Here is a 288,358-nt window from a genome sequence, read left to right as displayed (position 1 = left end):
TTTTCGCTGGTGCAGAACTGGAAAAACAGCAAAAAATACTTTGCTCAATTTTATAACGAACACACTCATTTTCTTCCTACAATGCTTTTCGGAGATAATGCAATTGTTGACATTTCGTGCGTTTTTAGCTTTTTTAGAGAAACGGGAGTTGTCAAGAAACTCTTCAATTTCTACCAGCTGTTATGTTTGAATTTTAAGACGTCCTGAGCCACTTTCTCACCCCTTAGAAGAAGGCTGAGGTCTTTATTTGGGTCGTTGGGAGCCTCGAGATCCTTGCCCAGCCAAGGATAGCGGCTGAGGTTACCCAACCCTCTTTAAAGCTTTTACTAGCAGCCATTTCTAAAAATTTGTAATGTGTTCACTAGGTAAGACTAACATTTTGGACTCTCTATAAAACTGGTGATTTTTCACATTTCTATAAAATTCAGCAGCAAACACTCTCCCTATACCTCGTGCTTGGCTCACGATGGCCTTAGTTGCCTATGTGCCATAAAACACAGCATAACACAACACATTATGACAGCAGCATAATTTTATGGAGTCTTTCTATGAAATGTTTCTTTTTTTTCTGTGGAATCTGGAGGGTTTATAGAGCTATTTTTGTTTTAGCCTATGTGTTGTTAACTTATTTTACCTGTTCCTTGATGGATTTCTGTTTGCATTCCTGTATAAGTGTTCAGTTTCCTCGATGTCAGCATTTATGTTCAAAGGTGCTGCCATTTTTCGTTTTTACAGTGGCAGGGGCCGGGTAGAAGCGGCGGCTGTTCGCAATAATTAATTAATATTTCGTGGAACCACAAAATCAGTTCATCAGCTTATGATCCAGAATAGCTAGGATGAGGAGCCCTTTGTTTAACCGCTCTGGCGGCCGCCTCAGCGACCTCATTGCCTCGTAGACCCTGGTGGCCAAGAGCCCGCGCGGTCGCACAGCGTTGGAGGCAAAATGCTAGAGGCCCGTATACTATTCAGTGCCAGTACATGTTAACGAACCTCAGGCGGTCGAAATTATCCGGAGGCCTGCACTACGCGTCCCCCGTAGCCTGAGTCGCTTTGGGACGTTAAACTCCATAAATCAAATCAAGTGAGCGGAACTTAAACCAGCCTTGCGCAACATTAGTGCAGGAGAAATTTTCCACAGCCTGATCTTTATTTATTTATTTATTTATTTCCTCAAGGGTCCAAAAAGGACATTACATGAGGGGTGGGCAAACAAAAGGGTTTTAAATGGATGAATACAGATGGTCTTCGATGGCGGATTTGAAGCGAACGGGATTGATGATGGTTGCCACTTCGGACGGAAGGTCATTCCAGTCTTTGGCTGTTCTAAGGAAAAAAGATTGATGATATGTTTCGGTCCGGGCTTGTTCAGGGTAGACAGCATTAGAATGACTGTGACGAGAAATCCGATGGGCGCGTGCGACAGGGGGAGGTTCGTGGTGGAAAGTGTGATAAAATTTATGATATAAAGAAAGACGGGCGATTTTACGGCGACAGGCCAGAGTAGGAAGATGGAGCTGTGATTTGAGTGCTGATACGCTAGTGTGATAAGAGTAGCCCGAGCAAATGAATCTGACAGCGCGGTTCTGGACCGCTTGGAGCGTGATGATAAGGTTAGCATAGTGGGGATCATACGCGGCAGATGCGAACTCTAGTTTAGAACGTACAAATGTTAAGTAAGAAAAAAGTTTTATGGAACAGGGGGCTAAGGAAAGGTTACGACGTAAATACCCTAGAATTTGATTAGCTGAATTAGTGACGTTGTGAATGTGTAGAGACCAGGTTAAATCTTTACTTAAATGAATACCAAGGTACTTGTACGAGTCAACTGACGCAACAGGAATATTGTTAATAGTGTAAGTGGTACCTTGGTGGTTTCGCCGGCGATGAAAAGAAAGAAGGGACGTTTTAGTACTATTAAGCGACATCAGCCATGTACTGCACCATTCTTCGACGCGTACAAGATCTTCTTGAAGGGTGGTGATGTCAGATGGATTATTTATTGGGCGGTAGATAACACAATCATCTGCAAATAGGCGGACGTTAGACATTATGTTAAGACAGTACCCTGGGGAACGCCAGACAAGACAGGGGAGAGAGATGATGAGTGAGAGTTAGCATGAACGAATTGATAGCGATCAGTTAGGAAAGCCCGAATCCAGCCCAGAACTAAGGAATGCAGGTTTAGTCGTGATAGCTTAAGAATTAGGCGCGCGTGAGGGACTTTGTCAAATGCCTTTTCAAAATCTAGGAATATGGCATCAGTAAGAATGTTACGATCGAGGCATGCATGTATATCACGAAGAAAGAGAGCAAGTTGCGTTTCGCAGGAACGACCTTTACGGAAACCATGCTGATTAGGATAAAAAAAGTTGTGCGATGACAAAAACTGGGCAGTGTGTGAATATATTATATGTTCCATAATTTTACAACAAACACTGGTTAATGAGATTGGCCTATAGTTACGTGGTGAAGATCGGTTACCTTTCTTGAAGACTGGAAAGACCTTCCCAATCCGCCAGTCACGAGGTAATGAGCACGAAGAAAATGACTGCTGAAAGAGGAGAGATAACATGACACTACAATGTTCCTTTGTGTTTTTTTAAATTTTAGCGTTGATGTCGTCAACACCGGCAGATGAAGAATTTTTTAAAGCGTCAATGATCTTGGCAATGCCGCGCGGCTCAAAGATTATGGTATCCCTTGGTGCATGGAGAAAACAGGGGGCTTCAGGGAGGTTATTAAGCGGTTCGTGAGTAAATATAGAGCAAAATGTCTCATTTAAGATATTGGGAGCATCTGATTTTTGATGTGTACGCCAGGGTTTCAAAATCAATTGACTATTTAAAATGGGCTCAGACGAGCGGACTTCATGGGGCATGTCCCGGGAGGCCCAGATGTATTACCATACGTCCGCGAGACCGTCCTAACATTGAACATTCACACGAACGTATCAGGCCAAACCTTATCATCACCTCGTTTCGCGTCGTTTCAACGCCACCTGAATTGTGTTGCTTGCGTGGTTCTGAAAACGGCTTCCGAGAAATTCAACATGGTCGCGGAGCGGGTCTGTCTGCGTTGGCTGTGGCTCTTGAAGTGTTCGATGGTGATGTCTGCTGCGAAGAGACATACGCACTGGACTGAGCCATATGGAGGCAGAGGCACGTTCAAGCTATGTGTTCGGCTCGCGTGGGATGTCTGTGCAATTCATTTTCAGGCAATTGAATCTTCGTGCAACTAGCAGTACGTGAACAACAACCCTCATCTTGCCTTTCACTGAGGAAAAGCAACGTCCTGTTTTTCATTACTGTGCAAACTAGACGGTGTATTCTTAGCACTGTCAATATTTTGTACCTGGTTTTATAGGGACGTTTTCCCGGAGCCGGCTCCTGTATGCGATGAGAAAATGGGGGCACATGAAACACACGCTGAACCCGGTAAGAGGCTCTGAGTTCTCGTGGGCGAGCATTAAGTAAAAGGTACTTCGATTTATTTTTCGTCATGAATGGGTAAGGGAGCCTACACGAGTTGATTTAATTACGTCCTAGTCGAAATCAAGCAAAAGAAATGGGCTTGGGCAGGGCATGTATGCGAAGGCGAGGTAACCGTTGGCCATTAAGGATGACGCAATAGTTTCCAAGAGAAGGCAAGCGTAGCAGGGGGCGGCAGAAAGTTTGGTGAGCGGATGAGATTAAGAACTTGGCGCAGGACAGGTTTAATTGCAGATGTACGGGAGATGCCTTTTTCCTGCAGTGGGCGTAGTTAGGGTGGTGACGATTATTATGGTGATCACTGCTCCTCTCAGCCGAAGTCACCAGCCGACCGCGCAGAGCTACTACCTTGGTATGTGACAATGTAGTGAGAGTGCTGCTCACCGTCGATATGGCGTCTGATATCGTCCCCTGCGCGAATTCCAAGGTACCGGAAGAAAACACGTTTAGCTTTCTTGTAGTTGTGGGCTGACACAGGTCTAGGCTAATTGGAAAGATGTGGAAGAGGCCTTTGCCCTGAAATAGGTGTAGTCAGGCGGATGATGATGATTTGCCTCGTTCGTATGTTCATTGGAGTTATGCATCCCAGCAAGCGTAGAAAGAGCAAGAAAATGCGATACGTAAATGAAGCAGGGGCCCCTGTCTCCAGTGTTCTGCATTATGTTCGGTTTTCGAACATTATTGATATATATATATATATATATATATATATATATATATATATATATATATATATATATATATATATATATATATATATATATATATATATATATATATATATATATATATATATATATACTTATGAAGGGAGCCAACAGTCTCCGAAACCAAGGTGCATAGGCGAATGTTAATTTTTTTAATGTGTTGTGCTTATCAGTGGGATAATAATGCTTAGATTAATCTATCGCTTAAAGAAAACTACTTATAAAGCAGCAGAAACCGGACGCGATATTCGGAGGTCGTGGGTACGGATCCCACCGACGGCATGGTTGTTTTTCTGCTGCTTTATAATTTTCTTTAAGCGAGAGATTAATCTAAGTATTATTATCCCACTGATAAACATCACATTAAAAAAATAACATTCCCCTATGCACCTTGGTTTCGGAGTCTGTTGGCTCCCTTCATAAGTATGTCAAACGGGCCCCTCATTTCCCTTTTCTTGTCTGCTAATATATATATATATATATATATATATATATATATATATATATATATATATATATATATATATATATATATATATATATAGCAGACAAGGCATATGAAATGAGGGGCTCGTTTGACAAACATATTAAGGAAGCCAACAGTCAACGAAACCAAGGCACATAGGGGAATGTTTCTAATCTGTTTTTTTAACATAATTTGAAGTGGAAATTAATCAGTGTTTAAAGAAAATTACTTATAAAGCAGCAGAAAAAACAACCATGCCGCCGGTGGGATCCGAACCCACAACCTCCGAATATCGCGTCCGGTGCTCTTACCAACTGAGCTACGGCGACGGCTGTCCAGTCTGCTGCTCTCGTGGGTATTTGTCTTGCTTGTGAGCGAACCTTGAGAGTGTTCACCAGCGCAACCCTCGTCCATAGCGGTGGACGTAGCACGTCCTGTAATACCGCGAATGTGACGTAGAACGTCATCTAACGGCGAGGGCGGAAACTGTGCGAGAGCCCTCTTATGCTACCTATGGCATCAAGACTGCCAGAACCGAGACCCTCGTTAAGCTATTAGCAGACAAGGCATATGAAATGAGGGGCTCGTTTGACAAACATATTAAGGAAGTCAACAGTCAACGAAACCAAGGCACATAGGGGATTGTTTCTAATCTGTTTTTTTAATATAATTTGAAGTGGAAATTAATCGGTGTTTAAAGAAAATTACTTATAAAGCAGCAGAAAAAACAACCATGCCGCCGGTGGGATCCGAACCCACAACCTCCGAATATCGCGTCCGGTGCTCTTACCAACTGAGCTACGGCGACGGCTGTCCAGTCTGCTGCTCTCGTGGGTATTTGTCTTGCTTGTGAGCGAACCTTGAGAGTGTTCACCAGCGCAACCCTCGTCCATAGCGGTGGACGTAGCACGTCCTGTAATACCGCGAATGTGACGTAGAACGTCATCTAACGGCGAGGGCGGAAACTGTGCGAGAGCCCTCTTATGCTACCTATGGCATCAAGACTGCCAGAACCGAGACCCTCGTTAAGCTATTAGCAGACAAGGCACATGAAATGAGGGGCTCGTTTGACAAACATATTAAGGAAGCCAACAGTCAACGAAACCAAGGCACATAGGGGATTGTTTCTAATCTGTTTTTTTAATATAATTTGAAGTGGAAATTAATCGGTGTTTAAAGAAAATTACTTATAAAGCAGCAGAAAAAACAACCATGCCGCCGGTGGGATCCGAACCCACAACCTCCGAATATCGCGTCCGGTGCTCTTACTCGTGGGTTCGGATCCCACCGGCGGATACACTGCTGGCAGGCCTGAAGTGGCAAATTTGTCTGGTATATTTAGATGACGTCGTTGTCTTCGCCTCGAACTTTGAAGAGCACCTCAAAAGACTTCGAACAGTACTGGAGCCATCAAGTCGTCCGTCCTAACCTTGAAAGCAGAGAAATGCCACTTTGCCTGCGAAGAGCTGCTGTTTCTAGGCCACAACGTTAGCAAGGAGGGAGTCCACCCACGCCCGCAGAAAACAGCTGCTATTGAACATTTTCCACTGCCGGCCGATAAGAAAGCAGTGCGAAGATTTCTCGGACTGTGCGCAAATTACCGACGATTTGTGAAAAACTTTTCGCGCATCGCCGAGCCCCTGACCCAACTGACGAAGGCAGACGTGCCGTTTAAATGGGAAGCGCCGCAAGTAGAAGCCTTCAAGGAACTTCAGCGTCGTTTACAGTCCCCACCGATCCTCGCGCACTTTGATGAAAACGCCGATACTGAAGTTCATACCGACGCAAGCAGCGTGGGCCTAGGCGCCGTCCTCGTTCAAAAAAGCGACAGGTTAGAAAAATTCATCGCATACGCTAGCCGTTCCCTTTACAAGGCCGAGGCTCACTATTCGACAAGTGAGAAGGAGTGCCTTGCCATCATCTGGGCTACGTCAAAATTCCGCCCCTACCTGTACGGACGACCGTTCAAGGTGGTCAGCGACCACTACGCGCTGTGCTGGCTTGCCAGTTTGAAGGACCCCTCTGGCCGACTTGCTCGATGGAGTCTGCGTCTCCAGGAGTTTGACGTCACCGTCGTTTTCAAGTCCGGACGCAAGCACTCTGACGCCGATTGCCTCTCACGAGCCCCTGTAGATACACTGCCGCCGGACGACGATGAGGACGCCTTCCTGGGACCCATCAGCCCCAGCTCTTTTGCTCAGCAGCAACACTCGGACCCCACCCTAAAACACCTCATCGAGTACCTGGAAGGCAAGGTTTTTTCACCCCCCGCTTCATTCAAGCGAGGACTGTCTTCCTTCTGTGTGCAGAATGAGGTCCTTGTGAAAAAGTTTGCAGTGAGCAAAAAAGCCTACCTCCTTGTTGTACCTGCTTGTCTCTGCGAAGAAGTTCTACACACTTCACACGACGAGCCGACAGCTGGACATCTCGGGTTTACTCGCACCCTCCGCCGCATTCAAGACATTACTGGCCCCGACTGTCTGCCGATGTCGCACACTATGTGAAAACCTGCCGAGATTGTCAGCGACGAAAGACACCTCCGACACGACCAGCAGGATTTTTGAAACCCATTGAACCTCACTCAAGGCCCTTTCAGCAGATTGGCATGGACTTGCTTGGCCCTTTTCCAACGTCAACATCTGGAAATAAGTGGATCATCATAGCGACCGACTACCTGACCCGCTACGCCGAGGCAAAAGCCCTACCGAACGGAACAGCAGCAGAAGTCGCCAAATTTTTCGTGGAGTGCATTCTTCTTCGACACGGCGCCCCCGATGTGCTCATCACGGACAGAGGAACAGCATTCACGGCGGAACTAACGAAAGCCATCCTGCGCTACAGCCAAACCAGCCACCGTAGGACAACTGCATACCACCCGCAGACCAACGGACTGACCGAGCGCCTGAACAAAACCATCACCGATATGCTCGCTGTGTATGTCGATGCCGAACACAAAACCTGGGATGTCATCCTGCCTTACGTCGTCTTCGCCTACAACACCGCAGTGCAGGAGACCACCCAGATGACGCCTTTTAGGCTCGTCCATGGCAGAGAGGCCACGACCACGCTAGACGCCATGCTGCCCAACATTACAGAAGAAGAGAACGTCGACGTTGCCGCCTACCTTCAACGCGCAGAAGCAGCTCGAAGGCTTGCCCGATTACGGATCAAGGATCAGCAGCGGTCCGACGCCAGACGCTACAACCTACGAAGATGTAACGCGGAATACAAGCCAGGAGACAAAGTCTTGGTGTGGACGCCCATTCGCCGCCGTGGATTGAGTGAAAAGCTTTTGCGCCGTTATTTCGGCCCGTGCAAGGTTCTTCGTCAGCTAGGTGAACTGGATTATGAAGTCATCTCTGATGCAATGATTGCATCCCAGCGTCGGCGCGTACGACCAGAAGTTGTCCATGTAGTCCGTCTGAAGCCGTATTATGCGCGCTCAAGGCCGCTGCATTTTCATGCTCTATTTACGCAAGATCTGTTTTTTCCCTTACTAGTCGCATTATTTGTTTCAATGCATCGGGTCGATGCTTCTTTGAGAGGGGAGTAATGCCGCCAATATTTGCAGTGTTTGTTCGTTTTTCAAATCTGCCGCGACACCACCTTATCGCTTTGTTTGCGACGCAAGACGCGACTAGATTTATCTCGATTGATCGCAGCCAGGCAAAGCTGATTCTACGTTGTTCCGGAATGTTCTAGTAACTTTGCACGCTTTATCTCGAAAGTTCGCTATCAGCTTTAAATTGAGCACGGCCGAGCGGTCGGCATTCTGTTCGACGACCGCCGAGCACGCTTGTCGCTTCGCCGCCGCCAAGTGATTCAGTCCATTTTGGGTGCAAGTCAGCCCAATAAACAGTTTTCTTTTAGAAGACCCTTTTGTCCGTCTTCATCGCTGTTTCGACTGCCGTCACCACTACGTGACAATATGCAGTGCGCCCTACTAATCTTGATATCTCTTACGTGCCCTGGCCACCCGCCCCGGTCCGCTGCTTCTCTGCGACCCACTGCAGTACGCATGCCTATGTTTCAACTCAACGCTGTTGCCATTTTTGCCTATTGCGGAGTGCCCATAGTGACGCAAACGCTCCAGTTGCTTTTAATTGCGAGCTTTATCACTTACAGCACCCCTAAAAGGGACACTGTGGAAAACTCCGCCCATTCACTGTTCTGCGTAAAAAAAAATATCTGGCTCTTTTTCACTATATTGTCGTTTGTGCGTGGCGCACAATCCGTTTATGGCTTAGAAGATTGAATTTAACGCTTATCATGGTTCTCTATTCAAACTCCTGACGTCCACACCGAAAGGGACTGGCTGCCGCCGTTTTTAAGTGAATGGCGGTGTAACGTGGCCTCTGAGATCCTGTCGACGCACGCAGTTCAATTTCCGAAGTCGGCCGATGGTGGCGACACCTGTATTTCGTTCTGAAGTCTTTGCAAAGTTGTAAAACCACGTAAACTTTTTATTTATTTTTTTTATTTACAGAATACTGCAGGCCCTTCTGGGCGCTAGCAGGAGGGGCAATGCAATGCAACATGGATATACACAAAAACACTAAAGAAAATTCGAAACACAAAGCCAATAAGTTTGATGGCGTCAATCTTCTATTTCTTCAATGTTTTCTATGTCACGTAGTGCTGTTAAAGGGAAAGCATTCCGCTCAGTAATGGTGCGGGGTAAGAAGGCGTATTTAAATAGGTTAGTTCTGGCGGAGAATGGAGTTAGTGAATGTGAGTGGCGATGTCTTGTTGGTCGTGGAGCGGAAAATGGCTTGACGTAGGGATCCGGGCACATTAACAACTTGTTATGTTTTAGAAGGAAAGGAAATTTTAATCTGATAATTTTACGTCTTACTTGCAATGTTTGAATTCGGTGTGATCGCATTATGGCAGTTGGTAAGTCGGTTGAACGGTATTTTGAAAAGATGAATCGAATGGCCTTGCGCTGGATCATTTCAAGTGCTTGAATGTTAGTTTTAGTAAGTGGGTCCCACACAATGGAAGCGTATTCTAACTTGGTTCTGATTAATGAAGAATAAGCTAAAAATTTCAAGTCTGCAGGAGCATTCTTCACTTTGTACTTGAGGACACAAAGTTTACGAAAACCCGATGCACATACGTTGCTTAAATGTTTGTTCCAGCTTAGATTATTAGTTATCGTCACGCCAAAATATTTATATTCAGTTACCTCCGAAAGTGGAAATGAAGGAAGAGCGTAGGGATATAATAGGCTTTTTTTTTTGGTTAATCTAAACAAAAAACGGTCTTTTGAGCGTTAAGTTTCATGTCCCACTGATTGCACCAATCCAAAATATTCTTTAGTTTAAATTGAGTAATAGTTGGTCTCCACGACAAGTAATTACATTAAACAAAGCACTGTCATCTGCAAACAGCCGGATTTGAACGGGATGAGTAACTTCTTTAACAATGTCATTCACATACATTAAAAATAACAGGGGGCCGAGGACGCCTTTTTGGGGGACACCGGAAGAGACAGGCAGGCTGTGTGAATAATGGTCGTCACTACTAACAAACTACTCTCGGTTAGATAAGTAAGCTGAAACCCAGTTAACTACAAAGTTAGGAACGACTTACCGGCAGCCGCTAAGCTATGCATGTTGCCTCCGCCGCTCATACCAGTTGTGCAAGTTATCGTCCACCTGGCGGAGGCTGGTCAACACCCGTGTCAAAATGTGCCTCAGTGTAATGGCTTTTTGCTTAACACATTTCAGCCGCCTGCAATATTTTTATTACGCAGGTCCCAAATCATTGCAGGAGCAGTACCTTTCATATACCTAAAGTTGTGCGCTTTCGGGCTCACAATAAAACGTTCTACGGCCGCGCATTCGAGCTTGTAGCGGCACGTATATTCTTTATGTATCCAGTTTCCTTTCAGAAACTCGTGCTTAATTGACAACTACGTTAAAACATTAGGTTGCTATATAGCAGCTTAGTTCATCTGGATCCATGAATGCAGAGAATTTGTAGCTTTGAGCTTGTGTTATTTTTGTGGGACCAAGTGATCAGGAAAGCTCGAGAGTGTACTTAAGCTCCGCCTAACGGTGCGACGCAAATGCGTTAATGGGGTAATACCCATATATGGAATATTTATCTTTCTCTACTTTACATCCATAGATTCCTGGGGTTTCTCATACCACTCCTAGCGGGGTGGTGCAGCAGTTATAAGCGATGCGCCACTGCCCTGCGATGACAGTAGCTACCAGTGCATGGTGGGGCTTGCGGGACCCAGGTTTCTCTTCCCGAGCAACCTCTCGCGACCAAATCATAACTGCCACTTGCCACGGTGGGCAGGTTATGACGAGGCCACAAGATCGCGTGACCTAGGTGCCCACTTGCCCTCTATGTCGCTCCTTCGGGTGTTTTTCGTGGATTTTTCGCTCACGGCCAACGATGACGCTGCCAGCTTTGCTGTGTCACGGCGCCCTTAATGCTGTCGCGTTAAAATATTTCTGTCCATTTCTCTTGTTACGGATGCAATTACTTTTTTTCTGCGTTTTGTTTTTCACCACACCGTTTTCACGAAATGGTAGTAGCTGACGTTACCTCGAAGGAAGACATGTTGGTTGCTATCACCCAGAACAACGAAGATTTTGATAAGAATCAGAATCATACAACAGAACATACAACATAAATTTTTGACACGTTGTCTTTACGACAGACCTTTCTGTGGTACAGCGTAGTTGTGTGTTGTTGCGACAGAACTGGCTTTGTCGTTACGACAGGATAATTCTCAATACTACAGAAAATCCTGTTGTTACGACCAGAACCTTTGTCGTCAGGTCCCAAAATATTGCAGGGAAATCTGTTGTGACAACATTTTGTCTATACTTGGAAACATCGTTCGAATTACATCATTTTTGCGGAAAGCATTTGCGCCCTTTTTCTCAAGCTTTCTATCCCACTCATCATCTCCTTTTTACGCACTCTGACTGTACAGCTCAGGCTTCCCCTTCGTAGCCTGTTCTCACTCCTTTTCCTACTGTGACTCTTGCCCGTGTTCCTACCTACGCTATTCTTTTTTTCTTATCAGATGACAATCGCATCTTTCGCAGAAAGAGCCAGTAATTCCATGCCCATCACGGCTTCGATTTTGAAGCTTTCGTTTTGCTCTGTCGGCGCGGTTTTGTACCCGGTGGTGTTTTGGAGTCTTTGGACAACTTCTTCCTTGTTGAAGTTTCTAGGCGTGCAGGTGACTGTATCTGAAATTCTAAATCCCAGTCTACCTGTGTAGCTACGTTAGTGTCACCCCGACGCGCACATTTCGAACGCGCATTCAGCGCTTGGTCTGTTCGTCTTCGCTCCGCCTTCGATTCACTTCTCTTCTGCTTAGATCTCTTATTCACCTTGAGGCGGTGCTCGTCGACTTACGGTTGCACCTGGCTGAGCGGTCTTCAACTCAGTTCTCTTCCCTGTCAACTTCTTCCTGACCTTTTTCGGGGCCTGTCCTGTCCGACTTCACCGACATTGACAGCGTTCAGCTCGCTTTACTTTCTTTTCGCTTTCTTTCACACTATTCTTCGGGTCATGCACGGGTTGATTAACACTCGCACTGTCCGGATTACGGTCTCTTGCGGAAACTTCCGGTTGAGTCGTTTTTCCTCCTCCATGGGCGGAACTTTCCAGTTTTTTCGACTTCTTCTTTCTGAACTTTTAGCGCGCACAGTTCTCTAAGACGGCTCAGTATTCATTCCAGACTCATTTTTCTGACTTCTACCCCTCCCTGCTTTTTCGGTTGCTTCCTTGAGCTCCTCAATTTCAGTGCAGTAGTCACAATGTTTTCTATTCGGCTGCTCTAATTATTTCACTAGTCTCCCGCTGTCATCAGCAAAAAATAAACCATTACCAGCGAGTGCTTTCTGAATCAATTTCTGTACTTGAATTGCTGTGCTGTCCTGAGCGGCGTCTGCTGTGGAGCTTTCATGCTTGCTGTTGCTGACTGCTCTTTCTCTCGGTCAAATCTGATATGTACCCGACTCTGACTTCTCACTAGAGCTGCAACTTTCTTCTTCGTTTTCAGGCGGCTTCTTTAAGGTGCACTCCGATGGAACCATCCTTATGGCATTCTCTCCAGTGCTTACTACTTCGATAGCAGTTATATTCTTAAGAAAGGCAGTACTTTAAACAAACTATACATTCTAAAAATGTGCTTGGGGCATCATAACCTTAGTTGCTTTTGCGCCATTGAACTCAATATAACTAACTAACAAAGCAGTTATGGTCTCACTTTCTTGAGAAAGCGTAATTCCGGACAGGCCTTCACTCTCTTTAATTGCACTTATAGGAATAGGCTGTTGTTCCACAACTAAACTCTAACTGGTCCGGCTTCATAAATGTGGGGCGATTTTTCTGTGACACTATCTTAAGCTATCGAATCCTAATATCAGAACAATATAAATAGAACATTAATTAAAATTGTGGTACAGTTGGCTTCAGTACTGCCCTCGGCACCGAAGATAGCAAGCAAGCACGCTAGGCGAAGGCCACCGCAAGGCTTTAGTTAGGTTGGCTTCATTGCATGGCGCGGTGTGGCGTATAAAATCAGTACAAGAGACCAAAGGTGACCCATGTTCACCTCGTGACGTGCTATCGTGGCGTTAGTGCTGCTAACAGGTGCCCAAGGCAGCGTAGGCGACGCGTATTCGCGCGAACAGTGGCCGAAGAATGTCATTAGGAGAAGCGCCACTTTCTGTGGCGCAGTGATATATTGAACGACTGGCAAAACAGGAGTCCGATATACTACGCGGTTTTCTTGTAATTTGAAGTATTTTGAAGGGGAAAATACGTTTGTCAGATATAGCCAATACTAATTCAAAATATCCGGGTTCGACTGCAGTGCCCATGAAAAATATAGGAGTCCCTTTGTGATTACATACGAGACAAAATACGTGAGAAGCAGCTGATTCCATCCAGCTCCGTGATTTTCGGATTGTGCGTGTAATGTTTCATTTTCAGTCGCATGCGCTGACGTGCGCCGCTTTTTAATGATGCTGACACAAACATTGGAGTGCCGTTAAAAATGCATTTTGCTTCACGAGTCCGCGTCGTACGGCGTCTGCGCCGGCGAATTACAAAATATGAAGTCAAGGTGATTTGTGGCCTTTGCATCTACGCAGAGCGCACCATTTCCGCATAGCGTGGAGTCGTTCTTCTGTCGTGTGTGATCTGGATGGCACCGTCTACTCGCCCGCGTCATTCCAGCTGCCTGTTTCCGGAAGCAGCTGCGGAGGCGTACATTGTTGACAGACGCGACGAATGGAGCGCCAACCGTTTCTGCTCCTCACAGCATTCAATACGAGGAGTTTTTGTTTTTTCGTACGAAAGCAGTACTTCTAGCGGTCAATCCAGTGAGCTGGTTTATGTGTTGCTTGACTTTCAGGGCGACCTTGGGCAAACCATAAACAAAATAAATATGCCGCGACTAGGGTTCGAACCCGCGGCGGCGCAAACAGATAAGCTTTCCTTTGGACTGCACGAAAGCGCTAGGCTATCACCGAGCCGATCGTGCTTCGTGTTAAACTGCAACACACACTCACGCTGTGCATTTCACATCATCGTCTTCATCAACTAATGCTACTGCCAAACTATAACATTAGCTCTTTCAGCTGTGTGGCGGTAGTGACAGAAAAAGCTGCACTGTATGCGTTAGCATGGACAACGCTGTGGCAGAAACGTGGCACTAGAGCAATAGGCGTTGACATTGACAAGATTGCGACAGGAACGCGGCACTGGAGCATAGGCCGCCGGCGTACTTTGGGTATATTGACAAAAAGTTGAAAACGTTCATAACTAGCACCCTGGTACAGTACACACCTCAGTCGCGCTTTCAGGTATCTGAAGGTGGTGTCTACCTTTTAAAAGACGTGCTTTCACACAATATTTCGTTCTTAGCAAAGCTAAACCGCCAGACATTTTTTTTTCTCAAAATAAGAGGGAAACCGGCAAAAGCGCGGAACTTTTTTTATCCGCAGCAGCGCAATTAATGCTGTTACGTGATATGCTTTAAAATGTAATTTATATAAACCATTTAATTCTGATACTGTGATATGCTTTAAAATCTAATTTATATGGACAATTTAATTCTGATAGGTTTTCATGGGAATTATCTATGCGTGAGCTTGCAGTTACAGCTGAACTTACCCACATTCGCTGTCTGGATTTCACTCATTTCGAAAAAAAAAAACTCCTCATGTGCAGTTGCGCATTTTTTTTTTGCATTTAGAATAAATACGTAAGTTTTTGAGCAACGTGTTTGTCTCTAGAGCATTATACTGAACGCATGCTGACACACGTGGAATCGGCCCACTCACCTCTAGCCGTGAGTGGCGTTTGGCCGTGTCCCAGGAAATCGGAATCTTGGTCTTTGAGTCCAGGCCCTGGTCTTTGCCTAGTGTTTGGACCTTTAATGCCCCTCGGCGGAGGCAATACTCCACTTTTGCTCCATTTTCTTGTAGACGGCGCGCTCGGGCTGACCCAAACGAGGGAACTCCGTGGTCGGCTTTCCTCTCCTTCCACAATCTTTCACTCTTAAACCTTCTTTCTCACAGCATTCCTGTCTCCTCCTCTTTTCTCCATCCTTCTATTTTTCTGGCGGCTAAGGGTTAACCTTGTGCGGTGTAGCCAACCTTAGGTACAGATGCGGCCAAAATATTACGGAGCATGCTTCAGCGTTTTAACTTTTCTCACGTGTTCTGTAGAAGAGATATGAGTGTGTCTTCTGTTCATACGCGAACGCGCCAGTGACGTGTGCTAAGGTGGGTAAGAAGTACCGCCTAATTTTCATTAGGTAAGGTGTGGCGGGAGTTCGAAACACCGAAGCGTGCTCCGTAATATTATGACCGGGACTGTACGTCATATTTGCCTATAGCAGTATTGTACTGCTGGCGTGGGCAGCACTTGACCCCAAGTTGCTGACCTGTTCCTTGTTGGGCTCCATGGTGGGTGGCTCTCACCACTGCTGAAAACAACTCAAATGTTATGGATTCTTTTCCCCTCATAAAAATAAAACCCTATCCGCCTATAAAAAGAGGTACCACCGATGTATCACATCAGTTCTCTGTGAGGAAAGAAAACTTTCCACGCCGCCATGTGAGCCATAGTAACATGGCTGACAAACCAGCCCCGAAGATTTCACCTTTCCAGGTAACTGTCTTACCTACTTATTAGGCCCAGGGTATAAAGTGACCAAAATGTAAAGTGGTACTCCTCTCGTGGAAGTTCGTGACAAATTCCAGAAGCAAAAATTCTCCAAACTTCAGTCTTTTGGTAAGACTGCAGTAAGAGTAAGCTTGGTAAGACTTCAGTAAGAGTAAGCCCACACAGGTCTGTGAACACTGTTCGTGGCGTTAGTTTCGAGAATGATTTAATACGCATAACAGAAAAATACAGCCTAGAAGGTCTCAAAGAACGCAGTGTTACGAATTTTAAGAGACTTAAAGCCAGGACCAGGACATCCCGACAAAGCATGTAGTCCCGACCATTACCTCTAGTAAGCTATCTGAGCCCATTTAATATTCCGCGAAAAAGTTGGAGTGAAAATTTTTCTGTCAAAGGTACGGCCATGGCTCTCCGAGCTGTCGTGGACAGTCAACGTGTGCAAAATGCGCCGCCAAAGACTATTCATCAAATCTCTTCAACGCTGAACCTTGCTCCGCAAACAGCGACGGTGGGCACCCCGCGTTGTCATGTTCGTGCCCGTATCGGTGAACTGAAAAAAGAAATTAGAGCACCTAAAGTTAAAGAGAACATCACTTTCCGTGAAGCTAGAAAGAGGCTAACTATAGTTAAGGCGGCACCATACTCCGGTGTGGCGCGCAAGGGCGCAGCACCACACTTGCCTGACAGTACCTGCCCAGCAAGACTGGCCGCGCTCCCGGCGGAAGCCACTAGCGCTGCTCCGTCGCCTAAAGAACGAGCTCCACAGACCTCAGGGCCAGAAGGCTTCTTCGTGTGAGGCGAAGTCCGAAAAAACGTCCACCTCCAGCGTCTGCAAAGACATCCAGTGACTCTGAAGAGGCAATGGATGCAACACCAAGTGCCTCCGCGTGCTCGACGTCGGAGGACAGGGCTCCTCGGAGGGCGCCAAAAAGGGGAAAACTCGCATCACAGGTCCAAAACTGAAGCTTAAATCCTGCACCTACAACCAAAAAACAATGAAACTTGGTACTTGCAGTTCCGTGGAACTGAAGGGATCTAATAAATAATTACAAGGTGTAGTAGATATCCTCAGCTGAATCATTCCTGTATCTTTATGCTTACAAGAGAGATACTTAGGTCCGCAGAACTTGAACATTCTTAAAAAGTTTAAAATGTTTCGTCGCGTCGTCGATATGTAAAGGAGACTAATAGTAACATTTAAAAAGTTAACTATTGAATATTATTTAACCATCCTGCTAGTTAGCAGGTCTTAGCTGTATTCTGACGCGCTGCACCGCTGACAATAATATGCCAAAAGCGCTCTTCGAATTTAAAAAGCCTATTTTTGAAAATTCTTTTAAGTCTGTATACCGTCCCCTGGTGGGTTATGCTTTAGATTACGAGCGTACGACATACGGATCAGAGATGTGGTTTACCTAAAGTAGCTAGACCGGGCGCACAACTTGCGACTGCTTCTTGCAACAAGCGCATAGAGAACGCCGCCCATTACTAGCCTTTGTGTTGAACCCAACGAGCCTCTCCTTGAACATAGAAGAACTATGCTGACGTGCGCGCACGTCCTTATAAGTCGGTCGCTTCCAACACATCAGCTATTCATAGTCACCCAGTACACGTCAGGCTGTAGTAAAGCACGAGCAGGCAGGTCATTAGTAATGCGATTTGAGGATAAACACTACGAACTGGAGTTCCTGGAAACGCTACCAGCTTCGGCGTACAAGCCCATTTTTCTATGGTTCAACATCCCCGCACTATGAGGATAATCTCTGGCACGCTGTCATAAGAAACAAACCCCACATTAACACATCATACCAGAATACCTTGATCTTAAAGAAAAGTATGCATATAACACTTCATTCTACACAGACGGATCAAAAGCAGCACTTAATGCTGCAAGGGCAGTTGTACAATAAAACTAGAGGAAAACGATATCACCGCTGAGATCATCAATCTTTACTGCCGAATGCCAGGCTGTCTGTGCCGTAACTAGAAAAAAATGTTAGATGACATTAAAAACACTGTAATATACATATACTCACTAAGCATTCTAAAAGCGCTACACTTCAGAAAATTAGTAAAACTGTTAATAGCAGACATAATCCACAATATAGCAACAGCCAAAACATATGGGCAAGAAATAACATTATGCTGGATCCCGAACCATGTCGTTATTGCCTGTAAAGAAAAATTAGTGGTACACTTATGCTCCGCCTTAAGAGTGCGACGCGACAGCTTCAATGGTTATTTGCTAATTTGTTTCTTAATTGGTACCCCTTATGATTAATTACTCGCACTAATTAGTGTACATCAGCAGGCATTCTAGATCCACAAAGCAAACAAGTTCTTCCTTAAAGCAATAGAACCAATGTGCCTCAGTGGCCTAGGGATAAGGTGTCTGACTCGCAATCCATAGGTCGTAGGTTTGATTTCGAACTAACTACCGCACTTTCCGTTTCATTTCATAATGACATTTCAGTCATGCTAAGACATCGCCATCCCAATTGAAGCGAAAAGCTTCACTACGCTAGTCGACACCGCGCATCGCACGAGCCGGCGTATGTCGGAGCACGAGTGACGTCACTCACGACGCAGTTTCTCTGTCTCGCTCCCTCGTCACTAGTGCGCATGCGCCACTAGTAGCACCGAGCCACAGGTGTTCCGCCGCTGCGCAGCGCCGCGCCTTTCCTCAAAATCCAACTTTCGATTTTAAGTTTTCTCTTTCCTCTTTCACTCCCTCCTTTATCGCTTCCTTTACGGCGCGGTTCGGGTGTCCTCCGAGGTATCTGAGACAGTTACTGTGCCATTTCCTTTCCTCAAAAGCCAAACAGAGCAAGTGAGCCAGCGGCGTTCATAGAGTTCATTGGCGTTGACAACCGTTCATTTTCAGGAAAGGAAAGGCGCACAACCGGCTCCGCGGGCCACTGGAGACCTCAATCTCGCTTTCGCTTGGTATATCCTGAATTAGCTGCGCTAATCCACATTAATTTTTTTATCTCGTTTTATTCACTTTCATTCTACAGCCATACGTGTGACATAAGAGCCCTCTCGACCAATCGTGGATTAGCGTGACACAACGCACGGCTTTTCTTCCTAACGTCCGCTCTAACGCTGTCGCGTTAAAAACCGACGCTTGTGCGCCGCGAGCTCACAAAGGCTAACTAGAGAAATTAAAAATTCCGCTCAGAAATTGCTTAAAAAACCAGTAGAAAGAAACTAATAAAAATTGGCACTCCACTTGGGATGGTAAAACCAACAACAAACTGCACCTGGAAAAGCCGATCCTCGGCGAATGGAAGTCGTGCCAACACCAGGAACGCTTTATTGAAGTCATGTTGTGTCTCTTTCGCATTGGACATATGTATCTTGCACATAAATTCCTACTCATCAAAGAAAAAAATGCTCCTTGTGAGCTGTATGGTGCAGTAGTCACAGTAAACCATATTTTATTTTCGTTTAGCAGACTCGAAAAACTAAGAAAAAAAAGCATTTCACAGTGCTTTGCGACAAACTCGTCCTCTTCCACTCCAGCTTGCTCTTAGGAGAGAACGCAACAGTAGACATATAGCGTGTTTTTAGATTGCTAAACGAAAGGAATTTTATCAGCAAACTGTTATTTTTTTAAGGACTACAGACGCTTAATTTTGGTGGCATGTTTTCTTCTGTACAATGATGCGGAAGACACTACTATGCATGGATCACCGCGTGGTATTCGCACATGGCCGCTAAATAATTTATAACAAAATTTTTCTGTCATGCTGTTTCGATTTCAGTTCCAACAGCCGAATGGTGACAGTGACGTCAACCTGTGCTTACAGGTCACATGAAACATGAAAAAAGTGCGATATTATCGCTGCTTCTACATTGGTTGCCATTCCTTCTCTTGGAGCAAGTTGCTTTTACCACTGTAGTGAATTAAAACTACGAAGCAGCAATGATATCGCAGTTTTATCGTGCCTGACGTGACATAAAGCACACGCTGACGACACAGCCATCGTTCGGTTGTTGAAATCGAAATACAGCACGAGAAAGAGATTCGATTATAAATTACTTAGCGGTCGTAGGAGCATACCGCGTGGTAATCTAAGTACAGAAAAGTTAGGTGTCATACTCCTTTTTAGTTCCTCAGAACAACAGTCAGGTCTTACGAGCCCTGTGTTTGGCGCATGGTAGCCCCAGCGGCGTATGCGCCGTAAAACCGAGCAACACGCGAACGCACGCATGCTCGCACACAAACGCACACAAAAGGCATGCGTAGCATTTTTGTTGACTCAAAGCCAGCTAAAAGGATCGCGATTGTGCACAGCGCAATGGTACCCTTTGAGAAAAGTGCCATCATTAATCATGAGGAATGTAAAGCGGCCTCTTTCCGGTACCTATTTCAGAAAGCGCTCTGCTCTCTTCTGCTGCTGACGGCAATGGAGACTTCGTATCAAAACCTCCGCTTTGTCATTCTCGTTCCCTTCGCGCTTTCCCTCGTCGCCTACGGCGAGCAGGAAATGAGGTGGTGCGGAGGCCCTCTCAGTAAGTGCGTTTGTGCCAGTGCGCATTGTGAAATACTGCAGTCTGTTTGTAAGATACATATATATACCGAAAACATCACGGCGATAAGAAAAAAAGTGAAATCGTTACCGTCTTTGACCAATGAAATCCAGTGTTTGACGGAAATCTGTCTGGTCGGGAATGCTCACCGCGGGTAGGTATCTAGCTCCGACTATTTTGCTAAACAAAAGACGTTTCGAGCCCGCTACGGGAGCCATATTGTTAGAAAGGCCTTGTTCAAGGCCAGCGTAGCGGGGCTGAAACGTCTTTTACTTTAACGAGAATGGTCGGCGCTCTATGCTTTCTCGCTGCGTCTTTAGCCAAATAGAGGAGAAAAACTGTGTCCCCCCCCCCCTTTTTTTTTGGCTCGAGGAAAATGACAGAGTTGAAGACTGATTGCAAGGGCTCAGAATGCAGGAATATTTTTGTTTTGAACGAAGCGAAGCAAGAAAGAGTGTGCAAGCACAGCCATCAACTTTGAACCACTGTAAAGGCACAATATTTTCTTTCCAATGGGTTGATGGGGCAATGAATGAATCAAGGTGATATGTTGAGTTTAAATATTGCTATAGGAAAATCGAGTTTGACTTGCCTGCGCTACCCGTGGGTTATGAAGGAGGGCGTAATGGAGGGTGTCAGATTACTTTACACTGTCTGGCGTTCTTCGATGAGCACTCACATCGCAGGCCACACTAGCGTTTCTGCATTTTACCTCCATCGAAATGCGACCGCCGCGTTCAGGATTTGATCCCGCGTTTTGGTGGGGAATAAAACGTTGGGGGGAAAAGGTTGAAGAAAGCAGTTTTGTGTGCCAACTTTGTAACAAGAGTAGCTGTTTGGGCTGGTGATGCTGCTTTTTTCTGTTAGTAATGAGCAAGGGAGACAGAGTCAAACCAAGGATACGACTGCGCCTGTGCGTTTATCTTTAGTCTTTTTTTATTGCAGGCACTTTCCACTTTACACAAGAAAATATTCTGCAACTTCGGGTGCTTGCTAATGAAGACCTAATGTCTTTCATAAATTCATAAAATCCGCCGTGGTGTATCAGTGGTTATGGCGCTCGGCTGCTGACCCGAAAGACACGGGTTCGATCACGGCCGCGGCGGTCGAATTCCTATGGAGGCGAAATGCTAGAGGCCGCTGTACTGTGCGATGTCAGTGCACGTTAAAGAACCCCAAGTGGTCGAAATTTCCGGAGCCCTTCACTACGGCGTTCCTCATAGCCCGAGTTGCTTTGGGACGTTAAACCCCCTAAACCATAAGCCATAAACTAATTTCACAAAATCGACAGTTTGAGTTGTGCTAAGTAGCTTTTGTCATGCATGAATTTGTCGCTAAAAGCTGCCTCAAGTTGGGCAACCCCTCCTCACCTTTATAAACCGCATTTAACTGTAACTCTGACATGAGTAATATTTTCTCGGATTTTGTATTTGTGAGCTTTGGTAGAAAAAGTCTAATACCATGCCGCTTGCCTGAAATAAAAAAAGCCTACTTCGAAAATGCCATAAACTGTCTAACTATGAGAATACGTAAAATTAAAATTGCTAGTTTTTACCTAAATTGCAGTGAACGATGGTGAAAGAATGAAAGGTCAGGAACTCCAAGAACACACACCAAATATGTTTTTCTTACTGCACAAAAACTTCGAAAAAAGATTTTTTTTTCACACCTAAAACTGCTACCTCGGACATTTCTGTGCAGGAGAAACATAAAAAAAATGCTTGCTAGCACCATGTTTTGTCCCTTGAGTGGAACGGTAGGTTTAAAGAAGTATACGTAATTTTAAATATGTTGGTGCTTATCACTTCCATATGTACGGTAAACATACCTCACCTATTCACATATCAGGATGATATACACAGGCCCGGCATAAGTTTGTGCTCCTGCGTGCTTAGCGCATAAATGCACAGAAAAATAGTGACGATCGCCCAAATGGTGGTGGAAATTGCACCAACAGCCGGGCCCTGAAATGCCTCAACACAACAGGACGTAACACAAATAATCGGAGGTATATATTAATGAGTACAATCTAGAGCGCTTGATGGTTCATTGTTGCATACTAACAAAACTGAGCGATCAAAAATGGTAAACCAGATAGCCCGCCAGGATATCCTGCTTCAGTATACAGTTTTCTTCAGGGAAGACTGAGTAATTTTCAAAAATAGATTTTTTGAAGTAAAACTATGGTTTTTTCAGCACAGTATTACCAGTGGTGGCGGACACCGGAAAACCGGTGAATAATTTTAAGTAGTAAGCTGGTCAACTGATTCTTAATAATTTACTTTTTAACTGTTAGAGTTCGGCGGCTAGTTGCAATTAGAAATTTGTAGCCGGTCGTTAATATAGCCGTATCAGTTTTTAGAATTTGGAAAACGCGATTACCTTTGATGCTGTGGCTCGACAAAATTTGGCCTTTTTGACTAGTTACGTGTACAGGAAAGGTTGTTTTGCTGCATGCTTTTCGAAAGCGCATGTATTTTAGCACGATATAGCCAGATTTTGTCGAGCCACAACACCGAGGATAATCGCGTTTCCGAAATTCTAAAAACTGATATCGCTATTACTAACGACCGGCAGCAAATGTCTAATTGCAACCAGTTGCCTAGCTGCGACTGTTAAAGTTATTTACCAGAAATTAGTTAACCAGCTTACTACCTAAAACAATTTAACGACTTTCCTGTGCCCTCGAACGCTGGCACTACCGTGCCCCAAGAGCCGTATTTTTACATCAAAACCGATTTTGAAAATTACTGAAAGTCTTCCCTGAAACGCCCTGTATACCTTCTTGTACACTCTCTGAGCTGTTGTTTGTTCGTTTACATGTGCATCGCTTCGTCGTCGTTTTCATCGCGCGGTTTTGTTACCTTGCAGCAGTGAACCAACTAGCCCGCGAGAATGTCCTGCTTCAGTACATTCAGTTTCACCTAAGACTGTCAGGAATTCTTAAAAATCGTCTGAGTTAGAAGAGGGCTTTTGTTTTCGGCATAGCATTGTCGGCGGTTTAGTGCAGGCGAATACAGCTAAGACGTGCTAATTAGCAGAATGGTTAACTAATATTCAAGAGTTTTGAAACAAAGCGTGCGCTGTGCAAGTTTAGCAAGCAGAAGAGCGGGAAAATTTCAAAGCCTTTTGCATTTTCAATGAAAGTGACAATTGCATCAGGTGTTCCACGTGTCGCGCTCCGGAAAAAAAGAAATAGGTTATCTGAAGGCACGCTTGTCCAGCGCGTCAGCCAGGTTGAAACTACGGATGAGAAAAGCGGAACGTAAGTCATCTGAAATATATGCTTTTACTTGGTTTTTTTATTTGCCGCTTGGGATGATAGTCGTCCTGTTCCCGAAATGGAATCTGTATCTAACGGACGTGGTTGTATACTGTCCTGACACTATCCACATATCCCGCCATCATTCTTCGGAAGATATACTTATTCGGCACTTTTAGCATATCGTGTATCGTGCTACCGTCAACGTTACCGGAACATTGGGAGCCCGCCCATCGTCATTGCGCACGCGCTGATTGGTCCCGATGCGGCTGCCGCGATCGCAGCTGGCTAGGGTGTCTGGATGCCCGCTCTCTTCCGCTTTCAGGGTGAGGACACCCTTTGTACTACCCCGCGCCGCCGTTTCCCCCTCGCAGCGGCATGTTGGGTCTCACGCGTCAGTTGCGTGCAGTGCGCTATGCGTCTGGCACGGTTTCTGTGAGGTCGCGTGGCGACTGTAACAATGGTATTGATCTGGAAATAGACAGTACATACTTGTTTCACTCGTGGCAGTAGTGTTTTGGCAGTTTTGAGCGTATTTTATGCATGATGCATTCGCTGTGACTACACGACAAACGAAAAGTTATGACGGAATGCTGTGTTTTAAGTCAGGGGCTCCACTTTAAAAGGACAGAAGTTATTTGGTTTTCCTTGATAGGATAATATGGACTATATTACCATCACCGAATTTCATATAATTATGCTGCCTTTGTTTTTTTGAACGTAGAGACTGTTCCCAAGGCCCCAAGTTTCCCTTGTATACAAGCAGCGCGGAGCATGCATGTCCTGCCAAATATAATATTTTCGCGTAGTCAACATTCACTTTCCAACATTTTCTGAAGTGCCTTTGTCTTGCTGCTCCGCCGTATGTGAAAAGTTCCACGTAATAATGTAAAATTTCTCTTCCAAGTAATCTGTCACCTCACTGATCTGGAGTATAAAGCTGAGGACACGTCTGTGGCCAAATGGTCATATTTTCTGAACTGCTTTCCTTAGTGGCTTGTACCGCATAAAAACAATGCAAATGGTTGCGTTTCTCTTTGGATGGTGTTGACTACACGTAGACTGATGATGCGATGCGATGACATCTTCGTGATTCGTAGTGATTAAGTCGCTTTATTCGAGGACAAATTTTACTAAACAATTTTTTTCGTTTCAAAACATGAATAAAAATCATCAAAAGCGACGGAAGCAAAAAGAGGCCTCACAAAATCAGCCCCTGATAGCTATTTATTTTCGATACAATTGTCCCTGCCAGGGTAAACTAAGAAAGAGGAGCCGGAGCAACTAAGGAAAAAGTTGAAAATTGGTTTTTGAGGAAAGGAAATGGCGCAGTAATTGTCTCACATATCTGCCGTGAGCGAAGGGGAGGAAGGTGGGAGTAAAAGAAGAGAGAAAGAGTGCCGCAGTGGAGGCCTCCCCAATAATTTCGACCACCTGGTGGTGGTGGTAGTGGTTTTATTAAAAAAAATAGTAAAAAGGAAGGAAAAGATTTTTGCTAGCCCCGGCATCTGCCATCGATACTGAAGCACCTGAGCTGGGGCAGCGGAAATAAAGGACAGCAGGCAGAATGGAGAAATGAAATGAAAGAGGTGAGGGGACAGGAATAGAGGACAGGGGGAGAAGTAATATGTACAAACTATTTACACAATAAGAAATGTGTCCAGGTTGTGCACGTGATTAGTTCATTTTAGAGGAATTAAAAATCACACACGCGCACAGCACTGTCTAGGTTACAACTGGAGTGGGGCGTCCAGTTATTAATCGTTCAAGGTAGAACTCGAGGAGCGTTCGGTCACTGCGTGTAACTACCTGACGGAGAACAGACGGGACGTCAAGCCCGTGTGTTCGAGGAATGCACCGAGGCTCACCAAAGTTCACTCACGAGTGCGCGCACTGCCCTGCGGCCACAATAGCGTCTTGATGGAGTCTGGTAGTGTGCCCTGCGCCCTATAGGCCGCGAGCATATCGCGACGAGCATCGGCGAACGCGGAGCAGCGAAGGAGCAGATGTTCTAGTGTTTCCACTGCACCGCATCCGTCACACACATCACTCGTCGCGATTCCGTGACGCACCCGTCGTTCCCCGGGCCACACGCAGCCAATGCGCGCGCGGAGGATCATTGCACGTTGTGACCGTGTAAGTGCGCGACAGCCGGTGACACTGTCGATGCGCTCACCTCCCGCGATGCGTGTGTCGGGGTGCTGCTTTCGGAGATGGTCGTGGATGGCCGCACGCACGTCCTCCAGCGCAAGGGGCAGATCGCTGGCAGGTAGTTGGTGTGCAGCGGTCGCGAGGTCGTCAGCTTCTTCGTTGCCGGTGGTGCCGCAGTGACCGGGCACCCACTGTGCACGCACGGCACAACCTCTCTGCGAGAGGCGCTCGATGCGCGAGTGAATTTCCCGCAATAGTGGGGTACCGCGGCCGTTAGATTGCAGGCGGCTGAGGGCGGCGCGGGAGTCGCACAGCAGAGCACTCTTGGGCGGCGGAGGGCCGAGGGTGAGCAGCAGGTCCAGCCCGAGCCGGATCCCCATCAACTCCGTCGTGGTGGAGGAGCCCAGGAAGGCTGCGTGTTGCTGGCTGTGCAGTCGCAGGGCGGGAATGGTGGCCGCCGCAGCAAGGGAGCAGCTGTCGCGGGCCACTGAGCCGTCGGTGTACACGAGGAGATGGTCCTGGAGCTCCTCGTGTATGACGGCTCTGGCCAGCTGCTGCACAGCGCAGAGGGGTGTGCTCCGCTTTCCCGCGATGCCGACGATCTCTCGCTGCACCTCCGAAGGAGCAGGCCAGGGCGCGCAGGAGGCGTAGGGGGGTGGGCCTTGGGTCAATTGCTCATACTCGAGCAGCGCCGCGCCCATTCGTGAGCGCGGGTGCGAGCGCATACGCTGCAGCAGCGAGCCGCCGTCCGGTGCGCGGTGAAGCCGGTCGATGTGATTCAGTGCCCTGCGCGCTGCTTGGAGCTCAAGGGGCCACGCTCCTGCCTCGGCCAACGTTGCGGCGCACTGCGAGTTTTTGGGCAGGCCTAGGCACACGCGCAGGGACTTGCGGTGCTGAAGCTCGAGCTTCTTCCAGCACGGCTTGCGCACCGTGACGAGCGGCAGCGCATAGAGCACCGCCCCCAAAGCTGCGGCATTGTATATACGCAGCGCGGCTTGCTGGGAGATGCCCTGGCCTCGAGCGGTGAGCTTGTGCACGGCGGCGGTGATCCTCTTCATCTGCAGACAGGCCTTGGTCGCCGCGGGGCGGAAGGAAAGGCGCCAGTCGATGTCCAGGTCAAGGTACCGCACCGATTTACGCCAAGGAATCGGAGTCCCGTCCAGTGACAGTGGCGCAAGGTGCGCGCGCGAGCGCGAAACGCAGGCCATGCCCACCGATTTGTCCGCACTCAGCGACAGACCAAGGCCGCGCAAGCTGGCATCGATTGCGGTCAGGGCTCCCTGAAGGCACCCCCGCACGCGGAACGCCTCGCCCGGTGGTCCCCGGCACCACAGAGCTATGTCGTCTGCATATATGGACATGTACACATGGTGTCGCCCGCTCGTGGGGAGGGAGGCCGACACCACCGACATGGCCACATTAAACAGAAATGGTGATAGGACAGAGCCGTGCGGCACGCCCATGTCGACCGGGCGAGGCTTGGAGAGCTTACCCCCTACTCGTACGCGCATGGTGCGCCCGCTCAGGAAGCCATGAACGTATCGCAAAAGGCGCCCGCTCACACCGGCCCCCTCAAGCACCGCGAGAATTGGTGCGCGGTGAACGTTGTCAAAAGCGCCCGAGACGTCCAGTAGCAGCAGCAGCGCAACCTGGCCTGCTGCCCTGGCATGCTCCAGCGCTGTAACAACGTCCGATATAGAATCAGCCGTGCACCGCATCCCATGGAAACCCGTCTGCCGCTCGTCAAACAAATCAGCCTCCGCAGCCCGCTCGTTCAGACGCTGCAACGCCATATGCTCCATGAGCTTACCTGCCGCCGATGTTAATGCCACTGGTCGCTATCCGCTCAGCTCCGTAGGTGGGCGCCCTGCCTTTCGGATGGGACAAACGACCGCGGTTCGCCAATCCTCCGGTAGCTCCCCACGTTCCCACACCAGGTTGATCTGCTGCAGGAGGATCTGTCGTTGCTGCGCATCCAGGTTTCGCAGCATTTGGTATGTCACCCCGTCCGGTCCGGGCGCCGAGCGGCGGCGGCAGCGCTGCAGCGCATTGTTCAATTCCGCCGCGGTGAACGGCGCATCACATGGACCTTCCGAGGCGACGGGCGAGGGACTGGCGTCGCTTCTGGGGCTCTCAGGAGCAGCTATGTTAGCGGCGTTTGCGGGGCTGGGCGGCACGAACCGATCGGCAAACCGCTCTGCCAATTCTACAAAGCTGAGGCCGCTGGAGATTGCGAGGGCGGCCAGCGGTTGACGGTTTGCCTGTGGTTCGGTGATGCGCCGCAGGGTGTCAAACAGCCTCCGCGAGCTGACATCTTCCTCCATCCTTAGGCATAGTGAAGCCCACTGCCGGCGGTATAGCTTGTTGGCGTGGCGGCGCGCTGCTGCGTCCAAGCGGTTGTAGGCAGTCCAGTCGGCGGCTCTGTCAGTCCGTCGCGCCCGTCGCTCTGCGCGATCTCTCTTCTCGCGCAGATTGAGCAGCTTCATATCAGGTGTGGGCTGCCCTGCCCTTACCTCTGCTCGTTGGGTGGCTGCGAGAGCGCTTCGGACTAGACTTGAAAAGAAATCTGCGCCAGTGGCCGCCGCCTCGTCGACCGCCCGCCTGAACGCACTCCAGTTGGTAATGGAGTAGGCACGTTTGGGGCGCGCCTCCATCGCAGTGGGTTAAATTAGGATGGAGTAATGATCCGAGCCCCAGAGAGATGGTGATCGGCGCCATGTCGCCTCGATGCCTCTGGATGCGAAGGCAACGTCGATGCAGGAGCCGGTTGTTCCGCGTCGTCGAAAGGTGGGCCCGCCGGTGTTCAAGGGGGTGAGTCCCAGCTGCGTTGCTGCGTCGTGCAGGTCGTCTCCACGCGCGGAGTGGCGCGCACTGGCCTACGCACTATAGTGGGCGTTAAAATCACCACAGATAATTTGGCGTGGGGCACAGCACGAAGACACAGCACGAAAACACAGCGCGTTCCACGCGACAGCTGGACGCACATAAACACTGGCCACCGACGTGTCAACACCACCGACGCGCACTGTCACCGCCACGCACTCCTGGGCGTCAGATGTCGCCGCCGCCGAGCCGACGAGGGTGTGCTGGACGTCCTGCCGCACGTATATCGCGCACCTTGATTTCCCGGGGCGATGAGATGTGACACAACAGGGCACTGCAGCACAGGTGGGTTCCTCGCACGTGGTGGCTGAGTGGTAGCCAATGTAGCCAGGTAGCCGCATCTGGGGCTCCCCGTCATGTGAACGTACGTACGTCTCCTGCAGCGCGATAACTTCCGGTGAATCCTGTGCGATGCGAACTCGCATTTCGGCGTACCGCGCCGCAAGTGAGCGCACGTTCCACTGCAGGATGGATGGTATGCGGGAGAGAGTCCGGCGGCTAGCCATCATGCTGGCTTATCTGTGCGGGAGCACCCGCTGCTTCTAAGCAAGTCCGGTGTCCATCGGTGCCCTCCGGGAAAAGTGCGCTGAGGGCGCGCAACGCCAGCTTTAGGCGCGCGATCTCCGCGTCCCGTGCATCAGGGGGCTGGCCGTGAGAAGCGGCCGCAGGCTCGGGCCGCGCTGTACGGGATGCCGGACAACCGGATCGCCGCTGCCGCTGCCGGCGCTGCCGTTGCTTCTGTGTCTGCTGCTGCTGCCGCTGGGGTGTTCCCCTGACGACCTGCGCATAAAAAAGAGCGCGCGGCGTCTGCTGATGTTGCTGGGCTGGGGCCGCTGTCTCAGCCTGGACGACGGCTCGGACAACCCGCCTGGACATCGGTGCCATGGATGTGGCCATTAAAGTGGCCACGTGACGCTCTCGCTGCCAGTGCGGGCACGCTGGGTCAATGGCTGCGTGCCGCCTCCCGCAGTTAATGCAGCGGGGCTTGCTCGCGCAGGTAGCAGGCTCGTGCGGCCCGCCGCAGCGCGTGCATCGGGCAGGAGCACGACACACCTCAGTGGCATGCCCCAGGCTGGCGCACTTGGCACACTGGAGCGGCCGGGGACGGCAGGGGTGGACCGCGAGCCTGCGCTTGAATATGGTGATGAACGCCGGGGGTGTCGGCGCCGCAAAACGGAGAGCGAGTGTGCTGCCCGACAGAGACGCCGACACCATCGGTACCGTTGACTCGACCGCCGCTAGCAGCTCCTCCGCTGTCCTGCGCCCGTCCACACCAAGACCAGGCCGGATATTTGATTCCGTGGAGGAGGCTCCTTGGCGCAGACCGGCACGCCGCGGATGACGGCCGTGGCTAGCAGGGCCTGGAGAGCATCGCTGCTCCCTGCGTCCACTGCCACCACATTCCGCCGCATGTTTACCCGGACGGCGAGGACGCCCGGGTGGGATCCGATCTCCTCGGCCAACTCCCAGCCCTGTTCCCTGGTGAAGGCGGTGCCCCGGTTCGCCGGCCGAAACAGCACCGTCCCCACCAGGCTGGACGGGACCTCCACAACAGCCGCGGCTCGCTCCAGGGCAGCTCTCCGACGCCGCTGCGCCTTGGTAGTTATAATGCGCCACGGGACCAGGCTGGCCCCAGCATCAGCGTCGCCGCTGCCTGCGGGGCATTGCTGTGGCGCGCCGCGGAGTTGGGCGCGCTCGCTGCCAGCAGACGAAGCCCCAGCCGCAGCCTGGTCTCGTGCGGCGGGATTTGGTGAGGTCGCACCCGTTTTTCTTCCGGACGCCGTCGCCCCACCAGCAACAGCAGCAGCATCAGCAGCAGGCTGGAGGTGGGCTCCATGGGGCTCGTGCTGGGAAGGCCCTGCTCCTTCGAGTGTGGAGGGAGAGGGAACAGTGACGGCGGAGGGCCTTCGAGCTTCCCGCTAGGCCACCGCGATGTCCCTTTTGGTTTCCAAGTCCCTCTCCTCCTCGGACCCCGTTGAGCGTCGCCGTTTCCGGAGAGCAGACTCGTCCATTGGGGTGCACATGCTCTCCTCGGCTGCAGGTGTCCGCGGTGAGCCCGCAGCAGCAGCATCAGGGGGAGAGGGCATCACAGCCGGTTCCCCAGGAGTAGCAATGGTGGCAGGAAGCGCAGGGGTGGCCAGAAATGGCGGGGAGGGAGCCGCCATGGAGTTCTGCGTCTGGTGAGCGAGCGCCATGGCGTCCCTCACGGCTAGAACGCGTGGGTCCGCCGGCGACACGTCCAAGGTCCCGATGACGGACTCAAGGTTCTCCGAGGTGGTGATGAGCGCCGCCGTCAGGCACCTCACCGTGTCCCGCAGATCAGCGATCTCGGCCTGCATTCGCCGAATGGTGCTGGACGACCTTCCTCTGGACGGCGTTCGTCTCCGTGATCGTGAGCGTGAGCGGCCTGCCCTGCGTTGCTGATTGTCACCGCCGAACACAGGCCGTCGCTCGTTCACGGTGTCTGTGGCCTCCATGGGGAGACCCCGCAACGCCGCGAAGCCTTAGGCCCAGCGTCCGAAGGAGCAGAGAGCTAAAAAACACGTCCGCTCGCTTCGAACGCCCACCGAAGAATCCAGAAAGAAGAAGAAGAAAACTCCGACCACCTGGGGACGTTTAACATTCACTGACATCGCGCAGCACAAGGGCGCCTTTGCGTTTCGCCCATCCCTGCTGCTGCTGTCATCGAAAGAGGCAAGAAAAAAAAGTAATCTATAGGATATGGTTGCCCAGAAACACGCGTGACGAATTTTACTGACGTGGCTGCGTGAGGGCAACGAAAAGAGACTTTTTTTCCCAGTCTCTTTAAAAATGATACGAAAAGGAAGGAAAATAAACCGTTACTGGAGAAAAAAGCCGCCTTGCGTTCGCGTCACGTAGCCACGGTTTCTTTGCTTATTGACGCACAGAAGATAGGTTTGGCGCCAGGATATTAGTAGTGAGCTGGCGCAAAGAAGGAGAGAGGACAGCCTTCGTGGAATTAAGATAAAACAAATAATAAACTGAACAGAAAGTTGCGACGAGAGCTTCACATACTCGCTTACCCGCAAGAGCGCATAAATAATACGGCTGCCTTATTGCGAAACGCCTTTGTGATCAGGTTGGGAAGCCAAAGCCGCTCGGCAACTTTTGATGTGGCCTGGCAGGTTTTAGCACTCGCCTTTCAGCTTTCTTGGCCTACGTCATCAGTGCAAGCGCTTGTGGTCTGGTGGTCAAAACATGCGACTTTTGACAGCGTGGTGCAGAACGTGCGATATGTACCGAGGCGGCTGTAATCGGGAGAAGAGAGGCCGCGACGCGTAACGACGACGACGTGCTTCTAATCGGAAGAATGAAGGAAGGCGGGGAACGCACAAAACTTGCAAAACCGAGGCGAAAACGGGTCACGCCCCTTTGCTTCAAGTGAGCTCGCAGTGTGTGTGCTGTAGCAGTCAGAAACCAAGTTATGAGGGTCTGTTGTTTTCCGGGTGTTCTGCCCGCACTATTGAAATGCACCGGCTATTTGGCTTTGCCCGTGACAGCGCGCGCCGAAAAAAGTGGCCATCGCAGGTCAAACCAGACGGCCTGACCAACAGTTAACCCCAAAGTATGAGAGGTTAGGCATGCGGAACGCTTGTTTTCCAGAACAATTTCTGCTGGGGACGGAGGAATAATGCACTACTTATCTTTGCATCCTCATAATTATTTAAATTAGCGGCCACAAAACGCACCTATTCGCACTAATTTCATGGCGAACGAAAAGCTGCCTGAATGGCATTCTTTGGCCAATATGCAACTGCAGCTAGAAATAAGTAATCCTGATTGTTGGAAATGTAATTGAAATGGAGAGTATTCGGGTCAAAATCTTCCGCTGGAATATGCTGCACAAGTTGTAAGAAATCTGTTATGAAGGAACACTGCGCAAAATAAACGCTACAGAAAAGCAACACGCATGAGTGCACCGACTGTTCATAAAGCGCTAACTTTATCGGCAGATTAGCTGCGAAAGATAGTGTATTTTAGACTAACTGCCTCTGATTCACTGTTTAAACTATCTCTGGTACCACTCTGTCAAGGTAGAACACTAAATTTTCTGAATTCCTCGCGGCAGATGCAGTTTTTTATTCGAAACGGCCCGCCGCAGCATTGCGCACAATGCAACTGAACGGGAGAGTGAGACCCAACATGCCCCCGCCGGGAGAGGTGTCTTCACCCTGACAGCGGCGCTGGCCTATCGAGGTGCCCTACAGCTGCCGGGTACATAGTGCCATCCATTAGGGGATCTGCGCGTGTGCACTGACGGCGCGCGGGTTCCAGCTACACCGGTAAAGATATAGGTAGCACGGTACACGGTGTGGTACACGGTACACGGTATTATAAGGGTCACGCGCGGCGTGTGACGCAGTGCGAACCTTGCGACGTCATCACAACATGTCCTCCTTATATTTTGAGCTAACTGCCCACCGTGGCAGGTGGCGGTTAAATTAATGGTTGGTCGCTATAGGCAGCTCGGGAAGAGCACCTGGGATCTCACAAGCCCTACCGGTGGCTGTTTTTAAGGCGTAAGCCCTTCTTGGCGCATGATTGGCGTGGACGGAAGTTGTCCGCACGAACCGTCAGTCATAAGTTGTAAGGTAAATAAAATAAAATGTAAAAGTTGATTAAGCAACAGTTGGTAAGCAACATATAGTCAAATAAAAAAAACAACGACAAAATAAGTAAAAATATGAAATAAAAATATGAAAAATGGAGGGAGAAACAAAGGAAAAGAATAGGCATTCGCATTTCCCCTCTTAAGCAGACTTTAGTGCAATTCTGTAATTTTATCGCGAGTGCCACGTAAGAGCGTGGTCGAACGGTGAGGGCGGACGCTGTGCGAGAAACCTCTCAAGCTACGTATGGCATCAGCAGGGCTGCCCGATTCGAGGTCAATGTTCGTTTTGAATCAGCCACCTGCCGAGTCTGTGGCTGATCGCTTAACCGCTGCACCACTACGCCAGGAATGGTATGAGTACTCCTCGCCATGTATGAATGTAAGAGAACTAATTCCGCATATCCGGCCATTAACCCATTAATATACTTCATACCCTTAAGGCGGAGCTGCAAGCTAGGGTTCACAATGAAATCAGCAGCAACAGAAAATGCTAAAGCATTGAAATGATCCACCAAGGATCGCCCAAGAGTGTTTAGATAGTATCTTGTGCTACAATTTTCCTAACCTTCTGTATTTACAGATCCCTTGGATAACGCCAAGGCGATGAGAGTCGCTACCAGCGTTTTCTTTTCCTGCAAGGACGGAATGCTGAATCTGAATCTTCCAGCTACGCCGTTTACAGAAGTGAGATGAAACATCATATTAATCCGTAAGAAAGGGCATGTCACGAACGTGAAAAAATTAATTAGGCCTGTCAAGTTGCCGTTGCTGACAGGGTGTTTGACAAGGTAATCGCAAATAGAATTAGAACATGTCGGTACTTAAGTCAACTAATGAGACCAGGCTGACTTTCAGAAGGGGTACTCGGCTATAGGACATATTCGCACAGTCAATACAATGACGCAAGCAACCCCTATATGTAGCCTTCATTAATTGCGAAAAAGCATTTGATTTTGCCGGAATATCGTAAAACTGGAGTGTAGAAAGGCATATGCAGCGACCACAGTGCTCCTCACGGAAAGTGACAAAATCATAAATCAGGAAGAATGTCATGCACGAAGACACTATCTCGTCACTACTTTTCTCCGCATGTTTACGAGAGGCATTCAGAGAATCGGATAGGGTAGGGTCCGGCATAAAACTTATGAGCGAATACCTCTGTAATGTCCATTAGGAGCTTACATTGCAGTGCTAAGTGGCTTAGACGACAAATTGCAATACAGTTAAAGCAGAATGGCTGGTTTCAAAAACAATATAACAAAACTTGTTCGGTGCTCAAGAGCCTGGGAAGAGAACAGTAATTTACGGTAAGCAGAGCTGCATTGAAATTTGCAAGAGAATAGATCTACTTACTGCAGGTGGTCCGAGGTTATGCGACTGGCAGCTCGCCGGTATCTCTCAAGAAGAAAGTGCGCGCACTGCTTCATGGAAGTACTTTACCAGTGTTTACAAATAAGCTTTTTGAGATTAAAATATCGCTTTTGCGGCACGCTAATACCAGTTTTGCGGGCGCCGCAAAACAAGTGACTCGTGTAAAGCCGTAAGCAGGTTAATTAAATACTCAGAGTTAAATTTTTAACTATTACTGTTTGCCACAAGGATGCAAATAGAGATGTACATGTAGCCAATAGTAACAGCCATATCAGTTTTCAGAATTTAGACAACCGGATTACTCTCGGCTCTGTCTCTCAACATTTTATGATTTTTTTGCCATTCGCGTGGCGGCGGTGCTTGTACAGTGACGCCCACTTGTACGAGTCACCCCTTGACCTGGGGGCCACGTGACCCACTCTCTGCCCTGCCTCGGCTGGAACAGTGAACATCGACGAGAGTCACAACCGTTTTCATTACTTGGCAGTTATTAAAAAAGATTGAAATAAGAGGACAGCGCAAAAGAGGATTGCGAAATAAAATGACGGCTGAAAATCAACAAAGACAGCAACGTGGTCTAGAGAACAAACCCGGGAAACGATATCCTAGCTGAAATTTATAGGAAGCCATTCGCAACTCCGGAAAAAGTTGTTTGTCTGACAGTGCACAACGTAAAAAAAGATTGGCCGTCCTATCCCGGTCACTGCGGCGGCACTTTCATTTAGTGCTGTGCTTCGATTTCTAGCTTGTGTGGCGTGGAATCACGGTGCTTTGTCGAAGGCGAGTGAAATATAGCAGCCAACCCGCTCTCCCTAAGCGGATCGTAGAACCACGCTGCGATTGTCGTCCTGTGCAGCTCTTTGCGTAAAGACGTCAGCATCACAGCATGAGCGCTATAGACGTTCTCAAGATAAAATGCCTCTTCAAAGATCATGACTTGTTGGGAGGCCAGTAACCTTGCACCCCCGGCTTTTAAAAAATGTGAAAATCCCTTGCGTACGCCGCTTTTTCACTGCTACAGTCAACTCATTTTGCGATTTTCACCGAACTGTGCATAGATAAACGTCCATTTCCGAGTTTTCTCAAATCTTGATTTGTGAGACGCTGGGTTTCTGTGCAGCTGGCCGCGGTCGCCTCATCAGAACGGCATGAAGTAATGACATGAGAAACCGCGAATTTGTAGCGCTTGCTATAAATCTGCTGTTCCGTAAGCCGCGGTTTGACGCCAAGAACTCCGAAACTAGGGGCGGCTTGCACGACGCAAGAAAGACAGTCTAGTTCCCACTGTCATCTTATTCGCAGTCTAAAACAAGTTAACCTCTGAGCCACCGCGGCGTGTAGGGGTATTTATTCGCAGTCTAATACCCCTAGTCTAGGGCGCCGCGGTCAGGTTCGAACCCGGGAACTTCGGCTACTGATCCGGAGTTCCCGGGTTCGAACCCGACCGCGGTGGCTGCGTTTCGATGGAGGCTAAACGCTAAGGCGCCCGTGTGCTGTGCAATGCCAGTGCACGTTAAATATCCCCAGAAGATCGAAATTATTCCGGAGCCCCCCACTACGGCACCTCTTTCTTCTTTTCTTCTTTCACTCTCTCTTTTATCCCTTCCCTTACGGCGCGGTTCAGGTATCCGCCGATATGTGAGACAGATACTGCGCCATTTTCTTTCCCTGAAAACCAATTTTCTATTTTTTTTCGTTTTCATGGACGTATTGTCTGCGAGAGCGTATTTACGGCTAGCGTGAGATAAGGTTAATTCGAGATGAGTAGGGCTAGTTTCTCCAGCAGTGGTCATAATTGGGCTGATGGAAATGGTAGAGATAGCGTAGGGACGACACACTGAGTAGGACCAATATGGCTCAATCGAGAAAACATATTCTCAAATCTGGAGGAAGAACATTGGTTTTCGGAAAATGTAGGCGGGAGTAACTGTCTCCCTCTTCGGCGGACTCCTCAATCGCGCGTGGGGAAGAGAGGAAGGTAGGAGTGAATGAAGAAAGGAAGGAAAAGGTGTCGTAGTGTATGGATTCGGAATAACTTCGCCCACCTGGGGATCTTTAGCGTGCACTGACACCGCACAGCACACGGGCGCCTATGCGTTTGTCCATCTAAATGCAAAGGCACCCGTGCGCTGTGCGAGCCTGGCCCCTCACTCTGTTTAGGGACGGGGAAACCTTTACTGTTTTTTTCTTCTCTCACTTTTTCTCCGGGCAGCTGGGCGCCGCTGAGAAGGCGCTCGCCGGGTCTGTTGCGTCAACTGGTTTTGGGCAATCAACAGTTACATACATAGAGCGTTGGTCAGCTGCCTGTAGTACGCGGCAAATTTGTCACACTTGGACTTTAAGTGCATTGCAAAAGACGTTCCAGTGGGCCATGCGGACAGCATGTTCGGGCCCCGTTTATAATAGCCAGTTTTTCATTCTCATGCTCACAGTACCTGGAACCATCAGCACAGTTAAGAGTAAATAAAAAAGTGTATTGGGGTTTGGCGCTTAAAGAGTGCACTGTATGAACAAAAGAATACTACATTTGTTTATGTCATTGCAGGTGACAAAAGGGTTGTGTTCCGGGGCCAGGCTGTGCTACAGCTATGCTGGGAGCAGCAAGAACGTAAGCATGGCTACAGATACCCAGCAATATAGAAAAGGCCACAAACGCATAGCTAGTCAGGTGTGCCTGAACGAGAAATACAAAATGAGGGGTACCAGAGTCCACCCTTTCTGTGACAGCCTAAATTCTGGGCGACGTGCGAGCAGGGCGGCGTCCCAGGGATGTGATTCAGACTGCCGAGTTACGTAGGGCATCCACATAGTATGAACACGCGCAGGCTTGCTTCATGCCGACGAAGGCATGAAATTAAATAGTCGACGCACAATCGCGGACAAATGCTAATAATAAGCTTCAAGCTGGTGTCTGGATCATATGTCACTGACATAATAAATGACGATATGTCGGCATGTTTGAGATGTGCAAGTAATTCGGGAGGACACCAGTTGAGCGGAGTTGAAACCAGTCTTGCCTAATGCGGGTACAGTGTGAATTTTCTCTAGTCTGATTTGAAAGTTCAGTCAATTACAGGATTGCACTTAAGCGCAAGTGCGAGAGCCTCTCCCTTTCCTCCTTTTGCCTGAAGTTTTCATTTTCTTTTATTTGTTGTAACTTTTTGTTTTCATATTTGTTTTCTTCTTTTCCGTTTTATAATTTATTTGTGTATTTTTGTTTTTATTCTTAATCTTTGGTTTTTATATTTATATACTTTCATTTTGCTTAAGAAATGTTGCTATACCAACTTTTACATTTTTGTTTTATTTACCACACTGCTTATGGTTCACAGTTCGTGCGGACAACTTCCGTCTACGCCACTCATGAGTCAAGAAAGGCTCTCGCCTTAAAAAAAAACAAAACCCGTCTGACAGTTAAGATGGGCTCAGACGAGCGGACTGGATGGGGGCACTGGTGTCAAATTACCACCCGACCGGGAGCCCGCTTAGATGCTGAACATTCACAACGCATCGAACTGAAGGGAACCGTCCGGGCATCCTCTCGATTCCACCTTAATTGCGTTACTTGCGTCTGCTACCGGGAGTTTCAACATGGACGCCGAGCTCGTCTGTCTTGGCTGTAGCTCTTGAAGTATTCGAGGGTGATGAAGAAGTGTGAGGCGAAGCGACGATCACACTGGACGGAGCCATGGAAGCAGTGGCACGTTCGAGCTATATGTTCTACACCGCGTTGGACATATGAGTGTCTTCCGGCAACAACTTGATCCTTCGCGCAACTGCTAGTACTTGACGAGTGAAAACCAATCTCTTGCCTGTAACTGAGAAAAAACAGCGTTCTGTTTTTCATTGCTGTCTGAAGTAGGTGGTGCATTCTGAGCACTGCCATTATTTTGTTCCTCGTTTCAGGAGACGGTTTTCAAGAGCCGGCTCCTGTATGCAATGAGAAAATGGGGGCACATGAAGCACGCGCTGAACCCGGTAAGAGACATTAGATTTTTCACGAACATTAGTAAAATGCATTTGGGTAGTTCAAACGTTAATTCCTTCGAGTTTTACACCTGAGCGGCAAGCATGCAAAGGGCAAGAAAATGTGAAACGCCAATGCAACATCGCATCGTCATTTCTCGATCATTACAGATAGCCCATAAACTGTTTCATCTGAATGTCATTTCAGACCTTCGATGCTGAGAATATCACGAGAAGAAATTGAGGATGGAAAAATATAATGCCGATACGTCTTGCGCATAGTGGCTGTAGGTGCGGCAGGAAGTGCGCCCCATTAATCTTCACGAGCTTCCTTATATTTCGAACATATTGCTTTGATTAATCTGATATCCGTAAGTACATTCCGCGCTCCACTGCTTCTCTGCAACCGACTGGATGACGGATGTTTGTTTCTCACTCCAGTGGTAGACCTTTATAAAAGAAATGTATATACTTTCTGTACGCTTCCTAAAGACTCTATTGCCTTCATATCAATATTTCATTTTGGTTTATTCATCATCTATAGGCAGAAATCTGCTAAAAGTGTGTGGACATAAGTCTATAGGTTGTCTATAGACTGTCGATAGGATTTGTATTGCCTATAGACTAGTCTATAAGATTGCTCTGTAAAAAGTTTACAGACATTGCAGACGAAGGAATAGGGATGATTTATAGACAGTCTATAGAAGTTTTTGTAAGGGCTGCTACCGTTTCAGCCTTTTGTTGAGTGTAGTAACGGCGCAATGCAAATGAACATCCACCCAAAAGCAGCCATATCGCTACGTAAGGAAGGTATCCAGATTTATTGTGTAGATTTTTTGTAGCCGTATGGCTGCGCTTGGATAGATGCCTGACGTAGAGATGTGGACAAAAATAAACAGAACATGCCATTGCCATCTAACGTTTTTTGACGCGCTGACTAATCGAAACTGTCAGCTATGGTGTGTGCATGCCGGTAGTGGACTCAAGGGCACTTTCTCACGGGCAAGCAATGCTGCTTAATTTCGGGTAGAAAAGGCGTGATTTGACTTTGAACGAAATAGCGTGCTCCGTTTACTTATGTCCGTACCTGTAGCTGACGTTCCATTTGGAGGGAGACATTCGGGTTGCCATAATACGGAGCCACATTCATTAAGAGATTTCTCAAAGAACCAGAATAACTTTCGCAGAAACTGACAACGCTTGTTTCTCAGCTGGCTTTTTCCACCCCTCCTTGTGCTGAGGCATTTTTCTGTACTTTCACGCAGACCGCAGACATGATGTACAACCGAGAATGGGACACAGTTATGGACTTAGTGGCTGTGAGTAATTTTATGAATTTTTAAACGCGCCAAACTAACCCCATCTGCAGCAGTTTACTTAGCATTAGCTTCACAGGGGCATCAGCAGCATGCATGGGATGGTGAGTTGCGACACTGCTGGTTCCTGAGCATACGCAGGGACATCCCCGCAGGGGGATGATGGTGAACAGTGCATCTCCACGGACCCGAGCACCCGCGCTAGCCGGGCACGGCATCGCCGTGTCCGGGGAAAAGGGGATCGTGGTGGTTGCGCCGATGCCGAGCGTTTAAACCTTTCGGGCCCCTCGGCGGAGGCAACACACCACTTTGGCCCCAGCTTCCTGTAGACGGCACCTCCGACCTGACCCGGCCGGGGGAAATCGGCAGTCGCCTTTTCCTATCCTCCCCTCCATCTTTCACTTTCCTATCTTCTTTCTTACAACTCTCATATCTCCTTCTTTCTTCTTGCTGTTCTTCCTTCTTCTAGGTGGCGAGGGTTAACCTCCTGTGGCTAACCACCCTGCGTTGCGCCATATTTGGTTATAGTTTGGGTGTACAGCCGGCGTGGGAGGGCTTTCTTGCAAGTTTCTGCCCCTCCCCTCGTTGTGCTCCGTGGTGGGTGGCTGACATCATGGCCGAACATAAAAACGTATTCTATGGCTCCGCCTCCTATACACAATGATCGCACTCTGAAAGGTGTGCCGCCCAAAGACATCACTGCCCGTTGCACCCGAAAACCGAAAGAAACATTTCCGAAGTATCATGTCCCGCGCAGCGGAACAACAATTGCCAGAACAATTTCCACATTCTTGGTGTCCAAATGTCTAACTGATGCTTTGGGCACGGGCTACAAGTTGACAAGAAAGCCCAGTGGTGACCTAATTCTACAAGTTAAAGACAATACCCTGCACTCCAAACTATCCAATGTAGTCTCAATAGGGTTCATTCCTGTCTCAGTAACTGCACGCTGATCCTTAAACAATGTCCGAGGTCTAATAACCGAATACGACTTTCTCGAGCTCACTGAAGAAATGCTGGAAGCTCTAAAAATCAAAATGTCACCAGTGACCTTGGCATCCCAAATAGGAGAAAAAACAAAGTAATACCAAACTAACATCTGGTCCTGATTTTCACCTCGAGCACACTCCCCGAATACATTGAAGTAGCTTACCTGCAAATCAAAGTCCGACACTATGTCCCATACCCCAGAAGGTGTTTTAACTGCCAGCGATACGACCATGGCTCGCATAGTTGCCGCGGTCGACATACCTGCGCGAAATGCGCTTCACATGAGCATGTTTAAGAAAAATGTGAAGCAGCAGAACTGTGCTCCGCAAACTGTGAAGGTGACCACACAGCTTACTCAAGCTCCTGCCCAAGATGGAAAATTGAAAAAGAAATAATCTTTATCAAATCAAAAGAAATCATTTCATTCAAAGAAGCGCGTAATCTACTGTCACATATCAGCATGTTCTTTTTCACTGCAAGAACAAATTTCGCCAATGTGGTGCGTAGGGGAGGCACACCGCACCTAGGCTCCGGCCAGTGCCCTGGCAAAGCCTGATACAGGGCCACCCTCGCCCCCGGCAGACGCAGCGAAGGCTGCCCTGCCACCTCTGAAAAAGGGCCCGCCGGACCCTCAGACGCCCGTCGGCAAGGCTTGCCCCATTCGGGAGAGGCCTACCAACCCTACACCCGTGGGTTCTCCTTGGGCCTCCAGAGCATCTAGCGAGGCGGTGGACACAACGCCGAGCTGGCCACCTCTTCAGCGGCGGCACAGCTCTCTTGAGCGAATACTGAAGATGGCAGCTACTCCACATTCACAGTTCCCCTTCTGACAGCTCCCAATACACAGACAAGTATAGAAGAACAGGCCGACATTCTAGGTGAATATTTTCTGCAGCTTCTATTTAATCACACTACAGAGAATCATTTTTGAAGTACAAAAACACAGCTGAGAAACAAAGCCTGCCGACAAGTGGTGGTATAAATGGATATTATCATAATTTAGATACAGTTCAAGAAATTCATACAGTACTGTCCTCTTGAAAGCAGAATGCACCTGGCCCTGACGAAATACATTTTCAAAGGCTACATATAGCCCATCCTTCTGAACCGGGCGTAGCGGCACTTTTAACATCTTTGACAAAGTTTGGATATCAGCGCAAATACCCGAAGCCTGGAAGAAAGCCATTATCGTTCCATTTCTAAAACCCGGAAAGCCACCTACCTTTCCTAGTGAATAAGGGAGGGTAAAGCCTCCCTTGTTCACTTTGTGATTATCAAGAACCATCTACCCACACTCTCTCTACCATGCCTCTCCTAATAGTTATAGGCCCATAGCCCTCACCAGCTCTCTTGTGAAAGCGTTGGAAAGTGTTATGAATATCAGGTTAACCTTCGTGCTAGAAGCCCGTGAGCTTCTCGGCGTTCATCGGTGCGGTTTTAGAAAGCATGCTCCACAACCGACCATTTATATAGTTTTGTGTAAAGAAGCTCCTCGGACAGTATTTTCAAGTCATACAACACTGTCTCCCCGCAGAGGGGCATCTGCTTCATGCAGATGTTCGTGATTTGCGACACCACTGCAGGGACATCCCCGCAGGGTATATAGTTTCTTACTATTAACTATAGGGAAAGCTGGCGGCGCTGCACCTGAGCCACCATGGGCGCTCAAAGCACCATGGGGCGATGAGGTACTTGGTGCGGGACAGTCGGGTTTTTTTTCAGGAACAGAGAGTGGCGTTACTGAGATGTCCCGTTCCCTCCACGGCGCAGACTACTTTGGCGCAAACGTAGTGCGCAAAAGCCATAGTAGCGAAAACTCAACAGCACACGACGCCAATAAAAGGTATTTGGTTACCGAAGTGCCATTAAAAAATCTCTTAAAGTGTTGAAGCGACAAAATGTTTTCTGCAAACATATTTATTTTTTACAATTCTCCCGTTAAGCACGAAATGTTGGCTTTTGTTGTCTGCAATTCTTGGCCAATAGGAGAGCAAGCCTTCGCTTATTTTGGGAAAACTTTACATTTAGGTGCTTTTCTGCTCGTTTGTTGCAATTTATAGACTGAATATTGAATGTTAGGACATTCTTGATTATCGAACGTTTGTTTTTTTACTGTCTTTTTGGCCAAAAGTTGTAATCCCGCAGTCGGTAGCTCTCCGCTCCATGATGCTTAGAGCTCCCATGGTGGCTCAGGTGGTCTCGAGGAAACTCCATGCAAACTCTCATAGGCGGGCGCCAGCTTTCCCTGTAGTTAATAGTAAGAAACTACGCCGCAGGGGGATGATGGTGAGCAGTGCGTCACCACGGACCCGCGCACCCGCGCTTAGCCGTGCGTGGCACCGCCGTGTCCACGGGAAAGGGAATCCCGGTGTTTGAGCCGATGCCGAGCGTTTGAACTTTTAAGGCCCCTGCGGAGGCAACACACCACTTTTGCCCCAGCTTCCCGTAGACGGCACTTCCGGCCTAGCCCGACCGGGGGAATTCCGTGGTCGCTTTTTCCTATTCTCCCCTTTATGTTTCACTTTCCTATCTCTTTCTCACAACTTTCCTGTCATCTGCTCATTTCTTGGTTCTTCCTTTTTTTTCTGGCGGTGCGATGGGGCGATGCATCAAATCGGCTTCTGGCGCCTGCCCAGACATTACGCAGTGAGTCCTTGGCAGGGCCATCCTCGCCCCAGGTGGAAATAGCTAAGACTACTCCATCACCTCCAAAGATGATCATGCTGCCTCGAGGCGGGCCACAAGGCCTCTGCCCACGAGGCGAGGTCTCCCACAAAGACCCACGTGCAGTCTACACAACTGTCCAACACATCTGAAGAGGTGATGGACGCGAACCAGGGTAGCTCCGTGCTATCGACGTCATACGTACGGCACAACTCCCTGTCAAAGGTACAGCGGAACTAAAAAATATAAGCTATTCCGCCGTGTCCCAGAGCCTGCAAACAGGCTATCGGGATGGGTAGCCATTATACTTCAAAGTGGTATTGCAGCCCGTGAAGTGAAACTTGCAACTCGATTAGAGGCTGTAGCAACCACTCAGCTTGCATACAAAACTTTTACAGTGTGCTCCGTATACACCCAGCCACACGGAAAAGTAAGTAATAATGAGTTAGAGAACACTTAGAGCAACTACCAGAGCCTTATCTGCTAATTGGAGATTTTAACGCGCATTCCCCTTTCCGAGGAAGTGAGAAAACAGATACCAGAGGTCAAATTATAGAGGATTTTATTCTAAACACTAATATTTGTTTGTTGAACTGGTAAACCCACATATTGCTTCCCAACCTCGGGGTAAACGAGCTGTTTAGATTTGTCTTTTATTTCACCGGGTATTTTTAGCGATTTTAGATGGGATGTCACCGACACTCCATATAGCAGCGATCAGTTTAACATCTGCACCACAGATCATCCGAACAAAACCGCGACGTTAGAAGCTTCATTTACCAGACTGGCAACATTTACAGCAGAAGCCACTTTAGAAAAAAAATTTAGATAATCTTAGCATCGATGAGATAAATGAAAAATTCACGAATTGTATTAAAGCCGCCGCTAAGTCCACTGGAGTGGTGCGAGAAAATCACAAATTGTGGTGGAAAGAAAAGTGAAAGAAAGCAAAAACAAAGTGTTGGGTATATTTCGAAGGAACTCGACACAAAAAAACCTAGTAAATTAAAAAAAATGCAAGAGCTAAAGCTCGGTACGTCTGTCGTAGCTCCGAGAAAGCATCCTGGAAAAGTTACATCACATTTTTAAACAGCCAGATCTCATCGAGAAAATTTTGGGAGCGGGTTCAAAAATTAAATGGCAGCTCCTCACCGTTCACAATTCTTCTTTTGACAGCACCTGGTACACAAATAACTATAAGGGAACAGGCAGATATATTAGCAGAGCACTTCGCTGCAGTTTCGAGTTCCTCACGCTGCAAGCAAAATTTTTTTTAGATACAAAATATAGCCGAGAAATAAAGGCTCCTAACCAGCGGCAGTACAAATGAGCAAAACAACAGTTTCATCACTTTCACATAAATTAATATAGTACTGTCTGCTGAAAACTAACTGCTCCGGGGCCCATCTTTCCCAGCCTGCTGTAGAGGCACTTTTGAATTTAAAAAAAAAAATTTGATACAAGTAAGAATCCCTGAGGTTTGGAAGAAATCCATTATTGTACCTTTTCTTAAGCCTGGGAAACCACCAACCTCCCCTAGCAGTTATAGACAAAGAGCCTTTACCAATTGCCTAGACAAATCCTTTGAAAGTTTCCTGAATATAAGACTGACTTTTGTCCTTGAATCACTCGAACTCCTTAACATCTATCTATGTTGTTTAAAAAAAAGCATGCACAACAACTGACGATCTAGTTCGCCTTGAAAATACTCTCAGTGCAATTTTTGTACACATACAAGACTGCCTAGCAGTGTTTTTCGACCTGTAGAAGGCCTACGAAACAAAGAGGAGGTTTGGGATTCTACGCAACCTTGCAGAACTTGGCATCCGCGGCAGAATGTTAAACTGTCGAAACGATTTCCTGTCGAACCACTCTTTTCATGTGCGCCTAGGATAAACCCCTTCCAGGAACTTCGTTCAAGAGAACGGGGTTCCTCAGGGGTGTATATTAAGCACAGCTATTTTTGTTGCAAAGATTAATCCTATTAACAAAATAATCCTGAAATCCACTATGTACTCAGTGTGTCGACGATCTTCAAATAGCCTGCTCGTCCTCCAACGTAGCAACATGTGAGAGACAAATACAGTTGACAATGAACAAACTACCGACACGGTCAGACAAAAATGGATACCAGTTCTCCACACAGAAAACAGTGAGTGTTCTATTATCACTAAAACGAGGCCTACAATCCAATCTCACCTTAAATCTAAACAAAACCGAACTACCATAAAACATGAAATAAAATTTCTACGCTCTACTTTTGACAAAAAAAAACTGACATTCCTACCTCACCACAGTGCTCTCAGAAAGAAAGCCTCCCGATCCTCGAACATACTCAAAACACTTTCTCGAAAACACTCGGATTCCCATAGGACATGTCTTCTACAAATTTATCGCTCTCTAATACGGTCTATTTTCGATTACGGATGTATAGTTTATGGGTCAGTGAGACCGTCGTATGTTAAACGACTGGATCCGGTACATAGTATAGGTTTGCCTCTTTCCATTTGTACATACAGGACATCACCCATAAACAGCCTATATGTAGAAACCAATGAGCCATCACTTAAGGCAGAAAAACCATGCTCACATGCTTGTACATTCTAAAAATCCGTTCGCTGCAGAAACATCTACCAGGCCACTGCTCTTGAGATTTGAAGAGATGTGCCAGAATCTTTCTTGGCGTGCTAAACGCATTACCTGGTACTGTGCAAAGACGAGATCCACTGCCTCCATGGTACAATATTCCTGCTGCCTGCGATTTCACTCTTACACATTTCCGTAAAGGGCAAGCTCTACAAAAACATATAATACAAGAATTTCTTGCACTCTAGGAAGAGTACCGTGCTTTCACAGCGTTTTATACAGATGGTTCAAAAACAGACGCTTATGTTGTCGAGTAGTACAGGGGAATTGGAATGAAATAGTCAGGCTTCCACAGTGTGCCTCCATTTTCACTGCCGAATGTTAGGCCATCTCTGTAGCCGTACAAAAAATAGTAACCGAGAACGTCGCGAACAGTATTATATACACAGACTCGCTAGGTGCACTTACAGTCCTTCACTGTAGACATGTAATCACTCTGCTGCTGGGTGGCATTATACACAATATAACAACAGCCGTAGCTTAAGGACAAAACATAAAACTCCGCTAGGTACCAAGTCATGTCGGCATAAAGGGCAACGAAAGAGCAGACTTCTGCGCTACTCAAGTTCGTGACAAGCTAATAAAAAGTAAATATTTCCTTTAAAGATTGCATGAATTTAGTACGCTGTAAATTAAGGAAACAAATGGCGGTCCGCTTGAGAAAATGAAGCAAGTAAGAAACTACACTTAGCAAAGCCATTTTTAGGTGAATGGAAGTCCTGCACCCACCAAGAAGTGATTATCTGCCCTTTTCGTATAGGACACATACATCCCAAACATAAGTTCCTACCAGCAAAGCAAGACAAGCCCCAATGTTTTTTATGTGTAGATGAGCTAACCGTTAACCATGTTTTATTTTCATACAGAAAACTCGAAACACTGAGGAAAGAGCATTTTACAATTTATTTTATAATGAACACATACCATTCCATCTATCTTTGCTGTTAGGTGAGGATTCACTTGACATTTCACAGGTTTTTAAGTTTTTAAGGATAGCAGGTGTCTTGAATAAATTCTAGATGTAATAAAATATGGTCAGTTTATTACAAGCATACCTTTTGAACCACACCTCAGTCACTCTCCCATTCCTGAGGAGACGGCTGAGGTCTGTAGTCGATTGGTTGGGAGCCTCGACATTCTTGCGCTGGCAGGGATGGTTGCAGAGGTTACCCGACTTTCTTTAAATCGTTTACTAGTGTCCATTTTTGAAATGTCTTTTCTTTGGCATGACTAGATAGTAAAACAAGCCTTTAGGCTCTGTACACGACCGATAACTTTTCACATTTTTATAAAATTCTCCAGAGAACTTTTCGATACCTTGTGCTTAGCTCATGATGGCCTTAGCTGCCTATGTGTCATCAAACCCAATACAATTCAAAACACAACACATAGCAGTGTCTTGCTATTTTTTTTGTTGATATAGAAAAGGCATGTGACACAACATGGAGGTTCGGTATTCAGCATTTGGCTGAGCTTGGCATGCGCGGCAGAATGTTGAACTGTCTAATAGACTTCTTGTCTAACCGTTCTATATACGCCTAGGCTGAACCCTTTCGAGGAATTTTGTGCAGGAGAATGGAGTACCTCAAGGGTGTATTTTGAATGCATCACTCTTTGTTGTAAAATGATTTGTATTAGCGAAACTATACTAAGGTCTATTATGTATTCAGTGAATGTTGACAGTCTTCATATAGCTTGCACGCACGCCAACATATCTACATGCGAAAGACAAGCACGATTAACGATAAATAAACTCGCAACGTGGGCAAACATAAACGGTTTTCAGTTCTCACCACAGAAAACAGTGGCTATCCATTTTCTTTAACTCAAACGAGGCTTACAGACAGATCCCACCGTACACCTAAACAAAACCGAGCTACCTGTAAAAAATTAACACGAATTTCAAGGCACAACTTTTGACAGAAACTCACTTTCCTGCTTCACATAAACGCGCTGAAAAAGAAAGCTTCCCGATTTATGAACATAAATTACTGTTACGCAAAAACTGGGGTTCTAACAGGGTACGCCTTCTACAAATTTATTGCTCTTTTGTACGGTCCTGCTTATACCGCGGATGCATAGTGTATGGTTCAGCAAGGTCGTCATACTTCAAACGACTGAACCAAACCAAATATTTAGGTTTGCGTCTTTCAACTTGTGCATACAGGAAACCGCTAATAAAATGTCTGCATGTAGAAAACAATGAACTACCACACGCAGAGAGAAGAACAATGCGCACATGCTCCTGTATTATAAAGCTCCGTTCAATGCCGAAACATATATTTTACCCAATACTTACAAAGTGCCCACCTCAAACACTGTTAAACAAACCTCAAGCTACCAGGCCAGTGCTCCTGCGATTTGAAGAGATGTGCCAAAACCTTGGCGTACTAGACACATTAACTGGCATTGCGCGGTGGCGAGATCCACTACCTGCATTAAGCAATTTTTCTGAAGTCTGTGATTTCACCCTATTCAGTTCCATAAAAAACAACAGCATATCATACAAGAACTTCTTGCACTCGAAGAAAAATACATTGGTTTGACGGAATTTGATCATAATCATCAGCCTGACTACACCCGCTGCAGGGCAGAGGCCTCTCCCATGTCTCTTCAATTAACCCTGTCCTTTGCCAGCTGCACCCACCCTATGCCTGCGAACTACTTAATCTCATCCGCCCACCTAACCTTCTGCCGGCCCCTGCTACGCTTGCCTTCTCTTGGAATCGACTCCGTTAAGCTTAAGGACCAGCGGTTATCTTGCGTTCTCATCACATGCCCTACCCAAGCCCATTTCTTCCTCTTGATTTTGACTAGGATGTCATTTACACACGTAATTGTTCCCTCGCCCACTCTTCTCGCTTCCGGTCTCTTAACGTTACAAGTATCAGTTTTCTTTCCATGGCTCGCTGCGTTGTCCTTAACTTAAGCTGAACACTTTTCGTTAGCCTCCACGTTTCCATGTTGGAAGAGCAGTGGTGCGAGGGAACTAGAATGAAATATTAAGACTTCCACACTGTGCATCCACCTTCACTGCCGAATGTTACGCCGTCTGCGCAGCCATAGAAAAATAGTAAACGACAACCTCACAAACAGTATAATTTGCACAGGTTCCCTAAGCGTACTTACAGCTCCTCAATCTTACTCGCTCTTCACTCGCGGCTCAAACGCGAGCACTAGTTTCTTTCGACACCTCTAGAGGCGATGTTTATGCGCGCCACCTTTCATTTTTTCCTTTTCCTCTCGTGCTTCGCTCCTGTCACAACGTACGGAACACTGCGCTTTTGCGGAAATGTGTACAATAGTGCCGACACTCTAAAATAAAAAAACAATTACTTTGTCAGGAGAGATGTGTGAATTTGAAAACTGAATACCACGATTCCAATAGCATCCTGTTTTGCGATGCGTGTCATGCTTCGAAACCACCTTGCAGCTTTCCAGCGCACATGAACCAAATGCTGCGGGTGTGCGATTATTCTGATTTCTGCAATAGCGAATCAAGTACAGTACTCCTATGATGCGTGGCGCAGCACCCGACATTTATTTCTTATTCTGCATTTGTACATAATGTATATTACCCCCTACCCTTTCTCACTATCGCTGCACCCTTTCTTTCCCTCTCCCTGTCCTTTTTTTCCCGCTAGCCGCCGCCTAGGTGCTTCAGGCTTCGATGGCAGATGCCGCGGCTAGCAACATATGTTTCTTCCATTGATATTTTACGGACAATTCAGGGGGCACTTTGTTGACCTAAAGTGCGCTGAGGCGAAAGCCTTTAGCGCGGTGCTGCTGCTTGTGTCACTGGTGTGTGGTTAAGATGTTAACTAAGTACAGAATTGTTTGTGAATCTGAAATGCTGGAGATACTCGAGGACATTTGGGAGGCATCCATCTGATTCGACGCCTTTCCGCAAACACTCTCCAGCGTCCTAGACAAGAATTGCATGTGCGTTGGCAGGAAGTCGTGTAGTCGTCAGCGCGCTCAGCTGCGAACCGGAAGGATCGTGGTTCGAGTCCCATCGTGCAAAAGACTTTTTTTCTTATCGAGTTGAAGAGCGTCACGGACTGTCGAGCGGACACCGCGAGTATGAGCCATTAATGGCTTTTGCCTTAATAAATAGCCACTAACAACAACAACAATCAAATGTCGCTCGATTCGATACGGTGAAAGAATCAAATAGTGCGTATTCAAAATTATTCTGAACGAATCTGTTGTCAAATTCTCGAATAGTTTTTGAATAATTGGCACGAAATTTGAACAGGTCACGGCGTATTTTTTTTTCGAAAGCTTTCAAAAAACAGGGCCGACTTCTACGCCGCATAGCATGCTGCCGCGATTGTTCCTTGTGGAAGGGCGCGCTCCATTCTAAGGTGTGGTCCAAGGCTCAGCCAGGCTTTGAAAGCATGCATTCATGCCCGATATCGGAGGCCGTGACTGAAACACTCGTCGCTCTCATCTACCCACATATGGCGCTTTCATCATCTGCAGCAGAACGTGATTTCCCTATACGTATGACATTACCGAAATGCAGTTAATATACTGACCTCGTGTTCCGTGTTCCTAGTGGAGATCATGCAGGATTGCTCAGGAGCATAGACCTTTGGGCGAGTTGGTGCATTGCAATCATGTACAAGCGCAATCAACAAGTACAAAGAAGGACTGGACAACACGAGCGCTTGTCCAGTCCTTCTTTGCCCTTGTTTATGGCGCTTGTACATGATTGCAATGCACGGTCGCGTTTTTCGACCGCTTCAGCTTGAACTCTATTACTTATAGAGCGCCATCGCTAGCACATCCCTGTTTCTCATGAATATTCGCTCTATACAGATGTTCGCGCAACTAGCGCGTAATCGCACAAATATTCGATGCGTATTCGATTCGCTTTTTAAGAGTACCATTCGTATTGATGTGATTACGGCAGTGCACTCAAACCCGTACCAAATATTTGTGCTCCAGCAAATGCACTAACTCTCTCACGCGCAGGCCAGCTATTACCCCTTTAATGATGGATTGAGAGCTCCTCCGAGCTTGAGGACTGGTTACAACGCTAGCTTTTGTGACGGTTAGGATTACGTGTGGTAATTTTATTAGTAACTTGGTAGTTGTTCCTGAATGCACAAAGAAATGAACTATGTTCACTGCCTAATTTCGCCACTGTAGAGTTCAAAACTCTGCTGCATTTCCAGAGCAGGGGCTGAAACGCAGAACATTACTTTTCGGCTGTCTCTGAATAAATAGTTCCATATCTCAGCTCAGCATAGCAACGTGTTTAAGTATTTTCCGTTTGCTATTGGTAAAAAAAAAGTACGTACTTTACGTTGAGGTGGCTCCGTGCAAACATTGATGGAGCTCTATAGTCGCTTGCACGCTCGTTGCTTTACAAGTCTTCTTTTTTTTCACGCAATTCTAGAAATGCATTTCGGATCACTTGCCAAAGGACGTCCGTTATCTATTGAAGACTATCGACTACGCCAAGTACTGGGTGATTGGATGAGAAGGTCTGTAACGACAAAGCTTGTAAAATAAAAATTACTTCAAAATTCGAACTCATGGTGCTGTATTATTACTGGTGACGCAAGGAACTCTGGAGCGGTGTTCAGTCATGTTATTCCTTAGAATGTTCTGGAGGGGCATCTGCAGCTTGCAGATGGTGGTGAGTTGTGGCAGCATGGTTTGCCGAAGGACATCCTCGCAGTGGGATGATGGTGAGCATTGCGCCGCGACGTACCCGAACACCCACGTTTAGCCGAGCGTGGCAGCGCCGTGTCCGGGGAAAAGGGGATACTGGTGGTTGAGCCGATGCCGGGCGATTGGACCTTTAAGGGCCCTCGGCGCAGGCAAAACACCACTTTGGCCCCGACCGGGAGTGATCGGCAGTCGCCCATTCCTGTCCTCCGCTCCATTTTTCGGTTTACTATCTTCTCTCACAACTTTCCCGTCTCGTCCTCTCTTCTACCCTGAGTTGCCCTATATTTGGTTATAGTCGTTGTGTACAGCTGGCGTGCGCAGGACTTGCTTATAAGTTCCTGTCCCGTCCTCCCGTTAGGCTCCGTGGTGGCTGGCTGGCACCACAGCCGAAAAGTACAATTTTTTTGCTCCTCCGACACAAAATGATCGCGCTGCAAAAAAGAGTGCGGACCCATGTCAAAGCAGAAATCCTGCAAAATACAAAAGAAATCTTCCTAAGATACCATTTGGTACACGGTGAAGCAACAGGCAAGCAAGCAAGGATCATCTCTCCTTTTATTGTTTCCAAATCTCTGACCGATGCATTGGGCCTTGCATACAAGGTGACGAAGCTGGCCAACGACGACCTACTGCTCCATATCCGAGGCAAAACGTAGTATTCCATGCTCTCAAACACCGTAACCTTTGCAGAGGTACCTGTTTCCATCAGTGCCCATAGGTTCCTCAATACTGTATTTCATAACATGATTTCCTTACTCGGACTGAACAAAAAATGTTGGAAGGCCTCAAAGGCCAAAACGTCGCCGCTGTCCGTCGTATAAAGATACAAAAAGGCGACAAGAAGTATCGACTAAACACTTAGTCCTGACATTTTACTCCAGCCAGCTGCCCGAATCCATAGAAGCAGGCTGTGTGAAAATAATACCATACATCCCAAACCTCCGTCAGTGCTTCAAATGTCAAAGATTTGGCCATGGCTACCAGAGCTGTCGCGGCCGCCTCTTGCCAATGTACATCCAATGAGCACCAATCCGATGTGTGCAACGCGGTGCCGAATGTGCAAACTGTGAAACGGACCACCCCGCGTACTCAAGATCAAGGCCATCATGAAAGAAATGAGAAAGAGAGAACTATTAAAACTAAGGAAAATATAACATTTCAAGAAGCACGAAAACGATTTGCACAGACACAGGGAACGTTCTTGTTCACTGCCAAAACAAACTTCGCCGATGTGGTGCAACGGTGAGAGACACCACTTCAGGTTTCGGCACCTGCGCAGGCCACACAGTGAGCATGAGGCAGGGCCATTCGCGCCCCCGGCAGATCCAGCAAAGGCTGCCCTGCCATCTCTGACAAAGGGCTCGCCTTCTCGGTCGGCAGCCCGCAGTGCCTCCCCCAGTCGGGAGAGGCCTGCAACTCATGCACCCGCAGCTACTTTGCGGTCCTCCAGCGTCTCTGGGAGGCGATGGACACAGCGCCGAGTTCGTCCTTGCTTCATCGCAGGCGTAGCTCTCTTGAGCAAGAAAAAAACAAACCTAAACGTGCCCAATGTCCGGAGACTTTTTTAACTATACGCCTAAAAACTAATTTAACATGAAATTTTTATTCCGCTGATATTGTCGTGGATTAAAGAAAAAACTACATCTATGTAAAATATATTTCTCCTATCGCCCTATGTATACAAGAGACCAACTGAGAACCTCTAAAATTATTTTAATGAGATATAAAGTCCTTCGGGGTCACCGAGAGCAAGCAAGCAGGCTATCTGGACGGGATGCTATTCTTGTCCAGGGATGTGTGGCAACCCGCGAAATAAATCTTCATTTTAAAACAATAACAATATGCCCGGTATATCTTCAGCCACATGTATTCGTAACACTACATGACACACTTTTTGGGCAGCTGCCAGAACCATGTCCGGTAGTGTATTTTAATGCAGGCCTTTCTTTTTGACGTAATGAACACATGACCACTAGAGGCCGTATTTTAGAAGATTTTATTCTGTGCAAAAACGTGCGCCTACTGAATGTGGGAAAGCACACACACTGCTCTCCAAGCACTACAGAAATGAGCTGCCTGGGTTTATCTTTTAGTTCGCCATCTGTTTGCCGATTTTAAGTGGGATATTCTAGATAACCCATACAGGACGGATTATTTGCCTGTCAGTATCAGCCTATCATCCTCACCATCAATTATCCCGAAGAAACGTCGCCGTTCAATGTTTTATTTAGCCGACTGGGCACTTTTTCGAGAAATAATCCAGTCTGGAGAAAATGTGTTCAGATGGTCGCGATATAGACTAACTGAATAAAATGTCCACAACCTGCATAATGACTGTCGCACGGCTGTCTGTTCCTCAATCCTCGTGAGTGATTCGACAAGGTCATAAAGTTTGGTATGGAAAGAATGTCGAGAAGCGAACAAGAAATAAAACAAAGCCTGGGACATTTTCTGTAGATACCAAACAAAAGAAGACCTTATAAGTTAAAAAAAGACGTGAACCATACATTAGCCAGATATATCCGTAGGTGCGCTAAGAAAACTTCATGGCAACACTATGTATCTTCTATAAACAGTCCAATCACATCGAAGAAAATGTGGGAACAAGTCCGTAAACTGAATGGTACTTATCCCTCCTTCAAGGTCTCTTTCCTCACTGCTTCAGGTACACAAACAAGTACTGATGAGCAGGCAGACATGCTAGCGGAGAATATCTCGGCGGTCTCTGGTTCCTCACACTGCACACATTCATTTTAGGTACAAAAACACAGCACGGAAAAAACATGTTATTGTGCCATTCCTGAAATCTGGAAAACCGTCAACCTCTAGTGCTAGTTATAGAGCGATAGCACTCACGACTGTCTCGTAAAATCTCTTGAAAGTGTTTTGAATATTAGGTTAATGTTTGCCCTCGAATCCCGCAAACTTTTGGACATCCACCAACTTGAATTCAAGAAAGCATGTTCAGCAACTGGCCATCTTGTCCGCCCTAAAAACGCAATACGAGATGAATTCATACACAAACGACACTGCCTGGCTGAATTTTTTACTTTGAGAGTACATATGATACTGCCTGGAGGTTTGAGATTCTTCGGGACCTAGCTCCCCGCTGGGGGACGCCTGCAGCTTGCAGGCGTTGGTGAGTGGCGACACCACGGGTTCCCGAGCATCCGCAGGGACATCCCCGCAGGAGCATGATGGTGAACAGTGCATCACCACGGACCCGAGCACCCGCGCCTAGCCGTGCGTGGCATCGCCGTGTCCGGGGAAAAGGGGATCCTGGTGGTTGAGCCGATGCCGAGCGTTTGGACCTTTAAGGCCCCTCGGCGGAGGCAACACACCATTTTGGCCCTAGCTTCCTGTAGGTGGCACCTCCGGCCTGACCCGCCCGGGGGAAATCGGCAGTCGCCTTTTCCTATCCTCCCCTCCATCTTTCACTTTCCTATCTCTTTCTCAAAACTCTCCTATCTCCTACTCACTTCTTGGTTTTTCCTTCTTTCCTGGCGGCGAGGGTTAACCTTGTGGGACCAACTACCCTGAGTTGCGTCATATTTGGTTATAGTTGAGGTGTACAGCTGGCGTGGGCAGTTCTTGCTATCAAGCTCCTGTCCCGTCCCCTTGTTGGACTCCGTGGTGGGTGACTGGCACCATGACCGAAAAACAAAATTTTTTTTATGGCTCCCCTACTTTCAAAACCTGATTGCTCTCTCAAAAGAGGGCGGAACGAGGCAGACAACTTCTTTCAAAAAAGAAAAGTAACTTTCCCCAAATATCACGTGATCCACAGTGAACAAGATAAACAGGCAAGAATAATATCCCCCTTCCTTGTGTCAAAGTGCTTGACTGAAACCTTAGGCATTGGCTATAAGCTGTCAAAAATGGCCAGCGGCGACTTATTGCTCGAACTGTGTGACAATGTCCAACACTCTAAGCTCTCCAACCTATAGCGTCCATAGGTGAAATCCCGGTCTCCGTGACTTCTCATCGCTCACTTAACACTGTCCGAGGCGTAATTCGGAAAATGATTTTGTTCACATAACTGAAAACGAAATGCTCGAAGGGCTCATCGACCAAGACGTCATAGATGTCCACCGAATCAAAATCCGGAAGGACAATAAGGAAATAGACACAAAACACATGATCCTGACGTTCAACATCAGCACCCTGCCCGACACAATCGACGTGGGATATTTGAAAATCAATGTAAGACCATACATACCAAACCCTCGCAGGTGTTTCAACTGCCAAAGGTTCGGCCACGGCTCACAGAGCTGCCGCGGTCACAAAACTTGCGCAAAATGTGCTTCGAATGATCACCAGTCTGACGTATATGACGCCGCCCTGTGCTGTGCAAACTGTGAAGGAGAACATGCTGCATACTCCAGGGCGTGTGCGTCCTGGAAGAAAGAAAAAGAGATAATCACCATAAAGATAAAGGAAAACATTTCATTGAAAGAAGCGAGAAGGCGTTTTGCGCTTACAAACACATTCTCCTTCACCGCAAAACAAAACTTCGCTGACGTGGTGCGCAGGGGCGTAGCACCACACAGCACTCCGGCACCTGCCAAGGCCGCTTCCATCGAGCCTATGGCAGGGCCATCCACGCCCCAGGCAGGGCCAGCGAAAGCTGCCCTGTCATTGCCAAAGCAGGGAGCGCCGGTCCGTGGGTCGGCATCCCGCAGGACCTCCCCCCATCGGGAGAGGCCTGAAACTAACACAACCGCGGCTGCGCGGTCCTCCAGCACATCTGTTGAGGTGATGGATACAACACGCACTCTGATCCCATTACAGCGGAGGAACAGCTCTCTTGAGCGAAAAAAAGACAGGCCCCTCATAGCGGGCCCACCACATAAGTAAATCCCCTTTCATTTCCTCTCAAAAGCATAAACATGGCCTTTTTAATTCACGGGAATTGTCGAGGACTTATGCGGAATTACAGTGGCATAACACATATTTTAGGGTCAATGTTACCCATAGTTTTATGTCTTCAGGAGACCAATGTTGGTCCACAACATGTGCATATTCTGAAAAATTATTAAACTTTTAGACGCGATCGCGAGCAGGCAAATCGACTCTCGAGAGGCGTTGCAATTGTCGTCCAAAGCGGCGTCCCTGCTCGAGAAATCAAGCTCAATACAAAACTTGAGGCGGTTGCAGTCAGCATCGTCAGCTATAAAACACTAACAATCTGTTCCGTATACATTCCTCCACATTTTACATTAACAGTCCATGATCAAGATGAACTGATAGATGAACTTCCAGAGCCATATCTGGTAGTTGGGGAATTTATCGCTCACTCCCCTTTGGGGGGATGCGAGCGCTGCGGAAACGCGGAAAAGGCCACGTACTGCTCTCCAACCTCGGTAAATATGAGCTGTTTAGATCTGTCATTTAGTTCTTCATCTGTTTTTAACGATTTTAAATGGGATGTTATCGACAACCAATATGGCAGCGATCACCTTCCGGTATTCATCAGTTTGACATCCGCCCCGGAAATCATCCCAACTAAAGCACGACGTTGGAAGCTGCATTTAGCAGACTGGGAAATTTTTAGAGCACAAGCCAATTTAGAGGATATAGTTTTAGAAAAGCTCAGCATCGATGAGATCAACGAAACGTTCATGAATTGTATCATTAATGCCGCATACTTAGCTATTCCTCAGTCTTCGGAAGTGGTGCGGCAAAAACACAGTGTGGTGGACAAAGGAATGCAAGGAAGCAAAAAAAAAAAAACAACAAAGTAGAGCTTGGGGAAAATTTCGCAGGTACCCTACACATGAGAATCTCGTACGTTTTTAAAAGGCAAGAGCAAAAGCTCGGTACATCCGTCGCAGTGCCGAGAAAGCCTCATGGCAGTTACATCTCATCTATAAGCTGTCAAATAACATCAATGAAAATGTGGGAACAGGTTCGGAAATTAAATGGCAACTTCTCACCGTTCACGATTCCCATTTTGACACCACCTGATATACAAACAAGCATAGGGGAACAGGCAGACATTTTGGGGGAACATTTTGCTGCAGTTTCTAGTTCATCCCACTGTACGCAGTCCTTCCTGAAATACGAAAGTATTGACGAAAAACGAAAACTTCCAACAAGTGGAGGTGCAAACCAACAATAAAACAATTTAATCACTCTCCAAGAAATCAATGCTGTACTGTCTGTAGACTCAGCAAAAAAACTGCTCCAGGACCCGACCAGATACAGTATCAAATGTTTGCCCATCTTTCCCAGCCTGCCATAGAGACACTCTTGAATTTCTTTAACAAAATATTCACAGAAGGAAAAATACCTAAAGAGTGGAAGAAAGCCATCATAGTGCGATTCATGAAACCTGGAAAACCACCAACTTCCCCAAGTAGCTATAGGCTGATAGCCCTCACAAGCTGTCTCGCCAAATCTTTCGAAAGTGTACTTAATATAAGATTAACATTTGTCCTTGAATCCCGCGGACTTCTTGATGTTCATCAGTGCGGTTATAAAAAGGGATGCTCAACAGATTATTTAGTTCGCCTCGAAAACACAATAAGAGAAGCTTTTATACGCAAACAGCATTGTCTTGCCGTTTTCTTCGACATGGAGAAGGCCTATGATACAACCTGAAAACTTGGGATCCTCCGCGACCTGGGCAACCTAGGTATCCGCGGTAGGATGTTAAACTGCCTCACTGACTTCCTTTCAGACCGTTCTTTTCAAGTACGCCTAGGATCAACCCTGTCTAGGAGCTTCGTTCAAGAGAACTGGGTTCCTCAGGGATGTATTTTAAGCACGACATTTTTTATTATAAAAACGAATTCGATAAGTAAAATAGCCCCAAAGTCCATCCTGTATTCAGTGTACGTCGACGAGCTTCAAATAGCCTGCACATCCTCAAACGTAGCCACATGTGAGAGACAAATACAGTTGACAATGAATAAACTAGTGACATGCGCAGATCAGAACGGTTTCCAGTTCTCCACACAGAAAACAGTAGCTATCCTTTTCTCGCTGAAACGAAGCATACAAGCCGACCCATTTATACATCTGAATGGAACACCGATACCCGTCAAAAATGAGCATAAATTTCTAGGGATAACTTTTGACAAAAAACTCAACTTCCTGCCTCATATAAACGCACTGAAAAAGAAAGTCTCCGGAACCCTAAATATACTCAAAGTACTCTCACGTAAACCTTGGGGTGCTGACAGGAGATTTCTTTTACAAATCTATCGCACAGTGGTGCGCTCCACCTTAGACTATGGATGTATTGTTTATGAGCCAGCGAGACCTTCGTACCTGAAACAACTAGATCCAATACATAATTTAGGTTTGCGTCTTTCCGCTGGTGCTTACAGGACATCGCCGATAAATAGTCTTTATGTAGAAATCAAAGAACCGTCACTTACAGATAGAAGAACCATGCTCACCTGCTCATACATTTTAAGAATTTGTTCACTGCCCAAACACTTATGTTACCCAATAGTCACAAAGTGCCCATCTAGAACATTGTTTAACAATAAACCGCTCGCTATCAGGCCACTCTTCCTGCGTCTTGAAGCGATGTGCCAAAACCTCGGCGTACTAGATACATTACCTGGCATTGCTCGGAGACGAGATCCACTACCTCCATGGTACAATTTTCCTGCAATCTATGATCTCACACTTACTCAGTTCCATAAAAAAACAAACTCCGCAACAACATATACTACAAGAATTATTTGCGCTCGAAGAAAAATACAGTAGTTTTACGCAGTTTTATACAGATGGTTCAAAAACAGACGTTTACGTAGGAAACGCAGTGGTCCGAGGGAAGTCGGAGAAAACAGTACGACTTCCGCAGTGCTCATCCATCTTCACTGCAGAATGTTACGCAGTCTGTGTGGCCGTAGAAAAAACAGAAAACGAAAACCTCACCAACAGTATTATTTACACAGACTCCCTCAGTATACTTACAGCTCAGCACTCTAGAAATGCAGTCACTCCGATTCTTGGTGACATCATACACAAGATAGTAAGAGCGGCAGCTCGAGGACAAAACATAAAATTCTGCTGGGTTCCCACTCATGTCGGGATAAGAGGCAACGAGAAGGCAGATTTCTGCACTGCTAAGGCTCGTGGGAAGGAAATAACAAAAGTAAATATACCTTTTAAGGATTGCATAAACTTAGTACAGCGTAAATTAAGAGAAAAATGGCAGTCCACAAGGAACGGCGAAGTGAATAATAAACTACATTTGGTAAAGCCGGTTTTAGGTGAATTTAAATCATGTGTTAACCAGGAACGTTTTAAGGAAGTGATTTTATGCCGTCTTCGGATAGGCCACACGCACCTTACGCGCAACTTCCTGCTAACAAAACAAGACAAACCTGTTTGCGAATGCGGAGATGTTCTTACTGTTAATCACATTTTATTTTCATGTGTGAAACTTGAGAAACTAAGAAAGAAGTATTTTACTCAATTTTATAATGAATGCATTCCTTTTTATCCAGCACTGCTCTTAGATGATAATGCTATTGCTAACATGCTTTCCGTTTTTAGCTTTTTAAAAGAAGCAGGGGTACTTGAAAAACTGTAAATTTTAAACCACTGCTTCACTTTATTGCATGGTAAACCCCAGCCACTTAATCATTCCTGAGAAGAAGGCTGAAGTTGTTTATTTGATTTGTTGGGAGCCTCAGGGTCCTTGCCCAGCAAAGGATATCTGCTGAGGCTACCTTACCGTTTTTGGGGCTTTTACTATTAACTATTTCCAAATTTCCTCTTCTCTGTTTTTTACCAAGCAGTTCAATATTTTTAGGCCATCTACACCTTAGACGATTTTTAATATTCCTAAACATTCTACGGAAAACCATTTTTATACCTTGAGCTTGGCGCATGATGGCCTTAGCTGCCTATGTGCCATAAAACCCAACACAACGCAACACAACACTCTTTGGGACCTAGCGGACCTAGGTATTCGTGGCAGGATGCTAAACGGTTTGAAAGACTGTCTTTCTGACTGTTCATTTAATGTACGGCTAGGTTCCACTCTTTCGAGAAAATTCATTCGGAAAAATGATGTACCACAGGTGTGTGTCTAAGTACAACACTCTTTAGAGTAAAAATGAATTCCATAGCGAAAAGAGTTCCAAATTCCATCATGCATAACGTATATGTTGATAACCTTCAAATAGCATGCACATCATCCAGCCTATCAGCCTCAAAGCAAGATAGAACTGACTTTAAACAGACATTCGGTTTGGGCAGACAAACGGGTTTAAGATCTCTCCGCAAAAAATAGTTGCTGTTGTTTTCTCACTTAAAAGACGTTTGCAGAGTGATCCCACTCTGCACCTAAAATAAATTGTACTGCGAGTAAAATAAGAACGTAAATTTTAGGCATAACATTTGATAAAAAAAATCTATCTCGCATTCGTACAGCACATAAACACGCTGAAAGAGAAAGCCTCAAAATCTCTCAAAATACTCAGTGCTCTCAAGGAAGCATTGCGAGTCTGATAGAGCATGCCTCCTGCATATTTATTGCTCTTTTATATTGTCACCCTTAGGTTATGGATGTATTGTGTACAGTTCAGCAAGACCGTCACACACAAGAAAATTGGATCCAGTGCATAACTCAGGTCTACGGCTCTCGTGCACACAACATTATGCTCTCTATGTAGAAACAACTGAACCTCATCTTGAAGTTAGAAAAACCGCTCTACCTTGTGGATATATCCGTAAAATAAGATCTCTACCAAAACACATCAGTTAACTTGTTGTAACGAAGTGTCCTTCCAGAATAATATTAAACAACAAATTGCAAGCTAGCAGGCCACTACTGTTGCGATTTGAAGATATGTTCCAAGATCTGGGCGTATTAGACGCATTACTTGCTGTTGCACAAAGACGAGATCCACTAGCTCCACGGTACAAATTTCCTCCAATATTCGATCTCACTCTTGCGCAGTTCCGCAAAAAACAAACTGCACAAGAACACATCATACCGGAATTCCTTGCACTCGGGGCAAAATACTGGGGCTTTGCGGAGTTTTACACTGTTGGTTCGAAAACGAATGTTTACGTTGTAGGCGCAGTAGTACGAGGGAATTAGGAAGAAATAATACGACTTCCGCAGTGTGCATCCATTTTCACTTCCGAATGTTACACAGTCTGTGTGGCCATTGAAAAGATAGTAAATGAGACCCTTACAAACAGCATTGTTTGCACAGATTTCCTAAGCGTACTTATAGCTCTTCATTCTAGAAATTCAATCACTCCGTTGCACGATGGCCTTAGTTGCCCATGTGTCATAGAACCCACTGTATTCTTTCTCCCATGGCTGCCCTTGTTCTCTTCTCTCTCCTTTCTCTCCTGCACAACGTTTTTATCTCGTAGTTAAACATCTCGGTCGGCAGCAGCGTCCCTTCATTTTCTCCCCCTAATTCTTCCCCTTTTTCTCCCATTGCCATTCCTCTATTCCTTATCTCATCTTTTTCTCTTGCGCTTCGATCCGTGACTATTTGAGCGGGCGTCAACCACGCGACGGCTTGGGATGTGCACCGTATAACGGCTCACGCCGTAAAAATAGGTAGGTATGGAGAGTTGGGTTGTTAAGGCTGATAAGAAGCAACATCTGTACAGGTGAGTCGCTAAATAAGGTAGAAAAACAATGTGAATAAAAATGTTATTCATGCAAAGTGCTGAAGTTTCAACTGCATATTTGCAGGATACAGTAACCTGTGGGCTCACAGCGTCCTGAGTGCGCACTAAAAGTCGCAAATAAAGCAAATTTCAATAAAAGGATGTCACCAGTAAAGACTCAAAACAGTCTTGCAAAAGGAATTGTAATAAAATAAATAAGATCGAATGAGAGACAATACTGCTGCAATGGGAAGGCGTAGGATGGGGCTGTGGTAAAAATGAAAAGGTAAAAGAAGATAAAAAATTAAAACAAACGAACACTGCGTTACAGCTTAAAACATTTAGGCAAACTTTAAGGCAAGTCTCTGTGATGAATATAAAACGTAAATAACACAAGAAATTTGTAGTATAAAACGAAAATAAAACAGGCAATCTACAAAGGACAATGATTTTTTTTTTTCGTCACTAGCATTGAAGGAGCCATCACGAAGTGTCAGTGTCAAATGAACCGCGAACAACAAATGGACAAGATTTTAGTTGTCTCAATACTGGCGCACTCGATTTTCTCTTCGATAGTTCGAATACCGTTGTGTTAATGAACTGTGGCAGCGTTTGTTCCCCAGCAGCTAATAACTATGTTCTCGTATTTGCGTTAAAGTCATCATGTTCGCGTCTTAATTTGACGTGTCGCCAAATCCTCTCGCTTAACGTGAGTACCCCATTTACACATTCGATATTGTCGCTAGACCTTTTTAAACAATAATGCGTGCAGTGTTCAATGGCAACTGCATCGATTGCAGTAATCGGCAAACTTTCTTTTACTGTTCCTTGTCTACGGAAGCTGTCTCAGCTTCAGATGTTGGTATTGTGACCGCAGCAGCAACAAAAGCTGCGTGTGCATATTAGTATAAAAGTGATAGCGTCATCATCTTCATCAACCTAACAACGCTCACGGCAGCACAGAAAGCTCTCCCGTACCTCTCTAATTAATCCTGTCCTGTGCCTGCTGCGGCTTCGCAAATGTTTGGAAGCCAGGGAGCGTCCGTTTAGTGACAAATGTGCTTGGTGCAGGGCGTATGATATTTTTCTGACGTAATATTTATTGCCATTTAAATGGCCACCGTATACATCAGAATTAACATGTCGAGGTTTTCGTGGCATTTTAATAGTTAACAGCTGTCCTGAAGTTGATTCTAGGCGCACTCATAACATACTATAGCTGATTTATAGTTATGTACAAATGTTACTGAAGAATTTTTTACATCCAAAGCTGCTCAGTGCTCATTTTTCATTTCTTTAACGCTGCTACAGTAAGAGATAAACTGAGAAGACAGCGAACAGTCCGAAGAGGGACCCTGTTTACTCGGCACTATCAGCGTGACTTCCGAGCAAGGCGGCGTGGCGTCTCGTGGGAAGCCACTGCAAAGTGAACACTTAGGCGGAACTGCTGCCGCTCCCAGAGTCTGGGTGAGAACTCCTCGCGGCACGAAGGGCCATCACTTGTCGCACGGCATGCTTCAACCTGTAGTAGGCAACAGACTCGTTGCCATCGGAATCTCCGCTGGACGGGCTCCAGTAACTTGCGCAGTCACCGTGGTAGTCCTCCAGGTCGAGGTCGTAGAAAGCCCACCCGGCTGTTCGGGCCACCGAAGGGTCCAGAGCGTATTCCACGGACTGAATCTGTAGGGGAGGCCGTCGTGAGTAGATTTCTAAATGCTTAAAAGCGGACATTTTGTCATAGTCTGTAAACCTCAAAGCACGAATCTTCCATCGCGAGCGTATACCGCGAGCCGCCAGTGCGCACGCGCTGATTGGCCCCAACGCGACAGGCGTGCGCGCAGCTGACCAGCACCTGGCGCCACCTAGCGTCCTCGGGGGGATCTGAACATGCGCAGTGGTTCCCCGCGGAAGCTGCCGCGGATCGCGCTATGCTAAATCTTTTAATTCCTTTGCAAAATACGTCAAATAGATGTGCTGGGTTTATCGAGACACTGCCATATGAATCTCTGGCCATATTCACAAATTCTCATGGAAGGAACACGTCCCCGTTTAGCTTACGTGTCCATGGTGCATCTCGTACCTTATACCAGTGCCCCGAATCGATGTGTGACAGCCTCGGCGCAGCTTCCCGACAGCTGTTTCTTCACTTAACGCAAATAAACACAGGTGTCAAGCACCGGCACTGCTATCAAATGAAATGGTAGTACTTAAATGTAGAAAAAAGTCTGTAGTCAATCAGCTACTAGCTTGCCATGGCGCCAGGTTTCTACACAAACTAGTAGACTGCGGAAGCATCTATGACCCAAGCAGTAACACCAATAATTGGTTATGAGGAAAGAAAAAGTACAGTAACTGTATCATTCAGTTTGCACACCCGAACGGCGCAGGCAGGGAAGGGATAGAGTGGGGGAGGGGTTATACGAGGGAGGAGGAAAGAGTCGCTGGGGGCCCTGGAGTAATTTCAACCATACAGGGATCCTTAACGTGCATTAAAATAATTTTAACCATACAGGGATCCTTAACGTGCATTAAAATAATTTTAACCATACAGGGATCCTTAACGTGCATTAAAATAATTTTAACCATACAGGGATCCTTAACGTGCATTAAAATAATTTTAACCATACAGGGATCCTTAACGTGCATTAAAATAATTTTAACCATACAGGGATCCTTAACGTGCATTAAAATAATTTTAACCATACAGGGATCCTTAACGTGCATTAAAATCGGACATCTCTTTGGTGTGTTTTGCATTTTGTTTGTGTTAAAGCATTTGCACAAAATCTCACTACACTGGAACAGATTAGCTGCGCCATAAGCACGCGTAGGGATTAACAGGGATTTCTGAAACTCCATGTTGTGACATTCCAAAAAAGAGACTAACAATATATGCATGGCTTTCTATATGTTGTAACGATACGCTCGCTGGGGAAAATGAGGTTTCTTAGGAACGTCTTGTCCCAAAGATGAAGGGTGAAGCATTTATGTCGCACAAGTCAAGAAGGCAGCGGGGAATCACAATCAAAGGAGGGCCTCCAGCCAATGACGTCGACCGGTTCGCATGACGTCGCGGTTGAAATGCAGAAGAGGCTAGACAGGAAAGGGAAGCAAACGGTTCTTTGTTCCCTTTTGTTGGGAGTGGAATGTTCGTTGTTGGGGCAAGGGGGCTGAAAGGTGAATGGGGAAGTTGAAGAGAGGGTCAGGGTGCAGGGTCCCTAGTTATGAGGAACCCATTTCCCCCGGCACGGGGACAAGTAACCGTCCCATTTCCATTCCTGCGTAGCCTCTGCTGCGTTGCCATAAGAAGTTGTTCGCGAGTATAGCATGAAATCGCAGGTAACTGACTAGTGCATCTGCGAAATTTAATTAGCCGCGACGTCATAAACAACCGGTCGACGCCATTGACTGGAGGGACTCCTTTGATGGGTATTTGCCGCTACCTTCTTTACTTGTATCTTACTGCAGAAGATGAGCGACGGGCCAAGCACCTCGTTCACCATGTCCACTGCCGTCTTGTACGTTCGCCAGATTCCGTTCACTGGGTCGTCGTCATAGTGGCTGAATGTGGTCTTACTGCGTCCGCCACTCAGGAAGCTGGAGCTCGAGCGGCACACCTTGGAGCAGAAACCAAAGTTACCGAGCAGCCGGTGTCGTTACTTTTCTAGTAATGATTGACAACAGCGCACAAACACGGACAAAAGGGTGACTAGACAAAATAAGCGCTAACTTAACTGAAATTTATAACGAAAAGGGAAGGTATATAAGCCATGAATTTTACAAAAACAAACAAAAACGAAACCGGCATACAAGGTGCGAACTATCTGCGGCCAGATGAAGATAACCCTGGACGCGTCCATAATCACGCTATCAATCGAGATAGGTACTCTCAAGGAAATATAGTTCATTTTGTGAAACCACTACTGATGGCCGACTGACACAAGTGTCTCCAGAATTACGCATCTAATACGCTTTCAGTATTTTTCTAGCCAGTTCGTACTTATACATAAAAAGAATGGCTGAATCTGAAGAAAACCAGGGTGCACGTACACACGCACGATGGTACAGGGCCAGGTCAATGGACGATTTTGACGAGTTTTTATCGCAGGTATTGGAGGCATGTGATACATGGAAGACATGTGATATAGTATATCTCTCTTTAGTCGCACTGGTGTTGAAATACACGCGGAAAGCGGTGGTATAACTCTTACGGGTGTCCCGGATTCTGGAGAGCTGTTGCGAGGTAAACAGCTGTGCTTGCCATCGAGACTTCTCAGTGCAGCCTTATTCTGAGAAGGCTGGATTTCCCCATCGCCTTTACACTTTGTCGTGGCATGAAAGATACAGATCTTTGGAACCAAAAGAACAAAATGACGGTCTCTGGATAAAAATTCCCGCCTGACGGACTAGGAAATGTGCCGGTGTGATCAACTTTCGGCAGTAGTAGTTCAGTCAGCGGCACAATACACTGTAGGCAGCAGGTCTTAAGACCGCAATTAAGAGGGCGGATTCGGCGCGAGAAATTCACGTCCGAACATGACACTTTTTCGTATTTCCCAATGCGATCATCCTGTTAACACCGTCACCTGTCGCCGCTTTTATGTTTACCGGTACTAGCGGCAGAATTCAATAAAGCTTTGCCCTCAGAAAGAGCATGAATGTGCTTTAAAGGGAACACTCCGGAATTAAATATAAAAGTCACGTTAAAAGAGCTTAGATCTGTGCTTAACAAAGAAAAGTTCGGAATGAAAATGAGCATGTCCCAGCGAAACCATTAAACTTCATAACTGCATCCACAGTATGAAAAAAAAACGTAATTTTTTAAGTTTTAAGAGAGTGCACTGCCCGGAGCGGCCTTCTCGCCAGGTCGAGCGATCGCTTCGAGAAAACTGTTTCTTGTGCAAATTCGCTTTGAACGAGATTAGCAGCGGCTCAGGCACGGCTAAACGCTGCCGTTAAGGGTCAGGTGTGAAGCGACTTATAAGACGGCGATCGCCGTAACTTGTCACGTGACACGGTCCCTCACTGTGTGGAAGGGCTGCAGGCTGCAATTGTAGCACTTCAGCTTGTTCACTCGCGGCTGCTTCGTATTGGAGTCCTTCTCCACCTTGTACTCGACAACGGCCATCGACTGGGAGAGCAGCAAGGGCAGATGAATGTCCCGCTCTAGCCTCGATGTGTTCAGCACACTGGCGGCTTCTTCCTGCGAGGGTTAGGTTCGTTTACATGAGAGCAGCGTCTCTACGGAAATGACGATTACTTAAATTGCGATGCCATGCGCCGTTTAAAGACCATTCTATACAGGATAGTGACGGCGGATAGATATCAGCGCATGTAGTTGATTATAGTCGCATGATGAGAGCCCCATTGAGACCGTACATCTTGAACCTGTCCGGTTCAGCCTGCAACAGCAGTGGATTTTTCCTGTAACCAGCGCCAATTCAGAGCCAATGTAGTTGAGGGAGGGGACTTCCCTTTCCCTGTCTATACACACACGAACGCATCTGGTAATGATAATGCGCCCGGCTATTTCGGTCACCAGCGAACTTTTTTGAACTGCTGAGCCATCGAAACAGCTGCACTTAGTCAACCTAAACTGTTGCAGAGCGCCATCCTTTGTAACAGAATGTTTACAGGCAGTATAACGTTCCAGATGCAATCAGATGCTAGAAGCCGATCTTCGAATGGTTGATGTCCTAGAATTTATCCTAACTTTTTTATGCATTCTACACGATAGCTGACGTTGCAGAAAAAAAAAACCCAAAAATTTACTCACCACGCTCATGAGGCGCCTGTCGTTGAAAGCATCACGTGTCCAGCTACTGATAAGTTCCACTTCACACCGCTTGGGGGCCACGCTGGGAGGCGCGGAGTAGTGCGCCACCAGAATGAGGAAACTCAGGGAACTGAGAAATGTAAAAAAAATAGTTTGGTATTAAACTACGAGATGAGTCCATGTAGACCAGACGGCAACCTGCGGACCTCTGTCGAATATTCCTCAGTGAAGGACTGAGCAAAATATTGGCATATTGGCACTCTTCAGAAAAAAATAACAATGATTGTCATACCTGTGAAACGGCCTCGGCCCCACGCACACGTAGACCACAGTCTAAAGAGCAAGCGCTTAATTACAGCTTGAAACGTGTTTTCTGGGTGGCTTTTGGAGGTAGTCGCTGGGAAGGGGGGGGGGGGGGGGGGGATTCTATTTGCTCCAGATATTTTCTGAACTTTATTTGTCGAATAAATTAGATTTTTCATGATTTTCCTATAGAAAATTTCGGGCTGGTGGAGTGTGAGGCGTGCTTAAATTAGCCCTGGCTTTAGAATTTAGGAGAAAAAAAATCGGGATTCATCGCCCTACTTATAACGAATTGTATAGCGACAGCCGGACTTGCGCCTTCTGACATCGTGTTTATATTAATATGTTCTTGCTGTCGCCTCGGCACATTTGCACTTAAATTCATGTACTGTTCCTGCGAGTAAACACACTTTGCCAGAGTCATCCTCTGCATTGCTTCTTTTGGATGCCAAGTTATTCCAGCTCGCCGGCCCAATGAGTGGCGATAAATACCGCTTACGGAAACCGAAGTGCACTATTTGAGCCTTCCAGGCAAGTGTGTGGAGCGCCGTGTGAATGAACCTATTTTGATGTTTAGAAAGGCTGTGTCCTCTTTATTTTTTTCTGAAATCGCGTTTTGTTGATAAAGCGTGTCCGCCGTTCATTGCCAGTTTTACACGTGATGACCTGTCGTTTCTGCCGAAGTGTCGGCGAACAATTTTTCAGTATATTAATAAAAGCACGCTGTTAACTTAACAGTGGGAAGATTTTTGCCCTCCTCAATGTCTTACTGGCCATCCAGGACTAGTCCAGGATATTTAACCTATTTCTCGCGCCCACGTCTGTTCTGTTGTTTACCCCGCTAGCCCCTGCCTTCACCGTACAGTGCATTACAAGCACATGCTAAAGCCAGAGTCTCTGCAACGGCCGATATCGGGCTTATTGATTGCATTTCATGTATTAATCTACAGACTGTAAACTTGAATATCAAGTCCACTCCCAGATCGTAACGAAGTCTGGAACTGAAAGAAACTACAAAAGAGTGACGAAACGACGCTGAGGCCTTCGGTAAGCGTGATATGTTCCATCTGAGACGCCGCCGCTTGAGGGGGCCATTTGTGTGTCATACTCACGCGGCTACTTCGGATACCAGTCCGGTGACGTAAGCGTCCGGGTAGCTCGGGTGGTGGTAGACCAGGAGTCCCAGGAAGACAACCAGTGGCTCAGTCGACCACTGCCGCAGATTCTGCAAGCATGGGCGGAGATAAAAGGAGACTGTGTGCATCCACTTGTTCGCTACTGAATATAAAGAAGCGTCCAAATGTCGGTGGTGTAAAGGACGCAGATGTTTTGTTTTGTTTGGCAGCGATCCTAGGGAGGTTAGTGTACGCCCATAAGCGAACCACTGAGCTATTCTGTTGGCTTTTCATATATCCTTATAAATAGGTGGACTATTGCTGCAAAATGAATGAATGAATGATGAATGAATGAATGAATGAATGAATGAATGAATGAATGAATGAATGAATGAATGAATTAATTAATGAATGAGCTGTTTATTTAGAAAGGGAGGCTCAAGGCAGTTTGTTGGGGAATTGGGTTGCTAAGGAAGGGAAAAGTAGGAGTCTATTGCTACATGGAGGGACGGCATGGGCGGTCTAGCCACGCTTTACACTGCTTTGTAGAGGCCACTTATATTAGCATATTTGCCAATATCTTCCAAGATGCTGTTCGCTCCGCCTCTGCTATATGCAAAATGATACAACAGCAAGACATGGACACTTGCCGCTTGTTCGAACATAACTTTACGCAAGTGGTCGCGAAATCTGCGTATGTTCAGGCTCTGGTGGTAACAGTGTGATGCTAATGCAGACCTATCAGCTTACATACGCATCTGAAAATTGCTGCAAGTCCAGGGACGGCGTACATTCGAGCAGAAGAATGGAAACTTGCAAGGTCGTAGCGTGTCAGAAGAAAAGGGACGGAGACAGAGTTAGGTCGACCTGTCTCCGTTACTGGCCTTGTGATGTACTATGGATTAGAAAATATATGAACCATCAATCCCAAGTGTACAAGTTAGTGAAGAAGAGAGAACTTTTTATGTTTACTGAGAAATGCACGAGTGCAAAGAATTAGGTTACTAGTGTCACAAACGAAAATCCTAAAACCGTCAGCAGAGCGCTGCACGGCGATCAAGAGCGCATCTTTCAGAAGTGCTAGTAAAAATGGCACTCTTAGCTTAAAAAATGCAGTATAGATGCCTCATCTGACTGAAAGTTATGAATCCCTACTGAAAGTTTGGACAAGGCGAGTACCATAAATTCATACATATTCATATGAGTTATATCGAGTCAGTATGGAGTGTATCGAGTCGGTATGTACATTATGAAAAGCGCATATGAAAACTTACGGACTCCATATAACGTCAAGCACACTTTAAGGAGTTTTATGGAAATTTTATGCAATCCTTATGAACTCCATTTAGAAAACGTATGGATATACATATATTTTTTCACATCGTATAGACTCCATAGTTTCGTAATCCTATACGAGCGACTGGTATGGAACGTTTCAGCAGGGGTGGACCACTTACTACAGGATAGGAACTTGCTACTAACAAATTTGCATGCTTTCCTGCGTATTAATTAGGGACGAGAGTACGCATTGCTTGAGCGAATCAACTGTGGCGAACTCAGTAGATCGCTAATGACACTAGGGAACTGTGTGAATGAAGGCAATGAGCCCTTAATGGCATTAAATTTGTCCGAGTGACATGGATACTGCAATATGATGCGGCATTTCAGCGTCAGCAGTGGGAGTTTGTCTTTTCAAATTCGCTTTTAATCTTCGCGTTTTAATTGCGTCTTTCCGCTTTCGCCCCGCTCTAGGGGTGCTATTGCTGCGCGCCTCGTCCTCATTTCCCTCTCCCACTCCTTCACTCTCTCCGACGGCTGCGGCTACGACGCGGGCGCAAGTTCCTCTCGTTCCCTCCAGGAACGCTGCTGCAGAGAGCCTCCTTCTCATCCTTCTTCTAAGGCTCTCTCGCTCTTTCACAGCGTCCACACAAGCCTCAGGCCGCAATGCCCACAACGGTGCGCTGCTGCAGGAACATGGGCTATACTGTTGACGCAGCAAAGAAGAGAGGCAAACGTAGAAGGACAAGAGAAAGAAAGAAGCGAAGCCAAGAGATAGAAGCAGCGGAAAGAAGCTGATAAGAAAGAATGCTATTAGTCATGCCAGGAGACAGAAGAGGAAGCGACTGAAGTGAAGGGGGAGAAGAAGGGGGAGTTGAAGACAAGAAGGAGGAAGTGAAACGAGGGGACATCACGGCTCTCGCCGAGCGTTCTGACTACGCCGCCGCCTAATTTAACATGTTTTTTTTTATCCATCTGATTACGAAGAACAGCGCACCAAAAACTCGTGAACACGAAAGACAGACAGACGAAGGTAAGAGATGACTTACAACTCACCATTTGTCTTCGTGTGCCTGTCTTTTGCGGCCTCGCATTTCCGGTGCGCTGTTGCTCGTTTAATACCGCAGAAAGGCGCTCGTGCACTCACCAACAGCATCTCGTGGTGCTTCCACAGCTTGCCGGTCTCGATGCCCGCGCTGGCCACCTGGTAGCGCGCGAAGCCGTAGCCGCGCACGTTCTGTGCGCGGTACCTCTCCACGATGTTCGCGGCGCGGTCGCGCACCTCCAGGCTCTCGTCGAACTCCGAGTCGGCGCTCAGGGAAAGCAGGAAGTGCGGCGAGGCGCTGCCGGCCGCCATCTTCATGTAGTTGTCCAGGGCCAGCTCTGTGGCAGAGGGCAACTTTATCGAGATGGCAGGGGCAGGACTGGTGCCGTCCTCGGTAAAGGGGCGAAATCTGAGTTCATTGAAGCACTGAATCTCAGATGGAGCTCCGCCATCTTGAGAAAATTTGTCGCTTTGGAATTTTTCATTGGATATCACCATTTTTGTTTGACTTTGTCACTTTTGGAGTGTGGTTCTATACATCAGCTGTTTTGTTCATCAGTGCATAAATTATAAGTTGTGAATCAACCAGCTCATCTGTGACGTGCATCGGAATACATCGCAAAAGGCTGCGCCTGCTGATCTGAACAAACCACCACAATACCATTTTTGAACTGTAATGGAAAACACTGAACACTGAATTGAAATGATTTTGGATTATAGGATTTAAAGTCAGAAACTATACAATGTTGCATTGAATTGTACTCTACAAAGCATTCATTCAGTACTGTTGCTGAGGTGCTCGAATTTGTGGGTAAAATGGGAGCAAATTGCTTACACATGTTGATGAAGCCAAGTCCAGCCTTTTTTTTTCTAATGCGAGCTTGCTATCTTAAAGAAAAAGTTTTCCTAAACATGCTTCCAGTTTTGTCGTTTAACTGCACTATCTGAATTATCTGCCCTTAATGTGCATTCGCGTGAAAAAAACGGTAATTATTGTGTGAAAATCCCATTTCTATTTTTTTTTTCTGAAAGCCTTGCTCTTTGATGTCGAACAATACCGGGCTCTAAATAGACGCGAAATTACTAAAAACGCTTGTAAAGACCCCAAGTGACCAAAAAAGCAGCAGAACTGAGCTACTTTCACGACAGTAATAAATTACAATAGCGGCTTTCCACTGTTACGGTGATGTATAGAGGCAAAGAAAGCTTCTTTCCGACGCGTCCTCCAGCAGTTTCGTATACCTCGAAAAAAATAATATAAAAAGAACTGAGAGCCACAGTTTTTGTTGATTCAGAAGCCGTATCGTCACTGCTTCTTTGAATAACTTGGAACGCATTTTTCTTCTTTTATCATTCGCACGCAACCTCAGTGCTTGCGCACGACATTTTTGCACATACGCTTACCGCATCACAATTAAATTTGGTATAGATAGGAGTGGTCATGGTAGAGACAGAGCAAGTAGATAGTTTTTGACAGACACAAAGTGAACAAGGGAGAGGAAAGCCTCAGTGTGCTTGCCAACGTTTCGAAAAGAGAACTTGTCTTCGTATATGCCTAGCTATATGCAAAATGCAGCTGTGCTATATTTATATTAATTTATATTTCCAAATACGATTAAAATTTGCTCACACCATTGTAGTTACACCAAAAAAATTGGAAAGGACACTTAGGCTCCGCCTTATGGAAATGGCACGATAGTGTAATGGATTAATTCCCATACATACAAAAGGTCATTCTCTACTTTGCATTCAAAAATACCTGGGACTTCTCATACCCCACCTGGCGCTATGGTGCAGGGGTTAAGCGATGTACTACTGCCCTCCGATGGCAGCTGCTGCCAGCGATGGGCCTTGTGCAACCCAGGTTGCTCTTCCCGAGCGACCAATCATTAATTTAGCTGCCACCTGCCACGGTGGGAAGTACGTGGGAAGTTTGCTCACTATCCGGTGGGCAGATTGCGATGTCGCCACAAGGTCACGTGAGCTAGGTAGCTCACCTAGATTGCTTATCCCGGAATCGTATGCCACCCTTATTATCATTCACAACGCCGACTGACGCCGGATTTTCTGCGCAATGGGAGCACTATCGTGTTAAAAGAAAACAGAATTAATTCTTTTTCAATTCTGAAATTTTTACATGGCGCACTTCTTTCTTACTGAATAAAAGGAATCACAGTGAGAAAAATGGGAATTCTTCAGTGCTGTTGTATGTCTGTGCTGAGGAAGATCGGTGCACAGCATCGCTATATTTCAAATACATGGCTTACAAAAATTTATCCACGCAAGGAAAGTCAAAATGGACAATAGATTTAAAACAAACAGGCCAAAATGTCTCCACTGTGAAATTTTCAGCAATCTGGAAGAGATATTAACAAAAGTATTTTGCTCTAGTGCACGTCCCCTTAACTACGCCGTCTTTTCATCCAAAGCGACTGAAAAAGAAGGTTGAAGCCGGAGCTGTTATCGCGCTATGCAAAGGAAAAAAGAAAGACCCGAAACGGTCAACTCACGGTTCGAAGCGGCTACGAAATCTTCCGAATCCTTCGCAACGCGCACGTGCTCGAAAACCATGTAGTCGCAGAGGCCGGCGGGGGGAGGCTTGGTGGACCGTAGGTGGCCGCCCACCACGCACACCACCAGGGGGTGCTCGTGTTGGGGAGGGGACGTCGCAGTGTCTGCGCACAAGGGAGGAAACTTGTCGACGACGCAGTGTTCTGCTATCTACCTGTGATAGGACTGGACGGGGAAATTAGCGGCGCACAGGATCTGCGCATGTCTCGGAGGTATGGTACGGTGGGGCTATTTAAACTCCCAACGCTCCAAAGAGGCTATGAGAGGCGCCGTAGTAAAGGGCTCCGGATTTATTTCGAACACCTGGGCATTTTAAATTACACTGGCATACGGCTTATATATGGACTCGGGTAGGTTTTCCATTCCGTCTCAATAGAAACGCGGCCGAGCCTCAATTCTTGTTCGCTCAGAGAACAAATCCGGATTGGCTGCTCCATCAACTGCTGCAAGAAGTTCGTTTGTTTTTTTTGTTGTACGGCGCAGCTGTGAAATGCCCGTCCCTTGGGCTGAGCGTCGGCATTGTCGTAGGCCGTCGGCGTAACGGAGCGTTGCTACCGTGCAAAGAGGAAGGTACGGCGACAGCGTTCCCCAAGACTGTCGCACGCTCCGTGTGCGACGGCTGCGGCGAAACGCGCCGTTAGCTTGGAGCGAAGAACTGGAGAGCAGTGCGAGTCGAAGAACGAGTACGTGTAAGATAAAAAAAAAAAAGAGTGGCGTATAAACGTACATATATATCGTGAATTAAAATATACCTCTACAGGTGCGCTAAAAATTTCCACTAACAAATTAAGTAATCGTCCAGTGAGGTTTTTATATATGTCAATATTTCGTGCTTCCGTCAGTCACCTAGCGGAAAAAAATTAACAACACAGAATCCTACACTTAAGAAAAAGGTCGGAGAATGGTATAAGTAACTATTAACCAGAAATTTGTCACACAGGCCACTACCAAATAGAGATAGTAAAAGTATAACTAGTAAATGTTACTACCTTAAAATGCTAGTCAAGGGCGCTACGGTCACGAACAAAAAGGTACTAGTATTTACTAAGAAATGGTAGAAACCGTTTTCGCATATGTTGCTAGGGTTTAGAACGGTGTGTCGGCTAAGCTTCTTAAATATGTGCACACGTTAGAAAAAAAAAATGGCAGTGGCTTAGCTCGGCTATGCCAGGATATACGTAGCGAGAGGTACGTTTCCCTGGCTGAGTTTGTATTTTGGAAACTCGAATGGTGTGATCAGTCACACGACGGGCCTTCACATCCTCTTCTGTTGGTTGCCGTTGACTGACGCCTTCCATAGGCTCCATCTCAGCGGCTATGCGCCGTCTATTACGCTCGGCAGTCTGGCATCTCCATTTGGCAAGCCGTTCCTCTCTCTGTTCGGGCGTCTCCGCTACTCTCTTCGCCTTCTCACGCTCATTCTCTCTTTGTTGAGTAGCCAAGTGCCAGGCGACAATCTCAGGATCGGAAGAGTTAATATTGTCTTGTCTAAACCGCCGTTTAGCAGCGGCTGGACTCTCCTTCTCTGCATGCATGTCAAACGGTGTGATACAGGCGTCCACTGCATCTCCGCCTTTTATACGAAATGCTGCGCATACGACGCGCGGTTCGCGTGATAGAGCGGCGTGCGGCGAGGCGTCGGCGAAAAACGCGGCGCAGCTATGGGGTCTGTCTGGTTACCATGGTATCGGCGCATGCGCACAACTGCTCATCCGCGTGACGTCACGCTCGACTCCGACGCTGGAGCGGGCGCGCGGCCGCAGCGACGGTGAAGCTCACGCCGCAAAAAAAACCTATATGTTCAATGCGACCAGTGCCCGACACCAGTGAGAGCTATTGGGGTGTGCTGGCCGTAAATCACACACTTCGGCTCAGACATACGGGCCATTACGTGTACAAGTCACGTGAGGCGACGTCATCAAACAACCCTGCCGTGCACACACAAGGGCTCAGATTGCAAAATAAATAAATAAAAATGGCGGTGGTTTACCTCTGGTTAAACCTGGAGTGACGCGACAGCTACAGCTGGCCGAGTGGAACTTGCTCAGTTGAATTGCAAAGTCAGCCTCGCCGCTCCGTATCGCTGGGAGTTCCTTCTTCATCTTCGCCCCACTTGACACGGCGCATGCGCACAGCTGTGGCAGCTCGGTTTCGCTAGTGTTCCTATATATGCTCCCGCAGGGAGCGGAGTTGAGCGACATTTCCCCGCGCCGCTCGTAACACTATTCGCGGAGCGGCGATCACGTGATCACGTTGACGTATCTTGTTCCAAGCTATGGCTGCTTATGTCCAGCACATGAGCCGGAAAGGGACAGCCGCTCCCGTCTTGAGCACAGTCTCCTTTGTTATCCGACTGAAGGGGTATTGTGAAGCCCCCACTGGGAGGAGGATGGGGTGCTTATAAACGGCCTTCTCGTAAGGCTCCTGCCACACGAGAAGCAGCTTTCCCGCAGAGCTTGGAACAAAATGGCGGACCTTCGCGTAACTCTGCTCTCTGCGGGAGCATATACAGGAACTCTAGGTTTCGCCGGCGCCGGCGGCAGCAACAACTGCTCCGCACCACGTGGCTCGTCACGTGATCAACCAGGTGACGAACCAAGTGATGAGCCACGGCGCCGCGCCGCTGGCAGCTGCTCCGCTCCACGTGACCAACAACGTGACAGCGTGGCGGCGTCGCCACTCTGATGGCTCGAAATGCTACTGTAATGTAGCTATCTTTTAAGAGAATTTTGTTTTTCCGAAAATATCTACAGTGCTGACTCTTTACACGAGTGGTCTGGTTTTCAAAGACATCACAATGAGTCATCATTGTACAGGTATCACATATATGCAAATGACATTTCAGCGGACAATTCGTGGTTTCTACACGAGCTGGCTTAAAGCAGGTTCATTATGAAGTTAAGTGGGATACAAGGAAGGAAAAGATGAGCAACACTCGCCAAACTTCCTAATACGGAAGGATGGGCATGGACACAGGTCTAGCGCTAACAACAGTGAACCTTGTTGACCAAAAGCACATATCACTAAGAGTCAAATATGCACGAGTAAATATTTCACCAGGTCTTATATACTCTGTAAATCTGCCTGTCAGGGGCTAGTGACTCTTATCCGTTGAGCTAAGATACCAGCCCTAATTATTAAGTTGCAATTCTAGAAACAGCTTAGTGTACCTAACCCCACGACGCAGCAGGAATCTTTAATTACAAAATAATTTTATTAACAAACCAGTCCGTGTCCAATACCTCCTGCGACATTATTTATGGTTTAAGGAACAGTTACTAACCAGGTATTAACTAGCGACCATAGTTAGTAATGAGGTAGGAAGGGCCGACTTTTACTAACTACCTTGAAGAGGGTAGTAAATATTTAGTGAAAAAAAGTTGTAAAATTCAGTGAGAGTAACTGCTGAACTTACTACCTTTTTACTACCTTTTTTTTAAATAGCGTATGGTATCGTTTAGCTAATAACAACTTGTTCTCACCTCACCTCTGACCTCGTCTCACTGATCGTGCGGGTGAAGGCAAAACTTCGCGCAAGTGGAGCACATGCATTGCCTAAACATAATCGGTTAACTTTCATTACTTCATCAATGCACGCAGTTTTGGATGAACTTTCTGTGGAGGGCAATCGGGAGAACACATTGAGCGTACTCTGTGAACCTTGAGCTCAATCGCCTTGTCGGTTATTTATTGATCAAAAGTGCTTTTGTAATCAAGGGGGAAGCTCGAGGCTACTGTGATGGAGGTTAGACCAATGAGAGACTGCACTTGGTTCACATAGCCACAGGATGGCGTCTCGGTCATGGTCCGAGTCAGTCCGTGAGTAATCTGTTTTGCAAAGGCTAGACCCGATCACAATGGAGGAAAGAGGACGGGTTTCTGCATTTCCCTTTTAAAACACCGCTTAATAAAGAAGGAAGAAAATTTCCTTCGGCAACTGTTCCTAGCGTTAAAATGAAAACTCGCGGGGAAGCAGAAAGGGCTTTATTAATTTACGTACACTAACCAGGAAGCCACTAAAAAATCGGCTACCGACAACCTGACAACGTCTTGCCTAAAATGCAGTGCTTATTTCCTTGAGCGAATTAATCCCGGTTAATTTTTTGTTTTGTAAGCAGTTTTCCGGTATTTAAATGTTTCTTTTCATATCATTTTATCTATAATAACTGCTTCTTTAATATTTACGTACTCTTCAATATTTCAATAGAATTTCACAATCACTGTTCCCCATAGATGAAACCGCTCAATCATATAGTCTCCTTCTGTGGGGAACAGGAAGCTGTTTAAAATACATTTTTCAGCGTTTGCTGCATACGAATGAATATGTTAGGACTGTTACAGAAATATCGGTCGATTAAACTCATTATTCTTACTCTCTGCTGGTGTCGATGAACGACGCCTTTTCCGTGGCTTGCTCCTCGTAAGCTGCCCCCTGTCGGTCGTTTCGAATGTTGCGGCCGCCGGTGACGACTGCCCCGCTGCGGTAGTTGGTGCAGGGCTGCGTGACGTCTCGTCCGTTTCGTCTTCCGTCTGCACCTCACGTGACAATCCGTGTAGCTGCGTCGGTGGAGGCGGAGACGACTTTGTGGCCGTGGCCGTTGCTCCCCGTGTCTCGGGAGAATTTGTCGTGTCTGCCGCGGTCGCCACACGTCTTGCGGGAACCTGCGAGTTTTCGGCGGTCCTAGCAATGATTTTACACGTCCCTTTACTGAGATAAGTGCCCGCAAAATAACATGTAAAATAGACGCAGGCCTGTTAGCTACAGTCGGATTCAGCTCAGGAAGGAACCGACAGATGCCCTCTCAAAGGAGGTCCTTCAACTGATGATGTCGACCGATTTTCATGACGCCGCGTTTAATTAGAAGAAGCCGTGTTTAATCCTCTTTCATCTGTCACTCCCTGAGATGATACGCGACTAGGCTCCGTTATCGAGAAAATCAGGTGCCGGCGTTGTCAGCGTTGTGAGCGAAAAATCACGCCCATTATTCTAGCAGGTGGTGCCCAGAGAGGAACCTCCCGACTGAAAGTTTCCACATGGCGAGTTCTATGATTTCATACGTTTCCATTAGAAATTTTATGGAGTCAGTAGGGAGCCTACGGAGTCGGCATGGACTATACATGGAAACACGGATGGAAACTGACGGACTCTGTCATGTACACTGTATGGAAATCGTATATAAATTATGTGGCACGCTTACGGACTCTTTAAAGACAAGATATGAATTTTCATATATATTTCTATATCTTATGGACTCCATATTTCCATAATTCAATGCATACGAGCAGCTCATATGGAACGTTTCAGTGGGGCTAGGAGGCAGGCGGGGCCACTTAGGTGACATGACCTTGTAGCGTCATCATAACTTCGCCATCGGATAATGTGCAAACTGCCCACTGTGGCAGGAGGCAGTTAAATTATAACGATTGGTCGCTTGGGTAGAGCAATCTGTGTCGCACAAGGCCCACCGCTGGGAGCACCTGCCATCGCAGTGCAGTAGCGCGTCGCTTAACCGCTGCACCACTGCGTCTGGAGGGGTTATGGGGACTCCCAGAGACTTATGAATGTAAAAGTAGAGAATGACCATTTCTGCATATATGGGAATTAACCCAATACGGTATTGCGTCATACCTTTAAGGCGTGGCTTAAGTGTCCCCTCCCTATTTTCGTTCTTGTTTCTCAACGTCGAGATAGCTTTTCGAGGACCAAATACACTAATTTTTAAGGTTCTTTTCTCGCTGATAACGGTTCGCGTGGCCTTAGAGACTAGAGAGCACGAGAAAATGTGCCAAAGTATTCCTGTCCAGCCAAGAGTTTTAGTTTCTGCCATTTGTGACGTTGGGAGAGGATGCACAAAACCGCTACAGATGACATCGCCCGGCGACTGAGTACCAAATGCAACACTGTTCAGGGGGAGCGCGTAACTTGTGACGGTTCTTCGTTCTCTCTCCTGACGTCAGAGTCCGAGAAAACAAAAGCTCTCGACTGGAAATAGGGTTGTAATAAGTTATTTGAAACACACTGAGACATATCCGCAACAGAGGGTCGTTTCTCAGGCCCGGCGCAACGTTGCCAGCTATAACACACAACCTTGAATCTTGTGGTGAATTCCAATCGCAGGCCTGGAGCGGTCTGCACGCTCTGTGACAGAGCGCCTGAATCCGGCGCAGAGCGCGCGACCTGAAATTGCGATAGGAGTACACTTGCTCTGGCCAGAGCATGCAGGCCAGAGCATGTAGGGCGCCGCTATCGCCGCTGCATAAGAACGTCACGCAAACTTCCGGTCGGATCCGCCGATTTCGGCGGAGCAGTCCCGACTGCTCCACGGAGCAATCTCGGCGCGTCAACCGCTCCCTGTCTACGATTGGAAGACGCGATCCGTGGCTCAGATCTGCGTTTGGAATACAGTTGCTCCGAAAATACCAGGAAACGTTGCTCCAGAAGTGCTCCAACTCTGCGATTGGAAGTCACCATTAGTGTGCGTTCTCCAGCAAGAATGACACGCATTCACGACCGACCATTCTTGTCGTCCGCGCCGCTCTGGCCCACGAGACGTGCTCTTCGGTCTCGGTGGTGGCGGCCGCCTGCTCGGAGTTGCGCTGCGCTGCCGGCAAAATAGAAGAATTTTGTTGGCGGCGAAGAAGACGTGGTGGCTTAGCAAAGTGTGAAGTTTGCAACTGTACACTCTGTGCTCTCATGGCGCGTTACAACCCATGGCTTTATATTTCCTGCCGGAAGCGAATTTACGTCGTTAGATAATTTACGAAGACACCCTTGCAAATGCGTTCCTAAATAAGGCGTATGTAAGTTTCAGGATATCACTCTTTTCTTTATTAAACGGTGATACACGTAACGCGTTCGTAGAATTGTGTACACGTTCCCAGAGAGCTGGTTGCTGCGCAAACAATTATTCAAACCCATAGTAGAGGCGATGACAGTCCTAGGCAGCTTGATAACAGGCAATGATTTTTTTGCTTTTCTGTCTTTCATTGTTGATTCTCGTATTGCAAAGGCGTTTTGTTTTTAGAGGATATTGCCATCAAAGTAGAGGCACATCGCACAGGCGCGAAAGTTGCTCGGGACCGGTTCGGTACCTCACTTCACCGATCCTGGCAGCCCGTCTTCGTCATCATCATCATCACATCATCATCACCCGCATTACGTTCACAGCAGCACAAAATCCCCTCCTAATGACCTCCAACCGCCAGTGTCCTGCGTAAGCTGAGGCCACCCACTACCAGCAAAATTCCTAATCTACCCTATTCAGGATAGCAAGATTGCCTGCCAAATGCGCACCGTTCTAACTCGAGAACAGCGTCATAACATTCACCCAATGATTTAGTTGGCCCTGCTGTAGCTTCTTCGCCCGTGTCAGCGAGTTAGGGGAGATAATAGAGTTGAAAGCTGAAAACTTAATTATGAGCTTATTTCGATATCGTAGCGGAAAAATAAATATTCGGATCATATGTTCGCGAGAACAAGGCTAGCTGCTGCGTTCCTGTGTTACCCAGCGGTCTGCTGCTGCGCTGCCAAATTTGCTCACTCCTGCTTCATCAATTCCTGGCCGCCATTGAGAATGAATGATGCCTGTACTCCTGCTTCCTTTGCGCACCACATTTTATAAAGTTTCAACAATATTTTTTGCATCGGTGAAATATATTGTTGACGCCCACGCTTTTAAGCTGAGTGGGTCATATTTCCATTTATAGATATCAGTAATTATAAATGTAAACTGCCAAAGGAATGCACCGCAAATAAGTTCTGATTATGAGCAGTAGAAAAGCGCAGTAACTGTCTCCTCACTCTCGGTGAACACCTCAACCGCTCCGTGAGGGAAGGGATGGCGAAGAGAGTGAGAGAAGGGGAAGATAGAAAGTGGGGCCGTTGTGGATGGCTCCGGAATAATTTTTGCCACCCGCTCTGATTTAACGAGCACTGACATTTCACGCAGCTCGTAGACATATTCTGCATTCTGCCTGCGTCGAAGTGCGGCTGCCACGGCTGGGAATCGATCCCGCAACTTTTAGTTCGGCGTACTAACGCCAATAAAACTAAGCCACCGCGGTGGATTGCAAAAACAACAGAATAAAGTGCGGTGAAATGCCGTACCCACGCTCTGTCTCTCCATGAGCAGCATTGCTGCAACAGATATGGCCAGAATAAAAAGAAGCGTGCCTGCCACGTACAACTTTGCCTTTGACCTGCGAGAGAGTGGGACATTGTGAACAGGAACGCCAGAGGCGTGAAGAGGAAAGTGTCGGCAAATGTTCAGAATCTTCCGCTTGTGCAGGAGCAGACGAAACATGCACAGTAATGTTGAAACTGGGACTGGCGTCTGCTCAGTGCGAGATACAGGATACAAATACTTACGGTGTTGCTGTTGGGTAACAAATGAAAGGATTGCTTTGAAGTCCTCAGTAATGCGCGCAGTACCTGCAGCAAGTAAGTGTAATTTTCATAACCTAACACGAACAATTGACTACGCAGCTCTAGTTATGTTCAGCTCTCAATGAACCTCAGGACCCCGAAGGGGGGGGGGGGGGGGGGGGGGGGCGTCTGCAGCTTGCAGGCATTGGTGAGAGGCGACAGCACGTGTTCCCGAGCATCCGCAGGGGCATCCCTCCAAGGAGATGATAGTGAACAACGCATCACCACGGACCCGAGTACCCGCGCCTAGCCGTGCGTAGCATCCCCGTGTGCGGGGAAAAGGGATTCCTGGTGGTTGAGCCGAAGCCGAGCGTTTGGACCTTTAAGGCCCCTCGGCGGAGGCAACACACCACTTTGGCCCCAGCTTCCTGTAGACGGCACCTCCGGCCTGACCCGACCGGGGGGAATCGGCAGTCGCCTTTTCCTATCCTCCCCTCTATCTTTCACTTTCCTATCTTCTTTCTCAAAACTCTCCTATCTCATACTCACTTCTCGGTTTTTCCTTTTTTCGTGGTGGCGAGGGCTAGCCTTGTGTGACCAACTACCCTGAGTTGCGTCATATTTGGTTATAGTTGAGGTGTACAGCTGGCACGGGCAGGACTTGCTTACAAGTTCCTGTCCCATCCCCTTGTTGGGCTCCGTGGTGGGCGGCTGGCACCATGACCGAACAACACACTTATTCCATGGCTCCTCCCCCTTCACAAAATGATCGCGCTCAAAAAAGAGTGCGGACCGATGTCACAACCCACTACCTTCAGAAGTCCAAGGAAACATTCCCGAAATTTCACGTCCTTCGCAGCCAAGCAACAGATAAGACCGCCCGAACAACATCCTCATTTATATCCACAAAAGCCCTAACCTTTGCCTTGGGCACGGGTTACAAGCTAAAAAAATGCCTAGTGGCGACCTCCTACTAGAACTGAAAGACAACGACCAATATTCTAAACTGTCCAACATGGTGTCCATTGGGGATACACTGTCTCAGTTACTGCACATAGATATTTGAACACCGTCCGGGGTGTGATTTCCGAAATCGATTTCCTTCAAATCACAGAATAAGAAATGATTGAAGGTATAATATACAAAACTGTCATCAATGTTCACCGCATAAAAATAAGAAAGGAAAACAAAGAAATTGCAACAAGACATCTTGTCCTCACGTTCAGCTGAAGCACACTGCCCGTGCCAACAGAAGTTGCTTGCCTCAAGATAAATGTCCGACACTACATCCCAAACCCGCTACGCTGTTTCAACTGCCAGCGATACAGTCATGGTTCTCAGGGTTGCCGTGGTCGGAAAACATGTGCGAAATCCGTATCACAAGAGCAGGTTTCTGAAAACTGTGAAGCCGCAACACTACTTTGCGCAAACTGTGACGGTGATCATGCCTCCTATTCAAGATCATGCCTCTCATGGAAGAATGAGAAAGAAATTATGACAATGAAGACAAAGCAAAACATAACTTTCAAGGAATCGCGACAACTCTTCCATGCAAAACACACGTTCAACTTCATAGCAAGAACAAACTACGCCGACGTGGTGCGCGGGGACGCTGCACCACACCGCGTTCGGGCTGCTGCCCAGGCAAAACCTCAGGGAGGGTCATCTGCGCCCCTGGCAGAGTCAGCGAATGCTGCCCTGCCAGCCCCCAAAAAGGTCTCGGCGTCCCTTGAGTAGGCGGACGATCAGACCCCTCCCTCTCGGAGGAGGCCTAAGTACGTACACGCGCGGCATCCCCGCGGCCCTCCAGCACCTCCACCGAGGCGATGGATGTATCATCCGGCACGCCCGTCCTGCACGGGCGGCACAACTCACTTGACCGTCAAAACACAGGAAGGACCCGAAGTACGGGTCCCCCTAAACAAGAAACTTAGGCTCCCGCTTCTTCCATAAAAAAAAAAGCCACAAAAATGGCGTTCCTAATACAGTGGAACTGCCGTGGGCTTTTCAATAACTACATTGACATAAAAGATCTTTTAGACACTTCTTCCCCTATGGCTGTATGCCTTCAGGAAACGAACCTAGGTCCTAAACACAAGAACTTTTTAAGGAAATACAAAGTCTCGTTGTGACAGAGAGCAAACTAGTACGCTCTCTGGAGGTGTTGCTATTGTAATTCAAGGCGGTGTTGCAACCAGCGAAATCAAACTTAAAACTAACTACAAAGCTGTTGCAGTGGCTGTCCTACATTTCAGAACAATTACAATATGTTCTATATATCTCGGGCCACACCAAACAGTTACACTAAATGACCTAGAAACACTTTTAAAACAGCTACCAGAGCCGTATCTGGTAGTTGGGGATTTTAATGCCCACTCTGGTTTTCGGGGAAGCGAACAGACTGACACTAGAGGTCGTGTTTTAGATGATTTTATTTTTTGCAACGACGCTTGCCTGCTAAATACAGAAAAACCCACATATTGCTCCCCAGCTTCAGGAAAGAAGAGTTAGATAGACCTGCCATTTAGTTCACACACCGTTTTTACTGATTTTAATTTGAATGTTCTTGACAATCCGTATGGAAGCGATCATCTTCCTATAGTAATTAACTTGTCATCACGACCATCAATCACTCCAAATAAACCACGTCGTTTTAAGCTCCGCATAGCTGACTGGGAATTATTTCAGGAAAATGCTACAGTGGAAACATTTTTTTCAGAAGATCTTAGCGTAGGCGAACTGAATGAAATGTTTACGTCTTGTATAATTGCTGCGGCACGCCTAGCCATTCCTTAGTCTTCGGGAGTAGTACGCCAAAACCACAAGGTTTGGTATAACCAAGACTGAAGAGAAGTCAAAAAGAAACAGAATAAAGCCTGGGGATTTTTCGCAGGCATCCAAAAGTCGAGAATTTTATAAGCTTTAAAGAAAGCGCGCGCAAAATCCCGGCATACCCACCGCAATGCGACTTCATGGCAAAGCTACGTATCATCTATAAACAGTTCCATTACATCAAAAAAAAAAAAAAATGTGGGAGCAAGTTCGTAAACTGAATTGCGGCTTCTCTCCTTTCACAATTCGCTTTCTAACAGCCCCTGGCACACAAACAAGTATAGAGGAACAAGCAGACATCCTAGGTAAACATTTCTCAAGTGTTTCCAGCTCTTCACACTATACAAAACAATTTTTAAAATACAAAAACACCGTGGAGAAACAAAAACTTCCTACAAGCGCGTGCAAAAACGAAGCATACAACAGTCTAATCACAATTCATGAAATAAGAAGAGTTCTGTCTGCCGGCAAACAGACAGCGCCTCGTCCTGATCAAATTCATTATGAAAGCTATATGTAGAAGCACTTTTGAGATTTTTAAACAAAATATGAATTTCAGGAAAAATACCCCAAGCCTGGAAAAAGGCCGTTATTTTACCATTCTTGAAACCGGGAAAACCACCAACCTCCCCTAGCAGTTACAGACCAATAGCCTTTGCTAGCTGTCTCGCTAAATCGTTTGAAAGTGTTGTCAACGTTAGGCTGATGTTTGTTCTTAGATCTCGTGAACTTCTTGATATCCACCAGTGTGGATTTCAAAAATCTTGTTCAACAACTGACCATCTCATCCTCCATGAAAATACAGCCAGAGAACCATTCATATATAGCCAACACTACCTTGCAGTATCCTTTGATATGGAGAAGGCTTATGATACCACCTGGAGGTTTCGGATCCTCCGTGACCTCGCGGACCTGGGTATCCGCGGAAGGATGCTGAACTGCTTAAAAGATTTTCTTTCTGACCGTTCATTTCATGTACGCTTAGGCTCCACCCTTTCCAAAAAATTCATTCAGAAGAACGGGGTACCGCAGGGATGTATTTCAAGTGCTACCCTTTTGGTCGTGAAAATAAATTCCATTTCTAAAATAGCTTCGAAGTCAATTATGTTTTCTCTATTGTCGATGACCTCCAAATAGCATGCACGTCCTCCAGCCCATCATCCTGTGAGCGACAGATACAACTGACAGTAAACAGACTTGCGATTTGGGCTGAAAGAAATGGGTTTAAGTTCTCAACACACAAAAAGAAAAACAGTAGCTGTCCTTTTTTTCTTCAGAAGAGGTTTGCAGATTGACCCCACCATGTACTTAAATGAAATTGCACTTCCAGTTAAACAAGAACATAAATTTTTGGGCATAACATTTGACAAGAGACACATTCCTGCCACACATGAACATCATCAAAAAGAAAGCCTCCCAATCCCTGAATATACTAAAAGTACTGTCACGAAAACACTTGGGGTCTGATAGAACATGTCTTTTGCAAATCTATAGGTCTGTAGTACGCTCTTCTCTAGACTGTGGATGCATTGCATATGGGTCCGCGAGGCCATAATATATAAAACGACTGGACCAAGTGCATAACCTTGGTCTACGTCTTTCAACTGGTGCATACAGAACATCCCCCCTAAACTGTCTCTATGTCGAAATCAATTAACCCTCCTTTATAGACAGAAGAACTATGCTCACATGCACATATGTCTTGAAAATCCGTTCCTTGCCGAAACACCTCTGTTATTCCACAGTTACAGACTGCACCTCCAGAACTCAGTTCAACAACAAACCCCAGTCAGTTAGACCTCTGCTGCTCCGCTTCGAGGATTGTTGCCAAACTTTAGGAATACTGGATGCCCTTCCTGATGTCGCCTCTGGGCACGACCAACTGCCCCCATGGGACTGACTGCCTTCCCCGTGTATGTGACTTTACATTAACACAATACCGAAAAAAACAAACGTCACACAAGCACATATTACATGAATACCGGGCACTACAAGAAAAATATGCGAACTACACAGAGTTTTACACTGACGGCTCAAAAACAGCAGATTATGTCGGAATTGCGGTTGTGCAAGGAAACTGGCAAAAGATAGTAAGACTGCCAAACTGTGCTTCTATTTTTACTGCGGAGTGTTATGCTGCCTCTGTAGCTGTAAGGAGGATAATAAATAACAGTTTTGAAAACGGCATAATATACACAGATTCACTTAGCGTGCTCACGGCATTACATTGCAGAAATGCAGGCGAACCCTTAGTAGGAAACATAATACACAACATAGAAAAAGTCACAACACAGGGACGTATCATAAAATTCTGCTGGGTGCCGAGCCATGTTGTAATATACGGTAATGAAAGAGCCGACAAATGTGTTGCACAAGCTCACAGGTGTGAAATTGAGAAAGTCAGCGTGCCCCACAAAGACTGCATGAAATTAATACAAAGTAATCTGAAGGCTAAATGGCAGACAGCTTGGGATGATGAAATTAACAACAAGCTGCGTTCTGTAAAGCCTGTCCTCGGCGAATGGAAGAGCTGTACACAGCAGGAACGTTTCACAGAAGTAATTTTATGTCGTCTCCGCATCGGACACACACACATTACGCATATTTTCTTACCAACCAATCAAGACAAGCCTCTTTGTGAAAGATGTGGAGACGAGCTCACACTACACCATATTTTTTTTTATAATGCTCAAAACTCGAAAAACTAAGAAAGAAGTATTTTACTCAATTTTACAACCAAGGCATTCCATTTCATCCGGCGCTGCTCTTAAATGATTATGCAATTGTTGATATGTCTTCTGTTTTTAAATTTTCAAGAGAGCTGGTTTTTTTTATAAACTGTGAATTTCCCTCTTGTCGTTGATACATCTCAGCCACACCGAATTCTATAAATGCCGTAAACACAACGGCTCAAACCGCTGACTCATGCAGAGAACACTCAGCGAAGTTTGCGAAAAATGTAAGTTGAATTAAAGTTTTGAGGAATCATCATTTGACCCCGCTGAGCGCGATGTGTGAGTTGTGGGAAACCTGCAGTCTACTGCAACGGGGACAGGTTCGTGTTTTCTGGGCTCATAGTTTTTGCAAACCCAGTTTCTCATTTTGTGAAGGAACAGCCTCTTGAGAGCTCACAGACAACAAATCGCGGGATAAATGGCAATAGGTCCTTGTTACCCCGAGGCTAGTAAAAGCAGCAAGTTTGGTCTGCATTGAGAACGAGTTGAGCATCCAGGATATTGATCTTCCTGTCTACTGAGATCTTAAATGTTAACTTATGTGGTGAAAAGCTGCTTCCGAAGTGGGGTTGGTACTTTGTGAGCAACAGCGCAGAAGACTTCGCAATTGCTATCAAAAAGAATGGGAAAGTCTTGAATGTACCTAAAGTTCTTAGTTATTTTCTTAACTCCAGGAGCATCAACAAATGCGCCGCCCAGCATCTCTAAAAATAGATCACAAGGAAGAGCCAACGTAAACGCCTTTTTTCTTGTTTGAACCGCCGGTCGAACTTCAATCGACGCATAGCACTAACTGAAGCCTCGGCTGGAATGAATCAATAATTATTCCTCTATTTTCCTTTTCGTTATATTCCAATCTTGTGCTCCCATTGAAGAATCCCGGTGACAGGATCCCTGCTGCGGGTTTTAGCTTACAAGAAAAAGAGTAAATAATGCCAATGAAATAAAATGGAAATAGAACGGTCGCATGTCATTCAAGGCCATGGTGCAGCCCAACCACAGCTCCCCATGTCGCGGCATGTTCGCAATTCAAAGGAAGAGTTGCCAGTTGGGCTCAGGTGTTCCAGCCGCTTCAGAAACTTACGCCTGGCATTGAAGGTGGATGCTGACGTCGACGCGGATTCCGTGTCCTCGCTCTTGGTCGCCGTGGTGTATTCTGTGGACCACGACCGCTCGGTCAGCTCTGCGTGGACACAAACGCCAAGATGACCTTATAAAAATAAGGCCTTCACAAATGCAGCCCACAGTTCTCGCAATGGTTGCCCAAGCCCTTTCTACGCATTGTTGTGCTGTCTTAAAAGCTTGTTCTAATGTCTGGCCGTTTGCCTAAAGTATAATTTACACAAGGTATCAACAACTATCAAGGCCTGTTCCGCGCATGGGAAGAATTTTTGTCGCCTTCGATGTTTATGTGAAAGCCGGTCATTTTAAATGAGCTGCACTGTCTAAAACCGTTCAATCTTTTCATCTCACAGCAACACATGTAAGGATATTTTATCGACGTTAGAAGACAGTAATGAATTGTTAATGCCGACAGAGAAGCGTGTTTAATGCTAATTGTGAACCTTAAGCGAGTCGAACTACTGATCAGGCCGCATGTTTTCGCGCTGCTCGCCAGTAAGCGAAAAAAAATGGAAGTTTCAAGCAATTTCCGTGTGTTGGTCCAGTACCCCTAATGCTGACATCAAAATCGAACCGTTATCACTGAGGCTGAGGGGTCTTCAGTGTAGCTTGTGTCTCCGAATACCATTCGCCACAACTCAGTTTACACTACTGGCTCTTACTAGGTTCATCAACACACTACTCGGTCCAATGACAGATTTATGGGCAGCTCATGGATGGGACTGATTTGTACAATACATCTTTTAAACTTCTTTCGGTGAAAAAGCAACATCACTGCGATCATGAGAGAAAATTTTCTGTAGCTTTCATACCCCCTTCTTAAAGGGACACTGAGGAGAGATTGAAATTGGCTTGTATCGATAGAATACTAGCTCCTGATCACAAAGACGCCGCTCTTACTGAAAACAAAGCTCTTGTAAAGTAGAAAATAGCAAGAACCAAAATACAGGTAACGCCGCCACAGGCCAAACTCGCAAGTACAAGCGTGGTGACGTCGTAGGACAAGAGACGCCACCTTGGAAGAATTTTCCTTCCTACATGGGGCGCGAATCTCTGAGGCTGACAAAGGAAGATTGCGCGGTTCAATATTGAAGTAAGTTTTGTTTTAAAACCGATAGTCCACTTTTATCACACAAAGAAGGCAGACAAAAGGCAACCTGAATGTTGGAAGCAACCGATGCTTGGCGGCTCCACAGGCGGTCAGGAGAGTTTCGATTTGTTAAAGCGCTTTGCGTCTATGAGCTTTGCATGCCCCGTGGTTTTGTTTTTGACGCGCTTCGATTTACAAGCGCCGAACAGCAGAGGAACTCCAGGTGCCGCTTCAAGTGCTAGTTAACCTTTGAAGGAGCCTGTTAAGGCTTGTCAGATGATCGCCACGGTCGATGAAAAACTATGATGGCACGATGGTCGGTAATCGTACAAGGCAAAACTTGTGTCTTCGCACGCTCTCCCAGCGAAACATTCCCGGCTGTGCCAGTCAACTTCAAACTACTGAACGGAAATCGTTTATTAGGGACGGGAGACAAGGTACAAGGCAGTTCAGAAAAATTGCTGATGACCTAGCTCTGTTAGGCCAGGATATTCGTAACGAAAGCGCGGATATTTATGCATCGGAAGAGTGCATTCACTAGATGCGCCTTTATTGACAATTGCTTCTTGAGCCGTCGTTGTGGAGTGGTAGCGTCTCTGCCACAAGCGCCAAAGGCCCTGGTTCAATTCCGAACTTCCGCGCAGGTTTTTTATTATTATTCAGTGAGTGGGCGGGGGTTTTCAGTGGCTCCTATAGATGTCGCCAACGAATACATCGGTTAGCGGTTAAGCGCAGATTCTGTTAAGGCGCGTTTATGCTCCGGCGCAACACGCGCGCGCGCGCTGCACGGCGACGTTAGTCGGCCAAAGCGAGACCCTCTATACTCCAACTGCGCTTGACCGCCGACGCGTTCGGCGGCTTCGGCGCACTCTGATCGCACTGGCGGGGAGACTTGGAGCATGTCTCTATTTCGCGCCGAGTGCGCCAGCCGCCGCCGGCCGGCCAGACTGATTCGGCTCCGCGGCGAGGTGCACGCTGTGATGTAGTTCAATAACTTCGGCAGTTTGGCGGAGCTGTTCTTTTCGAGCTCTCGGCTAGTTTGATCCATTCACGGTACACATATGAAGGTACATGCAAGTGGGCGAGAGAGCCCGTTCCAGTAGACCCGTTGGATCTATCGGAAGCCGTTGAACCGTCGTGCGTCGGCTTTAGTTTCAACGCGCCCACTTTAAACGCGACCTTCCTTGAGCACCTATCCGTTTTTTTTTTTGTGGCAATAAAATAAATAAATAACTTGGCCCTTGCAATCGTGGGAGACCTCGACGCCGCCTGCTGCGCCGTGCAACCGCGCCGTTCAAGGAATCCCAATCCGTTGGCCTCAAAGCCCCGCCAGCCTCCGATGGGCGCAAAGCGCCGACCTTGTCCGGGCGCCTCGCGACTTCCCGCACTGGGGTTATGATATTTAGTTTGCAACGGCTGCTCATTGAGGAAGGGGGAAACGACCCGCCGGCGCCTAACCTAACCGTGCTCCCTCAAAAGCATCGCACACTCTGTGGGGCTGAGGTCGCTGAAATGCAGGCCAGAGATTTTGCGAGAACTACGTCGTCGGGTTCTGGAACGGGATCCATCGCAACGCTGGCAAGACGCCGGTGCTAACGTAAACAGAGCGACGGTAGCGACACCCGATAGATGCCTTCAACGTGCGGCGGCGGTAGATTTCATTTCGGCAGCTGCTAGACCGCACCGCTAGACGCCAGAAATCACGGAGTCTCCGTTTACGTCACGTTTCACGTCACTCTGCCCTGCGACGTCATAAGAGTTCTCCGTGTCGTCATAAGAGTTCTCGAGTTTGAATCAGAGCGGCGGGGAAAACTTTTTCAACTTCGAATCCAAATTTCTTTGAAATCAATGCATATTTCGCTGCCGGACAAGCGGCAACAAAGCCATGAAATGCCGAACTATCAGATTTTGCTAACAAAAAAAATTTGATAGGGTTCTCCTCAGTGTCCCTTTAAGTCTACCACTGCTTCGATCATTTTTGTTTAATTTTTTTTCGCGATAAGGCAAAGCAAGCTATCACAGCTAGAGTGCTAACCTGCATGAATAGAACAATTATAAAGAATTTATTCTTTCTCATTGCTGCACTGACATTCAGTTCTTCCCGCAAAATGTATTATGTGCTCTTTTCGTACATCCGAGGCATCCGAGGTGCATTTGCCTCTCCTTCATGTATCAATGGCTGCAGAGGCACGCCAAAGCGGTACCCCTAAAAGTTTTTAGCTGCATGGATAGAACGTGGAAGGTCAACAATTGATCTAGGTGCCTGCGGGAGCGTACAGTTTGCCATCTGGGCAACGACGATTCTGCTGTATTCTGCTTAACGCCTGTGCTAACTCCGGACATTTGTCAGAAAGCGCCCCCTAGCATGACGTTTGACATTTCAAACAGCAAACAAGAAAGAGCAAATAGCAAGTGAGAAGGCAAATATTGCTTCTGCGGTGTAAAACAAGATGATGCTTGAAGACAACGTTTGCGAGGTTCGAGAGAATGCCGTACGTTGCGCAAAGAAGACACAGGCCACCTAAGCAACTACGTCTGTTGAAGCGCCGCGTTCCGAATTCTGCGGCGACAGAAACTAGATACTAGGACGCCGGTGTGACCCCAGCACTGTCTCAAGCGCTCGTACTTCAGCAGAGCAGCCAAAAGCATTAGAGTGGCCGCTTCAAAGCCAACAAGTGGGGGCGTTAGACGGTGCTGCAGAAACATTTGGACTAAGAGGTCTATTTAGTTGGGAGGAATCCATTGGCTCACCTATCTCCATAATTGGGGGAGTCCAAGCGTCGACCTCGGATATGTGTAATCTTCTCCTTCTTCTTCGTCAAGAAGGAAGGGCTCACGCTCATCGGCTGATCGTTCTTCCTTCGCCCACACGCACGAGGGGCCGGAGGTAGTAACGGTGAAAAACATTTATTTGGCTATATTCACAGAGAGGTATCGGGGAGAGGCCCCCAGTGGGTCTCACCCCTTACAATACAAGGCAGAGTCCCTTATTCCGAGATGCCGTTGGCTTTAACGGCTGCGCAGGTCCGCCGAACCAGGGCCTGTTAATTGGGCCGATAGTTCCTGGCAGCCGAGCAGGGCCGCCTCCCAGGACTCTCGGGTAGGGGAAGGGGTGATGGGGGGGGGGGGATGTGAAAGGTGTCGGCCACCTCCCCACAGAATGAGCAGCGACCGCCAAAAGAAGAATCAAAGTGCTTGAGAACCGCCAGGCACAGCAGGTGCCTGTAAAGAGCCTAAGGAGAGTTAGTTCGCCTTCTTCACCCAGTCCCTTCATAGTAACAGGGTGGCGCCGATGTTCGGCACGATAGTGTTTAGTAATACCTTTAAAAGAAAGAAGAGGAGGGCTGTCACCTGGTTTAAGGTCCTCCCAAGGAGCGCCTGGTGCCTGGTAAGTGAGTGGTGGTGGTGGTGGTAAACATTTATTATTTACAAGGAGGTGTTTGGGCCCAGGCCCTATGGCCCAGGTCCTCACAAATTTAGGTGGAGCTTCCATTCCGGAGCCCCAATGGCGTCTAGCGCGCGGGCTGCCTCATGAGCGGTTTCGTTACCTGGCATGCCTTGGTGGCCGGGGACCCATATGATTGTGCGATGAGTTGGATTACAGTCGCGATTACTGTGGCGAAGAATTTGGTGAGCGAGTGGAGTTGTCCAACCGAACTCAAAGTTACGACAGGCTCCGCGAGAGTCTGTGAGGATGAATTTAGAGTCGTGATGGGAGGCTGCGAGGGTGATCGCTACCTCATACGGAGAGAAATAGGAGCTAAACCGTAACGTTGCAGAATTGCTTATTAGACAGAAAAGCCAAAAAGAAAAAAGCGCTGGAAGCAATCGACTGGGACGTCAGCCATGTTATCGCGTCCATTCTCGTTTCGTGAATATGGGCTGTCATGGACAACCTAACCTGAAATGGCAAAGTGGCGAAGAAAAGTTACTGGTGATTTCTTGCCGCCACGATAACACGAAGCAAAAAGCCGATCAACGAGACGGGTCGAGTCTTAAGACGTTTGTTTTTTGGAGAAGTGATTTTTGCTGCAACGGTCGATGGGGTCCTCAGCCCAGGGCTCCAACGGCTTGCGCTCAACAAGACGAGACGCTTGTCCCCTAGGTGGCGCAGGCGTTCCTCTCGTTATCGGTTCAGGCTCTTGTAGCACCACGGCGCCACCTGTAGTTGACCGTCGTTCCGTCAAATTAGTCTGTCCGTGACCATCGCGGAATATCCCGTTTTTCAGTGGTCGGCGAGGGCGTGCGTTCATAGCCTTTCTTCAACACTTCTCGTCTTTTCACTACAACAACCAGGCCTTTATGAGACCACTGCCTACCCGGCCACAACCGTTTTGACGTTCCATTTTGTCGACCAGCAAACAGCCTGAAAGCTGAAAGGAGCGTACTCGTGGGCACAGCTGAAAGAACGCGCTACGGCTTCTCACGTTAACACGAAGAATTTGCGCTGCAAGGTTGCTTAACCCATACATAATATCTTTAGAGAGTCTACAGAATGTTCATATACTTTTGTCAGTAAAGCCTGTAGACAGTGTACGGACACTCTATATATTCATGAAATTCGACAAAAGCATTTGTTGGGCGAGTTGGTGTTTACGATGATCCATAACTACAGCGCTGTGTGGCGTCCCTTCTTCATCTCTGTCCTGTCGTTTGCGCTGTAGTTATGGATCATATATTCATGGCCGAACACTTTTAATAGAGTTTTGTCTATAGGCTGCCTATAGCAAATTTACAGAATTATGGTCATACGTCTTTAGTAGACTTTTCTCCATAGACATTTTAGAGTCTATAAATAGTTATAGACAAAGGGAAATATCTACAAGAAGGCAATAGAGCCTATGAGAAGTCTATAGAAACACTATAGACAATATTATAAGGGATAGGCCGATACAAGAGGTGGAGACCTGGGCTTTTTTTTGCTTTAGAACTAATAAAAGCTAATAAACGCTTTTCCACTCCTGCTGCCATCCTTAACTTGTGCTACAGGAATAAGGATCCAAACCCAAAGGGGCAATGACTAGAAAACGAAATCAACAAATAAGAACAAAGTCAACATTGCTCCCTCAGTATCGGCCCTGGAAGAAAAGGCTCCTACTTGTCCAAGAGTGCATGGGCCGGGGCTTCATGGCGAGCTCGGTCCACTAGGGGCCACACCCAAGGCTTCACAAGAGGGGTTTTTCTTTCTTTCATTCCCTGTCACAGCCCGTTCCCTGAAGAGGAAGAATCCCGCGAGCTGGTCGGTGGCGAGCGCGCTATCACGAGGAAAGAAGACGCAAGCCGCGCGCTGGTCGCAGCTCCGAACGCCGAGCTTGGTTTTCAGCTTCACGGCTGCTACTGCAAGCTCCCCGTCCCGCCTCTCACGAACTGGAAGCCGTGCACCGCGGCTGCCACCCAAGGACCGAGCCCGTCACTGTGCTGGAAACTTTGTGTCTGTCGTGCTCCGCCGTTTACCAACGTCTGAGCACGGAACGCTGCTACGCTGAGCCATAAGACGTCGCTCTCCTTTTGCCGGATTTATTGCCGTAAGTTCTCTTGCAGTTGCCAACTGGAAACTGCTTGCGTGTATGGAGCTTAATATAACAATAACGAAGCAATTTAACGTGAGAAAGTGAAAGAATGAAACGAATGGCGTCAATCGCGCTCTTCCGGTCAACAACGTCTTTGCATTACTGGCTAATCAGTGCGGGCAATTCTGCCCATACGATGGTGTATAATAAGCACGTCTCATGAAGTAGCTAGTGAAAATGAAATACTAATGAGTTCCGATACATTTTTTCTAACTACGTGCAAGTGGGCATTTGAATGCTTGCACATTCTCTTGGAGATGAGAGACACGTAGTGACGGCTCTTTTTGTGCGCAGTTTGACGGACCCGAACCGGGGACCACCAGGCCACCACGATGGAGCAACGGTCGATGATGCTGTCGCGCGCCATGTCGCAGCGCTCCGTCGTCATTCGGCCAGCGTGAGTTATCCGATGGACGCCTCTGTTCCGCCTACCTATGGCAATGCATGCCAAGCGCAGACGCCGCAAATACACAATAACTCTCTAACATTCCGTTCTGTTTGTTTTTCGTGTGCTCTGCTCACTGACGTTTCTTCCCCTTCGCGAAACAAGTCGAATCCTTGACAACGTCACCGGTCGCAGCGTGCCGCTTGCCTCGTCTAAGTTGCCGAAAAATAATAATAAAAAACGAGGAACGACCATGTGCAACCGGCGCGGTCCCACGATGGCGGATCAGCGTTGCTGGTGCACTGACTCGCGTATTCGACTCAGCATAGAGCGCGTCGATGCGCTTAGATCTGCACTCTACTAATTATGTTGAATTGTCAGGGAAAAATATTTTCGCAGATGTGGGTCTAAAAAGAAAATACGCTGCCAACTTTCTCGCCGTCCCCAGAAGTGAAGAGATGCACGTATCGTTGCCCGCGCCGAGAAGGTCTACAAACACGCAGGGCCCTCGTGACCAGAGATCGCATTATCGCCAAGCGCCCTCTTACCTGTCCTTATAGTAAGGACCCTGCTCAGAACATTCTCACTGGCTAGCTGGTGTACATAGAAGCGCTGGTTGACGACGTACGTGGAAGATGACGCCATGTGTACTGTACGACGTCCCACGTGCTGATATCGCTTCTATACCATAGCGAGACAGATGTTTATTGGACACCTCGCATACTCTTCTCTACTGGTGTCATTCGTGTAGACAAGATGTTAAAGGAAGGGAAGGGCGCAGGGAGTATCCGGCGCATCTGACTGTATATAACTTCTTCATGTTAGCAGTGTTCATGTTTATGTTTTGATATTATTAAAGTTTGTGAACTTATCTGTATTGACTGATATGGTGGTCCTGTTTTGTGACAGTTGTAACGTTGTAAAATGTTTGCCTTTTTTGTGTGTATTTTCATCTGTGTCTCCGGTTATGCCTTGTAACGGGTGCCCGGGCCCCGTGAAGCTATAATCCACAGCGTTTACACAGAATGCCGACCACTATATTCTGGCAAATAAACAAAATTTCATTGAATTTAATTGTATAGAGGAATGGGTAGAAGCATGGTGGGGGTCCTCCACTTGCGCCTTATGGATGAAGCTAACGAGCACGTCGTCCTGCAGCATGGCCGCGTGGTGTCGTGCCTGGTGGCCTGCACCGGGACGTCCCGGTGCAGGCCAGAAAGAGATCGCTATTCTTGAAGTGCATGGGCTGGGCACTAGGTACACATGGGGCTGAGTGGTGGGCAGTAATAGTACTCCGTAGTGGCACCTTGCATAAGCGCGCTTCGAATATCGCACCAACCCAGCTTCGCTTTCGTTGGAGGTAGTTCGTAGAGGGCCCTCGTTGAGCGGAGTGCCAGCGTATCCCTCTTCACCGCGCCCCCCCCCTTCCCCCTCTCCATGACTAATATTTTGCTGTTGTTTACTTCGGAGACAGAGACAAGTCCAGGACTTTCTACTTCTCTCCTCAGCGGTCTTTCCGTTCCGCGTGCTTTTGCATTAGCTCAGCGCATCCGCTAAATGCCGCTCTGCCATTTCTCGCGAGTGGCATGACTGCCATCTTTTGAGCAGTCGGTTAAAAAACGTTCTAAAGCCGTTGTGAGGGGTGTATAAATATGCACGCTTATCTCCTTGCCACTTCTGTTTTGCAGGACCCAGGAGACTGGAGGGATGATGCAGTACCTGCTCACCATCATCTTCCTTATCTGCACCTTCTGGGTGGTAGTCGGCGCCCTTTACTTCTTCTACAATAAGAAACGTGAGCCTGCTTTCTGATGCCCAGCGACGCTATGATGTAAGGGATGCTGTTGACAGACAGAAGTTAGCCTGTGCTGATAGGGTACCCCGTTCTTGTCCCAAGGGGGCCACTGTTACTTAAAACGAAGCTTTTGTGAGCCGGAAAATATAAAAAATAAATCCAGGTGACGCGGACGTTGACATCGATTTTCTTCGGGCGGATTCCAGGGGGCCACGCTAGACAGCCATTCACTTAAAAACAGTCGCAATCCGTCCTTTTCGGTGAAGACGTGAAGATTTTGTAACTAGTGAGAAAATGTTTAAACTATTGTCGGAGCCATTAATGTCTCTTTTGCTGCAGGTCAAGCGTCAGCATACGCAGGAAGAGCCAGCGAATCAATTTCTACTGGAAGTGATTACTGGATGGAGTTATCTTCTGTGCCCCTTTAATGCAATTCGTACAATTAAGGCAAACTCCAACGTAACGAATTATGAAAGGAGTCCATTGCCGGCGACATCAGACCTCATGAAAAGGTCCGAATGAAGCCCCAACGCTGCCAACACCCCCTTTTCCCGCGCCCCATAGAAATCGCTTTATAATATTTCAAGAGGCAGTACCCTACTATATGGAGCAATATTAGGGTAAAGACGATGACTCATATTGAATTGAACTGAATTGAATTGAATTTATTTCTCCAGAACAACTGGAAGGATTTCCAGGCAAAAAGCTGCTTTTGCAACTTGACTTGGCCCGGAAAACCTTTACATGGCAATGGCTTCGACATACCAGCTGATGGAAATGAACATAAGAAAGATACAACAAAGGAGAACAAATATACACACTATCAAATACAAACAATGAATACACTTTTACATGCAATTTTATGGTTAAACTGCAACTTCTAGGCTCATCTAGTGCAAAAATACGTAATTAAGAAATGCACATGTAATAGAATCTCAAAGACGCACTTAATGTTCACTTATAAACATTTTGAACCCATATACACGTCGTCAGAGCCTACTTGACGTACCCCTTTCGGCCTAAGAACTCCACGCTTCCAACGCGCGCTTACAACACTTAAAAAAAACGTTCATAGTAAAGCTAATTTAACGAGATTGCGGCCTGCAGGCTGTTTTCTCGACAAGCTGAAGGTAAATTATACTCTCACTGACGCATGGCAGGACGAGCATGTGCGCGATACAAAGGTGTGGTGACTGCCTCACTCGGCGTTGACACGTGCCTTAGCGAAAAGGATGAAAGTGTTGAAAGAAGGGGAGAGAACGGTGCACATATGGGGTGCGTCATAAGTTCTCAGGCCACAGTGTCTCGGTGGCACCATAACATTCGGCACCATGACATGCTGCTTGGAGCGTGGCGAAAAATCCAGCGGAAACGCTGGCTTGAGAAGTACGACGCCCCCATCTACAATGGTGGGAGCAACGGCGTCTACCCAGAATTGACTACGCGAGAGAATTTCATTGAAAAGAAAAGAAAGAAGGCAGTATTGTCAACATTCAGAGTTATACTAATTAGGAAACTATCAAAAGTTGGCGAACAACTGTGATAACAGAATAAGTGAGAGAAATTAGCTCAAACTTAAATAGCATAAGCCTGGAAAAAATACGAAAGAACGAAGGGAAAAGGTTAGGTTTGGTTTGGTTTTGGGGGGTTTAACGACCCAAAGCGACTTAGGCGCCGCCGTGGTGGCTGAGTGGTTACGGCGCTCGGCTGCTGGCCCGAAAAGACGCGGGTTCGATCCCGGCCGCGGCGGTCGAATTTCGATGGAGGCGAAATTTTAGAGGCACGTGTACTTTGCGATGTCCGTGCACGTTAAAGAACCCCAGGTGGTCGAAATTCAGCCCTTCACTACGGCGTCCCTCATAGCCTGAGTCGCTTTGGGACGTTAAACCCCCATAAACCATAAACCAAAGCGACTCAGGCTATGAGGGACGCCGTAGTGAAGGGCTGAATTTCGACCACCTGGGGTTCTTTAACGTGCACTGACATCGCAAAGTACACGTGCCTCTAAAATTTCGCCTCCATCGAAATTCGACCGCCGCGGCCGGGATCGAACCCGCGTCTTTCGGGCCAGCAGCCGAGCGCCGTAACCACTGAGCCACCGCGGCGGCTGAAGGGAAAAGGTACAACTAAGATAAACATAATGCATCGTGCGCTGGGAACGCCATCAGAACACATAACATCAAAAAGAGTGCAGCGGATGGACTTACCACAAATCGTAGTTCAACAGGAACGCTGCGTTCGAGCCGTGCAGTGGGGCATTTCCGGGCGCCGCAAACCTTGAAACTTCTGCAGGGGGTAGAAGTAAGCAAGATGAAAACTTGGGCTGGTTGGTGCATAACCTTGTGGGAGGAACAGCGCAGCACGAGACAAAGAAGAAGCAGGCGGTATACGACGCTGTGTCCCGCCTGTCCCTTCTTTGTCTCGTGCTGCGCTGTTCCTGCCACAAGGGTAGGAGTAGTATGATTCTTACCTCCAAGAAACTTGGTAGCTTCATGGGCGTCTTAAGTGCTAAAGCATACTGCTGTCAAGCAGACTCTGTGACCTGGGAACCCTTGAGACACACCCCATGCATAATACGCGTGGTCCCGGGTGCACTACAAGCCACCTGTAGTCGAAAGCATTGTCACAATATGTATCTGAGCCTGCTGCTGCTAAAACGCCCGACCAGTAAGTACAGGTGGGCATGGCACCTATCATTTATCTACCTCATTTGCATGGTGCAAAAGAACGAATCGTCTCAGAGGTTTGCTTTGTTTTCAGTCTTTATCACTTTGTCCATGTGTTGCTTTGTTTGTGTGTTTTCTTTCTCTTCAACAGCACCGAAGACGAGCACGGAAGACGATATCGACGATTCCAGACCCCCGACTTCATGTAAGAGCCTTCAAAAAGTCTGCATATGCGTAGAGCGGCCGACGGCACACACAGTGCTTCAGGCCTTTGCTGGCGGAATGATGTGTAATGTGAAGTAAGAGTTGACGTCGTGCTTCAGGGATTTCGAATCTGCGAGCCGCTGTCTTTTAGCGCGAGTCGCGTCGGCATTATGAAACGCCGCCGCTATAAGGGACATACCGAGCTATGTTTCTTTTTTGTATAGCTTTTCTAGTACAAATACCCGCTAGACGACAAAAAGGCTTTCAGTCTCTGCAGACATTTGTTGCGTCACTTGCTAAAATCCTCGTAAAGAGGTGGCTGAAACAAACGTAAGTGCGCTGGGCAGCACGAACGGCTATTGCCTTGTCTAGATACCAGCTGCGCAGCCACTCCATTGCCATCACGGTTGGCGGCCAGGTGACCGGCCGACTACGTTGAGACTTAGAAGGCAAGTTTTTAAGAATCTCGTCTCCTCTAGAATGTGCCAGGTGCGCCAGGTTTTGGAGGTTCTTGCCTGGTTGCATCATTTTTGAGTGTCCTTCAGCGACGGCGTCGAGTGTGGTGCAGGAGGGGGCATGCATGTCCAGCTAGTGAGCCCCTCATGGCTCTCGCATGATAGCCCACGATATACAGCGGGTTTTCTTTCTCACGATATCATCTAATGATCGCGGTATCTAGGGTTTACTTTTCTTATTCACTCGTTTCGCTGCACCCTTGGAGCAAATTATGCCTTTTTAAAATTATTTTCCTGAGAATTTTCACGTGTTTTTGTTGTTTTAACATCTGGAGCCGAACAATGCTAACGGAAACATTGTAAGGTCCTTCAAATCCTCGTCATTTTTCAGTGTCCACTACGCAGGGCCTTTCAACTCCTAAGAGCTTTAATAGTACTCTTAGTGCTCTAAGCACCAGCTCTTGCTACGGAGTAAGGCACAGCCTTCAGCGGAGCTTGACCGCCTCTGCCAGTGCAGCACGGGATGAAGCCCCATCGCTAGGGTTTCGTACCCCAACAACCGCGCTGGGGCCAAGTGTATTAACCTCCACCCAACGTCGGAGTCCGTGGTGGTCGTGCACCGGCGGAAACCCCATTCACCGCCGAGTACCGACCAGCACGTTCCTGTTCGCGACTCAGTTACTTTAGCGCATCAATCTGCGCACTACTGTGTAGGCCCTCTGAGGTTCGGACAAACCTGAACTTGCTGCCCTCCACTGTGACGTATTCGCACGGCGGCGTATGACCTCCCATGCTTAGCCTATCGAGAGAGCTTTCGCGCTCAGCGTTTTCCGTGATGCACCACATCGTACGCCCCAACTCAGCTGGAGTTATACGGGAAGTGCCAACAAGGCTCCGCGTTTTTACGGAGGCGGCGGCTGCGTTTTTATGGAGGCAAAACGCTAAGGCATCCGTGTGCTGTGCGACGTCAGTGCACGTTAAAGATCCCCAGGTGGTCGAAATTATTCCGGAGCCCTCCACTACGGCACCTCTCTCTTCCTTTCTTCTTTCACTCTCTCATTTATCCCTTCCCTTACGGCGCGGTTCAGGTGTCCGATATATGAGACAGGTTCTCCGCCATTTCCTTTCCCCCAAACCCATTATTATTATTATTATTATTATTATTATTATTATTATTATTATTATTATTATTATTATTATTATTATTATTATTATTATTATTATTATTATAGGCGCCGCGTTTTTGAATTCTGTATCCACATCCGCTGTTCGCATCCCTGCTAATGACAGAATGAACTCCGAGATCTCATGTGATCAAATCGGTACTGCTCTCTGGGTTTAGCAAAGTGTCGGTGCGATCTAGTCGGTAATCCATGGTAAACGTAAAGCGCGGAAAAGGACGTAAGAAAGGCGAAGGACAAGCGCTGCTTGCAACTACTATTAGAATGATTGATCGGAATATACAGGCACATGAAAGGGGGAAATTCTGTAATCGTTGACAGCCATACAGCACAGAATACAAGAGAGATGCTAAAAGCTATGGAGATAGACTATACAGGGAGTGCTTGCCTAATGGCGCCGTAAGTCGCTCTTTCGGGAAAAAAAGAATATGTATCCCTGCATGAACGACGTGGTATTACATGACATTGGTTTTTTATTGTATGCCCTTTGTGTTGATTTAATTTTATTCTCCCTTTCACTTGCCTACATATTCTGATCAATCATTCTTACCAAATTTAGCTGGAAGTAGCGCTTGTCCGCGGCATCTTTGTTAGGTTCCTATGTTTTCCGCGCTTTACGTTTACGATGGTCTCGGGGCCTATTGGGCCTTCATAATTATGGGGACACCGCGAATCCGGACCCAAAACATCGCATCGTACACAGGAACCACCGGTCAACGTAGTTTTTACTGACTGGATTACAAGGACCCGCAAGCCCCTACACCCAGACAATTCGCAAACTGCTGGTCGGCTGCATCCCCTGCGCATTCAGTTCATCAGATAGAGCCTCACCATTTTACTGGGTTGGACAGAATGGGCAAGAATTAATTGCGTCTCGGCGATAGGCAACTTTGCGATGATTGCGTACTGCTCTATGGCAGCATCGCGCGTAATGATAAGCAACTTGTGAGAACAGAACCCTTTGTTTTTTGTAGCGATAGCTACATTACGGTAGCATGTCGAGCCTTAAGCGTGGCGGCGCCGCCACCCTGTGGCTGCGCCGTCACGCTGTCCCGTGGTTGGTCACGTGGCGCGGAGCAGCTTCCGGCGGTGCCGTGGCTGATCACGTGGTTCGTCACGTGACCAAGTTTCACTCGGCCAGTTGTAGCTATCGCGTCACTCCAGGTTTAACCAGAGCGAAACCACCGCCAATTCTTTTGTTTCATTTTTCTCTCATTTAGGCCCTGGCACGATCGACCAAGGCAAACCGGGTAAGTGAATTCGTTGCCTGGTCGATTTCTCCAGTTACAGAATGCCACTGTTACTAAGCCCTAATGGGCACCTTGTTTTCTGTTTCTTAATGTACAAATGAAATCTACGGGACTTTTGCGCTGTATTTTCGCAGACTCGCTTCTGCGCTTGCAATGTTACCCAAGTCGGAGCTCACCTGTCCAAGTTCACCTGGGTAGCAATAGAAAGCGTCAGTGTCTTTACAAGCGTACGCAGCATTCATGACCGCTTTTTTTAAATTGACCGGAATCAACTCCAGGGAACTTCAAAATATTTACTTAAGTTAGCTCAAATAAAACGAGAACCTAGTGGCTTTTTGTAAATGCCTGATCATTAAAAGAAGCTAATCGACTACGAAACCCGGCGTCGCCCAAAAAGTGGCGGCGTTTCCGAACCTCAGATGGATTGTGGGTGAATTAGGCTGGATCAAGACGTATTTACTGGGTAGATTAAGTCAGAATAATATAGATTATTGGCAGCATTCGGTCGTATTAGTGAACGTTTCATTCTGTCACCAAGGACACTTCAAGCTATACCGAGGCAGTACGAGAAAAAACCATTAGGAACTCATGATTCATAAGACATTTATCTCACAATATCGAGAATTGTACGCATGCATTGCGTACGTGGCATTTTTCGTAACATTGAGAAAATTTCTGCTGGAAATTCGATATCCCCCCCCCCCCCCCCCCTCATGAATGAGCGAGTTTTGCTTTCATCCCTTACAAAATTTTATTTAGACAGTCTATAGATTGTCCGTAGACTTCTGTCTATAAAGTCTATAGGCTGTCTATAGACAAATTCCAGAGAATAGTCTATAGGCATTACAAATCCGATAGACAGTCTATAGACAATCTATAGATTTATGGCCGTACACTTTTAGTAGATTTTGTCTATGAACAGTCTATAGACTATGAATAGTCAAAAATAAACATCTACAGGAAGACGATAGAGTCTATAGGAGTCTATAAACTGTCCATAGAACATTTTTAATAAGGAATTCACCTTTGCTGGCCCAAATTTCTTTTGAGTGTTAGCGTCGTTACTGTAGTTTTTGCTTAAATGCTCGCGTCATTTTCTCCAATAATAGGGTCTTCCTCCGGTATCTCTATAGCTACTACTCAGTCGATGGCCTAGCGCTGCGATAGCGTCCTATAGTAGGTAACCCATTCCACTGTTTCGCAAGAAAGTTTCCCAGGCTGCGTAATGTGAGCACTGCACCGTTCGCGGCCGAAAACTGCTCTAAGTGTGCCGAAACCACCGAAACGTTGCGTTCTCGCTCTGAGGCAGTATACTAAAGTGTTTTTCACTGTATTCGCGCACCTGAAGGTTGGAATAGATCGAAATTCGTTTACCTGAGATTGGTGTACATCGGGCAGAGTGGCGTTTCGTCGAGTAATTCTAAATTAATCCGGATGGACGTCAAACTTCGATTCCCACATTTTTTTTAAATATTCAATGCTAAAGGATCGTTCCGGTGACTTTTGTTCAAGTGGTATTTCAGTGCTGTACCTGCCACCGTCTAAAAAAGAGCTTTTCGAGCACAGCACACGGGCGCATTAGCGTTTTTCCTCCATAAAAACGCGGCGGCTGCGTTTTTATGGAGGAAAAACGCTAAGGCGCCCGTGTGCTGTGCGATGTCAGTGCACGTTAAAGATCCCCAGGTGGTCGAAATTATTCCGGAGCCCTCCACTACGGCACCTCTTTCTTCCTTTCTTCTTTCACTCCCTCCTTTATCCCTTCCCTTACGGCGCGGTTCAGGTGTCCAACGATATTTGAGACAGATACTGCGCCATTTCCTTCCCCCCCCAAAAAAAAAAAAATTTAAAAAACGCGTATAGGATTTCACCCTTCCGTGCAGCGCTCCTGTCCAAGACAATCGTCTGTTCCGTGCCTCACAACAGCGCCTTCAACCTGTGGGTGTATCTCCCCGAGGGCATCTGCGGCGCATTCGTAGCCCTGGGTCTGACGCGGGCCGACGGCACCGTACAGCAAGGTACTGCGCGCCGGCGAGGACGACACCTCTACAGAATACCAAGCCTGGCGTCACATGACATGACGATGGGCACGTCACGACGCCGCGGCTGATGGCTCGCCGCCCCCAAAAAAAGATTTCTTTACGCAGTCTGTCGACTGTCCATAGACCTTCGCCTATGAAGTCTACAGACTTTCTATAGAGAAATCCTACATAATAGACTGTCTATAGGCTATACAAGTCCTATAGAGAGTCCTCTATAGAGTTCTATAGAGAGTCATATTAAACAACGAGAAAAAAAGTACAAGTGTTGAAATTTGATTTCTACTTTTACCAAGTCCTAGTAGCATTACGCTTATAAAACTGAGTTGAAAAGCATAGATGTGGTCATGACATGTTTGAAAGCAGTCATTAAAGAGTGCCGTTCATCGTTGTATACTGAAATCTTTTAAACTTAGTTCGCCGTCATTTGTTCTCGGTTTCAGTACCCAGTAATTTGTCGTACTAATATAAAAATTCTTAGTATCCCATAATCAAAACTTCTGAAAAATTAACTAAAAGTGTGGTAGGAACTACAGTTCATCATGTAAAGAAAATTTCATAGGTACTAGCATGACGAAATGACCAATCTTGTTTTTTTTTATTAAGCTGCAATTAATTTATAGCTAGATATTGACGAAGTTCACAAAGCAAAGTATTCGCATCTGTTTCCAGCTGTGACCGGTTGGTGCTAGAAACGAAAACGCTAGTGCAGTGTCTGCCTGAAGGAGCAAATCTTAGGTGTGTGTCTGTGAAATACAGTATAACGTACGTCGTTTATGTGCAGTGGTAAAAAATGGTCCTAAAATTTAATTTCGTGCCACTCCCGCTAATATAGGCTGTAGATTTCAAGTCGCTGTAACACACATCATGCACTGTTAGCTACCTGTCAATTCACTTTTCATGGGGTCAGGTGCACAACCACATATACCGTATACTGGCTGATAATTAGTGAAATCTTCCTTTTCACTACTTTTTAACTGTGACCATTGTAAGCTCGCCTGGAAAAAGTACGACCTGAAGCACACAGCTGCACACATTACCGAACAACCCAATCGTTCAATTATGGAAGCAACAGATTTAATTGGTTTGATTTGATTTATTTTCACAAACAAAGCGGCATGATTATTGTAGGAAAACAACCGGAAAAAGCTGCTCAGGGCAGCTTGGCTGGCCCCATTGCGCTAGCTTTCATCTCATCTAGGCCTACCACACTTTAAATATTTAAAGAGTTAAGAATGCTTTCAATTCCCGCCTCATCCGTAGAATTTAAGAAACGCTTTTACATGTGTCTTTACGTAGTCAGCAATATTCTTTAATTTATCTTAGGACAAGAAATGCTCGATAAACCTATCAGGCATGTCTTCTGTAGTAAAGATCAGTCCGTTGATCGTTATTTCATCTGCTAGCGTATCACTGCTGCATACATCGCGAATCCCTTCACAGACAGCCGCCGCGGTGGCTCATTCGTTACGCCTCTCGGCTGCTCACCCGAAAGACGCGGGTTCAATCCTGGCTGGCCGCGGGGTCTAATTTTGGTGGAAGCGAAAATCTCGAGGCCCGTGTGCTGTGCGATGTTAGTGCACCTTAAAGAACCCCAGGTGGTCCAAATTTCCGGAGCCCTTCGCTACGGCGTCACTCGTAGCCTGAGTCGCTTTGGGACGTTAAACACCATAAAACCCCATAACCCATCTTCACAGACTTTCCAAAGCTGATATTGTCAATATTGTTAGAACTGTGCAAATAGTTCGCATATTAAGTCTGCTGAGGCCTGCATTTACTACAGACCAGACTGCGATGCTCTCGCATAGAGACCACGAGGTGCGTACTCTCCTCTCACTCAGGCACGAGGCGCCATCTTTCCCCTGGCTGCTAAAACTACGAAGGCCGTTTGCGCCATGTACAACCAGTGTACAGTACTCACGGATTGAAATAGGACATTCGGAGAGCTAACCTTGCAGTGCCACGCGGCATGTGGTAAACCACAGGCCGGCTCATTGGCTACTGGAAGGAACAATTCTGCTTTGTAGATGTTCTCCCTCTCGCGCCATACCACAATGCACCACCTTGGTTTCATGAGCGTCTACGGGCGGCACTCCATGAAGCGACGGCCACGCGCTCCGAATGTCCTATTTCAATCCGTGAGTACTGTACGTTGTAACCTCTGCGAGTGCTTAAACATGTCCGTGTCATCCTCCTGCAAGTACAAGAGGTAATCTGGGCACCACTGCGTTGCTTACCGCTGTGTGGGACCTGCACGACGTATGTCCAGAGCTCTGCCGCTGCGAAGCGTTCAGCCTGCATCGTTTCCCATCAGGCGTTAAAAATGCCGACCGGCGTCAAATATGGATTGCTGTGGTGCATAGATAGAATTACGAGGCAAGTACAAAAGTACGAATAAGTACCGTGCTCGAAACGGTCGACCTAACTGCGTGGCCATCGTTTAGCAAGAGAACATGCAGGTTTGCCCGGAACACTTTCTCGACCAAACATCGACCGAGCAAAGCTCTGCACCAACCCTGCTTGTCGCCTACACAATAAAGACAAGTGCAGCCCGCACTTGCAGCGTTGGTTTGCTGTGTTTACAAGTTACCGGCATCCATCTATGTGGTTGCACTGAAACAGCGCGGTGGCTAGATTATGACCGACAGAAGCCATCGAATTTAGTCGAATGGGTCCATTCTCGCCGTTGGAACCGCTTGACTTTTATGTGTAGCTGGAATGCTCAAGTGGTGATATAATTTGGAAACGTTTCGTAAAGGTTTCACCTCGTTTTTACTAACCTCGTGACTAATCAAGTTCGTAATTCGTGGCTCGCAATAAGTGCAAGCCTCGGAGGGTTTGAGATAGCAGCTTGACGAAGTGATACCTATCCGCACAGATAAGCGCACACTATCGCGCAAAGGGAAGGTACGCAGATGAAAGTTTTCTAGCAATGCTCGCTGCATTATTGAAGCCGAGGCATTTACGCCGTGATGAACGAAAGGCCTGCAAAAGCCATCGCCAGTAGACACCACGACCTCACTGAAAGCCGCGGCATCAGTAAACTCGATCACTGCAAATTATGTTGATAATTACGGCGTTGTAGCGTTTTTAAAGGGCCGACAGGCCACTGCTTCCGTCTGCGCTTTGTGTCGTGTCGCTTCGCGTGGCAGCCCAAAGTTGCTGTTCCCTCCGCACTCAACAGATGGCGCTAGAGAGCTCTCAAGATTAAAACCCCTTGATAATATGAAAGTACCGCCAACCATTGAACTTTTCCGCCGCCGCGCGACCTCCTCGCCTTCTCCTCGTCCCTTGCTCGCCCCTTCCCTGAAGGTCGGCTCTCCACCCGATTTCCTGAGCGACGATTGGTCTCCCTGCCGTTGCCCTTGAAAACGCGCGTGTCCGGCGTATTGCTTGTGTTTTAATTTTTCCTCCGCTCCATTTTTCTCCTACGCTCGGCGAGCGAATATTACAGCGCCGTGCTTTTATCGCAACGTGCAAGCGCTATGGCATGCTGTTGCGTGTACAACAGCAGCAAGCGGCCTGATGATGGTTATGCGGTATTAATCATACCGTATATATTCTCGTTGGGGGATTTTCACGTTGTTGAGGTCGGTGCTTTGTGGTGTCTCCCCTCGTGTCCGTGTTCGTCTTTGCGCTGTGAATGTAAGCATGGAATACCAACTCGCCCGGCAACTCATTTTAAGGATTAACCACGACGTCATAAAAAATGGTTGACACCGTTGGTTGGAAGGCATCATTCGAGGGTTGTGTGCTGCTTCGTTTTTAGGTTATTTTGCATGCGAAGCCAGAACGGAACGAATCTCCAAAGCATCCGCGCATTGCATCTTCTCTGGAAATAGCGACTGGGCTCAAAACGTGCTAGTTCTTGCACCTGTAGCGTCGTCTTTAAAACAACAAATAGGCAATTTTTAAGTCTTTTAGCCTAAGATCCCATTGTCCATTTACTTTCGCTTGCATAAAACTGTTGCATAGATGTACAAAGTGATGTTGATTTGGGCTATGACATACACCACTGTTGTATTTCCTTGAGCATGTTTTTCTCAACTGTCATCAATACTGCATAGCACATATATTTACACTAGCGTGGATGCTGAATATTATGTGATACTGCCGTCTGTTACGTGTATCGCGTCAATCAAGGTTCTTTTGCGTGGGCGAAAATAAATCATCCTGCTGACCATGCTCTCATTTTCTTTAATGATACATTTTAGGTGATGCCTAATCAAAATACCAGCTTTAGATCCCCTACTACATACTCCAACGAAATTTCAGTGCAAATTGCAATATTACATTATCGAGAGGCGTTCATCTTGCCTAGAGATAACAATGCGTTCTCTCATAGGTATACCGAGTATATTCTTACGCTTCCTTGGCACCGGTGCCTAATAATGTTCGATGAATTGGTTGTCCGCGCTCCTTGATCGAATTGTAAGTGCGCAATTAAATTCAAAAGCAAAGAAAAACATATCGAAGCGGTTCGTGTTAAGTCTAGTTAGAATGTTAGCTCTGCTTTTGTGAGGCTTTTCTTTAAGTTTGGCCAGCTACCATAACGCGTTTACGCTTGCCCTTAGTTTTCCATCTATAGTGCAAATTTAGGATTTAACTGCAGTTAAATATTCAGCACTAATTAACTCGGGCCGATAACTAGCACACCTCATTTGCACTGAACCTAAGCTTTCGAAAGGTATATGACTCGATACTACAATGCAAAGGGTGGTTTTGATTGTATATAGCTAAATAACGCTAATTAATAAGTATCTTAAACAAATTCAGAGCATTTGCATTCATCCTAAGCTTTTCAACGGGATATGACTTTAGCAAGGTGGAAAGTTGGGCTGGTTGGTGCATGATTTTGCGGCAGGAACAGCGCAGCACGAGGCAAAGCGTCGTGTCTCTCCTGTCCCTTCTTTGTCTCGTGCTGCGCTGTTCCTGTCGCAAGGTATACGACTTCATCGTCTAGCTCATTGTTTGGTTTTGTAGCAAATTAACTAATTAACGCAGATTAATGTGGATCGCTGACTAGCACGGTGCCATTACAGTTGGCCTAAGTTTTCCAACTGTATATGACTCGATGCTGCAGCGCAAGTTTGGGTTTTAATTGCAATTTACTAAATATCAAATAATTAGGCTTCCAGTAATTAGTCATAATAAGTATATAATTAACCAGTGATCCAAACTCACGGTTTACCACGTGACATATACTATGCATAGACATATAGCTTGACAGTAGCGAAACAGACTAAGTCCCGCTGTTACCTTCTCTGATCTTGAAGTTCAGAGCACCAGCCCAGGTCGTTTTCCGAAGTTTTACTCCGGCGACAGAGTTCACGCTCTAAAAAAAACACAGACAAAGTCAGAGGCAGTACTAAATCAGCAGCACAAACTAAAACACCTTATCATGTGATTTAAATGTCTGCAGTACCGAGCTCAACCGAAGGCTTTGTTTACGTCAGTATTCCCCATTCACACAGTTCTAAGAAGAAACCATTCTCTTCATGAACGTTACTTTCAGCATTCTCAATGTTTTTCTTGCAATTTTTCAAAAATTTTGTGCACTCCTGGAGCGCAGAGCTGGCCCAAAAACACGCGCTTCGCTCACTGCTGCGGTCGGCCGGCGGGCGCCAAGGAGAAAAGGCGTGTTGTGCGCAGAGCTCACAGCCGCCGCGCGAGGAGAATCGAGGAGGAAGCGCGGCGTGGAGGAGAGTGTCGCTGCTTTCAAATTATCAAGGGGCTTTACTCAAGATCAAAATATTGGCTACCGTCATTTTCTTGGTTCCCTGTTCTATAGTTCGGTATATCTGAAACTAATTTTCTCGCGCTACTCGTGCTCTCTATCTATGCTTGACTTGCCTTTCAGTGCAGAATTGAAACGGTGTTTCGCAGGAGCGGCTCTGAGCGTGGAGCGGCTCAGCTCGATCGACAGAACCAAGGCGCTCGTGTCGGTGGACTACTCCGTGGTGACCGCCAACAGCGCCAAGTTCGGGAACAGCCTGAAGAGCTTCTTGGAGACAAACACGCAGACCCGCTTCAAGCGCCTCTTTGACGGCATCGAGGTCCGCGGCATACCGGTGGCGGACTACCAGGACAACAGCAAAATGGCGGCGCTAAGCACTGCCATCGCGGTACGCTTTCAATCTGTCATTTATGCCCCTCCCAATATATTTACTTCACTGCCATTCGCTGCATGCTTTGCCTCGCAGCTTACTCTGCAGTAATGAGTGGATTGGGCGTAAGTTAGTCACTTTCGGAAGAACCAACAAACGAGAACTCAAAGTTTGAGAGAAGACTCCTTCCCTCTTTCCCGAGGCGAAAAAGTGAGATCGACAACGGTTGGCACCCCTCTCCATGAATGTGTCCTCTCCCAGCGTCAACTGCATCACAAAAGTATAGACATCCTCTACATGACTAGTGTGGTCCAAGCAGACCTATTCTATAACGGCGTTCTCTTCGGCTTCGGCATGCAAGTGAAGGATCTTGTTTTCGATGACAGCGCATTATGCCAAGACCATACTGACAGTGCCGTTCGCGCTCGGAGGAACATCGCCCTACAACAATTGCATTAACACATGTGGCTCTTTAAGGGCCCGCAAACTTGCGAGTGATTGATGTGGCTAGTTATTTTACCAGAAGGCGTTGCAGAGGGTCCGAGCCGATAGCCGACACTAAGCGAGAGCTAGCGGCAGGATTGCCCTCCAGGAGATGGAACAGTTGTCGTTTGCTCATCGAGTCGCATACCGGCATTAGGTCCGACTTGGAACGTTAACCGGGGATTCGTAGACTCCAGCCTAACGTAGACGGGCATTATAGATACCAGAGAGCCGGTTCTGGCCAGTAGGCGCTCACAGTGCTCGCGCAAATGGCCCCACCATCTTATTTCTTTTGCTATCGCGTCAGTCCCTCGCTGCTCTAGTGAGTGGCCCGCGATGGTTAACTCCGGGTGCACACGTTACAGGCCAACTCATTTTTCTGTGCGGTGCTCAGCGGAGTGAGGTCCCCCCCTCACTTTCCCTCAACTTGTTGAAGGTTTCATTTTCACGGCGAGAGCCGTTAATGGGAGCCTATCCTGATCCGCCATGTAACTGAAACCCATCGTACTTGTTCTGGCTTGGCTTGCCTTGGCTTGGTGCCCAAGCGGATCGGGGCGAAACCGAGGCAAGCCAAGAGAGAGAGAGAGAGATAAGGAGGAAAAAGAAGGCGAGAGAAAGGAGAAGCTGGGGAAGAAATTGGAGGGACACTGTCGGGGTGAGAGAAATGGACATGATGTTTTGGCTAACCCGTAGCCTTGTTTAGCCAGTAATTTTTTAAAGTCTGTGTTCTAGTGGCCCTTGACGAAACGATGAGCAGCTCTTTATACAGCCGCTCGGCCTGGCGTTCTCGCAGGCGGTCAGGGGCGCCGCTCCTAAGGTGCAGAGGGTGATCGCCACATTGGCCGTACCGCCGGGAGTAAGCACCCCTGCACAGTCAACAGCCCTCACGTGAGTGCCTCTTCGATGCTTGCGCACTCTGAGGTGGCATATAAAAAAAAATTAGTGAAAATAACTGTAAAATAGCCTCGTCTCTCAACAGCGCCGCAGAAGCCGGCACGTTTCAAGGGCGGGTTTTTTCAATGCATGCTTTATCTTCCCAACTCATAAAGGTTGCCGATTTTGTCTTTACGCGTTGCAAGCCGATTGACGTAAACCTGGCCCACATGGCGACAAGTGTCGCCTTCCCGGCTTGTATGCTCCGTCAGATCATTGCATGTTACATTAAAACGTACGCCAGCAGGCAGCCATGGGACTATAAATGATGACGATGAATCTTTTTGGTGAATTTTTATGGCGCATGGGTAGCTATTTGGTGAGAAAGCGCCATGGAACAGGTATATTTGTTCACACGAGCACCTTACGCCGCAAAGTAGGCGAATTGCATTACAGGAACACTTTGTTAATTAGGGCCACTTAGCTGCATCATCATTTAGAATCGAGGATGATGTGTAATAAAGCAGTAATGTGACGGCAACAAGTGTGTCGATGTCTGCGAAAGGGTGCACCAGGGGTACCCATATTGACCGTAGGGACCGTCTAACGCTGTGGCGTTACTCTTAAGGTCAATTTCAGTGTCCCCAAAGTTTTTTTTCTTTTGCTCCACTGGCTTTTACTCTGCCAGGGGCGTGGACACTGTGTTCGTGCATATCCACAACCCTCCTGCGTCGGGGAACTGCGCCGCCCAGCCGCCCAACAGCGTGGCCCGCATCGTAAGCATCAGCTAGGTCACTTGGCGCCGTTCCACTCGCGGCCGAGAATACCAGAGTGTAGGAAAACGGCCCCGTGAGCGAAGTGACTGCGTTAAGCACATTTCATAAGGTAAATGATGCCCGCTGCACGGTGCATAATTCGCCACCTATAAGCGCATAGCCCTTTATCTTGTTGCCACCTGCAAAATGTCCCGAGCACAGCGAATATATTCGCATATCATGGTGCTTATTGGGCCTATAAGCTGCACAGTTAAGACTTCTTCCTCTTACCGACGGCGTCCTCTTCTTTTTGGACATGCTGGATGACGGTGAGACAGGGGAGAATCGTATGAAAAGGTTTACAAACTGGAGATATTTGCAACTGTATATACAAGGACTGAAAGCAAAGTAGCTTCCTGGCCACCCTGCTGGCCTTCTCCATATATCTTTTCCAGTGTGGGATCGGCGCGCCAAGTTCCAGACGAAGTTCCCCGTCGGGGTGCACGACACAATGCTTAAATAGCCCTAGTGTACTCCCTTCGAAAAGTGTCCAATAAGAATAGTAAAGGTGCGATCTGATGCCAGTTCTCTTTGAGTTTGATCTCAGAACCATGCTCCCTTTACTTGCGACAGGAATTGTACATCGTATAATTCTAGACGGCGACGCTTGTCAACGTCTCTCTTTTGGCTCTCATGCGCTGGCCTCGACACGTTATCGAATAGCGTAACACTAGACACATAAACTAAACAAATTATATCAATTCATTCATAATGTATTTAACATCGATCCTGCTGCTTATTATATTTTCAAACGTTCTACAGGAATACGCCAAAAGCACTAATTTACGACAAATGAATTATCTTGTGTCTATAACATATACCACTTCGCCTTATTCCCATGAGCCGTACGGGAATGGAACGCCTTAGATAAGTTCGTAACTAAGCAGGATTCCTCAGAAATGTTCATTAGGCTCACGGTAGGGTCAGTCCTGTCGACAAGCCGAAGGTGGTGACCGTCTGCAGTCTGTCTTCGATTTTTACGTTAATCCTTGCCCGATGTGTACTCTATATGTTAAACGTATAAATGAATGCTTTGCGTTGTGTAGGAATGTTTTGCTTTGTTGACCAAAGTTAGAGTATATCTGAAGTCTGTGCACATGTTGTTCCTTGCTCGATGTGCTCGCTTATGTATGCTTCGATTTCGTGCTTGTTCTTTTCTACATCATATTGTCGACTTGAGTGTACTGTTGGTTGTCGATTTACACTTTTCTCTCATACTTGGCCCACTCGTGCAACAGTCCTAAGCAGGATGAACTCTCTACCGAAATAAGTAAATAAGACGCCTCGTTATCTCGCGACCATCCTCCTCGTTGTGCCGGCATTGATTCCGTCACTGCCGGTTAATGGCACCATTCTTAGGCGAGCAGCCACGCTTACTGGCAAGTGCAGCGTGCCTTAAGCAGTTCTCGGTTGCCAGCTTCGCTCGTCCTGGTAAATAATGCAACCTGTTGCCTGTCATGGCCAATATGCGGAACAGCGTAATCGCGATCTTTTTTTAAGTTACTCGAATCCCCATATAGGTACGGGAGTGTACCACCACTGTGTGGCCAGATACATTTGACTCCGATCCCTTCCATCCTTGCTTGGTTACTAAGAAGGAAAGAAACCACTGCCTGGCGCTACGCGACCCGCTACGCGATCGCCTAGAAAGCGACGACGCTAACAAGGGTTCAGTAGATCCGTTGAAAATGGCCTATAGACCTTCTTAGATTTATTTATACTATAGATAGTCTATATCCTGGTCTTTATAAATTATCTATACAGATTGCCTATAGATTTCTGTATAGACAATAAAAGATTTGTCTATAGAAAAATCTTATAGACAAATCTACAGGATTTGTCAATAGAAAGCCTATGGTCAGTGTGTAGACTAAAGAAATCTTTTTAGGGGTGTTCGCGGGGCACGTTCTCATCCCCTAGAGTAGCTTCGTCCTATGTTCAAGAGGAGCGCTCGTTTACCCTTAAAGATGTATAATGCGCTAAGCGCGCGTGGTCAACTTTGAGGGCCGAGGCATCGAGGGCTTTCTATAGCGCCGTTTGTAATTATGCAAAACCACGCTTGTGGTCTGCGCAGACGCAGACGCTGAGTGCCATGTCCAGCTGGAACAAGGTGTGCCTGTCTATCCTGCTGGGAGCGATGCTTTTTCGAGGCGCCGGCAGCGTCAATGCGGCGGCGACCGAGTGCGCGGTCCACGATTTCTGCAAGGTAATTTTGACGTTTCACAGTTCTTGCATTGTGGATGAGGGCTGCTCGGCACTTCTGCAAGCAAATGTAACATGCACCTGTTAAAATGGATGCGAGCCTTTGGGTGGTACTGCAGACAATGCCAGAGGTATACTAAAAATATTACAGGACTGCACTTGTCTCCTTAAGAGCGCAAATGCGAAAACCTTACCCTGTCCTCTTTCTCCCTTCATTTTTCATTTCCTGTTGTGTTCTGTGACGTTTCGTTGTTTTATTTTTATCTTTTCTTTATTACTTCTTACCTTTTGTTTTTATTATTTCAATTTCTGGTTTCTTTATTTAGTTAGATATACGTTGCTTAAGAATTGTTGCTTAATCAAATTTTACATTTTTGTTTTATTTACCGCACAACTTATGATTGACAGTTTGTGCGGACAAATTCTGTCCACAAATCTCCTCTACAACTTCCGTCTGCAACTTCCGCCTACAGCTTCCGTCCACGCCACTTATGAGCCAAGAAAGGCTTTCGCATTAATACAGCGAGCGTACGTGGTTAGAGAATCTACCAGTCTTTGCTTTCTGGTTCGGCGAGACCCGTTCAGACTACTCGTTGTCCGCTCTCTCTGTCTGCTGCCACAGGCTGACGCTGCCGCAGGAGGCCGGGAGAAGATCTCCGATGCGGATTCTTTCTGGAAAAGAGTGGGCTCCGACTTGGTCATCTATGACAGTCCGGAAGGAATAGAATCAAAGGTACGCGGTGCCTAGTGCCAACTCATCAAAGCACAAAAGAAAAGAACGCTGTATTGGATCGCCGATCGATCAGAGCCTGAAAGACAAATGCCACCGACCTTACCTATAACAGCAGGTTTTGAGGGGTTGCGTGCCAGTAAGTGTAGTATGGGTGTAGCACTTGGGCGTAACTGCAGCGTATAAGAGGAGACGACATTCACGTGAGAGGACACATTCCAAATAGATGGACGCTGATTTTTGACTAGTTCAGTGCATCTGGCATGGCACATCGGGAAGACAAACTGGATTAGCCATCCAATTGACGGAAATAAATATATCGTTGACTGACAAACAAACGCCTGTTGCAGAAGACATACGCGTTCGTAAGAAGAGTGACGAACGTCAAATACGAGTGAAGAGGTCTTATGTGCGCTTTATTGTGGGCGTAGTTTCTTTTTCTTCTCTTTTACGCTGTAATTATGTCAGAAAACCGGTAGGTGTACTAAAGAGGCTTCTGATCAAGCTCGTATTTCTGCCACGAGAATTCGATCTACTCGCACCGCGCAATCTCAGTAACTTCTAATTATTGTCCTGTGCGGCCGATTTCCCTACTGAACCTGATTAAACGTCCTGGCTCCCGCCTTTTTATTTTTTTTTTTTGAACTCGCATCTTAGAGTAGGAGGAGTCAACCAATGCGCCATGGAGTTCCTTTCAGCCAGTCGCGTGGAAGCTTCGTTCTCGCTTTAATTTTGTTTTTTTAGGTTTACGTGAATAAATAGTTTCTCTCGCAGACAGCACAGCCGCAAATTTGGCCCACGGAAATAAAAGTGCGCGTGGACTCTTTGCTTTCGCAGATCACTTCGCGCATTACTCCAGCAAGCCGCTACGCGATTGGCTAAAGTGTACTCCGGATTTATCGAGAGTGTTTTGACGTCGAGTGATCGAAACAATAGATAAATTGTGATTATTATAAGGTCGCAGCATGACTCAAACGTCATGCCAGATTGTAAACTACATTAATTGCTCTTGAAAAAAAGTGGAATAATTAGATGAGAGTCGAACCAGTGACCCTTGGTCACGAATCACATATGCTTCCCATATAGGCCATCGAGCCACGTTCGTTAGAACAGAAGCATTTACGAAGGGTGTGGGAACGTATATAGGCTGCTTCATCGGACCGTGTAAGTCTGAAAAATCTGAGTAACTTTCAGAATGGCCACTAAGTTACCAAGCTGTAGAGGCTGCAGTAAGTCAGAAGGAGAGGAAAAATGGCAGGATGCGACTTGCACGTGCAGCCTTATCTTCAGTGTCATGTATTTGTTTGGCTGACAATTTCGATCCGTGCTATTGAGTTAACATATTGTATGCTGCGAGGCATTCGGGCACTGCGTGCGACATCTTCACTCAAGAGATATCTTTCTACTGAGCGATAATTCGTGGTTTTATTCTTGTATCTCAGTGTCGAATTCCTGCTAGCAAGCAGAAGGAGGCTCCTGTAAATTGATTTTTCAGCCGCTACAACGGCTGCTCGAAAACGCTTTCGGCCGTTCTCACCACTACTTTAAGCTTAACGGGCTGTCCCGACTCTGAATATTTGTGCAAGACGACCGGACGAAATTCATAAATGCGAAACAAAATAAACAATAATATGCGAGCTCAGGTGATCGCTTGATTCTGCTACCCTGAGTGGAATCAATGTTTATCTTAATATAGATGGCCATCGCACCGAAAAAAGTTGTTCTGGCCGGCCGAAATTCAAAGCGATCACCTTCATATCGATTGTGGCACTGCAGCGAAATACTGCCACCTTCATGAAAGTGATAACACTCTTCTACCTGCTCGCATACTCCGCAGGTGAGGAAACTCAGGGACAAAGGATGCATCTACGTGGACCACATCGAGCTGGACGACCATAACTGCACGTGCCAGAAATCGACGCAGTTCCCGCTGCTCAGCAGTGTCCGCAAGGGCATGTCGTGATGCTGTGGACGCGCGTCACTCTGCCTCGAGTGTCGCAGAGTCCATGCTTTGTTTGTTTTATAAGCGAATACAGTGTTTCTACCAGAACGCCGCTCCCCTATCATACCTGCAGTACAATTCCGTGAGGCCTGCGGATCGTCATCATGAGGCAGATTACATACACAGGAGCACAATGGTATCTCCCATTAACCCTTTAAGGCGCTTTGCACTCACTTTGTACACATTTGTGTACATAGAAGACACTACTCTTTTTTTTCTGAGAGTGTGCTGCACCAACAGTGATTTTCTGCTTGTTTCAGGTGAATCTAATCATTTTGTATCTTCAAGTTGCGAATGTAATATTTCGCGAAGTAGTCAGCGAGGTAGCCCACCGTCCGTCATTTTTATTCGGATGGATTGTGCCAGCAGGAATAACACCATTTTTTTGCCATTTTCAGCGTAATTTGCGTACTCGAAATATATATGGATCCCATGCCCTTCCGGTCTTTAATTAACAAGTGCTGGCATTTCAGTGTGCCTATTGCCATCAATTATGTCACTTTAAACGAAATTTAGCGCATACTGTAAAAAATTGACAGCTCGTATTCTGGCATCTAAGCCTTTCTTGAGACCGGAATATACTATTCGCACGCAAAAATGTTTGTTTTCGGTAGTAACAAGAAATGGCGGCTGAAAGGTTTACACCGGAATAGTGTCTTCTTGCGCCAACCGTCGCCACCCTATCCCAGCGAATCTCTCTTCATTTCATCCGGTCATCTGACTCTCTGCTGCGATCTGCAATAAGTTTCCGTTCCTTTGGAATCGGCCATGTCCAGCATTTTGGGGCAAAAAATTTTGAAAGATAAGACACTGTAATGAAAATATTGAAGGTAATGGTCCATTCTTGTGATATGTAGCAAAATATTTCTTTTAAAGTGTTTCCAGCAATCGCATCGAACAGTTAAGACTGTCATAAAAAATAAATGGGGAACGCTTTTGACGATAAAAAAAGCGTTAATACAAAAAAAAGACTGCCATCAGGTGATCTGCGGTTATAAGAATTACTGTAGTGAAATCTTAAATGAAAAAAATTGCGCTCATAAACGGTTTCCCGCTCAAAAATGCTTTTGTCCACAATTGTTGGGTATGCATATTACCCCTGACCCGCCACATGTTGCCTGGTCTCGCAATCCGCAATACGTGTCTCGCCTGTTTACATTGCCCATCAGTTTCCTTGCGATATATATATATATATATATATATATATATATATATATATATATATATATATATATATATATATATATATATATATATATATATAGTATTTTTTCAGGGGTGGGGGGTCTTACCCGCACGAAATTTTAAAAAACGAGATCTAAAAGTGTGGTTGCGGGTTTTATGGGAATTTAGGAGCGGGGTGTCCGACTGTGTTCTCGGTAATACGTGGTGTGTCACACAGCGCCCGCAATCCCCGGCGTCGTCTATGCATGTCCAGGCAACGAGCGGCAAATATAGGATCCAAATATCACTGCACGAGAGACTAACGCCGCAACCGATAACGCCTGCCGACAACCGAGCTGAGCAATACAAGGGTCTACAGAGCCTGAGACACCGACAGAGCTGCGCTCAAATTTCGCATTAGTGCTAATCATAATCGTCCTTAGAATTTTGTTTGCCATGTTTTTGTTAGTGCGTGCGGAATTGTGCGGGGACAGCGATATGCAGATTGCGGCTATGTAGGATAAGCCATCAACATGTAACACGAACTGTTGGCAGTTTGAGGCGCAGGGACAAATTCAGAAACAGTAGACGCAAGGGGACCGGTGACAGGATGTGCGGAGAGAGACCAATTCGGCCCACTGGGAGAGACTGCCGAACCACGCCCAGCCAGCTCGTTCGCAGTCCGTGCTGTTGTAGCACACGAAATGCCTGCAAACACTCCTGATGGCTTTACCGTGTGCTGTAATTGAAACTGGATTGCTATTTTGCTTCAGAAAATCCACTCGACTGCGTGATTAACTCAAGCGCAGGGAGCGACCGATGCGCCGCCCAGCAGCAATAAGCCAATAGAGCTCATCCATGCGTGTCAAGCTCATCGTGAGAAACTGCACTTAATTCTTCGCGCCGTAATGGAGTGGTACCCCCTTCCCAATGGTTAGTCGAACATGCCATTCCTAGGCTGTGTTTGGGCGTTTTAATGCGATGGCATTAAAGTTCATGTCAGAAGCAGAATCCACCGTTCGATGTCACAAAATTCCCTTACTGGTCGACAAAATTACCTCACTGGTTGAGGGAGGTCATGTGACTGTGACGCCATCACATACCTGCCTTTATGGGCCATCCTGATTGGTCGGGAGGGTTACGTGAGCTTTTGACGCAATCACAATCTGCGCATCCTGGTAGGTGGCAACCTAGCTGGCCCCCGGATTGTGAGCAACCTGCCCGTGGCAGGTGGAAATTAATGACTTGCCGAGAGAGTTCACGTGACCTTGTGACGTCATCACAACTTGCCCACCGGTTTGTGAGCAACCTCTTATCGTGCAAATGTCGGCACCGTCACAGCGTAGAGGATACGTGCTATTGCAGCTAAACAGTCTTGAGTATGGCGGTTGCTGGACCGGTAGTTGCAAAGAAACTGGCGCAAACACGCGGAGAAGTTTCAACAAAAGTCGCTACAATTTTGAAAGGTAACGCCATCGCATTGCACTCATAGGGCGACTTAAGCGGCCCCATAGTTGTTTTTTTCTTTTTGCCCCGACATGCCACGGAGATCCTTTTCCTGTGCTCTACGGCAAAACTTTGCGGCTTTATGCCTATCTACACATGCACATTTAGAGGTGTGTGGTATCCTTTGGCTATCCTTTGTGATTCTCCGGATCCAGCGGCACCCGAACATTTAACTGCGAGGCTCGTGGCTGCTCTTCATATTGGTTGCAAACAGGCCACCCGACGTGCCTCTCGTCAGTGCTTGATTTTACAGCGCCAGCAGCTAAACTCCAGGCTGCCGGTCGTCGCATTACATTTCCTAGTCGACACAGAGCAACAGTGCAGGGCCACCCAACGGAGAATTGAATTTTTCTGACCAGGAATAAGAGCACATGCCAAATTTCTTGTTTCCGTTGGTTTCGTGGCCACACCTTTCTTGACTGTTGGGAGACAGTATTTCTCCCAGGCATCTTGCGGCGGACTTCCCACGGTAGTTTCCCCAGAAGGACAAGGAGATAATGAAGCTTTATGGAGAGAGTGCAGGAAGGCACAAGCAGAGGATGGTAACAATGCTGTAACCTTCCGGAAGGTGCATACCGTGGAAGGAGGAGGGCGTAGCCAGAGCCCGAGAAGGAGCAATTGGTTGCCATGGGAACCGACCGTAGGGTAGGCACCCTAGAAGGACAAGAAGGGTTGACGAAGAAGGAGGGCACGGCGAGAGGAAGAGGCTATGGCGAGGGCGTAGGAAGGTGTACCACGGTAAACATCCGGAACGTGGCTACCGTAGGAGGAGGAGGAGGAAAGGCGAGCGGAGGAATGTAGCACGGGGAAACTGCGACAGCTGCTGCGAAACACGGCGTACGAAGAGAGGATCGCCGGCGGCGATGGACTGGAGAAAAGACTTAGATGAAAAACGACTGTGTGTGGAAAGCTAAAATGGGCTCCCTAGAACTACACAGATGTGATGTCGCTCACGCATTCTCTACCACAACATACCTAAAAGTACAAATACCTCAACAGCTGCCGCTGAGTCTCGCGTTAACCAGAGCTAACCGTAGAGTCAATCTGAATGCGAAAGCTGTACTAATCCCATTACGGGAGAAGCCGGCGGCGAGTGTTATTGGGTGTAGCCGCAGATGGTGCCGAAAATGTCAGTGATAGAAAAGAACACAGGCTGGCGTCATCAAGGGGCCATAGGACGCACGAAGCAAGCGGAGGAGCGCCGTTTCTGACGATCATAAACATGTCATTTGTATATATGTACACACAGTTGCTCTGGCGGATCAGCGATAAGTTCCGCCGTCAACAACGCTAAATCTGCCTCGTGCGATAGAAACCCATTTGTGGCCCTTTTTTTCTATTACTCAAGGTGGGGTCAAAGACCCATTTCCCAAGCATTTCACCTTAAAGAAGCCCAGCACCAGGCCAGGGGAAAGCTTGTACCCGTTGGATCACCGGTGGGTACCCGGCGGCACTGTGGATCAAACTCTTCCCAAGACGCGATTGAGGTGTTCACCGAGCTGTGACAGTTACTGTGCCATTTCCTTTCCTCAAAAACAAATTTTCGTATCAAAATTGTGACGCAACCATTCGTTGTGCATTGCTGCGGGTGGTGTCATACGGGTTATTGTTGCATATAGCATGAATCTCTCAGCCAAATTGAATGCCAGGTCGCGGCAGGTATTCGAACTGAGTGGCCATGTATTTCACTCGGATCTTTGTGGATACAACGTTTGTGGAACCAGCGTCCGGAGGCGCGTCTTCATTCCATTTCTCAGTGCGTAACTTGCGCCGAAGTCCAACGCTCACGATCAGTGGCATAGCCAGAAAATTTTTTCTTGAGGTGCTATAAGCCGCCGTTAAAAAAAAAATAGATAGCCTGCCCTCAACCAATATCTTAGTCATATTTTATTTTAATAGAGCCGAAGGGTTATTTGGTTCGTTCAATATAAAATGCACATAATAATACTGCTGCACACAGTACTCTGAGCAGTTCATTCGTAAAGAACATTTTTTTCTCACTGAAAAAACACTCGCACGAAAAATCGCAGCTATTTACAATATTTTCACATACTATACAACACAAAAGCTTCTGCTCTACAAGAAAGTCGGCAACTGCGAACGAGCGCCATTTTCAAAACTATCCCATGCATGTGACAAGACGCTATTGTGGCCGCAGGGCAGTGCGCGCACCCGTGGGCGAACCATAGTGAGCCTCTGTGCATTTCTCGAACAGACGGGCTTGACGTCCCGTCTGGTTTGCGCAAGGTAGTGACGCGGAGTGACCGAACGCTCCGCGTGAACTACCTCGGAAGAATAACAGCTGGGCGCCCCACCCCAGCTGTTGTGTGCGCATGTTTTTATATTTATTTTTACTTCTTAACTGCACATCCGCACATCCTGGACAATTTTATTGTTACCCTTTGTAAATAGTGTATATATGACCACTCCATGTGTTCTTTATCACTGTCCCCTCACGCCTTTCATTTCACTTCTTCAAACTGCCTGCTATCCTTTATTTCCGCTACCCCAGCTCAGGTGCCGCCGCCACAGTGATGGCAGGTGCCGTGGTTAGCAAAAATCTTTTAACTTCCATTTTATTATTATATTTATTAAACACTTACTACTTACTACTACCATGCCTGTGAGCCTGCGCCCGGCAGCAGAGGGGCTTTTAAAAAAAACGCTTCTTATTTTAGCGATAGTGTTGATCATTTAAGAATAATGGAAAGGATAAAAAAGTAGGCTGACGTGAAAAGTCATGTTTAATTGGGTCAACTGTGCATAGAATTAAAAGGAGTGCCTAGGTCGTGCGATCGCGATGAAAAGTGACACTTTTCTGCAATAACTTCCGCTTCCTGATATGGAGCCACGACAACTTGCACCAGTCTTTTTGAGAATAAACAAATAACAGAGGGAGGGATGCAGCGCTCAGAAAATTTCGAAATTTTGGGGTGTTCTGGCACCGAAACAACCCTCCCTCCCCCCGGTTACGCCCTGCTCACAGATAGATAGATAAATTTAATGACACGAAGGCAAAGATTTCGGCCAGAAAGATTGCTATCTGGCCTGCTACTCTGCACTGGGGAAGGGGAGGAAGAGAAGAAAGAGGGTCCTGCTCACGAAGATACATTAATATCTTTTTTTTTAACTGATTATCTTACCTAATTTTCAGTTTGTTAGGCCGCCCTAACCTCCTGCAACCTCCTCTGCTACGGAAACAGAGTTACACAACTTTTGTGAGGACATCCCACGCTTGCCATACGCAATCTGCAATTTAAATAGTCACCGCCTGGTTATGGCCAATCCCCCTTGTGGGTACGTGCCATTTTGTGAGGGGAACAACAACAATAATGCTCTCGCCTTCACAGCAGGTAAGCAGTGCCCTCTGAATTTTTTTCTTCTCCTCCACAGAGGACGAGGACGAAAACATTTTGCGTGGGCGCGAGCGAAGCCCGCGGTCTCGTGCACCTGTGAGAAGAACGAAGCGGGGACAGCTGTTGCAGGCTCCGTTTGCCATCTCCGCTGGAGTTCTTATCGTTGCTCTCGTTTCCTTGCTGCCCCTCAGGGTCCCCCTGGCTACCAGACGGTCCGAGGAGAAGGTCGAGCCACCGGGCCGCCTCCGAGCTCAACATCGGCGCTTCTCCAGCGCCGTCCCAAAGCCAGCAACGACCACCGACCTGCGGCGCCATGTTCGGCGCCGCGGCGTTGCCGCCGACCTTGCGATCCATACTGGTCGGCTCGTCGCGAAGAAGGTCCGAGCGCGTCGGCACTGCCGGCGACGAAATATCTTCCAGCGTAAGTGCCTCGTCCCTCTAGCCTACAGTAACGCGGAAGGCGCTTACCCTCAATGCAAGATGACGGAGGATGTCCCGTTCTGGACGCTTGCCTAGCTTGTGATGCGACGGAATTTTGCTGCCGTAGTCAAAGGGACCCTGAAATTATTTCTATGCGCATATTCCAGTGCAACAAATTTCTATAGGTGGTCTTTGTGGCTATTCTAGTAAAATTTGAAGCCTCTGCGCGGACCCTATTAATTAGAATGAATTTTTAAAAATCGCAGCTCGCAGTAGCCCACCCGAGTTCAAGCTCATCCCGTCTGCCCACTGACGTCATTGGGGAAGGGGATGCGGAGTGACGTGTGTCGCACTAATCGGTAGGAGGTACTGTGAGCTGCGATTTTAAAAAAATTCTTAATTATAGGCTGCACGCAGCGCTTTCAAATTTGATTCGAATACCGACGAAGACCACCACTACAGATCTGTGCACTATAATATGCCCACCGAAATAATTTCAGAGTCCCTTAAAGGCTCGCAAGGCCTGAAATGCCTGTAATGCTCGAATCTCGGAGTTCTTTGACACGGCAGCTTGTTCTAGGTTTGCTCCCACCCGAGAATCACGATCAGTCGGGTCAAGTAAATCATCTAGCGGCTCCTAATGGCCACCGCTGCGCCAATCCTCACTCCAATTGAAAGTGTAGAGGAGGGCGAGCCAGAGGAAGTGGTGGAAATGGCGGCTTCCCATGGCGGCCATCGTCTTCCACGCCCACAATTCCTTGCGAGACCTGAATGCGAAGCACGGGCTGTCCAATGCCGCTCCTGTTTCTGCACAGTAAGGCTAACAAGCGGTGTTCTGGAGAAGGCGTTTGATGCTGAGCCCTCACAAGGTCGTGGAGATTTAGGAAAACTGATCCTGAGCCTTCTACCCGCGCCTTGGCTATGGCGTAGTGCATACACCCGAGGCTTGGAATGGCGCCCTGGCCAAGGTATTGCGCGCCTCGTTTTCGCACCTCGCATTTGGACGAGAAAAGAGGGAGTGACTTGACAGCTATATCAGCGATGCTCCTTTGGATAGAGGGAAAAAGGCAGTATAGTAATTTTGTGATTGGCATTTCATTGCTCCGTGGCTTCAACTCGTGGGTCGGGTGGCCAAAAGAAGTTAGCCCGTAGTGTTAGCATCGCGCTAGGCTATTCCAAATTCAAGACCTTCATCCTAAGAGTATATTTATTTAGTTTCTTTTGAGTTGCGAGGGTACATTCACCACTCATGCTGAGGTTACTCTGGTAGGCGGAGTAAACTGCAATCATGAAGTATTACTGCTACTTCCAGACTCTTTTTGAGCCATGAAGCGTTCGTGTTCTCGTAGCACACATTTGCACAAGATAGCTGTTTACACCTGTGGGCATCGAGTCTAACCATCATTGTGCTTCCGTCACACGTATGCCATGGCTGGTATGCCGTGGCTGTTTTCCCGAGACAAGCACGTGTGCTGGTGTTATCGGCCAAGATCGGCTAAGCCCTTGTTAAACTTCAGGTCAGGTCATTCCAAGCTTATAAAAGAAGGCATTATCTTGTCGTGCCTCCAATCTTCACTCAAGAAGTCCTGCCATGAAATGATTGGGGAGAGCATTGCAGCACAATCAAACAGATTATGCGCGAATGGCTATCCGGCTCACCTCATTTCCAGGGCAGCGGAGAAATTGCTTAGGCACGCTTCGTCCCCGTCTTTATTCGCGCTGTATCGCATTATGGAAAATTACCAACTAGCCCGATCTGCCACTCTTGAAGTATGGGGCTCGGCCGAGTGCAAGAAATGAAAATAAAAATAAAAATAAAAGGCCGGCATTGGTTCCATATGCGCACAGCATGTCCCATGGGCTCAAAAAAGTGGCAGGCAGATATGGCGTTGACGTCGTATTTTCTGCCCCGAAGAAATTAGGCAGAATGTGTAGACAGGTAAGGCAGAGGCAGGAGGGAAACAAAAGGGCTTGTCAGGTGCGCCATGTTTCCCCTTATGTACCTTGCGAGGTAGGGGTAGTATACCAAATTCCCTTCTCGTGTGGCGCCACATATATTGGCCAAACAGGAAGATGCATCAACAAGCGACTCATGGAACATGAGAACACCAGAAAAAAAGACCCCCTGTCACACGTGGCGGTCCACTGCAGAAGGTGCAAATGCAAACACGAAAAAGAGTACGAAAAAATAAAAACAGAAGGAGACCCTCTCACTAAAGGTGCATTCCGTTGCAAGAAATGCAAATGTAACCCCGACTATAAGAACACCAATATCGTGTTTCGCCATTGTGATAAGATGACGCGAGAAGTTTTTGAAGCTTTTCTTATACGTGAGAAAGGCGCAACGTGCATTAGTTGCCCATCGGTCGCCCTTTCCGAAGGGGAGATTGGATATCTGGCGTCACATGTGGCATGAGTTGACTATGGTGGCGATTAATCTTTCCTAACTCTGTATATATTTTGCGTGTTTTTTTCAATAAACCCAGTTGTTAGTCAGCGCATGTTTGTCTTTACACCTCAGTTTCCACGTCCCGTCTTTGTTGCGCTGTTTCAAAATGGAAATGAAGTGGCTGGTAGAGTCGTCAACAGGACCAACAAATCGGTAATAATATACGCATTGCCAACGACATGCGGTAACCGTAACTTCCGACACCTTTTTTTCTTCACAAAAAAATTTAGTAGAGGGTTTAGCATGGCTAAGCGCGGAATGTCGTACAGTAGGACTAGTTACGATGGGCACTGAAGTCCTTGCGTACTAAAGGCATGTGACCAAAATGCCTTTACCATTAAGACTTCCTACCTAAAGGCTTTTACCAGGAAGGCACTTATAATGAAGGCGTTCACCCTTCATGATGAAGGACCAGAAAAGAGAATTCGTTCATATAGAATGCCAGTCTTACAGTCTTTTCGGTGTGATATTAAGGCGGTACTAAATCTGGCAGAGGCCGATGGCGGGAATGGTCGCTTTATTCCACTTAGTACCCTCCGACCCCCGCCCTCTCTCGGCGCTGCTGCTGCCTTTTCAATCTTTTTATACTCACGGTCAACTTTCTGTGACTCTGCAGCAGCAGGAGACGGGCGTTTGTTCCCTTGACGTGGGGAGTGGGCTACCTCAACTTAGGGGGCTTCCATGCAAAACCTACCTTAACCCTAGCGACACCGCACCGTTTCCCCAACTTCCCGCTTCACCCCTCCTCACCTCTACCCCGAACAACGAACAACCCACTCTCCACAGCGCGGGGACAAAGGCCCGTCTTCTTCCCTTTCCTGATTAGCTTTGGTTACAGAGCCACACAAAGTTGACCGGGAGTATAGGTGAGGCACAGGCTTTGCGCCTTTCTATACTCGCCGTCAACATCCTGTGGCGCTGCAGCATAGTCGAGGCAAGAAATTGATGGAGACGAGCCCTTGTGCCCTTGCGTAGCGTGTGGGTTTACCAGGCCCAGCGACCACTCACCGTCCCTCCAAGTTCCCTCTTTCGCCCCGCCGCATCCCTAGCCCAAACAGCGAACTACCAATTCCACACGGCACATGGACACAGGCCTGTCCCTTTCGCTGTGCTGCCTAGCCACTGCTGCAGAGGCACAGAAAGTCGACCACGAGTATAGTGCACGTCAACCGTCCGGGATCGCGGTATACATTAAAGCAAGAGAAACGGAGTGAAAGACTGGACAAGAAAGCAAGAAGCGACAGATGCAGTAGGGTAAGGATGCTGGTCAGTTGGTGATCCATGACGAAAAGTTGCAGCGCAGCACAGAACAAACGACGCAATAGACGAGTTGGAAGCGCTTGTGTGTCGGTTTGTCTCTGTGTGTAGTTTCGTTTTTTCTGTTCCGCTGCAATTATTCGACAGACACAGCGTCTGTGTCTCCCAATTGTTTCTTTCTTGTTCCATCTGTCGAACAGTTTTCTTGCTTCAGACATGTGCCAACTTGTCTAGCAATCTTCCTTTCCGAAGTAAATTCCATCTTAACCTATTTGAGGTGTGCACACCAGTAAGCTTTCCGGTGCTCGTTTCGCGCAGTCTCGGCCTCCCATCACACCCACGTCGCGGATACGGAGCAGCGTCACCTATTCGGCCGGCGTGCGCAGCGCTTTCGGCTGCTGCTGCGTCATGATGGTGCTGCTGCTGGTACTGGCCGTGCTGGTCTTCCCGCGAGAGAATCCGCCGCGCCATCACATCCCTTGCTGGGCAGAGCCCTGCCGCGCCTACGCCCGCGCCCTGGCGGCCTCCATCAACTCCTCGCGGGACCCGTGCGACGACTTCTACCTCTACGTGTGCGACCGGTGGCAGCCGCAGTTCGGCGGCCGCTCCGTCCTCGAAGACTCGGCGCTGGCCTTCCGGAGCAACGTTCGTGGACGCGCCGCCACGGCTAAGCCGTCGCGAACGTCGCAGGACAGCTACGAGAAGGCGGCCATGCTCTACAAGAGCTGCTTGGCCAAGCAAACCACAGGCGTCGCCGAATTCAAGCAATTCCTCCGCGACCGGCAGCTGCCTTGGCCGAATGTGGACACGCGAGTCAGCTTCCTCGACGTTGCTCTCGATCTGTCCTTCAACTGGCACTTCCCCCTCCTCTTCTACGTGTACCGCCTCTCGGCGCCGGCGCAGTCTGAGCACGGCAGTGCCGAGAACTCGTCCCAGCGGCTCGTCTTCACCGACGACTTTCTGGGACAGGGGCCGCGTGCTCTTCTGGAGGAACGCGGACTGCGCGAGAGCAACGCGGCGCACATCTGCAGCTTGCGCGACGTCCTCAAAGAGGGCGGCGACCGGGAATCGGGCACGAGCTCCTGCGAGTACTTGGACGCGCTGCAGCAAAGAATTCTTGGTGCCTTGATAAGCGGCAAGACACATGAGAGGGAGGACGATTCCTGGACGCAGTACGAAAACCTGGAGAGCTTCGCCAGCGACCTGACGTCGTCCGTGTCCGGCGAGCGCTGGGTCACGCTCATCAAAAAACACTCGAGCGACGCAAAGAACCTCAGCGTCGCCACCCCCGTGGACGTCCGCAACCGGCCGCATATGCGTCGATTAGGCAGCCTCCTCCGCACGGCAGATCCGACGTCCCTGCTTCAGTTAGCGGGCCTATGCGTGGTTCAAGGCTTGGGTCGCTTCGCCAGCCAGCAGCTCGCCACCCTCATCTACGGCGATGTGTCCAGCCGCGCTCAGCGCCACCCCGAGCTGTGCTACAAGTTCGTGGATCACGTGATGCCTCGCCTCCTGTCCTCGCGTCAGGTGGCGCTTACACTCGACAACGAGCGTGTCGAGAAGGCCAACGAAGTGTTCGACGCAGTGCAGTCATCTATCGGCGCCTCCGTGCGCAGCGCAGCCTGGCTCGACGAGGGCGCGCGTCCTCTGGCGTTCAAGACTGTCAACTTAGCGCGCCTGGACTACGAGGCGATCTTGACCGGCCAAGCTGAAGGCGTGGACCTGGCGTCGCACGCCATAGCCGCCATCCTGCCGGATTTCGGTGACGACTTCCTGGATAACCTGAGCCTGATCCCTCAGAAGTACTGGGAAGAGATCCACCGCGGCCTCACACCAGCTACAACGGCCGTCGCCCTCGGTGGAGAGAGTCCCTGGGCATTTCGCGACTTGACGGACACGCTTTGGGCAGACGTGTGGCGGCAGCACGATGCTTCGCCGTTCGCACCTCACACTGCCGTTCTTCCCAACCTGTACATGCTGGAGTCCTTGTTTCCGCCTGACGCCTACGAGAGCGTCAATTACGGCGTTGTGGGGTCGCTTCTTACCCGTCAGCTCTTGACAGCAACCATCTGGGCCGAACGCAGAAAGGGCTGGCCGTTTCCGGCGCCGAGTGTCGGCGGGAAAAACGACAGCTTGCACTGCATTCAGGAGGCATTTTACGACGAGGCGCCGCATAGCGCTGCTGTGAAGGAGGATCTCAACTATTCGACGGCAATGTTTGTGGCGGCAGCATCGCTGAAGCCGCTGTACAAAGCCCTGTTCAATAGTGCGGGCTACCCGGACTGGAGCACCGGTTTTGAGCAGTACACCGCCAATCAGCTGTTCTTTCTGGCGCTCTGTTTTCCGAGCTGCGGCCTGCAGGAGAACCGGACAGGCAGCCAAGACGAGCCGAGCCGATCCTCCTGGTGCAACGTTCCGCTAAGGCTGTTCGACAGCTTCAGTAAGGCCTTCGAATGCTCGCACGGAAAAGGAATGAGCGCGAGGGAAGCTTGCACAGTATGGTAAACGGAGGGCTGTAGCTACTCTCGTTGTTGGTGGGTTTTTGTGTCGCTTTGACAACCAGTCGTTGTACAGGAAAGAACAGACTATAATACCCGATTGGCAGTGTTGATTTTGCTGTTCGTGAAACTGGCTCTGTGGTACTCATTTGCAATTTGACTTCAAATGTTTTACAATCAACGGTTCAGAGCTCGTAAGCATTGTCCTATTAGGTGTGTTAACGTAACCTGCAGTCATGCAAGTATTTATTTGGTATTTTGTGCATTCGTTGACGCCTCCTGGACGAACTGTGCACTTACGAAGGTGTTCACCTTGCCCTTCGTTTCCATGTGTATGCAAGCAAATTTCTTGGGTACACCATTGCTTCCCCACTCGTCTAAACAACTGAATTTTAATGTGAAACGTATTCTGTGCTTTGCAAGGAGTTCCTTAGTAGTGAAAACTTTGTCTGTTGAATACGCTGCAGGATTCGCAGCCTACCTGCGCGTAGCTTCAGATGTACCGAGAGCACGCGGACTTGCCTTCTTGCTATTCTGAACGCGCAAAAACTCTGGGGCCTGAACTTTCGCTACTTTGTGCTCTCCGGTGGTCCAGATGACATCTGTGACTTAAAAGGGCTGCGCGGAGTGTTGTCTGCGGCGGAATTTTCGTGCCAGAAGAGAATTGGGAGTAAATACCACAGTTAATGACTCATAGCGATAAACCACCAGCTTCTGCGCTGGCTTTTCCAGAAACTCCACGTGATGATCAATCGGAAACGAATTCACGCGCTTTGATTAACGAATATTACCTCACGGTTGGTTTTTTGTTCTATTGACATCTCCGCTTAGCACTTGCCCACTTTGTAGTTTCATGCAGAACTCAACGTTTGGTTTTAGTTCTGTTATCGGACCAGCGCTTGGAAAATTCTTTTAGTCAAACCGTTCCACTGTTGCACGTGCTGGCTGTTTTTTTAATGACTTGCAAAAATAATTTTTCACCTTGTTCTGGTGTTATTCTTCCCTGTTATATCACTTGGTTTTTATTTCTAGTTTTTGTTTTTTTACCACTGCTTCTCATATCACGTCCACGAGTGCCACGAGTGCGTAAAATCGCCGCTTATTGGTGTGTGTTTTGGGTACATATTCAGTGTTAAAGCTGTTCCGGAATAAAGTTCAGCGCCTGTGCCGTCGTCTTTTCTCTTTCTGCCCCCTGTCCGCGTGTCTAAGCGCTTTCAACCACAATGGATCAGGACCAACTAGCCCGACATCTACACCTGTTGAGACGTTTTTTACATACTTCCATCCATTCAAAAGTTCACTGAGAAATAATACACCAGCCATTTCTTTCACAATCGAAAGAAAACACACATCAGCACATTATGTGACCGCTAGCCGCAGCTGCTTTAATTTGCAGGGCAGTAATTCTCAAAAATTGCTTTATTACTCAAATGAACGTGTGGTGCACTTTTTCGCTAAAGTTGCAGCACCACCTTGAATACACTGAGAGCCCAACTACAGTTTCTGTCGCTCTTTATATCTTTCATTTCATTTTATTTCACCTCGACGGCAGCGAAATGAAGTCTGGCACTCACCATTGCGTACACATGCTAGAGTGCGGTCTGGCTATCTCGGAGGCCATATATTCAAAGAGCAGCAGCGAGCGCCTCTGTGAGATTCTCTGTGTACGAGCTTCGCGCCGCCACCACGCCTGAATGCAGCGGCGCCGCGGTCGCGGACGCAACATTTGCCCTTTCCCGCCTCCTTCCTCCTCGCCCAGCGGCGCGGCGGCTCGGAGCAGCGGAGCGCGCGGCTGCGTCGGCGTCGACCAATAATCCCATCGGCGTGTCTGCACTTGCCGACCTGTGTGCGTGTGTGCTCCGACGCGACCGCTCTTCCGTAGAAGTCCGCCGCAGTTGTGCTCGTCAGTGCAGTGCAGTCCCGATCTCCAAAGCCCGTCGTCCCTTTCTCTGAGTCGCACCCCAGCGTCGCGCAGCGCGAGCAGCAGCAGCAGCCAACCGGCGGATACCCGAGGAAAAGCTGCCCCTAGCCCTCTACAGAAGGAGCCCCGAGCAACGAACGAGCCGGGGCCCGAGCCGCGGCCATCGCTGCCTTGCGCAGCAGCAGCTGCGGAGCACCGAAGGACGGCCGCTGCGGATAAGCCAGGTATGACATATACGTCGCAATCGCGTTGCGTTCTTCTATTGCCACAGCTTAATTCGTCGATTCCGCCGGAGTTCGTTTGCAGGACTCTCGTTTTTTTTTCCAAATTTTTCCCGCTGCCTCTGTCACCTCGAAAGTGCGCATCGGCTACGGACTTCTCAGAATGTGAGAATCGTTTCGAGCGAACGATATGAATTATCTTTCGTGTACTTACAGAGAAAAAAATGAATGGGCATGTTTCGCAGCCTGTGGTGCGCAACCTGGAGCGGAGTGTATACACAAATACAGTTTGATTTTTAGGCAGGTCCGCTTTCCAATTTGGGAATTACACCCCATCGACACTGCTGCTCTCCGAGTCTCTGCGGACGCCCTTTCTGCATCGTGCAACGTCATCTTAGCGAGACAGCAGAAGAAAGCCTTTAGGCACGTGTTGTGACCAGTGACTGACGAGGAAAGGAATGAATGGGCCTTGAATTGGCATCATAGTCGGCCATTGCATTCCCTGAGGTCCGTAAACATTCAGAGGCCCGGTAATGAATTACGCAGGCCACTGTGATCGACAGGGCTCTCGTTTCCGCATCGTGCGTATACTGTGCGTGTCAGTGAGCCGAGAGCCACGACCTAAAATAGCCCACCCCCCTTGTTCAGCCACCGGCGTCTGACTGTCGAGGGGAGGGGCCGTTGTATATTTTTAGGGGCCACGTGCATACGTCGAGCGCGGCGCGTCTTCTTCGAGCACTGACGGCTTCGGAGATCTTCGCCGCCGGACCGCTCGTTCAGAAAAAGAAAAAAAGACGGCAGCCCGTGGTGCTCCAAAAGGTCGCTAGTGGCAGCGGTATTTTTCCGTACTTTCTATCGCGCTCCGCTTCGACCGTTGAGATCGATAGCTGTGTAACTTTGATGAGCACTTCGTTCTCAGGTTGACTTTCTTGCGCATCTGCTGTGACTCGTGAGCATTGTGCGTCGGAGGCGTAAGCTTGGGCTGGTTAGCGGACCGCAAACGCCGTTCAATTGATCGTACGCGCGCTCGGTTTCGGCCCGTCGTCGCTGCGACGGGGCCGGTACGGCAGTCGGGCGCTTTGATAACCGGAGATGCAGAAAAAAAAGAGTGCGGAAGCCGGAGCCGCGCCCGTACTTGCGTCGCGCCGCCCTGTGCAGTACACCTATAGTACACACGCTGTTGCTGAGGCTACTGCGCAGGATGCGCTTGCGTCGTGCGTCGGAGGAGCTCCGCGGTGTCGCATTCGCCACCGCTCGGAAGTCGCGGGCAGCCGCGCAGCGACGCGAAGGCAGCGCCGACTGAAGATCTACTCTTTCGCAACACTCGGAGCCGCCGTTCCTGGGGAAGTCGTCTTGGCACTTGACGTCATACCACAGTCAGTGACACTGTAGCGGTCAAACAGTCCCATGAGCGTTGGAAAGGGAGTCGAGGTCGGCCACTGAGCCTGAGCGCATTTGTGCCTGTTGGCGTGGCGGCGGTCGTGCCTGCTCGTGCCACTGTTCATCATTAGCCTAATTCTGCTGCAGGACAAAGGTCTCTCCCAATCCCTCCAACTAACCTTGTCCTGCGCCAGCTGCGTCTATCTGGTCCCCGGAAACTTCTAATATCATCCCCCCGACCGACTCAACGCCCCCTATATGTGTGCTGAATAAAGATCAGTGCGTATTCGAGGCTCACAACGTGAGCACGGGAATGCAAGGCATAACTTTTGGAGACAAAGAGCAGCCTATAGCTTGCAGAACGAGTTGACATGCTAGCTTAAGTACAGGGCAGTGAATACAGTTGCGAATGAAGTTTAATGCTCAGAACAGATAGCCATTACTCTCTGTGAGTGATAGCATACAATTGTAGCGAAGAAAAACGTAATATAGAGCGGCAGAGAACGGCTCTGTAATTTGCTAAAAACAGGGACTCTATGAAAAAGGAGCTCATTGTGACTGCTTTTTGGGTGGTCAAAATTTTGCCACGCATGTGATGCATATTTAGGGCGACCCTGTGATTTTCTCCGCGCTAAAAATCGTACCCTCTATTGGCTAAACGAGCGTAAGTGGGACTCCTTACACAACTGCCGCGTTGCCTCCTATAGGTATACTATAGGGCAGATCAGTCTCGCTAATTTGTTGTGATAGGAGTACATGGGCTCGCAGGTGTGCCGATTGAACTACCCGTCGGATGTGAGCCAGCTGGTCTTGTACACAGCGTTGCGTGTACGCAGGTGCAGCGTATTCCTTTTTATCGTCTGTTACGACATTTCGTTGACTCAAAACAAGTTATATTTACGTAGCGCTGCTCTGTAGCCCTCTCCTTTCCGACTCTTCCCGTGCATAACGTTTTGCTCCGAGCATTTGCACCGTGCTGAATTTTTCATCGCGTCTTTAATTTCGCAACTTTTCTTCGCGTCAATTTGGCCCCAGGTCCAGCGCGGGGCCTCTGAGGATTTGGCCGAGGTTACGAACAAAGGTGTTCATCCTGAGTAGAGATGACATGCTGGGTGAAAGTGTAGAGCAGGCGATTATACGTCTGTGCCCTGTGGGGCACTAGTGGGGAAGTAATGAAGTCCTGAATTCATTTGTTCCTTTACTTACTATGTCTCTAACGTTCAGTAGTAGGGCAGTAGTGGACCATACACTGTCGCGTTTAGGGGTGCATGACGGGCAAGTTCGTGTGTTTGCTGATAGTCTTGATCGACTGCGTAAGTAAACTATAGCGAAAACATCAGCTCAGGAAGCTCGAACGAGGCAGAATTTCGGGCAGCCATTCTCTGTCTCGCTAAAAATGCACAGCTGGAACTCCGTATCCGCTGCGGTAGAGATGTGTAGCACAGCCATGAATTCGGTCTGGTGGCATGTACGTTACCCGCTAGGGGCACGAAGCCAGCTAGACGCATGCGCAGTAACTCCGACCCGGGCGCCGTACAGCAGGAATAATTCATCCCGCTCTTACGTACTTTTAGGTCTATAAGGCATGCAGACTGCTTTCCTGAAAGTCAGCACGATTTCCAATATCTGCTTCTGATATCAGATCGGTGCCAAATATCGGCACCGTCAGTGAGTGTGTCTGTACTTCAGGGGCCGATATCATGAAGAACCATATACGTCAGGATATCGGCAGCTCTAGTTTGCTATACCATAAATACCTCGCGCAGCACCCTAGCGCAATTGCCATTACGCGTGACCACCCATTTCGAGTGCCGACATCGCCGGCGACTACCGTTACGGTTTCCGTCGTTACCGAGTCCGCCAGGCGTTAGCGGCGGTGCAACGGTAGTAAGAAGTTGCGTAAGAGCTACAAAAATACACCGCTCTCAATCAAACTCACTGTGATGTGCGTAGTGACGGCGCGTGACCCATTAAGACGCATAGCTCGAACTCCTGAGCTTGTTCCGCGCTATTCGGATTGGTCGCAGTGGAAGTCAAGACAATGAATGATGCAAACAAAGCCGGCTTCATTAGGGAAGCGGTCGGAGCAAATTGACTTAGGCCACATCGCTGACCTTTGCGATCAATAGCCATGCCGATCAGCCGTCGGTGTGAAATGGTCATGGACCGCGGTGGACACTGGCGAAGTAATTTCGCAAGCCTAATCAAACCCCGCTCTAGGTATTGCTTACCCCAGCAATGCACGAATTTAGGTGCCTTGCGCACTGAAGCTGTAATGGCAGAGTCGCTCTGAACGACGCCTTGCGGCTGCTTTCAGTGAGCTCGAAATGGCCGTTGGTGCACATCTCTCGCTAGCTCTCTTCCGCAGTGTTCACCCGTAGAGGAAGGTATCAAACATTCTATTCTAAGCGTGTGGAATCACTGGCGCCTTTTGTACGGTTCTTCCTAGAAATATCAGGTCATCTCTGTTACAGACACCAAGTAATTTTGTTAACTCCGTGCATTGAGAGCAGGCTCTGATGGATGCTTACTATTATCCTTGGCAGGCGTCATTGTCTGAAATCCCGTAGTTTTATTCTGGCGTTCGGCCGCGGAGACGTTTGGATCGAGGTGAGATGCAAAAGACGCCCGTCTGCCGTGCGATGTCGGTTGACGTTGAGGAAGCCCAGGTGGTTTTAAGTAATCCGGAGTCCTCCACCACGGCTCCCCACACTGCCTGGGTGCAGACACAATATTAATCCGTGCGCACAATTAATCAATTCGCTGCTGTCTGTGCTCATATTGCTGCGAGCACAGCCTGCGTCACGCTCGTTGCTTCTGTTTTCAGTAGCGGCGACGTCCAACATTTAGATGCACTTAAGCGAGAAGAAACATTCCCCCCTCTGTGCCCCCGAGGTTTGAGTGAGGGGGGGGGGGGGCATTAAAATGAGAGGTACGGCTATCCGTACACTGGCCCCGGCACCCTGCTGTGTATTCCTTTTCTGCACCTTTTCCTGCTAGTGTCTCCTGCATCATTCTGTTTGTGGTTACAACATGCTAAGACTCCGACGGTCGCTGAGTGTTCAGTGGAGAGAGTCCTTCACGAAGCTACACATTCCTAAAAACGTTTCCAGTTAGAAGCTGTACAACTGGCCCAATCAACCACTCGTATCGCGGGATTTTCATTACTGCATGACATTGTCAACAACGGCTATAATGTCGAAAGGGCTCAGTACGGCAGCTGGTCGCTTGCTTGCATTCGCCGAAAGACTGTCCTTGTCCCCCCTCCCCCCCCCCAATCCCCCATTTTTTTTTTTTTTGCTGTCGTGCACGTCGCGTCTTTTCTGACTGGGTGCAGTGTACGGCGAATGAGGTACTTTGGCATCGTGGATGTAGAGTCCTCGTTTGTTATCTTAGTTTATTTGACGCGTGATTCCCATAATATCGCGGTGAGCTTCATGACAGCACTCTACCATAAGAAAGGCGAAATCCCTTGCATTTTGAGAGTGTAGTAAACGTCGCTGTTAGCACGGCACACATTCGAGTTACGCCGCATCAGCAGCTGTGGCAAACCAGGAAGCTGCCCCGCTTCTCTTCTGCAGCGAACTGACTCGTTTCTTGTTTATTATTTTGCCTGTGTATTGCCGTCAGACGCCTCCGGCTGTTTGCCTAGATGAAAACTGGGGAGACACCATCGAACGACGAAGTAACAACGCCAGCCCGGAAGAAGCCATATGGTGTGACGTCATAGATGACGTGCGTCGTAAATCGATGGAACGCATGAGCGAGCCGTGCGCACAACACATTAGAGGGTCGCGAAGGGCAGCAGGGCACTGTAGTTTTCCTTTTTTCTTTTTGTCTTCAACGTTGGCGGTTGACACTGCATGTATTGTGTCCCGATTTCCCGATACCGTACTCCCGTGAAAGACCTCTTAACACTGACTGGTTGAAACTATTCTCTGCGGGACTTTTTAAAAAGGATCCTTGAAGTATGCACGAAGAGAAAAGACTCAAACCGCAATGTTCCCTCGGTTTACGACTAGAAATAATAAGCAGCGGTGTTCGCAACGACATGCGTATGCAGCCTCTCTGACTATTAACCGGAACTTGCGAAGCGCTACTCGTTGGTGGAGTGGGCTCTGTCGTAAGTTAGTTTTATGGCCCATCAGGCGTGAAAGCAAGTTTTTTTTTTTTTTTTCAGAGAGTACCAACAAACTCTCCCCGTTTCTTGTCGTTTTTCGCGAAAAACGGGCACCGAGGGAAGCCAACGGTGGAAATTGCATTACCATCGTCGGGCCACAATGGGTGCCCTTGAGAGCCCCGCCGAGACGCCGGCAATGGTGTTGGCGCGATGGATGCCGGGTTCACTCCGCCATTCACTATTCCGCGCTTCGCTTCCTTTCCCCACTGACGTCTTTGTGTTGCGCTGCATTGTGCTGCACATGGTTTGCGCAGCTTTCCTTTCGGTCCACCGTTTCTTTCTCAAGCACCCCTGGTCGATTTATTTCCCTTACCTTTTTGTTTCCTTTTTGGCCGAAGTTGACGCTGCGATTTTTTGTTTTCACGGTGCTACGATGATCTTGACTTTCTTTTTTTTTCACTGTATAGTGATCTTAGCAGTATAGTGATCTCAAAGTCGCGCCAGAGGTAACTAAAAAAAGAATGACAATGCGAGGCAATTTATTATATTGCTGGTTGTCGTCGTCATTGTAGGGTGCGGGTGATATTTTTTTTTTTTGCTGAAAGACGGATGGCGAGTTCACGTACTCATGTCATCGTCACACTTCGCGTGTACTTTATAATGTTTGGACTTTTTTTTACAGAATTTCTTTTTTTCACTGTGCGACCGAAGCGCTACAGGAAGGAAGGGAGTACTCACTGTCTTCCGTATAGTTATCTTTTCAAGAAATGCGCTTCTTTACGGACTCTCTGAGCACTTGCAAGTTGTTTGCTTTGTCTGAATAAGCTGTTTTCTGGTATACTGCTGCATACGTATTTGACTAAACATGCTTCAGAAGGAGAACTTTGTGGCAAGTTCCTGAAGGCGTAGAGTTCAGTGGCTCGTAGCAATGGAAAATGGTATAACACAAAATAACTGTCGCACCTACGGCGGCAGAATTTTTTGTTCGTATGTGCTGGGGAATATCCGAAGTTGAGAAATATATCTTATCTATAGGCCGGCGAACCGACCTTTCTCCAAATTCTGAAGAGGATACAGCTTCTATAGCCGTTTTCCTTCCCTGAGCCCGTGCTAAAAAATTTGGCAGTGGCTTAGCTTGGCTAACCCTGGAATTCAGCGCAAAGCAAGGACGCTTGCTCTCAGCGTCTCAGGCTGGTCGATGGCAGCTGCGCTACACGCTCGCGACAGCCGTTCTAATACACCCACACGACCACATGGCTATGACGTGGTATCACGTGGTCTTACGACACCCCCATCGTATGTCATCACGTGGCTTCACATCACCCCATCGGATGTTCTTATGGTCAAATGTCAACTAAAGCTCGGGGGTCAAGGGTTGGACACCATAACTGTAACACACATGGTCATACACAGCTAATGTGGTTGGGGCTGAAGGTCGTTCAAAGTCATTCTCCGGCCTACGCGACGACTGCTTTACCTAGCGTAGTGAAGCTTTTCGCTCAAATATATACCGTGTGGCGCTGGCTCGTCTCAGCCACATGTCACCATGAAAGCAGTTGCCGTAGGCCTTCGATGCGTAATCTTAAGCTAATTTTGCGGCTTGGTCGGAAGCTGGCCACCTCGGGCCTGTGTTCATGACGGCGAGAACGCCAGCAATTTTCTTGCAGCTTTCGAAGCTTTTCGAAGATTTGCGTAGGTATGGGAGACAGGTTTTCCGCAATCGCTGTCGTTGTCAGGAGTTGCGTTTGCGAACAGTGTGCCAGCCTTGCTATGTGTTAGCGGGTAGTTCCTGGTAATCCCTCCGCATCGTTATTTCCCTAATTACATTTAGCCTCCCCCTGAAGACCCGGTTGATGCCGACGCTTTTTACGGGGAGAAAAAAATAGGGCTCGCATTGTTAAGTTTAACGTGTCATATGCGTACATCTGTGAACCTAAGGGGGCTGCTGGCACGGTTTACAAGCACTATGTCGGTCACTTATAAAAGAGAGAGAGACAGAGATGGAATGCGAGGAGGTTAACCAGTAGGTTCCGGTTAGCAACCCTGCATGTGGAGCAATGAGAGAGGTGTAAAAGCTGAAGAGAGGGCGGCTGCGTTTTTATGGAGGAAAAACGCTAAGGCGCCCGTGTGCTGTGCGATGTCAGTGCACGTTAAAGATCCCCAGGTGGTCGAAATTATTCCGGAGCCCTCCACTACGGCACCTCTCTCTTCCTTTCTTCTTTCACTCCCTCCTTTATCCCTTCCCTTACGGCGCGGTTCAGGTGTCCGCCGATATATGAGACAGATACTGCGCCATTTCCTTTCCCCCCAAAAAACCAATTATTATTATTATTATTATTATTATTATTATTACTATTGAAGTAATAAGAGGGGACAGTCGGCGGCACTGGCACAAGCTGTCTCGCAAGAATGACACCAGCAGCGCTTGGCTGGACTTCAAGGGCTGCCGATAGCTCTGTCCACCGCCTGAGGACTTTGGTACTCCTCTTCAGGCCAGCATCTCAATCTCGTGCATAGTACAGCGTTTATCTCTTAGCACTAACTACAAGGCACACACTAAGTAGGTGATACATTGTCCCACCAAAGCCGCGGGTATCACAGGCAGGGCTGTCGGCCATAACACTGAAAGCGTAAGGATGTTCTGGAAGTTCCGCCGAGGCACAGAAAACAAATAGGCGGCGCTTTCATTAAAAGTGCTAGCTGAGCTAACTAGACGGTTCAGGGCCATCGGATACAGCCCGCACCAGTGGGTTGTGCAGTTGTGGGAACTACTCCTGAAGTCGGTCTAGTCAACGCCTGAATATAAACCCACGAAGAATGGTTTTTTGATGTAGCTGTCCTGCCTCACCCAGCATTGGAGCGGACGCATGGGTCGGTCAATTCCTCGGATTAAAAAAAAAAACATCAACAAAGAAATGGCTGAACGGGAGTAATAGAGAAAAACAAACAGTGTAAGGCGCAAACCTCGCATCGGTGAAGCAGCAGTGTAGGCAGCCTCCGAGATCGGTAGCGGCGGCGTTGAGGAGGAGAGCGAGTTCGTGAGTGACGGGCGGTGGCTGCGCGCTCTGACGCGCCTCGCTGAGGCGCGTTGCGCGGCCGGGGTCGCGCCAAGGACGGCCTCGTGACCGGCGGCGGGACGCGCACGTGCTGGCGCGTGCTGCGCCCTCCCCCTCTCTGCGCCGCTTTCAGCCGGCTCGCCGAAGGAACATTAGCGGTGCTCATAGGCTGTGCGAAAGCGGAGCAGACGGCAGGGAGCACGCCATAACGGGGGCACCGTTGGGGGATATCGATCTCCGCGCGTAATTGCCGCAACCCGGTGTTAACATACAGTGCTCCCAAAGGATGTGTGTGCGCCTTGTACGTACTCAGTTCCGAGAAAGTTCCCCGCCGCTGTCTCTGCGGATGAGTATAGCAGCTCAATTGCGGAATGCGAAACGTGAAGGAGGTGGGCGTGGCGATAATGCCGCGACGACACCCAGCGCTTAAATTTATGGGGCCACTCTATATAGTGTTTCTTATCTCTGTCGGGTCTCCTCGGTTGCTCCCGAGCTGACGCTGGTATCCGCGAGGCGAGGTAGCGGCGATAGTAGTAATGACTTTATTTTCATCACAAATGCGCGCCATGCCGGAGGTCTGCAGAGAGAGATATGCCGTAGCGACAGCTTGACGAGGCCGCGGGCCCCCGCGCTGGCATTCGGCTTACGCGTAGCAGGCACAACAGAAACGCGTGGATATAGGCGAGGAAACGACCCATAAAATAGTGGTGTACGCCATGAAAAGGGAAAAAAAGACATTGCTTCTTAATACAACTAGAGGACAAGCCGGAGGGAAGACGAGATTTCTTACTTGGCTTGACTAGCGTTGGGCGTGAAACTTCGATGAAGCCCCAATAACGTCTCTTTTCGACGCCAACAGCTGAAAAAGGATGTGGAAGTTTCCATACCAGCCTAACGCCGAACTGTGTGTGTGCGTATATATATATATATATATATATATATATATATATATATATATATATATATATATATATATATATATATATATAAAGATCGCCGCAGCTACCAACTTTGAGGTACAATCCACTTTTTAGGCCTAACAATAGCCACGCCAAACACGAAACGTCGTCTTCCGGGCATTCCCGCGGCGGATAAATATCTAAGTGCGGGGTGGTCCACTGTTGGGGTGAACAAGCTAGGGTGTTCGACGTGCGTTCGACTTGGCCGCGCATCGCAGCAAAGTGGCTTGCGCGCAGAAGCAGCTGAAGGTGGTGCTTCTCGTCGTCTGCCACCTCGCTTTGCTGCTCGACCGGGACGGGCGCACGGCCGTTCCGAAGAGCGCATGGACATGCATGGAAATCATTACATAGCCACGGCTGACAACGACGTAGCAAAGTAGGTGAGCAATGTTCACAAGGAGTTACCGCAGAGGATACGCACTAAGAACTCTGAGCAGGGCTGTTCTTTCTTTCTTTCTTTCTTTCTTTCTTTCTTTCTTTCTTTCTTTCTTTCTTTCTTTCTTTCTTTCTTCCTTTTTTTCTTTCTTTCTTTCCTTCCTTCTTTCTTTCTTTCTTTCTTTCTTTCTTTCTTTCTTTTCTACTGAAGTAGCTTCGAAGCTCTGCGGAACTAATGTTTGCTGTCTCGTGCTCTTTTCTTTGTTTCTTAATGAATGTCTGATGCGGGAGGTGAGCAGTCCTGGAAATGCACATCGCGCGGTGGTTACGTTTGGTCTTCCCGAGAGGGATCTCCGCTGAGGAAAAACGCTTTTCGGTCCTCGTTTACTTCGATCTTGGCGCTCGAAGCCACTCCCGCCACCTCTTATGCCATCGCACTATTGACCGCGGCCCTGTCGGTTCGATTTCCGGCCTACACGAGTGAAACATGCAGGCGCAAACGCGGGCAGAGCACGCGCGTTCACCCGTCGCACTGCAGGGTTGAAGGTGTGAGTTCGAGGTCGTGGGATCGAATTTCAGCTGCGCCGGCGGCAGCATTTCGATCGGGGATAAATGCATAAGACGCTCATTTGCTGCGCGGTTTCTTCGCGCGTGAAAGTATCCCAGGGGGTCGAAACTTATACGGAGCACTCCCCTAAAGCGGCTATCGTATGGCCCCGTGTGCAGTTTAAACGTTCAGCTAAAACCGAATACTATACTAGTACGCTCGCCTTAGTGCCTCGCACTTTCGACTTTGCTGATTAGTTTACTTCTGAGTGCTAGCCGTGTCCGTAGAAGGAAATAAAGAAAACTGCATTTATTGTGCCCGATTATTTATCGTTCTCGAGCAACCGACTGGCAATGCCTGCTAGATTAAGTATACGTATTAGCGATGAAAATGAAAGGCGCATTTCGCGCCGGCACACAGCGGCTGCAATATTGAAGCCAGCCAGCCAGACAGGAAGAGAGCGGGAACTTGGCCAGGTGCCAGGGGAGGAAAGCTCCAGCTCGTGCGCGCACGCAAAACAAACGTACGCACTCGCGCAAACCGCGGCGCAATGGGAGGCTGCTGCGCGTGCCTTTGCCGCTGGCCCGTGAAGAAATATCGCTGGTTGCGTCGTCATTGCGAGGGTCTGTCGGCGCCGCCTTCGCTTTCGCCTCCCTGGCTGCAGTCAGAAGAGGGGGCACCGTTTATGTCTTTCGCAACGCTGTCTTTCTGGGGGACGAAGATGTGGTGTTGCTCTGCTTTCCGCACGGAAGAGCGGGCTCAATAAAACGGGTCGGCGTTTACATGCCAGTAGTGGCGGCGACTGTAATAAGGCTGCTGCACAGTAAAAAAAAAAAAATAATGAAGATATAGGCATTTGCGCAATACGCTGAGCGCTCTAACCACCGAGCCACCGCGGCGGGGGGGAAAGGAGACGGGTTTGGATTAAACTGACAGCGGAGCTGGGTTTGGGAAGGTTAACGGTAACGTTAAGAGACGGCTGCGTCGTTCTGGGAACAACCTCGAGTTAATGGCATATCTGCCAACGCTTCGGATTTTTTTCCCGTAAAATGTACGAATTTTGACCCGTCTTACAATTTTACGAATCTTGCCTGAAATCTTACGGTGAAAAATTTTATTTACAATATATATATTATTATTATTAAAATCTTATTGCGGTATGTCGCGCCGCCACGAGAGGGGGCGATATTTTTTTAGGATATCATTAGCAGCTACCACGTTGCAGTGGCTTTGGTCGTTTCTCGGGAGGCCGCGAATCCATCTGCAAAGCTTGGATACCGCCAACCTTGTATCGCCACCGGAAACCTTGCCGCATTGGCCTTTGTTCGCCGGTTTGGACTTGCATGTCAGACTGGCCGCCTGTCTTTCTTTCTGTGTGGCGAGCTGCCACGTACGGCGCGTTGTGACTCCGTCGTTTCGTCACCGTGGCGGCTTCGCGGTGATATGGCTGTGTCGAAGCCGCGACAGGACTCCCGAGTGTTTTTGAGATCGTACACCAAAGAGTTCCCATGTCTCGTGCCGTCGAACAAAGGGGAGAAGTTCGGACTTTGCACCACGTGTGCATGTGATGCAAACATTTCGCATGGTGGCAAGTCACACATACTTGAAGGTCCACATATCGGTTCGAAAAAGCACCAGGGATACGCGCGGGCTGTGCGCCCCCCCCCCCCCCCCCCCCCCTTTTGAAGCCTTGATATGAAAGTAAATACGGTCGCTGCAGAAGTTTTTGAGATCTTACACCTCTGAATTTGACATCAAGAAGCGAATTAGACATTAAAAATAGTGAAAAAGTAAAAAAAGTGAAAATCTTTCGATTTTTGATCCTGCCAGGTTGGCAGGTATGTTATTTGCATCCTAGCAGATATAGTAAACGGGAATGGACACTGGCGGGACACGTACTGCTGGAAAAAGAGCAGCAGTGTTCTTTCGGGCAACGGAGTGAACCTTAACGGAAGGAACCCGTGGACAGTAGACGTTTTCAGCATACCGGAGACGTACTACCGGGGACGTATACAGGTTGACCGGACCCCTACAGCGCATGCGCAGTGGCGTTGTTAGGGTGAGGGGGAGCCACTGCGCGTGCGCTGTAGGGGTCCGGTCAACCTGTATACGTCTCCGGTAGTCATCATCATCATCAGCCTTACTACACCCACTGCAGGGCAAAGGCCTCTCCCAGGTCTCTCCAATTAACCCTGTCCTTTGCCAGCTGCATCCACCCTTTGCCTGCAAACTTCTTAATCTCATCCGCTCACCTAACCTTCAGCCGCCTCCTGCTACGCTTACTTTCTCTTGGAATCTACTCCGTTACCCTTAAGGACCAGCGGTTATCTTGCCTTCGCATTACATGCCCTGCCCAAGCCCATTTCTTTCTCTTGATTTCGACTAGGATGTCATTAACCCGTGTTTGTTCCCTCACCCACTCTGCCCGCTTCCGGTCTCTTAACGTTACACCTATCATTGTTCTTTCCATGGTTCGCTGCGTTGTCCTTAACTTAAGCTGAACTCTTTTCGTTAGCCTCCACGTTCCTGCCCCATAGTAGAGTACCGGTAAGATAAAGCTGTTGTACACTTTTTTCTTGAGGGAAATTGGTAAACTGCCGCTCATGATCTGCGAGAACCTGCCATATGCGTTCCACCCCATTCTTATTCTTCTAGTTATCTCCCTCTCATGATCCGGATCAGCTGCCACTACCTGCCCTAAGTAGACGTATTCCTTCACAACTTCCAGGCTCTCGCTGCCAATTGTGAACTGTTGTTCCCTTGCTAGACTGTTGAACATTACCTTGGTTTTCTGCATGTTAATTTTTAGACCCATCGTTCTGCTCTGCCTGTCTAACTGATTGATCATGATTTGCAGTTCACCTCCTTTGTGACTCAGCAAGGCAATGTCATCAGCAAATCGCAGATTATTTAGGTATTCTTCATTTATTCTTATTCCCAACTGTTCCCAATTCAGGCCTCGAAATACCTCCTGTAAACAGGCGGTGAACAGCATTGGCGAGATCGTGTCTCCTTGCCTGACGCCCTTCCGTATTGGAATTTTATTGCTGACTTTATGGAGGACTATAGTAGCTGTGCAGTTGCTATATATATCTTCCAGTATTTTGACATAAGGCTCTTCTACCCCCTGATTACGCAATGCCTGTATGACTGCTGAGGTTTCCACTGAGTCGAATGCTTTCTCGTAATCAATGAAAGCTATATATAGAGGTTGGTTATATTCTGCGCACTTCTCTATCACCTGATTGATAGTGTGAATATGATCTATTGTGGAATATTCGTTACGAAAGCCTGCCTGATTATTTGGTTGATTAAAGTCTAACGATGCCCTGACTCTATTAGCGATTACCTTAGTAAATACTTTGTAGGCAACGGATAGTAAGCTGATCGGCCTGTAATTTTTCAAGTCGTTGGCGTCTCCCTTCTTATGAATTAAGATAATGTTTGCATTCTTCCAAACTTCTGGTACAGTCGAGGTCATAAGGCATTGCATATACAGGGTGGCTAGTTTTTATAGCACGATGTCCCCTGCATCCTTCAACGGATCTGCTGTTACCTGATCCTCCCCAGCTGCTTTTCCCCTTTTCATTGCTTCTAAGGCTTTCTTTACTTCATCTTTCTTTACTGGCGGGATGACGCATTGCTGTGCACTGCTGTCTTTCTCATTAACGCTCTGATTACATTGGCTACTGTACAGGTCCGTGTAGAACTCTTCGGCTACGTTAACTATCTTATCCATATTGCTAATGACATTGCCCTGCTTGTCTCTTAATGCATACATCTGGTTTTTACCTATGCCTTGTTTCCTCTTCACTGTTTTTAGGCTACATCCATTCTTTATAGCATGCTCGATTCTCTCCATATTAAACTTCCTTATGTCGGCTGCCTTGCGCTTATTTATTAACTTTGATAGCTCCGTTAGTTCTATTCTGTCGGTAGGGTTAGATGCCCTCATGTCTCCGGTATGCTAAAAGCGTCTAGTGACGGCACAATAGGAAGTGTAAAGAGACGAGACTGAGAAATTGGCCGGAATAGGGCACCGCGAACGGAATAGGCACGCGAGGGTTATTCAATACTATGAATTCAGTTGCAGTGCAAGGGGTGACTTTTCACTTCTGCTATCACTAACAAAACTCGCGTTTAATTGGACTGTACGCGCTCGTTGGATATCTATAGTAGATGCCCTTGTATGCAGCAATGGACCTAACGTGACTAGTGGGGACAGTGACTGATTACGGGTATCAGCGTGCAGACGCTTTTTCACCACAACGGTGGAACCATCGTACGCGGAAATCCTAAATCACTACAGAGGATAGCGTATCCTCCACCACACCAGCTATAAACGCAATATGAGGCAGTCGGTTGGCGTAGACTGCAAACAGGAAGCTTTCATAACTTACACATACTTCACAAAATGTTTCCGAACCAGTACGCGGACACATGCAAGTGGTGTGGAGCCACCCGCACTTTATATCATATTACATGGGAGTGTAAAAACAGTTATTCATTCCATGAACTAAAAGAGCCCAATGCGGAACAGTGGGAGAGCCTGCTCACCAGCAGCGTGCTGGCGGTCCAAAAAGGACTGGTCCAGCATGCGTATGAGGTAGCACGACTCAGTGGGGCCCTGGAATAAGGGCACCACCCCTGGAAGACTCGGAACATGAAGACACCCGTGTCCCGCTGAATCGACCAATTTTTGCCGCCAATAAAGTTTTTCTTTCTCTCTCTCACCGATTTGCAAAGTGCCCGTTTCGTGCAATTTGAATCAAGCACTATTCATTTCGGTGGTACCTTATTTCAGGGCTGTAGTTGTTCCTCCAGTGGATTGCTTTGAAAAATTTGCGACTCCTGCGAAACTGTGAGGGAAGATGAGTTTTGTTGTATTTTAAATCTTGCGTGAACTGTTCAGAATCATTTTCCAGACATTAATGGAACGGAGTAATGTTGTGTGGTAGCGAGGTTTGTATCTCTGAAGAGAGCCTATGGGCTTTCTTCCACCGCACAAACCTCACTACCACCGAACAACTTCTGCAATTTTATCGCATTCCTGCCATCACCTTCGCTTAGGTGACAATACAGTACGCTGTATTGTCACCTGTATTGTACCGGGAAGATATATGCATGATTCTCCCGAAATAGCGGCTTAGTTCTTCATCAGTTTCTCAAGCCATTGCTAGTGAAACGCGAACCATGTGAAGCGGAAGTTGGCCAGCATGCACATGACACAGCAAAAAAGGCCCCGCTGTCTTTCCGCCTTGCATAAGAAGACTGAAGCCCACGCGGTTACATGTATGCATATAGACCTGCGGGCTCGGGACCACCCCGTTCGTCGTTGCCTTCAGCAAAATCTGGTCTGGCGTCGGGCCCATCCCGATAGACTAGAGCATTCGTAGGGTTGGAGCGGTGACATCTCAACAAACGTGTAGCCGGTCTTTGGCAAGAAAAGACCGAACAGGCGGAAACTCTTGCTTGAGATTTATTTGAACGGGCACACTGTATACCTGCGCCAAACCAAAAGCAGTACAAAAACCAAAAAGCCTCTAATATATATATATATATATATATATATATATATATATATATATATATATATATATATATATATATATATATATATATATATATATATATAAAGAAACATGAAAGGTGGAGACGTTGCCAAACCTGTGCGCCACTGCTTCGCAGGAGACGGCAGACACTGCATCTTGATCCTTCACGTGACCAACTAAACAGATCTAAACTAAGCGTCGAAGCTTTTCGTTTTATGCGTCATGAGGGCACACGTGCGTCAGCCAGCCATTTATTGTAATACAAATGCTTTAGAAAGTGATTCATTGCCTCGACATATCGCTTGTTTATATATATTTTGCAGTTTCAAAACTATACGCCGTACATGTCTCAAAACGCGTGGGTATTTTGTTGTTGTTGTTCTGCTTTTGTATTGGTGTTGCTTGTCGAAGGCATACATATAATCTGTGTCCGTTCAAATGAACTACACTTGTGGGTCAGCATCTGCTCTGTTGCCTTTTGGCGAAGCGCCTTTCGCTCTGAGCATTTCTCGAGATAGCGTAGGCCTTCTTCAAGAGTGCCTGGAGCGAAGTGTTAGCTCAAGATTGCGGGAAACATTTGTGACGCCAGTTATAGGCTTTTCCGTCGCGTAATTCTTGAGTTTCGCACTCGTATTCGGGGCTCATATACTCTTTCGTGCGCTTCTCTTTATTCAGAAAGTATACCATATAGCATGGGTTGTGCTGTTTCTTGGCCCGCAAGTTTTCATGTATACAAATGGGCTTGTAGACAGCCGGGCCTCGGTAGAAGGAGTATTGCATAGGGTTAAAAGTCGACGACCGAAACTGCGGCTGCTTCTTGAATCCTCGTTGCTTTTGCATATTTATGCGCAATTCAGAAGCGAAGCTGGGATTTGGCTGCCGGCTGTAGCATGTTTTTTTTCTTCCTGAGTGTGCGAATAGCAACGATGCCATAAAAAAAAAAGAAACTAGACGCGGCTTTATTTGCGGTCACGACAGCTTCTTCCTGATTACCAGCTGTCCGACAGATTATTGCGATGTAAGCCGCCGCGGTGATTCAGTGGTTATGATGGCGCTCGGCTGCTGACCCGAAAGACGCGGGTTCAGTACCGGCCGCGGCGGTCGAGTTTCGATGGAGGCGAAATTCTAGAGGCCCGTGTACTGTGCGATGTCAGTGCACGTTAAAGAACCGCAGGTGGTAGAAATTATCCGGAGCTTTCCTTCCACTACGGCGTCCCTCATAGCCTTAGTCGCTTTGGGGCGTTAGAACCCTAGAAGCAGATAATTGCGATCCGTAGGTTCGGATCCTGATGCTTGCGGGATACCATTATCCCGCCTGTCCGGATCTCTATGTCAAGTTAAAGTTCCGCGCATTGAACTTGCTTCTGGGCTTGACCTTAGTAACATCGCCAAGACTTTTAGCAAGCTTTAACCTTTATAAGCTCAAACTAGCTCCGGCGAGCCGAGCAGCTATGCGTGTATACGTAAGCATCGTAGGCCGCATTGCCTCCCGTGGGACTCTGAACATGCGTCGCCCGGCGCAAGGGTCGGAGAGGACGCGTTCAGAGTCGCGAGCACTGCCGCGCTGCTGCACACCAGCAAGGCCGTGGCTTCCGGCTGTGTGCGTGTGTGTGCGTCTATCCTGGCATGGTCTCCGCGCACATACGCGAAACCGGGTCAGGCATCCCATGCAGCGACTCGCTTTCGCAAACATCATCCTGCCTATGGCTGGCTGCTGTGATGCGCAACGTGTAGATGTGCCTGCACCGAGAACACGTGCATGGAGTATCGGCGGTGCACCCCAACCAGGGAGCTTCTATGCCCGGAGGCAGTTTTTAGGACAACAATTTAGTACAGCCGGGAGCAACATAAGAGGGAACAAGCTTTCTGCACAAAATTACAAACTGTCTGGTTATTTCTGCACAAATTTTGGAACCACTATTGGAAATTTTACGGCAAGAGGAAACCTAGTGAGAAAACAAACTGTGCTTGTCGCACATAATTATGGAGTGATCAATAAATGAATCCTCAGACTCGTTCCCTCGCATACTGATCACGACTGTACAGCACTGCGCCTTGCTGGGCATTTATTGCTGCCGCTTCTGCTGAGCTCCTCTTGCTAACACCCCGCGGTGGCTCAGTGCCTTTGGAGTTCGTCTGCTGATCCCAAGGTCGCGGGATCGAATGCCAGTCCGAGGGCTGCGTTTCGACGGAGGCGAAATGCGAATGACGCCCATGCGCTGTGCGGTGCAGCGCACTTTCCCCCGGGTGGCCTGAAGTTTGTCCGGAGCCAACCACTCCGACGCCTCTCATTGTTGAAGTGCAGCTGTTGCACGTCAAGCCCCACATTCCGCATACTCTCCTCTAACAACACGCACGAGATATGCGTGCGTGCAGGTGTCTCTGTACCTCCAACAGAGCGTCGCATGTAGTGGCTCCGTGTTCGCTGATTGCGTCCTGCGCTATATACACCGCTGCGTCAGCAGCACAGCAGGAGTGGACGCCATACGCGACAGGGGGAGGACGGGAGAATCCTTGGTTTAATCACTGATGTTTCTTGGCTGGCGCTTTGCTTTGCGGTATACGGAAGGCAAGCGCAGCAGGGGCCAGAAGAAAGTTCGGTGGGCGGGTGAGGTTAACTTTGCTGGGATAATGTCTGTGGCCTGACACTGTGTTTGGACCAACTGTTCCTGCGACTTTATCTGTGCTGACATTATCTGTGACATTATCTGTGCTTCTGACTGCCTGTGGTGTCCTACTTTTCTCTTTAAATTAAGTTTTTTTTAGCGTTTAGCTCCTTTTCTCTTTTTTTATTGGCTTTAAGCCCGGTAAAGCGCTGCTGGTCCGGGCTCCCTCTCTCTTTCATTTATGTTTTTTTGTATTTTTTCTGAGAGGGCCAATAAAAGGGTAAAAGGGATAAGGTGGCCAGAGCTGGCACAGGAAAAGGGTTCCTTGGAGAGATATGGAAGAGGCCTTCGCCCTGCGGTGGGCTCAGTCGCGAGATGATGGTGATAAGGAAATGATCGGCCACTGTTAAACCCCGTTACCTTTTCCTCGTGATCCTTTGCCCTGGCTCACGTGCTATACCGCAACCGACGGCAGCGGTGGGTTTGCATCATTGTTTGCCTCATTTCGTCGAGGGGAGCTCCTGATCTTGTTATCTGCACACAGTGTGGTCGAAAGTGAAGCGTTCTGGTGGTTATGAACCGCTACGGGAACTTTTATTTTGTGCGCTGCTGCTTGGGTTAGAATTCGAGAACGCGACTTCGATCGGGGACTGCGGTTGCGGCATTTCTCTTTCTATGGCCTCGAAACGCAGGCGGTGGACAGGAGTCGCTTTCTTTCTTTTTTTTTAAAATATCGCTCGAATTCGAGCCCGCTTGTATTTTAGTCTTTCAGTGATGACGAAGTTCGGCGTATTGCTGTGCACTTTGGCAGCCCTGTTTTGTTGTCGCCGCTGCTTGTGAGGGATGACGTGTTGACAGCCTCTGAACGGAGCCCACTTCGATGCAGCCAGGTAGCTACGGCAGCGCGCCGTCGGCGCCACCGATGACGGGTGTCTGGAGCGATTTTATAGTTGCCTTTTTCACAGAAACAAATTAAGTTAGTCTGAAGTTCGGCATGTTGCGTCCATCAAAATACGGCCGGTGGGCACGAAATGGAGAAATTTTCGTGTCCTGATAGATTGGTGCGCGTTAAAGACCACAGGTTATCGGAGATAACCCGCAGCCATCACTGTATACGGCCTGCCTGAATGCTCGTATACAGGATGTTTCACCTAAGACTTTACTCAATTAAAAAAAATAGACTTTGGGATTAGAAGAACGCTTTTTTTCGGCGTAGCATTGTCAGCGGTGTAGCGCATCAAAATACAGCTAAGACGTGCGAACTGGCAGGATGGTTAACTAATATTGTATAATCAACTTTTTAACTAATACTGTTAGGCTCCTTAATTAAGGGGCGTGTAGCTCATCGTAATTATTATCCATATCAGTTTTTAGAATTTTGAAAACGGGGTTACCCTTGGCGCTGTGGCCCAACAAATTTCGGCTTTTTCGACAAGTTACGTGCACTGCTTAATAATTATGAAGCCTAACAGTCATAGTTTAAAAGCTCACTATACAATATTAGTTAACCCTCCTGCTAGTTAGCAAGTCTTAGCTGCCTTCAGCTGTACTACACAGCTGACATTGCTATGCTGAAAAAAGCGCTAACTCAAGAAGCCTATTTTTAAAAATTGCGTAAATTCTTACGTGAAACGCCATGTATGCCTCAGCACATTACGTTCTAGTCTTTATGTTTAGTATTCAGTTGTTATTTATGTTATTGATTTTCTTTGCTTTAGCCCTTAAATTCCATTCATAAATTAAGTGAGACTGTCGGCCCATCATTGTCAGAAACTATTAAGGCGGCGGCCTGAGGCAGCGGAGCCTCTATAACCAGCTTTGCGTGAGAGTTGCTAGGGTGGTTTGCTACGCCTGGCACGATCCTAGCTATGCCTGCCACGTAGATCCAAGAGGGGAATCAGCCGGGCCAGTTAATGTATGACAAGAAAAATTCTAAGCGCTAAGGACGGGACAAAGTGAAAGGCTGCATTGGCTCGAGCATCGCTCCTGTACTAAGCGATTTACTTCTAGCAAGTTATGACAGGCGTCTTCGAACTAAGCTCGATGACGCGCCCGTTGTTAAGATAATGCGATATGTTGATGACTTTCTAATTTTATATCGCACTAATGACGCACAGCAAATGGTTGCAGAGATTTTTGACGTGTTCTGTTATGAACTTAATGACCTCCAATTGACTTCAGAGCTCCCCTCTAATAATAGGCTCAGGTTTTTAGACATGGAACTGGCAATTTCTAACAACCATATTTGTTGGGCATACTCGCCGCGGTCCAGGAAGAGCCTTCTACCTTTCCGGTCAGCTCACTCGAAGATTGTTAAGCGCGGTATCGCTAAGGCATGCCTAAGAGCCGCACTGCAAAGATCATGTCTGCATCAGACAAAAGGCAGTTTCCACGCACAGGTGAACAGGCTATCTGCAGCAGGATACCCCACGAAGATGGTGTCAAATGTTGCTGAGTCCCTGCTTGCAGAATGTAGTCTGCGAAAGATCAAGGGCACCGATGCGGGTCTGGCAGAAAGAAAAAGAACAGTGTGCATCCCGTATGTGCACAAAGTTTCGCACAATCTAAGGAGATAGTGAGCAAAGGAGGCATTAGGCTGGTTTTTTCAGCCAGGAATAAACTTAGCGGATTGTGCAAGCGTGTTAATGATAGAAGCAGAAAGGCTGCCAGAAGAAGCATAAGCGGAAGTTCGTTCAGTGTCGTGTTGGTGTCGTTTACAAGATCCCGACCTCTTGTGGCAGTTTCTACATCGGTGAGACGGGACGATGCATCAATGATAGACTGCGTGAACATGCAAAAGATATAGAGAACAAGTCTCGCAGAAACCATCCTGCTGTGCACTGTGCTGAGTGTGATGATTGCGAAGCGCACCTCAATAGGATCACTATCATCGCCCGTTATAAAGATGAGACCACAAGGCTCATTTCGGAGGCTTGCCATATCAGAAAGCTCGGTAACACCTGTATCAGCAGCCCATCGATAAATCTACTATCAAAGGAACTTGCGTATCTTAATCAGTGACGTGCCCCCTTTTTTTTAGTCAAGTTGTGTGGTTGTGCGGTGTCTTTCTCTCATGCTTATTTTGTGTTGTTACTCGTGCCTTTTCATTTATATGCTGCCTCACCTGTAGCAATAAACCATTTGGTTGTTAGTCAGCGCTGGTGTTTTGTGCTTCTCTTGTGTCTCGTCTTTGATTGCGCTGTTTTTCCAATTCGTAAGACACACACGCCAGCGCTGCTAACAACTGAAAGAATTTTATTGGGACAAGAGCAAGTTATACCCGTGGGCAACGCCCGCTGCATAAAAAAACATAAAAAGAGGTTTATAGGGGTTTAACGTCCCAAAGCAACTCAGGCTATGAGAGACGCCGTAGTGAAGGGTTCTGGAAATTTCGACCACCTGGGGTTCTATAACGTGCACTGAGATCGCACAGTACACGGGCCTCCATCGAAATTCGACCGCCGCGGCCGGGATCGAACCCGCGTTTTTCGGGCCGGCAGTCGAGCGCCATAACCACTCAGCCACATCGGCGGCCGAAAACATAAAACATAAAAAGATAAAAACAGTAGCAAGGTTCTGCGCATGCTGCAGTCATCGATGAATCTAATCTCTTTTCTTTTCAGCGTTAAGGAGGGCGCGCTGACACAGGTTGTCCCTCTGCAATGAATAAGATAGGCTTCGTACATTTCGCGCACACGCTGATGCTGGTACTTGCTTAGAACCGTGCGTTTGTCAATGTTTGCCGTGCACTTGAATTTGGCCACGTGGTCGGGTAGGTTTTTTTCTTGCGCCTTCTTTTAAGTCTGTTATGCTCCCGTAGCCTGTATGCCCAATGTAAGATGACCCACGTGATAGTGGTATCTCATACACTTCTTTTTTGCAGTCGGCGAACTTCTTTTCTCATTGTTTTGACGATGGGCGATCCTTGTTTACTAACTTGCAAAGCTTTTCCAGCTTGTTGGGGCAGAAAAGACGAGCTTCACGGTGACCTTTTTCAAAGGATGGCTTACCCCATGCACGTAGGGAATCACAACTGTGCTTGCTTGGTCTTCTTGCTTCTGCGGCATGCTCGACTTAAATCTTTCAACAACTTGTCGCACACACTGCGTAGAACAATGTCCGGGAACCTCGCAACGCGAAGTCTTTTGCAGTTGGGCCTTGAAGCTCTCCGCAATACGATGATTGCATGACCGACTCAGGACATTCTTCAAGGAACTTGTGGCGACTGCTCTCTTACCTAGAAGAGTTGAGGCATGCTGGTTTGGAAGTGTTAAAACCTAATTTAGCAAAACTTCGCAGATGACGCGAGGGACAGGGGGCTTTAGGAGGTTTCAGTCATTGAAGGGGGACACGGAGAATAACTCCATCCAATTATCCTTGTCGCTAAAAGTTGACTCTCGGGCTCTCCTCGGGTACGTCAAACGTTTATCCGGCGGCAAAGGAAAAAAAGTTTATGGCTTGTAAAATTGGATTTAAGCGACGTCCACACCGAGAGAGACCGGTTGCCGCTGTTTTGAAGTTAATGGCTCCATTTTTAAAATCCGTGGTTTAAAAATTCGGTGTGGACGCACGCAGTTTACTTGCGAAATCGGCCGATGATGGCGACCTCTGTATTTGCTTTTGTGACCTATTTTAGATTACAAAAGCTTCCATTTCGGTGGGAGTGGTCTCTCTGTCGTTAGTATGCGTTAATCTATTGACACAGGCCAACTCCACTTTCTCCTCGGTGTCCTTCTAATGGTGGTGCAGGATGGTTTAGGTTAGCGCGTAAATTACCATCATTTATCGAATCAGTGTGACCAACATATTGTAAAGGAAAGCTGGGTTCTCTTGCGACTACTTTGTGCTAGTTTAGAGGTGGTATTAACATTCCCCAAATGTTCTCTTGTTTTTCTTCTGCATTACTGATGCCGTCATTCCTATCCAATATGATGTGATGGTGTTTGAGGCCAGGGTTTAACAATGCACTTTCATTTGAACGCTGCTGATTAGCTTTGTCACTTTTTCCATTTAGTTATGATGGAGTTCGGGGATTCCTATCGACACTTTTTTCTTATTGGTTTTATCTAATGTTTTCGTGTTGGAAGAGGGTTTGCACTCAGACTCGCCTTACACCTCCTGCCAGCGCCATCAAGAATGAACAACGGCTTTGAAAGCAGCTCGCTTAAGTGCCTCCTCCAGGGGCTGTGCATAATATGAAAAGAAAAGGAGTCATCCGCTGTTCTTAACTGATACCACGCCTGTGTCGGTTCAAAGCTCGACCGGTCGATTTTTTTTTGTTTCACTAGTATGGGATGCTCTGCCACCCTTTGTCGCTATCCCTCTCCCCTGTTGCGCCGCCCATTGAAGACGGAGGCTTTCAGGAAAGGGCGTTAGTCCGTTTGACAGCACGAAGCGAGTTCGTCAACCTCTTTTTTCTTAGAACAAACCTCCCGTTTTGTGCGTGCGCGGGTCAGCGTTCGCGTAGGCAGCGCGCGTTGGAGATGACAGCGCAGAAGAAGGGGTTAAGAAGGGGAGAGGCAGGCTCCCGTAGCCGGTGGTCGCACTAGTACGCAGGAGTGACCTCCGAGATCCCGACTGAGAAAGAGAGTGCTTCGCGAATCTCCGAGGCTGCGCTTTCCCGCACTTGGCGAGCTATCCATCACCACCGCGGCCTGTCGGCGTCTCCTGCCGGGGTGTTAAACGTCGGCGAGGCAAGACGGTGGGGGGTTCGACCTGCCCTAAGCCGCCGCGGTCATTCCTCCTCTCACTCGGGCAGCGGGGGCCGCGCGCAGTGCTCGTGAATGCTGCTACGTGATCGAGGCGGCGTGCGCACGCCACGGCGCCTCCGATCCCCGGAGAACGGGGGCACCCCTCGCAGACGGACTTCGGAGGTTGACCTTCGAGGTGTTAGAGATGACCCTTAAGATTAAATTAATGTTAGCAAATACGCGCTGAAGAAGTGAGACGATTAAGCACTCATGTGAAGGAAACGCAAAAGGATATATTTACAAAAACTTATTTACATGCCAAAATAGTTACTCGCGAATTCGCACCCGCTCGCGCACCCGCACCGTCGAGCATCGCGCACACACACTCTCTGAGACACACTCGTTCCTTGTCGTCCGTCTCTTCGCTGTGTATCCTCCCAGCGCCGCAGGCTACCGCGCACTTACAATGCACCGGAAGCGCACACACACGCACACACTCACGCGCACATGTGCACGGGCCCACTTGAAAGCAGACGCCGCGCGGCTCTCCAGTTCGTACTTCGGGTGGCGGGGGCATTGCCCGCGACCCTAACGACCACACCAATTGGTAACGAAGCGGGCGACCATCGGTCCGTTCGCAGAACGGCGGGTGGCGCCAAGGACGCTCCCCGTACAGAAAGCACACATGTGGGCACAAAAGCACGCTCGCTGCACAGAACGACACTTGCGGAAAGAAGAAACATGTGTATAATAAATGGCCCTTTCTTACAGAGGGAACCCAGCCGGGGAGCACGCACCACACTGGCTTTGCAATTTAGCAGTTAAACGGGGAGTAGCCTGTCGTGCGCAGGAGCAACCACGCAGTCTCGGTACTGCTGTACGGATGGAAGCGTGTGGATAAAGAGCTGACAGGCGTGTTAAGAACACGATAAGGAGAGAAGGACAAGCGCAGTAGGGCCAGCTTTCTTTAGTACGGATATATAAGAACCGGGAACCTGTACTTACAGTGAATAATGCACAGATAGACGTGAAACGAAGCCGCAGTTTGTGAGAGAGGTTCGTAGTAAATACGAAAAAACACAGCGACGTGCCACTTGAAAGAATAAAAACCCAGTAGAACGATGGAAGAGGTGGCAGATGCACATGAGAGACCGCTGCACAAGTGATTCAGGGAGTGAGAGGTAAAGGAACAAGGGCGGAACTGCACAGGCCGTGCAAAAGTAACACTGCCGCGAAGATTCGTAATGTTTATTCGTTCGTGTTAAAAGCCGCTTGGTTTCTGAAGAAAAGGTGCTACCAGATTTATCTGCAATGTTTGCAGCCGCACCCAACTGGATCTACGTTGCTCGCGATTGTGGCAGGCGATTCCCGCTCCTTATCTCGAAAGTTCTTCGTCAGCTTTAAAATGGGGGCCGCCAAGAGTGGCAGTGATTCTTTCCTTCGATGACCGGCGAGCACGTTTGTTGCTATCGCCGAGTTATTTTGTTCTTTGTGAGCGCAAGTCAGCCCAATTAAGTATTCAGGTCAGTGACACATCAGACTGCTCGATCGTCTGTTGTCCCCGGCGTTGTCACCACTACGTAAGAGACTAGTGCGACAAAAAGTTAGGTATCTTGTGGGATGAGTTCATAATGACGAACGGCATGAGTGAAATATACAGGCAATATTTATATTGTTATGATTATTAAGTTGTGCATGTCTAGAGACGCTGGCAGAACCAAATGCGTTATCGAATGGGAGCGCTAGGAAGCTTTCTACTGTTAACATCAGAATAAAAAAAGAGCGTCTATAGCAGAGTCGATGCAGGCAGAGCTTAAAAGCTTCTCTAGCTGAGGGCATTTTGAGATTTCGTCACGTGGTAGCACTTCGCGTCATTTTTTTCGCGGTTATGTAATTAGAACTAAAACCAGAAGAAAAAGACGTGCCATCTTAACGCCCAGAATGGAAATGTTGAAACAAAAAAAAAGCATGAGAAGCCGAATTGCGCCTGGAAACAACCCGAACAGGACGCGGCACAAACGGGAACGGAAAATACCACTGGCAGTTTTATTGCGGAAACAAGAGATGTATGCAGTCATCAAATCGGCAGAAAGCAGTATAGCGGAAGCAAAAGGGGGCTGGGTCGCTCACAGAGAGCGGACGTGCTTATCTATGTGGTAGACCTTTGCCCCTCCCCTTGTGTAAGGATTAAGAACACATTTGTCTTTAGCGACAGCACCGAAAGAATACAGGTGCGACAGCACAGCCTTGCCCCTCAAAAACGTAGTGTACACTTGCATAAGCGCCTATGAGTTCGATAGCATTAGTTCCCGCATTCTGCAAAAAATGGCGACGTGTGTCAAGAAGTTAGCTGATTGGTCCAGAGAGGTCACCTGACCTTACGGTTTCAACACAACCTGCTCACGGAAGGAAGAGAAGCAAGAACAATTGATGGGAAAATCCGGTTAGAACCAGCTTGCAGCCTGGGCTTCACCAAAGTACCAACAATGAGGATCTGCAATGCCATCGCATTCTACTCTTAACGCATGTTGCGTGTCCCCAAAGTTTTTTACGCAGCGATTAGTCTGCGCGGTATAACACTTTGTGACAAGGCAGCAGACGACAGCAGCGTTGCCAAGGTGTGTATATAACTGATAAAACACCTCCCGTTGTGCGCTCCCTAATTGTTAAGTTATAGGTTGATAGGGGAGGAAAAGGAGAGGAAAGTGGTTAGCTCTGAGTGGACACCTCAACCAGGGAACGAAGTACGTTGGAGATGTGAGAAAGGTCCAAGGTAATGTTCGGCTAAGGGGTTCGGCTGCTGAGTCAGATTTCGATTATTCAATCCCGGCCGCCGTCGTTTGCGCGCTTCGATTTAGAAGAAATGCAATAACGCCCGTGTGTATAGTGATGTTTTGCGTGCCATGAAAAATCCATACGGGTGGCAAAAGTTAATCCGGAGCTCTCGTATACGGCGTGCATTACAGCCCGTAGTGTCGGTTTGGAACGCGAAGCTCGGTCAGTTACTCACACCCACTTCGCGAGACTCACGGAAATGAGATCAGGTCGGAACAGCGCCACACGCGCGCTTAGCCGCGGCCCGCGCATTAGGCGCCGACAAGCTCCCCTGCTTTTGCTTCTGCTTCCCCACAGTGTGGGGTCCGTGCGTCAGCGTGCATTCCTTATCAAGAAGAATGGTTTCGGCCACGGAGGAACTGTCTGTCGGCAGCCGACCGCCCGTCGCCGCCGGCTCATCTGTTCCGCCGTGTTCTGTTTCGTTGAGGCCTGCTCGGTCCGTCGAGCATTGCCTTCGTCTGTATTTATCGCAGCAGTAGGCCGTGATTGGGTTGGGGAAAGTTGCAGGCGAAACCGAGGGTAACCGTTTCGCGTTTCTGGACGTGCGGGGTGTTTGGTACGGGCGAGCTCTAGTTTGCATGCTGGAAGAGTTCTGGCTGTAAAGAGGAAGATCACAATTTGGGCTGAGAGCAGCTCTGTCCTTGTTTCTCTCTTTCTTTCTTTTCCTTTCTTCCTCTTTCTTTCTTCCTCTTTCTTTCTCTTTCGCTCTTATCCTTCTTTCTTCTTTTCTTTCTTTAATTCTTCTTTTCTTCTTTCTTTCCTTCCTTTCTTCTTTTCTTTCTTCCTTTCTCTTCTATTCTTTCTTCTTTTCTTTCTGTATTTCTTTCTCTCTTCTTTCCTTCCTTTCTTGTTTTCTTTCTCTCTTTCTTCCTTTTCTTTCTTACTTAAAATCTTGTCTGTGGCAGGCGCTCGACGGCCCCTTTCCAGCATCTAGAATCGCGTGCTGAGTTCGCATAGCAACGCTAATGTGGACTTCCAAAAACTGCCGAGTATTTAGTGGGGGGAGGGGGGTGGGGGGGAGGGGGGCTCTGTCGGCCTTAGGCGGTGTGCGTTAGTCATGATGGCACTATTTCGTCCGCTTCATGACTCGGCAGCGGGAGTGCATGCCTAATATGCGCAGGCTGAGAGAACTTCGTCGCGTCGATATAGGGAGCGCTGCGCGTTTTTTCTTTTCCAGACTTCGCAACTTGCTCGGGGTGTGTGTTGAGGGCTCAAGGACTCGGCCGTGTTCTGCGTTCGTCGCCCTTGCAACGATTTCCAAGGCTATCTGTGCAGCTGTTTATTGAATTTTTTGTTAAACAGCGAGGCAGGAAGGAGCGTCCCACGATTTTCCAGATATTATCGCTCCTCTCTGAGCTCTGGCTCGCGCGCGCCGACAGGCTTAAAAAAGCGTGACAAGCCCGCGCTCGGAGCCCTTTATGTGACAGCCGAGTCAGCGGGAGAACCGGCAGAAAATGTGCCCGGGATTGCGCAGTCGGGCCTCAGCTGGGACCGCTTCCAAGCAGGCGCCGGTTGCAATTAATCCCGCCACCCCGAGCGCTTCTCCTGAGTGCGGTGCTGGCTTTGAAGTTCGGCTGGGATGAAGAACGGTGGTCCACCGCCTGCACCTTGGTCTTCTCCCTTTAGACGCGAAGTAATCCAGCAAAACAAACAGGGGCACTTTCTTCTTCGGATCCGATAGCTGCAGGCGGCTTGAAGCGTATGAGGTTGTGATCATACTTCAAGACAGGGGCGATTCTCTAACTGCCCTGCCCTTATTGTCACGCCGTAATTACAAGCTGGGAACGACCTAACGCAGTGAAAAACCGAAAGAAACTGCAAAGCAGGATGAAGCTGACCTGGGCCAAGATGACAACTAATAGAATTTGCAGCTTGCTCTTCCAGTGGATACCATCTCAAGTTGGTGTCGCTGGTAACATGGGGGAAAATTTTCTTTCCCGAGAAGCTCGGTTACATAATACTTCAGTGACTGTCCCAGTAGGACAAGAGGTTCGTAAGGCAGCTATAGTGGCGCACCACTTTTCTCCACTTCGGCCGCCTGTGCAGTTCCCTTGCGTAACAAGAGGCTTTTTGCGCGAGAGGTCCACTCTCCTGTGTCGTCTGCGCAGGAGGTCCGCCTTTCCAATAAGGGCTTTCTGAATGTCGCCGTATTTCTTGCTGGGCTGTTGTGTGCACATGACGTAAGAACAGTTAAAGCTGTAGCGGGAAAGGGTTTGCAACAGCCCAGACAGGAGGCATTCCGGCATCCTCCTCGCCCGATGCGAAGGCCTATAAGCCGGTATGGGTGCGCGAGATTGACCGTGCCATATCACTTATGTGCGTCAGTTGTGCTGTCGTGGATGATATGAATGATTTGCTTTTAGCGCGTCCATGCTTGTGCGACGCTCGTGGGGCACTCATTTGCAATCTGAGGAGAGCGAACGTTCGGTTGGACGACGTCTCTCTCATCGTGTACCCTGAGGGCTCACGAACTGAGCGGCGAACAATGACAAAAACACTCTTGAAGTTCTTAGAGGACATTGGCTGGCCTTATGGGAAGTTCAATACGATAGAAAGGCGGCGAGTTGGTGATAGATATTTGAAAAATTACAGCGCGGAAAACGGGGACTTCAAGGGTAGAAAACACAGGACAGGCGCTTGTCCTGTGTTTTCTTCCCTTGAAGCCCGTTTTCCGCGCTGTCATTTTTCAGATACTTATGGGAAGATGGTAGAGACGCACTCTGTAAATGATGCGACTCGGACAGAGCAATTGCCTACAGGCCATTCGAAGGATAATCCCGCCTGTACATAAACATTACCACCACCACCAGCCGCCGACGTGGCTGCTGTTGGGTTGGCAATATAGCGAGTGTAGGCCATAGCTGCGAAGGTTCATGTGCAGCAGTTGATGGAACATAGAGTTTGCGGGTTATCCCCTACAAAAATGGTCTATAGACAGTCTATAGACTTCTTATAGACTTTATTGCCTTCCTATATTTTTGTCTTTTCAGTCTAGACAACAAGCGTATGGCCATAAATCTATACATTGTCTATAGACTGTCTATTGTATTTGTATTGCCTATCGACTGTTCTCTATGGTTTGTCTATGTAGTCTAGACTATCGACAGTCTATAGTCTGCCTGCAGAAATTTTTGTAAGGGATGACGCATCGATCGTTGAGTGTTTCGCCGTTTTCGTAACAAAGATCGCGTTTCGGACCGATGAACGAAAAGCTGCACACGAACTACTTCCGGTACCATAATCTTCCGCGTACGCTCGGAATGATGAAGACGATCGACGTCATCAACGTAGTTGACAGGACGTAGCATAAAAAAAAAAAGAAAGCTAGATAACCCCATGTCCAGCGCTTCGAAAGCGACGATCGGTTCCTTTCGTGACGTACTGTGCGATGTCAGTGCACGTTAAAGAACCCCAGGTGGTCGAAATTTCCGGAGCCCTTCACTACGGCGTCTCTCATAGCCTGAGTCGCTTTGGGACGTTAAACCCTCATAAACCAAACTGAACCAATCCTTTCGTGACGCTCATTTCCTAACTGCACACGCTGTTGGCAGTGTCATAATAGAGCGGAGGCCCATGACATTTGTGCGCGCTCTTTATGTACGGCATGATCCGTTCACTGTTCAATCGCCTGACACCGCTCGCTTGCGAGTCCTTCTTCCTGCGAACACGTCTGCAGTAGCCTCGTTAAGGCATAACAGAAAGAAAAAAAGGAACAACATAAGGAGCGTACGCTTCGAACGAGCCTTCAGTGCCGTTGCTGTTAATGCGTTGTCTTAACGCTCATCGTTCAGTCGTGCCCGCGTGCTGCTGCCATGACGCTCGTCCCGAGCCCCTGCGCCGATTTCCTCCGGGGAGTGGAATGCGACAGAACATACCGCGCATACCTACGGTCTTTAATAAGGCGCGAAGGCCCGCGGCGCAAGAAGCGAGGCACAGACACCTGTTGAGACAGTCTTGGATATGTTGCTTCTCGTCCCATGTTTGCTCTTTCTTGGAAGCTGCCATCATTTCTGGTTACCGAAGGAGAATCTTTATCGCTTCTCCCTGGTTATTGATGACGTTGCGGCACTAGGAAATCAAGCGGAATCCATTAATTGGAGTAACGAGAGTGCGGCCGTTTGTTTTGCTCTTAAGCCTCTTTCCTGGCTTGGGGCACGTGCCCAAATAATGCCTGTCGTCCGGGAGACCGCAGGAAGCGGCAGCTTTCTGCCCTCTCTACTGTGCGAAAAGGGGGGGGGTGGGGGGGGGGGGGGGCTGCAGAATGCGAGAGGTTATTTTCGCTCGGAGAACTGCGTGTACCGTGAATATCGCTTTTTGCTGCTGGTGAAACGGAAGAGCACGATGCATGACAAGGACGTTAAAACGCGACGAGCATTGGTTTAGCGCTTGCTTCATGCCTACTTTCATGCTCTGTGAAAAAAAATGTGGGCCGTCTATTTACTATTTTTGAAAAGTCTTCTAAATGATTTATACCCATTCGTGGTGTTTTAGTGGCGCCAGCGAGTAATCTTTACAAAATTGGCTCTCTGAGGTATGCGATGGCGTTTGAGGCATAGTGATCCCATAACTGGGGCACGTCAGAAAACAGGTGGATCACGGTAACTGTACAGCGGTCTCGTTAACTTAATACAAACTGTTAACTTTTTATATCACATTTCGCCCTCACCGGTTTGCCACATTCCAGTAACAGTAGCAGCAGCAGCGTGCGATCATTTGTGCCTCACTTCGCGGCGACAGACGAACAAAACAGTAAGCACTCAATGTTCGCCGCCAGGAGGCACGGCATGAAGACGAACTAAGTGCGCAGCAGGGGCGACGAAGTTATCGCGTTTCGGCTGCGCCGCCGTCCGGGAAACGTCGCTACTGTGCGGCCAAGTAAGCAGTCACGGCAGCAGAAACAACCGACATTCGCTAGATTGGGCAAGACAAATAGAAACGAAAACAGTGCCCTGCCTGGGATACAACTAACGGCAGCAGCAGCAGCTGACTGGATGCGTTCGCGGTGCCGTGTTTTTTCCTCTGCCCAGAGAAGCGCCTCTCACCCTCACAACCCGTCGTCGTCCGGTTGCTGTGCATCCCGAGCGCATTGTTCGAAGGCGACAGCAGGTCACGCGGGGCGACGCCCACTTGGACGACCGTGTGCTGATGTTGCTGCTGCTGCTTCTTGGGCGAGAGTGTCAGCCCGTCGCTCCGACTGCCTTCATTTGTGCTCTCTGGCTTCTTTGTTTCGCTTTGTTTTCTTTCCCCTTTGATGAACTGGCTTGCTAGCCGAGGTACAAGCATGCGCATAAATGGAGAGACCACGCGAACGGCGGCAGGTGCCGTCTTTCTCCGGGGTGAGTCTTGCCTGACTGAATGGCGCGGGCGAGCAAGCCAGCGCACTATGCATGGCGCACTGCGCATATATTAATAAATAATAATAATTGGTTCTTTGGGGAAAGGAAATGGCACGTTATCGGTCACGTATATCGTTGGGCACCTGAACCGCGCTGTGAGGGAAGGGATAAAGGAGGGAGTGAAAGAAGAAAGGAAGAAAGAGGTGCTGCAGTGGAGGGCTCCGGAATAATTTAGACCACCTGGCGATCGACATCGCACAGTAACACGGGCGCCTTAGCATTCTTCCTCCATCGAAACGCAGCCGCCGCGGTCGGGTCCAAACTTGGGAACTCCGGATCAGTAGCCGCATATATTGACCACTACCAGAAATTCGGTACAGCTCCCAGCCAATGGCACTATGCCTAGCGGCCAGTCACGTTCTATTCTGCAGCCGCTCGGCCATTCTTTTGCCTTCCTGCGTCAAGGATGATATCGACGCGCTATTTTTAATGTTCGAATCCATGCACCACGTCGTGGCAACCAAGGGAACTACAAACGCTTGTTCGTAATTTCTATTAATGAATACGCGCGTGCATGCTGTTTTCCTACCGTTCGCGTGGTCTATACTTTCGCACGCGCCTGTACCTTTCCAGAGTGGTCTGTGTGGGGAGGGCAGCCCATTGTCTGGTCGCTGCACCTGCATCATTCAGCGCATAGTTTCTGCCTTGGCTCCACAGCGCGCTTTGAGCGAGGCCGGGACGAAGCAGCGGTTTCTTGCGCTGTCGTATACAAAGGGCGGGTTGTAACTTTCTTCTTTCGTACCTCCATGCCGTGAGCGCACCGTCCCCTAAGGGTGACATCATTCACCCTCTGCTCTCCGTTTCACTACATATATGTATTTACCGCGTTGCCTTAGTGGTCGAGCGGTTCGCCCTGTCGGCAGCAGGTCCACTGCGGCTCACCCGCTTAGCGTGCAGCGCTCGTTGCACCTTAGCGTATGGTAGTGATTCGTTCATTCACTCCTTAATTATCCCCCGAAGACGGAGTTCTGTATGTGTACGCCTTGGGGGCGTAACCCCAGTTTATAATACAGCTTTCCTTTTGCTCTCTACTCGACACATTCCTTTCGAAAGTGGGCGGCCGCAAGAATGCCCCTTTGTGGTGTCACTCCAGTGGGCCCGAACCATCCGAGCCTTGTAGTAAGCCTAAATTGTGGTGTAGAAAGGGGAGGGTTAAGGGCGCTCTTGGGGTGTAGAAAAGGAGTTGTAAAGGGGGGATGGGTGCAGAAACGCTTTTTTTTTTTCATGAAGCAGCTGCGGTTTACTCCTTTCTTTTTCCTTCCGGCACTTCCCCTGAAGCCGATGCACGGCAGGCCGTTCTGTTTGGGTCAGGCTGGCGAGTCGCGGCGTATGAACGTCTTCTGTGATTGTCGTTAGAGTAGTCGAATAGTGTGGTTCTGTCTCGCTTATTTATAGAGTGCGAAAACGGCTACCGCTACACGGGATTCCTCTGTAGTACGATTTATACGACCCTGACTCGGTTGCACGAAACGTTTCTGGAAGGCGCAATGTCTCCAGGCGTTTCGCAATCGAGCAACTTCCTTCTTCCCCCTACCGCGCCACGTGATTCCGCAGCACACTTATGGAGATGAAGTGTCGCCGTTCCGGATGCCTTCAGTCGCAGCTCGACTTCCTCGAGTGGCGGAGACCATTAACTACGAGCGGCGCATAGCTGTGAGGGACGTGGAAAGGGGAGGGGAGAGTGAGACACGGTGAGCAAAGGGCTTCGCTGTGTGGCGTGCGGGGCGGCCATTCGTTCGCGGCAAATTGAAGCGCGTCACGCGTGCCATCGGCGCCGATCGATGATATGGGCGCGTGATGTACGTCATCGTGCATGCCCCCCCCCCCCCCCCCCCCCCCCCTTGTTTGAGCTGAGAGCGCCAGCTCTGCTCTCGTTGCCCCTGCGGCATTCGTGCTCTGTCGCATCTTGTTTTTCCCTCTTAGTTCGCCCCGCTGGTAACCGTTGTCATTTCCGCTAAGGATGCGGCCGTCTCTTTGCATAACTGCTGCCCGCCCCTAGGGTGGACTCCCGAGATGGGTCCTGTCCTGGAAGACGAAGAAGCTGTCCAGCGCGGTTGCCGTGCGCCTAAGCGAATCAGCGAAGGGAACGACGCATCGATCAGATGGCGCTTCCTGCGTGACGTATACGGTGTGCAGTCCCCCCCCCCCCCCCCCCCCCCCCCCCCGGGCTTCCTCGGTTTCCTAACTCTCGGATGCTGCGCTCCCACCTTTCATATTGCGGGGGACAAAGTTTTGCCTCGGGAACGGCACTTGCCGTCGGAATTAGCTGCCGCGCGATAGAATGTGGGGTTGAGTTGGTTGCCATTCCTACCAGGAGTGCTAAGTTATTGGGAAAGACCGCGACACGCTTTATGTGGTGTGACCTTTAGCCGGCTTTCAAGTTTTGAAACATGCAGAGCGCCTGATTTCGATGCACATTTAAAGGACTGTAGACACCTAATTTTAGTTACGTGTTTTCTTCTTTCAAATGATGCTGATGACAGAATACATGGATCACTTAGTGCTATTCGCCTACGACCGCTAAATAAGCTCTAATTGAATTTTTCCTTGACGCTGTTTCGGTTTCATCAACCGAACGATGCATGGCTGTGACCTTCGCGTGACCTGAAGGCCGCGTGAGGCACGAAAAAAACCTGCAATATAAACGTTGATACGTAGCTTTAATTCACTGCAGTACTTAAACCAGACTTTTTCGAGTGCTAGAATGACAACAAACGACGTATCAGCAGTTGTATTGTCGTTTTGTTTTTGTACTTCACGTGACTTAAAGGTCAGCTTACACGTCACAGCCATCGTTCGGATGACAAAACCGAAACGGCGTCGAGGAGAAATTCAGTTATCAATCATTTAAGGGCTGCATGCGAATATCACGCGGTTTTCCATGTAAGTTAGTGTCTAACGTATTATCTGAAATAAGAAAACACGCCAGCAAAAACAGTTGTCTGTAGTCCTTTCAGTTTCGCGGCTTGTATCTATCAAGGAGCACTGGCGGAAGCGCGTTTGCTGCGTCACTGTTTTTCTGCGGACTAACCTATGCTCTGGTCGCTGTTGGCTATGCGCACAGGATGTATGAATCGATGCCAAGAACCCGTCCCTATTCAAACAGGGTGGTGGTTGGTTCCACCGGACTAGCATTTATTTTAACCTCAAAGCGCGTGTAGTATTTGAAATGTGCCCCTTTTTTCCGTAGACATTCACAGTCATGCATGACTTCAGATCACCTCCAGAAACCACCAAGATTGTTTCTCGTGGTTCGCGCGTAAATTTCAAGACATTTTAGATGTACTATCGCGATGGAAAGAAACTCGAACAACGCGGCGTCGATGCGCTCCGCTTTTGTAATTTCTTTTTATCGCGCTTTTACTAGGATGTATGTAAGAAAAAGAGGTCGTCCTGGAATGTATCGTTCACGACTCTGGCCTCTTTTTGCGAACAGCGGAGCGTGTATATAGGCGCCGTGTCGTTCGCGTTTCTTTCCATCGCTCCTGTACTTGCATACATAAGCGCCCGCTTGTCTATTTTGTTAGGTTAGTTACACGACCTTAACTGCTTTAGCACTCCCGACTTTGTCCTTCTCGTGTCTGAATGTGTACAAGTTGTCGCTTGGCTCGACGGCATTTCCTGTGTCCTTCTCAAAGAACAGAAGGATCGCGTCTCGAGTGGCGTGTTTACGTAAGTACACGGTTGAGAATTTCGCTCGAGCTCTCGAAGCATGCCTTTATAATCGGCTCGCTCACATGTCAGGTTTTATTGGCCTGGAGAGTGTGCTGTGGTATTTTCACCCGGTGGCCTGTCAGAATTAGCGTTCAGTAGTGAGCACCACGATAGGGAACAAATTTTGATATTTATCGACTACCCCTAATTTTATGTAACATGAACGGCCTTTTTCATTTTCTAGCTGGATCTCCTCTTGGTGTATAATATATAGCAGTAATTCTCAAATTCAGTAGAGAACTAACGAGAAATTTTGCAATTTTGTGAAAACAGTTTGTTCCGTCTTATATTGTTCACGACTGTGTACACGCGAGGTTTTAGAGCTGCTGCCGATACATTGAAAACAGAGTAACTGGTGTCAGTGGTGCACACCAACATGAGTCAGAACACATTTCTTCAAACACGAAGACAGCAAAGAAGTACGCCGAGAAGTGTTCGTTTCAGTACTCCTCGACCGCCGGGGCTGCACGGGGGACAGTCACGTCGTTGCGTCACTAGCGTCGCATGTGTTTCCGTAATCTTATCTCAAGGCGCCGGTGTAATCTCCGCTCGCAACGCCGCTTGCAGTCTCGCCTTCTGCTCACCCTCCAGGAGAGTCTGTGACGTAAGACGTTTGTGGCCCTTAAGATGTCCGCGCAACGTCGGTCGCAGACGGCTCGACTGTCGCGAGAGGCAACCCGTTGAGTCCGTCGTCGGAGATAAGCCTATCGGTCGGTGCGCACGGCGTGACTCGGCGAGTTGTCTCCGTGGTCCGGATAGATATATAGGGCAGCCGTGTCGTTGGCATACGCGCCTCTCGAGACGGTCTGCTTTCGCGAGTTGATACGCAGACTTGAGGGTCTGCGTAATGCGGTGTCTACAGGGTTCCCGGAAGTTTCCACTGAGGCGTCGTCTGCGGCTTCTTTCCATCGGCCCCTGTACTGGCATACATAAGGTTGCCGTCGCCCGCTTCTCTATTTCGTTAACGTTAGTTACATTAACTGCTCTGCACTCCGTCAGCGATAAGCCTATCGGCCGGTGTGCGCGGCGTGACTCGGCTAGTTTTCTCCGCGGTCCGGATAGATATGTAGGGCAGCCGGGTCTGCAGTCACAACCATGTGCCCGTAAATGAAGCGAACACACGTGCACGGATTGGTGCTGAGCTCGACGTTGTAATTTCGAAGTATAGACGAAATACGCTGCAGCCCGTGTATTGAGTTTCTGTAGAGCCCCTTAAAGATCATCGAGTTTTCGATCGATCGGGAGCCGGCCGCATGCAGTTGCGCCGCTTGTATTGCCCAGCTGTAGCTTTCGGCCGCGGAAGCGCTTTAAGGTTTTAATTAAGTTAACCTCAGGCAAATAATTTAGTCAGATTGTCTAAGCTCCTTCGTAGGCTTCATACGTTCGGCGGCTGCAAGCACAAGAACGAGGCAGTGACGTATCGTTTTACATTACGAAAGCGGTAAAATGCACTGGAGGGTTAATAAACAGAGTAATCCTGTAACTGGGAAGAATTGGGAAGGAACAAAAAAAAAACAGGCGAAAAGAGACGCGACGAGGCCGTGCGATGTGAAGTGAAAATATGTAATTGTGCACCAGTCAGTGGCTGCCATACTTAAATTAACATTGCTAGGCGGTTTCGAGTATTCGAAATTTTGGGCACGTTAGCCGTTTTTGTTGGGCTGCTGTTGGAAAAAAGTTGTCTGTTTTACTTTGACGTTTGCTAGAGCGCGCATGGCATCGCTTGACGTATCTCGTGTTGCTACTTCTATTGCCTCAGAATTTTCGCGATAACGTAACTGAATAATCTGCAGTCTCGATACCGCCTTGTTCTCTTGCTTATCGAAGTTCGGGGTTTGTAAAATCGGTGGGGTGCAGACCTTTTTACGGCCAGTTTCAACTGCCGTAGGGGCAAGGATTTTCGACTTCAGTGCCAGGTGCGCCGCTTATACGGCAGCGCCAAATGTTCCGTTCTGTTCTGAGGGGCCGCTCAGTTTCGACGGCTCCGCCCTGTCACCAGACAGTGATGTTTTCCCCAGCCTTTTTGCCCACTAACAGCACTAGACATTGCTGTCTGCGGCCACCCGTGGATAGCCTACAACGCGCACTAAACGAACGTAATAAAGTGCCCAAAGGACAAGCAGACGAAGAGAAAGAAAACTACTGCAACCTAGAAGCCAAACATGCCCCCCCCCCCCCCCCCCCGCCTCAATTTTTGGCCGATCCCCCAATGTGGGTATGTGCCATCTTTTGAAATGTTGGCAACAACAACATGCCTTTATTGGATTATATTATGGCTGTGTACGATTCTGAGTTTTAACTTGTGCATAGCGCAAATCTGCCGCAAAGAAACGAAACTTAGTGGAATAAAATATTCAACGACTCGTTATCTTCAAGTCTTGTAGACTTGAAAAGTTGAGTATATAGTGTCAGTACAATTCCGAGCTCAGTAATTTAACTGTGGTACTGATGGTAGTTCCGTCCTCCTTTTTAGCTTTCGAATCTGGCTTGTACCGGGCGAGGCATATGTGATGTTAAATAAACAGCCCAAGTCTTTGAACAGATTTAATTTTCACACACACACACACAAAATGTGGCTTCAGAATCGATACAGTTCGTAGCTACGAAAAGTGCACACCCTGAATGCGCTGACAGCGTGCATTTGGCTATTGTTCCTTATTGGTTGCCTTTTCCAGGCATCTCCCGTAGCTCCTTCGCTACCACTGCAGGGAGTCTGCGCAGGGCGCCGCATTCATTGAGTGCGCGTTGTAATATACCTCGCTCGCTGCGTTACGGACGGTTGGTCAGCTGATTCATTACGCGCGCCAGCACTGCGTAACACACTTGCGAACTTCACTACGTACGCAGGAACTTCTTGCATGCGTGCTGTGTCCTGCACGCTAATCCCGTCACGCGCGTTTGCGCGATCACAGCTCGGCCGTCATCGTAGCCATGTGCCGCGAAGCGGCGCTCGCGACGCCGGGGCTCGTGCCGCGTGATGAGAACAAAGTGCGCATCCCGTTGATGGGAACGAAGCACACGTCGCGTTGTCGCCGTGGCAAGCACTGCTATCGCTTCAGAGGCAACAACAACAAGTACTGCGTGCTTCCAAGGAACTCTTGTCGGTGAGTGCAGTCCACGCGCGGCGAATCTGCTAATCCGTGAGCTTTCGCGAGTTATCGCTGTGCCATCTCCTTGTAGGCACCGTATGCACTGCTGATCAGTTTGTTCTAGTAACGTTGCTGCAGGCGCTTGTTACAGAGGTGACCGCAGAGCTAGTGAATCACGCCATTTTCATAGCTCCGTGCAGGTGCCATGTTTTTGGGACGAAACACGAGGGAACAAAATCAAGAGCAGGGGCACGCGCTGTTATCCAGGATCATAATGGCTGCACACAAGTCGCGCCATCTATTAGCATGCACAGCTATCTGTGCAGCTGCACAGCGAGAACGCCAGGGTGCCGTCTGTATCTGGCCCGCCGCTCAGCGGCGCATGCGTCAGTTATGGCTTCGGAAAACTGGGTTTGTAAACCGTGACCCGCCGCGGTGGCTGAGTGGTTAGCGCGCTCGGCTACTGATCCGGAGTACCCGGGCTCGAACCCGACCGCGGCGGCCGCGTTTCCATGGAGGCGCCCGTACGTGTGCTGTGCGATGTCAGTGCCGTCCACTACGGCACCTCTTCCTTTCTTCTTTCACTCCCTGCTTTATCCCTTTTCTTACGGCGTGGTTCAGGTGTCCGCCGAGATGTGAGACAGGTACCGCGCCATTTCCGTTCTCCAAACAGCAATTTAAAGCGGGACCGGATTTTTCGGCGCGTTGGTCATTTGGTATGATAATTGGACAGCCGTGCACGGGACCTTTAAGTGCACGTTGTCGGCGCAGGCCGACGAAGCCTTTTGGCTTCGCCTCGACCGATGTAGCGAGGTTCGATTGGCAGCCATCGTGTGGGGGCGCGTCGAGTAGTCTCTGAGTGCAGATAAGTGCGCGGCTCTTCAAAGGCATGCCGCAAGGCCGCGTCACCCCGTGTTGACGCCTAGATTTGCTCCGTATCGGCGGTGCGGTGCGAGGATATCGCTCCCTGCCGTGGGTGAAGTGGGCTCTGATTTGAACCGGTGGTGTGGAGCAAACTGTCGGGAAAAATTGCTGGTGGTTTAGCTCTGGCTAACCCTGGCCGAAAGCGAAATGCTGCATCTCCCTGGATATATACGTTCGTGGTCGAGCGACTGGCGGTTTCCATAGATAGCCATACTGACACACAGTAGTAGGCATTCTTTTTGTTTATTAAACATCTTTCTTTCCTCGAAACGACATTAAAGGCGCTCACACAAGACAGTATATATTTAATATAACTTTGGTGATATTTACAACTGTATTATTGCTCGTTGTATGCAGAGATATGGAACCAAATCCGGTTCCAAACGACGCGCAAACAGTGCAGATAATTTCAGAAAGCCAAATGGAAAAAGAAATAGGTTTTTTGGTGAAGCAGTGTGAGACAGGCGTCATATCCTTTTCTTAAAACCTACTTCAGTTCATTTTCCTCCCTTTATGGGCGCGGTTCGTGTGTCCACTGAGATATGTGACACAGGCGTCATTTGCTTTCCTTAAAACCAATTTTCTTTTCATTTTCCTCGGCCGCGGTTTTCGAGTTTTCACCTCTTTCTTCCTTTCAATCTCTCCTTTATCCGTTCCATTACGGCGCGGTTCGGGTGTCCACCGTTATGTGAGACAGATAATGCGCCATTTTCTTTCCCCCAAAACAACAAAAAAAATCTGTTTCCCTTACGGGCGCGGTTCGGGTGTCGGGTCTCCATGGCAGGCGTCACATCGATCACACCTAGCGTTCCGGTGAACACATGAAAGTGCACCAGCGTTTTTATGCAGCACCCGCCACGGTGGCTCAGTGGTTACGGCGCTCGACTACTGATCCGGAGTTCCCGGGTTCGAACCCGACCGCGGCGGCTGCGTTTTTATGGAGGAAAAACGCTAAGGCGCCCGTGGGCTGTGCGATATCAGTGCACGTTTAAGATCCCCAGGTGGTCGATATTATTCGGGAGCCCTCCACTACGGCACCTCTCTCTTCCTTTCTTCTTTCACTCCCTCCTTTACCCTTCCCTTACGGCGCGGTTCAGGTGTCCAACGATATATGGGACAGATACTGCGCCATTTCCTTTTCCCCAAAAAACCAATTATAATTATAATTTTTATGCAGCACCCTCTTTCATGACCTGCGCATGCGATGCTGACAGACGTTTGTCAAAGGTGAGATAGTTGGTGCAACAGCCGCTGGTGTCGCTGCTGTAGCTGACGTCATGTATCGAACCTGACTACCACCAGTTATGCTCATTATTTGACTTCTACCTACATTCAAGGTGAAACTTGCGACCACCGTGACCTCTAGCTACATTCAACGTCAAACTTACGGCCCCGCTGATGGGTCGAAAAGCTGGCGCCTGCTGTAACTCGCCGCACGAGGGCGCCAAGCCTTGGATTATTTCGAGTATCTGGCGAAAGAAATCTATTGCAGGCCACACCGGCTTTAAGAAGTCGGCACGGGTTGGCGAAGTTTTGCGCTGTGGCTTAGTCTATCGTCGCTTTCGTGTGCCGTTGTAAGGAATCGGGGGGCGGTGCTGCTGCGAATGGTATTGTAGTACGTCGTGTTCTGCCCTTATACTCTGGAGTCATTTCATCCGTGCCGTCTTCGTCCTCTGCACCATCTCCGGATGCTGCGTCATTTTGTATTAGTGTCTGATTGTAGAACAATGAACAGCACGGATGGCCAAGGCGATGAAAGGCCGACGCGATAACGCCTAGCGCAGCGGGGTTGTTATTTTATTGGTTGCTATTATACGGGCTATTATTGGGCACTTGAGAGCTACCCGCCGCGGTGGCTCATTGGTTATAGGGCGTTCGGCTACTGATCCGGAGTACCCGGGTTCTAACCCGATCGCGAGGCGAAACGCAATGGCGCCCGTGTGTTGTGCGATGTCAGTGCACGTTAAAGATCCCCAGGTGGTCGAAATTATTCCGGAGCCCGCAACTACGGCACCTTTTGTAGCGGGAGCTACACTATAGGCTACCAGTCGAGAATTTCGCGGTACAGGCGAGACGCCAGTTGTGAGCATGCATGGTACATGCATGGTACATAGCATGGTACAAGCGGGAGGAAAGTTGTGCGCATGCACTGCTACCATGGCAATCGGGGAGGAGTGGGTGCGCCGCGTGCTTTGTCGTTTCCCTCCCTCCTTTATCCTTTCCTTTACGGCGCGGTTCGGGTGTCCACCGAGATATGTGTGAGACGGTTACTGTGCTTTGAGCGCTCGCGGCGCCATCTGGCATGACGTCACACCGCGCGGCTCGCCGCCGCCGCCGCCGTTCGCAGCATTGCGTATCAAAAGCGGAGATGTAATCGGCGGCTGTATCGCAACGCTTGATATTGATGCACAGAAGCAGAATCCAGTCGCTGCTAAACGGCGGTATAGACAAGAGAACATTAAATCTTCTGATCCTGAGCTAGTCGCCTGGAAGTTATTTGGCTACTCAACGAACAGAGAATGAGCGTGAGAGGGCGAAGAGAGCAGCGGAGACGCCCGAACAGAGAGAGGAATGACTTGTCAAACGGAGATGCCAAACGGCCGAGCGTAATAGACGCCGCATAGCCGCTGAGATGGAGCCTATGGAAGGCGTCAGTCAACGGCAACCAACAGAAGAGGATGTGAAGGCCCGTCGTGTGACTGATCACACCATTCGAGTTTGCGAAAGTGCATCTGCGACGCGGACATTTCAAGCGGACATGCAGTACCAACAACAAGCTCAGCCAGGGAAACTACCTCCCGCTGCGTATATCCTGGCACAGAGGAGCTAAGCCACTGCCAATTTTTTATTTCTTCCTTCTCTCAGTCCCTCCTTTATCTCTTCCCGTACAGCCTGGTTCAGGTGTCCACCGATATGTGACAGATACTACGTCATTTCCTTTCCCCATCAACCAATTCAACTTGAGCTGCGCTCTAAAATCACATGGTTTTCCCGGGCGCTTTAACTCTACCCCCATTGTCTTGTGCGATATGCATTCTCATTCGAACCTCTTAGTCTGGGCGCGCTCTGCATTCGCGGACTCTTATTATCATAATTTCGAAACCGTGCGGCAAAATTTATGCTGCGCGGAGCTTTGCGCAGCTCAGTGCTTAAACGAGCGAAGTAAACTCAGTATTTTATGCTCGAAAAACGGAAGAGCCAGCCGTGACGTGTTGTGCGAAGGGGGGGGGGGGGGGGTTGACTGCGGGCGCCGTTATATAAATAAAGCCGCAAACAGATTGCGGAGGCGACGCGTGCCCGCGCTTGCTTGTTTTATTTGGCAGGCCGAAGCCGTCGGGGCAATTTGCTGCGCCCGCTTTCACCTACATCGCGCGGCTTCCTCGGGAAGCGTCGTCTTGGTACCGCGCCCGACCGACGCGGAAGCAGCCACGCTATACGGCGCCCCCGGAACGCCCAGGGAGCGTGTTTGTTGTGCAGTCTCGCCGGAGAGCCTGTGGCGGGGCGCGTTGGCGGGAAGAGCTGGAAAGCCGAGGCCCCTGGGACTTTCAGTTTCCTCTATTTGCGACCGTCCTCACATTTCTGTTGTCCCTTTTCTGGCATGCGAAGTACGGTATGAAGGGCGTGGGTGTTGATGCAGCTCTCAGCTTCTTGAGAGCGCGCCGCTACTTGCATTTTCAGCGCGATTTTGGTTCTTCGTCAGAACCACGACCGGACTAAAGCTGGCGCCGCCACTGTTCCGGTCCGGGGGTGGTTCTGACGAAGCACTAGAAAAATTGTTTATCAGAAAATGAAAGGAAAATTAAAATTGGTTTTTAGGAAAGGAAATGGCGCAGTAACTCTCTTGCATCTCGGCGGACACCTGAACCGCGCCGTAAGGGCACAATGGGAGGAAGGTGGGTGTGTATGAAGAAAGAGGTGCTGTAGTGGAGGGCTCCGGAATAATTTCGACCACCTGGGGGTCTTTAAAGCGAAAAAAATCGGTTTTGTTTTTTTTGGAGGGCGGGAAGGAAATGGCGCAGTATCTGTCTCACATATCGGCGAACACCTGAACCGCGCCGTAAGGGAAGGGATAAAGAAGGGAGTGAAAGAAAGCAAAAAAGTCGTGAGTGGAGGGCTCCGGAATAATTACGACCACCTGGGAAGTTTTTGACATGCACTGACATCGCACTGCACACGGGCGTCTTTTGCGTTGTGCCTCCATCGAAATGCGGCCGATGCAGCCGGGATTCGATCCCACGACCTTGGATCAGCATCTGGACGACAAAGCCACTGAGCCACCGCGGCAGGTACTGGAGCTGTACGGCATGGCTAGCAAGCGATATGGGCGTCTGTGGCCGTATCCACGGCTGCTTTTACGCTGTGTCACTGCTAGGAACGCGGCTCCGTCCGACTCGGTTCTTTCCCGTTGAGCAACCCCCATCGAGGCTGCCCCTTATAGAAATGGTCTTTATTTTTTCTATAGACTTCTTATATAGTATTATCTTTCCTGAAGATATTGTAAGCATTATGCATGACCCTCATCTTCATTTGTATTTCATAATCTCCCATCGTCGTTTTGTCGCGAACGTCATTCCTGCTGCTGGCAATAAAGATTTCTCCGGGTATTCACAAGCTCACAATGTTTGTTTTTGTCTATTCGGACCGTATAGACTCTTTATAGACAAGTCTACTAAAAGTGTATGGCCATAAATGTATACATTGCCTATGGACTGTCTGTAGTTTTTGTGCTGTCTATGGGCTAATCTATAATTGTCTATAGGAAGTTTATAAACTATAGATAATTCTTTTTGTTTATTCATAGTCTATAGACTAAAGTCTACTAAAAGTGTATGGCCATAAATCCAAAGATTGTCTATACACTGTCTTTGGGATTTGTATTGCCTATAGACTATTCTCTAGCATTTGTCCATAGACACTCTAAAGACTTAATACGCACAAGTTTGTAAACAGTCTATAGACTAGGCAGAAGAAATCTTTCTAAGGATTATGGCGGTACTGACCCGCCGCGGTGGCTCAGTGACTGGCTTTCGGCTGCTCATCCCAAGGTCGCGTATTCGAATCCCGATCACGGCGATCGCATTTCGATGGAAGTGAAATCAATGCATTGTATGGAACCGCTGGCGGCATAAATTTATCCGGAGCATATTCTGCCACGGTGTCTCTTATTGCCCGTTTGCATCTGCGGGGCGATCAACCCCACTAGCACACGCGCATTAAATCGGGGAAATAAATTTGATTTAGAGTGGTTGGAGGGTGACAGGCTTCCGGTAAATTCACCTTTGTTCGAAGAGCACATATGGGAGGATATCCAATCGATGGATGGCAACGCCGCCGTAGGTACGAACAAGCGAGCTTTACATCGAAGGCTTGTCGTTTCCGTTCTGAGGGAGTCGCTCGTTAAACGGGTATCAACTCTGTTCTTGACACTGCATTGTTTTAGTGGAGGTGAGTATTCGGGCCACTCGCAGTCTTTTTTCCTTACTTTTTTTTCTATTTGCATATACGCTCTTTTTCTGTCCTTTGCAGTAGCTCGTTACTGTTTGAATGAATTCGCTATTTCGTGACATGAGGGTGGTTGAACTCGTGACGTTATGACGTCAGGTGTATGTCTTGGCGCCACGGCTGCAGCCTTTCTTTTCCCCTTCCTTGATGGTTTCTTGTCATATTTAGTCTTATTATTTTCTCATACTCCACCACAAAAATGCACCGAGCTACAAATCATATCGGATTGTCACGCTCTAAGTGTTTCCATAAATCAGAAACGGCTTGTGAGGTGCAGCCAGTGAACTTGCTCGTTTTGAAATCAACATCGCTGAAAGTGCAAAACCCGCGGCGGTGGCTCAGTGGTTGGGGCGCTCGGCTACTGATCCGGAGTTCCCGGGTTCGAACCCGACCGCGGCGGCTGCGTTTTTATGGAGGAAAAACGCTAAGGCGCCCGTGTGCTGTGCGATGTCAGTGCACGTTAAAGATCCCCAGGTGGTCGAAATTATTCCGAAGCCCTCCACTACGGCACCTCCTTCTTCCTTTCTTCTTTTACTCCCTCCTTTATCCCTTCCCTTACGACGTGGTTCAGGTGTCCAAGGATATATGAGACAGATACTGCGCCATTTCCTTCCGCAAAAACCAATTAAAAGAAACGTGCAAAAAAGCCTATAGTCGGTATCCACGGGTTCTTCACGCTGACGCTATTGTCGCTGTTAACAAAAGCCTGCGTCTGGTTAATTGCGCCTATTTTTATGCCCTATAAATGTAATCTATATATTTACACTCACTTTCTATCCTTGGGTTCGCGCCTGATGCATTGGAATATTTTTTTTTACCTTGAATTTGCACAAGCGCATTTTTCATACCTGTCTGAGCATTAACAGATGCGCTGCATAGCTTGTTTTAAGCCCGGAGGCTGTTTTATTTTTTCTACTTTTATTTGTATCACCCGAGTTCTGCACTGGATTCTGCCTCGTTACGACGGTGCTGTGTCGCCAGGGCAGTAGCGGAAAGCCGACGCCACTGGCTTGCATCGAACCGAGCGGCTTTATAAAGGCCGGGCCACGAAGTTCTTTTCAAATAGCGCGCAGCTGCGCTCTCGCAGAGTTTTCTTTTCTTTGTTTTTGCTTAGCCGTTGACAACCCTTCCTTGCATGCGACCGCTTTGAAAACGTATCTTCCCACAGGCCTCTTCTCGCGCATGTTGTATACGCGGCACGTGCGCAGATATTTCACTACTGCTTGTATGTTCAGCCAATCTTGTTTTTTTTTCCCTCTCTTCCTCGCTCCCATTTCCCGGGGCACCCGCGGCCACGGCCGGTTGTCTATAGTCGGATACAACTCAAGAACGAAGCGGCTTTTCCCCGTCAAAGGACCCTCTTCCAGCCAATGGCGTCGGCTGATTCTCGTGACCCTGTAGCGTGACAATGCAGGGAGCGGCGGGACAATGCAGGGAAGGGACTATTCCCTTTCATCTGCCACTCCCTGCATGGTTGGACAGCGGTTAGGTTCCGCTTGACAACCTTTTTGTTCTCAGCGAAACCGCTTTTTCTGCGTCACTAACATCTGGACCAATCAGGATCTTTCAGTTACGCCGACGCCGAGCTTTCCGCCGAATGGAACTGTGCACGCTGTTAAAACGCCAAGTGACGTGCTTTTCGTTTTGTCACTGGTCCGTCACGTGCTGCCGCTTAGCGCGTCACCCACGGCGTCGTCGACATCTGCGCGGTTGTCGCTGCGTAGCGGGGCCTCGGGACGGCTGCGCCAGCTCATCCGGGCCTTTTGTGCAGATAAACGCGTCAGCGTCAACACAGAGGGGGAGTCTCGGTATCTCTCTCTGTCGTGGCGAGGCCACGTTTAGGGCCGCGGGCTTATCTCCGAGAGTGATCCCCCTGCGAGGGATGAAAACACTGGCAAGCCCCCCAGTTGCGCGCGCAATGAGACCGCGTGGCCTACCACGAGCAACGCACGCGTGTGTTGGTGGACTTCGTTCTCGCGTAATCGCGGTAATAAGAGCATAGGCATGTGGCGTACTGAAACCTTGCTACTTCCCCTGCGAGGAAAATGATAGTGGTGAACGTTAAAGGGATAGTCAGGACGAAATGTAATTGACCTGTACCAATAAACTACGGCATTCTAACGACAAATAGACCATCGAAAACTCTCTAACCGAAAACGGAGCTTTTATAAGCTGGATACAAAAAAAGAGATCCAGGTGGCGCCGTCAGCGGCCGACTTCGCAAGCAAACTGCGTGCGTCTACAACGAATTTTATACACGTCGTATGGGCGATAATCACCTGCTGTTCACAGTGGCTTGCTTTTTAATGCGACGGCATTTGGAGCCCCATGAAGCCGGAAACTGTCGGGCGTCGGGGACTGCGCGAAGCCTCCGCCTGCCATCCGTGGCAGGTAGTGTTTGAGGGATTTCCCTTTCTCCACCTACCAAAAGTTCCCGCCTGCCCCTCGGTCCAACTGTAGGGGAAGGGAGGGAGACGCCGGGCTAACAATGACTCAGCAAGAATGAAAGCTGCTAAGATGACTGACAAAAATTAGCAAAAAGCGATTACGGATATAGAATCAAAATTGGAATATATTGATGAATCGGAATATTCATAGTTTCTAATAGATTGCTGAGTGAAAGGCAGTGGGATTAGAGCAGTGTAATAATAATAATTGTTTTTTTGGGGAAAGAAAATGGCGCAGTGGTCTGTCTCATATATCGTTGGACACCTGAACCGCGCCGTAGGGGAAGGGATGCAGGAGGGAGTGAAAGACGAAAGGAAGACAGATGCCGTAGTGGAGGGCTCCGGAATAGTTTCAACCGCCTGGGGATCTTTAACGTGCACTGACATCGCACAGCACACGGGCGCCTTAGCGTTTTTATTCGAACCCGACCGCGGCGGCTGCGTTTTTATTGAGGAAAAACGCTCAAGGCGCCCGTGTGCTGTGCGATGTCAGTGTGAAACTCGCATTTCCTCTGAATCAAGACAATACATTGCCCTTAAATTATTTGTTTCTTTGTTCGCTACGGAAGCCACCGCCGTCTCCACCATTGCCTCGTTCTCATCGCACCACTATCGCCATCGTCATAAGCGAGTTTAAGTCCAGTACACGACAACGGCCGCATCACTGTCCCAGCAACCTTTCTAATCTTATCGATCTCGGCATGACCACCACATTTTCGGGATGACCAACACCTTTGTTTGTTTGGGGCACTTTCCTTGCCACAAACATTACACACGTGGAGGAGGTCGCCATAGCATTCGCCGCTGCAGAACCAGGCTCCCGGGTTATCATTGCCGACTCCCGGGAAGCCTGTCGAAATCTACAACAAGGACGCATATCTCAACGCGCCGCCAACTTTTACATAGATGCGAGTATCGGGATCGCCCGGACACACGTGTCGTCATCTGGATCCCAGCCCATGCGGGACTAGAGGGATACGAGGCTACAGACGCCTCAGCCCGCGCGCTCAACCACCGGGCATCGACCCTACACTCGCCGCCTGAGGTATCAGAACCTAATCGGGCTATCACTTACAAAGAAATTATTCAATTATATCAAACACAGCATAGCCGCTTCCATCCCCCTGCGAAACGGCTCACCAAAAGGGAGGAGCGTTGGCTCCTTCGCTTGCAATACCAACACGGTACTGGCAGTGCTGGCAGTGCTGCAATGTTTTAATCCGGCTTTTAACGGGGAGTGCTTGCATTGCGGATGCGCGTTCTCGGACGTGTACCTCATGGTGTGGGCATGCCCCTCCAACCCTGCTTACCTCCCTTTCCCCTCAACTACGCGAAAGAGCTGGGAGGCTGTCCTGCTCGGCTGCTCTACGTTAGAGAGCCAAAGAGCCCTCGTCGCTAGGGCCCGAGCTGCCGCGGAAGCCACGGGGGTCCCGGACTATAGGGACCCCTCCCAGGTTTAGCGAGGGGCTGGCACTTAAGGCCAGTCCCCGCTCTCTCCTGTAAATAGCCTTTAATAAATGTTTTCCACCACCACCTAACCTTATATCACTCTACTCTGCCGCCTTGTGCCGCGTCTCTCATGGATTGGCTTTTAACTCTCTCCCTGTCCGAAACCACCCGTTCTGTGTTCTGCGCATTTCGCCTGTCGCCCGATGTCCATTTTCTTTTAATAAGTTAACTAACTCACTTTAATTGTTGCTAACTATTTCCTAAGCCTTGACCCTTTCAGGAACGACACCGGCCACAAGAGTGGCACGTCGGCGCCTGGAATGCTAGAGGAGGAGTGACACGTACTACGAACTGAGCAGTTGGAACGTGCTTTGCCAGCGACAGCGCAGAACAATGTCTTCGGCCCGGGGCTGGGTGTCGTGCCAAAGCGGCCGCAAGACGCGACTAACTGCTCAGGCGTAAAAATAGTTCCCTCACCGGGATCGGAATTCGCCCTCACACTGCGAGCGACAGCCAATTACGCAGGACCCTCACTACGCAAACACTGTAGACGGGTTTGCGTTCGTGACCCGTCGCGTATGGTTGTGCCACCGCGAATAGCGCAATGGCCGACGGCTCGTCCGCGTGCGCATATATAGTAAAAGACGAAGGCCGGCGCCTGCCCCAAAGGCCGTTCCTTGATCACGAGTGGCGTGGAATCTGTTGCTGCTGCTGTTGGCGCCTGAAAGCTGGCGCGCGGCCTTGGCCGTGGAATCGGCCGCCTCGCGTCTATTTCGGGACCCGCTGTCTGTCTCTCTCCCTCGCGCCAGTCTCCCTCTCTCGCAACACCTCGTGACTCCCTTGTTTGCATTGCTGCGCTTGCGAGTGGCTCGCATTGGCATCACGCGCTATCCGCTCCGCTTACCTGCTGGTGCCTCCCACGGGGCGCGCCAAGGTCTGAGAGCTGCAGCTTTGTACTTTTTTGCAGATTTGGATGTTGACGCGTACCGAAACAAAGAGCTTCTGGAGAGGTCTACGCGGCTTGCGGGATTGATATGTGGGGCCGCTGTGACGTTTGGTGTATGCAAATGTCAGAGTGGACGTTGGCGTACGCAAAAAAATACTCATGTGGTGAATTTGAATGCAGAGGTACCTCCTTGTTCTAACGTAGGAAACAGTCTCCTGGAGCGTTCGAAGCTGTGGGAGGGGCTTTGCGAGCGCTTTGCTCTGTGTTCAGCTGTATCGAGCTAAATGACCGAAATGCAGCTGGAAAGGCTGAACTGACTGGGTTCTTATTCGGTTGACTGCATAGCGCGGAATTTCATCGGAAAGTAAAACGCAGAGTGAGGTTATTTGATCTAGAATACTCTTTTCATATGCGCAGATGAGAATGGCCACGACAATCAAATGACGGCGGCTCTTTGGTTATATCTACACGGTGCTTCTGTAGCGGGATATTCGGTTGCTCGAGATGACCGATTCGACACGCGTTATTTTTTTCGTTAGGCGTAGACTTCAGGCTGGAGTAACGCCGTGAATTGTACGTGTATACTGGGTACGTTCTACGCAAAGAGCACTTGAGCGTACTGTACAGTCGGGGACAAAAGTCTCTGGACCGCGCACTCCGTAAACGAAGCCGATAGCTCTGTTATTAGCCATCGGCCGGAAACCACACTTGTGGAGGTGAAAGAACAAGATTTTGACTTTCTTCTCCACAGTCGTGGTCTCCATCCGGCGGCTAATAGCAGAGCTATCGACTTCGTTTACGGAGTGCGTGGTCCAGAGACTTTCTTCCTCGACTTTATGTGCGTAGTGTACGTTGCTTGATCGTCAAGATCATATAATAAAGCTAGCGGCGTTTATCGTCTAGCGTGTGTCATCGGGCGTCGCGTCGCTTTTCTTCTGCGCCTTTGATGACTGGACCGCCGCCTCGAAGGGCGCACGTCTCTTGGGAAAATGGTAGCGAGAGAGTCACGCTCGGGTGTTCTTTCCTGGCGTCGCGTCAGTGCGTCCGGTGGGCGGCAGCCTAGCAGGCGACGACAGCGTCATACATGTCATACACGCACCGCAGCGCTCCTCCTCCCCGTTCTCCGCCCTGGTGGGCGCGTCAGCGGATCCGGCGGGGTGTCTGTCACCCGCAGCACCCAGTCTCTTCCAGTGCGGTGCAGACGCCGAAAAGCGAGGGCGCGAGAGGTGGAGGCGCTAATGTTGCGTGGGATGGTGGTCTGACGTCCCGGTCGCTGCGGGTCGGCGCGCTTGTTCTGGACACCCGCTATTTGTGCGGCTGGGAGATCGTTCAGGAGGAGGGGTAGGAGGCCGCACTCTGCCGCCGACCTCTCCCTATCTTGCCAGGAGTGACGGGGCGCCGACGGCCCTTCTATCCTACGTTCGTTGATTCCTGATACTGAGAATGGGCGTCGGGCTACAATTTTTTAAATGTAGCTGTAAAAAGAAATGAGACCAGTGATTTCGCCGAGTACGTGAATGATCGGGCACAGTGTGGAGTGGCTCTGGAGTCTCATCCGCGGGGACCGTTGCCTTCTCTGGGGCACTGGTAGCGCTGAGAAGGGAAGCGGACGGCTTCGACGGATGTTGTCTTGCCGAGGCCAGGTTGGGCCGGTGGTCATGTTGGAACTGAAATCTCCCGCGCTTACATCCTCGCTATTGAGATTCGCTCGTGGCAGTAGCTACAGGAACCACCAGACTCCGCCTAGCGTGCAGTTTGTTTCATTCGGGATAAAGCAGCACGTAAACGTATGCGGAAATACATTGTCGCTACCCCGGTCGTGATGATGGCGCCGTAGGTATGCCGGAGGCCGGAGCGGTAACGTTCACGGAGACAGGGAGCGCTCGGAGGAAAGTAAACTAGCATTTGCATATATGGTATATGTTACCTCAAAGTTGTCAGTACGCTCTGGGATGCTAAAACATTAAGCACATAGTCATTCGCTTCTTTATAAGATGGACAGGGCACAACTGCAGCGGACAGGCAGTTCTCCATAGCTGTGCATTCAGGCAGCAAACCCCGACAGCGCCAGATCATATACTTTTTAAGCTGCATCGACTTCCTAGCTGTCTCCATAGAGGGGGAACGCATTGTCTTCCGGCACGAGTCAGACAGAAAGCACAGTTGGCCTCTTTGCACTCCACCAGAAATAGGCATGTCCCCGACTGGACAAGAGCCAGTGAGGAGATCGCGGTCGCCGGCGCGTCTAGTCTAGTCATCCCCGTGTCCAGGTCGTTGGCCTCCGCCGTTGCAACGTGGCTGCTCTCGGAGGGTTGAAGCCGTAAGCAGCGGTAATCGAACACCTGAGTGAAGCCGTCGCCACTCCTTTGAGGCCGTCGGACGCCGCCGCCGCACCTGAGTAGACTGAAATCCAAGAGCTCGCCGACCGCCGCCTCGTATAGTTTCCCGCAGCTTCCGGGAGATTTCGTTATTGGAGAGTGCGGGAACCGACCGTCCACATAGCTATCTGGGGGCCTTCTCCGTAGGATGCTGGTGCAGTAGACACTTGTGATGCTCTCTCGAGGAGCCATCGGCGTCGACGGAGACGTAACAATACGTTAATCCTCGAAACAAAAAAACAAAACAAGGACGGTTGTAATAACTACACGCAGACAGGTAGCAACGACTACTTTGTGACCCCATGTATATGCATGTTTGTCATTTATCTTTTTTACGCAACGCGGCGTTAGTGCCGTGCTCATTGTTTCTCAAGATTCGTACAGAAGAAATATGAAGAGAAATACCTGAACGGGGGCACCAAGTCCGGCGTTAAGTGAAGAAGTTTGCTTTTACTAAGTCATCCAGGACCTTTTTTTTTACTTCTGCACGCTGAGCCGGACCACAGGTGGAGCTTCGAAATTCGGTACGGGAGTGAGCCAGTCCTCGTATGTATGGAGGCGTTGCGTGACGCGAGAGAAAGAAAGTTGGGTAAGCAGGTCGACCAATAGGGACTCGTGGTTCCGGCCAGCACCACCTAGACTTAAGCAACTGTAGTCGGATAAAAGTCAAGAAAAAATGAGGCTTTTCCCCGTCACAGGACCCCCCTTCAGCCAATGGCGTCGGCCGATTCTCACGAACCTGCTTGCGTGACAATGCAGGGAGTGGCAGATGAAAGGAGATACACCCGACAATGCAGGAAGGGGAATAACTCCTCCCTGCATTGTCACGCTAGTAGGTTCGTGAGAATCGGCCGACGACATTGGCTAGAAGGGGGTCCTGTGACGGGGAAAAGCCTCATTTTTCTTGACTTGTATCTGCTTGTCTCGTGATGTACTGTACTTCTATGTACTGGCACGGCGGTAGAGGTCATGAGGCACACTTCAAAAATTGCTTCATTAGTTGGCTTGTCTCAGACAGTACACTCTAAACACGAATACGCGTATGTGTGAGTAGAAAGGGAGTAAGATTGTTGTCTAGCGCACTCCAAAGGGAGTGCGCTAGACAACAATCTTACTCCCTTTTTACTCTTTTCTGTTCAGAGGGTACAAACTTTCCAATTAGCTGATTTCGGTAGGGTTTTTTGAGTGCTCACCATTTTCCGCTAAAGTTACAAATTAAATGAAGACGCCTATACTTAAACCGGGAGACCTTTCAGGTGCAGCATGGCGTTGGTTTTCTTGTCATGTTAACTATACAATTTTTTTAATTCATTGTCTTAATGCTTAAGTTTTTATATGTTTCCCTTTATTGCGAAAAAAAAAAACTGCAAATGGGTCATTCAACAGAGACTTTCCGCGTATACCTGTGGCTTTCTCTGCTACGCTGCAGGCATAAAGGCGAATGCTTCTGAGCGGCACCAACCCATTCCACGTGTTCGTAACCTTTACTCCCTCTTCCACATGATGCCAGCAGGGTTGCACCTGATCTTATTTCTGCACAAATACGTGCTCCGAGAACTCGCTGTAGTTCGCTTATATAAAGCTTAAGCGGGTCTCTGGAAGAGTGGCTGGAAACATCGTGGAAAGGCAGAACAAATGGTGAGGCACACTTGCGACAGTTGGTAGTCTGCCGTAGCTGTAGTCTTCCCGTTCGTTCTCCCCACAGTCACCGCCTGTTCGAGAGATTTCCAGTGTTTTTTTTTTTTGCGCTGCATCCAGGCGTGCCGCATTATTGCACGGGTCCGGACGGTCAGACTCCGGAGACAGTGGGCTTTGCGATCCATGCACGACGTGACGCTCGTACAGCGCACGCAGGCTGCCTCGAGCGGTAGCTGCGCGCGGAGCCACGTGATGATATGAGCGGACTCTGAAAGGGACGCTGTCTTCAACGTCGTCGCTCGCGTGTTGGCAAGCACCGGCTCCAGTTCTTGCGCGTACCTGCTTAAGCTGTTCCTGGTTATGTGGCTAGCTGGTGCGGCGAGTAGTTGGTAGCTAATCGGCCGTTTATAATTAATGGCCGATTAACTAGTCATTACCAAATAATCACTAGAAATTATTAAGCAACCATTAATGAGTAGTTAGTAATTAACCATTACTAAGAGTCGGCGTCAGAGTGGTTCAGTCGAATAAACAATCAAAGAATCACAAATTCTTTCTCTTTAATTCACAAAGGCAGCAACAGCATAGCAGCCCAAGTCGCGCGGAAAGGCTTTCGCATTGCGCACTTTAGATCGCCAAAGTGCCCCCTGAAATTTTTTTTCGCAGACTAGCGCGGCTTTTACTGCTATAACCAACGCTTCTAGGACAAACTTTGTTCTAGTAACGTTGGCTGTAACTGTGTGAGAGATTTTTCCTTCCGCTTGCACTGTTGTCTGCGTGTAACAATGTGTTCGTGTGCTTATAACTTCAAATTACGTCATCATTCACGGGATCACCTCCTGATCGCTGGACATTTAGCTTCACGCTGTTCACGTGCTCTATAGTCTCATCGCTTCAAGGAAGGGCAAAAAAAGGTGTCTCTTTTAGTATTTTTTTTTTTTGCGTGGTCTTCCGGGAGCGCTCGTCCTGATTCATCGTCGGCGCCAAGATTCCGCAGCGTCTTCTCTTTCTTTTTTCGAATCCGAAATCGTGCACTCTGCTGCGTACTCGTGCGCACGATGAGAGAAGTTTATGTGCACCGACCGTATAACCAGATCTGAGCAGGTGGTGGCAGTTACGACGACGGAAGCAAGCGAGAGGAATCCTCACCTGCGGTTTCCTCTTTTCCACCAGCATGACGTGTCGCTAACAAGACTGGTTTCGTGTTCGAGGTTCTGCGCTACATGCAGGTACAGGTCGCAGCAGTATGAAACGAAGCACCTGATTAGCATGCGGTCGCTGATTATACCCTTTGTGCGAGCGATAAGGATGCTCCCCCTTTTTTTTACTGTGCTTCGAGCGAATGATCCATTTCGTGCATTTCCAAGTTTGATGTAGAGGTAAAACTTATAGTGCTTAAGCGTTAACTAAGGAGCCCCACCCTAGAACAAGGGCCTATTTTATATTGCTCGTACCTGCAGTTGGAAACGGCTTTTTTTTTTTTTTCTGCGCAAGGTCAGGCGGGTCGCGAAGCGCTCTCTCGGCATACGTGCAAAGCACGTCGTTGCGAGTGTACCTTTGCTGGAGCCCGGCGCAGCTGACATTGCAGTCGTGAACAGCCTGTAGCTGAAGCGGACGCGTTGACGCTTCGTGACGTCGGCCATGCAGTTCAGCTGTTCGGGCTATTCTCCTCTCCGACAGTGATATGTACTATGCTCTTATTCTTCCTTGCCTTGTGTGTGAAGGGCGTACGTTGCGCTTGTTACATTTGGCCGTGCACAGGGAAGAGAGTACCGAAGAGATTGCCTGCGCGTCCACGCGTTGTGCACGCGTGGTTAAGAATCAGGTCAGTTGAACGAATGCGCTTGCTCACATTCTTTTCACTTCTTCATAAAACTCGACCTAGTCGCCCGATTTACAGCTGGCGCCGCCTCTCTCCGCAAGAGTAGCACTTTTTTCTCGTCACTGTGCATGCTACATCCACAGCACTTCTTTGAGTTAGGACCCGTGCTTCAACTAAACATCGGGCATGTCGGAGAGTATAGTACTCGCACTGTAGCCTCTAAGTCCGCACTTCGGAGCTCCGCGGTGTGCTTTAAGCGCCAGGGTTTGCCGACTCATGGTGACGTGAACGAAAGCGCGGATTTGACGCGTGCACGATAAATAATAATGATAGGTGATCCATTGATTTTCCGCCAGTATAGTGCTACTCCACAGACGATGGCGTTGACAAGGTTAATATAGTGTGGACGCCGGGCGTCGGAGTTTTGTCGCTTCGATAGGAAGTGGTTACTGTCTGAGAAGCGTCATTTCTCGCTGTCAGCCCATGCTTCGGGTATCTGCTTATGCACTGTTTTGTCGCACTTTTTCGCCTTTCTTCTAATCGCCTTTCAGTCGATTACGACTTAATTTTCTTCAAATCAACCATATCGTATGCCTTCCGGAATTTGCTATGGTTCACTCGTATGTTCCGTTTTCCTGCATGTGTGACACGTAGCGAAGGGAGCGAACATGTGCAGTGTAACCGGCACAGCCAGCTAGAATTCTAGTGCACTGTAGTGTATAGTAGTGTAGTGTATAGTAAAACTTTGCGTATGTATTTTTTCGCCTAGCATGCATGCATCCACCGATGACCTGGAAATGGGACATACGTCCCTCGTAGTTACGGAAAATTGCTCCTCTTAATTTTTATCCAGCTGTCCAGTTTCGATCTGTTGGGCGTCCCGTTTGTCAGGTAATATTCGCAACCGGTGCGTTGCGCGATAGAAATGGGGCGCGGTAATCCGTATAGCTATAGCGTCCTATACATGTATACAGGGCGCCGAATATTTGTTCAGTAACTCTAAAAGATTTTGTGAAAGCTTGCGCCCGCTATAGCGTATGTTCAATAGGCTTTTAACTTGTCCTCCGCAAGCGTTGCGTTGTGTGCGTTCAGAAAGAGCCGTCAGTATTTTATGCATGGAAGCAGGAATCAGATTCGGCCGCGTGGACCGCATTGCGATTCCGGAAGGAGAACAAATAACAGTCGCGCATTGCCACCAGAAAATGACCGCGTGGGATATGAAATTATATTTTAAAGTCGATGTCAAATGTTTGAAGCTTCACCACACATAAGTAGTGCATCACCCTATAGTATCACACATTGTAGTACGGCTCAAAAGTCGGCGTTATTAAAAATATTTCCATCAGTAACAGGATTAGTCTGAATTTTGAAGCGAAACAAACATTTGATATAGACGAAATATTTTGAAATTACAGAAGTTTAGGCACATATGGGTTCATTTGATACTTTCCGCCTGCCCTTTATTTCGGCCCAGTCTCACCGCGACGAGCATAAAGGAGGCATGTTGCTTGCGGTGTAGGCAAGCAACGCGTTCAATTTTTTGTTAAAGTTTTGTGCGCTGTGGACTGCCGTCCTCTTCCGTGCAGATCTCAGCGCTGCTCCCACGCTCACGACGCGGACTGGTTTTCAAACCGTTCTGAAAGCGGTATAGCACTGCTGGTCGCAGCGGTGTGCATTAAGCTGTAATATATACGTGATTACTCCCTCAGGACGACACTGTGCCGCATGGCTCAATGGGAGACGTATTCCCGCAGGGGAACAGGGTCTTATGGATACGACGCGGTACTCGGTGTTCTCCTCGCATGTCTTCGCGGCACTGAACTTCACTGAAGTCGTGACGGTCTCTACTAAGTGATTCCTGTTAACCAAGATATAGCAGCTAGGTTTATCTGTTCACGTGGGCGGCGAAAGAGAAGCTTGGCACAGAACCATGCAACGACCGAGGACGGTTTGGCCTGTCATTTGTCTGCAGTGTGTCGCTATGATCAAGCCGGTGGTTGCTGGCTGTGTAGTGCATGGCCAATCCTTCCAGTTACCAGTGGGAGGCTCAACATGTTGCCTTTGGTTCCGCCCAGCAAGGAAACTGATGGTCGCAAAAGTCAGTATCCGGTTCTCTGCTTTTATATCCAGCCTGCCGCTGTCAATGTGTCATTATTACTTCGAGTGAAATCTGGAGCAGTGGTACCGCTTTTCTTATAGTCTAGTGGATTGCGCTTTTGGGTTGTTTCCCCTAACTAGGATGTGTGTGTGTAGGGGGGGGGGGGGGAGCAGGGAAGACGCGCGTGACTCAGCGCTGTGCTTCCTTGCTGCCCGCACTGTCTGTCATGAGCATTGAAGTGCCTATGCCTACATTGTTATAATAGCTTATGTTTGGTCGCTGGATCTCCTTGAAGGCGATGCATTTCTTTCGGTGCCAGTCGATGTGTTCGAAACGGTACACTGCCAGTGACATGGTCTGAGCCGTGCGTACCCGTCGACCAAATGTCTGTATTTCGCGACTTTTCTTAGCGAGAGCTCAACACGCCCTTTTTTCCTGCGCAGCAGAATATAGTCCCCTGATGCAGTTGACTCTTAAAACATATTGTATTGGTAGTACTCGTTACTTAATTCATACTTTGATAAAACTGCCAAATTTCACCTTTAGAGAGTCAAAGAGAGAACTGTTTTCTTAAGTACGACGAATTTGCTAGATAAGTCTTTTACACGAAGCTCCCATAGATGGCGCCAGCGACGGATTGGAGCAACGCATGAGCGCAACGGACCAGGCGGCGATGCTCCGCTTCTGTAATCTTCCCCTTCTTTGCCAAGAGAAGTTGCCGCCGGGTGTATCGCGGTTCCAGTTAAATTTATTAGTGCTGTGCCTGCTCCGTGTGAGTCTATGTGGTTATCATCCTGGCGCTTATACATGTTTCATACATATGTCTGGGTACAAGCAGTCCACGTGTAGGCATTGGCCACCGCGTTTTTTGGCATTAATAGAGAAACCGTGTTTTCATTACCTGTTCAGTGTCTGTCCCACTCGGTCTAGACAGTGATCGTACTTCCCGTCGCGACCTGTTTTTACTGCTTAGAAGAGCCGCGCGGTCGTATATCGCGACGCGCCGCACTCAAGCCAAAATCGAGCGTTCCCGTTCTCGTGAGTAAAGATCGCTTTTTCATACACCGCGCTATGAATGCAAGCAACAGCGTACATTTTCAGAGGCGGAAGTCGTACGCGTGCATTAAATCGATGCGCATTGGCTGATTCGCGGACGTGCTTTAGCGGGGTTTCTTGTGGTCGTATACCGCCGGCGGCCTTGTGCGCGCTTCACCGCCACTCACTCTGGGGAGCTTTACGAGCGCTCGCTCGGGCGTCGGGCTCTCTTTTCAGAGCGAACATCCACACTTGAGCAAGAAGGTTGCGCCTTTGTCACAAACCGTCTAATACACTGCAGCATTGGGTGCATATCGCGACGAGACTGTCGTAACATTGTAACGCTTGCAAGAGCGGTGCGTTCAAGCGGCGCCGACGGAACGCAGCGCACTGCTGGCACGGTTCGTTGGCAAGGACTTGAACTGACGCGAGACCCCTTGCGAAAGCTTTGCTTTGCAATGCGTGTTCTGGCACCAAATTTGTGAACTGAAGCGTTCTCGCACCCTGTGGTATACAATGACGTTTTCGAGACGACAGTCGGAAGTCTCAAGGCCATGACGTTTGTATATAGTTGCCGCATAAAATACCAGGAAGCTATACAGTGCACTTGTATTTTTTGCAAAGCTCTTCAGCCTCAAGCACACGAGGAAAGAAGCTTCGATTGGTACCCGCGAAAGTTTCAATGTTCACAATCATCCCACGCCGCGCTCTAACTGGCGTATTTGGTGTCGCCGCGTTTCGTCATTGCTGAACAAATTGAAAGTTGGTTTTGGGGGGAAAGGAAATGGCGCAGTATCTGTCTCACATATCGGCGGACACCTGAACCGCGCCGTAAGGGAAGGGACAAAGGAGGGAGTGAGAGAAGAAAGGAAGAAAGAGGTGCCGTGGTGGAGGGCTCCGGAATAATTTCGACCACCTGGGGATCTTTAACGTGCACTGACATCGCACAGCGCATGGGCGCCTTAGCGTTTTTCCTCCATGAAAACGCAGCCGCCGCGGTCGGGTTCGAACCCGGGAACTCCGGATCAGTAGCCGAGCGCGCTAACCACTGAGCCACCGCGGCGGGTAATTGCTGCTGTGTTTGCTTCAGCGCCTCCCGCCACTGTTTTATGCACGCCATGCTTTGCGTTGTTTACGCTTTCGCGCATCCGTCGCCCTTTGAGCCGCTGGAAACAACGTGGGTGATACCGTGTGTGATTGCCCGTAGCAGCCACCCGTTGCTGTGACCGGTTGCAACGAGGAGGCGTGAGGTTGCCGAGCGTTAGTTTTATCCACGATCGACGCAGTCGCAGTGGATGAGCTAGTTGGTGGTGGGATGTTCGTGATGCTTGACCGCGTCCCCTTCACCACGCAGGAGGAGGAGCAGCTCCAGCGGCCATGGCGACGTCGTGTCCTGGGGGCCTACCGCCAGCGCGGGGCCTCTACGACCCCCGGCAGGAGCGCGAGTCATGCGGCGTCGGCTTCATCGTCAGCATCGAGGGAGTCCCCTCGCACAAGGTGACGCCCCCCCCCCCCCCTCTTTTTTTCTTCCCCTTTTTCTCGGCCCTTGGGCTCGGTTGCGGCCCTATAACGGTCCAGACGTTGTTAGCGCGTCTGATCGTACACACTTGGGCAAATTTGAAGAAAGGGGAGGGGGTGTACGCGCTTCCCCCTCCCCCCTCTGAGGACTTCGTGTGCATGAACTACGCTCGCCCGTAGCACTTTGTGCAAATAAAGCAAAAATATACATTACATGTTTTGTTCCATATTGTTCCCTGTTACCTGGAAGGCATAAGCAGGCGGCAACATTAACTTTGGCCCCCGGTTCCGGAGAGAACTGAACACACCAGTGGACGAGCTTGCCCCATTCTCTGGTATCAGCACCGGGCGCCTGGTTCGCGAGGCAGCGCTACAATGTGTTCCGGCGGACACATGTCTCGCAAAGTTTTGCAGCAGGCTGTGCATAAAATCTAGGTTCGTATGGCCAGAATGAAACTTAAAATAGAATCTTTTGCCGGCCACCTGGAGCTTCTGCAAGCATTTGCAGGTCTCGGTTTTCTATATACGTCCTTAGGATTAGCAGCTATAGCTTTTTGAATCCTCTTGCAATGCGGGAATCGATTTTTTTGTGCTAGAAAATTTCGGGGATTCAAACAAACACCCATTTATTTTAAATGGATCTTGTTCTGATACTTTTTGTATATTAGAATAAGGCATCGGCAACACATCCAAGAATACCGGAGATGCAACCGGTCGAGTGCGTTAACAGCATCCGGAGTTGTGTCAGTTTGACGCGTCGCTACAGCCGGTACATGTATAGTAAGTGTGCGATTCTGGGCGCGGGATGATCGAAGCCGGCGTGCATTCATTACGCAGCCAACTTACAGCTTGGCACGCGGTTTGTTCCCGGCGTGTTTTAATGCACACCCGATTTTCACGGGCCCCTTTTCGCGTCGGCGTTGCCGTAATCACCTGGCTAATAATTCAGAGAGCCCACGTCGTTTATAAGTGCGCACTGTATTCCATACATGACTACGCGATCATGTATACAGTACGGCCCACCGTGAAAGGGAATCTGTGATAGCGTGGCCGCCGCCGAGAGCTTACCACGCATGCGCGCAGTAACTGGCTCGTTGGAACACGTGGAAGCCGCGACGCACAATATAGCTTGGGAAGAAGCATCAGTCATCGCAAGAGAAAAGAATTGGCTGTCACGTCGATATCTGGAATCCCTGATAATCCAAACTACAGACAAAACCCTTAACCACAACGCAGGCAATCTCCCGCCTACGTACGCAAGATGCTTGGGGCGATTACTGCGACGTACTTAAGCTTTGTGCTTTGGGCTTTCCGCCCAGTGATCAAGGCTTCCGTATGGAAGCCGAAACGTTTTCGTTTTAAACAACAACCTTTCGGTCGGCGTTCCTTTTTCTTCATACATGTAACTGGCTCTTCTCGGTGGACACCTCAACAGCGCCGTGTGAGAAGGGATGAAGGTGGGAGTGAAAGAGGAAGGAGAGAGAGGTGCCGCAGTGGAGGGCTCCGGAATATTTTCGACCATCTGCATGGGGGTCTTTAACGTGCACTTACATCGCATAGCACACGGCTTCCTTATGCGTTTCGCCTCCATCGAAATGCGGCTGCCGCGGTTGGGTTCGAACCCGCGTACTCCAGCTCAGTACCCGAGCGCCTTAACCACTGAACCACCATGGCGGGTCACGGCTACACGGCAGTAGTGCACGGCTACACGGGCTTCTGCGGGAGCTTATGAGGGCGGAAAAAAAGACGCAGTACTCCGTCACTAGTCGTGCGAGCCATCGGTGCGGATTTGTTCCTGCAGCAGTAGCGCCCTGGGTTTTACGTGCATCTCTAGCACAGTACCCCCCCGCCCCCCCTTTTCTTGTTTTCAGGCTGTGCTGTAAAAATACCACGCGGACCCTGTGACGCTATGTATGGCTTTCAGTTAAAACTACTTTTCTCTTGCATTGCGAAAGTCCTTCAATGCTTTTTATTTACTTGCCAATTGAAGGAAACCAGAAAAAAACACTTCGGTGCTCGAAGCGATGGCCAATGAGGCTGCATTGGCGATGGATGCACATGTTGCAGAAAACGCGCCGATTTAAGCGTTACGGGCGTGATTCTTCTCTGTGCGGACGCGTCCTTTCTTTCGATTTTCCGCGCCACTTCGCCGCTCCCCGCCATATACCGTTCGATAGAGGGGCTTTGCTTTCACGCTGCCGTCTCCAGCAAGGAGCTCGTTCGGTTCAATGCGGCGCTGTTCGTTGCATGGGCTGAATATCGGGCGCGCGAGACGAGTTTTCCGTGTAATTTATTCGTCTCTACCTTCGCACGTTTTGTTTGTTTTCTTTTCGTCAGTTTGTTTCAGGTCCCGGTTCGTGGATGGCGCTGGCATCCACACAGTAAAGTGCACTACAAAATCGTGATGTCAGCAAAGCCGCCCTTTCCTGCGCAGGCGCCGTCCTTTGTCAGCGGAAATCTATCGAGCTTTCCTCCAGCGAATCGCTGAACTAGGCTTTGTTGTTGTTGTTTATTTTTAGTTTTCCGCGCTTCACGCTCTTAGCTCTCCCGTCTAGGGTAGCTGCAGTATCCTATCGCGTGTTTCATTGTTTGTTAGCTCTCGCAAGGGGGCGCGGGAATGGCGAAAACGGCCAGGTGCTCCATGAAGCAGAAAAAGGAAACGAAATTGAGCTTGGATGGAGCGGTCAGCGGTGCTTATATTTATTCAATATGCGTTCCTGCGCGCACTGCACCCCCTTGCGTGCTCGCGCTTTGATCGCCAGCTGTCAAACTGCGCACGCAGGGATGTGGGTGAAATTAATAACGGCGCTGCGTCGGAGCACGTTTTCTTGACCCAGAGAGAGGGAGGGATAAATGGTTTTTTGAGGGAAGGAAACGGCGCAGTAATTGTCTCCCATCAGTCGGTGGACACCGGAACTGTGCCCTAAGGGAAGGGAGGAAGTTGGGAAGGAAAGAAGAAAGATAGAAAGAGATGCCGTAGTGGAGGTGATCTGAATAATTTCGACCACCTGGGTATCTTTAACGTGCACTGACATTGCACAGCACACGGGCGCCTTTCGCGCTTCGCCTGCATCTAAACGTGGCCGCCGCGGTCGGGACCGAACCCGGCTACTCAGGCTCTACTCAGGCTCAGTAGCCGACCGCCTAATCGAGAGACAGAGTGAGAGAGAGAGGGAGGCACTAATGCCGGTTAGCCTAGTGGAGACGGCCGGAGGAAAACGTTTCTCGCCTGCTACATAACACGAGCAGAAGGCAGGAGGGAAGGGGAGAGTTCGTATGGTAGGTGCAGTGTCATAACAGACAGGAAGCTCCAAGCACTGCAGTAACTTCCGCTCATGGCGTGTAGCCGTCAACGAATGAAACGCGATAATGCTGGGAGACGTTCAGAAACATTGAGTACTCTCAAAGCCTTCACTTGAAACGTCGCTTTCAGCGGAAACTCGACTAGCAAGCATCGGGCCCTGTAGTGCCCATTAAGCGCGATCTCCAGTTACCGCGTTAGATTCATTTACGACTCTACGGGGTCAAGGTCTGTCTGTCTGCTGCTGCCAGGAAGAAAGAAAAGGAAAGTGCACAGGCCTGCCCACTGGCTGAAGACGAGCCACAATCGCTACAGCGTGCAGATAGAAGGAGAGTTGAAAGATGGGATAGAAAGACAGGATAGTAAAGACGCGCTAAAGACAAGGGCGATCCCGGAGGCAGTGCAATACCGGGCCAACCGGTGGCGGGAGTGAAGCATCCTTCAAACTCTCCGCCACATTTCCAAAAATAAGTCCAATTGGACCCGTAACAGATACTCTACGGGGTCCGGACATTCGCTCATAACGAACACATGCACATACCAGTATCCAGGCATGATACATGTATCTCCAGCCGCCGCGGTGGCTCAGTGGTTATGATGCTTGGCTACTGACAAGATAGATGCCAGTTCGATCCCGGCCGCAGCGGTCGAATTTCGACGGAGGCCAAATGTTTTGACGCCCGTGTACTGTGCGATGTCAGTGCACGTTAAAGAACCCCAGGTGGTAGAAAGTTCCCGGGGCCCTACACTACGGCGTCTGTCATAGCCCGGAGTCGCTTCTCGATGTTAAATCCCATAAAACCAAACGTGTAATCTGCGATATTATCTTTATTTACATTTAGTATATCGGTATTATGCATCGCTTCCCAAAAATGAAAGTGGGGAGTATCGGTATCGAAAATACATCTTTAGCGTATAGTGTATTTTAACGATACTCGATACTCAAAAAAAAAAAAAATGTTCCGCGGATTCTGAAGTTGTTGTGAGCCAGACTGTGGCGCTCTCTCAGGCGGCAGCACGCTGAAAAAACGGGGATGGAGTATAACTAGAAAGAGACGATGCCAGTGTCGTTGGTGCCGTCAGTGTTTATTCTTCCTACATTCACTGTTCGGCTGACAGACGGCGCATACCTTGCGCTTCTGCACACTCGGGGACAGACGCAGTAAGGAGACATGCTCAACGCTGTAGTAGTAACAACCCATTTCAAGTTGTGGTGGTTGCCAGCAGAAATAGGCAAATTTCACCGTTTTGCTCAGATGCTTACAGAACATTCGTTGTGTACTGTGTCAGCCCGATAAAGGTCAGACACTCTTCCACATGCGTGTGAATGGGGTCATCAGCGCCGACAGTGTCAAATATATCGACTGACGCATTCCTTTCCTTTGGAGTAGCAAGCACTAGGACAAGCCATAGTTCTCAAGAGGTGTTCGTGAAAACTGAGTTTCTTAACTAGACCGCCAGGATCTCGAGTGGACGTGGCTATATGCTCCCCTTTTATCTGTTGATAAAAGTCACCCTCATAAAATACAACACATTGTATGCTTTTGTAGACAGGCCTTTTTCATTTGCTTCGCTTATAGCACGAACGCATCACGGTGCTCTTTCGATTAGGAAGATATGTCTCTCTGCCTAATAAAAACATTCAGCCCTTCGATTTTTTTTTCCTTTTAGATTATAACGCGGAATGTTCAACCCAAGCTTACGGAGCTTGCACCTTTTAGCACAGTGCAATGACAGAGGCAACTCATTAAATACTGCAGTAACAAACTAAAAGCATTAGAAAAAGTTTTGAAGTTTATTCGTATGTATACAAATGCTCAAAAACAGGCTCGCGTGGCGAACCTTAGCTTAAAGGTTTTGCTTGGCTGCTAATGGAAGTGATCGTTTCAACGTCACCATGGCTTCAGCCCAATGCTGTGTGTTGTAAAGAAAACAGCTGCACCGACAATGGAAGCTAAAGAAATTCGTGTGACCGGATTAGTTTCAAAAGCCCTTTCATAAACGGCGCTCTATATTCAGTACACTAGATATTCCTGAAATCACGGCGAAATGTCTTAATCATACTACGAGCTTTATTAACACTGGCAATTTCAGTGATGTATCGATGGTACAGTGTCGAGGTGAAGGTGAATGGCGAGTTGGGCTAGTCGGGTGTAGTTCATGTTGAAAACAAAATTCAGCACTCATGCACGAAGGCATTAGATCGCTTGTATAGTGTCTATTCTTCCTGTGTCCTCCGTCCGTACGTGTACGCGGAATTTTGTTTTCAAGATGAACAGTATTGAGTATCTGTATCTGAAATCAATTTCGGTTCTGGGCCTTGTGTCTGCACCGGAAATACAATTTCTTAGAGTATCGAGTATAGGCATCGAAGATACACTTTTTTGAAGTATCGTGCCCAGCCCCGCCACTGTCCCACTTCACCTTCGTAAGCAGTTGTGAGACAGCTTTCCAGTCTCACGAGCAGTGTCCCAGTCGTAATGTACGGGCGCATACATATAACTTCTCACATGCTTCAAAGACGACCATCCATGCTAGGGTAACCTGCGCTGCCAAGGTGGCACTGCAGTTGTTCCATTCGGTGACTTAAAACTGCTTTTGTCAGCCGCTTGGGCCGCTGCAAACGCGATAACACATTCAGCGCGATTAGATACCCGCGTTTGGCAGCCAGCATTCATTGCCTAGCTTCTCTCGGCGTAGCCCAGGCACGGCACGTGCGCCTTCGCCAGAGCGCGGAGGCTCACGTAACATAAGCGCCTGAAGGTGGCGCGGAAAAGTACTAATAGCACTACCCAAAACTGCTTGCTCTTCTCGCTAGGCAGTGTGTTATGGCGCTGCAATCGGCACTGCAAACTTCAGCGCAAGTTCCCCATAGTTTGAATGGCCGTCCGGGGCGTCGCCTTTACTGCGCGCTAGGCTTGACCTCCTCGGTTTAGCGTTCCCGACAGTCTGTGGGAAGAATGCTGACAGGCTTCAGCTTTCTTTCTTTATCTCTTTCTTTCTTTCTTTCTTTCTTTCTTTCTTTCTTTCTTTCTTTCTTTCTTTCTTTCTTTCTTTCTTTCTTTCTTTCTTTCTTTCTTTCTTTCTTTCTTTCTTTCCCAACCTCGCAAGGCTGGCAGTGTTTCGTGCCCAAAGCCTCCGCGGTCGCTTGTCAACGCAAACGAAGCGGTGCTTTTTCTTGGCCCGTGATGTAGGGCAGCTGGCGAAATCTCCTCGGTCTTTTTTTTTTTTTCCTACCATTTCCACCCGTGGCGGTAGGCCCTTGAAGGCGTGCTCTGTGAACTCACTGCCGGTCGCTTTTCGTGCCGGCAACCGCGCGAAGAAAAAAAAAATAAATAAAAACGTACATGGGGAAAAGAGGCGCACATGTGTCGCGCGGTGTTCGGTTCTGCGCTGTTTTAAATATAGCACGCATTCTGTGTCAATTCCATTTGAGCGCTTGTCGAAGCGCCGTTTGAAGGCGTCGCTGCGTCTACCTGCCGAGTGCTGGGACACCGTCACGGCTGTGGGCAGCGACACAAGGCAGTCGCGTTTTTAACACTTTTAACGCGGAATTCAAATTGAAATTGAAATTCGTATACGTGATACGAAGTTGCGGGGATGGGAGGCTTATTTACATACAAGGTCAATGCGGGGATCAGGGACGGCACGCAACAGCCAGCGTTTGCCGGGCTCCACAGCTTAATCCTCGCGCGCTCAAAGAGCCCTCTGATCATCTTTTGACTGCACTGCAACGCGGCGTAACAATGTTTATTTTCGCGTCGACCAGGATTAATGTGCAGTATGTCGACCAAGATGGAGATACGGTGAGTTGTTCGTTAGCGGATTACTGGCTATGATAAACGCGAGAAATTCCTTGTTATTAACATTTTCATGCACCAAATTTGCAGGCGTGTCCTCATTAAGCCCTTTAAATAGCGGCTCGATGGAATCAGCGGTAGCTACGAAATCGGACCACGCTTTAGCATAACGCCGGACGCGCTACGCCGCCTCAGGACACTGTTTGGAGCGCCGTTCAGAAAGCTCATATTGTAGCAGCACGGTTTGTGGGCGGCTGTTTGAAATCGGGCGGTAGAGTATACGGGAAGTTGCTAATTGCGCGTGGTGGGCTAGCGGCGGCATGTCGCCTTGTAGCACGTACGTGACAGCCGTGACAGTCAGAGCTCTGCACTTCCACTTCGAGTTACGATGAGTCGCCACAACGGCTGGTTGGGGTCAGAGCCGGGGACAGACGCGAATTCTCTAATCAAGGAGAGCTTCTTGCCCTTTAGAGCAGATGTACAAGGTCAGTCCCGTCCTTTGTGCTAGCGCAATTCGGGGTCAGTTTAAAATCGTGAACCAAATCGCCCGTTCAGACAAACCAGCGGAACGGCGAAGCGTCCCTCACGCCTGCAGCGTGGAAAAAACCGCAAAAGGTGGGAGCGCGCGCGAAGAGAGACAGAAACGGTTAGCTCACCTCGAGTGGCCATGCGCCGTTCACGGCCTCGAACGGTAGGTCGCTCACGATGGCCGACGGCAGGTGTCTCGTCGTCTGAAGCAAGATGTCGTGCTCACGTGTTCAGCTCTTTCCCTGCCGAAAAAACGAAGAAACCTCGGGGAAGACACACAGTTCCAGGCGAGAGGTTGAGAGACGTACGCGTCTCTTCAGTTCCAAGAACCCCTTTTCTTGTGAACTTCGTAGAAAGAAGCTCTGCCAGGTAAACAATTTTAGTAGCTTCTTTGGAAGCGTGACGGCGCCGCTGAAACTTGCATTGGTTCACAGCATGCAGTGCGGCCTAATCATGAGTTCGAGGGTTCCATTACTGCCGCCATGGCGGTGGGTTCTAATGAAGGCAAGTCGCGAAGACGCCCGTGCACCGAGATTTCGGTACAGGATTAACAATGACGACGTTGGAACCTTAATTCGACTACCGTGTTGTACATTACTACTTTGGATGCAGCCTATCGTTACAGCACGCTGATTTTCAGTTACAAAACCGTATGCACAAGGCAACCGCTACGTGACACGGCACAACAGGGACAGTGCCATGTGTGGTTCGTGTACACGTATGTGCCTGCTTCTTGGGCGTTGCGCCATTTTGTACCCTCATATGTGTCTACATTGTCAAACAGGATGAAGCGAGCGAGAAGTCAAGATACTTTGCAGCAAAGTAATCATCATCATCATCAGCCTTACTACACCCACTGCAGGGCAAAGGCCTCTCCCATGTCTCTCCAATTAACCCTAATTAATTTGACGTGTATCTGCGCGGTAACCTTTGGTCGACCACGCAGTCCGTTTTTACATTTCACGTACTAATCACGTACTACTGGGGAGAAAAGTTTCCGGGACGCGAGTACTAGGAAAAACGTTCATTGCAGGTCCACCTCCTAACCCAGTCACATGATGCTGTGAAGAGAGGAAGGAGCATTTAGGCTTTAATATCTCATACATTTTCAGGCGAGTGGGCAGCGAGGTGGACCTACAATGAACGCTTTTCTTAGAACTCGCTTTCCGGAAACTTTTGTCCCCAGCAGTACTTCGCTGCAGCACTGTGTTTTTCTTTGCTTATATTGGAAGATTTATAGGCGCCGATAAGTCCTTGCATTATCTGAACGAAACAATGGCATACTTGGGTGCGTATTATACGTCGATGATACGTAGTGCCGCAAATTTATTCAAAGGTTCTGCGACGACCGTTGAACACGCACACTGGCGGGCTTGCCAGAGAAAAACGAACAATAAAGACGTGATGTTCCTAGGTAGTTGAGTACGACGTGAAAATAACTAAAGAAACGGAAAACCGAAAGATATAACAAGCACAACAAAAAGTTTCGTCGGGCGCGCACACGCGAACCCGTGAACAACGGTGTCCCGGGCTGCCCGTAATTGGCCGTTTAATTAATTAGTGCCCCGCATCGATCTCGCGCGAATAACGCAGGTTTTCGTAATCGAGCGCGCTGTAATCGAAAAAAAAAAGTGCCTGCAATTGAATTCTTAAGCTTGCAGCGACTGAGTGCTGTAAAGTGCGGGAACGCTCGGCAGGGGTCTTGTTCTTTCTGCTGCTGCCGATGATGCTTCAGCGGTGGTTCGCTTGAAAAAAGATCCCTGCCCGCAATAACTGCTTCCCTCGTGTGAACTTTGTATATGCAGCTGCGAAGCAGGTTGGAGCAGATGTTTTGCGATTTCTTCAGCGGGCTGGCGTCCTCTTGTGGAAGAAGTAATTGTGCACGTTTTTTTTTTCCTTCGTTGTCTCGAACTGATTTGAAAGTGCGCAGATCTTTTTGCCTCGGGACAGCCTTATTAATAGAGCATCGCGTTGAGCCCTGGCGCGAGATTTCTTCCCTGTATTGCTTGGTGTTTTATCGCGTTTTTATAGGCGAAATTATTCGCCCAAGGTCAGCTCTTCGCCGTCTGCGGGAAACTCGCGAAAAAGCGCGGAAACGAGGTTTCTGCGAAAGTTGAGTCGTTTACAGCACAGTGTAGTGTTCGTGAAAAAAAAAAGAAAAAAAAGAGGGGAGCCGAAACCTCTTTTGATCGCATTCTCGGCGCTGCAGTCCAACATATCCCAAGTGTTCGTCTTGCGTATTCTTTAACAGTCTATCATTCCATGCGCTTTGGAAAGAGGAAAAAAACGAGAAAAAAAATTGTGGTCGTTCGATTTCAAATTAAAAATTCGCAGTCCCCAAAACCCCGTCACTTAGCGAACTGGATCGTGGACACTGTTTTTTTTTTTGTTAGAAAAAATATCTACAAGAGCACGCATAGATATTTCGAGTGTTTCAGCGCAAAAAGATCATTTTTGAGGGTAATACTATTTCTCGGAACAAAAGGGCGAAACTTCGACATGCTAGCTTCGCCGGTGGGGAGCGTCGAGAAATTGGCGAAATATATGTTAATATTGCGCTGGTTAAGTAAAATCTACAAGATAGCTTTCTGAATATCGCATACAACTTAAGTCTGCAGTAGACCTTCGCCCATATTCAGGGCCGTCGCACAGAATTGCTCCACGACAAAAAAAGTAGTCTGTTGTTAAAACTTTTCATGTAACCTAAATAAGAAGCTAATCAGACGAAAAGACAAGCTCTAGAATTTTGCTTATTTAGTAAAGTCAAATGTTAAAAAAAGCTGATTTAAGTCACTGTTTCGATTGGCTAGCGGAGTGATACAGTACGCCGGGGACCGTGGCCCTGTGTTAGTTACTGCTGCTTTCTTAATTTATATCCTACTATAGCGTGATCACAGATTTTTTAGTTGAAGGGGTCCTCTATCTAGGCCGCACTTACTGTCTGTCAAGCTACAGCGCACCCGCAATAACCGGTTAACAGCCTCCCGCTCTCACTCCGCCAGCGGCCCGCAAGTTCCAGACGCGAGGCTCGGGTGCTGACTCCGTGCTAAAGCAGCATCCCGCACCATGTAAAAATGAATAAAAGGGGTGCAAGGAATCACCGCAATACCCTGTGTAGTGTTTGCTCTGCTTAATGTGTGTTACCTTCTTTATGTGCTTGTTCCACATTGTGTTCGTTTTCTCGTGTGCTCCTTTGTGTGCCTCGTCGGCCCGGCTGCTCGCGCCGCTCGGTAATTGCTCCCCTGCTGGCGGTGGTCGATCGCCGCTTTTCGCACGTGCGTCGGGCTTCTCCGCATAAAGGATCACGCTGCGGTGAAGCGCGCTCTGCAGGTCGCGCGTAGGCGTGGCCGAGACGGCCTTCCGGAACGGGGTGCGCGCGTGGACGAAGGCGTGGGGGCCGTTGACCTTTATTGCACTGAGCACACTTGCGCTCGTTTGAACACGTTAGCCGGATGTTTGTGAGAGGTTGCAGTGAGCGGTAAGATTCGCGCGACTGTTTGGAAGGAAACGGACGAGATTTGGGCGCCTGCACGAATAAGCCCGCAATGCCAGCGGCTCCCTGTGTTTCATAGGCACGCGCTATGCTCAAGCGCAACTGCGTTAATAAAGAAGTCACGCAGAAAAAAAATGCACCTCGGGTTCTGCAGGTGCTGCCAGATATTCCGCTTTCTTGACAGCAAAGCGCGCTGGCCGAAGGCTCCAAACAACGCTGGCTCAGTCTGTATAGCGTGAGAAATGTCGTTTATAACGATATTGCAGCGATGTGTAAGCCGATACTGTATACAAAAGGAGACATTGTTTTAGTCGCCTACAGCACACTTTCTTTGCTTGCATTCTTGCGTTAATTGTATGTTGACAATTGCGCCAGTGTCTGTGTGGTTTTCTTAATTGTTGTCGCGTGCACATGTGTATTAAAGATATATGTCGGGTTAAGTGTGGCAGCTAGCTCAAGGACGATGGTGTGCCTTCTTCGCAGCTCATTCAAGATGCGGAGACTATGTCTCGGCGCATGGAGCACCGCGGTGCGTGTGCCTGTGACAACAACACTGGCGACGGAGCCGGAGTCATGATGGCCGTGCCGGACAAGTTCTACCGCAAGAGGCTCAGGTGCGTCTCTCTCCCACGCGCTCCCGGCTTTAGCTGACTACCGGCGCCTGTATGCCGAAGAAAAATGGTAGAAGGTTAGCAGAGTGTTGTCATTGCGAATTCCTCGAAGTTCTTCTAGGCTCATATAAAATATCGCATCTAATTGGCGTATTCTCATTGTAATTTTCTTCCGATATCCATATGTCTTGGAGCAGTGACACTGTTGGTGGGATTATTTTTTTTTTTTTGGCACAAATGACCTCTAAACTGTCTGGCCCTGTGGCCATCGTGCTTTGTGCGACGCGGCGTGTCTGTATTGATAGGTTCCAGTCACATAATTAATGGACCTCAGGGACCTCGGAACAGGGGAGAGGGGGGAAGGTGGGCGGTCGCCCCCCCCCCCCCCCCCGGCTTGCACTTGGGTCAGATTTCTGGCAATCGAGACACTTCAGTTCTAGCTAGGACTACTTTAATGCAAAAACACAGTGGGGCTGAGCTACTTGGCTTCGTAGCCAGTTGTAAAGCATTTTGTATATGAGTAACCTAAAACAGTCATGTTCTAGCAGAAGTCAACTGTCTGACCCGTGTACATGACCATGATTAGCAGAATTTAAACAAACTATGTACAAACTTTTTTAATGCAATTGATCACTCCTCATGCATAAAGCATCCCATCTATAAAGCTTCCCATTTCAATTCGTTTTATATTGCCGTGAATATATTTGCCCCGTTTGTTCGTTCGCACTCAGAACCGCCGGCATGCAGCTTTATCATTTCGTTTTGTAATGTGAGATGCGACCAGACTTACCTCCATTGATCGTGACGCGCAACTGCTTCCACAATTTTCTAGATTGTTCTAGTTGCTTTTGGTTCTTTCATTGTGCTTTGGCACCACAAGGACAAGGACGTAGAGGGAGTGACGACAACACGAGTGAGCCCTTTTGTTGTCGTCACTCTGTCTACGTCCTTGTCCTTGTGGTGCCACAGCACTATGAATTCGTACCAACTCGCCCAATATTCAACCCTTTTGGTTCTTTATCTTGAAGTTCCTTGCCAGCTTTAAATTTTGTGCGGCCAAGAACTGCAGGCATTCAGTTCGATGATTGCCGAGCACGCTTGTGGCTATCGCCGCCGAGTCATTCAGTGCTTAGTGGGCGCGAATCAGCTTCTTAAACAGTTTCTTTTAGAATTGAAGCCTTTTCGTTGTTTTCCTGACTGCTGGATTGTCGTCACCACAGCATGACAGTTTGCATCAACCTTTCAACATTGAAAAATAAAAAATATAAAATTTGTTATGTAAATGAGCATTAAATAAATAAATAGCAAATTAAGCTCGAAGTCTTACCCCCCCGCCCCCTCACTCAAAAAGAGTTCTGGAGTCCCTGGTGGATGTGGAGACGATGGGCTCACTGTCATCGTGTCATGGCTATGCTCTATCCAGTTTTTCAAACGCACCCATCGGACCCATGGCCCGCATCTTTGGAGACTTCTGCCTCTCGGAGCCTTCATTGTGAACTTTTACACAAAGCAGGATTGCCTGGCGTCATCGGACTGGTGCCCGCGTGTCCTTAGTTTAAATGCCAGCCTTAGTGCCCGCCATAGTGTTTGCAGAGGTCTATGCAAATTTTCTGTCATATGCTGCTATAGATGATATGAAAAGTATGAGCTTCTACTTGTGGCCAATGGAAGTTAAGTGCTGCATTACAGTGTGTTCCTTGCTTGATGGCTGGTAGGTCACCCATGCAGTACTTTTTTTCATTCCGTTTCTGAAAACAAAGATGATGTAACAGCCGACTTATTGGGGTATAAAGACTACTTTGCACCGTACAGAAGCAATTCCTTTGCCATTGTTACGATGCAGCTTCCTTCTTTTTTGCGCGCCTTAAAAGCACCTCCACATGCAAACTGTATATGGTTTATATGCTTTCTAGCTGTCCTCTACTTGATCATTACATCTGCTGTTGTCTTGTTTAGTTATTGGAAGGACTGCATCTCCAAAATTTTGTTTGAGAGCCTATTGTGCTTTGCACAAGGACAGTGTGGCACGTTTCCATGGTTCACAGTCCAGCTTTGAGTACATGTGCGAATTTGTTGTGCTCAAGGTAGAATCCATTTTCATAGCAGCAGGAACTGCTTATATGAGTGTACTCGTTTATTTATAAACATCAGAATTTCAGCTTGTGAAATGTTCTTCTTAAACCCTCAGGAAGGAGCACCATTGAAGTTCTGATGAATTTACGGAAAGCCGCTAGAAATTGACCCTTCTGTATAGACTTTGTTCTTTAAAACATACAGAAAAAAAAAACGAAAGAAAAAAAACGTACGCATGTCACTGTGAGCTCTGTAAATGACCGTAAAGCATGCGAGCTCTGCCTTGCAGTGTGGTCTCATCTCTGACTCTGTCCTACTGTGCAGGGAGGAGCTGAACATTGTGCTGCCCCCTGCGGGCCACTATGCAACTGGCGTCTGCTTCCTCGAGCAGATGACAGCTCCTGAAGCGGAGAGGAGGTTTGAAGAGGAGGCACTCGTCAACAATCTCAAGGTGTGTTGCTGTCATGACTGAAACTCACTTGGGGGGAAGGGGCTGAAGCTTGAGCTTGAAAAGCACTGAGCTACAGTGGAGAGAAAATGGAAAAATTAAGAAGAAAGGTTTTTGATTCGTATTGCTTGCATGTCTAAGTTATTGAAAATCTCGCAAATTTGAATGCTGGGTGTTGCATTGATTGAAATGTTGCACAAGACTGGAAATGGTGAGCATGATGTGAAATATGCAGGACCTAAATTCTGCTGTTTGAGGCTTCGTGGTCAGAGTTAAGGTGCCTATGCAGCTTCTCTTGCTTGAACAGAAATCTCATTTGGAAATGGCTGAGTAAGCTGACCTTTCGACATTCTCTACTGAAAAGTGTAACTTGCCCTCGGTGATTTTAATTAGTATATATGAAACCAATTTTTTGCTTTGGTTAGCATCTTTTGCAAGTATTCATTGGAAAGTGGTGCTTACACTAAACCTTCAGTTTTCTTTTTGCTGCTTGGAATGATGGAACTGTCATTGCTAACAACAAAACAGTTTTAATTTGTGAACATGGTGTTGATAATATTTTCTAGCTGTTTCTGTTGAGCTGTTTCAGTTCAGTTTAGTAAAAAATGGCCACCCATTGTGGTTTCACTAGCCAGTCTTGTAAATCTGGCATTGGCTGTGATATTTTCTGGAACAGCGACATTTAAAAAAATATTTTTTGCATTTATCTGGGCCACAATCAGTGCATTTTAACTTTTCATGCTTATCACAGTGTCTGAATTTTCATGGCTTAAGGCATTTCTGCCTCAGCGTTATTGTGACACAGATATGTGCTGATAGTGTTTTTGAGTCCAAAACTTTGCTGTAAAATGTGTTAATTTCTGCACAGTGATGAATGCTATGCCTTCATTCATGGTGGGTGGTTCTGTATGGACAATTCTGGAAAAACGCGCAATAAAAATTCGCTTTTTTAGTTCTTTCGAACAGGCGAGCTGCTATGCTCTGGTTTCATAAGAAAGCTGCTAATGGACTGGAAGCAGGCATATACAAACTGAAGGGTACTTTTACCTTGCCATTGTAGTTTCTAACTTGTGTTCCTGAACGTGTTCCTGAACCTGGTGCTCAGCCTGTTCCTGAATGCGTTCCTGAATGGGATGTGGTGTGGTATGGGTTGCTTAAGGTTCTGATCCAGCATGTAGGTTATTACAGATGCTGTGATTGAGTTCGCCGGATTAATATTGACCACCAGGAGTTCTTTAATACACATGGACATCTCCCGCATTCTTGCATTCTGTCCCATCAAAATCTGGCCACCATGGCCAAGATTAATTCCTGGGATATGACCACTGAAGCAGCAGTGCATATTGTTGGCAAGTGCACAGAGATGTGAAAGGCAAGGTCCTCTGCATTGGCTCATGCAGGTTCTCTGCTGGAGGACCCTTCCAACAGACGACACCACCTTGGGCTCGGTGGCTCGTTCGACCGAACCCTACATGCGCCAAGTCTTTGTGGTGCCCACCGGTGGACAGGCAGGCGACGATTTCAAGCGAGACGTGAGCACCTTACTTCGTTTGTTTTTATTTGCCTGCCTGCTCTTGCCATGTGCTACATAATTGTTGAGGAGTGCAAGGTTGTGTGGAAATTGTTTCCTTTTCTTCTTAGACATTTGGGAATACTTTAGTTCAAGAATATGAGTTGAATACTCAGTTCCCGAATAGGCATAATTAAATTAGAATCGCAAACAAATTTCTGGTATTCAGTTTGCACGAAGGACAGACCCTGCAAAGAGTTTCTCAGAGCAGTGTGATGAGCAAGGTATCTGTTCAGATTGTTTGGGGGCTATGAAGTGAGAATCTTATTATTGTGTACGGGATTGGGATTATCAACGGTTGGTGTTGAAAACGAAAGCAGCAACATTACATGAAGGCATTCGCTTCTCATTCACAGGTGTTTGTCCTCCGGAAGACCACTTCCCACAAGATCCCTACTGAGAAGCTACGCTACTACATCTGCAGCTTGTCGCCAGACACCATTGTGTACAAGGTATGTCAGGTGCTTGCTTGGCAGTGTCCAAGGTCGCTTGCAGTTGCTAATTATTTTCTTTGATTCACCTTATTTTTGAATTTGCACATTCTAAGTGGGGCATGTTTTACTGGCATGTCTGCATGCTGCTTGTAAATGGCCAGAAACTTGCCACTATAGTAGAACTCGAAGTGAAAGCTCTTGTGATTAGAAACTGGAGCAAAAAATTTCAAAGCATTGTTAGCTATTGCAGTTTGTTGGTGAAACTGGAATTCATTTACTTAGTGCAGGTTTTGCAGTATCAGGTTTTCTTAAAAGAGGTCTTAATGTATGGAATAGCAACAGCTTTAAGTCTTGGAATATTCCTGTGAGAATTACCATTTTGAAAGTTAGCTAACTGCCGGGACTGCTGTTGGTAATACGGATGAAGCCATTTTTGGGGAACGCGAAAGTACTGCGGCACCTCAGGGGCCACTTTTGTCCAAAAGTAAAGCCGTTGAATGAAGAGGCGGTCAACTGTTCACATTTCTTTCAGGAGCAGTGCTAGTAGCCATCAAGCAGGGAACTCGCTTAATATTGTTTGATTAGGATTGGGGCTTGTTTGTTCTTCTTTTACTGAAGACTTGTCCAGTTCATCCAACAGATGTGTTCGAAACCTTAAGACTGATGATCCTCCTGCAGGGCCAGCTGACAACCACCCAGCTGTGGCGTTATTTCCTGGACCTCCAGGATCCCGAGTGTGAGACATACCTGGCGCTCGTCCATGCCCGCTTCTCCACCAACACTTTCCCCAGCTGGGAGCGGGCTCACCCACTGCGGTCAGTTGGTGCTCTTCTCTCGGCTGCCTTGCATTGTACGCTGTCATCCAATTTCACAGAGGGACGCTGGTTAAATTTCATGATTCAAGAGTGTCCTTCCTTTTGCGAGAAAAAACTTCAAAAAGTGCCCCAAGAGTGACTCTGCATTGTAAAATGCTGAGGATGCACTGTAGAGTGGTGCAGTCTTGCGAACTGTAATTGCTTAGACGAAATATCACCGAGTTCCCTGTCACACTGGAATACTACACTGCCTGATTCAAGTTTACTGCAATCGAATCACGATTATTCAGACTGAGACAGGCCTGACATTATTGAATTATGTGGAGTTCGAATAAGGGGAGCTTCCAAAGGCAACGATGTTGATGGGATCAGGGCATTATAGTTCAAATTAACTGTTTTAAATTGAGCGAGTTTGAATTATTTAGAGTTCACAGCGTTCCTTGATTTATTTCAGTGTATTTTTCCTCTTTTATTTTTATTTTCCTGTTCAGCTCTTTGCACAGTTTGCCATTTTATGACATGCGCAAATTCCTAATGCATTTGTGTGATGCCTCATTGATCTTATTTGCTGATATAAGCTGGCTTCAACTGGGTTCTATATTGAGATCTGCATGCTGCATCAGTGAGTAGAAGCATATTGGGAAGTTTAGCCTGTCGTCAACACTACAGCATCGCTTTTTCACAAACATGAGTGCTGACCATAAAGGGGAGAAAGCAGATCCAGATGTTAGAAATTCAATTGTTTTTTCACATTTCTTTTTGGGAGAGAAGGCAGAGCTGTTAGTGACAGTATTGCACCTCTTCTTTGTCAGCCCACAAGTGAACTGACAAGCTGTTATGGTCACTCAGGAATCGTGGCAAGGTGTATGGAATGTGCCACTAGCATGCGTCATGCATGCGATGTTGCATGTTTAAGAGTTGGACCAGACATTCGGTGGCATGGAGTAAACATCATGAAGATGAACTTCTGTTTCATACATATAATATGCCACTGCTTTTCGAACTCATTGAGATTAAAGGGCACGCATACAACCTTTGTGCTTAAAGTTTCGAGACTGATTTATTTTCCCCAAAACAAATGTTGGCGCGTATGTGTAGGACCATCTTTTCGGGCTAACCTGAACTATTTATGTTAATTGCTGTGGCAGCCGCTAGATGGCACTACATGTAGAAAAATACGTTGTCACTAGTCGTCTGCGCATTCTACTGTGAGTGAATGTGAAGAGATGGACATCCACCTCGAACAACGTGCAAACATAAAATTCTGTGTGAAGCTTGGCAAGACAGCCACACAGACGTATGAGCTCCTTCATGACGCTTACGGCAGCGAGGCATTTTTGCGGCCGCGAGTTTTCAAGCAGCACAAGAGGTTCGTTTCGGGGAGAACGTCAGTGGAAGACAACAGAAGGCAGGTGCGCCCTTCAACCTCACGGAATGAAAACAACGTGGCTCGCATGAGGGAAATCGTGCTGCAAGACCGCACCATTACAGTCTGCATGCTAACAGATGCTCTCAACATTTTTAAGACAACATGCCACCAAATTTTGCGTGAGACCTTGGGGAAACGAAAGCTGAATGGCAGACTTGTGCCGCACTCCCTCACACAGTACCAGAAGGACACGCGGGCATCACTGAGAGCTGATTTGCTCTCCTAGGCAGAGAAGGATGCTGCATTCGTCGACAGCATCATTGCTGAAGACGAAACACAGTGTTTTCAATACGATACTCTACTCAAACAAAGAGGCAGAGCGCCGAATGGTGGTTCACAAGCTCTCCGGCGTCGAGAAAGGTGCGGTGACAGAAGACCAAAACAAAGATGATGCTGATAGTTTTTTTCGATGCCAAAGGTCTCATACACCACGAATTCATCCCAGAAGGGCAGACGGTGAATCAGGAGTTTTATATCCGCGTGCTCCAACACATGCATGATGCACTGCGGCGCCGTCGCCCTGACTTATGGGCATCTGGACAATGGAGCCTTCTCCACGATAACGCAAGGCCGCACACTGCTCTCACTGTGACAAAATGTCTCGCCAAGCACAGCATTACTGTACGTCCCCATCCGCCATACTCGCCTGACCTCTCCCCATGCGATTTTTTCCTGTTTCCTTGTGTGAAGAGAGCCCTAAAAGGTCACTGGATGTGGAGCGTGGAGGACATTCAAGAGGCCACGACAAAGTTGAGCTAACAGCCCTGCCAAAAGAATCGTTTTCCATCTGTTTCCAAGACCTCAAGAAGTGTTGGAAGCTGTGTAAATTGCAAGGGAGACTATTTTGAAGTGGTGGTGCACAAATGATTTCAATGTTAAACGCATTTTTTTTATGGACTCAGTCTCGGAACTTTATGGACAAAGGTTGTATATACATGCATCCCGGGAAGTCGCTTTTCCGCCTTTTTATTTTTATTATTGCTTTGCGATTGCCTTCATGGTCTGCTGTACCATGTGGTGTGCATGTGATGTGCAGGCTGTTGGCGCACAATGGAGAGATCAACACGCTCCAGGGCAATGTGAACCTGATGCGCGCCCGTGAGGGCGTCATGCAGACGTCCATCTTCGGGGACAGGCTCCGTGAGCTGTACCCTGTGGTTGAGCCGAACCTCTCGGACTCGGGGAGCGTCGACACTGTGCTTGAATTTCTTGTCATGGCTGGTCAGCGCACCCTGCCTGAGGTCAGTTGGTTGTTCAGTTTAGTAGACGTGTGTTGCTGGTGGTCATTGTGGGATATAAAATAAATAAATAAAAATTAACTTGCAAATAATTTGAAGAGGCAGCTTTTCTGAAGACAGTTTATTTGCCAATAGCTGTACCAAACTATTGAGTCATCTGAAATCAAAGGTGCAGTCTCTCTGAATGTTGAGATTTCCATTTTCTTTGTAGTGTTTGATGTGAAGACCTCTGGCAGATGTAGCAATATATACATGACATTGACGATTGTGCATTGAAAACAGTCACACAGCTAAATATGGGAAGTTATCACTCTGTAATAAGTGAATCAAACTGGCCATTCCCTGTCATTAAGTAATCGAATTTAGAACTTACTTCATAGTAAACTGGCCGAGTTTAAAAAGCTGGGTAATCTGACACCATTTAGAGGAGTAGAACTAATATCTGCAATATTTTTTTAATTATGTGCTATTCGGCTAGCTGGAATCAACCCTCCTTTTTTTTTCGTGAAGCTTTGTTTATGTTCTTAAGACACTCATTTTTTTCTTTGTTGTGTGTTCACAGGCTGTGATGACCATGGTTCCCGAGGCATGGCAAAACAATGAGCAAATGAGCCCTGAGAAGCGGCAGTTCTACCAGTGGAGTGGATGTGCTATGGAGCCCTGGGACGGTCCAGGTGAGTTCTTTTCTGGGGGCCTCAGTGCAACTGCCTCACCGCAGAGTTTTCACATGAAGCAGATTGTGTCTTCTCACAAGAAATGTATGGCGAAGCTTAGATCCGCCATGTTTCCTACCATTGTCGCTGTGCTGTTTTACTCTGTTTGACTTTCGTGTTTTCCAGTGTAATTTTTTTAGTGTCGAAGTGAGTTTGAGTAACACTACAGTAGCTTTCCACGGGAATGCAGCCAGTAGCATTGAGATGCACAGGTGAGCTGTGCCGTTTCTGCTCAGACAATGTGGCAGGAAATCTTGTTGTAGTAAGACATTTGGGTAGCAGGATCCCACTGAGGGGCAAAGCTATTGGATCAAGATCAAGAAACATACTGGTTGCATTTTTTAGCTTGACTAATTAGAATGTTACACAATTTCTTGTCTGTGGCGACTCTTAAGGACAGATGAAATTTCAGGGCAGGAAAAAGTGTACCATTGTGGTTTTTAGTTCCTTTGCAGCTTTTATGCTAACATAAAGTGTTAAACCTTGTCCTGGCTAACCAGCCATTTTGATTCACCTCTACTCATAATTGCATGACGCAATGTCTGAGTTTGTTACGATAAAAGACTGATGGCAAAAATTATGTGCAATGATCTCATATTGTTCACTTTTTTGGGCTGGCTCATCACTGTGTTATGTTACCTCATAGTGAGTGAGACAAAAGTAACCTGTATTGAACTGATACCAAGAAACAAAAAAATATATGCAGAACAAAAAAGAAAAACAAAAACATAGGCAAAACAAAAAATAATAAGCAAGAGTGGACTTGCTAGAAGTTCCTTTTTCCTGACCTTGCAGGGATTATTGAATTTAAAGTGAATTTAATTTAGTTCTGTTGCTGGTCGACACTGCTTATGTCATCTGTTTGTAAGTTCCCCCAACTGTAATGCCTGTTCATGCTCCGGGTAAATAAATAATAAATAAAGCCCTATGCTGCTGTGACTTCACTTGTTGCATATGTCAGTCTTCTTTTACTCGTGGTTTATGGCAGCTGTTTGAAACTTCATGGTAGTTTGGCACCACAATGTCCATGCAGCCTTTGGCAAAGGAGATGTAGGCAAACGTTCACTCACTCTCTCTCATCGCAGCTCTTCTGACATTCTCTGATGGCCGCTATATTGGCGCCATCTTGGATCGCAATGGACTGCGGCCATCACGCTACTACATCACCAAGGACAACTACATGGTGATGGCCAGTGAAGTCGGTGTGCTTGACATTCCATCAGAAATGGTTCTGCAAAAGGTACTGTCATAGCATCCTATCACATTTTTTCTACATCCGCAGTGGTTTTATTGAGGTGAGAATTAGCCGCTGCGGTGGCTGAGTGGTTATGGCGCTCGGCTGCTAGCCCGAAAGACGCGGGTTCGATCCAGACTGCAGTGGTCAAATTTCGATGGAGGCGAAATTCTAGAAGCCCGTGTACTGTGCGATGTCAGTGCACGTTAAAGAACCCCAGGTGATCGAAATTTCCGGAGCCCTTCACTACGGCGTCCCTCATAGCCTTAGTCGCTTTGGGACGTTAAACCCCCATAAACCAAACCAAACCTAAGGTGAGAATTGATAGCTGCGCCAGTGCAGCCTCAAAAAATAACTAATAACAATAAGAACCTTGCTTCTGATAGTCTTTTTGTACATCGTCTGCCACTTTAAGTGCTCTCCTTGCAGACCATTAGCAAGATCTGTGAAGCCAGAATGATATAGCTACGCATTGGAATGCCCTGTTTGCATGTATACATGGCTTTAAGGGTGCTGTGCAAGTGATGTCCTTGTCCACTTTAGGGTCGACTGCGTCCCGGTCGCATGCTGCTTGTGGACACGCTGGAGAAGAACGTCACCAAGGACGAGGAGCTGAAACTGCAGATTGCCCGCCAGAGGCCGCTGGGTAACTGGCTCAAGGAGATGGTGAGTGCACCTTTTGCAGTCCAGACACTGGGTAGGGCCATTGGAGATTTCAATCTCATTTTCACCTCACCTGTAACCTGATGTGCGACACCTCTGGAACTCGACGAACTCTCAACGTGCCACTGAGAAAAAATCCATCCAATTTTTATTCTTGGTAAAAATTTATTGTTTGGCTCTTTATGGCTGAATTAATGTTCGTTTGGCAGCAAAAAAACCCTTCTATTGCTATGAAAATTGGATTAAAAAAAATGGAGAATTTTTTTCCCTGCTGTCTATATTCAAACTCATGACGTCAGGACTAAAACGGAATCCGTGATCACTGTTTGGAAACGGATGGCAGTGCAGCCTAGCCTCAGAGATTTGCAGAGGGAAGTTTAGTGACTTCATTGCGGTTTGCTTGTCAAAACAGCCAGTGGCGATACTTGTATTTATTTTTAAATTATCATTAGGTTATTTTTAAAATATCATTAGGTTATAAAAGCTCAGTATTCAATGAAAGGAGCCTCTTGGTCAATGTAGTGCAGTGACCCGTCGATGCAGGCAGACTTCCAATTTGTCTTTAGTGTTGACTTTGAATTATGGCGACCATGCTTGTCTAATTAAGAATTCATCGAGTCATTGGATTATTTGCAACTTTGAGTACTTGATTTATTTGAAAGCCAAGTTGAAATTGTTTGAATGATCTGACTTATTTTTCGAATATGCTCCCCATGCCCCTAGTATAGTAATTAACCTGTTCAGGTACTTCTCTATTAGAAAACAACCTGTGCGATGTGTGCAGTTCACGCTGGCGGACCTGCATGAGGCAGCAGGACCTGTGCATGTGCCGGGACTTCGCCGACAGGACACAAGCACCTTTGCCAAGAGCAGTAAGGTGTTCCAAGACCTGCGACTACCCCTTTTTGGCTACTCAACGGAGACAATCAATCTGCTGCTGCTGCCCATGGTCCAGACTGAGTAAGTTATGCAGGGGCTGCATCTTAAAACTTCTAGTTAAATTGAATAGTGCAAAGTACAGTCAGCGATAGTACACACTTTTTGTTTGTGTTGTGTTTTAACTATTTAGTTCAATTAGAGAGAAGACACGCTCACAGTAACTTTTAAGATTGTGTGCATGTTGCAACCTATGTAGTGATTCTCTAATCATTATTATAACTACCGCTTGAACTATATAGAGTACTATAATATAAAAATATGCATAACAGCAACATCTCATATGAGGCCATGGATTTCATGATTTGGTGACTGTTAGCTCTACTTACCTATTGTCTTTGCCATAGCCAGGCGTTCCCTTATTTTGTGGATGTACATAGATTTATTGTATAAGTTATTTTTTTCTGAAATTGATTTTGCAGTCATTCTATGTCATCACCATCCTGTGCTAATGGGAATGTGAAAAGAGTGCAAGCAAATAATGGCAGCTAAATTATTTTCGAGCTGATTACAGCTTATCCTGTTTATTTTGTAGCTTTAAGCTTCTACAAAAGTAACTATGTGAATGTTTACATACATGTAAGCATAAAGCAGGCTTTATAGCTACATATCTACTGAGCTTTGTGGCAACAACATTAGGTTTATCTTGGGTAGAAAACAGCACGAACGGATGAAAGACAGAGAACAAGGAAACACACAGACGTCTCTCTATCTCTGACTTTCATCCGTGCGCACTGTTTTCCACCCAAAATGAACACATAACTAGCCCAACTATCCATTTTACAACATTAGGTTTGAAACATCTAGCATGAGGTGTTCCATAGTAGTTCGTGTAGGTTTGACCTTTTAATGTTTTCGTAAATTTGCCTCTCTCACATGGTTTAAACACAAAAAGCTTTCTAGAAATCTTGGTGATTGGCACACATCTATACCATTGGCAAATGTACTGCTGAATGATTCAGTTCAATGTTTTGTATTTGCACCGCCCTTAACTAATTAGGTTCATGTTTAATTATTATGTATTCAAAGTAGCACTGTAGACCATGAGGCACATCACAGTGGAGGGCTCCTAAATAATTTTTACACGTGGGATTCTTTTAAATGTGCGCCAAAATCTGTACGCATGTACTTTTGAGGCTGACAGGATTGACAGTTTTGTGAGGTGACAACAGTTTAGAAGTCAGTTTGTGGGAAGGTGTTGTATGGAAAAAGAGCATGGCATGCCCAGATCCTTCTATCTATAAGGGGGTGCTGACATTCATGGTAGTGCCTCTTCAAGTATTCTGGGTAGCAGGGAACATTAGGAGACAAAATTTGCGCCCCCCCTCCCTCATGCAATTTGTGGGGGGGGGGGGCACTGCCCCACCTGCCTTCCCTCATTACGCACCTATGGAAATTAAGAGGGCTTGTTGACAGCACCTTAAGGAGGGCATGTGGTGGCACTTACAGTAGATAGATATTAGAAATTTATGTTCAGATGAGATTTTTGTGGGCAAGGTTAAGAAAGGGAATTATTATGCCACCTGTAAGGGACACTGTGTCCACCATCTTGATATCAAAGGTTATTTAAAAACCACCACTACCAAGCGCCATGTGTGTCGTTTTCTTCTTTGTCCTGTGCTTGGTAGCGCTGGTTTTTAATCACTATGGAAAGCTACCTAGCTCACCCCATCTTCCATTTTTATTTGATGTAATGAGTGTAGAGGAGGAAGGCACCAAGAGAAAGGGTTCCAAGTGCTACAAACAGAAGTAAAGAAAACAAGGAGCATTACAGGCAGCAGTCAGGAGAGGTTTATTGAGCCATGTTTGCTTATACGCTTTGGTACATTAACAAGAGAAGTGTATTACTCAGTGTTCGTTTTTGTTAACTAAAGCAGTTTCAGTCACCATAACTTCCCTGCTTTTAAATGCAGGCAGGTTGTACACTTACTCCTTCCTCGCTTGTACCTTGTACTGCACTGGCTTTGACTAGGTTGATAGCTTATGCAGCCTTGCAGGCATGAAACGGAGGCATTATTGTTTTTTCATCTTAAAGGGACTCTGAAGACAAATTGAAGTTGCCTGTATCGACAGCTCGCGACATCCTAATGTTAAAGACTCTACCTGCACTGAAAATGGAGATTTTATGAATTAGAAAAGGCCAAAAATTAAATACGAATATCACTGCCACCGGCAGACTTTGCAAGCATACTGTGGTGACGGGAAGACTAGCTTTTTCTCCCGGATCCCTAAGGCTAAGCTGCACTGCCATTCTTTTCCAAACGGTAATCACGAAGTCCTTTTCTGTTTAAACGTCACGAATTTCAACAAGTGGTGTGAAAAAATTGCATTTTTAAATGGAATTTTTCTCAATGGTAAACGCGTTTTTTGCTGTTGTGCAAGCATCAACATAAGCTGAAAGAGCCACGTTTAGAGAACAAAACTTGCATCAAGTTGTCTTCAGCGTCCCTTTAGACTCGCTGAACTAGTTCGAGATCCAAATCTTACAAAAAAAGACAGCCGCACCTCTCATGTCAGCGCCGTCGACAGCGCATCGGAAGCGGGCAGGCGGTGTCAGTTCTGTTTGTAAATGCAGTGGGGCCTTGTAAAGGCGCAGTTTGCCCCCGGGTGGCATTGCTGAAACCAGGACTGACTTGTGCTTCGCAGCAGCGGAGAGGCGCATGTGCGATCTCTCTCCAGCCCCTGCAAATCCTTCAACGGCAAAGCAGCGTCAGAAGTGCGCCACGACTGCTGGTGGCAGTTGGATGAAGCCGTGGGAAACTGTGAGCACTCATTCCCGCGACGCTTCATCTCAGCACTGTATTAATTACTAACTGTGAGGCAGTTTGGCAAGTCGCAATGGTGGGGGATTTGCAAATGGTGTGCAGATTCTTGTGCAGATTGTATTTAGTGCTTCAAAGTTTTCCACACAGTGATCTATATAAGGTGTTTGAAGTGTGTTTGCATCTTGCTATTAAAACTCTGCTTTTTCTGAAGCAGATGGCGCCTAAAACTGGATAAAGAACAGCCACTGCAAGTGCAACTATACAGAGCAAAGTATAAACAGGCATGCTATCTAGCTCAGAGCTAGAAACAGTGAGAGCTCCTTCTATACGTTTTAAATAGGAGTACTGGATTTATGTGCTTGCAACAATGTGCAAGGCAGCTTAGCAAGTTTTGATGCTGAATGAGAAAAAAAAAGGCTTATGTTGTCTAAGCTTTTGTGCTTGGCAGTTAATTGTTGAGATTAAGGAATCTGAGCTGGAAAGAAAACAATGTGAGCAAACTAAAATTACAAACAGATTGAACCTGTATAACCCATAAACTAATGCATATCAATCTATCAGTCCCATGGGCGAATATATTTGGTCTAGAAGATAATTGCGTATTAGTCAATGACGTGTATTGGTTGTTGTGGTCACCATACCTATAGAGACGTCACTATGGTCTATAAGAAATATGTTATCAGTCTATAAGGTGTATTGGTTTCTATATTGGCCCAATAATATTGCGTACTGGTGATTTTCATGACTCAGGGGGCATTTCTTTTGATCCAACATGATGGTGCTACAAAGGACTGCCTCTGGAGTCAGCTTAGGTAGAAGCATGCTTGTCTTAAATTTCATGATAAACTCATGCTTGTTCGTTGGATTATCAGCCTCATGCGAGCCAGTCTCATTTCTCGGCTGTGTAAATCTACACAGCCGAGAAATGAGACTGGCTCACGTGAGGACCTGTGACCTGTTCCTTATCTAGTTTATTCCTTAAGGAATAAACTAGATAAGGAACAGGTCACTGTCTAGCATCCATATGGTGTGAAAACATTGCGCTAGACAAATTAAGCGCTTTGAATAAGATTTCAAATCTATGACACCGATGATGAAAACTCTTGTACAACAGGCAAAGGACAAAACAAGAAGCACAATTTTTTGCATTGAGCATTACAGACAAGCAACATTCAGCAGTTGTCATGGGGCTGCTTGTAGAGGAAACAAGTTTTTCAGTCACTGTTGCTTGAATTTTAACTGATGAAAGCTGCCTTTTGTCTTTTTTTTGTTGATTAGTTTTATTAGCTGTGTGCTACATCAAATTACATTTCTAATTGTGTGCAAGTGGAAAGCGAGACCAATGAGGTCGCATTTTCCTGCGCTCTTCTGACAGTGTAATTAACCGTGCCTTGTTATCTCAGTTTTATTATTCGGAATACTGCTAACCCCTCAGGGGGGTATATGCAAGGTGGAAAATACAATGACGATGCCAAATTTAAAAAACACAAATTTGAAAACAAAATTTAAAAAATAACACATAAATTTCCAAGTCAAGCGGTAAGAAATGTAATGCAGAGCTATACATGCCAAGAATATAGAAAAACAGAAGGGTTATGCCCTAACTAGAGATAAACATTTTTTTGTCATTTTGTTTCATTGGTAAGGAGTTTGTTGGTAAGGGGTGGATGAAAGGCACGTAATGATCGAATGTAAGGTCATTGCAATACAGTTCTGTTTGTCCGATTTTGTTTGGGTCTTACCATCTGGTCATGTGACTGACAGATTCTAGTGACAGCTAGTGAAGGTACAGGATAGAGGTAGTGCAAAAAAAAAAATCGTAATGAAATGTAATCGGAATGGAATCATTTATCACCCCTCACTCTCCTTGGATAACGAAGCACCATATCATAGCACACATATGCTGCAATAAGGAATGCCATTATGGAAAAACCGCACAAAAACCTCTTGCATGTTATGTGTAAAGCTCCTAGTTCTCTGCGATTCTGCAAAAATGGTTTTAGCATTTTTAGATATTGTGTTTGCGGACATGAGTATATAAAGGTATAATAGAATGCTGAAAATGTGATCAATTTAAAAATCGTCTGGTTCCTCTTTAAAGGTAGAATCTGGTAATAAATGATGTTTTGATGATTCCTTGACATCTCCCCCATATCCAATCAGCCATGCGAGTGCTGCTGCTTTGGCAGAAACGCGCCTGCACGCTGGTACAGGAAGTCATGATCAATACTGGCTTCCTGAGGCTAAGCTGCACTGCCATTCTTTCCCAAACAGTAATTACGAAGTCCTTTTCTGTTTGAACGTTATGACTTTGCATCAAGTAGTGTGAAAAAATTCCATTTTTTGAATGGAATTTTTTCAGCACTGCGTATATGTATGCAAGATATTTTTTTTCTGTAACCACTGTGCGCCTCATCGTGTTATATTTTGCACCAAATTACGAACATAGCGAGAATTTTTTGTCACAGTCCACTGCCCCTATCCTGCAAGCATTCCAATATATACTGTGAAAATTTCCTATTCCTATTTTCACTATGTATTGCTCATGCTAGAAAACTCATGCAGACACTTTGTAGGTTTGTATGAAAACATCCATGTAACAGCCCTCCTAAGATATTTTTATGGTAGAACTCTCACAACTATGTCTGAATATTCCAGCAAACTGCTAATGCAACGGAGCAGATGTCGTTCCATGCAAGCCAATCCGTATTAGTCTGGTTTGTGGCACCTCTGTGTCGCATGGTTTCGATTTTCTGAAAATCATCAATACAACCCAAATTGAAACCAACTGAATCAGTACAGTCTAAGACAAATATGTATCAGTCTGTAAGGCATATTGGTCTGACATGAATGCATGTGCACTCCACAGAGAAACTAACAGAACCGATAAAGCTTTCCATTAGACCTGCAAACTTTATTCTTATTTTTTTCTGACGTAGCTTTATAAATTAATGATCTTTTCAAACTCTTAATTAAACTTAACTCTCAGTATTCTGCTCAAACTCGCCCTCTTTACTCAATGCAGTCATCACTCATTGCTTAGTAAGTGAATGGAACATATATTAGAAAGGCTGTAAAGAACGATTTGTTAGGAGTACAGTTTCGTGGATGTGCATAATGTGTGGTGTGTAAGCAAATGTGCGACTACTTTCCATTGAGAGGCTTATTGTGTATGCTCCCGCATACAGAGTTTTGTATTGGTAGACATGCACTGTAATAGATGCATGCCTGTTTCTTCATTGTGGTGGCAGGAAGGAAGCCCTGGGTTCCATGGGCAACGATGCAGCGCTGGCATGCCTGTCACTCTGCCAGCCACTCATCTATGACTACTTCAAGCAGCTCTTTGCCCAAGTCACCAACCCACCCATTGACCCCTTCCGCGAGAAGATCGTCATGTCTCTCGTAAGTGGGTGATTGAAAATTAAGTCCACTCTCGGAAGGCTCGTCGAAGTGGCACAAAAGCCCAAAATTTCTGACTGTTTCATCTTATGTGCATGATCAAGCAAATCATGGTGTAACTTTTTGGGTAGAATTTGTTTGGCTAAAGCCTTGGGCCACTGGTTATGCTAACTTATATAATCCAGTATAACCAAAATGTGAAAAATGCTATGCCATATGAATAGTAGCTAACATCAGTGTTAGCCACCGCGGTGGCTGAGTGGTTATGGCGCTCGGCTTCCGGCCCGAAAAACGCGGGTTCGATCCCAGCCGTGGCGGTCGAATTTCGATGGAGGCGAAATTCTAGAGGCCCGTGTACTGTGCGATGTCAGTGCACATTAAAGAACCCCATGTGGTTGAAATTTCCAGAGCCCTTCACTACGGCGTCTCTCATAGCCTGAGTTGCTTTGGGACGTTAAACCGCTATAAAACCAAAAAAACATCAGTGTTAATAAGCCTTGTTGACGTGAGTGCGATAGAAGCAAGTTGAGTAAGGCATTGGGCAGAGCTAGGTCAGGCGTACTCGATGACTGCTGTCTTCGTGAGCTCTATCTTCGAGAGACAAGACTTGCATGACTGCAGCAACACCATGCATTGAGCTGTGTAGTTCAAGCATGAAAATGTGGTGTCCAAGATCATAGTGCACCGCCACTGTCCTGGAGGCATGACAGTGCCAGTACAAAGCACAATTAAAGCAGGTTTCGATTTCTCCTCTCCTTTGCCCTCACTCTAACCCGACTCCCTTACTTGACCACATTTACATGCACTTCGCAGAGCGGGTCAGGCAAGTGAACCTACCCCCTGCAGGCTGAGTTTTAACTGAGCTTGCCCTGCTGCCTGCGTCATGCAACCCGCTAGCGTTTACATGAACCCAGTAGCTGTATTTCTTTTACCTGACAGGCAAGCGCAACTCGACTCATCGAGTTCATAGATATGCCGCTACAGAGCTGTCCATGGGTTTTCTCTGTTCCTGAAATTTTAAAACGGATGTTAGTTTTGGCACATTTAAAAGATGTAATTGTGCCTTGCACTGCGTATTCTGTAAGATGCAGCAAAAATGATTCTTTTTTGCTGGAATGATATTAATAACCATTGAGGAAGTGAGTGCGTAAACTTTATTTGACCAGATTTGACCAGTTTGCATGCCGGATGTGATGCTGCAGGCTTGCCCCATTGGGCCCGAGGCCAACATCCTGGAACCTAGCCCGGCCCAGTGCCGTCGGCTGTGGCTGGACCAGCCAATCCTGTCTTTGCGCGACATGGAGGTCATCAAGGAGACCACCTACAGGGGCTGGAGGGTGAGTGGTGTGCACTTCTCTCATAAGAGGGCCCTTAGATTCAAAGTTGGTCTTATCTAGAGTGTTGGCTCGCTTTTCCCAAGGAATACATAATGCTCACATCAACAATCGTTACACGCTTCTGCGTCCTACCCTGGAGGAAGTTTGTCATTAAGTCTTCTAAATCATCAGAAATCACACAGAGCTTTTCTATTTCCTAACAGATATCCAGAAATTTACAAATTTTTCAGAAAAAAATTTGGGATCTTTTGTAGACGATATCAGTGGTGAAGGATCCATGAAATTGCAGTCTTGCCAAACATGTACACAACTCTCTTAGGTAAAGGTCTTAATGTGCTGTTTGGCATTGTGGTACGAATTCCTTGTCACTGGTTCCTTGAAGGCATAATTTAAAACTTGAAGCAACTGTTATTTCTGAAATTTTGTTCGCTTACAAAGCAGTCCAGTGCACTGTTACCCCAAATTTTTTTTTACATAGAATTTTTTTATTAGTCCTGTTTCAGAACAGCAATTTCCCCACCACAAAGCACTTTACAAGCATTGCTACTGTATTGAACATATCAGGACCAAGAATTACCAAACACAACTGAAAAGAGTCTTGAGATGTACCTGAAAGCCCAGACGAATGAATGTGGTTTGTAAGTTCTTACTGTTCTAGAGCAGAAAAGGGCAAAAGAATCTTATTATCATTGCTTTCTGGACACAGCTGATACCTTTTGAATAAACACACTATGTTGGAATAAATGCTGGAATAAATGCTGAAATAGATGTTGAAATAGATGTTGAAATAGATGTGGGAATAGATGTGGGAATAGATGTTGGAATAGATGTGGGAATAGATGTGGGAATAGATGTGGGAATAGATGTTGGAATAGATGTTGGAACAAATGTTGGAACAAATGTTGGAACAAATGTTGGAACGAATGTTGGAACGAATGTTGGAACGAATGTTGGAGTAAATGTTGGAGTAAATGTTGGAATAAATGTTGAAATAAATGCTGGAACAAGTGTTGGCTATAAGCACCATCTAGTCCCATCCATTTTGCCTGCTTTTGAGAGATGCTGTTGATGAAAGGACTTCATTCCAGAAAATCTTGTGTACTGCTTGGAAGAAAATGCTTGCTGTTAATTACAAGACATAAATTGTTGTGAATGTCTAAGCCTTCTAGCTGTAGCTTCTAGCTGTAGATAGAGGTGAAATTCTAGAGGCCCGTGTACTGTGCGATGCCAGCGCACGTTAAAGAACCCCAAGTGGTCGAAATTTCTGGAGCTCTTCACCACAGCACCCCTCATAGCCTGAGTTGCTTTGGCACGTTAAACCGCAATAAAGTAAACCAACTTCCATCTCATGCTTGTATTTTCGTGACCTTCTCATTTCATGATAAGAAAATGAGCAGTGGTATACGTATATGTACATGGCAGTTTTGGGTTTAAAATTGTCCTACTGTTTAATTCTGTTCTACAATCTGTAAAAGGTATCCTGATTTGGCTTTCAGTTCCCGCTTGAACCTAAGGGTGTGACTAGCTATTTCAGTGTGTTTTAGCAGAAGCCTACTTTGTTCAATTTCTTTATCCAGCGCATCTTTTTTAATGAGAAAAAAATCGACTACACCATAGTTCTTTTTACCAACCCCCTTGTGAGAGCACCATTGTGCATTGTGTGTCTGAGACAGTTCACGTGAACTCTCCCTTTGGTGTTTTTGTGTGCAGACCAAGGTGATCGACATTGTGTTCTCTGCCTGCGAAGGGGGCCCGGGCCTCCTGAATGCCATTCGACGCATCTGTGATGAAGCCTGCACAGCAGCCAAGTATGGCTATACGCTCATTGTCCTCTCGGATCGCAAGGCTGGCAAAGACTTCATCCCAGTCAGGTGTGCTGTGACTCTTCTTCACAATTGCAAAGGAAGGCCTCTGCTCTGTGTGGGTGCCATGCACATTTGCACATAAATGCTGGCTGCCTGTGATAATTTACAGTAGGGATTTTATATCTTTCTAGAACTGGTCAAGTGGTGCTGAGGAACCCCTTGTGTCTTACCTTAATTCCCTCCCTTCCTGCCTGACACACAAGCAGAAAGGAGCTTGCAAATGTACAGCCCCTTAGAAAAACAGAAAAGGCTGAATTCAAGTGATGATGACTGGTGTATAATAAGATAGCCTGCTATAAGCAGTTCTGGTATAATTTTGTGAAAACTTAGCGCAAACAGACAGACCGCAAGTAAGCCGACAAATACACACTTTCTTTCTCATGGTGTGTGTCTGTTGGCAATAATGCTTTTTACAGGATCCATATGCACCAACTCGCCGAAAAAGAAGTTTAGTGATAAGTCCTAGAACAAAGTACGTAAAGGAAAGGCAGATAGATGTTGAGGCATGCATGAACCTAGCTGTTTACAGAACCCAAAAAGCACTGCGAGGAACCCAAGGATTCTGCATCATCTAGTTTGAAAACCCATGTTTTAATGTAATCATTTGCACATGCTGTTCTTAGCAGACCTGCATTATTGTGCTGAGGGCTTTTAGAAGTGTACTGCCAGTCAGCCAGTCTCGTTGTTTTGATGGTGACTGTTTTTTGCATTTAATAAAGCATTTATTTGCATAATGTTTACCATGATGCCTGAAGGATCACAAGAGAACGTCACTCTAATAGTTGTCTTGTCAGAGGTTTTCATGGTCCTTAGAGAGAGTGAAAAATTGGTCAGTGACTAATTGTTTACAAATAGAATTGAATTACCTGCACTCACTCATCAGTCCCCCTACCTTTGTAATGCCCAGCTTGGCCCATAGGGTATTCTGCATGAAATTTTTGTTCAGAGTAAAAATTGGTTATTTTGCTCCTAGTTGATGCTTGTTTGGCAGCAAAAAAATTATTGGTTGGTAAGAAAATAGGATTTAGAAGCAGAACATTTTTTTTTCTCTGCCAGTCGATTCATACTTGTGACATCAAGACTGACAAGGACTCCATAAACTCGATTTAAAAGTGCATGGCAGTCAGTCGTTTTCAATTAAAGTAGCTTCTTTGTCATTAGAATGGAGCAATCTGTCAGTGCAGATCAATGTCAATTTGTCCTCAAGTGTGCCTGTGATATTTTCAAACACTACCTGAGTGCAGAATCCACTTCTTTCTGTTGTTGAGCTGTGTCATCCTGCAAGCTTCTGTCTGTTCAGTCTGTTATCATGCTGCGTTTTCAGTGCTGCCATGGCGCTGGGTGCCGTCCACCACCACCTCATCACCATGCGCCAGCGTATGAAGTGTGGCCTCATCGTGGAGACCGGAGAGGCAAGGTAATTTCAGCGACTGCACTGTTGTGCAGCGGCTTTGGGAAACTGTTGGCCATACGTTTGGCTCTAAAATTAAGGAGGGATGCATAAAATGAAATCCCCAGTAGGGTCGAAAATTTTGAATCTTAGTGCGTTTTTTTTTTTTTGTAACCCTTTAGGATTCTTTCACCTGTCTTGTGACGAGAACTTATGGCGAAATATGCAGTAAAACTCTAGAAATTAACTTTTTTTTTTACATGTGGTAGTAAAAAATAGTTGCAAATCACGCGTCTGATGGTCCCGGTGCATCGTGAATTCCGTGGGGTCCTGGCAGCGTAGTACCGTTATCTTAGCATCGCCATGAATAGGAGAGATCAGAAGATCAATGCTTCAGTTGTTTTAAATGCTGCATTTCTCTGCCAAAAGCAACAGCATACAAGAAAATTAATGAGGCAAATGAGGGGATAAACTTCAGGATTGATTTTCTTAGCTTTCGCATTTTCCGTGATTTCTATCACTCATTCCTCGGGAATTTCATAACGAATGACAGTTGGAATGATTTTTTCTTGCACACAAATCATGAGACATTGAGGAGTGCATTAAAGCTATCAATTTTTCTCGGTGTACGTGCAGTATTTTTTTCTATGTTTTCGGGTAAATATGCTTGCTGGAGTTTAGCTTTTATTTCCATTAGCACTGGGCATTAAAAAAAAAATCTAATAACTTTGTTGCACAGATTGATACTTTTTGAACATGCCGACATAAAAAAAACTTGTGCACTTTTTACTGAATTATTAGTGCCCCTGGGATGACTTTACGAGAGTGTTAATTGTAATTGCTCTATAACTGTACTAGCTAGCTTAAAATATAATGCAGTTCTGAAATCAGCTTAAAATTTGCATATCCATGTTAAATTAGGTTACATTTCATGCATAATTAATGAAAATAGTTTTAATTCCTGTGTCCCTTCTTAAGCATGTCAGGGATGTCGTTCATTTCTTCTAGTGTACTGTCGGTCAAGGAACAATTTCAACTGTGGTTGCTTGTGTTTTCTAATTTCTCTTTTTTTTCTGCACTTGTGTCTCTAAATAAGAAAGGTGAATAATGAGTAATTTAGAAGATGGTTAAGCAAAAGGGGGAAGATCCAAGTAGTTTATTAACTGGCATTTGCAGTTAGTTACACAAAGATATTAGTCCATGTACTGAGGCTGGACTGATAGAATTTTATTTGTAAATACCGCATTTACACACGTATAACACGCACCAAAATTTGAAAAAACGCATTTAAAAAGTGGGGGTGCGGATTGTCTGCGAATTTTTTCTTTGGGGAGGGGAGGCCGTCGGCTTCACGGCAATGCGGGGCGGCCTCCCCCGTGTAGTCCGCCATCCCCATCATCATCGACACTTGTCAAGCCAATGAGGAGTCAACGAAAGGCATAGCCAAATCCACATTCATAGTCTGTTTATTCTTCTCCACGCCATTGGCCATGTTTTCTTCAGCCAGCGTTGTTGAGCCTAGTGTCAGGCTCCGTTTCGTGTACTACACCCGAGCTTGCACTGTTTGCCTGCTTTGTTTTGGCGTCATGAGTGCGACTCGGCAGCAGTGTTTCCCTGTGAAAGAGAAGCTACAGATTTTAGCCACTGCTGAAGAAATTGGCAACAGAGCTGCTGCTCGTACTGGATTCCTACTGAGGCCATTGCACTGATGCGGTGAATGCTCGCCTCGCCGAGACCGGCACCGACCTCGTTATACCACCTGGCAGCATGATGTCCATGCTACAGCCGCTCGATGTGTGCCTGAACAAGCCATTCAAGGCACACTTGAAGCGGCTGTATGTCCAGTGGATAGCCGATAGCCTTTATGCCCTCTCACCGACGGGACGCTTGTGAAGGCCCGACATTCGATTGCTGTGCCAGTAGATCGCGGATGCGTGGAAAGCGATACCGGCCAACTTGGTGTGTGAAAGCTTTAAAAAATGTGCCATCAGTAATAGCTTGGATGGTTCCGAGGACGACTAAGTCTCTGAGAGTGGCGATGAAGCCTTGGATGGCAGCGGTGAGAGCGGTGGCGATTGAGAATCGGATAACCTGTGACGTGGTGGTGGTCACTTGAATAAATGTTCTGAAAATGAAATGATCACTGAATGTGCAGTTGTATCTTTCTAGTGCTCGTTTTTTTTTTTTTTCAGGTAAACAGGCGGGTTATACGCGTTTTTCTTTTTTTTTCCATGGAATTCAAAGTTAGGGGTGTGGGTTCTTTGCAGCAGCGAGTTATATGCGAGTAAATACGGTATTATACTGGTACTACCAGTCGACATCCCCTTCAGGCACTGTGTCCACATACGTGGATGCGACTTACCTTTCCACCTTTGAATTCCGCTCTGTTACAATTTTGTTTGACCATACCTGTCAAGTTTATAACGCCATCTCTTGCAGCTGCAGTGAAATGTGTTTGTAAAAAAAAATAAAAATATGAAAAGATAGGCATGACGGCGTTTTTTGGCGGGACATGTGAATAGCTTTTATTTTTGCATGCTATCTTTTCAAGTGGTCGTGAATGACGCAGTTTACCATTCGGAATGTGTCAACAGGTTAATGTAGAAACGGCACACCAATTTTCATTGTCATAAATGAAAATGAAAAAAAATACTGTAGTAGACTTTGAGTGGTACGTCTACAAATGCCGAAAATATCAAAGTAACGCATTGTTCATGAAAATAGCCAATGGAGAAGCACCTCCAAAGAAGCGCTGCCGACTGGGCAATGAAGACCCTAGATGGTCGCAAAGAACTGCCATTATGCTGAGCCGCTGCCAACAAACACAGTGGATTATGATCAATACATAAAGTCACGAGGGTCTCGAAGGGACTTAGGCCCCCTGCTAATATACTGAAAAGGGATCTGAGACCCCTATGCTAGAACACAAGACTGCATGAATCCGAAGCAAGTAACTTTTTTTTACGCCTGTTTTCAGTGGTGGTATGAACATTTCTTCTCCATCGTTTTAAAAATTTCAGTTTGGTATTTAGCAAGAGTCGTTAACATTTCATTTAAAATGCGAGACTGAGAAAAATACAAAGTTGAAGCACTATACAAGGGAGGATGAAGAAGGAAAACCCGTACCCTCACACCATGAGTCAGTTCAGAGCTGCCCGCCCAGCTCCAAGGCTGCAAAACAGCAATTAGCACACTGGTGGAGAGAGGGGATGGTTTGTTTCAGGTCTCTGACATAATCTGAGCAAACAACGACCTTTAAAAATGATTTCACCTCTTTGTAAAAACCATGTGTAAAACAGGCTGCAAGCTACTTTCTCTCTCTCCATCTCCACGTGTGCTCAGGTCACTCGAGACCGCGTTGCTGCCGCCAGACATTAAGCGCTGCCTATTATAGAAGCAACCATTGGCCCTGACTTCTGAACACGTTCATCGCACAGTGCTGCCATTGTGAAGGCTGCACGTCTAAAAGCCTTCGGTGCCGGAAATGCCGAATTTTCCTCTGCCTGTCATCACAGAGCAACTGTTTTTATAAGCTCCATAGGTCATGAAGTAGAGAATAATTCTTTGAAGCGTATATTCTCACAGGTAACGTTTGTTCATATCTAACGATCACTTTGAAAAGGCAGGAAAATGTTGCAGTGTTTTTGTTCATGTATCAGTTTAGAGGTGCCATGTCCACATATGTGGACACAAATAAAATATGCGTTTTTGCATAATTTTTTGCACATCACTTCTGTTTGGTCTATTGATAGTGATTTATGCAAAAAAAATTTTTCCTTTGAGTAGATTTAATTGGCGCCTGAAGGGGATATAGTTGTTTGATTTCGCAAGTTTTAAATCGGAACGTTGATAAATATTAATATTTATAAGATTGGCATCTGAAAATATTGGTAATATTGGTAAAATATTGCGCTCTATTTTCTTGCTCTGTAGTTTAATGCTGCACTGGCACTGCTTCTGTGCATTACAGGGAGGTGCACCACATGTGCGTTCTCCTGGGCTATGGTGCGGACGCCATATGCCCATACCTGGTGTTTGAGATGGTCACCATGCTGCGTGGGGATGGCCTTCTCAACCCACCACTGTCGGATGACCAAATCTTCAAGAACTACGTGGCCGCCATGGAGCGAGGAATTTCTAAAGTGCGTAGATGACACATTGACATGGTCACACAGTGCAGCGAGCATGGCTAAAGTGCGTGTGTTGTCATTGTGCTGCAGGTGATGGCCAAGATGGGCATCTCGACTCTGCACAGTTACAAAGGGGCACAGATCTTCGAGGCTGTGGGGCTCGCCCAGGAAGTGATAGATGTCTGCTTCCGGAACACCGCCTCCCGCATAGGGGGTGCCACCTTCGAGGTGAGTCCGTGTATTGGGGAATTCTCAAAGGCGTAGCTTTTAACTAAGGCAGTAAATACTTATTAGCATCCATTCAAGAAAAAGCAAAAATCCACCCAAGCTGCAAAGGAGAGCTACACAGCTTTCTTTGAAATTTTGTAGTTCAAGAAAAATTTGTCGCAGTTTAGGAATCGAACTCTGGACCACTGCCATTGCAGGGAAGCTAGTCTACTGATTAAAATTACCAGGGCAGCTAGTAGATGGCAGGGTGAGGCACAATTGATTAACAATTTTAAGTGGAAATGATGATAATTGAGCACATGTAGTACCTTAGCTTTGTAGCCATATGAGCTTGCACTTGTATGGACAACAATGATGAATTATTCCTTTATTTCAGCTTCAAGGCGTGGGCTGTGGTCATTCCTCTTGCCATTCAGCCCATAGTTTAGACTGCCTTTTCTTCAGTTGGTTGGCATTCTACACTGAATGAACAACAGGACTCTGGCAGCACACTCCCTCTGCAGCGAGAGCCTTTTCAGCTCAGAAACTAAAGGAGCATTTCAATTTGGACTAATAGATTGAAGTTTGTACTTTTAGTGCTAAAAGCAGCATGAAGAAGGAGGGGGTGCAGGAAAGAAGGTGAAGCACCATGAGTGGTCATGGTGCCTTTCCATTTTTATTTTATAGTGGGATTGTTGCCATTGCTCTAAGAGTATTTACCTATCGCTCACATCAGCACAGTGTTTTCTCACAGCGTCAGGTGCTGTTATAGTCAACTATTGTAGCCACCCTGTTAGTGAAAAACCAAGGGTACACAGCATAATTTTGATGCCAAAATGCAGGACTGAAGCCTATTCGTTTTCATTCTTTCCACGCATCATTTCCGAGTGGAACCGCCTGGCATGTGACATTACCAACATTTTACCGCAGGAATCTTTTTTGTCCACTATTTGTTCATATATGTGTCACATTAGCATGTCCAGTATACTTTTCTTGCTGGTGCTCTGCTTATCTAATTTGACATTGTATCAGTTGATTGTATTCACTTTGCTCCTACACTTTTTGTTCATTGCAAACAGCTGTATCACCTCGCCTTTACCCCCCCCCCCCCTTTTCTTCTCTCTTGTCATTTTTTTACTTTCGTACCTTGTACCACACCTGCCATGGCTACCAAAATGCAGACAGCAGTATTCTTGATATGGATAAATAAAAACATCCCAAATGAAAAGGTGGTCCCAGCAAAATGGCTAGGAAAAAGGCCAGTTAATTGATTCCTGGAGACATAGTTTTCTTGCCTTACTTGTGGCTAAAGGATTAGCTCTATTTAGACAAGAGGCATTGTTGCTTCTACCCAATCTTTCAGCGATGGGGCAAAAGAAGTTTTGTTAGAAATGCCATGTTACCTGGGGCTGTGAAAAAAAAAAAAAGCTCTTTACTAGCCAAGATAACTAGCCCTAGTCTATAGCAGTAGGAGGTCCCCCTGACTGACTCCAACCCGAGCACACAGCTTACGCTGGAGACAAGCCAAGGCAGTGGCAGAGGCCAGCAGGATCCTGGAATAGGGAAGACCAACCATTGAAGCTCCAAATCTATCTCTCCCCTACCCCTATGCCCTAGCGTTTCTCTTCTCAAATAAATGTTTTTACTACTGCTCCTTGGAATGCCATAGTTTGCAATGAGGAGACATTTTTCCTATTGAATGTGCAGATCTAACTTGCAATGACTGCCTTCATTGAAAAAGTGAATGCATTTGTTTCTTCCCGGACAGAGGAGCAAAAGGAAATTTAGCAAGCAACTTTGTCGCTTAACAGTGAATGGTAATTGGTTTGTTGGAGGATGTGTATGGTGGCTATGTCATGTTGCTTCATCCCTGGTACAATCGTGTTTGCAGGTGCTGGCTCGCGAACTGGTTCAGCGACATGACCTGGCCTACATAGGCCGCGAATTCGACAACTTAGTGCTCAAAAACCCTGGATACTACCACTGGCGCAGTGGCGGGGAGAACCATGTCAATGACCCACAGAGTGTTGCCACTCTCCAGGAGGCTGCCAGGTATGGTCTCTTCTGTCTCCACTTACAGCGAAAGCTGTTGGTGGCACCATTCCCTGATTCCGTGCCATTGGCATAGACGTCCACACAGCGAAAAAGCATAAGGGGGATAGGAGAGGGTAGGGGGTAGGAGTGGGGTTGGACAGCTGTTGTGTGCATGCGATGCTGCTTCTTATTACTGGCATTGTTTCGTCACGAATGTAGCACAGCTGTGTGATGAAAACAATGTAAGTAAAAGAAAGCAACATTGCACATGTAGCATAGTGTAACAGCTATTGCTGGATTCTCACATTACCGGCACTGCATAAACATGCGTCATTTTTACAGTGAAGCAATTAAGTGGCTGTTTCTTGCTTGAGCAGCGTCTGATGGTGCTGTAGCACATGTCATGACCAACTTGTAGCCACTTGACATCATCAACTTGTAGCTGTTCATGTGACATCCCGTGGCTGTGATAGTATCGCCAGGATTGAGGAGCTGTTGAAGTGCATTCCACACAGGTGTTGGCGGAATCTCTTCATCCACATTGTTGTCCTAACCTATCACATTACCATTGCGCCAATCATGGGACCCTGAACCGCGACATCACCGCAAGCATGCAGCTGTCCAAGCGTGCTCCCCACTCGCTGATCATGTGACTGCACTCAATGCTTCTGATAGGTTGAACTACGAGTGCCCTCATTAGAGTTAGTCACATTGATGAAAGAAGGTATCAGAACAGGCTAAAAGCAGCTTGAACACAGCAGATAATGATGCACATAGTTTGCGCTGCAAAAGCACAAATCACGAAAGCATGCAAGAGCTGCAGTGATCAAGCATATTATTGAGAAAGCAATTGTTAAGTAAATTTTTTTGTTTTTAATGAAGTTGGGCTTCTGTGGTCAGCAAAGCACCGTACAAAACAAGATGGGGCAAAATAGCGCATGGGCACAAGACTATGTGGGCTAGATCAACTTATTGTACATACTGGTCATTATGCTCAGCCAACTTACACATGAAAAGTGTGTAACTCAGGCTGCCATTTTATTGGTCCTTGTGAGGAGGCAGGTAATGAAACTTTCCATTAACATTGAAAGTGAGGCACTTGTTCTCTCTGCTTTCTCCACCATTAGGGTTTCATGTCTTGAGTACTACCTTTCATTGTTTCCTATAGTTGGTTGACACACTGACTAGCCGGACTGTGAAAACAGGTGCAGTATAGTGTTTTAAAGGCTGCAATAGGATAAAAAAAAAGAGTTAAAATTCTAGGAACCTGTGATTCTTGTCAAACGGAGAGACTACTGGGCAGGGAAGGAAGAGGAAATACATGGGAAAATTGAGGGAAAAATGGTGCTTTTTAAAAAAAGTGGCATATAAAAGGTTGTGTTTTCTGCAATAAACTCAGTTGGTAGTAGGCGCTCTTTCTATCTTCCTGTCTTCCTGTGTTCATTCTCTTGCGCCATTCAAATTTATTATGAACCAACTAGCCCAACAGCAAGTACCTCTGCTTTTGTTCCTTCCCTGCATTTTTCTTTTTATTTCATACTGCAAATGAATGACATGGTTTGTTTTGCGCAGTTTGAACAGCAAGGACGCATACGCCCGCTATGTGGAGAATGCTATGAAGAGCATTCGACAGTGCACGCTCCGTGGGCAACTTGAGTTCAACTACGCCAAGACTCCTCTCGACATCTCCCAGGTGAACATTCTTTCACTTTATGATTACTGACACCTGCGCTTCTGAAATTACCATGAAGGTTGCGCATTTTCTGAACAAATGTATGGAATTTGTGATGAAAAATTTTTGGGGTGGTCATGCAAGCACTAACTATTGTTGATAGTATTAGCCTTTATGAGGAGTACGTCGGGTACAGTATGAAATGTCTTGAAAGGTAGTATAACCTTTCTTGGTGAAACTGCAATATATGAGTGAGTTTTTGAGCTTTTGAACTGAGTGGGTTTTAGAGCTATCGAAAAAGGCAGAAAGTCTGATGAGTTAGTGCAACATTTTCTCACATGTACACACAATGTGATTATTCAGTATAGTTATTCATGCCCAATTTCCTGCGTTGGTTGTTTGGGTAAGCCGAAATCATATATCTTGGCAGGATGACTGCACAGCCGTGTAGAGTTGCAGTTGCTGCACTCTACGGAGTGATGGGTGATGTGAGATGGCTTAACTGCTGCAGCAGACTGTACTTGCATTACTACCAGTTGTCAGGATCTCATTCGGGCCAATTTTAATGTTCACAAGCACATTTGTACATCTCTTTCCATGCTGAATTGATTCGCAAAACATGGCTTCACTTGTTGGCAGAACTCATTGCCATCTGCGCCACACAGTATGGTGCTGTAAAGAGTTCAAGAGCAGAAAGGCTGCTTAAACTGCTTCATTTCAGTGTTGTGTTCTGGAATGAAGCAGTTTAAGAGGGATGCCGTTTTCAAATTATAAAAATCTTGAAAGAAATCAAATTTAAAAAAACACCAGATTTCGTATCTATAAGTTCTTTATAATTATATCCCGAAAAATTTCCCCGAAAACAGCCCAAAAGTGACTTTAAAAAATGTTTTTTTTTTTTGTGACCGTGGGTAGCAGAAATTTGGCTGCAGTCTGTGTGAAAATGCCAGTTTTCTCAAAAGTGTTTTTTGACTTGACTACCCTGCTTGTAGAAAGCAAAGCACGACAATGACTTCGTGGATTTTCATGCAGTGTGTTGCATTGTGGTCCTTAATAAGTTCTTCATGCACTGGGGCTCCTAAATTTCTGAATTACTTTCTAATTTTTTCACTCTGTCACTTATTTGACTTGATAGTAATGAGTGTATTATGCAAGCATGGGTGTAATGTTCTCTGCAGGAAATACTAACACTTATAAAAATGTTTAGAGGATGCCACTGCATGAACGGAATGCCACTGCATTCCTTTAGCTAAAATTTAAGAGTGACTCTAGGCTCCTGCTATGTTTTGTTGTCACGCCAAGCTTTGTGCAAGTTTGATATAGCAATGAAGCACATAAAAATTTATAATGTCAGAACTACTCAAGATACATGATTGAAAATTTCTAATTATTCATTTAGTGCACTTCCCAACAAGCTTGCCGAATCTCACCGCTCTGCGACAAAAAATAAGTTTCACATTCCCCCTTGAGATACTGAATTAAATTTCTGCACTACAGCATTTTCTGTCGAACCACACATGTTGCTAGAAGCTTTCAATGCTTGTGGCTGTAACTGTGGTTGGAGGTTCACTTTAGTACTGAGGGGAACTGATATTGTTTCTTTCGCTGAGTAAACCTTCGATCTTTGTAAATAATTGGCAGCAATTTCCTGATATGTTTGGCAAGCTTTTACCTGTAGCATCCTATCAGCAACCATATGTGTGAGAATGCTATTTGACATTTCACTAACTCATCAAAATGAGCAAGTTTTGTAATTTTATTCTGCATTAAGTGCCTTGACCAGGACACTGCACTTGCATTGCTTCACTATTTGTGCAAACTTGTTTAGCATGCACCGCTGGTAATTAAGGCCTACATTAAATTTTCATCTTATTTATCTTGTCGTTTTAATTGGCCAACTGAAATGCACTTTGTTTGCTCTTGCTGGTAGTCTGCTAGCTTAGCTTGGGTGCATCTTCAAGTTTATATTTATTTCTTTGCACATATGCAAGGTTGCTGTGTGAGAAAAAAGGAATAAATGTTTTTTTTTTCCCCGTCACACAGGTCGAGCCTGCCAAGGAGATTGTGAAACGCTTTGTGACGGGTGCCATGAGCTTCGGCAGCATCTCCATCGAAGCACACACCACACTGGCCATTGCCATGAACCGTGTCGGAGGCAAGTCCAACACGGGCGAGGGTGGTGAGAATGCTGACCGATGGGGACTGCAGCACCCGGACAACAACAAGCGCTCTGCCATCAAACAGGTCTGGATTCATCTTGTCTGTTATTCTGGTTCACTTGTGTGGGGCATGTTCAAACTCTGGTCTTAGAACAACTAGGTGACCATATAGCCCTTCATATTGATAGAAAGTGCTATATGTACTCTGAATGTTTTTATAATTAGAGTAGATGTCCTTTAAGACAGACTTGAAGGAACCAGAAAATTTGCTCATCTTATCAGAAGTTCAAGAAGTTTATCTCAACAGAAGTGCCCCTAAAAAAGTGTGTGAGCATGCTAGGTGTGTCAAAATATATGTTAATGAAATCAACGATTATAATAACCTTTCAGAGGTAGGATAATTGCAAATAGAGCATTTATTAACTAACTATGCACTGAACTATGTGTGAAGTGAGCTGAAGACAGAGCATGAAGTAATGTTATCCTACTTGAAGATGGCATTGGTGTAGTTTTATTTTTTCAAAGTCTCTTTTTTCTTACTGTATCCCATAATGGCTGCTATTTGTGTGTGTTCTTCTGATTTTTGCCTTTCATCCTGCTCCGAGGGCTTTGAAGGTGCCCAGCAGGGTAGCCGTGTGTTTTTTATCTCACTCCTTGTACAGCAAAGCTGTTACCAATGACGCGAGCAGGCACACCACGCACTTTTCCGTGCGCTGTATGCAATGTACGCTGCAGGCAATATCTGGGCACCACTGTGCTGCGGCAGCGCGATGTTATGATGCCGCGTGTCGAAAATGTGGCCCCGGTGTTTTTAAGCCCAAAGTCAACGCGTGCGTGCACTTTGAGCTTACACAGGGGCAACGCTCAGCACGTGACACGCGCGCGATGCCTAGATCTGCACTAACACAGGCGTGATGGTGCTGTGTGTTTTCCGCTCTGGCAAGAGAGCTTTCCCCCAACAGATTGCGTTCTCGGAAGATGGCTTCACCGCAGCTTCGCACAAAAGTGTGCGGAAGCCATCTTGCGGGGTTCACTTTTTTTGCTTGGAAGCATTTTATGCACTTTTTTCTTTCCTTAGTGCCCCGCGGACGCACTGTGAGTGCAATTATGGGGGTCATCATGGTACATGGTTGCTACAGAAGTTAATATTAACTGAAGGACATGCAAAGCAGTTCATTTTAAGCGGATTTTTTTTACATTGAACCCTATGGGAAGCCAACCAAATGGTATCACTTGTTCATCTTATCCAAGGATTCTATCGTTTTAACAGAGTTCATCTTAATGGGAGCCTACGATGCCAAGTCCTAGCAGCTGCTGCTTCTTATTTGTTCTTCTGGAGGCACGTCTTAGTAAACCCTCTATTATTATCTGTCAGGGACAGTAGGAGCAGTGGCCAGAAATGACAGCCCGCACTCCTTCTACTGTCACAGTTTATGTCTGAATTCTGTTGTCGACTATTCTAGAAGTTGGATGAGTTCAATGAGTAGTCCAAGTAAACTGTGCTTGGGATGAATTTCTGTTCATTAGGTGTTGCTGCAAAATACGGATAGGCTTTTTTAAAAGAAGGTATATGCAGTCCGATGGCTAGGCATGTTGTGCTATCTTGCATGGTGTGATTAAGCAAGGCAATTAACAGCACCCGTGATAAGAAAGATGGTGAAGACCACCTATGAGAAAGACGTATGCCGGCCTTGCTTGTGTAGGAGTGAACAACGTCACATGAACCAACTGTGGTTCATTTATTGGTGCGTATACACTTCAAAGTGGCAAAAAGATTAGCTCAACCTGATGAACGATGCACATTGCTGTGACAAGGGTTCCTGGACAAGTTGTGCGACACGTGCTCAAAAGTCTTGGACAGTTGGACTTTTGAGTGGTACTTGTGTTTTATGTGGCAAGTTCTAGTTGCACAGTGTTCTCCCCAGAGGCCATGTGGTGCATGACACTTCGTTCTTGCCGCCACCCTGCAGGTGGCGTCGGGTAGGTTTGGTGTGACAGCTGCCTACCTGGCCAACAGTGATGAACTGCAGATCAAGATGGCCCAGGGAGCCAAGCCAGGAGAAGGCGGCGAGCTGCCTGGATACAAGGTAATAAACCTCAGTCAGCCTGTCCAAACAAAGGACCCTGACATCAAATGTTTGGTGCCATTTTTTTTTAATTTTTAATTGCTTTTATGGGTGCTCACTAACACAGTGGTCGTGGCACCTAATGCAGCCAGTTGCTTCGTGACTTTGATGCAGCTGTTTTATTCCTGTGTAGCAAAAACCTCGTTGATACGCTTTAAAAAAAATAGCGGCAAAAAACGTATTATCCGGAAAAACGTGTGATCCAAACTGCCTAATTTTGAAAAATGTAACTGTTGAATGAGGTACAAAGATATTTATTGACAATTTCACCTCATAAAAACGTCGATTAGCATTTCTTGGCACAAGATCTGAACAGATCTTTTTCTAGTGCTCGCAGAATTCAGTCCGCGTTTGTGCTCTCTTAAGCGCGTGAATAAACTTCCAAACCAAAATCTCTTCCTCGTCGTGTTTGAATGCTTCATCCCTTTGCATTGAAGTGCTGCGGGGAATCCACTGCAGTGGCTGACACAGCGTTTCTGCACCTAGCGCGCTCGTATTTAAGCAAATTACTGTAGTTCATGGGTGCTTCACCCCCTTACTTTTATGCACCATGAAGAAACCTCAGCATTTCTTCTCTTCATGTCACGTCCTCACAAAAACGGCTCTCTCAAATATTAGCGCGCCATTGTTGTTGTTGGTGGTGGTACTGCGTTGCCTTCTTGCACGAGCACTGCAGAGAAGCCACCACGGCGGCTTCAGCTCACGTTCAGTCCACTTGTATGTTTGCACATGTGTAATTGGCCAATAAATGTTATGCGACCACAATTTGTTGAAATTTTAGATGTAGTAGCCAGGAAATCGTGTTATCTGGGAACGCGTTAACTGGGAGAAATATAGTGCAAATCTGTGGGGCATTTTTAAGTCTACGATTTTGAGCCTACTAACCGAGAAATCATATGAATCGGGAACGTATCATCGAGGTTCTACTGTACGTGAGCAAAAACAGATTTATTTATTTATTTATTTATTTTATACAATATATGCCTAAAGGCCCTCTATAGAGTCTAGGGTAGAACATAAGGGCCGGGGGATGGGGGGGGGGGGGGGAATTAGGCAAAGTAATGGTGCACCAGTCAGTGGAGAAATAGGAAAACCTTTATGAATGGGACATGTGACGCATGCACAAATTTAGTAGCAGAAAACTGTGGCAGTTTAAGTATGAAATGTAAACGAGGTTTTACTTAGAATTTAACGCATTATATTAGTACGAGATTAATCTGGGGAAAATATATGGGTCAGTCCGGTCAGAATGCTTTCATTGGAATGAGATTTGTAAAAGTAGGTACAGAAAAGAACATTAATTGTTACACAAACAAAATCCTGTGCAGCATTCATAAGCAGCACTTTGCATACAAAAGTTGGAATGCAGAACTGGGCAGGAGTGAAATTCAAGTGAACGTACTACTAAAGTGTGAATATACCTTAAGCAGTAATATATATTTAAATCCGTATAGTGTGGCATTAATAGCTGAGCGATTTTTTGCACATTATGCATTACCTTTGCGGTCGAAACATGGATCATTCCAGCCACATGAACTGCTCGTCCAGCAGTGCATCACAGATCAGTGCGTGCATGCAGGAGGGAACATATTTATATGGGAATATATCTCGAATGCTTTTCCTTCTGTAGGTAACTGCAGCTGTGCTTGATGATGTGGAAAACGTACACATCAGTGCCAATCCTGGTGCGTGTTCAGAGTATCGTCATGTGATTGAACCATCTTTTTGTGCCGCAGGTGAGCAAGGACATTGCCAAGACTCGCCACTCCATACCGGGTGTGGGACTCATCAGTCCTCCGCCGCACCACGACATCTACTCTATCGAGGACTTGGCTGAGGTAGGGCATATCTGCAACAGGCTGCATTGCTTAGCTGGTGCACCGCAGAAGTTTATTTCAGTTTGAAGGTGCTTCCTATACCTGTGGTGTATGTACGGAGCATGGTGGCCTTTGGTGGGGTCTATGGGAAGGGAATTTTTGTTGACAGAGTTAGTACATAACTACAGGACAATAAAAGTGCAGGAACAGACACTAGCATAAAAAAAAAATGGTGTTAGGAGAGCAGGACCGGATTAAAGCAGTCATTCCTCCTTTGTGCTGTGCCACAGTGGTTCTTTGTGAGGTGGCACACTCATTTTTGGTACTGTCAGGACACTTCAAGATTTTATTGTGTGAGGTGTATGTTCGTTTTTATTCACTCTCTTTATTCTATAATGTCTGGCTGAATTCTATTTGTTCTATAATCTCTAGCAGAAATTAAAATACAGTGCTCGGACATTGTCATGGTGTGAAAGAGCTTGAACGCCTGGATGGGTGCTTCAGTGATGGCTCTCCATTAGGGCACATAACCTTATTTTTACACGTAGTGCAACTCACATTGAATCGTTCTTGTTTTTTGCCTCCAGCTCATTTATGACCTCAAGTGCTCGAACCCCAATGCTCGCATCTCCGTCAAGCTGGTGTCTGAAGTTGGTGTGGGCGTGGTTGCATCTGGCGTGGCCAAGGTACGTATTCCAGATTACTGCTCTTGGTGTACTGTCTGTTGCTCGCTGTGAACACTGTGGGCTCCAACCATAGGCTTCGTCGCCTATGGTTGCAGTGAGGTTCAGAGATGTGCATTTATTTATTTCTTTATTGGTATCATTAACTTCTAACAACTGGATCCCTTTAGCACAGTGTGCTGCTAAGAAACAAACTATGTGCTGAACATGGGATGTGCTCAACAGAATTTTGTACATATGGGCAGAACACACAAAGTGGAAGTACTGTGCATACATGATAGTGTAAAAGATTGTGATTGCATTTTGTAGTGTTACCAATGACTGTAGAGAGGGAACAACAGTCCCTAGGAGGGTGCAGAGAGAGAGAGAGAGAGAGAAGCTCTTCAGTGAAATACACATAATTTAGGCTGGGTTGAAACAGTACAGACGTGCTACTCTGCATTGGGAAGGGGATTTGGGAGAGAGAGGCTGGAGGAGAAGGGTGTAGAAGGTAGTACAGTTAAGTAATATCAGAGAGTAAAAATATGCGGTCATTGAATTTGGGTGAATATGCATCAGAGGTGAATGCAGGAAAGTTTTAAGGTTAGTGAAGATGTCCAATGTCTGCAGGCAACGTTCACGGGCAGAAAAAAGTTGTATGCAGGGAAGACACATCAAGGGAATGCAAGAAGGATACAAAGTTTGTTGATCAGTCAAATGTAATTTTTTATTTTGACTTATGCTATGAGTTCCATTGAAATCATGAAGAAAAAAAATTAGTAGAAGACACATAAAAATAAAGTTGCGACATAGTGATTATATATGAAATTGTTGCCAGAGCAGCAAGCTCTGCAGCAGATCAAAACAGAAATTTTGAAAGAAGGGAAGAAGCATGGGCGGGTTGCTGTTCGATTGCAACATGTAAAATAAGAATATGCATGAAAACTCCTAGCTTTCAGCTCTTGTCCTCTTGTCTTTGGTCGTATTTTCATTTTGTGTGCTGTGCTTTCCTCTTGACAGACATTTTCTGTGTTCTGCTGTGGTTGCTAAAATTTGGCCATGTCTCTCTCTGTTTGTTCCCATCATCCAAGCTGCTTTTTTTTCTTTCACATAGAGTGATTATAGAATTTCTATACAAGTTTCTGAAAAAGGCGGTGATAAGGGATGAGCTGACTGCAATAGGTGTGGCTTCTCGCAGGGCAAGGCGGAGCACATCACCATATCTGGCCACGATGGGGGCACGGGCGCCAGCAGCTGGACGGGCATCAAGGGTGCCGGCCTGCCCTGGGAGCTGGGCATCGCCGAGACCCACCAGACGCTGGTGCAAAACGATCTGCGGTCGCGCATTGTCCTTCAAGCTGATGGGCAGATCCGCACCGGTAGGCATGCTGAACTTGTCTCTGTGCCTCGGATATGGCTACGTCGGCATCAAGTTTTGGCGATCATAGTTTTAATTTCATATGAGGAAACTTCTTACAATTTCTTAGAATTCATACAATTCTTACAATTTTCTTAGTCATTGGCAGCTATCTGTCTCTTTAGTTACATTTTAATCAATGGCGATTATTTTTGCCTATTATTCTTTAAATTAATGTTTTAAACCATAAACATTTAGTAACCATAACGATAACTCATTCCACCTTCTGTTTGATGCTTTATGGCCTCAGTTGTCACTGTGCCAGTAACACCCGAGTGCTATATTAGCCGTTATGTGGAAAGTTTTCTAATGGAGCGAGTCTGACTGTTGCCGCCATGTGCCGAGCAGTTGCCTTAATGAAGCAGTTATCAGCCATGACAGATGGAACTGCAAGAGTCATAGAGTAAAATGCAACATTGCGAAAAGGAGAAGCAGAGGAAAGTAGCCAATGAAATATCTGTTTAGTAGTGCAGTGCTTGCCTACCAAGATGGGTATGTATTGAGTGCAGATGTGGCATATGTACAGTTGCCATATGACTGCTTGCGCAGAGAAAAATAAGGCAAAATGAGAAGAGACCAGGCATGGACTGTGTTTATACAAGGGCCACTCCAACCACTGCTATGCTTGTCTGTGACACAGTGCAGCTTGTAATCCTGGCAACTTAGTTGTAGTCAAAAAGACCATCAATCGTGTGTTGATCACTTGCTGAAATGTTAGAGAACCGGCTCTGAGATTTTTAATTCAGCTTGTAGGCAGGCTAATTTTGCCCACCTGTAAAATTGCTTAGGTTCTCAACACTCGAGAAATCGGGCTGAATAATATGAACGCTGTGCTGATGTGTTTTCTTTCTTTTAAGCATGAACCAGCTCATTCTCCTGCTTATGTATGCCTGTTCTACATGGTTTTTCTCTTGAAACCCATCAATGCGCCATTCCTTGTGCTTGCATTTCACTCCATACAGGCTTCGACGTCATGGTGGCGGCCATCTTAGGTGCGGATGAGTTTGGCTTCTCAACAGCGCCACTCATTGTCATGGGCTGCACCATGATGCGCAAGTGCCACCTCAACACCTGCCCCGTCGGCATAGCAACACAGGTCAGTTGATGGTGTCTGTTTCTCTAAAAAAACTGTGTCTATGGCCTTTACTATGTGCAACCTAGAGAGGGTTGATGGTGTCCATAGCTGTTCTTTCTTTTTGATTGTTTTGCTCCATCTTTAACTGCTATTGTGTTGAGTGGAATTTTCTATTCCCTTGCTTTTTGTCTGTATGTTGCTCCACTTTGTCAGTAGACATGCATTATGTAACAATTGTATTGAGACTAACGGGCTTATGAAATATAAAATGAAACAATTTGATCTTGTATGATCGACATGTACCTGTTTGAAGGTTTTGAGGCTGCAATTAGAACATGAAGCATTCAGTCAAATGTGAAGGGTGCTAGCTGGAAGGCCAGTGGTGCCAGTAATTGCCTATCACCAAAGGAGAGCATGGCGTGCACTGGATGTTGCATCACACAAAAGTGAAAGTGCAGTAAATTATCATTACAATATATTTAACCTGAAGCAGGTAAAATGGTCCCGAGCAAAATGCATGCATTTTAGGCTGGTGCATCGGAAGTGTGCTGGATGAAAGCGACTCCACTTTTTATGAACAGTGAAAAACAGCATTTGTCTGCATAGGGGAGGTTGAATGCTGAATTTTTGTGTCTCCCTCTTTCCTATTTTTTTTTGAAATTTTTTCTTCCTTCGGATGAGGCAAAACCTACTGCATATGCCACTCTGTTGCTTTATGCCAGCTCTTGTACAGTCTATCTTGTCAAGCAGTTCCAACAGGGGACTGTGGAAGGTACCGGGAACTGTCTTGTTTTCATGACACCTGTTCATAAAACTGCAGGGAACTGCAACACATTGACATTGTTTCTAAGTTGAGTCATGTATCAGGCGGCACAGATTAAACTGGTGGGAGGGAACTACACAGTGTAAAGTTGCATGGTGTCAGACTTGTGTAGAGTGCTCGAGTGGCACACTGCCCTCCAAATGAAGTAAGCGACATTTAGCCGCAGATGCCGAGTTCTAGTGGTAACACTTGCACAAAAGCAGAGGCACATAGAATAGAGGTCAGGTGAACATCAGTGCATTACCTGAAAGCCATCAGCTGCTGTTTAATTTTTTTGCTCTTTGCAGCCTGCTGCACACTGCTCAAGAACATACAGTAGAATCTCGGTGATACGAACCCGGTTAATACGAATTTTTCAATGATACGAATTGGCGAAATTCCCCGGCCAGAGTGCATTGTTTACGATGTGCAGAATTTCGGATGTTCCGAACTTTCTCCCTTACCTCTATGGATGATACGAATGCGCGAGCCGCGACCGCACCCTTGAGCACTAAGCACTGCCCATAGATTACTGACGTCGCGATCGCTAATCGCGCCGTGCACACCATGTGTAGTGAGCGGCGGTGCACGGCCCGCACATCACCAGTACGCACCGCGCGCAGTGAGCGGCGGTGCGCGGCCCACACATCGCCAAAGTCGCAATCGCTAATCGTGTGGTACGCACCACAAGTATAGAGCTGTGGCCGCACCGCAGCGAATAAATCTTGCCAGCCATAAACAGATCTGCGTGAATGCATTTTTCATGCTTCTGCATATAAATTTTGTTCATTTGGACGATACAAAATTTCGGATGATACGAATTTTTTCGCGACCCCGTGAGATGCGTATCACCGAGATTCTACTTATAGTGTACATGAGTATGATGCACACTGTGCATGAGCAGTATGTGATGAAGCTCACAATTAGTGAAGGAACAAATTCAGCTTTCTTGCTCTCCCAGTGAATTCATTCATTCATTCATTCAGGGTTCAACGTATGACTAAACATATTGCTGCTTCTGAACACAGGACCCAGGCTTATAGTAATTTCTTGATATTTTCTTTGTTGTTTGCATGGCCATTGAAGGGATTTCATTGTGCTGCTGCCTAGAGTTGTAGTTGTTCTTCCACTGTGCTTTTTCATGTGAGATTTGTTGCGAGCTTCAACTTAAACGAAGATCTTTTCCAGGACCCTGAACTGCGCAAAAAGTTTGAAGGGAAGCCAGAACATGTGGTCAACTTCCTGTTCCTTCTGGCCGAAGAGGTGGGTACTCTGAACTTCACCTGCATGGTGCCTTTTTGCTGGTGTTCTCTAATGGCGCTCAGGTGCAGGCTTAATTTAAAAAAGCTTGACCACCTTTCCCTTGTGTAACTTGTGCTGGGCTCAATGTGCCCTCCTTGTTTGTCCTGTATTATAACCGGCACATTCGTTCTTTGTAAAAGCAAGCTGAGAAGAGAGTTCATTCGTTGAATGAATTGAGAGTACTGGCAGTCGCCAAGGAGACCGCAGGGAACTTGTCTTGCATGCAGGTGGCAATAGAATTTAATAACTTTTTCACTTTGTGAAACACTCTGCAGGGTCAGGTGGCTCCTGAATAACCCATTGATATATGAATCATGTAATCATGTCCTACGAGGACAAATAAAAAGTGAACAGGAAAATTCATGGGCCAATAGCAGAATGAGAGGGTATAAATTCAGGAAGTTTAAATACTTGGTTGTATGATTATTATACTTTCTGATGGCCTTGACCCCTCTTTCACTATGATAAGAAACATTGTTGGTATTTTATTCATTCATATTGTTTATTATTTTTATCTTTGCATTAGTTTTTCTATTTGCATGTCATTTGTTCATAACACATTATGATCGTATAAGTAAAAATGGTAGGCAGTGAGGGGGAGGGGGGCAGGGTGCTAGCTCACTTCATAGAAAAGCACCCACGTGTGGCAGTTAATTGTGAGTTTAGTTTGCTGACAGCTGATTGCATTGGAGCTGAAAGTTATTGTTCAGAAATTCCAGTTGTTGTGCTGTCTTTCTTGGACAAAATGTATGCACATACAACAATTTAAACACAAATAGCAAATTGAGGGGTTTGAAGTGGACCGCTGTTAAATATACATATCATAATTTACTTTAACATCCAATGTGTGTTAACTACTCTGTTTAATGGAAAACCAACTGCACCATCATTTTAGTACCCACTAACCAAAATCTCTGCTGCTTTGTTCATGTTTCGGGTTCGTTTTCATGTTTTTTCAGCAAGTGCATATGGATACAGTACTGATAATGGATTTTCGTGCAGGTGCGGGGACATCTGGCCAAGCTGGGCCTGCACAGCCTTCAGGAAGCTGTTGGCCGCACGGACCTCTTGCGTGTGTGCCCCAACGAGGGAAACCCCAAGGCAAAGCTCCTCAACCTCAACGCCATCCTCCTCAATGCACTGAGCCTCCGGCCTGGGACCAACGTCCGCGGAGGCAGTATCGCGCAGGACTTTGAACTGGGCAAGCGCATGGTATGTGCGCTGGGTTCTCTTGAACCGACCCTAATTAGTGTTAATTGGAATGAAGATATTAGAGTTTGGTAGAGTCTTGCCAAAGTGCTCAAAAGAGCTTTTTGGTATTGTTATCAAAACTTTTCTTATCTGTTCATTGCTATAAAGACCTGCGATCGAGGCATTCCGTAATAGGAGGAACTTGGCAAAATGAAAAAAAAAATTGATTTCAGAATTAGATAATCTATGTTAATCTCTAGAACAACTAAGGTTGACATACTCAAGAACGAACTGGTTTGATTCGGTTTAGAAACCGACTTTGTAAAGAAAGTTGCATTGCTGTTATGTTCAGAGAAATCAGTTATAGTTTACTGACAACTGTTATAGCATTTCTGAATGGCCCATTTTGTCTGGTTTTTTAGCTCCATATTTCCAATGGACTTGTTAGGATGGCAATCTTCCTACACTGACTTGATGACATATTATTTGTTTTAAAAGACATACACCCGCCATGAAGACTTTATGGAGCGCGATGTTAATGAAGGAATTTTGGTTTCTTGACACCTGAGGTACAGTGTGTGCATTGTGTAATTTTTGGGTGCAGTGTGTAAATTGCAACCTCAGAATTAAGCATGCATATATTGATTTCAAGGCACATGCGAAGGCAGGAAATATGTTAATTTTTTTGCTAATATTGAGTTCCATGAACTTTTGACTGTGCATGGGAATGCATATTCACTAGCATGGCTGGTCATGTGACCGTGCACCATGTTGTCACCACGGGCTTCTGGACGTCTGCGCACGCTGCCTACTCGCAGATCATGGGATCACTCGATGCTTCTGAAAGCTGTGCTGGTTGAAGAACAGGAGGAGATCAGAATAGGCTAAAAGTGTAGCCATGAGATGCAGTGGCACCTGTATGATGCCAGGCAGTTTGTGCAGCAGAAGCATGCAACAGCTGAGATTGTCAAACACAATAATGCAAAAACATAATCATACTCATTTTTTTCTTCCTGACAGTCTTGTCATTTCTGATGTATAGTAGGTACAGCTTGAGCGCATCTTAGGCCTTGTAACTTGTCAATGCAAAGATAGACTACTTCACATTCATTCTGTCTAGCTTTGAATGTGTAAACAGATTTCTTTACTCCCTCACTGTTTTTCCCTTTCCCATGGGCTCACTCTTTCGCGTCTTGTTTGCTCATCCTATCGCTCACTGTTCAGCATTCAATCATCTACTCTGGGCTCAATCATTCACACATTATTTCACTCAGTTGTTCCTTCACTTGCTCATTTTTTTCAATTCACTCTTTTATGCTCATTTAGCTCCACATTAACCAAGGCTTCTCTCTTATATCCTGCACTGCACCATCTCCCTTCCTTGTGGTGTGCCCAGTTAGACGGAACTTCGTGTCCTTGTCTGTATGTGCATCATGCAGGACAACCTCCTGATCAAGCAGTCCAAGGCAGTGCTCGAGGGCCGATCCAAGGAGGTCACCCTGCACATGGACATCACTAATGAAGACCGCGCTTTCGCCACCACCCTGAGCTACCACATTGCCAAGTGAGGACACATCCCTCATGCATGTAGGGTTAGGCACATAACACCCGATTGTTTTTGCTTTTCACTTCATACGCCTCATGCACCGTGGATAAGAGTTCGTGAACAAGGGAGGGGAAAGCCTCAGGGTGCTTGCCAACGTTTCGACAAGAGGACTTGTCTTTGTCCTCTTGTTGGTTAATCACATTTACCTCTGTCACCGTGTGCTTCATTTATTTACATTTCAAGTAAACAAAAGGAAATTTAGGAATGTCCGCTTCAGTCGATTTGAAGCTACATGAATTATTACTTTTGTTGCTGTTGAAGTTTCTTGTGTTTTCAACTGTGCACTAGTTGTTGATTTGAATTTTTTAGGTGCTTACTATTTCTTTCAAGCTAATAGTAACAGAATATTAGCATGCTTGTGCCATGTTTGTCAAAAAAAGAAAACTATTGTCTTTTTTTTTTGCAAAAGCTCTATAAGGGTTGCTGTTCCTGGATAATTGGATATGTACAGCTACGAACAAAATTAAGTTTGCAGGATGCAGATTCACAGAAAAAAAAATTTATTGCGGCGTGGTCAAGCACAGCAGATCACTGAAATGTATAGAAGCATGAGGAGACGTTCGTGCTCCATCTGCTAGAAGAAAAATGTCTCCCTGGTTAGCGAGGCAACGCAGAAATAAATTTTTTTCCACAAATCCACATCCCGCAAATTTTTGTCCATGACTGTACTTGCTCATCACATTAACACTGTGAAAAGTGTGAGCAATTCTTTGTTGTGAGAGTTTTTCTTTATAGGTCAGTTAGAAATTTATTTACAGTGTAAAGTATTTGCAATTTTCATGTGATTTGATGATGAGGAAGACTAAAAAATTCAAAGGCATAAACTAAAGATCATACTTTCACATTGCATACCTTGGATCTTTAGTTATATCCAAAACAAACATTAAGGTTCTTTTTACTCTGATGGCAGATATTACGTGAATTCACAAGCACTCCCAATTTGATTGGGAAAACAAGAATGCAGCTCACATAAATTTTATAAACTGATATATATTCTCGATGAAATATTGATTACAAAATAGGAATGTTATGAATTCAGAGATTTTAGTCTTTCGAATAATGCATTTTCTATCTTTTTTTTTTCAAAATAATGATTCTTTGACGAGGTGGATTCTGCCTTCCTGTAATGATGAGAGTAAGAATGGCCTAGCATGGATTGTCATATTGGGTTCAGGTGGTGGGCCAAAGATGATGTTTTCTTTTCTTTTTAAAGGGACCCTGAAATGATTTTGATGGTCATATTCTAAAGCAATAAGTCTGTAGAGGCGGTCTTTGTGTGAGTATTCGAGTACAACTTCACGGTCCCTTTAATGGTGAGAAGCCAAAACAGCTGTCCACCTTTTCCCAGTAGCCGTATGATATATCGACTACTCAGGTTTCTTATTGCTCTGACGATTTGCCTTGTTTGAAAGCTATTCCACCGTTTGGTGTGTCAGTAAATAGAACACTCGGGTTGGTTACTACGTTTGCTGCACGGTGCAGGAAGTATGACGAGCATGGCTTGCCCGAAGGTTCCCGCATCAACGTATTCCTCAAGGGCTCTGCGGGCCAGAGCTTCTGCGCCTTCCTGTCACGGGGCGTGTATGTCACCCTGGAGGGTGATGCCAATGACTATGTTGGCAAGGTGAGGAGACATGAACCGAGCAACATCTGCACTTTATGATTTGAGATGCGAGGTTCACTTGGCTAGCTCGTTTCTTGGTTCGGGGGGATGTTGTGGCAAACTTTGAAACAGGAAAAAAGTAGTTCCATTTGAGAGAGAAAGCTTAATGTGCTTTCTGAGGTACCAGTGTGTTTACAAATTTTACGTGGTATTTCCCCCGATGAATGTCAGTGAATGCTACGCTAGCTGCTGCATGCCTGGGATGTATGAATGGCCAGAGAAGGGCTGAGTTTGCTTAGGTTTCCTCCTCTCACGGTGTGGAGTTTGATCCCGAGCGCTGGTGGGTACCCACCGGTTATACAGTGGGTACAAGTTTGCTTAGGTTAACCCTTGTTAACAGCCCTTTACAAGAAAATGCAATGAAATCTAATTGTGGCCATGAGCAGACAGCTTGGTGTCATGGACTTGTAGACAGTTGTCTCACTATTCTCAACATCATGCTCCAGTAAAACCTCATTAAGGCATGCTGAAACATTTGTCCCGTAATGTGGTTATGTGTTTTCTGGGCATTTTGTAATATAAATGACAAGGTAGGACGCCTTCAGTAGTGCTGCTTTTCGTGCATGCATGCAGGGTCTGTCGGGAGGTGAGCTGGTCATCTTCCCACCAAAGGACCTGCCGCCAGAGTTCAAGTCTGAGGAGAATGTCATTGTGGGCAACGTGTGCCTCTACGGAGCAACCTCGGGCCGGGCGTTCTTCCGCGGAATTGCTGCCGAGCGCTTTTGTGTACGCAACTCTGGTGCTACTGCTGTCATTGAGGTATGTGTGTCCGTGCTTCTTGAATTGTGCCACTTTTTTTTGCATGGTACCTTGTGGTAGACTGATGGAATCAGTAAGAACTTCAGCAAAAGTAGTTGTGAATTTTTTGGCAGTGTGGTGTGCTCCGAGAGCTTTTATAGCTACATTTTCGTTTCATCACTCACTTGTTTGAAAACATCTTTCTGCTGCAGTTTTTTATGTGGATGGACTAATCGAGTGCACCTGCTGAAACTGTTTGGTGCTTTCTCACTTTTGCTTTGTTCTTCAGTTACCATAGGACTGTCCTTTTTTTTTTTTTAGGCGAGATTTATTGCCTCAGGGCATTAATGATGGGTGAAGGTGTGATGAAAGATGTACAGTACTCACGGATTGAAATAAGACATTCGGAGCGCGTGGCCGTCGCTTCATGGAGCGCCGCCCGTAGACGCTCATGGAACCAAGGTGGTGCATTGTGGTATGGCGCGAGAGGGAGAACATCTACAAAGCAGAATTGTTCCTTCCAGTAGCCAATCAGCCGGCCTGTGGTTTACCACATGCCTGCGTGGCACTGCAAGGCTAGCGCTCCGAATGTCCTATTTCAATCCGTGAGTACTGTACATAGGGCTATGTCTTATTGGCAGTGCTTCTGTAGCAGTTTTTATGAAAAGACTGTTTTAAGAAAATTATGTATGGTGCTGAATAGGGCATGGGCTTTGAACTTTTTTTCCATTCCATTGGCTGACTGCAGTTTCCGTGTGACACATGCGCAGGGTGTGGGTGACCATGGCTGTGAGTACATGACGGGCGGCCTGGCCATCATTCTTGGGCCCACAGGGAGAAACTTTGCGGCCGGCATGTCTGGTGGCATTGCTTACGTCCTAGACACGTGCGTATGCATCATTTTTGTGAAAGAAATGGGCTGGCATGCCTGGTGAGAGCTTGGCATATACTACGTTAGCAGCTGATTGGAGTTCATTGGCATGACTTAATGGACACTTTGTGGTCATAAAATAATTTTGATGGAACAGCAGGACTGTATGAAATACACGAAATTCTATAAACAACCTTAATTCTTCATGAAAAAGGGATTAAGGATTGATTGTGCATGCTTCGTGGCATATTTTAATGGCTGTTCTTTGGAGATCTGTAATGTGGGTGTCAAGATGGCCACAGGGAAATGGTGCCATCTAAATTAAACCTTTTCCTTCTTGCTTTTCTAGCTTGGCACATCCAGTTCCAACAAATGATCATTTGCTCAATTGTCAAACCAAGCAGAAATGATCTCTGAACAGTTTCCTTGACAGGTTCTCAGAACTAAAGTTGCAGTGGCTTTTGAGGATAGGCTCAGATTCGAAGCACTAGCATTTTTCACAGTGAATTCCTGTTTCAGTAACCAGATGTCTACTTGTAGCAGACTACTGCCTAGTGCCATATCACCGATGTGGTACTGAACAACGAATGTGGGGTGGCTGCACCACTGCTGCAGGGAGGGCACATTCCATAACAAGTGCAATGCGATCATGGTGGACCTGCTGCCGCTGGAGTTGGCCGAAGACCTGGACCAGGTGGAGTCCCTGATTCGAGAGTTTTATGACCTGACAGGATCTGCAGTGGCTGCCTCGCTCCTGTCCAAGTGGCCCGACTCAGCCAAGCTCTTTGTCAAGGTATACATGTCATCTTGCACATAAATCACATGCACTCAGTGGTGTAGTCATAATCTTACTCAGTGTGAAGGGGTTTTCTGATCTTAATGATTTCATGTGCTCTTGCACAGAGCAGCTTACATATAGTTGTCACATAGTGCAAGTCAGGGTACCTGATGGCTTTGCTTTGAAGGAGCAATAATTAAAAATCTGTTACCCCAGCCGGCATCATTGTGTACAATGTGCCATATTTCAGTTGTTCCTAACACTTTCTCACGCGCCACTATAGATGATATGAATGCATGAGCCATGACGCTCCCTCGAGCATCAAACGCTGCGCATACACTGCTGACACCATTATCTCTTCAGTCATGCGGCCTGTGCCGCAAGCCGTAAGTAGCAGCATGCAACCCCCCATGACCAGCATTGTGATCGTCGGTTTTGCTGTACACACCGCGGGTAGCGAGCTGTGGCTGGCCACATGGCTGTATATAAATTTCGTCAGTTGGAAACAGATCTTCTTGAATGCATTTTCCACGCTGCTGCATACGACTTCTGTTCGTTCTAGAACATCTTTAACGACCCCGTGAGATTTGTATCGTCGAGATTCTACTGATATGTTAAAAGCTCTGCTTCCACTCGCTGTCCTGACGTGCAACAAGCCTGGCTCTCGCTTTGTGAGGGATCCTGTTGAGTGTAGCTGTGGTCGTGAATTAATGCAGTTTACAGCTGACAGAGCCCAGGGAGATTATTTCGACACGGTTAATGCTTTACATGATTAGGGACATGGTGATTTATAGGCAACTTCACTACTAGATAGCTTGTCAGCAGGCAAGAACAAGACATGCAGTACATAAGGAATTGTTGGTATTAATTGATGAGGGTCGATGTTTGGTGATGTGTTTTGTGTACAAGTAGCTTCTAGGCAGAGTTTTGAGCAATGGTGTACCAGACGAGGACAGTGACCAGAGAAGGTTTGAAGAGTGTACCTTGTGAGGCAAATAGAAGCAGCAGTGGACAGATGAAGCACACTGGCTTCCAAATTATTTGTTGCAAAAAGTGCAGTAACAAACTGCAAAGTACAAAGTATGCCTTCCCCCCAGTCATCTAATGGCAGCGCCAAGTTTCCCCCATGCATTTACTCTTTTGGACCTGTCCCATCTACTAGTAAAAACTACTGCTCAGTAATATTTTGTACATGTTACAATACCTTATGTCATCTTTGCACTGCGTTTTGACCGTAGGGGCCTGGGTGGGAGAGGGTTGGAAAGGTCCATGGGTGGAAGCACTGCGATGAAACTTGGCTTACCCCTAATGGAGAACCCTGCACACTCGCTAGCAGGTGTTTATGGATTCGTCACTTAAAAGCAACAGCTGGGCAAGGACGCAATCACAGTAATAGGTCTCATAATAGGCCTCACACCTCCCGAATGTGCCAGCTCTGCATGTAGGCCAACTCCCCAATTTTTGATGGCCCCTTTTGCAGGACGTTGACACGCTTCAATGAATGCGATGAAGTTCAATGCATTCTCTTTTTCTTTTCTCTGGTAATGGCTTTGTGTGTTCGAAATACCGTATAAACGCGTCTAAGGGCTGCACCCGTGTATGGGCCGCACATTATTTTCCTGAAGGAAATATTAGAAAAAAATATTATCCGTGTAAGAGCCGCACCCATAATTTCCACACGACCCATGTGTGAATAGCCTTCGAAATGCACGCGCCGTGACCTGTGCGGTCAGCTCCGGCTGCGAGCAATGGCGCACGTCATTGCGGAGGCGACGCATGCGCACAGAAGCTTCCAGATGCCGCCCACGGATGGCATCAGAGGCCGCGGCTTATTATCATCATCGTCAACTTTTTCCTCCACAGCGAGCTCCCGCTTTTCATATCGGCATCAGCTCCAGCATTTTGTTGCTGTCCGAGGCACAGGTGTTAGTTGCGGCTTTCGCGTGCTGCTGCGGAGCGTTGTAGCTTTAGCAGTTTTAGCACGATAAGGCAAGCACCTTAATAGCTACACGGCTTGGAGTTTGCTATTGAACACAGCAAGTTTGCGGCGGACAGGAAATTCGACGTAGATGAGAAGTGCGTCCAACGATGGTGCAACCAAAAGGATGCATTGAGGAACACCAGCTGCAAAAAGCGCGCTTTCCGAGGCAAGCCATGCAAGTTTCCTGAACCGGAAGAAGTGCTGCTCTGCTAAGTGATGGAAGCGCGCAACAACGGCTACGCATTGACAGCGGACGTGCTGCGCGACTTCTTGTGGGATGAGAGTGCACTGGCCAGCTCACAGTGGCAATACACCGCGAGTGGCAATTGAACGTAGAATAAATGCTGCTGATTTCCTCATTGGTGTGTTCTTAATTTTAAAAAGCTTTTTTTCGTAAATTGTGTGTATGGATCGCACCCCGAAAATTGACCCTCAAATCTGGAAAAAAAGTGCGGTCCTTACATGCGTTTATACGGTATACATGATTTTTAAAATGTGCACTGTACCATACAACTTTTTTTTGTGTGCTAGAAGTATTCACAATATTCGCTTCGAACCAAAAAACCACTGTTCGCACATGCCTACTAAATGACTTTGAATTAGCTCAGATTCCAACTTCTTGTTGGTTCTTGGTCACGTGCAGGTGTTCCCTAAGGAGTACCAGCGGGCGCTGAAGCAGATGGCCGAGGAGCAGGCGGCACTCTCCCTGCAGAATGACCGGGTCCCTGCAGCACTGCCTGCTGCCCCCGCACCGGTGGAGAAAGTGGGCGACATCGAGGAAGTGGTGCCCGATGGAGAGGCTAAGAAGAAGCAGCTTGAGAATCTCGACAAGATCCGGTGCGTCTCACTTCTCTCGTTCTTCATGTGCCATAGAAGGAACTCGTAGTGCGGCGGCCCTGGCAGGGCACGCTTGTACTGCAGCAGTTTTCGTGTCTGGCAGTGAGCAGGTAAAGTCACTGTCTGGGATGAACATTGGTAACAAGTTTGGCAGTAAGAATAAAAGGTAGTGATAAACAAATAAAAGTTACAAGCAGCACTCCTTATTTATAAGGTCCTGCACCTTGAGTGCCATTAAAGTGGTACTGCACCACTTTCTTTTCATCCGTGAGGAACACCTTCAGCAGCTTAAGGGCTGTGGTGACGGCAGGCAGTGTTGGGCCAAAGGAATTTTTCCTAACCACTCGGCAGGAATGGAGGAATTTAGTGCACAGTATTTAGCCTTTGTGTTCCCCTCAAATCAAACTCTACTTGCTTTCCCTCGACTCGAGCCTCTGGGATTGTTGCCCTGCTTTCCAAGGCTGTGCGTCCAGTGCCACTCTCCATGGAAACCTGGCTCCCATTGCTATCTTGAGTTTCAGTGCTGGTGCCAGTGTGGGCTAATGTGGCAACTGACCTTCCCCTCCCCACAATGACATATGACAAAGTAGCTGTAAGAGAGGAAGGCAACCTTGTTTTAGCGCTTCATTTCTGGACACTGCGTGGCTTGTGGAGTCGGGTAACTCGGCCGAAATGTTTGTGACTGTGCAGTCTTCCCATTTGTTTAGTGCTATCTAAGGTTAAAGGTAAGGAATGTCTGCATATGCAGACAGTAAGAGCTTTGCAGTAGCAACTGCAAGAAAGAGAGCCTGGCAAACCTCCGATAGCGAAATCGTTTGTGCTAATTGATGCATCACTTTTTATTATAAATATCGGCTATATAAAAAAAGCTCATTTTTGCTTTGAAGGCTACTTTGTTATGACGAGGTTTGGCCGCATGCTTAGAAGTTTTATTGGGCACAATCTCGTATGACGCAGGGGATTCATGAAGTACAAGCGTGAGACAGAGCCGTACCGGCCAGCAATGCAGCGCATGCAGGACTGGAAGGAGATCTACAACCGCCAGGGTGTCCGCAAGAACATTCGTGTCCAGGCTGCCAGGTAAGCCCACTCGTCAGCACATCTCGCTCTCATTGATGTGCTCATAGAAATCATTTCATGCTCAAAGTTTCACGCCAGCTTTTACAGAGGGAACTGGGATGCTAGTGCTTATATGTGCAATTTTTGAATGAGGACTGATTCCATGGTACGAATGACAGGAAATGCAAAATAATTAGTTTAGCACATCGGTTCTTTTCCAGTGTGATTGTGGCTCCATGCGTACTGTTTCTCATGCAGATTGAATTACCATAAAGATAACTGTTTTGCTGTACTTTGCTTCGTATATACCATGCTCACTATAGCTACCATATGCATCCCTTTGCCTGATGCGAAATCTGTGTGGGAAAAATTGAAATACATATGAATGGGCTGGGCACCATGTGCAGATGCATGGAGTGCGGTGTTCCATTCTGCCAGTCATCGCATGGTTGCCCACTGGGGAACATCATCCCCAAGTGGAATGACCTCGTGTTCAGGGTAAGTCACCATTGCATGCTGATGAGAATGTGAGATAGTCAAGCATGTTCCCCTGAGTTCATCACGATCAGAAAAGATCACAATTCTTGCTCCTTTGTCATGGCTTCCATTTGGAACAGGTCAAGAGGTGATGATGAACTTGTTCCCACATCAAATTTAGCTTTGCTGAGGACGATGCAGTCAGCTTTTGAAAAGACTCATTTACCCAAAGAACTACATTTTCTGTGCTATTCTAATGAGCAGCAGTGCATTTCACCTGTAGAGACCAAACATGGGTACTGAAAAGACTTTCATGTAGAGCAATAGCTCTTCTATGACTACATAAATGTGCTCGAATCCTTAAGGTGTCAGAATAATATGAAGTGTGCAATACAAGTGTGTAAAACTGTGTCGTCTTTAATGGATAAGCTTCTTAAAGCGTAGCACTTGCATCATGTCTCGCTGCTTTCATGATGAACCTGTGTGCAGCATAGAAACATTTTCTCCTGCTCTTCTTAAATGCTCTTCCGCACGCAAGGGGTCTGGGTTATTCTAACGAATCCCTTATGAAGAGCTGTATTTGATACATCACTCATACCGGACACATCTCTCAGAGCTTCCAAGTGGATTCTTTACCGAAAATGGTGGTTTCTTCTTGCGTGTCCCTGTGTGCAGCAAGACTGGAAGGAGGCTCTGGCCCAACTGCTGCAGACCAACAACTTCCCAGAGTTCACGGGCCGTGTCTGCCCGGCCCCCTGTGAGGTGAGCACGGAGGGCTAGCTCACCTCCTCCCCCCTTCCCTGACTGCGGTAGGACACTTCTAGTGAGCCAGGCATTTGGTGGAAAAATTGCTTGTGGAAAATGTGGACGCATCTCACGCAATTCCTTTGCGTTCCATTTCATACATACATCACTGCATGGTGAACGCAGTTCTAGCAGTGGAGATAGGATTGTGGGCACTCGATTATGCATCATTACCAGCACTCTTTATGACCATAGATTTTTGGGAGTCTATAATGCCTATCAGTAGAAATTTTATGCAATGATGGTCATCAGTCATAGCTTTTATGTTTTGATAACCTTGCTATTCTTTTGTTTTGTGCTTTAATTCTCTCGCATGATGTAATGTGAGGTTCATGTACTCAGTACAGTTATTCGTCTGTCAGGCGTCTCCAGATAAATTAGCAGCTTTTAATAAAGATTGATAACATAGAGAATAAATAATTTGCAATATATTTAAGAAATGGTTTGCTGATGCAATGCATGAGGCATATTAAACTTAGCCAGCAGCGAGTTATTAGAACTGGATCAGTATTTCTTTTCTGTTGGGAGGCCCAATGCAGCAAAGTTTGCTTGTTTTAAATGTGCCTTCAATGTCTGCAGGGTGCCTGTGTGCTTGGCATCAATGAACCAGCAGTGACCATCAAGAACATTGAGTGTGCCATCATCGACCATGCCTTCGAGCAGGGCTGGATCCATGCCGACCCACCGTCCCAGCGGTCGGGCAAGAAGGTGGCCATAGTGGGCAGCGGGCCTTCTGGCCTGGCTGCCGCCGCTCAACTCAACAAGGTGTGTTTGCCTCCTTCATCTTTTCACGCACCTTCCTTAATACAGTCGAACCCACTTATAACGATACCTGTTTTAACAATATATTGGTTACAACAATGAGAAGCCGTTGCACCGTCGTTTTGTATGTTTTCTACGGTAAAATAACCCACTTACTGCAATGCCCCCTCTGCCGCATTATCGGTTATAACAATGAAAGCTGGTTCCTGAGTGCTTGTGGTAAAAGGTAGTGGATTGCGAAATCTTTGAAGAGAAAACGAAAAGAAAAATTCCGGCCGCTGCACCCTCATACAATACAACCTGTTTTCCGGCCTTTTCCACATCGCCAGCCTCGTGCGCCTCACTCCCGCTGCCTTTCCACCTCTCCGAACACAAATGGGCTGCACTCGTAGCTCTGCGCCGCGCCACCCTCCAAAACATGAATGGACCTCGCCAACGTGCCAACAGCACTGATCTGCTCGCTCGCCCCTCATTCTCCGCAGTTCTGCCAACATATTTGGTTGCTTGTGTTAGTTGATTGCGTCGAAGTCATTCCTGGTCACGTGGCTTCCGCGTCTCATTTGTATCGCCGCCGAAACGGCCGGAAGATGGCTGATCCGCCCGCTGATTATTGGATGACGTTGCCGGTGAAAAGAAAGCGCACGGCTATCGATTTGGAGACTAAGTGCAGGATCGTGAAGGATTACAAAGACGGTAAGAAAGTGTGTGACTTGGTTAAGAAGTACGCACTATCACAACCGACGGTGTCGACGATCATCCGCTCCGCTGAGAAGTTCGACAAAGAAAAGTGCTTACTTGACAGTGGGCGCAAGCGCGTTCGACAAGGTGCCTATAAGGAGGTGTAGGAGGCCCTCTATGAGTGGTTTCTTGGTGCCCGTGCCCAGAAATTGCCTATCACCGGGCCTATTCTGGCCACAAAGGTGAAGCAGTTTGCCCTGCTGATTAACAGTGTGGACTTTCAGCCAGGTGGCGACTAGATACAGTGCTTCAAAGAGAGGCCATGGAGAAGGATGTCGGCAAGCTTCGCGTGAAGCAAGCAAGGCTGACGGACATGGGGTTTTCTCTTGCAAGCCAATGAGAAGTACGTTGCGAGATGCTTCTGGCAATTTCACCCCAGCGTTTCTTCAGGATTTCTCAAGCTGAGAGGCAGCCGCGGCAACCTTCTCATATTTATTACAAGGCCCCTTTCGGGGCCACCATAACGATGCCTCGGCGGAGCTCGCATGTCACTTGGCGTCCGTGACCCCTCTTTGCAGTTGTTATGCTTCTTTTTGTGCAACCTGTTTATAACAATTATCGGTTATAACAATGACATTTTTGTGCACTTGAATATTGTTATAAGTGGACTCGACTGTAGCGATCTCCCCTGGATGGAGCAGGGAAGGTTTCTGCTGGTAATTAAGAAATTGATGGGATGCCAATGAGATCTGCGATAGCAGTTGGATTTTCCCTTACTGATTAATTTGATGCTTTTACTTGATCTAATGAGTGCTTTTATTCTAAGCTGCGGCTTCACACAGATGACAGAATTTTATAGAGGGTAAAGGTGGTTGGAGGGTGGCACTTGGCTCAGGGTTGTGCCCCGTTTCGTAAGGGTGACTGGAAGATGTCTGTTTTCACTCTTCCAGGCTGGCCACGAGGTTACTGTTTTTGAGCGGAATGACCGTGTCGGTGGCCTCCTGCAGTATGGCATCCCCACCATGAAACTGGGAAAAGATGTAAGTACTTGTTTATGCCTGGACATGTAATCCAGGAAAGCTTGCAGTACTGCTATTGTTGCCTTACCCCAGGGGATGGAGAAGGTCTGAGTTTTTTGTGTGTGTGAAGATGTTCTTGTTGAAAGGGATTGAAACTCTGCTTTTGGACTAATGTGTCGAACAAATGGAACATAAGCAAATTCACTACACTATGTCCGGCATTGGCTGTTCTGTTCTTCTGTTCCTTTGTAGCTCTTGCTCTTAGTTATGGACGATCATTTGCATATTGTGCTTATAAGGAGCACCACATCCGTGCAGAAGTCTGTACCATATAATGTGGGCATATGCAGAGATAATAATGCCACTTTATAGTGCAAAAAAATTATTCCATTGCTGCTAGGACCGTTTATGTTGTTGGGTGTTTAATCTTGCCTGCGTGCAGCTGTTTCTTTCAGTTGTCACTTTCTGTTGTGCTAAGTAAGAAGCACAAGGACAAATTGAAGTTGGCCTGTAATGATTTATTGTCATTTTGCAATCATAAATGGACTGCTTTAATTGAAAAGTGGACCTTTCATGTGCTAGAAAAAGCAAGAATGTGAAGGTACCGCCATCACAGGCCATTTTGATGCACAAACTGTGACAATGTGTTTGTGGAGCTACGTCATGTTGCCATCCACTTCATTCAGTAAGCACGGAGGCTATAGTTCTCTTGGGAGGCTATAGTTCTCTTGATGTTGTGATCAATTTCTCAAGTCTGAATCAGGTGGTAGGAAAAAATATTCCATTTTTAGCTCCAAATTTTTCAGCTGTAACTACATCTTTTGCTGTGGAGCAAACGTAGGCAGAGTCAAAAAGCCAGCAATCGAGTTTTACAAGAACAAAACTTGGATGGTGTTGTTCTCAGCATCACGTGAAATATCATCCCTTCAATTTTTTCAGGGAGTTACGGGGCTAGCACTGACCTGTTGTTTCTTGTGTACATTGCGCTGTAATGGACATTCACATACACGTTGCAGGTTGTGAAGCGGCGTGTTGACCTGATGGCCGAGGAAGGTATAAAGTTTCAGACATCGACAGATGTGGGCAAGGACGTGAGTGGTGCAGACCTGCTGTCGCGGTTTGACGCTGTGCTACTCACCACTGGATCGACTTGGCCACGCGACCTCCCTATCCCTGGTCAGTGCCTGCTGCCTAATTGCCTTTCGTATGTTATATGGCACAGCTGTCCAGCGTATTTGGTTATTTTTGCTTGACACGTAATACTGCTAAGATCATACGACACGTTTATTGTAGCGTACCATACCATATCGTACCATACACCATACATTAATTTATGAAATCTTAGAAAGGCCCTGAAATAATTTGCTCTTCCCTATCTTTATTTGTGTGCCTGTTCTCTTATATTACTGCTATGCTGCAAGGTACACATACAGCCAGCATGTGCCTCATGATGCTTGGCCAGCTATGCCCTAACATGGTCTTCATATTCCTTTCAATGATGCAATCTTGTGCATGCTTTCGTTTCGTTCAAGGATGCTAACTAATGATAGATGGACTTTTATGCATACATCGAAAACCATCGTGAGGCTAAGGACGAGGGTGATTTAAAAAGTGACATGAAAAATGTGGCGAGTGCTTCAGGGCAAACGTAATGGTTTTTGAGCACGGCACTGCAATTAACGGGAATTGCGGGATATTGGTGCTCACAGATGTTGCTTGTAGCCAGTCACTGATGTCGCTGCAGGCAAATTAATGAGGTGTCTAGTGCATGATTGCTGTTGCTGTTTTTTGTAGCTGTATGCTGAGTGTGCACTGATGATGGCAGTTAATGGTATATGAGAAAGCAGTTTAGTCTTGGCATGGACTTCCAGCCAAGCTCTGTCCTGTTTTGTCTATGTTATCACAGTTGTAGTAGAATTGTATTCGGAGCAAGTCAGTAGCTTGCTGCTCCCATAGATGTGAAAAGAGAACAGATATTTGGTCGAATTGGTGACAATTTATGGTTTGTCTGCACAAACTAAAAAAACAGTTTACGGTTTGTCAATTGGTGCCACAAACTGTGTGCATATTCTAGTTTGTACGCATTAACAGGTGCTTCCGTGGTGAGCCAGTCATTTTGTGGCCATATGGCTGAAGCTATAAGCAAGCATTCTGAATGCTACTATGTCACAAGCCATCACATACCATTACATATATCATAGTATGCATTTGTTAGGGCAGTATGAAAATGTGTGGTCATGTTTATGAAAACAGTGCATACTGAGATAGGGTATTAGAATAAAATGATTCAACGTAATGACTGTGTGTGGCATCCACCTGTGCATATTCTTTCTGAATGTGAGCAACAGTGCAGTGTTAATGCAGATGGAATGTTCACGGTTTGAGGTATTGGGGTTGTTTGCTATTTGCACAGGTCGCCACCTGGAAGGAATCCACTTTGCCATGAGCTTCCTGGAGACATGGCAGAAAAAGCAGATGGGCAACGACATCGACCACGTGCCGCTGTCGGCCCGCAACAAAGATGTCATCGTCATCGGTGGTGGAGACACCGGTGTTGACTGCATTGCAACTTCATTGCGCCAGGTCATACTCATTGCGAAACACCTGTTGCCTTGCTGAGTACTTCATGCTGGTGACGATGGTGGCATCATAGCAGCTCGACAAACTAACTGCTGAAAACGCATATTGTGCTCGGCAGCTTACTGTGCAAACTTGCCCTTGTGAAACACGCTAGAAACTAGGTGGTGGCATAGCTCAGAAGCATGTCTCGGAGTGTTCGCAAAGCCAGATGCTTCACCTTTTGTCTGATCTGCTTTTTAGTTTTACACATTTGCTCGGTGTTATAAGGGCTGTGTGAGGAAACCTTGCCAGCATCGGAGTGATGAAGAATGTGGTGTTGAGAATACTCGGGGTACTCTGAAACGCAATAAGCATTACATTGTGTGGCGTATTGTGAAGTGAATTAATGTTACTGTTTTAAGTTGCACCATGCATAACAAACTTATCTTTCTTGTTCAGAGTACAGCATGCTCCCAGTATTGCATTCGCCATTCACCACAACGTTGTGATCATTTCCTCACATAGCAGTTTGAAACACAAACGTGCAGTGCTGTTATGTGTGGCGTCATGCGTGTGCATAGGCTCTGGGTTCAGGTGTCCCCCATGGCGTCTTTCCTCCAAATCATCATAACATATGCCTTCAAATCCAAACTGTCAATGAAACCTCTTAATATGTGGTAATAATGATGATGGAATAACGTTACTGTTAATCAAGAAAATATCATCTGCATATCCAACCTGCCTGCACAGCATTTATTTTGCCTTTTGTTGTCTCATAACTTTTTCCTGGTGGGAACACCTAGCATACACAAATGTCCATGTAAGCAGTTGAGATTTCAGGAGCAATGGCTGTTACCAACCATACTATCTCACATATGACATGATTAAAGAAGAAAGACAGGCTAGTTGGTGCTTTTGATTCACTGGCTGAAACATTGTTTCTAGCACTGAAAAACACAAGGGACAGTGAAAAGATACTGATGGGACAAATGCTAGACATCACTTCGCTAGTTGATGTCTATAGCATTTGTTCGGTCGGTATCTTTTCGGTGTCCCTCGTATATTTTAGCACTAGTAACCATGTTTCAGCCAGTGAATCACACATGGCATGAACCCCATTGAAAGAGAGTGAGCTTCAAAGGTCATTGGTGCAGAGAATCCTATGTATAGCAGAAGTGGTTCCAAATATTTTTTCACTTGTCATCTGTGGGATTGATGACACCATCAATTATCTGTGCACCCTGCTTGCTTGTGTTGGTGATTCACATTGATGCATGTGCTTGCCAACTGCAGGGTGCCCGAAGCATTGTGACCTTTGAGATCCTGCCGCTGCCACCTCCGCAACGTGCAGAAGGCAACCCGTGGCCCCAGTGGCCCCGCATCATGCGTATTGACTATGGTCATGAGGAGGTCCGCCTCAAGTATGGCCAGGACCCGCGCCACTTCTCCATCCTCAGCAAGGTAACATGCCTGCCACCTGCGTCTTGAAGAGCATTGCCACTTGCAGAAGCCCAGGTTACACAATAGAAAATGCTTTAACTTGGGCCAGGTGCTGGTCTGACTAGCTCACTAAATAAGCCTGTTGCTATTTGTATACTGCATGGAAACTAGCAGCTTTGCTACTACCTTTTTAGTGGTCGGTAAATTAGCAGGTTCAGCCGCTCATTTTAGTGCTGTGACATAAACAATGTACTCTCTCACTTTGTTTATCTAGGAAGCATAAACACAGTGGCATAATGTTTGAAAGAAGGCGTTGTTTGATTTCGCCTAAAAAATAGGTGTCACCGGGTCTATCAAATGACGGCAGCTTTCCAAATTTTTGAAGAGCTGGCCTACCAGATTTGCAATACAAAGCTTGAACCTTGATATAACAAACACAGATATTGTGAATAGCCAGCAATATTTAAATCATCCTAAATATTTTTAACTAGCACATGCAATTTACACTTTATATAACGAACGTGTTTGAGCATAAAACGGATACGGTGAACTTCCCTGTGCCAAGTGCTGTTTGCTTGGATGGCAGGCGGCAGGATACACACAAGTGGCTGGCGGTGGTGTGACAGGTGTTCGGGCAAATGTGCACGCTTTTATCTCGCACTTGTTAGTATTCTTATCTCGCACTTGCCAACGATGCCACGGAAGACACAGCAGTGTGGAGGATTGGTAGCCAGGCAGTGAGTACACATTCGCACCTCTAGCACCTGTCGACAGTGCCCTGAAAGCTAGCAGTGGTGTGTGCTGTTGTATAACCATCATACCCATAACAGGGGTAGCTTTCACTCTGATATACTTTTTTTTTTTTCACGTGAAGCAGCTCTAATGCAGCGAAGTCGTCCGTGCTAGCGCTTGGCCTGCCAACTGCGCAAGCTAATGCATTTTGCACTCGTATTTTTCGTGGTCTCTGGAATCTCCTTCAAAATTGGCGCTAAACATTGCGAAGAATCTCCCTACTCTTTAGTAATCATTGCCGTCTCTTCACTGGCTAAATTAAGCTGGTCTTGCATGCATTTTCGACGAAATTTCATATTACAAATTCTGGCTATATCGAACTATTTTACGATTTTTTACCTGTTGGCTATAACGAAGTTCAACTGTAGTTACACCATTTGCCTTGCACGATTCAGCCTCTCTCCAATTCAGTGGCTTGTGCATGGCCCTTTGTTAAGAGCGCAAAGTTGCAGGTGCACATGTGACTCTGGGGTCATATAATTTAATTGGTACCACTTATTGTGGTAGCTGCCATCATGATGGCTCAGTGGTTATGGCGCTGGGCTGCTGACTCGAAAGACGCGGGTTCGATCCAGGCCGCGGCAGTCGAATTTTGATGGAGGCGAAATTTTAGAGGCCTGTGTACTGTGTACTGAGGCCAGTGCACATTAAAGAACACCAGGTGGTCCGAAATTTCCGGAGCCCTTCACTACGGCGTCCCTCATAGCCTGAGTCGCTTTGGGACGTTAAACCCCAATAAACCTAAATCTTGTTGTAGTAGTTAATTGTGCTCAGCAGCTAAGCATGGTTTTTAATTTTAGTGGAACTCTATTTATTCTTAATGGGTACATGACTGGAAAAAAAAAAAAGACCACTGCTGAAGAGGCTAGGAAAGAGGGGAAAAGTCCAATGCAACACATACAGTGCAGATTTCCAACCTCCTACTGTACCGTTTGCCAAACCACTTACTCCTGTAAAACATTTCTGTGAATAAAAAACCTTGAACCTGAAAAGCAAATCACAAATGCATGAGCAAACCTGCAAGAATATATAAACTCTCGGTAAAAAAAAAATGTGTGGGCGAATTGCCAGGAAGAGATAAGAGTAGGGACACCAAATTTTAATTGTGTTCTTTTTTTAGAAATAGTGCGCAGGACTTACGAACTATGGAGAGCTACACGGATTGTGCCAACAAGCAGCAAATAATCTGTAGTTGAATCCTGTTTTTTTTTTCCCATGTTGTTTGGCTGTGGTGTAAAATACGAGCTGAAGACAAGTGACGCATACAAACACTGCAGTATGGCCACTGCTTTCTTCATTTTAATTCACCCAACTCTTGCACAAGCCTGCCCAAGAGCTGAAAACACAAAAAATGAACGCGCAGTTTATATTCCAATGTTTATATGCCTGACTTGACCTCAGCTAGTATTACATTACATGAATTCTGAAACGACATGATAAAAAAATGTAATTTTAAATTATTCAGCTGGAATAGGCAAATTCCACATCACAATTCATGTATACTAATGCATTGTGCACCATTGCAAGAAATAAAAACATAGATCCAAACTTCTTTAAAGGTAAAAAAAAGAGTGGTACAGTAAAAGCTCGTTAATTCGAACTCGAAGGGAACCGGAAAATTATTCGAATTAAGCAAAGTTCGAATTATTGAATGGGCACTAGAATGAGCGGTTATAGCCCCTGCTGCGTGGGCAGAACCCAAAGCAGTCTCATCTTGACTCATTATCGCGAGCTAGTCGCTACTACACGTTTGTGGCGAGCAAATTCTGAGAATTAAATTCATCTAGTCCTAGTGGGAAATGAGATAAATTGATTGGCCAGTTATGCACCAGAAACAAGTACTGGAATGCATTCGCGTGAGCAGCGAGCTTTAGTGGTGGAATATATGACGCTGTTTATGCTCCAAAACGTGTTTATTTACGGGGTAGGGTTGTCAAAAATAAAAGTAATCGGTGAAGTGTATTTGCTTGCGTTTCTTCTGCCGAGACTCCATCAGCATCATCGGCAGCTTGCCCAAAGCTCCTGCGCAACGTCAGAGTTCTCACTGACAGAGAAGTGGCATACTGCAACATCAAGCGCCGACGCTACCTCATGTGCGCTTGGCGGTGGCATAGTCACGGCACAGCCGTCGGGTTCATCACTGTTGGCTGTTCTCACCGCACGTGAGCCCTGCGACGTCTGCTGGGAGCATGCAGCTTCAATTATATGAGCGTCACTAAAAAGGGCTCCAACGTCTCCACGCTGCCTCGCGGCAGCAACAAAAGCTGTCATCGCCCGAACAGCCATTCTACGTTGTTTAAGCCACATGATCACGACCCAGCGACCCTGGCACAACGAAAACCTGGAATGGCTCGTGCGAGGCGTTGCGCCGAAGCATCAGTGGCGTGGGCGAGTGCTCTGGCAGCGAAAACCTGCTACGGCATGCACCGGAACGCGGACTCCGCAAGACTTGTGCACTCTGCCTTTTTTTCTTTTACATTGTTTTACATCTCTGGTAAATTTGGAGCGTGTTGTACTCGCTATGGGTCAATGAGGCGCGGTGTCCACCTGTGGCTCCTAGTTCGAATTAACCGTAGTGGATGCCGACCTGTTCGAATTATCGGGAGCTTTCCCCCATTGAAATACATAGGGCTGTGCCGGGACCCAGGCATCAGTTCGAATTAACCAAGTTCGAATTAACAAGCTTTTACTGTATTTCACTTTTTTCACGATATATGGTGCTCTCTAGGGAGTGCACTAGAATTCGTCTGCTGCCCAGAAAATTTGAAAACAACTGCACGTCAGCCACGCAGGTGTGATCCGCTTCCACAAGGCACCAACTGTGCATGTGCACTAGATGCCAGTGGTTCTGCAACTATTAGAGCTCGAGAGAGGGCAGAAGAGGAGATGTGCGCTTACACAAAGCAGTTGTGTGAAAAGGCCAGATTGTGAAGCTGTAAGGAAATGCTGCCTGGTGTCATGATGCAGCAGATGACAGTACCGAAAAGAATGACCACCTATAATCAGATGATGGTGGCAAAGTGCAAATATGCTGTCAAGCCTACGATCGCCATCTCATATTTAGTTGTTTTTGACAGATGTGTGTGTGTGTGAAAATGAAGTTCCTGGTCGTGAAGTGAATACGAATAAGAAGTCTGTGAAACAAATCTATCGATTATGCACAGGCTGTCCACTTAAATTATTAAATGTGGTGGTTTTCCACATAAAGTGGCCATGGGAAAGAACCGCACTTAATACTCGGCCAATAATTATATGTTTATGCACTTGTCTGTATGCAAAAAGCTTCTAGACCTTTTGCGCAACTGACCACCTTCATGAGTGCATCCGAGACAGCCCCTCCTCACGCCATTATGGCTTGGGCAACAACAACCAGCATTGTGTATATTCTTGAAAAGAAAGAAAGTCTAGGTAGTCATTTCTTGTCTCGGGCACAAAAGGGCACATTTATGATGTCTATTGGTCATCGGGAATTTCACCTATTTTGCATAATGCATTTTCATTGCATCAGTTTTAATATTTTGAAGTTTCATTTTCCACTTATAAAGGAGATGGATCGCTTATGAAAAGCTAGACATGCAGCTTGAATCTGCCTGTGGCTCAGTGAGAGTCATGTTCTCTGTAGGTTCAGTATCTCAGTCAAAGCAGTTCACTTGTGCCATGAAGTAAAGCTCTACACAGAATGCGAGAGTCCAAAGTGTGCTGTGCCTCCTTGCAGGAGTTCCTGGACAACGGTCAGGGTCATGTGTCGGGCATCCGTACGGTGCAGGTCAAGTGGACTAAAGACGCCACAGGCCGCTGGAACATGGAGGAGCTTCCTGACACCAGCAAAGTCTTCAAGGTCTCTGATTGCACCATTTGCCCTTTCTGGAGTTATGGACTACCACATCTGTTGTTTGCTTTAACGCATATGGTGCCCTCTGTGTTTTGGGTATACACTAGAGCAACAGTACATTTTATGGGTGCGGCAGCGCCTGCCACTGCCACTGTTTCACACAGAGCTTATGAAAGAACCCTGCACCAGTGAAGCTTTGGAGGCTGTGGTAAAGGCAGTTCAACACGCAAGGAACACCAGATTCAAAGAAAGAGATAGTGCTAGCTGGCACGGCTAGCAAATCCAGCAGCCATTATATTCATTCCTGCATTGTCTTTGGCCATCTATATATTGCCATGCAATAACATGGCTTTTTTTTTGATGGCACAATTACTTGAGAGTGATGGCTGAAGACATGAATGTGAGCAATAATGTGCTGCTTCCTGCTTGTCCAATTCAGGCGGACTTGGTACTGCTCGCTATGGGTTTCCTGGGTCCAGAGAAATACCTCATCGATGAGCTGAGTCTGGAGCAGGATCCCAGGTGCAACATTCGCACATCAGCCGACTCATACCGCACATCGGTGCCGCGAGTCTACGCTGCTGGAGGTACGTCCCTATACATTCTCTGGCGCGGGAAGGGGTGCAGACGGGTGGCAGAGTGGGCGCACGGATGGGCGGATGTATGGCATAAAATTTCGACTGCTACAAAAAAAAAAAAAATCTTTGTGGAACTCTTTTTTTTTTTTCTGTGTATTGAACCTTCCCCCAGTTGATATGTCAACTTTCCCAGAAAAAAAAAGTGGGTTCGTTATGCTAGTAAATATGGTGACGTAAGTCAATTACAGTGAGAGACATTTTTCTAAATTTTTTTCTGGAAACCTTTCGGAAATGTTTTTCTGTATGCGTTATGATGACCTTTCATCCTACATGTTTAGGAATGTACATGAATTGTTCCTGTCACTTGCATAGGGGAACATATTGTGTTAGTGTTAGTGCTTCAGTGCTACCATCAAAGTCGTGACATGTCGTGGTAGCGTGCTGCATGCTGACAGACTGAGGCTGCTCCGAGTGACCTGAGCACATTGTGTGATGCAGACTGTCGCCGTGGCCAGTCGCTCGTGGTGCACGCCATCAACGAGGGTCGCCAGGCCGCGCGGCAGATCGACCTTGACCTGTCTGGAAAGAGCCTGCTTGCTGGTCCCGGAGGCATCATTCCCTTCTCCTACGAGCTCACTGTCGGCAGCTAAGCATCCTCTGCTCAGTCCACAGTATGGTCACCTGGACTCTCGTATACATTTTATTCAGGGTTCTCTTGGTTACTGCCGCCAAATGGGTGCTGGGGAACACCACAAAGCAAATGCCCGGGCCCTTCGCACCAGCACTGCAACAAATCCACACGTGGTGTCTCCCAGCCATGGCGGTGCTAGAGAACTTCGAGTGAAATAAGCACCACAGCCAGTCCGGATACGTGGACACCATTCGTGCAGGTTCGCCGTCAAGCCATGGCTACCTTTTCGCCTCATCTAGCTGGGCCACGAAGGTGGACATCATTCAGTTTGGCGGCAGTTTCGTAGAGAAAGTGTGATTTGTGCTGCAAAGTGCGGGGCAGAGAAGAGGGCTGCAAGATAGTGTCCCAAGCATCAGGAAGGATAATATGGAAGTGTGGGGGGCCCAAATATTAAAAAAGTTTATGCTGCACATTGCTTGAGCAAAGCAGTGACACATCCTGTTCCTGAATTCTTGTGCAAACTTGCTATCCAAGGACACATATCTGGCGGGTCCTGCGAGTGGTGTATCTAAGCCCATTTCTCTGCCCTTTCGGCATTTTACTGTCGACCTGTACGCTCTTTGAAGCTTCACGAGTCGATATTTGGTCTGCTGTAAAAGGGGAGTTCCTTTAAACGTGTGCATAAATTTAGCCTCGTATGCGAGCTCCATTCATTTGGCCCTTTAGGTATGTTATTAATTGTGGCATTGTCAAGGTTTGGCATAGCCATTCAATAGCAAAAGCCACCACAGCACTTTCTCTGCACTTTCACCAAAGCTATGAAGAGTTTCTCAAAATTGGGTTGTGTCAGAACTATGACGGCGAAGTCTGCTCGGCAAGAATGGAATGGAAGGAAGTTCCATTCTTTCACGCTTCCTGGCACTAGCTTTCCTTTGGCAACTTTGGAGAAAAACATTTTTTTTTGTGATGGACACCTTAAGTTTGTATTATAGTAGCTGCATAGGCTGCAACTGTGTTGGGTAGCAACTATGAGTCATTCAATGGATCATCAGGAGTGCCATTTTTTCAAGCTACGAGCATAGACACTGCCACAGGCATCAAGGAGAAAGAAGCCTGTTCAGCCACATGCAGCAACAAACTTCCATTGCTTATGCTTCGGGAATAACAGAACCTTCACAATGGCTGTTGCAGGACTAGTGGTTGAACATTCGGTGGCTAGTCTCATTTCTGTCATGTGGTCGAGCTTGCTTCTTATGCGGCACTGCAGCAGTTTTCACTGTGGAATTGCAGCTCACAGTATTCTGTGTTCCTATATTGTTATTGTTTGCACCGTTTGCCATTGCTTGTCAAAAAATGTACAGTGCACTTGGAAGCTGTCGCGAGCATTCAGACAGTGAACTATAGATGACCTTTTGCAAGACAATGGACGCACTTGCAGAACAATGTAGCCCCGCTGCGTAAGTGTGGATCTATATACACGACAGAGTGCAGTTGTTCTTTGCCTGTCTTGCACTTTTCATTGTGATATAAGATTGTTCCAATGTTTCTTGTAAGAAAGAATATGTTGTGTGTCTGGCTCATTTTGTGCATGAACTGTAGGCGATTGCCAGCCCCAGCTTATAACTGCTTGACACGGTCTTAGCTGCTCTTCACTTGGCCATATTAGGAGCAGAAAATTCGGTATGTGCCTCAGGATCAAAAGGGAGATGCAAAATGGTTTTCTTAAGAACATAGAAAATTTTAAAGTCTAAGGTCTGTCAGGAAGCATGGCAAGAGTCTACATTACAGTAAAATGTTGATTCCAGTTTTTACTGCCTGATTGAACCTTTTGAAGAAGTGAAAACTGGCAACCCTTTAATTCTTGGTTTTGAATTCACACATCAAAATGTGATGAATTTAGAGTAATGTGAATATACCGTGATCACAGTGAATGTACAAAATCTTTGTTTGCTCTACTTTCTGTATTTTTATTACTATGAAAAGTTATACTTTTCATTTTCACCATGTGGCGGCAGAGAACATTAAGGAATTTGCTGCTCACATGTGAATGAATTAAATATGTAGAAAACCGTGATTGTCAGTGATTCCCTACAGTAGTGGTTGCTTTGGGGAGAGCTGCTTCAGGGGTCCTTTAATGCCACGCTAGGCTGAGGGCAGTTGAAAGTGCATGTAAATGCTTTCACGAAATTTATGTCTGAAGACAAAGCTCTGGTCTTGACAGTTTTGTGGCACAAGTAGAAGAGATATCGGAGTAGTTCCCGTCCAAGTTTCTAGATGCCCAGTGGTGTGGGAGAAACTTCTAGCACTGTCCACATACACTGGCGTTAGCACAGAGCATATATGTTGGCTTAACCATTTATTGCAAGAACATGTGAGCAATGCAGCTATGAATCGCACTGTTTGCAGAATGTACTGAAACACTTGCACATGAAGGTGGCGAAGTAAACATAATCTATTGGCATGCAAGCTGTAGTTTGGCTGCTGTAAATTCAGTGCTCAAATGTTCTTTTCTTGGTACCAACTTAAGTTGACTGGAACAGATTCTTTCTATCATAAATATGCTGAGTGCTTGCCCATCTGCCATTAGAACTCGTCCTCTGGGTTTTTCTGAGCATTTGGTTTGATTGGTTTTAAATGGTGAGGCTGTCTGTAAGGACAGTGCTGGTTGAGCAACCTGTTGAAGAAATGTATGGGCTTTCATACTCGTATGCATTCGTGCATTTAGATCGTGAAATTGTGGCTTCAGCCACCAGTGGCAGCCTAAAAGAGGCAGCAGCTGTCTTGATGCAAGCGGCAGGTTGCCTTCTACTGCTGTGTTCCTTTGCACATTCAGATGTACACTGAAAGACTGGGTGAGATGATTTGAGGGGCGCACATGTACAACATAATGTGTTCTTGTCTCCCCCTTTCCTCTGTCTCACACTGCAGATCTGAATGGGTAACAGTTGGCTTGCGCTAAATTGTCTATAGCCACGAACATATCGTCGGTTGTTGTTGTTGTCATTGTTGCCTTTAATCGTCATTTGCGAGGCAGTTGCCACCAGTTGCCACCCCCTGTGATGCTGCTAAGCACCACCTAGTTCACCGTCTGGCTTGTACCGTGTTGTGACCTGTGCCCAGTGGTAGCCGCTCGCCAGCAATACTACACGCAGCAGCAGAATGCCTTGCGGCCCGGTACGTTTTGAGTCTTTCATAGTGTGGTGCTCCATGGGCTTCCGCTTGTCCGTTCTCTCTCTGTTTTTCTCTCTCTGTTTGTTGGGGGAGAGCAGCAGTGCTTTCTTTTCTCTCGAGCAGTCTCGGGCTGGAGCCAGTCCAGGGTCTTTCTCGCAGCAGTTACGTCTCGGGAGGGCAATCTAGCTTTCCAGTACAACTTTCAGGGATAGTAGAAATGATGCGCGGTGAGTGGTAGAGAACAATCTTAATGCAGGACCACACTGTGCAGGCGAAAGCAGTGATCTTGCTGACGACTCTTCTGCTGTATCACTTGCACATTTCAAGCATGTGCAACAAGAAAAGGAGTAGCTTGTAAGCTCTTGAACATTCTTCACGGTACTTGTGTGCAGCATGTCGCATCTTCTGTACAATCTGTTGTGTCCTTTGATGGTTTGGGTGGACTGATTGCTGGTGTTACTGGTGACACTGAGTGTTCCCTGTTTTTACCTTGTATATTGTTCGCCGTTTCAGACTGAGTGTACTTATAATGTCTCGTTTGCTGTTTGAGTGTAGCCTTGGTGGTGCTGATCTCCACATGCAATCTATTGGTGTTTGGTGTTGATGTACAGTTTCATTCCCTTCCCGTGAGTGCAGTCTGAGTGCACCTATCGGACTGTATGGGTAGTTCACTAGGTATAACTAATGAGCATAACTGCATACTGTTTTCAAGCAATCAGCTTCCGAGTGTGGTGGTACTCTTCCATCGTATGTGTCACTCGCAGCAGGTCAGCAGCTGGGGCCTATGATGAGATCATCATCATCAGAGTCTAGTAATACACTTTAGGGGCCATTTGGTGCATGGTTTCATAAAAAGATTAAGCGCAAAAAGGACTGCACACCAGGAAGAGAGACAAGACATGCGCATGTCTCGTCTCCCTTTCTGGTGTGCTGTCTTTATTGTGTTTTTTTTATAAACCATGAGATTAGAATCAACGCAAAGCTCTCAACTTATTTAGATACGAAGTAAGCTAGACAAAACCACGGAAGCTGGTCCCTTGTTTCTGGTTCACTTGGCAAAATTAAGAAGGTTTCGCTTCTGGAGTACATCGTGCTGTATTAACCCTTTCGATTAGGAAACAAATATACGCACGTTCTTCAAAGATTGTCAGGTTTGGTCACAGAAGTTTGTTCAGGCGTGTGTAATACACTTGGATGGGGAGAGCAGAATTCGTTGGTAATAAAGCAGAGTCTAGTTTTGTTGCTTTCTATTCAGCATTCCCTACTTGCTCATAAATAACAACTCAACTTGTGTCGCCTAGAGCGTGTACTCCTTGTAGCAGTGTACTTGTGAAGCGTGTGAAAAAAAAAAGACATTGTTTATTTTGAGAGAGTAAACATTAACTGAATGCGTTCCTCCCCGATGAATGCTGTCACGCTTTCATGCGATTCGCAGTGCCTGTCACTTGGCTAAAACCCACTGTATGCACACGTCTTGGTGCTAAATGTCTGATGGCATGTGCAAGCGTGATCTTAGCCCAAGGGGAATGAGTTTCAGGATTGGAAAGCCTCCTCGTCGGGTCCTACTTCAATAGAAAGTCTGAAAAATCACAGCAGCATTCCTTTCAGTAAGGTTTCTACTTAGCACGCAGCAATCTCAGGAGTCTGTACCTTTAGAGATGCATCTGTGACTGCATGGGTTCGTGCGATTCTAACTCAGGGGATCCTGTTAGCTGCACATAGGATACCATGCGTAAAACTGCTAAAAACCCTGCTTGTTGCAGTGCTACTGAATTATTCCAGTTTTCATGTCGTGCATTAAATATGGTCTGTGTATGTTATGGCCCGCAATTAATTCCGTAACTTGGTCCACAGTGGTGCTTAGTCATTTTTTCTTACTGCAACAATTAAGAAAGAGTGTGCACGTGATTCTGAACCTGTCTAAGATTTCTTTTTTTTTGCATGGCGGCAATGCTTACCTAAGGAACCTTGCTTTGCCTAAAGCCAAGCTACTAAACACTGGGTTTAGCTGGTCATGTAATATTGATATGTTTGAGAATTTGGTGCCTGTGATGCAAATTTTCATGGCCATTTACTTGTCAGAAGCATGTTCATTTACTTGAATTCATTTGCATCTTTGTGCTAGAGTCTCAGCTGGCAAGTTTGTTTGCAGGAGTGATTCAATGGAGTGAACTCTTGTTGGTTACTACATTTTCTTTGAAGGTTTTTCTCTTTATACCCTTGAATCACAATGTTATTGAGTAAACAGATCAAAAGCTTAGTAATCTTTCCGCTCTTGAAACTGGTCCAAAAATCAAAGGCTGTCGGCCATTCCTGGCTTCTCCTAGACTGAAGGCTTCCCTTGAAAACATCCTTTTACTTTGGAGTTTCCAGATACGTCATTATAACCTAGTCAAGGCAGAGACAAATAATTCCTGCTAGTCACTGTACAAGCAGCCTACAACATGTGTAGCCTCCTTGTGTGACGTAATTCACTTGTGAGGTTCCTTTGCAGTGCTTTGCACATGTCACTATATTTACGCGTGTTCTTCAGCTAAGGCAACTGGCTCTGCTGCACCATTTTGAACCACCAGTCTTTCAGTCGAGACTTGTCAAATAAAAGTGTGCTCTCCCGAGACATTATATTATACAGCACCATTTATATCTTAGGTAAACATGGACACTATTGTCCTGCCAGCTCTGCTTAGGTCATCTACCTGATGCCTAGACTGGAACAAATGTTCATCGTAGAAGGGAAGTGCCACATGGCAGCGATGTTGCTAAGCGCTCCAGATGCCGTAGAGAGTTGGTGTGCCGACTTTGGTTAAAGTATACACTGGCAAAGAGAATCATGTATCGGTGTCCATGTAAATAGTTGTGTAAGTAGCTGTACGGTGGATGTATTAAAGCATAAAACAAACCAGACTGTCCACTCAGTACTTTCCTTTCAGCAAAACAAGAAGCTGTGCTGGGCTGAGAGCTTATGTATTTTGGGAACAACACCAGCATTTTTTTTTGCATGAAATGGTGACTGCATAGCTGAAAAAAATTGCTAAATAAGTCCTGAAATTATTGTCCATTTACACCCCCTGAAACTCCACTGGTCTAACATCATTATGACGCAATCTTTCCGGCGAATGAAATGGCATCTCAATCAATAAAAGAAAGCTAAAGGCAAAACTGCTTTTCCTGTCGATCACACGGGTCTTGGTTACTATTAACTGCTTTGCTATGACCCTTCATGCCAATGCGCCAGCCTCGCCATTCTGAAAAATCCCTAATGACTCCGAGAGCCTGTCTTCACACAGGCCGAACTATGCGGCATGTGAGGCAAGAGAAGTGCAGTTAACACGCTGAGCGATACTTTTTTTGTTAAACAAAGGACAACGCCATCAAATATTCATTAGAAAAATCAATACAAGTTGAACCTCGTTATCATGAAACTGTGTGTTATGAAATCGTGAATATAACAAAGGAATGATAATTCCTCTTGGAAGCTCGGTCAACGCTGGCTATAATGAAGAATCTTGAGGCCCCTTCATCTTCATTATAATAAGGTTCAGCTGTAGTTCGGCATTTTGTTATAGCCGGCGCTTGTTCAGCAGCAAAATATGTTTTAAATTCTGTAATGATAGTCTTTGTAGCACCGGTTACGCAGCCCAGCATCTGCAAAACGAAAAACGGAGCACTGTGTTCACTAGTGTGGAGGCCCATGCAACATTAGAGAGCCACAGGCGTGTTCCTATGCCTTTTACGAAGTGTGACCGCAAAGTGTACGAAAGCAACTCTGGCAGAAATAGCTTATACCGAGCCCTCATCATCATATGCATTTATCCGCCGGACACAACCTGCACCACCTGATTTCGCTGATAACGCAGTCCGCTCAAGCCTGCTACCTGCACTCCTCACATATGGACCTTGGGGACCAGAGAGACTTATTTCAGGCACATTTATATGAAAGCGCGCACTGCGAAATATTTTGGTTGCGGCGATTGAATACGTGCAGCAGAGGAAACCCAGCCAATAAGTCAGAACATCGGAGTGTTCCAGCGTTCGTTATCAACCATGCCGTGGCTCATCTGGCGGCACACTATGATGCACCCCCCACCGACAATGCTCCTGCTGTGACAATGCACGGCCTTTATTGTCAGTCTTTTATACTGTCCGATCTTTTTCATTGTTTTTAAAGAGCTGCTGTCGTCGCATTCCACTGAGGGGGTGCAGCTTTCATGGTATTCCAAAAGGATCACTTAAGGATGTATTTCGCTAGTACATAGCATTCAGGAATAAAATTCAGAGAGCACAGTTGAGCATACATCGATACCTTAGATGCCTTTCGCTTTTTATAGCAGTGAACCATGCCGCGGCTCGTCTAGTGGCACACTATGATGCACCACCCCACTGACAACGCTACTGCCCTGCTGTGACACTACACAGCTTTCACTGTCCGTCTTTTACACTGCCCGATCTTTCTGTTTGCATCAGCCTTCATATATTCATTGCTATCACTGCGCTTAATTGTCTATCAAAAGGAGAACCGACGACGCAGTACGTCCGCATACCTTGGCTGTGAGCGGGGCACACGGAGGCATTAAGTTACAGCGTAAACGGCGGTAAAAGCCAACAAAACGTCGCAGGTGTGTTTCAATTGGCATGACTTCGTCCGAGGAGCACTCATAGGACCACTTGGATTTCCTCTACAGCACCGCACTTGTAAAATCCAGGCGTGTCAAAAAGATCCACACGGGCACGCTTATACCCCTGTCACACGGCCAGTTTCAATCTCCCTCGAGTCGAGGGTCTTCGAGATTTTCAATCGCCATCGAACTCGCCGCTGCTACACGGCAAATCTCAATGGCCATTGAAATGGTTCTCGTGTCTTACGCCACGGATGTGTGGCGCCAGAATCGCTACTTTGGATTTTGCAAAAATAACAAAAATATTTGATAAATGTATACTAAATGCTGAACTACACGCATACGCGAAAGTCGTTCAAAACCCTTTTAATTGCACGTACGCGACGGACATAAGCAGACACTGCTGTAGCCACTCTAATACAAGAAGAGCTAAAACCCAGCCAATCCAACTGCGTCGGAGCGGTGCTTCGTCAGGCTTAAGACCTGGGAAATCGCCACGATATCTGAAAAACAAGAGCTATTTGTCTCTTGAAACCTTATGCGAGGGTAAGAATGGGCAAATCAAAGGCGAATACAACAGCTTAGAACACGATATTGCTTTGAGGGATTAGCAACGAAGCTGTTATCGCTGTGAAGCGGGCGGGCAGGGTGCCGCCATATTGTCAACGTTAAGTACGCAAGCAACGCAAAGATTACAACGCAAAATTAATGCGCTTAAAACAAGTCTCATATAATTTTCAAATAATTTTACAGACTGCTTGCATTAAATTTTATGCGAATAATGTTTGTTCATGTTTTTGCACCGTGGATGTGTCGTTTACGAAAGTGCGCTTGGCGCCGCTCGAAGCAACGCTAGCAACCTTGGGCCGCTCGAAGGCCCTCGAAATCTCGATGGAGTTCTGCTAGAGTGTACTAGAATGTTTTGAGTGGAAGGAGCGGAGACCGGTTCTATTGTTAGCCGCGGCCCCGCTTGTGTAGAAAGTTGCGGCGGCGCTGTCGTCGCCCGCACTTGAAGAGCCTTGCTTGCTGGGAACGGTCGTCGTGCTTTCTTCTGGAAGTTCTTGCTATCGAGAAATCTCTGCTGGCCTGCTCTTCGCCTGTGATGCCTGCAAAGCGACGGCTTAATCACTGCTACGCGCCAGGGTGCAAGACGGGATATGCTCGAACTGGCCCACCCAAGCCCACAGCAATTCCTAATAACTTCAAGTTCCTCAATTATTACAATCTGGTAAAGAGCCTGGCTGTGCCAAATGTTCCTGAGGTCGTGGTTAGCTCGCTTCTATCATGCAAGGACCCGGCGGCAGGTTCTCACAAGCAGCAGAAACTTCTTGATATGCTGATCCACACGGGTAATCTTGATGAAGCAGAAAGAGCTCTTAACAACAAAGAAGCTATGACAGAAAATTCTTATAACAATCAGAGGAGTGACCCAAGGCTCACTTACTACATTGCGGGGTGTGTTGAAAGAAGGTGTATCTTGAAAACAAAATGTCGTGCGTGCATGGATCAGCTTCTTTTACCAGCTCCCGGTGGCAAAAATTGGAATGCTACCACATTTACAAAAGCATGCGATTTTGGTGGCTTGCTCAACCCCGCACTGAGCCTGTTCAAGTTCATGAGTCAGCTTGAGGACGTTTTCACAGGTTCTTTTAGCTATGGAGAACTGCATCACGACAGCATCATGATTGTGCTTGCTCTTCTGAACACGACGGGCATGAACCATATTGAATGCGATCAGCACTTCAAGGAGCTCGCCTCAAATGTGACTGGGTTTTATCTTGTAACCAGAATACATTTTTTTTGTCAAAGGTCTCAACATTGCTTGTGACTTCGCCCGAAGGAAAGCACAGCAGCATTTATAAAGTTTAACCGTGTGTAGCAAATTGAGATGGAAGATTTTGTTGAGGACTGAGTGGGGCGCAGTATATGTAAATAAAATTAGTTGTGTCATGCATATTCGTGTATTTTCTTTCTAAGTGGGGGGAGGGGTGGGGTGCGGCTACTGTTGCCGTAAGACTGGGTCGCCGTGCACAAAGAGTTCCGGAACAATTTTTGGCGCTTCTTTCAAGTTCCTGGAAAGTTGGATTTAGATACATGAAATTGAACTGCACTTTTACTTGGTACAGCCTTTGTCAAGAGCTCAGAGCTCACGGGGTTTGCTTCTAGGATGTATAGTGGGGCTCCTGTAGCACATTTGGGCGTTCAGTCCATTGGAGGTAACGAGACAAAAATCTTACCTTCCGGAGATATGGAACGCTGGAAATGCATTAATTACGAGCTATGCAGTGTGGCTCGGAAGTGAACTCCGTCGGCTCTAAATTTTTTACAAAGGCTCTACTTGCACTGATGCTGCGAGTAAGTCCACTAGCTCGCCCTTCTAAAAAACTACGTGCTTTAAACGACGACAACGAAAGTGTTTCATGTAACCGCGGCACGCTCCTCGCCCAACCCTGGCTTATTCCCTGTCGTGGGTGTGTGCCATATCATTAACGCAACAACATCGCAGTCACTGCATTCCGCTATAGGCTCTTACGGAATTCCGTGTCGGAGCGTCGTGCAAACTAAACAAGATCGTGGATGTACACGGGGGAGGGAGCTCTTGTGTAAATTTCACTTACTGCTATGCATTGTTTTGGAGTTTTTTATGGGGTGCGTGAGGTCATAGAGCATTTGCATAATTAATTTTACTAAAGTGGAACGATGCATTAATTTGAACATCACGCGGGCATTACGCAGCGACTACCGTGCGCGGCAGCAAACGGCAGGCTGACAGCGAAGAAGCATTCAAGTGCGGTTGACTGCAGCGCCACCGCCAACTTCCACGCTCACCGGCCCTCTCCGCGGCGGCTGGTCGCGCCACTCAAAACATTCTAGTACACTCTAGTTCTGCGCTACTCGTTGACTCGATAGGCTATTGACTCGATCGCCATTGAAACTGCCCGTGTGGGAGCGCTCGATCGCCTTAGAGTCGATAGACTATGGGTTCGAGGGCCCTCGAAATGCCCGTGTGACAGGGGTATTAGTCGCGTTGCGCCGCATGGCGCCGAAACATACCGAAACGGAACTTGCCACTTGTGGCGCCACCGAATGTGGGTAATTTATTTGGCTTCCAACATTTAAGTTGCCCTCTTTAAGAGCGCAGCTCTTATGAATAATAATAATAATAATAATAATTGGTTTTGGGGGAAAGGAAACGGCGCACTATCTGTCTCATATATCATTGGACACCTGAACCGCGCCGTAATGGAAGGGATAATGGAGGGAGTGAAAAAGAAAGGAAGAGGGGCTGTAGTGGAGGTCTCCAGAATAATTTCGACCACTTGGGGATCTTTAACATGCACTGACATCGCACAGCACACGGGCGCCTTAGCGTTTTGCCTCCATAACAACGCAGCCGCCGCGGTCGGGTTCGAACCCAGCTCTTATGCGCCTGTTCTTGGTTTGAGCCACGTCGCCGTCGGTGTAACCGAGCGCGGAGAGAAAGTTGAGGAGAACAAGGGGAGTGCAAACAAGCGCTGAGACGGGCCGTGGCCGAGCGAAGAGTTGGTTGAGTGGTTGTAAACTACCGGTGGGATTAGCCTTGCAGTTGCTGCCGGCAATTGCTCCACCGTAGCGAAGAAGAGCAATGCTGCTATCACCGCTGCATGTGCGGGGGTAGGTTGGATTGGGGAGGGGAGACCTCTATGTAGCGGCATGCGCACCAACGCGCTCCCTCCTCGCAGTCGCGCCATGCTCCACTCCGTTGGCCACGCCACTAACAGCGTTGTCTTCATAGTATAAGCAGTCTGCTCATGAACCAGGCATTGGTGCAGCAGGTTGAACATATCCCCATCATATTTTTCCGGACCACAAAGACTGAAAGAGGAGTGTTACTCGAAGAAAGAGTATGCGTGGAAAATAAAGTGCTTTGTTATTGTACATACATACACGTATCTCTCAAATTCCTTCCGAGGCCGGAGTTGAAAACAGTTGGGGATAAGAGTTAATGGAGAATACCTAAATAGACTGCTATTCGCTGATGACATTGCCTTGCCGAGTCACTCAGGAGATAAATTGCAAAGCATGATCAATGAGTTAGACAGGCAGGGCAGAACGGTGGGTCTAAAAATTAACATGCTGAAAACCAATGTAATGTTCAAGAGTCTAGCAAGGGAACAACAGTTCACAATCGGCAGCGAGGTGCTTGAAGTGGTAAAGGATTACTTAGGGCAGGTAGTGACAGCTGATCCGGATCATGATAGGGAAGTAACTAGAAGGATAAAAATGGGGTGGAGCGCATATGGCAGGTTCTCTCAAATCATGAATCGCAGCTTACCAATAACCTTCAAGAGAAAAGTGTTCAACAGCTGTATCTTACCGGTACTCGCCTACTGGGCAGAAACGTCGAGGATAACGAAAATGGTTCAGCTTAAGGACAACGCAGCGAGCCATGGAAAGAAGAATGATAGGTGTAACGTTAAGAGGCCGGAAGCGGGCAGAGTAGGTGCAGGGAACAAACGCGGCTTAATGACATCGTAGTCGAAATCAAGAGGAAGAAGTGGGCTTGGGCAGGGCATGCAAAGCAGCGAAGATAACCGCTGGTCCTTAAGGGTAACGGAGTGGATTCCAAAAAAATAATGTGGATTAGCTCAGCTAATCCGGTATATACAAAGCGAAATATGCTGGCGTTGACAATGTTCTAGACGGAGAAGGCATTGAGGAAAGGAAGGGCGCATAACTGGCTCCCTGGATGTGCGGACACCTCATGCGTGCTTTGATACATGTAGCGGTGGTGAGAGAGAGAGATGTGGCCTGAATGCCTTAGCGCTCACAGCGTTGTGGCTGACATGGCGGCACTGTAGCAATGGCTAGGCCGCAGCGTTCTTTTGGTGATCAATCTCTCGCGATCAACCATTATCTGCATGCCACCTCCCAGGGTGGCAGGGAGGGCGCGCTGCCTATCCAGTGTGCGGAACGCAATCGAAGCAGGCTTTTGCAGTTGGGCACCAACGCCACGTACATGTAAGCAAGATTGAGGTCTCCACTGACCCACGGACCCGGTTGTGCGCCTTTCCTTTCGTGAAAATGAACGGCCTTTGCAAAGTTGTCAACGCCAATGAACTCTATGAACGCCGTCGGCTCACTTGTTTTGTTTGGTTTTTGAGGAAATGAAATATGGCACAGGAACTTTCTCACATATCTCGGTGGACACCCGAACCGCGCCGTAAAGGAAGGGATAAAGGGCGGAGTAATAATAATTGGTTTTTTGGGGAAAGGAAATGGCGCAGTATCTGTCTCATATATCTTTGGACACCTGAACCGCGCCGAAAGGGAAGGGATAAAGGAGGGAGTGAAAGAAGAAAGGAAGAATAGGTGCCGTAGTGGAGGGCTCCGGCATAATTTAGACCACCTGGGGATCTTTAACGTGCACTGACATCGCACAGCACACGGGCGCCTTAGCGTTTTTCCTCCATAAAAACGCAGCCGCCGCGGTCGGGTTCGAACCCGGGAACTCCGGATCAGTAGTCGAGCGCCCTAACCACTGAGCCACCGCGGTGGGGCTAGAGGGAATAATAATAATAATAATAATTGGTTTTTGGGGAAAGGAAATGGCGCAGCATCTGTCTCATATATCGTTGGACACCTGAACCGCGCCGTAAGGGAAGGGATAAGAGAGCGAGTGAAAGACGAAAGGAAGAAAGGGGTGCCGTAGTGGAGGGCTCCGGAATAATTTCGACCACCTGGGGATCTTTAACGTGCACTGACATCGCACAGCACACGGGCGCCTTAGCGTTTTTCCTCCGGCGAGAAGAAAAACTGAAAATTCAAAGATGCATTTTGAGGAAAGGCGACCACCTGGGTATCTAACGTGCTCTGACATCGCACAGCACAAGGACGCCTTTTGCGTTTCGCCTCCATCGAAACGTGGCCGCCACGGTCGTATATTCGAACCCGCGGGTACTCCGGCTCAGTAGACGAGCGCCTTAATCACTGAGCCACCTCGGCGGGTTACTCATTACGCCTCAGAATCGAAATACCTACAGACCTGCGCTCGCATTTCGTATTAGGGACTATCGTAATAGTCCTCAAAATTTTTGTGACAAAAATGCACCAGGAGTTTCTAAACAAAACTTTATTCAATATTCAGACGCATAACTTTCATCGCGCTTCTACTTGCGAGACTGGCCTTGGGCGGGGATACATGTATTTTAGTTCTTTTCCTTTGTCCTCTGGCTGTGATACGAGGGCACGTTCAGATACTTCTTGCACCCAGTTGGACGGCACTCTCGCGTCCGTCTGCGTCGTCTGTTCCAGGGGAGTTTCTGCCATATCTTTCTTAGTCTGCCCTTAATACGGCGTAAGATGCAGTGAAATCTAATTCGAACAACCTGTTTACTCGAACTGACGCTTTGGTCTCGTCGACATCACGCGTATTGAAAACACTCCGAAAGACAACTGAGGCGACTATTTACACAAGTATGCGCTTTACATATGCCAATGAAGGTGCGATGCGAACGATATACCGGGCGATTTTTTAAAAACGTTTATAGATTTTTATTTTAAAACCTGTGAGAGATACGTCTGTGTGGTTTGTGCATGTGGGTTTTACAGCAACGCGTACACCATGTACCCCACGATTGTATTGATAATTGCTCAACGAGTGGACTTCACTGGAATGTGCCATATATCGGGTGAACACGTGATCTATGAATATGCTTGAAAGATGAAAGGGAAGCAAATGTACTGGGCACCCGACACAATAGGAGTGAAGCTCGGTGTTGTATGGATTGCACTGCACGGAATGTATAGTGTTGTATAAAACACTTCTTTGCAGCTGCTGCAACCAGCTGCGCATAGGTTTATCAGGGTTGAAGCTGAGAAAAAGGAAAGACGACTGATTATGTGTGCAGTGTAAAGCGACTCGCACTTGCCAGATTTCACGGGGAGAGTAAATACGTCGCCCGTTTGACGCGTACGAAGCGCCCTTTTGCGATATGGTTATACTGTTGCGAAGAGTTCGGATGCAGGAGTCCAGTGTCAGTTTGTGTTAAGCAACGAGCCAGTCATGACTTCGTTCCATAGGAGTGAAGCCACTCTACAATCAGGCCATGAGTGAAATGAGCTGGTTCATCAGCTATCACGCGACATATAGATGATTGCGGCCACCCACAATCCCCTGGCCATGCCTGGCGACGGGGGACAACTCCGAGCTGTGCAAGGAACAGGCACGAATTCAGGGACACATCTCTCAAACAACAATCCTTAATCGCGAATCATCTGCCAACTTTTACGCGCTTATTACTTCACAGAGGCTGATTTGTTCGCCATCGGGAGCGACTAAAACTGCCCGAATTATTCGCAATAAATAGGAGGCGCTAGACAAATACCTTTCATGTGCAACACTGCCCACAATTCTCGTTATTTTCCCTCTCCCCCACCCACAACTTCGGAGCGC

The 288,358-nt window shown here is 47.2% G+C and overlaps 4 protein-coding genes across 14 annotated transcripts; 3 read left to right on the top strand and 1 right to left on the bottom strand.

The window, feature by feature from the left end:
- Positions 1–63,882: 63,882 nt before the first annotated feature.
- Positions 63,883–143,708, bottom strand: LOC144099489 (uncharacterized). Of its 9 annotated transcripts, XM_077632835.1 has the most exons (14): positions 142,784–143,702; positions 100,994–101,074; positions 100,731–100,809; positions 89,646–89,744; positions 82,737–82,828; positions 81,146–81,231; positions 79,003–79,291; positions 74,569–74,733; positions 72,161–72,396; positions 69,733–69,845; positions 68,318–68,447; positions 67,568–67,744; positions 66,033–66,158; positions 63,883–64,221 (listed from the first exon to the last, which is right to left on the bottom strand). In XM_077632835.1, the coding sequence occupies exons 5-14, from the start codon at positions 82,762–82,764 to the stop codon at positions 63,976–63,978; spliced, it is 1,596 nt and encodes a 531-aa protein (XP_077488961.1). In that variant the 5' UTR covers positions 82,765–82,828; positions 89,646–89,744; positions 100,731–100,809; positions 100,994–101,074; positions 142,784–143,702; the 3' UTR covers positions 63,883–63,975. The 9 variants fall into 9 exon arrangements, with proteins under 9 accessions (XP_077488961.1, XP_077488957.1, XP_077488956.1 ...); XM_077632831.1 differs by lacking the exons at positions 100,731–100,809; positions 100,994–101,074 and adding an exon at positions 82,998–83,060 and having other exon boundaries at positions 81,146–81,226; positions 142,784–143,708; XM_077632830.1 differs by lacking the exons at positions 100,731–100,809; positions 100,994–101,074; positions 142,784–143,702 and adding exons at positions 82,998–83,060; positions 93,525–95,324 and having other exon boundaries at positions 81,146–81,226.
- Positions 95,472–119,677, top strand: LOC144099490 (uncharacterized). 2 transcript variants are annotated; one of them, XM_077632839.1, is made up of 12 exons: positions 95,472–96,298; positions 96,638–96,740; positions 98,417–98,523; positions 101,341–101,394; positions 104,250–104,279; positions 106,160–106,294; positions 112,202–112,440; positions 113,699–113,793; positions 114,467–114,554; positions 116,668–116,799; positions 117,418–117,528; positions 119,363–119,677. In XM_077632839.1, the coding sequence occupies exons 2-12, from the start codon at positions 96,676–96,678 to the stop codon at positions 119,486–119,488; spliced, it is 1,182 nt and encodes a 393-aa protein (XP_077488965.1). In that variant the 5' UTR covers positions 95,472–96,298; positions 96,638–96,675; the 3' UTR covers positions 119,489–119,677. The 2 variants fall into 2 exon arrangements, with proteins under 2 accessions (XP_077488965.1, XP_077488964.1); XM_077632838.1 differs by lacking the exons at positions 95,472–96,298; positions 96,638–96,740; positions 98,417–98,523 and having other exon boundaries at positions 100,957–101,394.
- LOC144097401 (neprilysin-1-like) lies at positions 125,664–133,226 on the top strand. The gene is made up of 2 exons (XM_077630131.1): positions 125,664–125,974; positions 129,998–133,226. Exons 1-2 carry the CDS (start codon positions 125,867–125,869, stop codon positions 132,182–132,184), a joined length of 2,295 nt encoding a protein of 764 aa, XP_077486257.1. The 5' UTR covers positions 125,664–125,866; the 3' UTR covers positions 132,185–133,226.
- Positions 133,926–279,211, top strand: LOC144099487 (uncharacterized). Of its 2 annotated transcripts, none has more exons than XM_077632827.1 (45): positions 133,926–134,322; positions 195,235–195,374; positions 207,001–207,131; positions 209,526–209,652; positions 211,050–211,181; positions 211,576–211,671; positions 212,332–212,468; positions 214,934–215,138; positions 215,698–215,809; positions 216,934–217,088; positions 217,626–217,748; positions 218,530–218,705; positions 224,698–224,848; positions 226,048–226,182; positions 227,893–228,053; positions 229,372–229,464; positions 233,408–233,579; positions 233,658–233,795; positions 235,666–235,826; positions 237,381–237,501; positions 239,524–239,724; positions 241,610–241,726; positions 243,502–243,603; positions 244,170–244,268; positions 245,443–245,623; positions 246,624–246,757; positions 248,727–248,801; positions 249,843–250,052; positions 251,471–251,595; positions 253,120–253,261; positions 253,874–254,059; positions 254,809–254,924; positions 255,525–255,702; positions 258,312–258,505; positions 259,463–259,585; positions 259,972–260,062; positions 260,717–260,803; positions 261,425–261,610; positions 263,236–263,325; positions 264,321–264,480; positions 265,718–265,887; positions 267,157–267,324; positions 271,811–271,933; positions 272,367–272,514; positions 273,004–279,211. In XM_077632827.1, the coding sequence occupies exons 2-45, from the start codon at positions 195,255–195,257 to the stop codon at positions 273,153–273,155; spliced, it is 6,204 nt and encodes a 2,067-aa protein (XP_077488953.1). In that variant the 5' UTR covers positions 133,926–134,322; positions 195,235–195,254; the 3' UTR covers positions 273,156–279,211. The 2 variants fall into 2 exon arrangements, with proteins under 2 accessions (XP_077488953.1, XP_077488952.1); XM_077632826.1 differs by having other exon boundaries at positions 195,232–195,374.
- The last annotated feature ends 9,147 nt before the right edge of the window (positions 279,212–288,358 follow it).

This window comes from Amblyomma americanum, chromosome 7 (genome assembly GCF_052857255.1).
Source record: "Amblyomma americanum isolate KBUSLIRL-KWMA chromosome 7, ASM5285725v1, whole genome shotgun sequence".
Lineage (NCBI taxonomy): Eukaryota > Metazoa > Arthropoda > Arachnida > Ixodida > Ixodidae > Amblyomma > Amblyomma americanum.
This window is presented reverse-complemented; position numbering and strand designations above follow the sequence as displayed.

What these genes read in the sequence shown, in the direction of transcription:
- LOC144099489 (XM_077632828.1), bottom strand. Translation starts at nt 93,616, where the DNA reads ATGAGCGTGAGCCCTTCCTTCTTGACGAAGAAGAAGGAGAAGATTACA. An exon ending in CTGGTATCCGAAGTAGCCGC is followed by an intron (nt 68,448 to 69,732) that starts GTGAGTATGACA and finishes TACATTTCTCAG; the next exon opens with TTCCCTGAGTTTCCTCATTC. An exon ending in ACAGGCGCCTCATGAGCGTG is followed by an intron (nt 67,745 to 68,317) that starts GTGAGTAAATTT and finishes TAACCCTCGCAG; the next exon opens with GAAGAAGCCGCCAGTGTGCT.
- LOC144099490 (XM_077632838.1), top strand. Translation starts at nt 100,983, where the DNA reads ATGATTCTTACCTCCAAGAAACTTGGTAGCTTCATGGGCGTCTTAAGT. An exon ending in CGACGGCACCGTACAGCAAG is followed by an intron (nt 106,295 to 112,201) that starts GTACTGCGCGCC and finishes GGTGTTTCGCAG; the next exon opens with GAGCGGCTCTGAGCGTGGAG. An exon ending in CGGAAGGAATAGAATCAAAG is followed by an intron (nt 117,529 to 119,362) that starts GTACGCGGTGCC and finishes CATACTCCGCAG; the next exon opens with GTGAGGAAACTCAGGGACAA.
- LOC144097401 (XM_077630131.1), top strand. Translation starts at nt 125,867, where the DNA reads ATGTTCGGCGCCGCGGCGTTGCCGCCGACCTTGCGATCCATACTGGTC. An exon ending in GCGACGAAATATCTTCCAGC is followed by an intron (nt 125,975 to 129,997) that starts GTAAGTGCCTCG and finishes CGTTTCGCGCAG; the next exon opens with TCTCGGCCTCCCATCACACC.
- LOC144099487 (XM_077632827.1), top strand. Translation starts at nt 195,255, where the DNA reads ATGGCGACGTCGTGTCCTGGGGGCCTACCGCCAGCGCGGGGCCTCTAC. An exon ending in CTGAGCTACCACATTGCCAA is followed by an intron (nt 251,596 to 253,119) that starts GTGAGGACACAT and finishes TGCACGGTGCAG; the next exon opens with GAAGTATGACGAGCATGGCT. An exon ending in GAGAATCTCGACAAGATCCG is followed by an intron (nt 258,506 to 259,462) that starts GTGCGTCTCACT and finishes CGTATGACGCAG; the next exon opens with GGGATTCATGAAGTACAAGC.